We start from the raw sequence: 201,877 nt of genomic DNA, 5'->3' as shown, positions 1-201,877 counted from the left end.
GCTGCATGGCCGGGTAGGGGGGTGCTGCATGGCTGGGGGAGGCGGGCGCTGCATGGCTGGGGGAGCGGGGAGCCGCATGGCTGGGGGAGCGGGGAGCCGCATGGCTGGGGGAGCGGGGAGCCGCATGGCTGGGGGAGGGGGGCGCTGCATGGCTGGGGGAGCGGGGAGCCGCATGGCTGGGGGAGCGGGGAGCCGCATGGCTGGGGGAGCGGGGAGCCGCATGGCCGGGGGAGCGGGGAGCCGCATGGCCGGGGGAGCGGGGAGCCGCATGGCCGGGGGAGGCAGGTGCTGCATGGCCGGGGGAGCGGGGAGCCACATGGCCGGGGGAGCGGGGAGCCACATGGCCGGGGGAGCGGGGAGCCACATGGCCGGGGGAGGTGGGCGCTGCATGGCCGGGGGAAGGAGGGTGCTGCAGGCGCAGTCAGTTTTGCCATCGAACAGCCGGACTAAATACCCCTTCTCCAAATTGCTCAACTTTCTGTCTCTGGCCGCTGTGATGTCCCCAGCTCCCCAGCTGCCCGTGTCCCCAGCTCCCCAGCTGCCCGTGTCCCCAGCTCCCCAGCCGCCCGTGTCCCCAGCTCCCCAGGTCCCCCGCTCCAACAGAGTCTGTCAGCTAGACCATCCTGAATTTACAGTGTGAAAAACAAACAAGAAAAAACTGGGGGAGGTGGGCGGGGACCTGTCCAGCGTCCAGCCCCAGGAGCAGAGCAGGGCACGAGCCCCAGCTCTGTGCCTTTGGGGCTCGCTTGTTTTACAAGCAGGCTCCCCAGCCCAAGAGGGCTTTCTCCCAGAAGGCTCCCTGCCCTCCCTGGGCTCTGACAGCTCAGCCACCTCCTACCTCTCACAGGTGGGCGCTGACCGGCCTCGCTCCCAGCTTCGCTTCTCTTCCCCGCTCCCGGAGGTCGGTTCCAGGGGTTGGGCAGGGCTGAGCACTGTTGCGGCTGCAGGGTTGGTCCTGCCCTCAGAGCACCGGTGGTGCTGCGTGAGCACCCAGCGGAGCGCGTTCGTTCAGCAGCCCTCGATCCTGCTCGGACAGAAAGACGCCGGCCCGCTGCAGTGGCAAAGGTGCGCGGCCAGGTTTCTTGCCTCAAGGCCCAGTCCTCGCGTCCCACAGGAGCCGCAGGTGCACTAGCTCTGGAGTGCCCCATGGCAGGGAGCAGCTCAGTCAGCAGCAGGAGTCTCCGCTGCCCCTTGGCCACACAAAGGCTTGTGGCGAGCAGACTGAGACACAATGTCCAGCCTGCCTGACGTGTTTCATGACATCTTCTTGTTACCTCCCCTGGCACCTGGCTCCGATGTCTCGGACAAAACCTTCTTCTGTCAAACCGTCGTGTCTTCGCTCGGCTGGGGTGACCTGTGCTCGGGCACGCCCAGTGCCTGGTACGTCTCCAGAGCACCTGCGTCTTACTCGCGCTCGCCGTCCCTCTGCCAAGCGCGTGTGAGCAAGCGTCTGCCAGGGCCTGACTTTGGCTCCTAGCAGGGCCTGGCTTTGCTGACTGAGCCCCAGGCCCTGTGCTCCAGGCTCTCTCGCTCTACTACACCGGAGACGGGGTCACCACGGGCAATTCCACGGCACCCGTCAGGATTTCCAGCGTTCGCATATAAGCCCGTTTGTCAGCCTGAGTTAGAATTTGGGGTTTGACCTTTTGATACTCCTGTCGTATACTATGGTGCTTCTCCCTAGCCAGATGGGTTTGCTAGTACCATGGGAACAGACAAGAGCGGTTAAAGGGTTAACCGGCGTGCACACTTTAAGATTGCCTCAACCCCTATCTCAAGGCAAGGTCAAGCAACCAGTCGGGAGGGGGAAAGGGGGGGTCGGGAGGAAGGTATAAAACACGAAAAGGCCAAAGAAAGGCCCATCCCCGACCGTAGCACAACCTCACTCCTCACTCTGCCCATGGGGTACAAAAGAGGTGGGACGAAGACCCTAGACTCACAACCCCCCAAAACAGAACATGGCCAAAAATTGTAAGGGGTGGGACTCGGGGCGTGTATTTCAGGGCCTGCTAAGAAGGAGGAAGTGGGAGGGGAACGGGGACACAGGCAAGGCTCTGCAGCACCAGAGCTGGGAACGGAGCACTGGGAAACAGACCCTGCCGGCGTGTAGAGCTCTGGATATACTTGCTTGGAACCAACCCAAATAAACATCACATTGCCGGCACTTCGGACTTCTGGTCTTCTACGTTCTGTCTGCATGACAAGAACCAGGGGAGAGGGGAGGGGAAAGCCCTCGAACAACCCGTACACCGCATGTGATGCCAGCCTGTGGCACCCAAGAGGCAGCACACTGTCCTGTTCCCTTTGTCCGCATCTGTCTGAGGCCAGCTCCCTCCCTGGGCAGTCCTTACCCCCCCGCTGTCTTTCTCATGGCCCCTTTCTCTCCTTTCTTCTGTGCTCCTTGGGCTTGCACCAGGCAGTGCCTCACTGTTGCCCCATGGGTCGCATGTCAAACCCATGGTGAGACACAGATGTACTTCAGGGATTCACAGACTTTAAAGCCAGATGGGGCCATAATTATCCTCCTTTGATCCTGACCTTCCTGCATAATACAGGCCCAGGGATTCCCAAGCCCAGGGGCCAGTTCTCCCCTCCCAGGTCAGTGATACTGACCAGCCCAGTAAGTTGCAGTTGAACTGGAGCCATGACACCCATTTATGGAGTGGAAGTTCCCACAATTCCCATCCAACAATCAGGGCACCGCACAGCCCAGCCAGATGCTCCCTTCCCTGGAAAACCTGGAAGGACAGATGCCCTGATGGTCACCAGATCCAGGCTCTGGGGAACCAAGAGGGGACTTGAATTCCAAAGCCAAGAACCCTTGGTGAGAATGCCAAGCCAGGGCCAGGGGGCTGTTAGCTTGAGGGCCTCTGTTGATCCCAGGCAACTGCTGATGTAGCACCCAGGAGAGAGGCTGTTTCCAAGGAGTGCGTCAGAGGACAGGACCAGGCGCGGTGACCCTGTGGCTCTAGGTCTAGCTCTGCTGCTAACCTGTGGTGCCTTGGGAACGTCACTTTAACTCTCCGGGTCTCATTGTCTGCCCTGTAAAATGGGGCTGGTGGTACTGGCCAGCCTCTTGGCTGGCTAGGTTACTGCTCTCTGTCGCTCTGCATGGCACTTTGTGCAAGGAGTCCCTGCTCTGCAGAGCAGACAGGGCAGCCTGGAGTGGGGTCCTGATCCTGTACCTCTGCTGAGCGCCATGAGTCCTTGCAGGGCGGTTGCTGGCTGGCAGTGGCTGCTGAGGGTCACTATGCAGACGGCACCTTTGCCGTGGCAGCTCAGGATTTGTTCGCTCACCTGAAACCGTCCTGTTGGCTAGCAGGCAGAGAGCTCGCTGGGCTGTGGGTTCCTTGGCTCGCTGGTCCCCTGGTTCCACCTGTGACCTGCCCAGCTCAGGAGTCATAGGGCTGAGTCTTTATCTTTGTGCAGGAAAAGCAGGCCAGGGCATGCACAGCTCCTCCCAGCTAGCACCACAGGGCTCCCTGCAGCGGGCCGGGCTAGCGTCAGCCTGGGCTCAGGAGCAGAGAGGATGCTCCTGGCTGATTGTATTCCACTCACCTCCAAAATGGAGACAAGACTGCTCGCCAGGCAGCTGGGGAGAGAACATCTGGCAGCACAAACTCATGCATCAGGAAACGTCTGCCTGCATCATGGAAACACCAGGCTGAAGGGCCCTCATTAGCATGTAAAGTAGCTCTTAAGTGGCAGCTGGGGCCTTCCCAGCTAGCAGGTCAAGACTAGTCATTTACTTTTAACTAATACAAAAGTCAGAGGGAGTTTTCTTCTCTCTGCTTCCTGAAGCACCGGCTGGAGCTGGGAGGAGCAGGGGGCCAGACAGACATGAGGAAGCAAACACTGAGACTGGCATTGGCCTCACTCTCTGGCAGGGAGGGTGACTGCGTGAGACTTGTGTGTCTGGTAACCCTTCCATGGGAACATCTCTGGGGCTTCTGGACATTACTGAACACACCACCCATGTGCTGTTAGTCCCGTGTTACGGATGGAGAAAACTGGGCACAGAGGGTGAAGTGACTTGTCCAAGGCCAACCAGTGAGTCATTGGCAGGGCTGGAGAAAGAAGCCAGGAGTCCTGACTCCCAGTCTATTGCTCTGTGCTGAAGACTTGGGACCAGCTTCTGTGGAGAGCAGAGAGAAGAGACTCAATTGCTGGCTGAACTGCTCACCCTTGGGGAGCTGAAGCTAGAATGCTTCTCTGGAGCTCCCGGAAAGGGCGTCTGTTTTACTGCAAGTGGGTCCTTGCTCCTTGCTCTGGGTCCAGCCACTGGAGAGCCACATCTCAGACCCTCAGAGCCCACCTATCACCCCACTGCACACACACAGCCCACCCATTGCCTGCACCCCACACACCCCACCCATTGCACATCAACATGCTCATACACCCACACACACAGAGCCCACCCATTGCCCCCCTGCACACACACAGAGCCCACCCATTGCCCCCCTGCACACACACAGAGCCCACCCATTGCCCCCCTGCACACACACAGAGCCCACCCATTGCCCCCCTGCACACACAGAGCCCACCTATTGCCCCCCTGCACACACAGAGCCCACCTATTGCCCCCCTGCACACACAGAGCCCACCCATTGCCCCCCTGCACACACAGAGCCCACCTATTGCCCCCCTGCACACACAGAGCCCACCTATTGCCCCCCTGCACACACAGAGCCCACCTATTGCCCCCCTGCACACACACAGAGCCCACCTATTGCCCCCCTGCACACACACACAAAACGATTATGTTCCTGGTGGAAGCTTGTGTAAAAATATTGCTCGAGCATGCAGGGGAATCGTCAGGAAGGCCAAAACACAACTGGAGTTGCAGCTAGCAAGGGATGTGAAGGGTAAGAAGAAGGGTTTCTACAGGTATGTGAGCAACAAGAAAAACGTCAGGGAAAGTGTGGGATCCTTACTGAATGGGGGAGGCAACTGAGTGTGCCTAGCTGCAGAGCACCTGGAAGCAATTGTGCTGAAGAGGTGTGATGGAGGTGGGGGAAGGGGAAGAGAAAGGCCAGGGAGAGCTGGACCCAAGGGCTCGGCGAAGGAAGCAGAGAGGCGAGCACAGAGGAGAGCATCTTTAGTTCAGCCAGGAACTGGGGTGAAAGGAGGGAACAGAAGCAAGATTATCAGGGCAGAGGGGAAATCCTCCCACAGGAAATACATGTACAGGGACAGGATGGCAAGGATGGGAAGACAGTTTTCCACCAAGTATCGTAGGGAATGTGAGAGCTGTCGCACAATAGAGGCCTCTAGCTGCTGCTGGATTAAGGATAGAAACAAACAAAGACACCAGCCCTGCTCTGCTCCCCATAAAGAGAAACTGGCAACGCTCCTGCTCCTGCCTAGACATGGCACTGCTCCTACCAGCCCAGGTGCTTGTACACAGAGCTGGGTGCCGGAGGGATGCTCTGCTTTCTGCAGGGTTTGGAAATTTGCCTTCAGTCTGATCAGGAGCAAACCCCAACATTCCAAATCCTCTGCAAAGAAAAAGTTAGGGAAAAAACATTTCAGATCTTTTGGAACATTTTGTTTCAATTTTGATTTCTTTAAATTTTGTATTCTATCACGATGCATCGCCCTGTAACATACCATATATCACGATGCATCGCCCTGTAACGTACCATATATCACGATGCATCGCCCTGTAACGTACCACGTATCACGATGCATCGCCCGTAACGTACCACGTATCACGATGCATCGCCCCGTAACGTACCACGTATCACGATGCATCGCCCCGTAACGTACCACGTATCACGATGCATCGCCCCGTAACGTACCACGTATCACGATGCATCGCCCGTAACGTACCATGTATCACGATGCATCACCCGTAACGTACCATGTATCATGATGCATCGCCCCATAACGTACCACGATGCATCGCCCCGTAACGTACCATGTATCACGATGCATCGCCCCGTAACGTACCATGTCATACAACACTTTAAAACCAACAGTCATTTCAAAACCAAACCAAACACAGTTCTGGTGAAATCAGCCTGATTTTGACAGAGCTGCAGAGATCAGCTCCAGTCAGCTGGGGCGTGGCCTGGCCTGACACCGGGGGTTCTTCGTCCCCCTCAGTCGTGGTCCCCACTCTACAGGCTTGTGAGGCCGCAGCTGGTGCTGTGCTGATGGGTTGGTGCTACTAACCCAAGCAGTGCTTTTGAAGAAAAAAAAAAAAAAAAGCTCCAGAGGCCCCGGGTTCAGTCCCCACTAGTCTTTTCAAGTTGTTTTCACATGGAGCTCAGCCCCGCTGCCTCCAGCATACGGGCCTCAGAGCAAATCAAGCTCACACTGTGCATTTCTAGGTACTCCTGACGTGCCGGTGAGCACTGAATTCATAGAATCATAGAATATCAGGGCTGGGGCAGACCTCAGGAGGTCATCTAGTCCAACCCCCTGCTCAAAGCAGGACCAATCCCCAACTAAATCATCCCAGCCAGGGCTTTGTCAAGCCTGACCTTAAAAACCTCAAAGGAAGGAGATTCCACCACCTCCCTCGATAACCCATTCCAGTGCTTCACCACCTTCCTAGTGAAACAGTTTTTCCTAATATCCAACTTAGACCTCCCCCACTGCAACTTGAGACCATTATTCCTTGTTCTCTCATCTGCCACCACTGAGAACAGCCGAGCTCCATCCTCTTTGGAACCCACCTTCAGGCAGTTGAAAGCAGCTATCAAATCCCCCCTCACTCTTATCTTCTGCAGACTAAATAAGCCCAGTTCACTCAGCCTCGCCTTATAAGTCATGTGCCCCAGCCCCCTAATCATTTTTGTTGCCCTCCGCTGGACTCTCTCCAATTTGTCCACATCCCTTCTGTTGTAGGGGGGGACCAAAACTGGATACAATACTCCAGATGCGGCCTCATATCTGCTAAATAGAGGGGAATAATCACTTCCCTTGATCTGCTGGCAATGCTCCTACTAATACAATATGGACATTGGCCTAATATGGCCAATATGGCCAATATGGACATTGGACTAATACAATATGCCGTTGGTCTTCTTGGCAACAAGGGCACACAGCTGACTCATATCCAGCTTCTCGTCCACTGTAATCCCCAGGTCCTTTACTGCAGAACTGCCGCTTAACCAGTTGGTCCCCAGAATGTAGCAGTACAGGGGATTCTTCCGTCCTAAGTGCAGGACTCTGCACTTGTCCTTGTTGAACCTCATCAGATTTCTTTTGGCCCAATCCTCCAATTTGTCTAGGTCACAGTGGACCCTATCCCTACCCTCCAGCGTATCTAGCTCTCCCCCCAGATTAGCGTCATCTGCGAATTTGCTGAGGGTGCAATCCATCCCATCATCCAGATCATTAATGAAGATGTTGAACAAAACCGGCCCCAGGACCGACCCCGGAGCACTCTGCTTGATTCTGGCTGCCAACTCGACACTGAGCCATTGACCACTACCCGTTGAGCCCGACAATCTAGCCAGCTTTCTATCCACCTTATAGTCCATTCATCCCATCCATACTTCTTTAACTTGCTGGCAAGAATACTATGGGAGATCATATCAAAAGGTTTGATAAAGTCAGGGCATATCACGTCCACTGCTTTGCCCATATCCACAGAGCCAGTTATCTTGTCATAGAAGGCAATCAGGTTGGTCAGGCATGACTTGCCCTTGGTGAATCCATGTTAACTGTTCCTGATCACCTTCCCCTCCTCCAAGTGCTTGAAAATGGATTCCTTGAGGACTTGTTCCATGATTTTTCCAGGGACTGAGGTGAGACTGACCGGTCTGTAGTTCCCTGGTCTGTAGTTCTTCCCTTTTTTAAAGATGGGCACTATATTTGCTTTTTTCCAATTGTCCAGAACCTCCCCCGATCGCCATGAGTTTTCAAAGATAATGGCCAACGGCTCTGCAATCACATCCGCCAACTCCTTCAGCACCCTTGGATGCACTGCATCCAGCCCCATGGACTTGTGCACGTCCAGCTTTTCTAAATAGTCCTTAACCTGTTCTACCACAGAGGGCTGCTCACCTCCTGCCCATACTGTGTTGCCCAGTGCAGCAGTCTGGGAGCTGACCTTGTCTGTGAAGACCGAAGCAAAGAAAGCATTGAGTACTTCAGCTTTTTCCACATCATCTGTCACTATGTTGCTGCCCCCATTCAGTAAGGGTCCCACGCTTTCCCTGACCTTCTTCTTGTTGCTAACATACCTGTAGAAACCCTTCTTGTTACCCTTCACATCCCTTGCTAGCTGAACTCCAATTGTGCCTTGGCCTTCCTGATTACACCCCTGCGTGCTCGAGCAATATCTTTATACTCCTTCCTAGTCATCTGTTCAAGTTTCCACTGCTTGTAAGCTTCCTTATTGTGTTTAAGCTCACTGACGATTTCTCTGTTAAGTGGTCGCCTGCGATATTTGCTATTCTTTCTGCACATCAGGATGGTTTGTTCCTGCGCCTTCAATAAGGCTTCTTTAAAATACAGCCAGCTCTCCTGGACTCCTTTCCCCCTCATATTAGCCTCCCAGGGGATCCTGCCCATCAGTTACCAGAGGGAGTCAAAGCCTGCTTTTCTGAAGTCCAGGGTCCGTATTCTGCGGCTCTCCTTTCTTCCTTTTGTCAGGGTCCTGAACTCGACCATCTCATGGTCACTGCTGCCTAGGTTGCCACCCACTTCTACTTCCCCTACCAATTCCTCCCTGTTTGTGAGCAGCAGGTCAAGAAGAGCACGGCCCCTAGTTGGTTCCTCCAGCACTCGCACCAGGAAGTTGTCCCCAGCACTCTCCAAAAACGTCCTGGATTGTCTGTGCACTGCTGTATTGCTCTCCCAGCAGATGTCAGCCAGTGATTGAAGTCCCCCATGAGAACCAGGGCCTGTGATCTGGAAACTTCTGTTGGCTGTCCGAAGAAAGCCTCGCCTACCTCCTCCTCCTGGTCTGGTGGTCGATTGCAGACGCCCACCACCACATCACCCTTGCTGCTCTCGCCTCTAAACTTAACCCAAAGACTCTCAACAGGCTTTTCTCCAGTTTCATACTGGAGCTCGGAGCAGTCATACTGCTCCCTTACATACAGCACAACTCCTCCCCCTTTTCTCCCCCGCCTGTCCTTCCTGACAGTTTATACCCATCCATGACAGTGCTCCAGTCATGTGAGTTACCCCACCAAGTCTCTGTTATTCCAATCACATCATCCTTCCTTGACTGTGCCAGGGCTTCCAATTCTTCCTGTTTGTGTCCCAGGCTTCTTGCGTCCGTGTACAGGCACCTAAGATAACTAGCCGATGGCCCTACTTTCTCAGTGTGAATCAGGAGGCCTCCCCTCTTGCACCCTCCTCCTTGTGTTTCCTCACGTATCCCACTTCCCCACTTACCTCAGGGCTTAGGTCTCCATCCCCCGGCAAACCTAGTTTAAAGCCCTCCTCACTAGGTTAGCCAGCTTGTTTGTGAAGATGCTCTTCCCTCTCTTCGTTAGGTGGATTCCATCTCTTCCTAGCAATCCTTCTTCCTGGAACAACATCCCATGGTGGAAGAATCCAAAGCCCTCTCTCTGACACCACCTGTGTAACCATGTATTTACCTCCACAATTCGATGGTCCCGACCTGGGCCTTTTCCTTCAACAGGGAGGATGGACGAGAACACGATTTGTGCCTCAAATTCCTTTATCCTTCTTCCCAGAGCCACGTAGTCTGCAGTGACCCGCTCAAGGTCATTCTTGGTAGCATCGTTGGTGCCTATGTGGAGAAGTAGGAAGGGGTAGCGGTCCGAAGGGCTCGATCAGTCTCGGCAGATACTGTCACATCCTGAATTCTAGCTCCAGGCAAGCAGCACACTTCTCAAGTTTCCCGGTCTAGACGGCAGATGGATGAATCCGTCCCCCTTAGGAGGGAGTCCCCGAACACCACCACCCGTCTCCTCCTCTGGGGAGTGGTGGTCCCTAGGACAATGCATCCCATGCCTTCTGGTTGAGGGGGTCTCCTTCTGATCCCTTCCCTCAGGTGACTCTTCCAAACCAATCTCCACCATAGTACCTGTGCAGAGAGCCAGAAACCAGTTTCTTATCTCTATCAGCACTGGGGGTACATGGGTTCTCCTCTTCCTTTTTCTGGAGGTCACACGCTGCCAGTTTTCTTCCCCAGTCTGCACTGCCCTCTCTGAATCTTCAGCACGCTGTGCCTGCACAACCGAACGCTGACTTCTATCCAGTCCAGAAAGTCTTCATTTTCTCTGATGCAACGCAGGGTTGATACTTGGGTCTCTAGTCCTTTAACCTTCTCTTCCAATATGGAGACCAGCTTGCACTTCACACAGACGAAGTCACTTCTATCCTCTGGGAGAAAGACAAACACGGCACATCCTGCGCAGGTCACATCAGCTGATCGCTCACTATCCATATTGTCTTCCATCTAAGAGCCTCTTCAGATGTTGTATTTACTGCTCCCAGAAGCCTGAAAGGCAAAAACTCTGTGGGAACTCCCCCCCCCCGCAGGCAAACTCCCTGTTTGCTTCTCCTCTGTCCGCAGCTCACTCGGTTTGCAACTGGCTGCTTTTTTATAAGGCTGCTGGCTTGAAGCAGTTGCCCTGGCTCAAATCCTTCCCTCCAATCAACCACTCAAGGCCCACCTGGAACAAAGCACGCCCAATTCCTGCCGGACGTTCCCACCTGAGCGGGGCCGGGCTCTCAAAGCAGCTCAGCGTGTCAGGTGTGCATCTCGCCCAGGAAAGCTGGTCCTATCTGGGGTAGGTGTTCGCCTACGGCCTAGCTCCATGGGGCTGGGCATTTGCACCTGCTGAGCTATTAGCACAGAAGCAAAGTACCACAAAGACCTTCACCCTCGGTGAGACACACTCAGCCAGCGAGCAGAATGCAGGGAGCCCTGCCAAGAGCAACGCCCGGAGCAGCCAGCTGTACCCAGCCTGGGCACTCACAGCACGGGGTCACCTGGGAAGTGGTCGGGGCTCACGCACCACCACAGCTCACAAAGCCCCTGCCAGAGACAGTCCCACGATGCAGGGAGATGTTTCCTTGGTCATCGGTGTACTGTTCTAGCTCCAGCAGCAGGGCTGGTGAGTGGCATTAGCTGCTTTCCTGGGGGCGCAGAACGTGAGCGCTCACGTGCCTGCGATCCTGTCTGGAACCTCGGCGCCAGAGTCAGGGTTCAAGCAAACACTGCAGAGAAAAGGGGTTACACAAGAAGAACATCAGAACGGCCAGACTGGGTCAGACCAAAGGTCCATCTAGCCCAGTGTCCTGTCTGCCGACGGTGGCCAGTGCCAGGTGCCCCAGAGGGAATGAACAGAACAGGCAGTCATCAAGTGGGATATTAGATGGGGTGGGATCCGAGTTACCCAGGAAAGAATTTTCTGTAGTATCTGGCTGGTGAATCTTGCCCATATGCTCAGGGTTTAGCTGATCGCCATATTTGGGGTCGGGAAGGAATTTTCCTCCAGGGCAGATTGGAAGAGGCCCTGGAGGTTTTTTGCCTTTCTCTGCAGTGTGGGGCACGGGTCACTTGCTGGAGGATTCTCTGCTCCTTGAAGTCTTTAACCTACGATTTGAGGACTTCAATAGCACAGATATAGGTGAGAGGGTGAATGAGATAAAACTTGGGGTTCTCTGCCCCTCGCTTTTATAGCCTAGTGGACCTTTGAAATGGACTCTGCTGAAGGCCACCCCTCAAAGTAAGGTGTATCCAAGCTGGGAGGCAGCCACACGGAGTCTGGAGCTGATGGATGTGCCATACTCCTGTCCCCCCCCTTGTGTTTGCTAAAATGCACATTGTTCTGTTTCCTGCCATCTCCTCCCCACGCTGCCTCGGGGACCCTGTTTACTCCAGGTATGTAAAGTGAGGTAAGCACTTAGGTTTCAGAGTAGCAGCCGTGTTAGTCTGTATTCGCAAAAAGAAAAGGAGGACTTGTGGCACCTTAGAGACTAACCCATTTATTTGAGCATGAGCTTTCGTGAGCTACAGCTCACTTCATCGGATGCATCACGAAAGCTCATGCTCAAATAAATGGGTTAGTCTCTGAGGTGCCACAAATCCTCCTTTTCTTTTTGTAAGCACTTAGGATAGACCCCATTTAACAACCCTTGCCTGGGCGGGGCTGTCTGGTTTTGAACATGTGCTAATAACATCACACAGGGGGATTTTGGAACTTTACATATCATGCTGCTATGCACATTTCACCCCGACGTTATTGCCCAGTGAGTTATTCGATTTCAAATGACACCTCACAAGGCTTATTCTGTACAATGATTGTCCCACCAGTGTGTGAATACAGGGTGCTTTGCATCACAGACGTTCCCCTCCTTTGGAAAACCGCTGAGATCCATGGCTGGAAAGCGCTAGTGGAGAGCTGAGGGCTGTTCCCACAATAGAAATAACAAATACGCAAACATGCCTGCTCCTTGGGAGCAAAGAGAGAGAGTGAATCAGAGACTGATGGATGCTACCAGGACCATTGGCAGCATTGTCACTGCTGCATCTACCCATCCTACGGGGGGTCCCTGTGTCACCCACCTCGGGGGGGGGGTCTGTGTATTACACGCCTGGGGGGGTCCCTGTGTCTCACGCTTGGGGCCAAGAGCATGTTTCACCTGCCCAGGGTGTCTGTCCTTTATCTGCGGGGGGGGGGGAGTCCGTGTTTTACCCCCTCTGGCTGTGTGAACTGCCCGTCCTCGGGGGAGCCTGTGTGGGGATGGCTGGCCCCAGACTCCCCTTTGTTTGGCTGCCAGGCCCTGCACACGAGGCAGAGGGGTGCTAGGACAGTGCCCAGGAGTGCTGATACTATGGCTGGCTCCCTCCCTTCTCCTGCGGCGCGAGACTCACCTGTGGCAGGCATACACTGGCTGTCAGTCCCAGAGGTGGATTAAGGTTTCCTGGGGCCCTGGGCCAGAGCAAGTGGGGGGCCCCTGGTGCCTGAACCTTGGCCATGCCCATTCCTTCCACCCTCAGCCCTGTCCCCGTTCCGCCCCTTCCTCCCTGGCCTTGCCGCGTCCCGTCCCATTCTGCCCCCTGCTCACTGCTGCCCTGCCCCTCCTTCACTTCTTTCTGTCCCCTCTACCCCCCCAACCCCTCCATCCCCGCAGCCACAAGACTGGAGAACCTCTGTCCCCCCCACCATGGCCCCGGGACCACAGAGGGGAGCGAGAGCGCCTCCAACCGCGTACTGGGGCTTCCCCCGCCCCTCCTGCCCATCCGGTGCTGCTGCTGGGGACCAGGTTTGGAGTCCTAGGCTGCTCCATGGCTTCTGCTAGGGCCCTGGGCTTCTGCCACCCAGTGGCAGGTTTCTGCTGTGGGCTGGGGTACCCATTTTCCAGAGTCCCCCTATCAGCCAGGGCCCCTGGGCACAGGCCCCTATCCATCACTAGCCTGTCCCCAGGGCGGTGCTCTGAGGGGCCGTGGCAGAATGGCCTCAGGAGCTGGGCCTGCCGTATGGGCTTCACTCTGGCCAGGAACCAGCCAGAGCCCACGTCCACCCTTAGGAGCATGATGTGAGGCCCGGGCTGGCCCTAGCGCTGGGGCTGGGATTCCCCGGGGAACCTGTCCCGCTGGCAGTTTTGCCCCGTCTATAGGGACCCAGAGAAGATCTCCTCAGTGTCCAGGAGCTGTTGTGGGGCTGAGGGGCTCAGCTGCTGTGGCTATGGGGCTGGCATGGCTGGGGTCATGGTGAGACACTGACCTTTCCTTCCTGCTCCTTGCCGGTTTGCTCCCTTTCTCTGCTGTGCCCCAGAATCACCGGGATCATCGCACCTCCTGGATCTGCTGGCCCAGCTGCCGCTGGAAACAGGTGAGGGGGCTAGATGGGGCTCCGACATGCCTAAGGGCAGGGGCAGGCCACCCAGTCTCTCCCTCCCCCGAGTGGCATGTGGAGGAAGACGCACCAGGAGTCTCCAAGTGGGGACCAGAGGGGTGCGGGAAGACCAGCCAAACCCCCCTCCCTGCACAGCCCCAGGGGCTGGGGAGGGAGAGGATGGCATGAGCTGGGATAGACCTTTGGCATGATGGTGTAACAGGGGCACTGCCAGCTGTGTGGAGGGGGCCTGCCGTGAATTCTCGCTGGGCCCCTCCCCTGACCTGAACGGTGACCGCAGGTTTTCTGAGCCCATTGGCAGCTGCATACATGGCTTGTGCCTGTCAGGATGTGGCAGCCTGGCAGCGCCCTGGGAGGTGCCTTTCTGGAATGAATCCTGGCCCCAGTCTCTGGCAGAGGCTGGGTGCGCTGCTGCTGCCCATCCGCTGCCGCACTGGGGTGTTGGTGGCTTTCTGCTGAGTTCAGAGCGGCTTGGCCCATGGCGGCGTCTCTATAGATCGGGGCCATTCGTCACCCACCCCTTGCACGTGCCCTGCCGTCGGATGCTGAGAGCTTCCCCGCTTGGCCTGCTCTGCACAGCCAAATGCAAAGGGAACCTGTGACCGGGGAGTTTGCCCTGACCGTTGGCTAGGTCTGACTCATGGCAGAGAGCTGTCCTTGGCAGCCGGCTTGGAGCTCGCTGCTCCAGGAGCTGAGACACGTTCCCATGTCCCTCGCAGCTCTTAATGCAGCTCTTAATGCTCCTCATCCCTGTACTCCTTCCAGTCTGCCCTTGGGAAGGCTGGTTCGTACCAGCTTCAGCTCCGTGAACCAGACCCAGCTCCTTGGACGTCCCCGCCAAGCTGTTCTCGGCTGGTCCCTGCCCATCACGTCCAGACATGGCTGCGCTGGGACGAGGGCTGAGGTGGGGTGGGGGGTGCGATCCTGCTGCGTGCGCCACCCTGACCGTGGCAGGAGTCACTGTAACACAAGCTGGGCCAAACCCAGCCCTGGACAAGCGGGCCCATCCCACCAGAGTCAACAGAGCCGCGCCGTTGAGGGCCAGGGCTGAATACAGCTCTGAGCATGGCCCCCCGACCAGCTCCTGACTAGCAATTACCTGGAGACGTGCTCCAGAGGCCCAGAAAGGCCTGTGCCCTGTGCTGAGATTCTCAGCCTGGAACAGGACACCTCAGGCTCCAGAGCTGCCCCGCATGCAGCGCAGCTCTGGGACGCTGGTGGGGATGCTGCTGTCCCAGTGCTGCTGGGCTGGGTGCCAAGCGGGAGCAGCAGGAGACCGGTTACCTGAACTTTCCTCCCCCAGCCTGCTGCCCTTGGGGGGCGGTTCCCAATCACTTAGACTACCCCAGTGGAGCAGAGCAAGGCCAGGCAGGGTACAGACCTTCAGTGCAAAGAGCTGCATCAAGCTGGTTGCAATTTCTGAGACTGCCTAGGGGGGTTGGGCGCCTCCTCTCCCTTTGGTGTAATGGGGGCTTGGAAGAGGGAAAAGGTCTTGATTCCAGTTTACCCCTCTGATAGCAGCATGGATGCAAGCAGAGGTTTGTCCTGGCCAGCCAAGCCAGATGCCCGTTAGAATGAATGCAAAGCAAGAAAGATGAGAAAGAGAAGGAATAAAGTGAGGAAGGAAACTGACCCACTGGGGCAGGGGCGAAAGGAGGAGCCCCAGGGTCACATCTCGATGTTGCTCAAGATCTAGCCAAACCTGGTGGAGGCGGGATGGCACCTCATTGGGTCAGGACAGTAGTTGAGGCTAAGGAAACCAGTGTGGCGGCAACTATCCAGAGGCCAGCAGGGGGCACTATGATAGCCGCTGTGGAGACCTGCAGCAGCCAGCAGTGTGGGCTGCTGGGTGAGGCACTGGCCTGGCACTCAGGAGACCTGGGTTCTGTTCCCAGCTCTGGCCTGTTGGGAGACCTTGGCCAAGCCCCTTTGTGCCTCAGTGTCCCCATCTTCCAAATGAGGATAATGATGCTGACTCCTTTGTCCTGTGAGACCCACTGATGCGAGGCGCTGGGAATTACTCCTCTTATCATTACAGCTCACACGCGCTCCGGGTGCTCCCTGAACAGCAGCGTCCAGGAGGAGCTACGGCCCTATCCAACAATCCAACCCTTTCCAGGACCCAAGTATCGACTCTTCTTCCCACCGGGACACACCTGGGCCAGTAGGGAAAGCAAAGGTCTAATGCCCCAGAAGGCTGATTGGTTCTGTTAGAGCATTCCCCAGCCCACTGTCAGTCCCCTTCTGCTGCCACCTGCCTCTCGGCTCCGACCTCCGCACGTCCGTCTCTCCGCGATTCCCAGCTCTTTGCAGGCTGGGCAGAGACACTGCTGCAGCTCGAGTGATTTCAGCTCTGACTGAGCATTTAAAACAACAAAAGAGGCTCCTAATGAAGATTTGAGGACTTCAGTAGCTCAGACATAGGTTAGGGGCTTGTTACAAGAGTGGGTGGGTGAGATTCTGTGGCCTGTGTTGTGCAGGGGGTCAGACGAGATGATCATAATAGTCCCTTCTGACCTTAAAGTCTATGATTCTATTTAGCTCTTTATTTGAACAGTGGGGAGGAACAGGTTAAACCAGACAAGGAGGACCCTTCTAGCTGAGATACCTGTCACCCACCCTCTTACCTTCCCAGGCCTCTGACATTCAAGCCCCTGGCTTAATGAGGCCCTTTCGGCTGGAGGTGGCCCCCCTCATTTGGGACAGGTTAAGCACAATCCTGCTTCCCTGTATTCCTATAATAATTACAACATTGGTAACAGCATTTCAGTACCCCTGCATTCAGTACTAATGGGATGTGTAACCCAACACCAGCCAAACTTCATTGCTTTGAGTAAAACACCACTCTATCTGCTGGATATCTCAGCAGAGCAGGAGCAAACAGTATTTACATAAACATATCCAAAGTCTCTCCCTCTCCCAGCTAGCTGTCAGGGAAGCTTTCATTCAGACCCTTACAGGGGGATGGCCAGCCTTTGCTGGAAATTCTTTGCCCCTGTGCTTCCTAATGGTGTTTTCCGTGGAAGGCGCATTGGCTTCAGAGCCTCTATCCCAGCCCCAGGTGCTGCCTCGCACTGTAGGACCCCTCCCACAGCAGTGATGTTCCAGCCCTGAGCTAACAGACCTCTCTCACACTCTCTCCTTTCTGCACTGCGAGCTAGAGCAGGCCCGGGCGAGCCTAGAGCCTGGCAGAGCTGGCGCCCAGAGCTGCATGCAGCAAGCAGGGCAGTAATGACAACTCCAGCTCCCCCTGCCTGGTGACCAGGCCCAGATGAAGCGGGGTGGCTGTGTGGCAGCCGTGTCATTCCCCTTTGCTGTGCCATCCATTTCCCTTCGGGATGCTCATGAAGTTGGCACTGGCAGCCCTGCTTCTGGGCATTGTTAGTGATGCCCCTTCTGCATCCGCCTGCTCCCTTCACTGGGGTTTGCAGTGACAGCACTGCCCACATCAGCTGCATTCCCCACAGCTCCTCTGGGCAGCACCGCCTGGAGGTAATCTGCCACTGCAGGCCGTGGGGCAGTGTAGCAGACTGAGCGTTCACTGCCTCAGCGCCTCCGATTGGTTGCCTTGGGAATTAGCTCCCCAACCTCAGAGCACCCCCTCCTGGCCGGTGGGGCCTGCGGCAGGTGAGACATGTCCCTCCCAGACCCTGGTGCCCCTTTCATTGGGGTGCTGCCCTGCAGCAGCACCCCCCACACTCTGGGTCTCCCCTCCCAGGGGAACCCCCTTCCCCTATGCCCACCTTGCCTCAGTGGCTTCTGCCAGCCGTCATCTAGCCCCCTTTCTCTGGGGCAAACTGCAGTCTGTAATGGCCACTCATCATGGGCAAGGGGGTTGGACCAGCTGCCTCTACCTATCCCCAGGCTGCACCTCCACAGCCCCAGTACCTCCTTCGGCCTTACCAAGGCCTCAGCCTGGGGAATTGCCAGTCTGGAGCTCCTCTTGCCCTTCCCCAGCACTGCTCTGCCCCAGGTACCCTGTGCTCCCAGGCTGCCAGGTCCTTCCTGCTCCCAGGCTGGAGCGAGACTGACCCAGCTCCTCCCTCAGCCCTTAGATCAGGGCCAGCTGTGGCCTGATTGGGTGTGGCCCCATCTGTGGCCGCTTCCCCAATCCGCCTCCCTTTTTCCCCAGGAGTGGGGTAACTGCCCCGCTACAGGCAGCCATTTCCCATTGCACGTGGCCCTGGCTGGGAGGATGCACTGTGCAGTTGCAGGCCCCTTTACAGGGCTGGCCACTTCTCTGCAGCCACAGGATCCGGCCCACCATGGTGACACGAGGAACTCCAGCCCCCCATGAACATCAGCCCTGCCTGTGGGAAAACCCCCACTATTGGCTGCTGCCCCAGTGCCCCGCGTCCTGGGAAAGAGCAGCCAATCAGAGCGGTTACCCAAGAAAGGCAGAGCTCCTGCCAGGAGCTGAGAGAGGTTTTGGGGAGGGGAGAAGGAGAAGAAAGAGCCCCACAGCTCACGGTGGCTCTGCTCTCCCTCCCCTCCTATGGGCAGCAAGGACGGGACAGCTCCTCTGCTCCTCCCCGCTCCTGCCTGCAGCACCTGCCTGGGAAGGGGAACAGGAGAGCAAAGAGCCCTGGAGCTCCCCCCTCAGCCAGAAGAGGGAGAGGTGACCCCACTGCACCTCCGGTCTGGGACAGAGGGTGAAGAACCCCAGAAGGAGCAGTGGTGGGGGCTGGGGACTGAACAGATATAGGGGTAGAATTGATCTGGGGAATGGGTACATGTGGAGGTGGGGCATGGGCAGGGCTGATTTGGAGGTTGGGGGATGGAATTAATTGCTAGACCAGGGACGGGCAAATGTGGGGGGTCAGAGATTCTGTGGGGGCCAAAATCACCTACCCAACATGTCTGGCAGAATGGGCAGGGTCACGCACACACTGGGGTGGACAGGGGGAACTCAGCAACCAGCGGACACAGCATCATCTCTTTTATCTCATGATTGTTTGGGTCAATCTTGTGATTTTGGGGTCTTGACTCATGATTTTTGAACCTCTGGGGCTGGCCATACTGTGTGTCCCAGCTGGGAGCATAGTTCCTCTGCGAGCCCGTCTAAGGGACCCAGTGGCTGTCAGCAAGGATGGTATCGCATGGATCCAGGCAGAGTTCTCCGCACCACAGACGTGGGTCATGCCGGTGCAGCACACTGGCAGCCATAGCGTGCGTCCCCCAGCAGTGGTCTCCTGCCAGCACGGGCTGCGTCTCCTTGCCATGGGCACCCGCGAGGGGCACAGTGCGGGCTCCTGTCACAGAGTGACGGCAGGACATGCTCAAAGGGCCTGCCTCAGAGACGGCTTCTTTGTCGCAAAAAATGGTGCCAAGCAGAGACTGAGAGATAGACAGCGTGTGGGGCTGCATGTGGACGGTGCTCATGCCGGTGAGAGACACTGACATGGTTTCCCTTGGGGCCACCACCCTCTGAACACCCCAGGAAGAACTAGCCACATATCCAGCAACAATTCTGCCTGCTCCACCAGCCTGCTGAGTACACAGACAGTCACCTGCTCCAGGCTGGGGCTCTGCCGTGTGCCCTTTTGGGTTGGCCCTTGGGGAACGAGCCATACCTGTATATACATGCACATGCAGACACTGGCTAACAGTGGGGATCCCCAGGCCAGCACAGCAGCGGGTGTGCAGACTGTGTGGAGTGTGGGTGCGCCTACACAAGCCAGAGTCTGGGGGGCTGGTTTCACCAGAGGGGAAGGGTCTGAGTGCCTGGTAGTTAAGAACTCAGAGTAGGCGGATCTGGGGAGACTCAGGACTGGAAGGGTTGTTGGGGTCACCTGCCAGGAGTAACTAGGCTGGTGAAAGCCTTTATGCTTCTGGGCTGGCTACTGGTCTCAGGACTCTGAGCCACAGCAGCCGGCATTAAGGCAGGGCACGCAGTGTCAAAGCCCACCATACTGGTCAGGTGATCCCAAAACAGCACAGTGGCCACCTTCTTCACTGATGTTTGGGAATACAAAGTCCCATTATAGAGTAATAATAACAACAACACCCAGCTCTGCTATAGCGATTCCCCTCACAGATCTCAAAGCACTTTACACAGGAGGTCAGTATCATTATCTCTGTTCTACAGATTGGGAAACTGAGGCACAAAGCAGTTAAAGCAACCTAAGTTCACCCTGCAGGCCAATAGCAGAATCAGGACTTGAACCCAACCCTCCTGAGTCCCACACCAGGCCCCTAACCATTGAGCCACACTGCCAACCAAATTAGCAATGGTGACAATTATTCTCTGTTCCATGATGGGAGCTAAGCCTGCACCCCTCCCACACACCCCCTGAAATCAGCAGCAGGAGTACCTTGCCTGGGCCATGCACTCCTGAAGAGGCTGTGTTTGGAGGCTGCACACCTCACCTCACCGAGAGTCAGCTGGGCTTTTGGCTGGGTGTTACTTTGCTGTTTGCTCCTGATTCTCATCACCTGTCCCAGACCCATTGAACATTTACGGAAGGCAGGGCATTGTGTGGGTCTGGGTTTATAACGACTGGATGGTGCTGAGGGCATAGGACTGAGACAGGAGAGCCACTCCAGACACGTGGGCCCATGGGTGCTCTTGCTTACTCCCTTGGAGTGATATTGACAGCCCAGGAGGCTGCAGACCATGGAAGGGGTGCAGTGCTAACTCCTGCATGGAACAGGGCAATTCAGACTCTGGGCACCATTAATCCTGCAGATGTAACTGCTCTCTGCAAACCACAGCTACTATCCCTACATCAATCGCGCACCACTAGAAACGGGATCTTGAGTCACTTCAGTATTCAACTGCATTTTCTTATGTGCCTTGCCTTGTGAGAAGTGTAGTTCGGAGCCTGATGCTTCCATTTTATCGGATTAGCCAGGCTCCCTCAATGGACTATATCTCCCATTATACATCCGTAATCATCCGACTGCTATGATGCACCACACCGCTCATCTGAGGAAAATCCATTTTGTATTATGGGAGATGTAGTTCTCCAGGAAACCCAGCCCATAGAAGAGAACAGAGCTTCACCTACAATTCCCGTAAGGCAATATGACATAAGGGAAAAGCATCCATCCCCCATCACTGAACTGGACAGACCCACGCCTTGCCCCTTGTACTTCGCTCCTTCCAGAGGCACCAGAACGTGCAGTGACTGATGCAAAAAATAATGTCCTGATTCAGGAGTTGTTTTCAGGCTACCACTCAAACAGGATCTTCCCGGCTAATGGGCCCTTTCGGTGACTGCAGCCCTCCCCAGCACCTGAATGGTCTCATTATCAAGCCATGAGGAAGAGCAGCTAGTTGGCAGAGGACATGTGATGGAGGGTCTTCTGGACAGTCTGGACTGGCCCTTTGGCTAATGTAATGAACACCAAGCACAGACCCTTAGATAAGAGCCTCTGCAGAGCTGCTGTTCCAGCTCCTGAAGGATCACCCATTCAGTGGATAAGTCGGATGGTTCATGCAGGCAGCAGCAGTCACCTTGGCTGGTGAGCACCATAGAATCATAGACTTTAAGGTCAGAAGGGACCATTATGATCGTCTAGTCTGACCTCCTGCACAACGCAGGCCACGGAATCTCACCCACCCGCTCCTGTAACAACCCCCAACCGATGACTGAGCTACTGAAGTCCTCAACTCGTGGTTTAAAGACTTCAAGGTGCAGAGACTCCTCCAGCAAGTGACCCGCGCCCCACGCTGCAGAGGAAGGTGAAAAACCCGCAGGACCTCTGCCAATCTGAGTGGCCACCGGGCTCCTTGCTGGGCCAGCGCTGAGTGCTTTGCTCTTTGGGGGTGACACACGTCAGAGAGATGGGGGCAGTGCCTGTGAGCCGGACGGCGAGAGGAAAGGCCACCGGCGGCAATGCCAGCAGGAGCAGCCGCAGCACACCCATCCCACATGTGAATTCTGGGGGCTGTGCTGAACCCCATCAGCCAAGCTGCCTTGCTGCTATGTAACCATTGGGTGGCTAGAGTTCTAGGTCCCTCCTGGGCCTAAAAAATCCCAACTCCCACAGAAAAGTAGCTGGAGACCCAGAGTTCAGTCTCTTAGGATTTTCAGCAAGGATTGCACAGAGTCAACCTCCCCACATTCAGGTCCCAAAAGGAGCTAAAGAAATGAATTTAATTAAACAACTTTATAAAAATCTTATGATAAAAATAATCATCTAATTTTACAGCATAACATGACTATTTTATAATCCAGTATATTCACTTATACATAAACATAAATAAAGAAAACAAATTTAAATCTGAACACTTCAGTCCCCACAGAAACACAGTGAGAAGAAACTGAAAGTTCCCAAAAGTTTCAGTTGAGTTCACCTGAGTCTCTGATCACCAACATCTTCCCTCCACTTGCTTGTAGGAATTTCAGTTGGAATCCAGGCTGACTCTTCCCCTGCTGAAATCACTGCTAGCCAGTCAGCTGACTGATTAACCAACCACTCAGTTAAGTGTCTAGATTTAAAGAAAACCCTGTTACAAGAAGATACAAACCTGAGACTAGCAACATGTAAATGACTCCGTCCCCATTAGTACATTTAAAGAAAAGTTGGTGAGTCGGACGAGTTCAGACAATGTAACTAGAACAGTTTGGCTAAAACCAAACAACATTCAACGCATACAATTAAAATAGAAATTATTTTCCCCTCCAAATTCCCCCTGGCTATAATTAGCATTGCCCAGGCTTCCCTGTTAGAGGGTTCACAATAACACTAACCTGCTGCAAAATGCTTCAGACTTAGGGACAACAACCTGCTTCCTGCTCCTGGGTTCAGCTTCCCACAACTCACACAAGGCACATGGCCCCCTGTAAAGCAGCTGCCCTGATCGCTCGCCCTCAGGGTGTCTGACCCCAGCAACAGGGAACCTACTGGAGCAGACCCACAACTGCTATACCCACTTCCAGAAGCTTCTTTGTTTTTCTGCTCCAGTTCCAGTTAACAAAATGCATGTTAGACAAGTTTGGCTGCAAGGAAGAATTCGAGGTACACTGGGGACAACACCTGATTCCTGTCAGGTTGCAGAACTGGGCTGACATCAGAATCCAAACACACTCTGGTCAGTGCAAGCAGAGGCAGTCCTCTCATGATCTGGACTCGATGTATGCAGTATGGATGTCATGGATAATTGAAACAAATGGGGAGAAACAGAATCAAAACCACTGTTTAAACACCTTCCCTCAGCCCGCCCCCCCCCCCGCCTTCTCAAGGACTCCTGACCAAACAGCACAATACACATGGTAACAAACTGAAACAAAGCCTTTGTTTCAGTTTGTTAGCATATGCATTGTGCTGTTAAATCCATTTAAAGAATGAATGTCCTCCCTAGCCCTGTTCTGCTCCTTTAAGGAGCAGAGCACAGCCCCACCCCCTCTGGTGGGGGGCAGGCTAGACCCAAGTCTTTCTGGTACCCGTACCCACTAAATATCTCTTGCCGGTACTGCAGACTGGAGGGTACTACCCCACTTGCACTCCTGCCCATGGGTCTCTTAAAGAGATATCTCCCCGCTGGGCACATGGGTTACAGCTACAGACGAGGTCACTGACATAGGTCATCAAGGGTATAAGCACCGACTCCATGGGTGCTCTAGGGCTAGGGCACTCACCGGGGAAAAATGGTAGCCCCCTTCTCAGCCTCCCCTTCCTCCCCCATCACCTCCCACCCACCGGCGGGCCCCGCCGATCAGCGCCTCCCTCTCCCTCCCCATGCCTCCCCACCCGCCGCAATCAGTTGTTTTGTGGCAGGCAGGAGGCTCTGGGGGCAGGGGGGAGGAGTGAGGACATGGCGTGCTCAGAGGAGGGGGCAGGAAGAGGCAGGGCAGGGGTGGGGATTTGGGGGAAAGGGTGGAGGCTTTCTTCCGGCAACTCGCAGAAGTTACTAGATCGCAGGCCCTGGTTCTCACGGGAGACTTCAATCACCCTGATATCTGCTGGGAGAGCAATACAGCGGTGCACAGACAATGCAGGAAGTTTTGGGAAAATGTAGGGGACAATTTCCTGGTGCAAGTGCTGGAGGAACCAACTGGGGCAGAGCTCTTCTTGACCTGCTGCTCACAAACCGGGAAGAATTAGTAGGGGAAGCTAAAGTGGATGGGAACCTGGGAGGCGGTGACCATGAGATGGTCGAGTTCAGGATCCTGACACAAGGAAGAAAGGAGAGCAGCAGAATACAGACCCTGGACTTCAGAAAAGCAGACTTTGACTCCCTCAGGGAACTGATGGGCAAGATCCCCTGGGAGAATAACATGAGGGGGAAAGGAGTCCAGGAGAGCTGGCTGTATTTTAAAGAATCCTTATTGAGGTTACAGGGACAAACCATCCCGATGTGTAGAAAGAATAGTAAACATGGCAGGCAACCAGCTTGGCTTAACAGTGAAATCCTTGCTGCTCTTAAATACAAAAAAAGAAGCTTACAAGAAGTGGAAGATTAGACAGATGACCAGGGAAGAGTATAAAGATATTGCTCGGGCTTGCAGGAGTGAAATCAGGAAGGCCAAATCACACCTGGAGTTGCAGCTAGCAAGAGATGTTAAGAGTAACAAGAAGGGTTTCCTCAGGTATGTTAGCAACAAGAAGAAAGTCAAGGAGAGTGTGGGCCCCTTACTGACTGAGGGAAGCAACCTCGTGACAGAGGATGTGGAAAAAGCAAATGTACTCAATGCTTTTTTTGCCTGTCTTCACGAACAAGGTCAGCTCCCAGACTACTGCACTGGGGAGCAAAGCATGGGGAGGAGGTGACCAGCCCTCTGTGGAGAAAGAAGTGGTTCAGGACTATTTAGAAAAGCTGGACAAGCACAAGTCCATGGGGCCGGATGCGTTGCATCCGAGAGTGCTAAAGGAGTTGGCGGATGTGATTGCAGAGCCATTGGCCATTATCTTTGAAAACTCATGGCAATCGGGGGAGGTCCTAGATGACTGGAAAAAGGCTAATGTAGTGCCCATCTTTAAAAAAGGGAAGAAGGAGGATCCGGGGAAGTACAGGCCAGTCAGCCTCACCTCAGTCCCTGGAAAAATCATGGAGCAAGTCCTCAAGGAATCAATTCTGAAGCACTTAGAGGAGAGGAAAGTGATCAGGAACAGTCAGCATGGATTCACCAAGGGCAAGTCATGCCTGACTAATCTAATTGCCTTCTATGACGAGATAACTGACTCTGTGGATGAGGGGAAAGCAGTGGACATGTTGTTCCTTGACTTTAGCAAAGCTTTTGACACGGTCTCCCACAGTATTCTTGCCAGCAAGTTAAAGAAGTATGGGCTGGATGAATAGACTATAAGGTGGATAGAAAGCTGGCTAGATTGTCGAGCTCAACGGGTAGTGATCAATGGCTCCATGTCTAGTTGGCAGCCGGTATCAAGTGGAGCGCCCCAAGGGTCAGTCCTGGGGCCGGTTTTGTTCAATATCTTCATAAACGATGTGGAGGATGGTGTGGATTGCACCCTCAGCAAGTTTGCAGATGACACTAAACTGGGAGGAGTGGTAGATATGCTGGAGGGTAGGGATAGGATACATAGGGCCCTAGACAAATTGGAGGATTGGGCCAAAAGAAATCTGATGAGGTTCAACAAGGACAAGTGCAGAGTCCTGCACTTAGGATGGAAGAATCCCATGCACCGCTACAGACTAGGGACCGAATGGCTCGGCAGCAGTTCTGCAGAAAAGGAGCTAGGGGTTACAGTGGACGAGAAGTTGGATATCAGTCAACAGTGTGCCCTTGTTGCCAAGAAGGCCAATGGCATTTTGGGCTGAATAAGTAGGGGCATTGCCAGCAGATCGAGGGACGTGATCGTTCCCCTCTATTCGACATTGGTGAGGCCTCATCTGGAGTACTGTGTCCAGTTTTGGGCCCCACACTACAAGAAGGATGTGGAAAAATTTGAAAGAGTCCAGCGGAGGGCAACAAAAATGTTTAGGGGACAGGAACATACATGACTTATGAGGAGAGGCTGAGGGAACTGGGGATGTTTAGTCTGCGGAAGAGAAGAATGAGGGGGGATTTGATATCTGCTTTAACTACCTGAAAGGGGGTTCCAAAGAGGATGGATCTAGACTGTTCTCAGTGGTAGCAGATTACAGAACAAATGGTCTCAAGTTGCAGTGGGGGAGGTTTAGGTTGGATATTAGGAAAAACTTTTTCACTAGGAGGGTGGTGAAACACTGGAATGCGTTACCTAGGGAGGTGGTGGAATCTCCTTCCTTAGAAGTTTTTAAGGTCAGGCTTGACAAAGCCCTGGCTGGGGCGATTTAATTGGGGATTGGTCCTGCTTTGAGCAGGGGGTTGGACTAGATGACCTCCTGAGGTCCCTTCCAACCCTGATATTCTATGATTCTATGATTCTATGGAGTGGGGGCAGGGCCTGGGGCAGAGCTGGTGGTCAAGCACCCCTGGCACACTAGAAAGTCGGCGCCTGTGATCAACGGCCCCTACAAAGTACGTGTAGCAATGGGACACTGCATTTTACTCTTTCTCTATCAGGTCATGTGACTAGGGAAATTCATGGGTATTAACAGTGTGCGTACTAGCAACCCTAGCAGTAGTGTTTTACCCTGTTCTGTTATAGTTACTTCCTGTATAATATCATTACTCTTGCAAACATTATGTGTGTTTGTCATTTCTTGGAAGTCTCCAGCCATCTTGCAAGTAAGTGTGGGTTGCCCTGTGATTAGAATTTTCCTTCCAAGCTGCCCTGGTGACCCTGCCAGGGGAAGGACCAAGGGGGGCGAAGAAACCGCCAAATCAATTCCTATGGGAAGAAAATCAGGAAGTTAAGCCCTGCAGAGCTGGAGTCGGGATCCAGAGGAACCCAGGCCTGTCCATCAAAGTCCATCAGGAGGTTGGCATTAAAAGAGGTAAGCAGGTGGAAAGGGGCGCTACACATTTGAGGTGCATGGATGATCTGAGACAGCTAGGTGCTCTGTGAAAGCTATGCCATGATGACATCAATCAATCACATTTCTACAGCACACGTCACCGTAGTGTCTAGGCACTGGGTTGTGACACTTGAACTGTCTCATCTTCTCATTTCAAGCACCAAGTTCGTATCCAGTCTCATCTGCTGCCCACTCTCACCCTTGTGCTGCAATTGATGCTCCCCAGTTGTACTGACGGCATTTTTCCAAGGTCATTCACAGGTGGCTCCTCTGTGTTATTTCTCTGGGTGTGTGTTTGTGACTCGCCCCAGTTGTAGGTTAGAGCTGGGTTCATTGGTGGGTTTCATTAGCGTGGTCATTCTGACCCTCCTGGAGCATGCTGCCCAGATATCACAGTCATGAATACAACATAAGAGCCTGTTAAATAAGAACAGCTCTCAACCCCTCCCCTGCGGCACCCACCAGACACCTCCCGCACCTCTCTGCTCTGTTTGTCATCATTACCTTTTCTTCACGCTCCTTCACCAAGTGGAGAATCCGCAATGTTCCCATTTGAATTCATTTCTCAGTTAGGTATTTGGGAGATGAAGTATCGAATGCTTTACTCAAATCTAAATATATCACATCTGCTGCATCCACCTCATCCACAGATTTTTTAAAGCTATTTTAAAAAAAGCAATCAATCCTTCTGGCAAGATGTGTCCCTGTAAACCTGCATTGCCTTCTGCTTAGGCTTCCATTACCCTCTAGATAGGCAGCAATTTTGCTAGGAACAAACGTTAGACTTAGGCACATGGAATTGCAGAAATCACTTTTGTTTGAAAACGGATGCTACATTTACTTTTTTCCAATCTCCCTGGCCCTCCACTGCTGTCCATGATCTTACAAACCCAACCGTCAGTATGGTGCTTTGCTAATTCCTTGAATATCCTAACTTCAGTCTATTATAGGAGTGAACAGGCGAGGTTCCGTGGCCTGCAAGGTGCAGGAGGTCAGACTAGATGATCCTGGTGGTCCCTTCTGACCTTAAAGTCTATGAGTCTAACATAACACAGTGACCCGTAAAGGGCTGGGAGGCCAGGGGTTAGCCAGCCCTGTTCAATCAGCCCTGCCTGTGCCATAATCAGATGTCTCCATGGTTTGTTTGGACTTTTGTTGCCCACTCAGAGTGACCCAGCCAGGGGACTAAGCCACATGAATCCCCAGGAGAGACAGAGAACCCTAGTGAGAGGGAATTGAGGCAGGGAGTGCTATGGGGCAGGCATGCCCTATGACACCTCGGATGCAGGGCATCCCAGCTGGATGATTCATGTGTGTTTAGATCTGATTTTCACTCTTTAACAGTGAGGGTAACTCTCAAATTTATTAGGGTTTCCATGGATGCACAATCTTTGTAAAGTTAAGAGTTCATACAATCAGGGCCATGTATAATAATCTGCTGTCTGTTCCAGGCTCATGGACAAAAGATGTGGTAATTAAATAGCTTTGTCGAACTGGATGTCATGAAATGGAGGCATGCTATAGGATCGTCCTTTAGTGCTAATGATGCAAACTTCCAGCTCTCTAGGAGGAGGGTCTGAGACTGTGGACCCAGAATGGTTCAGTAGATCCAATAATGCAACAACCTATGCATTTTGAAGCACTTGGAGGAGGGGAAGGTGATCAGGAACAGTCAACATGGATTCACCAAAGGCAAGTCATGCCTGACCAACCTGATTGCCTTCTATGATGAGATAACTGGCTCTGTGGATATGGGGAAAGCGGTGGACATGATATATCTTGACTTTAGCAAAGCTTTTGATACGGTCTCCTACAGTATTCTTGCCAGCAAGTTAAAAAAGTGTGGATTGGATGAATGGACTATAAGGTGGATAGAAAGCTGGCTAGATCATTGGCTCAAAGTGATCAATGGCTCCATGTCTAGTTGGCAGCCGGTATCAAGCAGAGTGCCCCAAGGGTCGGTCCTGGGGCCAGTTTTGTTCAACATCTTCATTAATGACCTGGATGATGGGATGGATTGCACCCTCAGCAAATTCGCAGATGACACTAATGCGACATTTAGAACAGAAGAATCCCATGCAGTGCTACAGGCTGGGGACCGACTGGCTAAGCAGCAGTTCTGCAGAAAAGGACCTGGGGATTACAGCGGATGAGAAGCTGGATATGAGTCAACAGTGTGCCCTTGTAGCCAATAAGGCTAACAGCATATTGGGCTGCAATAGTGGGAGCATTGTCAGCAGATCGAGGGAAGTGATTATTCCCCTCTATTCGCCAGATGTGAGGTCACATCTGGAGTATTGCTTCCAGTTTTGGTCCCCCCCGCCCCCTCCAGAAAGATGCGGACAAATTGGAGAGAGTCCAGGAGAGGACAATGAAAATGATCAGGGGGCTGGGGCACATGACTTATGAGGGGAGGCTGAGGGAACTGGGCTTATTTAGTCTGCAGAAGAGAGGAGTGAAGGGGGATTTGATAGCAGCCTTCAACCACCTGAAGGGGGGTTCCAAAGAGGATGGAGCTCAGCTGTTCTCAGTGGTGGCAGATGACAGAACAAGGAGCAATGGTCTCAAGTTGCAGTGGGGGAGGTCTACGTTGGATATTAGGAAACACTATTTCACTACGAGGGTGGTGAAGCATTGGAATGGGTTACCTAGGGAGGTGGTGGAATCTCCATCCTTAGAGGTTTTTAAGGCCTGGCTAGACAAATCCCTGGTTGGGATGATTTAGTTGGGGTTGATCCTGCTTTGAGCAGGGGGATGGACTAGATGACCTCCTGAGGTCTCCTCTAACCCTAATCTTATATGGTTCTATGAACCTGCCTCTGAAGGGTGAAAATTTTCCATCAAAACCTTTTTATATATAAAATGGTTTTTGGGGAAAACAGAAACTTTAATGCAAAATTTTCCATTTCCATTTAATACTTTTGGGTTTCCTGCTCCCCACCTTCCTCCCAGGCTTTCTACCTCCCTCCTCCCTTCATCTCCTGCTTCCACTCCTAGCCACATATCTCCCACGCTGCACGTACAGCCCACTGCCCATCTCAGAGGCATCCTCCTTCAAGACCCTCTCCAGCGAACTTTTCCTCCCTCTCTGCCTGTTGCAAACGGTGTTGATTTATCTTTCCTTCCTTAGCCTATATGCTTCTTGGGGCGGGAGCGGCAGCTGGAAGTGCTGGGTAAATGCATGGGACTCTAAGATTGTGCTTTAGTGATAACAAACTATCCAGCTCTGTGACTCACTCCTGCAGGGACATGGTCCTGTTCTTGTCTCAGCGTAGCCAGTCTGCAGGCATCGATAGCAAGGCCCCAGTGAGTTCAGATCATCCCCCATGTGACTTTCTGCGGAACGAGGCCAGTGAGCTGGGGTTTTCTCTCTGTTGTACTGAAGGAATAGCACAGGGATGGGCAAACTACAGCCCGGGGGCCACATCGGGCCCTTCAGATGTTTTAATTTGGCCCTCAAGCTCTGCACGTTGCCCCCGCCCCAAGTGCTGCCCCTGCAGCTCTCATTGGCCGGGGCAGTGCCTGTGGATGGGGCAGCACGGAAAGCCACCTGGCCATGCCTCTGCGTAGGAGCCGGAGGAGGGGACATGCCACTGTTTCCAGGAGCTGCTTGAAGAAAGTGCCGCCCAGAGCCTGCATCCCAACCCCCAGCCCTGATCTCCCTCCCACCTTCTGAATCCCTCCAGAGCACCCTCCTGCACCCCCAACCCCTCATCCCAACCCCCACCCCAGAGCCCGCACCCCCAGCTGGACCCCCCTCCCCACACACCCCAACCCGCTGCTCCAGCCCAGAGCCCCCTCCTACACCCTGAACCCCTCATTTCTGGCTCCACCCCAGAGCTCACACCCCCAGCTGGAGCTCTCACGCCCTCCTGCAGCCCAACCCCCAATTTCGTGAGCATTCATGACCCACCATACAATTTCCATACCCAGATGTGACCCTTGGGCCAAAACATTTGCCGCTCCCCCCCCACCCCCCAACCTCCTGGAATAGCAGCTTACAGGAGGCATCAAAGAAGAAAACAGAAGGACTCGGACTCCAAAGGAGCTGCACTGGAAGCAGCCGGGAGCAGGTGAGTGCTGGGATCCTGTACAGGCAGAGCAGAGCAGAGCAGAGAAACCAGCACAAAGCTCAGCGCATGCCAGAAATGCAGAGAGGAGAGGGCTTTTCCTGGGGCGGGGGAGGGAGGGCAGTGGAGCAGCTGAGCTGTAAAATTCATCAAGTGCATCTTAAGGCAATAACAAATGCCATAGCAACCTTCAAAAGCTGGCTTCCAACAAACCCGCCAGAGGCAAGGGGAGAGAATTTGCTCACTTCTTCTACTTCCAGTTCCCAATCCTGCCGGTGAAGCTGCCCTCACTCCTGGAAGGGATGTGACAGCCCAGCAATGCACTCAGCTCCCAGTATGGTCCCCGAGACCCTGGAGCAATGAGGGGACCAGCAATAGGAAAATCCTGCTTGCCAGAGCTACCCTGAGCCATCCTCTGACCGTGGAGGCTCTACGCCCAGTGAACGAGTGTATTGCAATGGCCCCAAACACCATTGTGATGGAATTTCATTTGTGTAACAGGACCCAGCAAAATCAGTTAACTCCCAGCCCACCTCGCGAATCGGCTGTGGTGAAAGCCTTGGTCTCCCTGCCCAAACCTCAAACAGACAGCAGTTCATCGCAGGGATTGGGACTTGCTCAGGGAGGCCCCATGATCTAATGCCTTTAATAAGTAATGACAGCAGCAGTCCTGCTCTCGCTGAAGTCTAAACCTGTCCTGTGCATTATTGTTATTATCACATATTATTTGTATTGCAGGAGCGTGTAAGGGCCCAAGTCACGGACTAGGACCCTAGTGTGCTAGGAGCTGTACAAACACAGAACAAAAAGTCAGTCCCAACTGCAAACAGCTTCCATGCTAAGTATGAGACTAGAGGAGAGGAGGCTACAGGCAGGCAGGTGGGGGAGCACAAGGAAACAGTGAGACAATGTGGATCAGCAGGATGGGCAGTGGCTAAACCCCTTAGGGTTTGGAGAGCACGGCCCTTTAAAACCTCATCCTAAGGCAGAAGAAGTGCTTGTTGTTCCAGGGAGAAGGATGGGGAGAGGGGGAGAACCAGAGACTTCCCCAGCAGACAGCTCATACAGACTGTCTCTCTCTCTCTCTCTCTCTCTCTCTCAAACACACACAACACACAGTTTCTCCCCCTCCCTCCCTGCCCATGTACCCCATCTCCGCATAGCCGGGGAGGGAAGACAGGGCTTAGGTCAGAGCAGGAAAGCTTTCAGTAAGTGCCTTAAAGAGACAGTGCACAGCACCAGACTGTGTGCTGTCTCTTTAAGACACTCATTCACTTACTCGGAGGGCTGGTTCAGACCTCAGACCACAGCAGCTCTCTCCTCGTCAAGTCCTCCTGAGCCCTCGTCCTCTCTCCCCTGCTCTGTGGAGATGGGGTACAGGGGCAGGGGGAGGGAGACACCCTGACATCAGCACATCCCACCCCCCACTCTGCATAGCCAGCAGGAGGGTCCTGGGAGCAGCTGCAGGAGCAAGGTGGCTGCAAAGCAGGGTGGGGAGGGGCAACTGAACCCATGCTGCTGGATGTGTAGGGCTCTGCTAATCAAGTGTGCAGCACTTGAATCACTCCTGGGCGGTCGCCCAACCACGTAGCTTAGAGAGAACACAGGTGCGAGGGTGTCACAGGGATTACTAGAAGACCTGTGCCAAGGGGCATGGATCTCAGTAACCAAGGCTGCGCTGGTGGCAGGTTGTCGGAGGAGATGAAACCCAGTGAAATTGAGCAGAGCCTAGATGCAGTGGGAATACTGGGGAGGCTGAAGGTCCACACTCGAATTTACACCTGCATAGTGAGGGGCAGGGAAGAAATGAGAGCAGCAGAATATGGACCCTGGACTTCAGAAAAGCAGACTTTGACTCCCTCAGGGAACTGATGGGCAGGATCCCCTGGGAGAATAACATGAGGGGGAAAGGAGTCCAGGAGAGCTGGCTGTATTTTAAAGAATCCTTATTGAGGTTACAGGGACAAACCATCCCGATGTGTAGAAAGAATAGTAAATATGGCAGGTGACCAGCTTGGCTTAACAGTGAATTCCTTGCTGATCTTGAACACAAAAAAGAAGCTTACAAGAAGTGGAAGATTGGACAAATCACCAGGGAAGAGTATAAAAATATTGCTCAGAGATGCAGGAGTGAAATCAGGAAGGCCAAATCACACCTGGAGTTGCAGCTAGCAAGAGATGTTAAGAGTAACAAGAAGGGTTTCTTCAGGTATGTTAGCAACAAGAAGAAAGTCAAGGAAAGTGTGGGCCCCTTACTGACTGAGGGAGGCAACCTAGTGACAGAGGATGTGGAAAAAGCGAATGTACTCAATGCTTTTTTTGCCTCTGTCTTCACAAACAAGGTCAGCTCCCAGACTGCTGCACTGGGCAGCACAGCATGGGGAGGAGGTGACCAGACCTCTGTGGAGAAAGAAGTGGTTCAGGACAATTTAGAAAAGCTGGACGAGCACAAGTCCATGGGGCCGGATGCGCTGCATCCGAGAGTGCTAAAGGAGTTGGCGGATGTGATTGCAGAGCCGTTGGCCATTATCTTTCAAAACTCCTGGCGATCAGTGGAAGTCCCGGACGATTGGAAAAAGGCTAATGTAGTGCCCATCTTTAAAAAAGGGAAGAAGGAGGATCCGGGGAAGTACAGGCCAGTCAGCCTCACCTCAGTCCCTGGAAAAATCATGGAGCAGGTCCTCAAGGAATCAATTTTGAAGCACTTAGAGGAGAGGAAAGTGATCAGGAACAGTCAGCATGGATTCACCAAGAGCAAGTCATGCCTGACTAATCTAATTGCCTTCTATGACGAGATAACTGGCTCTGTGGATGAAGGGAAAGCAGTGGACGTGTTGTTCCTTGACTTTAGCAAAGCTTTTGACATGATCTCCCACAGTATTCTTGCCAGCAAGTTAAAGAAGTATGGACTGGATGAATGGACGATAAGGTGGATAGAAAGTTGGCTAGATTGTCAGCTCAACGGGTAGTGATCAATGGCTCCATGTCTAGTTGGCAGCCGGTATCAAGTGGAGCGCCCCAAGGGTCGGTCCTGGGGCCGGTTTTGTTCAATATCTTCATAAATGATCTGGAGAATGGTGTGGACTGCACCCTCAGCAAGTTTGCAGATGACACTAAACTGGGAGGAGTGGTCGATACGCTGGAGGGTAGGGATAGGATACAGAGGGACCTAGACAAATGAGAGGATTGGGTCAAAAGAAATCTGATGAGGTTCAACAAGGACAAGTGCAGAGTCCTGCACTTAGGACGGAAGAATCCCATGCACCGCTACAGACTAGGGACCGAATGGCTCGGCAGCAGTTCTTCAGAAAAGGAGCTAGGGGTGACAGTGGACGAGAAGCTGGATATGAGTCAGCAGTGTGCCCTTGGTGCAAAGAAGGTCAATGGTATTTTGGGATGTATATGTAGGAGCATTGCCAGCAGATCGAGGAACGTGATCGTTCCCCTCTATTCAACACTGGTGAGGCCTCATCTGGAGTACTGTGTCCAGTTTTGGGCCCCACACTACAAGAAGGATGTGGAAAAATTGGAAAGAGTCCAGCGGAGGGCAACAAAAATGATTAGGGGACTGGAACACATGACTTATGAGGAGAGTCTGAGGGAACTGGGATTGTTTAGTCTGCGGAAGAGAAGAATGAGGGGAGATTTGATAGCTGCTTTCAACTTCCTGAAAGAGGGTTCCAAAGAGGATGGATCTAGACTGTTCTCAGTGGTAGCTGATGACAAAATGAGGAGTAATGGTCTCAAGTTGCAGTGGGGGAGGTTTAGGTTGGATATTAGAAAAAACATTTTCACTAGGAAGGTGGTGAAACACTGGAATGCGTTACCTAGGGAGGTGGTGGAATCTCCTTCCTTAGATATTTTTAAGGTCAGGCTTGACAAAGCCCTGGCTGGGATGATTTAGTTGGGGATTGGTCCTTCTTTGAGCAGGGGGTTGGACTAGATGACCTCCTGAAATCCCTTCCAACCCTGATATTCTATGATTCTATGATTCTATGGGAGCGCTATGTACAGTCTCCAAGGAAGCAGACATTGTTAAGGTCCCAAAGAGGTGAAAGTGGGAGGTACCCTTGGAAAATCCTGGGGCCAGAACAGCCCTCTGCTGGTGCACCCATGTCACTCAAGGTGGAGCCGTCAGAGCAGATACTGCAGACTCTGATGGTGGATAAGAAGCGACACAAAAGGAATTAGTCTCAGCATTGAGAGGTGCTGCAACTCCTGCAGCAACAGCCTGATGGAGTGGGCCAGAGCGCTGAGGGACACCTTGAAAGTTGCATTGATGCCCATGTCTGAAAGTTTGCCCTATGAGAGGTTCTGCTCTTTCTCAGGGGTATCGCCCTTACCCTTGGGGGAGGATGAGGATGAGATACGGAGGGACTGCTTGGTGACCCTTGTCCAAGAGTGGGAATGCTCTGATGCCAAAAAGTGGACACGGGTGCTCAAGAGTTTGTGGGGACCTGCTGTGCAAATTATCCATGCCCTGAAAGATTCCCAACCAGTTGCAATGGTGCAAGACTATTCACTCACTCTTGAGAGCCTCTGTGGCATCACTGACAGCAGCAAAAACCAGTATTATTGTTTCTCCCCTGCCAACGGTTCCCAGATTTCATCAAGAAACAAGGCCTTGCTGCAGCAGGTAGTGTAGAAGGAAGAAATCCCTCCCGAGTGCATTGATTCCGCTAGATTGGACCAGATCCTTCAGGGCACCCAGCAAGATGGGATGTGGTGACTGTGGCTGTGGGGGCGGACCCAAAATCCACCCCCGTTCCACAATCTCATTCAAGAGATACCCAAAGAGGAGGCACGATGAAGAAGGGATAGTGTGGGAAGAGAACCCTGTATCCTGAATGGCCCCTTTAAACCTGGACACCCTCAATTTCGTGCTTCAAGGGCCTGTCATCTTGTCTCCATGTTCTCTGGTGACACATCAGCTGATGCCCGACAACCAGATGTTCCTTCAGTAATGAGCAGCCCAGGAATGTGCTGATGTATGATTGTTTGGGGGAATCCAGTAACCTACAGGTCTCTGGGGTAATGTAGGGGCAAGTTGCCTCCTTGGAAACCTGTTCCACACCCTGGGGGCGTGTGGGTTGGATACTAAGAATGCTCCCGCAGAGCAGACGCCAGTTAGGACATGAGGACACTCTAGTTCCACTCGTATGTTTGATTGTCTGCCAGCTGGGAGAGGAGGTGACATCAGCCATTCTTAGCTGCGCCATTGGAGGGACCTAGATGTCATGATGCTGAGGAGCTCAGATAATCCACATCCAGCAATTGCACATCTTCCAGTAGCCACCAGAAGCAGCCTTGACCCTTTGCTTGGCCTTGAATTGACTTCAGGCTCTCAAATTCCACATATACTTCACCATCTGTTGTTATTCCATGAAGAAAAGTCAGCATTTAAGAGGTGGATGTGCAGTCAATTGATTCCCATGTCACTGGGACGAAGAACAGACATTTCAGTCCAGTAGCCTTGAGCTGCCGGTCGGCCAGATAAAGCTGGTACTTTACCAGGAGCTATTTTAATAAACTCCCCGTCAGAGAAAGGCCACGATGCCTTTGCTGTCAGTGAAGGGATTTCATAACCGGCCTCTGAGGTAACAGTGGGGGCAGCAGCCATGATCTCCCCTGGTCTCGTGGGACTGGCTGTGTTTTGTACGGTCGCAGCTCATCACACTTGGACCCAGCCCTGGTTTAGAGCCCTGGGAATGCTTTTCCTGCTCAAAATGCCCTAGTCCCCTCCTGCTCTGTGCTGCCATCCCAGTGCCACCCCACACCTCTGTTGCACAAACAGATCTGCCAAGTGCCCTGGCTCAGCAGCTCGGTACTCTTCCCTCCCCTCAAGGCTCTTCCATCCCAATCCTTTCTTCAGGATAATGCGCATGGAGCAAGGGCTTTCCTTGATGCCTGTCCGGGCACTGTTGCTGTGGATTTGAGGGGTGTGTATACCCCAGAATGTGATCAAGCTAATTCCAACCATATTATGTGCATTCAGCCGCCATGAATTAATGAAATAGAACACTGCATAGGTAAGGGTTAATTTGAAAAACAGGCTTTTAGATCAGGCTTTAGAATCAAAGTCAAAGAAACAAAGTCAAAACTATCTGGCAGTTTCTGCTAATCAGAATGGGAGAAGGGGACAGACAAGTAAACAACTGAGACTGAAAACCTTGGGGGTTGGAAAACCTTGAATCTAGACACCTCTGATATTAGAAGTTTATTGAAAGTTAGAAAAGTGATGATCCAGGCGGGGTCATTATGACCTATCTGTTTTGTAGAAATTAGTTATAAAAGATCAGCTGATTCAGTGTACTTCAGAGCAGTCCTCTGAAGCCATCTTGAGAGATGTTTTTCCCGACACCCTTTCTCCCCTGCGGGTGAGCAACTGGCCTTGGTGGACCAGATGTTAGGTAAAAATCTGGGACGTTCTAAACCTATTGCTTATGTCTGTGTGTGCATAAATCGAATAAACTGCAGTGTTAGATAAAAGCATGCTTATTTGCATTTAATCCTTGATCAGACAGAATTGATGTGTTCCTATTGATTTATTTCTGACACACCCTTGCAGTGAAATAGTTAAGTTACCCCTGTAGGGGGTTCTGAAAACCCCGGGTAACAGCACCTCCTCCATCACCTACTCTGATCTGCCTCTTCATCACCCACTCAAACCCCACATTCCCCACAAAGACAGGCATCTCGCCCCTGGAATCCACTCCGCCCAGGCCCTAGTCCCCTCCCGCTGCTCACTGCCCAACAGCCACTGTTCCTGTGAAGGCTGGAATCAGAGGCCGCTGCTCTCTCTGTGGCTGTGGAGAGAGCTGGGCTGTACCACCCCACATGGCTGGGACCATCTCTGTCCCAGGCTAGCCAGCCACACTTCCTGGCTGTTTCAGGCTCTGGAAGATGCTGCTGCCCTGGGTCCCGTACAGAGGGTGATTTCACAACTTACAGGCTTGAAATATTTGTTTTGACATTTGAGTGATGGCGATGGGCTGCCGGGGGGCCGTGCAGCCCACCAGCCCATTGGCATCAGCACAGAAAGGTGGGACGGGAGACCTACAGGGGGGTTGGAGGCTTTGGGGCCTCTCCACTACTGGGTAGTGAGTTTCTCTTTGTGGGTGTGTCTGCACATCCCATGGTAGTGAGCCCCCAGTGCGGGTCGCCAGACTGGGGCTTGCAGAGCTCACAGTAGTGCACTAAAATAGCTGTATAAATAGCTGTGTAAATGGTGCAGCTCGGGCTCTGAGGCCTAGGAGCAGGTGGGTGTGACGGGTTGGATCACAGAAACCCCTTTGGGACTGCCACCTGATGTGCCTAGACTACCTCTGAGCCCATTTTCTCTGCCATTTTGGGACTTCAGTATCTTGCCTTGTTTGAGCCAGACATGCTTGCCCGCTGCAAACAGATCAAAGTCTGAACCATGTCCCCCACAAGCTGCAGGCTTAACTGAAAACAGCTTAAGAAGTGCTACTGTCTCCCAATGGGGTCCAAACCCCAAATAAATCTGTGCGTGCATAAATCCGTAAACTCATAAATTGTTCGCCCTCTATAACACTAACAGAGGGATATGCACAGCTGTTTGCCCTCCCCCCCACACGTATTAATACTTACTCTGGGTTAATTAATAAGTAAAAAGTGATTTTATTAAATACAAAAAGAAGGATTTAAGTGGTTCCAAGTAATAGCAGACAGAACAAAGTAAGTTACCAAACAAAATAAAATAAAACATGCAAATCTAAGCCTAATACAGTTGGAAACTAAATGCAGGTAAATCTCATCCTCAGAGATGTCCCAATAAGCTTCTTTGACAGACTAGCCTCCTTCTATTCTGTCAAAGATAAAAAGATCCAGATCCAAGGGGGTTTTATACAGTTCCAGGCCTTCTCTTGAAAAGTTGGAGGCCTTAGGCAAACAATAGGCAATCATGGAAACTTTGAAGTAGACCTATTTCCTAAGCATTGCCGGTAATTAGCTACACAGATTAACAAAAGGCAAGTGCCTGTTTTCCACCATCTTCAGGTGATTTGCCAAACATTTCAAAGAGAGATGAATACAGTGATATCACTGCATTTACAGTTCATTTAAATGTTAATATTTCCTTTAGATCTCTTAATTAACAGAATACAATATAGACAGGGACTGTTTAATCACATTGTCAACTTCTAACAATAAATATGTAAACACCCAAAAACACAAACATTATCTACCAATATGTTCCTAAATGTTGAATCTGGGTCAATTAGCCTGCAAGCTGCTCAACCCTTTTTAGCCATGTGTCACACTTTGTATAAGATTCGTTGCAATTATATAACAGTGGTAGCAACAATGATTTACATGGTCATATTTTAATCAGATAATGTCACAGGAGGCCATTCCAAGTATGCCCTGAGATTATAGTGAACTGTTGTAAATCACTAGTACTTACACAGAGCAGCTGCCAAGCACTTATCCATCACACCTGGACTATGGTTGTATGGGCTTGCAGTCTGGGACCCCAGAAAGTCCAAGGGATGGCATAACTGTTTGATTTTACCAATTTGCTACTTTCTCTTCAGTTGCAGACTTGGCCAGTCATGGGACTCTGTTCCTTCTGCTGCTGTCTTGGTCCCTGGAGCACCATCACATAACTAATGGGGTTAAGCACCCACCCACCCCCACCCAATGGCCACAGTGGCCCTGCTCAATAGCCTTCTTTCCAACCTCCTACTTCTATAGTTAAATGGGACATGCTGGTACCAAGGAGCTGGTGCATCACATCCATGGTCCTAGCTACTAATAACATCTCTCCTTTCTCTCACTCATTTTTTCCTTAGCACGGCCCTTACCTGATAAGGGATGGTGTCAGAAATGCAGGTCTAGCTAAATAATGTGATGGAGATGGTCTCACAGGATCACCTAGCGAAGGGTCTCTTACACAGGGGCCCTCTTGAATATATAGGGCTGCATATCCTGCAGCTCGAGCGCACTGATCGGGACATCAGGGTTAGGGGGGCAAGCAGATCCCCAGCTCACCTCATAACTAGCCATGCTGACACCCGAAGGATCCTAACTGTAAGCTGGTTCTACTCCCTGCATTTCCTTGGATCTGCTCTCACATCAAGGCTCTCTGCATCCCAGAGAGGCAGATTTCTCAGCTTGACCTGGGGACACAGCCATCACCTATTTTTAAACAGTGCCATTTCCCCTGACAAGCAACCTTTCGCATTTAGGTTAATTAAATACCATCTCTCACTTAGCAGGCCAGTCTGTAAATATGTCACAATCCTGCTGAAGCTGACCAATAAGGGCTGAGTTATTTGCTCTTTCATCTGATTTTCTGCCGTCAGCAAATCTGGACACACTCATTCTTTAATTCAATCTTCTGAGTGATATAAAAGTCTAAAACATGCCCTGCTAGCTGCTGCTAGCAGCTGACTTGGAGAGCAAGGGTTGTTCCAGGAACTGTAAATCTCCCTGTCTTCTGGATGCTCCTGCATTCCTTAGAATATATGTTTTCTGTACGGCTCTGCTGCCAATGCACTTTGGAGTCTCTCCAGGAGGGGGCCAGCTCTGCCATTGCCACGCGGTCTTTAAATATCTCTGGGAAGTTTGATATCTACAGATAAACGGAGCAGATAAAGCTGCTAGGAAGAGGAAATCTCAATGAAAGAACGGATCACTAGCTCTGTAATGGAACCCTAAACTATATTATATGGTCAGCCACTAGCTGGCGCCTTGTGAAATACATTACTTAAGCTAACCTCAGCCATACCTGGTAGAGCATTAAAGGATCTTAGATATGTGGTGTATATAAGCAATACACACCAGATGAAGCGAATAGGTATGTATGTAAGCAGTCCATATCTGGTACAGGGACATGAAGTGGTGTCAGGCGGAACAAAGCTACAAAGATTGGAGGATCTCATCAGCATACCGCTCTTCAACACCCCAGAGAACTTCAGTTTTGACAAACCTTACAATGGACAGCCTGGAAGTGTATTTTGCAAGATTTCAAATTGCAAACAAAGAAACTGGAGATATTCCAGTATCTTCTGTAATTTATGCTATGGGGATACAAGCAGAGGATTTCTTTAAATCCTTTGACTTCACTGAAGACAGTCACAAATTTGACTATAAAAGGGGTTCTGGCAACGTTTGATGCATACTTTATACCTCAGCTTATAAAAGAGCAGATTTCCACAGGTTGACTATCCCCTTACTTCATAATGTGGAAACTGAGTTAAAGAAACCAGAGCAGATTGCCATAATCAAGAAAAGCCAACAACATAGTGTTCCCCATCAGTACCAGTTATAAAGAAAAATGGAAAAATATGAATCTGTGTGGATCTTAAAAGACTTAATGAAGCAGTTGTGAGAGAAAAATCTATCCTCCCAACACTGGACAACTTCCTCCCCAAAGTGAAAGGAGCTACAGTATTCTCCAAACTGGATGCGTTGAGCAAATACTGGCAAATTCCTTTAGCCAAAGAAAGTGCTAAACTGAGTACTTTTGGGAGATTTTGCTTTCATAGATTACCTTTTGAGATTATCAGTGCACCTGAAATTTTCCAAAGAATGATGGCAGAACTGTCAAAGAACACAAGTGGAGTTGCAGTTTTCATGGATGATATTCTGATATATGGGCCTTCAAAGGAAGAACACACCAAAACCCTCAGCAAAGTCCTAAGCCTAATAAATCAGCCTGCACTGAAGCTAAACAAGAAAAAATGTTTTTTCTGCCTTCCCCAAATTGAGGGTTTGGGACAGACAATAAACAAAGATGGAATCAGTCCTAGCCCTGAGAAAGTAAAAGCAATTCAGGAACTGAATGCACCAGCTAATGCACCAGAACTGAGACGCATACTGGGGATGGTAAATTACTTTGGTCGATACCTACAAGAGCTTTCTACAGTGACAAAACCACAAAATGAACTATTAAAGTCCAACACGTTGGCTACGGGGCCAAACCAAGAAACTGCCTTCAAACAATAAAATAAATGTATCACAACAGCTCCAATTCTCAAGTACTACAATATGAACAAAGCCACAGTGGTCAGCGTGGATGCAAGCAGCTCTGGCCTAGGCGGTGCACTGTCATAACAACAGGGCTGGGAGGAGAACCAGTTGCATTTTCCTCTCACACTCTCCCAGCAGCAGGAAAACGATATGCGCAGATTGAAAGGCATGCCTGGCAAGCCTGTGGGCCTGTGAGAACTTTTACAGATCTCTGCGTGGACTGGATTCGTTTACACTGATAACAGCAATAAAGCGCCTATAGCCCTCATCATCAGAAAAGACACTGTTGGGATTACTTGTGGCACCTTAGAGACTAACCAATTTATTTGAGCATAAGCTTTCGTGAGCTACAGCTCACTTCATCGGATGCATACTGTGGAAAGTACAGAAGATCTTTTTATACACACAAAGCATGAAAAAAGGGGGGTTTACCACTACAAAAGGTTTTCTCTCCCCCCCCCCACCCCACTCTCCTGCTGGTAATAGCTTATCTAAAGTGATCACTCTCCTTACAATGTGTATGATAATCAAGGTGGGCCATTTCCAGCACAAATCCAGGGTTTAACAAGAACGTCTGAGGAGGGGGGGAGCCTCTGATAGTGTGGCTGATGTTATTAGGCCCTGTGATGGTGTCCCCTGAATAGATATGTGGGCACAGTTGGCAACGGGCTTTGTTGCAAGGATAGGTTCCTGGGTTAGTGGTTCTGTTGTGTGGTGGCTGGTGAGTATTTGCTTCAGGTTGGGGGGCTGTCTGTAGACAAGGACTGGCCTGTCTCCCAAGATTTGTGAGAGTGTTGGGTCATCCTTCAGGATAGGTGGTAGATCCTTAATAATGCGTTGGAAGGGTTTTAGTTGGGGGCTGAAGGTGATGGCTAGTGGCGTTCTATTATTTTCTTTGTTAGGCCTGTCCTGTAGTAGGTGACTTCTGGGAACTCTTCTGGCTCTGTCAATCTGTTTCTTCACTTCCGCAGGTGGGTATTGTAGTTGTAAGAATGCTTGACAGAGATCTTGTAGGTGTTTGTCTCTGTCTGAGGGGTTGGAGCAAATGCAGTTGTATCGCAGAGCTTGGCTGTAGACAATGAATCTTGTGGTGTGGTCAGGGTGAAAGCTGGAGGCATGTAGGTAGAAGCCACACTATCAGAGGCTCGTTCACCTGCATATCCACCAATGTGATATATGCCATCATGTGCCAGCAATGCCCCTCTGCCATGTACATTGGTCAAACTGGACAGTCTCTACGTAAAAGAATAAATGGACACAAATCAGATATCAAGAATTATAACATTCATAAACCAGTCGGAGAACACTTCAATCTCTCTGGTCATGCAATTACAGACATGAAAGTTGCGATATTACAACAAAAAAACTTCAAAACCAGACTCCAGCGAGAGACTGTTGAATTGGAATTCATTTGCAAATTGGATACAATTAACTTAGGCTTGAATAGAGACTGGGAGTGGCTAAGTCATTATGCAAGGTAACCTATTTCCTCTTGTTTTTTCCTACCCCCCCCCACCCCTCCTCAGACGTTCTTGTTAAACCCTGGATTTGTGCTGGAAATGGCCCACCTTGATTATCATACACATTGTAAGGAGAGTGATCACTTTAGATAAGCTATTACCAGCAGGAGAGTGGGGTGGGGGGAGAGAAAACCTTTTGTAGTGGTAAACACCCATTTTTTCATGGTTTGTGTGTATAAAAACATCTTCTGTATTTTCCACAGTATGCATCCAATGAAGTGAGCTGTAGCTCACGAAAGCTTATGCTCAAATAAATTGGTTAGTCTCTAAGGTGCCACAAGTACTCCTTTTCTTTTTGCGAATACAGACTAACATGGCTGTAACTCTGAAACCTGTCATTGTTGGGATTAAGCATTGTTGGGATGCTAATATCTATTGCTAAGGTTAATTCAATTTAATTCAATTGCTAAATATGTTCCTGGGGAAATCTGGCAGTAGTAGACATGCTGTCACAGAGCCCTGTATCACATTCAACTACTGTGAACTCAAAGATGAGATAAAGGTGCACATTGATGCTGTGGACATATGCAAACTAGTGTCAGAAAAGAGACTACTCCAGCTGCAAAAAGCAACCTCGACAGTCATGCAAGTTGAGGAAGTTTTGTTCCATTGGGGCGGCTGGCACGAGTATCTACAGGACACTAAAGAAGTGACAAGAGACTACTTTGCAGTGCATGGACAATTAAGCAAGTCAAAGGGACTTGTGATTAAAGGTAACTGCATCGTAATTCCAAACAAAATGAGAGGAGAAATCCTAAACCTCAACCACGAAGGACATCAAGGATTAACTAAATGCCGTGAACAGGCCAGTCAGTGTGGCAGAAGGGCATCAGCAAGGATATAAAGAATAGAGATACATTTCAGAACCAACAGACCAGCACAACACAAAGAACCTTTAATAACAACACCTCTTCTGGACAAATCTTGGGAGAGACTAGCTGTAGATTTATGCGAATTCAGAGGACATCATTACCTGGTCACCATGGGCTATTTTTCCTGATATATAGAATTAATGTACTTAAAAGATATAACATGCTGCAGTGCTGTTGAGAATCTGAAGTACACTTTTGCTCATTGCAATATTCCAGAACAATTAGTGATGGACAACCAACCACAATTCACTCCAACAGAATTTAAATCATTCCAAACAAAATATGATTTTGATCATATTACTAGCAGCCCACATTACCCACAAGCAAATGAGAAGGCTGAGAGCGGTACAGACAGCCAAGAAAATTATACAGCAGGAAGATCCATTCCTTGCTCTTCTGAGTCAGGGTTGTCCCTAGCTATTCTGGGGCCCTACGCAGCCCCCCTCGGGTGGGGAGGGAGCCTCCATGGATGGGGTTGGCCCCATTTTTAACAGGAAAGGTAATGATAAACACTGGAACAATTTACTAAGGGTCATGGTGGATTCTCCATTACTGGAAATATTTAAATCAAACCAACATCACCAGAATGTAGCCAGACAGCCAGCCCCCGCTCCCCCAGACCAGCATTGCTGGGAACACAAGGGAGCCAAAACAACAGGGCACTTAACATCAATTCCAGCACAGCCTTTGAAGCTGTGAGAAGCACAGGTGTGCTGCTACAATGTGCCTCTGGGAACAGATACAACGATTAGGCTCCCAGCAGACAGAGAAGCTGTGACAGACATGGCTCTTAGCCCCTACTAAATAGCGTGATGCACACACCCCAACATCCTAGGTGGGAAAATATTTACCCTGATAAAAGGAATGTCCAGTAGTCGACACTTATTGTTTCTCTCCCTTGCAAGTATAAACTACTCTTGCGAGAGCTGGCGTCACCCAGACAGACCAGCCCCAATTTGGCAGAAGAAAGGAGAAAGAGAATAAAGGAGTACAGAGGTATAAGTAGGGGACCTACAGCACCATGATTTTGGAGTGCTTTTCACTATCTATCTGCTGGTCAGATAAGTGACAGCCTCCCAAGGCTTCTGCAGCTAAGAGGGTCCCTAAGCCTTGTCCCTTATTCGTCTTTCCGCGGAATTGAGTGACCGATCCTGGCTTGGCACCGCTGGAATCGAGAGACGCAAGGAGGGTAAGAAGCACCCACACCTGATCTCCTATCTTTAGTGTACACATATTTTGAAATAGAGCTCTATACTTTGTTTTCTTTCTTTGGGATTGTGGCTTCAGTTTTGTAACTTGTTTGTGTGTGTAACATCTCTACATTTAAATAAGTAGGCACTAGCAATTTTGTAACCACATGATTAGAATCTAGTTTAATAAATTTTGGTAACCATTTGTGCATAAGCCTGACTTGTTTTCTCTGGTTTACTGTAAAGCAGCCAACACAATTAAAGAACCTCAGCCGTTTTGGCTATAAAGCCTGGCCATTAGGTGAGAGTACTAAGAGCCTAGCGTTGAGTTGTGCCGCCTCCACGGGGCAAACTCTTGGGGCACCTGTCAGTCAATCCTGGCTGCCCACTGCGAAGGAGCTCTGAGCTCTAGCAGTTAAAGTCACGGGTGTGGAGAGGCTCTTAGTGCTGCCATTGGGGCACCTGTCAGTCAGTATTGACTGCCCACTGCGAAGGAGCTCTGAGCTCTAGCAGTTAAAGTCACAGGTGTTTAGGACCTTGGGGCATCCGTCAGCCTAGCCCGGGCTGCCCGCTGCGAAGGGACAGTGCGTCCTAGCAGTTAAAGTCATGGATGGTATAAAACGGGCATAGCTGGCACCTCACCAAACATCCTTGGCCATCGGCTAACAAGCAGAAAGATCCATTCCTTGCTCTTCTGAGTCAGGGCTGTCCCTAGCTATTCTGGGGCCCTACACAGCCCCCCTCGGGGGGGGGGAGCCTCCATGGATGGGGTTGGCCCCATTTTTAACAGGAAAGGTAATGGTAAACACTGGAACAATTTACTAAGGGTCATGGTGGATTCTCCATCACTGGAAATATTTAAATCAAACCAACATCACCAGAAATTATTGACTTTGACAAAGAAATTAAACACCCAGAACTAGACATCAAAAAATCTTGCATCACAAGCAAATAAGAGAAAAACACAGTAAAAAGGGTAAAACTTTGGAAAGCTGCCTGTGAAGATCAAGGTCTGCTGGGAAATGTTGAAAGCTTACGATGATGAGACCACTGATAAAACCAGTGAACTTTGCAACCAGTATGGCACCAGGAAAGGCCTTCAGAACAATGGGAAATGGCATTATAGTCAAAATGCAAAAGAAAAATGAGTTAAGTGACTGGAATAACTGGTAAGGTGTTACCCTCCTCTCAGAGATATACAAGGTCTTCTGCAGTATCATTTTAAGCAGAATAAAGGAAGCAGTTGAAGCAAAAGGAAGGAAAGAGCAGGCTGGATTTCAGCCCAGAAGATCATGTCTCAACCAGATTTTCACCCTAAGAACAATCAGAGAAGAGAAAATCGAATAGCAAAAAACACTCCTCACAAACGTCAGAGACTTCCAGAAAGCACAAATACAGCTTTCAGCAGATGAGGGATTTATTTATATCAACAATAGGTACACAGTGTTATGATGGTGGGTGGAATGGGATGTGGGCAGAATAAATATTCATGGTATTGTTTCATAGCCCACAGCCAGGAAGCAAAATGGGAATGGCTTGTAAGTAACCAATTGGTTTTTGCTTTTTTCCTGAATACAATAAAATGTTCACCCATTTCCCAAATATGTTCCTTGCCCTTCTCTGCCCCAGGCACATTATTTTGTCCATGGGAACTTATGCCAAGATTCTCCAGTGTGGGAGTCCTGTCACCCCACAACTCCAGGGGCAGTTGGGGGCAGCTGTGGGTCCTCAGAACCTCTGAGGAGCAGGCCACTTTCATTAAAAGGCCTAAATCTGGATGTTGATGCCTGTAGTGGGGCAGCTACCCCACTCCATGAGAAACAGGGGCTGGAACAGGCCAGAGAGGCTGTGCAGACCAGCAGCAAATCAGCAAGGGCCTGTGGAGAGCCAGTCAGGGAAAAGGAAGAGGCAGCCAATCAGGGCTGAGCTGGGCCCTATAAAAAGGCTGCCTAGCAAAGACAAGGGAGTCTCTCCCTGACTAGCAAGGGAAGAGGGCTGGCTCCTGAGGAGCTCAGCTCAGCTCAGCTCAGCTCAGCTCAGCTCAGCTCAGCTCAGCTCAGCTCAGCTCAGCTCAGCTCAGCTCCCAGGCTGTGGCCCCTGCTAAAAAGGGTCGAGAAGGTGCACGGGGCCAAAGGGGAAGTGGCCCAGGGAAGATAGGCGGATGAGAAGGAGGGCAGAGAGAGGCTGCTACTAGAGGGTCCCTGGGTCGGGACCCAGAGTAGCGGGTGGGCCTGGGTCCCTCCCTTTATACTGCACCTGGCCACAGAGGAGTGTGGCCGAAACAGACTGCAACTTGCCCTGAGGTGAGGGCTAGTTAGTCTGATTTCAGAGTCTTCTCCTTTTAGTGCAGCTGACTCCAAGCCCTTGCGCCGGGCTGGCAGCAGGAAGCCGCCATGATGTGTGTTGTTTATCTGTCTGCAAGATCCAGGTAATTCATTGGCAGAGAGCTCACAGGCCACACTGGGTCATTTATCACCAAAGGTAACTCACACCTGGGGCAGCTGCCCAAGAAAGCCTTGAGGTGCCATAAACCATGTTCTCCTCCATCGCTCTCTGTGCCTTGGCAGCTTCGCCTCATGCACGTCAGTAGGGCCCTTTTGGTCAGAAGCATGTAAGGCCCCTACTGTATTTATCTTGTTGACACCAGGAAGACGAGCGAAAATGGTTCCATGCATCTCTGGAAAGGTGGGCTCTAAGGCTCCCATCCACCTTTGTCTCTCCAGACAGACGCTCTCCTGGGCAGGGAGGAGAGCAGGAGTACACGGAAACAAGCTGTGCCAGTGTGAGGTCTGTCATGCTGGACGTGACCCCAAGCCGGGCAGGATCCCACCGCTCTCATCCTCTTGCCAGCGGCTGGCACAAATATGTGGGCAGACAGAGGCTGCAGGGCCCTGTCTGAATGCCCCATCCTTTCCAGCCTTTTGCAAGTGGCTGTCTCTAAATTGCAGGTGCCACCATGATAATGAACAGGGGCGGGCATCAGCCAATAGGAGTCAAAAGCTGCAGAGTTCAACCTTCCAGGGCCAGATTATTTAGCGCTCAATAAATATGACAGCGATGCCCCAGCTATGAATGAGTGTCTCTTTGGAGCAGGGGCCTGCCAAGCTCACGTTCCATCTACAGAGCAGGAGAACTCAGACTCGCCGACTGCAGCGTCAGGAAACAGCCCTGGGAGCCACTCTGTCTGGAGGTGGACATGGTGCGGGACTCAGGAGGGTGGCTGAAACCAAAGCAGCGGGGAAATGATTAAATTGTGCAGCCCTCTGGCCTCCAGTCTAATGGGGATGGGAAAGCTCTAGGAATCCCAAACTTTGGGTAACAAATTCCTTCCCTCTCCCCGCCGACCCTCACATCTGTTTGGCAGCCCTATTAGTAAGAGGTTCATAGTCTGCTTTCTTTTGCTGTGCCCTTGATCTAGTTTAAACAAAGCTCTGGGGGCAGGAGCCTTCTCTGTGCATTTGTTTTTTAAAGCTTCATGTACATCTTCAGTGCTATATAAACAATTAATGATCCCTCTCCTTTCCCTTGAGCATCAGGCTGGCATTTCCACTCTGTATTTTCCTGCAAGCTGGGACTTTCTCCACTTTTTCCTTCTCTGTGGATATGATGCCTCCGGCACAAAGCCAACTACTCACTGCTCCATCCCTCGAAGTCTGTCTGCAGAACAAGCTCACAGGGGGGTCTCTGGGAAGGGAGAGGCCTGGCCTAGCCTCCTTGGCTGCCCTGATGGGACAGGAGTGCTGCTGAATCACTCTGGGTAGGTGTCTTTCCTGGCTTGCTCAACCCAAGAATGCAGAGGAAAAGCTAGCGCCAAGTTGGAAGCAATAATGGGTGGTGGGCCCATTACGCATCTCCAGATCAATGCACTGCACAAGCCCTGACTTTACATCACATCCTGTATGAAGCCGGGGTGTGGGCCTTTCCCACACTCCTGGCTCCCACTGCAGCCCTCAACGCCAAGTGATCATGGTGAGACATGCCCAGGTGATCCCAGCAGGTAAACCACACTCCATGCTGCAGAGGAAAGTGAATCCCACCCACAGTCCCTGCCAGTCTGACTTGGGGGAAATACCTTCCCGGCCCAGATCAGTTTGACCCTGGGCATGTGAACAAAGCACGCCAGCCAGGCATAGGTGCCGACTCAATGGGTGCTCTGGAGCTGGAGCACCCACAGAAAGAAAAATAGTGGGTGCTCAGCGTCCACTAGCCACCCCACAGATCAGCTCCTCCCCCGCCCACTGGGGAGGCCACGAATCGTCTCTGTCCCCTCTCCCCAGCACCTCCTGCCCACCGGTGATCAGCTGTTCACAGCATGTAGGAGGCGCTGGGGAAGAAGAGCGGGGGCAGGAAAGGGCGGGAAGGGGACGGAGTGGGAGTGGGAGCGAGAAGAGGCGGAGCAGAGTAAGGGTTTGGGGGAAGGGGTTGGGTGGGGGCGGAGCAGGGGGTTGAGCACCCCCTGGGAACTTAGGAAGTTGGCACCACTGTAGCCAGGCATCTATCCTGCCCAGAGCACTGGCCACCCTGTCTGATGTCCCCTCCAGCTGGGGCCAGTCTCAGGTCCCTCAGGGGGACTATCCTATATATTGACCATGCCTAACAGCAGCAATAACTAGGACTCAGGAAATGCTGATGTCAGTGCGGGACCGGGGCCCCGTTTGTCAAGTGGGGCCGCTCCCACTGGCTCAGTGTGGGATTGATACACCCTGTCACACAGGCTCCATCCGTCTTTGCCTTTGACACATTTCACTGCAGACTGCAGCTCATTTGCCACTGAACAGAAAAGATCCTGAACCTCAGTGCCAGTGTTACGGCCCCCCTCTTCCCCGTTCACCGCAGGAGCCAGGCACACTGCACTGATTAGTCAAGTCGTAGAGGCTGGGCCCATGGATTGGCACTCCAAACATACACAAATACAGGCTGCAGGTGCGTGGGTGCCAATAACCTACATACCAAAGGGTGAGAGCTTAAAGTTAGGGGTCTAGGGACTGATCCTGAACAGGGACTCTGCAGACAGGCCCTTCCACTTACACTGACACCCCCCCACCCCCCAAGCCAACGGGTGTAAGGGTCCTGCTGGGCAGAGCTGGCCCAAATATTTTGGGCACAGCAGTCTTCCATCAGGAAATGCAGTTTCATCTAAACTGAAATGTCGATTTTGATGAATTTTTTGATGGAAAAATGTCAAAACAAAAATCTTTTTGACTCTCTCATTTGGTTTCTATAATGTTGAAATGTTTCATTTTGACTTTGCTTCATTTAACTTATAGATCTATATACACCAAATATAATATTTGTTATTTGATGTTATGTTTTGTCCGTACTGAAACAGAACATTTGGATGTTTCCAAATCCAAACTTTTCAGAATTTCCTTTCCGCAAAAAAATTGAAATTTTTGACTTTTTGGAACAAAATCAAATTTTGAAATATTGGAATTTTTGTCAGGATGGAAATACTGGTTTCCAGCCAGCTCAAATGCTGCATCTTCTTGGTACTCAAATCAGTGTGTAGGTGCCTCAGTATGGACTGAGGTCTCTGTCTCACTTTAGACACCCATGGTTGAAAATATCCCTCACTTTATTTGTGTGTAGACCTAAACGTCTGCTTTTTGGATTCAGAGGAGCAGCCGTGTTAGTCTGTATCCGCAAAAAGAAAAGGAGGACTTGTGGCACCTTACAGACTAACCAATGTATTTGAGCATGAGCTTTCGTGAGCTACAGCTCACTTCATCGGATGTATCCCATGAGGCTTCATTGGCCTTTATGCTGCCAGTGTTCATTCAAAACCCTATTCATCAGCAGGAAAACCAGAGTCCTGATTACTGTGCAGAAAATCACTGTTGTGTTTAAAAAAAAAAATGTAACCTCGTCTTTCCAAAGGCCTAAACTGAGGTCTGGCCTGGAAATGGTAGAAAGTAGCACAGTGCCTAGCAAGAACATCCTGCAGTGAAAGGTCACCAGTGAAACATGGGCAGCGAACGTGAGCCTCCTCCCCCACTGCCCCCATGTTCCCCACTCTGGTCACTGGCTCTAGGCAACTTTATGAAGTTTGGAATATGACAACGTTGTAGCAGCTGAACCATTTCCTGATCCCAGCATACTTGGTGGGAAGAACAAACTCACTTCTAGAGAAGGCTTATTACACCCTGGCAGCTCAGCAAGATATGGGAGAAGCATCTGAAACGTCCACTTCCAGATCTGTGCTCCTCAGCTGGCCCCAAAGCTCAGCTGGACTGGAATCAGCAGGCAGAAAGCTGGGTTCTAGGAAGAGTAGGCAGCAATCCTGCAAGTTAGTGCTTCCTCCCAATGCCCAGCTCCATTGGGCTCCTCTCCCTCCCAACTCAGCTTCCCTTTGGGAAATCAGCTACACCAGCAAGGGGAGAAGCTAACACTCAAACCTGGCCCAATGCCTGAGAGTTAGAATCCCAGTCCAACGGGATTTATGCACCCACATTACATGTCCTTTAAAGCTGTGCATTTGCCATGATCCTGAAGGCACCTCAGCAGCACCCCTGTGGATGGACAAGTTGAGCCTTCACTAGACCTCACCCACCTGATCCAATTTGTACCCTTCAGACTACCAGGTGACAGCTTCAGTAGTTCCTGCTTGCCAGTGTGAGCATGGCCCCAGAGAAAGCCATAGACAGCATCTGAGGAACCCTAAGCAGGATTTCCACCTCCCCACACCTAGCCTGAGGGAGAGCTTCTCCAAGCATTTCACTAGGGGTGTAGCCAGGATCTGAAAGGAGAATAGTTCTGGCAAGAATTCTTCCAAGACCAGCGGTCCAGGGTGTTTAGCTGCACTGTTCATGAATTAAGCTGATCAATAGCTTTTTGTTGTTGTTGTCTGGACATTTCATTAAGCTGAAAGACAGTAAAGTGTTCTCCGTTGTTTAAATGCTCCATGTTTACAGATACCACCCCTGTGTGCACAGACTGCACAGCAGTTAGAATAAATGTTGTAAATAATCAGTGGCCATTAATATCCCATACCGTACGTAACCCTTCTGCCTGTCAGAATTGGCAGCAACAAGGGCCGGGTTCAGGATCTAGGGGTTCCATTCCAATAACAAAATGCAGAACTGGCTCGAGCCCCCACCCAGTGACCTGGGACAAATCTATACCACCCCCGCTGGGCGCCTCCAAGAGGCAGTACTTCCCCTCTCGCAAGCACAGAGTCTGAGTGTAGCAAAAAGCCTTTTAATAACAGAGAGAAACCACGTGGCATTATGTTGAGGAAACACCACCCACAGGATTCGTAACACAACCCATGAGCAAAAAACCCACCCCAAGCAAACTGGGGCGTGTCCTTTCCCTTTGGTTCTTGAGTCCGGCAACCCAAATCACCCTAAGTCCCAAAAGTCCAACGACCCAAAAGTCTCTGTCCCTGGTCAGGGCAGCCCCAGAGTTCAAAAATTTATCTGCAGAGTTTTGCCTCCCAACCTGGGGGGAGATGGGGGGGGGTTAAGGGGCACCTTACGTGGTCCAAAGCTGATGGCCCCACCTCTCCATGGGGCTCTGCTCTGCCAGCCGCCCCCATGAGCTGCTCCACCAGCCGCTCTGCTCGCTGTCTCGCAAACTGCTCCGCCATATCTCTTCAGGCTCCCCCACTACTGAACACAACACTCAGTGATCTCAGCTCTGAGTCAGTTCAGCTCTTTTGTGATTTCAGCTTGTAGTAGGGAGCTTCAGTGCTGGTGCACCATTAGCCCAAAGTGAATTCAGCTCAGCAGCCTGTAACTAGACTCCTAATGGAATCAACGTTAGCTCTGATATTCCACAGTGGAGAGAGGAGGAAGTGCAATTAGCATGTAAGGCCCTCCCCAGGGGGAGGCCATACCACCAAGCATTAATACCTATCCCCAGCCTCTCTCCATTCACTGGGTTTTGGAACCCATGATCCTTGCCTAGCGAGTGCTGCTTAGTTGGTGGTGAGTCCCTCCATCATAACAAAAGGCCCAGTACAGTTTCACTGTCCTTGATTCACATAATCAGGATAATAACAGTTTATTCCTGCCCCAATAACAGAGACACTGGGGCTCCTACAGCAGCCAAAGTGACCATCTAGGCAGGGTGGGTGTGCCTATGCAAATGAGATCAGCCCCTGAAGTTCTTTTCCACAACCCACCATGACTCGCCACCAGATGTCAGGGTAGAGCTCATCCTGACTCTGCTTACACGTAATATTCCCCTTGTTCACTGTACACATGGGGTTCATGAGAGAAACAGTGTATGTCATGGGATCAGTTATGTAATTGATCAGTTACTGCAAAGAAATTAATTAAAAGCCACAATAATTAAGGACCAATTACATAGTTGTTAATGCTCAGGCTATTGCAGTGTGTTAAATTAACACTGACAGATTACAGGTACTGTATCAGATGATTATAGTGGAAGTTGCTTTGATAGCAACTGACTCTTACTGTCAATAAATGCTTGCTTCCTATTAGTCGTCAGGTGACACAAGGACAGGTAATTAGCTGTGAGGACAGGTCACTGATACAGCGCAATCTGGATCACTTGGTAAGCTGCCCACAAGCAACATTTTAATACAGCCAATGCAAGGTGATACGTGTCGGAGCAAAGAACACAGGTCACGTTTACAGGATGGGGAGTGGATCCAGGGCAGCAGTAACACTCAAAAGGCCTTGGGTCATGGTGGAAACCAACTTAACATGAGTTCTCAGGGCTAATGCAATCCTCAGGTGCATAAACAAGCAATACTTGGTAGGGGCAGGGTCCAGAAGGGTGAGACCATTGATGGATACTGGTCCAGATCTCATACTCTTTAAAAAGGATGTTGAAAAACTGGAGATGGTTCAGAGACGAGCTTCAAAACTGATTGAAGATCTGGAACACCTGCCTGACAAAGCCGGATTGAAAGAGCTCAGTCCATCCAGCTTATCAAAACGAGAAAGTTAGGAAGTGACTTGATCCTGGGGGGCAGATTTCTGATGCTGCTGTCAAGCAGACCAAGATCCAGGGGCTGGAATCTGAAGATAGAAAAACTCAACTGGAAATTGGGGGTTGCCCCTATTAGCAAGGGGATAGTGCCCCAAGAGAGGAGACCTCCTCTTGGACCCTGTGGGGTCAGTGACAGAGTCCTGATCCACCAGTCACCCTGGCAGCCCTTTTCCCTCAACCACTGGGAGTGGGGGAGGCAGCAGCAGTCTCCAGCAGCCAATCAGAGGGCAAGACAGCTGGGCGGACAGCAAGCACTCTCTGAGCCTGGCCAGCGGCTGGGAGGGCAGGAGGGAGACTGGGGACAGCCCAGCTTCCCCGCTCCCCCTGCAGAGACCAGCTGGGGCGGAGGGGAGACAGTCTCCCAACAGCCAGCCACCTCAGCCCTTGCACACCTGGCCCTGGTCTGGCTGTAACCCAGCCTGCAGACAGGCCTCAGGCAGGGCCAAGCTGCTCTCCAGCCCCCCACAGGGCACAGCCTGGCTCTCCTGCCCCCGGTCTGCCCCCCACAGGGCACAGCCCGGCTCTCCGGCCTCCGGCCTGCCGGCCATGCAGCAGCCCACACTGGATCCAGGACTGTGGATCCAGAGACCCGACCTGCTCACAGCTGAACCTACAGGTGTCAGCCTTTAATGACCATCGGCACCGTTCCAGAAGGGAGTGGGCGGTTAGTCCTTCCCCGCCCATCCCAAGGGCCTGCTGGTCTTCCCCAGTCTCCCGACTCCTGAGCAGGTCCCCCAGTTACTGTTAGATAGGTGGTTGGGGCTTAATCTTCTCGAGGATCATAATGGTCTCTGCTAGCCTCCAAATCTGAGATCGTATCTCTCCAATGCACATGGTATTTTCTTACCCAATCTGCCTACAGTGTCTGGTGTTCAGGTGTTACTTTGGGGTCTGAGGCTTTCAGCCTTTTGGTTGCTAATTTGGGTGTGGGGAAGGGGTTGTCGTATTTTGAAATGTCAGATTGGCAGCCGGTGAACCTGGAATCCTGTGTCTCCACAGATCAGCTGTGACGTGATACCCCGCCCATTGCCGATTGGTTCACCCTTGAGCTGGAAGGACTTAGATCGATGGACTGCCCTTTCATAGAATCATAGACTCATAGAATATCAGGGTTGGAAGGGACCCCAGAAGGTCATCTAGTCCAACCCCCTGCTCAAAGCAGGACCAATTCCCAGTTAAATCATCCCAGCCAGGGCTTTGTCAAGCCTGACCTTAAAAACCTCTAAGGAAGGAGATTCTACCACCTCCCTAGGTAACGCATTCCAGTGTTTCACCACCCTCTTAGTGAAAAAGTTTTTCCTAATATCCAATCTAAACCTCCCCCACTGCAACTTGAGACCATTACTCCTCGTTCTGTCATCTGCTACCATTGAGAACAGTCTAGAGCCATCCTCTTTGCAACCCCCTTTCAGGTAGTTGAAAGCAGCTATCAAATCCCCCCTCATTCTTCTCTTCTGCAGGCTAAACAATCCCAGCTCCCTCAGCCTCTCCTCATAACTCATGTGTTCCAGTCCCCTAATCATTTTTGTTGCCCTTCGCTGGACTCTCTCCAATTTATCCACATCCTTCTTGAAGTGTGGGGCCCAAAACTGGACACAGTACTCCAGATGAGGCCTCACCAATGTTGAATAGAGGGGAACGATCACGTCCCTCGATCTGCTCGCTATGCCCCTACTTATACATCCCAAAATGCCATTGGTCTTCTTGGCAACAAGGGCACACTGCTGACTCATATCCAGCTTCTCGTCCACTGTCACCCCTAGGTCCTTTTCCGCAGAACTGCTGCCTAGCCATTCGGTCCCTAGTCTGTAGCTGTGCATTGGGTTCTTCCGTCCTAAGTGCAGGACCCTGCACTTATCCTTATTGAACCTCATCAGATTTCTTTTGGCCCAATCCTCCAATTTGTCTAGGTCTTTCTGTATTCTATCCCTCCCCTCCAGCGTATCTACCACTCCTCCCAGTTTAGTATCATCCGCAAATTTGCTGAGAGTGCAATCCACACCATCCTCCAGATCATTTATGAAGATATTGAACAAAACTGGCCCCAGGACCGACCCTTGGGGTACTCCACTTGATACCGGCTGCCAACTAGATATGGAGCCATTGATCACTACCCGTTGAGCCCGACAATCTAGCCAGCTTTCTACCCACCTTGTAGTACATTCATCCAGCCCATACTTCCTTAACTTGCTGACAAGAATACTGTGGGAGACCGTGTCAAAAGCTTTGCTAAAGTCAAGAAACAATACATCCACTGCTTTCCCTTCATCCACAGAACCAGTAATCTCATCATAAAAGGCGATTAGATTAGTCAGGCATGACCTTCCCTTGGTGAATCCATGCTGGCTGTTCCTGATCACTTTCCTCTCATGCAAGTGCTTCAGGATTGATTCTTTGAGGACCTGCTCCATGATTTTTCCAGGGACTGAAGTGAGGCTGACTGGCCTGTAGTTCCCAGGATCCTCCTTCTTCCCTTTTTTAAAGATTGGCACTACATTAGCCTTTTTCCAGTCATCTGGGACTTCCCCCGTTCGCCACGAGTTTTCAAAGATAATGGCCAGTGGCTCTGCAATCACAGCCGCCAATTCCTTCAGCACTCTCGGATGCAACTCGTCCGGCCCCATGGACTTGTGCACGTCCAGCTTTTCTAAATAGTCCCTAACCGCCTCTATCTCCACAGAGGGCTGGCCATCTCTTCTGCATTTTGTGATGCCCAGCGCAGCAGTCTGGGAGCTGACCTTGTTAGTGAAAACAGAGGCAAAAAAAGCATTGAGTACATTAGCTTTTTCCACATCCTCTGTCACTAGGTTGCCTCCCTCAGTCAGTAAGGGGCCCACACATTCCTTGGCTTTCTTCTTGTTGCCAACATACCTGAAGAAACCCTTCTTGTTACTCTTGACATCTCTGGCTAGCTGCAGCTCCAGGTGCGATTTGGCCCTCCTGATATCATTCCTACATGCCCGAGCAATATTTTTATACTCTTCCCTGGTCATATGTCCAACCTTCCACTTCTTGTAAGCTTCTTTTTTATGTTTAAGATCCGCTAGGATTTCACCATTAAGCCAAGCTGGTCGCCTGCCATATTTACTATTCTTTCGACTCATTGGGATGGTTTGTCCCTGTAACCTCAACAGGGATTCCTTGAAATACAGCCAGCTCTCCTGGACTCCTTTCCCCTTCATGTTAGTCCCCCAGGGGATCCTGGCCATCCGTTCCCTGAGGGAGTCGAAGTCTGCTTTCCTGAAGTCCAGGGTCCGTATCCTGCTGCTTACCTTTCTTCCCTGCGTCAGGATCCTGAACTCAACCAACTCATGGTCACTGCCTCCCAGATTCCCATCCACTGCCTCCCAGATTCAGGCGCCATCAGTCTCAGGAGTGGTGTTTGTGGTAGGAACCAGACTCATTTACGTTTGCCACTAGCCTGCCATAGGACAATGGCTGCTTTCAGGCTGTCCTGACTGCCGTCGGATTTGAACTTGTGTCACAGTGGTGGAACCCCATATCCCACTTTTCAATCCCCCCAAGCCAGCTAGGCGCTCCAGCACGAGGCGCTGGGGAAGCGGGGTCTCAGTGGTGACAGACTGGAGCCATGGCTACAGGGGAACACTGGGCTGACATAACCTAAGCGTTAATTTAAACCGAGATCATTAATGGGCGCGGTAGCTGGAATACGCTTTCCTTTTCACCATGCTCCCAGAGCAGCAGCGGTGTTGGGAACAAGCACAGCTCCTCCGAGGTGCTGCTCACACTGCAATTTATTTACATCTTATCTACCCACGTCTAACCCGGTTGCTGTGCAGTGTCATAGATCATTAGGGTGTCTGCACAAGAGTTAGATTCTGCTTGACCAGACTTAATAGAGCTCTTAGACTTCAGTAGCCTCTTTCAGCCACATCACGAATCAGAAATATGCTTAAAATTTCCAGTGGAAATGCATGTATTGCAGATATCCCACACTCCCCACTAGAATTCAGCAGAAACTTTGCAAGGACAGAAAAACAGGAGGAATTTGACTTTTTGCAGCAGACTGTCACGTTATACCAGTTGGTATTTGGTTTCAACAGGAAAGACTTGTTATCCTTAGAGGGAAGGAAATTAGTGCTGCACCTTACTGGGGAAAGGCGCTAAGAGCAAAAATAATAAAGCTCCTTCTTGAGCTGTGAGATCCTGAGCTGGATCTTCACCCTTCCATACCATGGTGACAGGTGTCTGTGCGAGGCCACAGACAGACAGAAACCTTTGCACCTGATCCGCACCATCCATGCTGAGTGGTGAGACAGAAAGCTCCCTGTGCCATGGCAGGGAAGGGCTCTCCACGGGACGAATCAAACTCACATGCAGATGGACGAGAAGAGCTCCGAAAGGGAGAAAGGGAGAGCTTCTCTTGTCTTCTCTGTAGGGAATGGAGACTAGTTTAAGCTGCACAGTCCGTCCCCGCTGCCTAGCAGGGGCACCCAGTGGTTTGCAAGGTCAGCGCTAGAGCTGTGCAAACAACCAATATTTGGGCTCAGTGGCCAAACCGAAAAATCAGGAAAAAAGTTGAAACAAAAATGTTGGTGAACTGAAAAAAGTAAAAATCATTTTGGGTCAAATGAAACATTTTGTTTTCTATGTTTTTTTAAACCTTCTAAAATCATTTGAATAAAAGTGAAGTAAAATTTGAATTGAAAAGTCAAAATTCTCATTTCAAAAAATGTCAGAATGAAACATTTCAACTTTTTTTGTTTTTTTCAACTGAACAAATAAGGAAAATTCGACACAACTTTGCAAAATGTTTCATTTGACCCGAATCTGCGTGTTACAGCAAAAGAAGTTTGGCCCAGCTCTAGTCAGCAAGCACTGTCTGGACCCTTGTTCTTCTGCTGCCTTCTGCACTCCTTCCCACAGCACTCCTGAGGGACAGTTCTCCCCTACCCTCAAGGCCAGATTAACGCTGGGGCTTCAGGGGCTGCAGCCTAGGGCCTCAGGTTAAGGGGGCCACAAAAAAATAAATCCACAATTACATACAATTCAGTGGTCATCAACCCATCAATCACGATCAACTGGTCGATCCTAGAGCATCTGCGATCACGATTTCTGAGCCGCCAAAAGGCCGCCACTCCCGGAATCAGCCAGCTGCTGGCACATATCTGCAGCCCCTGGAGGGTGGGGAGGTGGTTCTGTGCGCTACCCCCCCACCCCCAACACTGGTCCCGCAGCTCCCACTGGCCAGTTCCCAGCTGTCATAAATATAAAAGGAAGGGTAAACCCCTTTAAAATCCCTCCTGGCCAGAGGAAATATCCTCTCACTTGTAAAGGGTTAAGAAGCTAAAGGTAACCTCGCTGGCACCTGACCAAAATGACCAATGAGGAGACAAGATACTTTCAAAAGCTGGGAGGAGGGAGAGAAACAAAGGGTCTGTGTGTCTGTCTGTATGCTGCTTTTGCCAGGGATAGACCAGGAATGGAGTCTTAGAACTTTAGTAAGTAATCTAGCTAGGTATGTGTTAGATTATGAGTTCTTTAAATGGCTGAGAAAAGAACTGTGCTGAATAGAATGACTATTCCTGTCTATGTGTCTTTTTTGTAACTTAAGGTTTTGCCTAGAGGGATTCTCTGTGTTTTGAATCTAATTACCCTGTAAGGTATCTACCATCCTGATTTTATAGAGGTGATTTCTTTACTTCTATTAAAAGTCTTCTTGTAAGAAAACTGAATGCTTTTTCATTGTTCTCAGATCCAAGGGTTTGGGTCTGTGGTCACCTATGCAAATTGGTGAGGATTTTTACCAAACCTTCCCCAGGAAGTGGGGTGCAAGGGTTGGGAGGATTTTGGGGGGAAAGACGTGTCCAAACTACGTTTCCCAGTAAACCCAGTTAGAGTTTGGTGGTAGCAGTGGAGATCCAGGGACAAAGGATAAAATTAATTTGTACCTTGGGGAAGTTTTAACCTAAGCTGGTGAAAGTAAACTTAGGAGGTTTTCATGCAGGTCCCCACATCTGTACCCTCGAGTTCAGAGTGGGGGAGGAACCTTGACACCAGCCAATGGAGCCGTAAGGGCAGCGCTTGCGGGCGCAGGCAGCACACAGAGACACGCTGTCCCCCTCCCCCCGGGATGCACAGAGACGTGCCAGCAGCTGGCCACTTCCAGGAGCAGCATGGGGATAAGGCAGGCAGGCAGCCTGCCTGAGCCCTGCTGTGTCACTGGCTGGGAGCCGCCTGTGGTAAACACCTCATGGCCGGAGCCTGCACCTCGCACCCCCTCCTGCACCCCAATCCCCTGCCCCAGATCAGAATCCCTCCTGCTCCAAACTCCCTCCCAGAGCCCGCACCCCTCACCCTCTCCTGCATTCACCCCAACACTCTGCCCCAGCCTGGAGCCCTCTCCTGCACCCAAACCCCCTCCCAGAAAGAAACTAATATAACAGTGGTTCTAAGGTAAGAAGTAGGCTATTTTGAATTAACTTAACTATATTCTACATGTTTTAAGACTGAAATGTAACCACAGAACGGCTTTATGTTAATTAAAAGGCAAGTTTAGGATAGCATTAATAGCCCCAATGCCATAATCGTGATCATTTTGTTTTAAATTAGGAAAAAGACTTGTATTCAGGGGACCCACAAAATCTAATAGCCCTGGGCCCACAGGAGAGTTAATCCGGCCATGCCCACCCTACACCACATGGGCCCTAGCCTATGTTTGAGGGGCTTTGTTCTTACATGTGCACCTGATCCCAGTCCCCGGACACTATTCGTGCGCAGGCCCTATGCTCCTAGCTACAGCCTATTTACTTCTGGTCGGGGAGCATCTCCCAGTAGACCCAAAAAACCTACTTGCTTCCCTTCTTCATTCAGGTCGCTCTGCCTCATCCCGCTTCTGAGCTGGGGCACATCACACTCTGGGCTGGGAGCTGGCTCAGTCGCTTTGTATCTGATTCAGTTAGTGAACCAGGCAGTACAAATGCATAAACACACATCAAAGCTGCCTGTTCCAGCACTATCTGAGGCGGGGAAACGAAGAGAAGGGAGGGTGCTCTGGGGATGGAACTTTTTCTAACGTTATTTTTTAGAATACTTGGAAAAGGGACAGTGACAGAAATAGTGCGGGCAGCAGGGAGCTATCTGCACACGTTTCCTGCTATAAAACAAGCTGTGACTATAGAAACATTTCCTTGTGTCAGAGCTGGAGCTGGAGAAATGAAATGCACCATCTGCACTGAACCTGCCAGCACAGACTGTCTGCTTGGCCTTAGGCCAGGGACTAGCAGTGGGCACGCAGCAGAGGGCGTGCCCAAAGGATGCACCACTCCTAGGGTCTCTCTGTAAGGCCAGTGGAGCACTGTTCACTGCTGGGTGCAGGTGCAGCCCTGGCATCAGTACGGGATGGGGAAGGAGGACATTAGATGGGTGCGGGAAAGGGTGGGGAGGGATCGAGGAGGAGAAGAGAGCAGCAAGCCCATTTCCTGTAGTATGACAGTGCTAGGCTGCACTGACTACGCGGCAGTATCTTATCATAGAATATCAGGGTTGGAAGGGACCCCAGAAGGTCATCTAGTCCAACCCCCTGCTCGAAGCAGGACCAATTCCCAGTTAAATCATCCCAGCCAGGGCTTTGTCAAGCCTGACCTTAAAAACCTCTAAGGAAGGAGATTCTACCACCTCCCTAGGTAACGCATTCCAGTGCTTCACCACCCTCCTAGTGAAAAAGTTTTTCCTAATATCCAATCTAAACCTCCCCCACTCCCCCATTCTCGCATTGCTCCAAGATGCCGTGTTATTTGGAATTAGCAGCAGTGGTCGTACTGGCCTATGGCTCCTTGGCAGAGCTCTGTGGCCAGATATATTGGGTCTAAGCAGCCTCCAACCTCCAGATATAGAAGCCTGCTTTACTTATTCCCCCGCACATACATAGCTCATAAGAACAGCCACACTGGGTCAGACAATGGCCCAGCTAGCCCAGAATTCTGTCTTCTGACAATGCCAGTGCTGGTGCTTCAGAGGGAATGAACAGAACAGGGTGGTTTATCAAGCCGTCCATCCATCCATCATGAAATGCTGCTGACACTTAGTGCTTCAAACAGCTGCCAGGGCTCTAAGTAAAAAGAAAAGGAGTACTTGTGGCACTTAGAGACTAACATTTATTTGAGCATAAGCTTTCGTGAGCTACAGCTCACTTCATCGGATGTTAGTGAATGTCACTGCACTTTCATTCTCAAGAGAAGGAGGAGGTGCCCTCCCCAGACCATGGCAGATTCAGACATTGTAAGGCAGAAGAGACCATTCTGATCGTGACACTACACATCTGAGTTGAGAGCGCTGTCCAGAGCAGTCACAATGGAGCACTCTGGGATAGCTCCTGGAGACCAATACCATCTAATTGTGTCCACAGTACCCCAAATTCGACCCGGCAAGGCTGATTTAAGCGCTAATCCACTTGTCAGGGGTGGAGTAAGGAAATCGATTTTAAGAGCCCTTTAAGTCGAAATAAAGGGCTTCATCATGTGGACAGGTGCAGGTTTACATCGATTTAACGCTGCTAAATTCGACCTAAAGTCCTAGTGTAGACCAGGGCTAAGAGTTTTAAAAAGTCCAATTGCACCACTATGTCAGTAGTTGGTTGTGACTGATCATTTCTATGAAGGATGAAGACTCTCCAGTGTGTTAAGCAGTGGAACAGCAGCACTTGATAACTGCATACAAATTTGGGCCTTTTTGACAATAATTTGGGGTCCCTTGAAGTCATTTGAGGGGGCAAATGTCCCCTTTGCCCTGCTAGGAGCACTAGGCCTGGCTTCCAAAGAACAACAAAAATGACCCATCGAGCCATCACACATCCCTTCATGGCTGCACATGGACCCTAGAATCCAAAGAATTTACTCATTGGCTTTGCACACAGAGGAGCTAACCCACCCACCCACAAAACCCACAATGCGTTCTCTGTGTTCAGAACCACGGGCATTAAGTATATCTCAGTTAGAGAGGAAGCAGAGAACTCCTGCCTTACACCTGGCAAAGGTACAGTCAGGGCTCCACTAACCCCATACACCACAGCACCAACTCCCCTACTGGGTTAATTTATACTGCCTTCCACCCCATCCTTCTGGATATGAACTGGACACCTAATTCCTTAGGCTGCTTTGAAAATCCCAGTGTAGACGGGCGTAGCAGTAGCCCTGCATCACAAGGCAGGGTGGCGCCCTCCCTAGGAGGGACATGGGAGCCAGGAAGGTTATCTGGCATCATGGCCATCTCCCAGCCATCTCCCAGGGTTCTCTGGCTGCAGGCTGGTCCCTGCTTGGCTGAGAGGAGCTCTCCTGCCTCTTCTCTCCTCTTCTGGAGGAGCTGCCCCTCTTTCTGCACCCAGCTGAGTCACTCAGGCCAGAGATGATTTACCCTGAATAGCAAGTGGTTTGCCTTGGGGATCCATCAGGCCTTCACCCAAAGTGATTTGCCACCAGAGGGACTGAGGAGTCACTTCACCCCATAGAATCATAGAAGATTAGGGTTGGAAGAGACCTCAGGAGATCATCTAGTCCAATCCCCTGCTCAAAGCAGGACCAAGGGCACCAACTAAATCATCCCAGCCAAGGCTTTGTCAAACCTTAAAAACCTCCAAGGATGGAGATTCTACCACCTCCCTAGGAATCCATTCCAGTGCTTCACCGCCCTCCGAGTGAAAAAGTTTTTCCTAATATCCAACCTAGACCACCCCACAGCAACTTGAGACCATTACTCCTTGTTCTGTCATCTGCCACCACTGACAACAGCCAAGCTCCATCCTCTTTGGAACCCTCCTTCAGGTAGTTGAAAGCAGCTATCAAATCGCCCCTCACTCTTCTCTTCTGCAGACTAAATAACCACAGTTCCCTCAGCTTTCCTCGTAAGTCATGTGTCCAGGCCCCCTAATCATTTTCGTTGCCCTCTGCTGGACTCTCTCCAATTGTTCACATCCCTTCCGTAGTGGGGGGACCAATGCTGGATGCAATACTCCAGGTGTGGCCTCACCAGTGCCGAATAGAGGGGAATAATCACTTCCCTCAATCTGTTGGCAATGCTCCTACTTATACAGCCCAATATGCTGTTGGCCTTCTTGGCAACAGGGGCACACTGTTGACTCATATCCAGCTTCTCATCCACTGTAATCCCCAGGTCCTTTTCTGCAGAACTGCTGCTTAGCCAGTCTGTCCCCAGCCTGTAGCACTGCATGGGATTCTTCATTCCTAAGTGCAGGACTCTGCGCTTGTCCTTGTTGAACCTCATCAGATTTCTTTTGGCCCAATCCTCCAATTTGTCTAGGTCACGCTGGACCCAGCCCTATCCTCCAGCGTATCTACCTCTCCCCCGCAGCTTAGTGTCATCTGCGAACTTGCTGAGGGTGAAATTAATCCCATTATCCAGATCATTGATAAAGATGTGGAACAAAAACGGCCCCAGGACCAACCCTTGGGGCACTTCGCTTGATACTGGCTGCCAACTCGACATCAAGCCGTTGATCACAACCCATTGAGCCTGACAATCTAGCCAGCTTTCTATCCACCTTATAGTCCATTCATCCAATCCACACTTTTTTAACTTGCTGGCAAGAATACTGCGGGAGACCATATCAAAAGCTTTGATAAAGTCAAGATATATCACATCCACCACTTTGCCCATATCTGCAGAGCCAGTTATCTCATTATAGAAGGCAATCAGGTTGGTCAGGCATGACTTGCCCTTGGTGAATCCATGCTGACTGTTCCTGATCACCTTCCACTTCTCCCAGTGCTTCCATATGGATTCCTTGAGGACCTGCTCCATGATTTTGCCGGAGACTGAAGTGAGGCTGACTGGTCTGTAGTTCCCTGGGTTATCTTTCTTCCCTCTTTAAATATGGGCACTATATTTGCCTTTTTCCAATCGTCCGGGACCTCCCCTGAGCGCCACAAATTTTCAAAGATAATGGCCAATGGCTCTGCAATCACATCCGCCAACTCCCTCAGCACCCTTGGATGCATTAGATCTGGACCCATGGACTTGTGCATGTCCAGCTTTTCTAAATAGTCTTTAACCTGTTCTACCACTGAAGGCTGCTCACCTCCTCCCCATGCTGTGTTTCCCAGTGCAGGAGTCTTGGACCTTGTTCGGGAAGACAGAGGCAAAAAGAGCATTGAGTACTTCAGCTTTTTCCACATCATGTGTCACTACTTTGCTTCCCCCATTCAGTAAGGTTCTCACACTTTTCCTGACCATCTTCTTGTTGCTAACATACCTGTAGAAACCCTTCTTGTTACCCTTCACATCCCTTGCTAGCTGCAACTCCAGTTGTGCCTTGGCCTTCCTGATTACACCTCTGCATGTTCTAGCAATATTTTTATACTCCTCCTTAGTCATCTGTCCAAATTTCCACTTCTTGTAAGCTTCCTTTTTGAGTTTAAGCTCACCAAAGATTTAATTGTTAAGCCAAGCTGGTTGCCTGCCATATTTGCTATTCTTTCTGCACATCAGCATGGTTTGTTCCTGCGCCCTCAATAAGGTTTCTTTAAAATACAGCCAGGTCTCCTGGACTCCTTGCCCCCTCATCTTAGCTTCCCATTTCCCATTTTGAATGCCACATGAGCCCTGTGCTTTACGCTCAGCATTTGCATGCACACGGAAGATGGGCTGATTTAAAAAACAATTTAGTTACACTGATGCAAGCCTGTGGCTGGCCACCCCCATACTGGGTGAGAAGCCAAGTTCAAACCGATTGAAGCTAGTCCACTCACCAGTTTAATGAAATCAGTTTACAGTCAGTTTTGTCACCTGACTCCAGGAGCTGGGGCTTTAAGAAAAATACCAAAATTGTAAGATTTTGCAACCTGCAGGGTCAGTCACCAGGAGACACTGCTCAGCTTCCTATAGCTCTATCAGCCCAAGAGCTGAGTGCGCTTTGCAAAGGAGTCTGTATGGTCATCCCCATTTTCTAAGAGGGGAAATGGCCTTGACAGCAGCTGTGCAGCAGAGCTGGAGGGTTGTATCCTCTGCACACAGTGGGCTCTAGCAACCCCTGGAGTTGGGTTCAGCGGCAAGGGAGTAAAACCCTTAATGTTCAGGCTGCATCCTGAATAACCAGCTACTTCGCTGGGGCATCCCCCTAAGGAAAAGCCTTGCTGAAACTGCAGCGCCATTCTGCCTGGGTCTTTGTGTAACCCACACACCTCCCGGGGGTGGGGTTCTGTCCCTTCTTGTGGCACCAAGACCACTGAGAGAGAGAGAGAGAGAGAGAGAGATCAGTGCATCTGCTCTACAGCCTTAGCTAACAGCCAGTTGGCTTCTAGCTCATGCAGTCGAGGCTCATGCACTAAGCTCCGAGCGTCCCAGGTTCAATCCCACCTGCTGCTGACCGGGGTCTGTCGGTGTTACATTTGCGGGTCCGAGTAACGAGGCAGTCGGGACACCAGCAAGGCCAGCGCCACAGCAAGCAGTCACTTGGAGACTCCCCTGCAGGCCGTGGTGCTGGAGCCATTTTTATAGTGGGGGTGCTGAAGGAGGGCTGCATTTGTGTTGTAATTACTACTTCCAGCCAAGGGCACCCCCAGCACCTCTAGTTCCAGGACCTGGGCCTCCAGGAAGCATGTAAAATGCTGCAGCCCTGCACCTTCCAGCCCGTGGAGTATCTTTGCTTGTGAGAATTAGCATTTCGTAAATACTTAATGAATGTTAATTTGCCATAATTAAGGCCTGAGCTCTCTTAAAGCAGAACCTTTGGGCACTGCAGCCAATTAGAAGTTGCCACTGGCGGTGGCTGGGCTGTTGTGAAAAATGAATTGTTGTGTTCTGTGCAGTGAGCACCAGGAGGACTCCCGATGAAGGGCACATGTCAGTGCAGAGGTCGCCCTGAGCGGAATATCAATTACCCGGAGTTATGATGCACTCGCCAATTCCTCATTCATTATAAATAGGCTCCCTCCTATTTATACTATCGTGACTTTTAGTGGGGACAGGGGATGGAAAGGAGAAAGTCAAGAGGAAAGGGAGTGAGACCAGGCCTCGGGCACAGCAGCGGTGCTGGGGTGGGTACATAGAGACAGGCGCATGCCTCATGTCAAGGGCAGAGGCAGGCTGATGGAGAAGCAGGGCAGGCATACCCTGCCCTGGGGAGCAGCGCTGAGCATAGGCAGAGTGTACTCTGCCTGCTGGGCACCTGCCTGGCACAGGAAGCAGTGTGGCAGTGAAATTTAACACAATGCTGGACCACATGGCCTTTCACCTCTGGGGGTACCATCCACCTCCAGTTTGTGCTGGATGGAGTCCAACCTCAGACACACACACAGCCTCGGTTCACTGCTCAGAGGGGACTTGCCTCACCCCTATTCTGCTCTGGGGGAGGTCCCTTCTACCGCTCTCCCTGCTTAGGCCAGGCAGGCTGCTGCCCCACCAATGCTGTCTGTGCACCCCGCCACACCAGCACTTGCCTCCACATTTCCCTCCCATTCCCCTAACAGCCTGTTACCCATCACATTCTCTTTCTGTACCAAGGTCCATACCCGGCACCCCCAGACTGCTTTTTGCCCCCTGCATTCCCTGAACTTCCCCCTGCAGCCTGCCCCCTGAATTTCTTGCACTTCCTTTCAAAATTCCAATATCATCATCTCCCCCATCGAGTTCTTCCGCCTTTCTCACTAAGCCCATCATGGCTGCCATGGTGCAGCTGATCCTTTGATCGCATGCACTCTGAATGCAAAGCTTTTGTCTTTGTCACTTGTCTCTGTGGTGAACTGGCCTGTGCAGTTCAGGATACCTCCAGGGCTATTCAGTCTGTGTCAGGTGACTTCAGCTATGCGAAGAATTGAAGGTGATTTTAAATCCCTTCTGCAAGAACTGTGATGTCAGCTCCTGAGTCAATTTTAGAGTCAATAGCCTTTCCATGCATATTCAGATTCATGCGCCAGGCAAGCTCTGCATCATTACGGGTGATAGATCCCAGAAACAATGGCTTTTGATTGTCTGTAATATGAGTCAATTCCCTGGCTGTGAGACAAACAGCTGAAAAATGTCCATATTTCATGTATTTATTACATCATGTGCCCCCTGCTGGACATGCACCATGTCTTGGGATATGACTTTTTCCACACCCTGTGCATGTAGGCGGGAATTTGTCCCTCTTGGCCTGCGAGTTCTTTCTCCTTGCCTCAGGGGTTTTATGATAATGACTTGGGAAGGCAATTCACATCTGTTCATGTATTTATATCTGCTCCTGTATTTTCCACTCCATGCATCTGACGAAGTGGGTTCTAGCCCATGAAAGCTTATGCCCAAATAAATTTGTTAGTCTGTAAGGTGTACAAGGACTCCTCGTTGTTTTTAATACTCAAGTGTCTGTTTATAGCTTCCAAGCTAGTTTCAGGTTTTTCAAGGCATTCCTGCCTTCTGTTCTGTTGTTTGATTAGTTCAGACTGCTTTGCTATCTGGATAGCTGTGGCTAGGGCTAAATCCCTCTCAGTTGTAGCTGCTGTGAAAGGTTTTTATCTGTGAACCCAATAACCAGCCCGACTCTGATATTTTCATGTTTTGCATTCCAAAATCATAGTTTTCAGCCAGTGCATGCAGAGCTCTTATAAAAACATTCAACATTTCCCCCTGGTTGTTGACTTCTTTGGTGGAAACCTGCTTTTTCATAAACCACATTTCTCAGAGGTATAATATATGGTTAGGGGTGAGGGATAGCTCAGTGGTTTGAGCATTGGCCTGCTAAACCCAGGGTTGTGAGTTCAGTCCTTGAGGTCCCTTCCAACCCTGTTATTCTATGATATGCATCATACATAGCCAGAACTCTTTCATAGTCAGCTTTGTGACTGTCTTCAGTAAAGTCAAAGGATTTAAAGATATGCTCTGCTTGCTTTCCCATAGCATAAGAAGATACCTGAATATCTCCAGTTTCTTTGTGGTGTTTGTTTGCAATTCAAAATCTTGTGAAGGGTTGTCAAAGCTGAAGGTCTCTGGAACACTGAAGAGTGGCATGTTGATGAGATCCTCCAACCTTTGTTGCTTTGTTACTGCTGTCTTCAACCTTTCTGCTGTTTTCCTTCTGTTTCTGTTCTCCTCTGGCACTAGTTTATTTCTGACACCATATCATGTACCTGTACCAGATATCAACACGCTACAGAGCTTGCTTCTGAGCAAGATACACACCAGATATATTCATCAAAAGATCCTTTAATGCTCTGCCAGGTATGGCTGAGGTTAGTTTAAATAAGGTATGTTACACACAGAGCTGGCTAGTGGCTAAACTCTATAGTACAGTTTAATGCTCCATTTTGCCATTCATCCCCTTTTCCCATCCACTCATTTCCCATCTGACACATGCCCCATTTTTTCCTGTTGATAATCTGATCACTTTATGGGGGACACAAAGGGGAGCTGCTGCTGTGGCTGCAGGGGGTTTCCTCAGTCCCATGGCTGCCCCCACCCAGCAGGAAGAGCAAGGGAGTCAGGGCTAGCAGAGAAAGTGGGGAGCCTGGCAGAGGCCAATGGGAATTCCCAACCAGAGCCAGTTCTGGCTGCAGGGTGCTGCCTCTGTGCACCCGGCCCTGGCCTTGAGTGTCAAGGAGGGCACAAGGCACTGCAAACAGTGATGCAAAGTGGCAGATCCAGCGACCATGAGAGAGTCAGCAACCCTTCTCTCCGCTCTTCCCCAGTGCCCTCTGTCTCCCACCCTGCTTCTGCCTCCATCACCTTCCCTGCCTCCTGCTCCCTTCCCTCCCCCGGAATTGCTGCCATGGGTGAACCAGCCCTACCTCTCTTTCTTTGGCCCAGTGACTAACTGTTTATCCGCAGTGGAACAGCTTCACCAAGAGAGACTGAGGGGCTCCACCACCTCAGAATGTCCCATAGCTCAGTGGTTAGAGCGCTCACCTGGGAGGTGGAAGCAGCCTGTTCAAATTCTGCCCCCCAGGTGGGGTGGGGGGGAATTGAACCTGGGTCTCCCACATTGCAGGTGAGTGCTCTGACCATTGGGCTAAAAGATACAATGTGGGCAGCCCCCCCAACAGCCATTTTGTGAGAAGGGAGGCACCTGCCTAGCTCCTTCTCATAGGAAACACTTTAGGAGCCAAAGGCACCTGGCCCAGCTAGTGGATCTAGGCACTTACCTCAGCCAGAGAGGCAGGGCTCAGCACCCCCCCCATCTCCTCAGCATCTCCCATTGGCTGGCTGAGGCAGCACTTTGCCTGGTGCATTTGTGAACGCCAGGACACCTGTCTGGCCCCATTCATTGTCTGGGGAGCCGAGGTGCCGCCCAGCACTGAGAATCGCAGCACACCTGGAGGTGCCTACAGGTTAGGCACTGGGACACCTTTGCCAATCTGGGTCTACGTAATTAGCTGCAGGTCACATGCATGGCAGAGCAGGGAACTGAACTGGAACCTCTCAAGTCCCAGGCACGTGCCCTAGCCATTGGACCACACATCCTTCAGTCACAGGTGGGCCTCCTCTAGTGCTCTCTGTGAGCACATTGTACATTCCTCTCCACCCACCGGTCCCCAAAGCCGGTCCAGTGACCCCCTGGGAGGGTGCCATTGGCTACAATGCAGCACCATTGGGCACCACCATAAGAAGGATCCGATGCACATTTGTTCCTGGGCTCGGTAACAATCTGGCCCGCACCAAACACACAGCTCTGGTAGATAGCTAGCCTGTCTTCTGACACGTCACTGTGCAGCACACACCATGCCTTGCTTAGGAAGGTCCCACAAAGGCAGCCCATGGGCGTTGGAGTCTATAACACAGCTGCCAAGTCCAGTAACCCCCTCAGAGCTGAAAGGCAGCATCTAGGGAGAGGCCCTCTAACAAGCCCGCCTAGCTCCTCCCTATCAGCCCATAGTCTCAGTGACGCCCCTACATCTGGGGAGTGAAGGCTGAGAGGCGGGGATGGAAATGGCTCCAAGGGAGTGGGCAGACACTGCACTGACTTCGCCAGTTCCCAGGCAGCTCCAGAACCCAACTTTCCCCACAGGAACTAATGTTCCAGGGCATTCGCCTGCAATAACCAGTCATAAATACCTGTTAGTAAAGCAGCAGGAATCTGCATCACAGAATCATAGAACATCAGGGTTGGAAGGGACCTCAGGAGGTCATCTAGTCCAACCCCCTGCTCAAAGCAGGACCAATCCCCAATTAAATCATCCCAGCCAGAGCTTTGTCAAGCCTGACCTTAAAAACCTCAAAGGAAGGAGATTCCACCACCTATCTAGGTAACGCATTCCAGTGCTTCACCACCCTCCTAGTGAAAAAGGTTTTCCTAATATCCAACCTAAACCTCCCCCACTGCAACTTGAGACCATTGCTCCTTGTTCTGTCATCTGCTACCACTGAGAACAGTCTAGATCCATCCTCTTCGGAACCCCCTTTCAGGTAGTTGAAAGCAGCTATCAAATCCCCCCTCATTCTTCTCTTCTGCAGACTAAATAATCCCAGTTCCCTCAGCTTCTCCTCATAAATCATGTGCTCCAGCCCCCTAATCATTTTTGTTGCCCTCTGCTGGACACTTTCCAATTTTTCTACATCCTTCTTGTAGTGTGGGGCCCAAAACTGGACACAGTACTCCAGGTGTGGCGAATAGAGGGGAATAATCACGTCCCTCGATCTGCTGGCAATGCTCCTACTAATACAGCCCAGTATGCCATTGGCCTTCTTGGCAACAAGGGCACACTGCTGACTGATATCCAGTTTCTCAGCCACTGTAATCCCCAGGTCCTTTTCTGCAGAACTGCTGCCGAGCCATTCGGTCCCTAGTCTGTAGCGGTGCATGGGATTCTTCCGTCCTCTGCACTTGTCCTTGTTGAACCTCATCAGATTTCTTTTGGCCCAATCCTCCAATTTGTCTAGGTGGGGGTGTACAATCAAATCACCTCTTTCAGTGACTATATCACAGCCATTGGCGCTTCCCTACAAATATATACTAGTAACTACATGTACATACTTAACAGCTGACAACACACATACAATTTCAATCAGTTATATACACATTTCTAACTTGACAAGAACAAGTAAATTGCAAACGTTCAAATTCGTGTAGTAAAAGCATCAGCTCTATACAGACAAAATAGCATTGTGAAATTAACCAAGTTTTATAACATTGCATCCAGAACTTGGTGAAAATAGCATTTGGCTTTTTAAAGTATGTTTGAGGGTTGGTTTCATGAAAAATAGCCACTCCCTAAACTCTACATGAGAGTCATGTGCAACACGAAATCATGAAACACTGCACTGGTGACAGAACGTGAAAAGGTCATTTTTTGGAGCAACAGCTTGTGAGATCCTGCAGTAATAAATACTGTTCACAGGTGGATCGTACATGAAAGGAAATAAATCTCCTCTTTCAATGTGTAGAACAAACATGACGACAACATTATTAAAGTACCTAACATTGTATTGACTTAAAGATGTATTTCATTGGCATAACACTCCAGTATATCTTTATAGAGAAGAAAAGGTACCATATAAATTGTCTAAGTACAGAAGAATGAGAAAAATATTAGAAGAGGCTATGAGCAGACCTGAGGTTTTGGAAAGAAATGTGTGTTTTACTGCCTTACCTGAGAAATGGTGTAACAGGGAATCACTAACCTGGATCAGACCGGAGGCCCAGCTAGCTCAATGTCCCATCTCTGCCAGTGGCTGGTACCAGAGGCTTCAGAGATGATTCAGGAGCACTGCAGAAGAAGATGTGGGATAATCTAGCCCCTAATAGCTAGAGATTGGCCTAACCGCTGAAGCTCGAGGGCTTATCTTGTCCAGAACTCTTTATTTGTATGTTTGTTGCATTAACTGCTGTAACTCGGGGTAAACTACAGCCTGCCCCAGATAGTGTGCTCCCCGAGGCAGCCCCACTGTGCCAGAACCCCTCTTCCTGCACAAGTTCAGGTTGCACAGACTCTGGTAACTGTAGCAGCTCCTGACTTTGGAGCAGTTACACCCACAACCTGAGCATCACATTGACCATTTTTCCTGTGCTAGGCGATAGGGTGGGGAGAGTGGAATCAGCTCCTCTCAGCCGCATGAGTCAGTGCTTAGGGCAGCAATACTCAGACTGAGGCTCGGGAGCCACAAGTGGCTCTTTCCTGTGTCTCCTGCGGCTCTCTGCAACACGTGAGAGTAAAACTCTGTGTGATTTAATGATTAACCAATCTAAGCTATTAACCAATCAGGATGCTTCTCCTATATTATTAACCAAGTGTAGTTGCTAAAATAATAATACTTGGTCAGTCACTTTGCTGTGAGAATAGATATAAATAGTAACTGAAACAATGAATTCATGGGACAGTGGCTTTTCTGGGTAACGTGCTGATCGCTAATTAGACTCCTGAACCACTGCGGTGTGAGTGTCACTGGATGAGGGAGTGTGACCTGCTCTTGATCCCAGGTCCCCAGACCAGAACAGGAGCATCCCTGTTTTCTAGGCTTTGTCTTGGTTTCAGGCCTCCTGTGACAGTCCCCAAGTCCCCAGCACCCCGCCTCTTCCAACCCAGTTCTGCCCCCTTCCCCGAGCATGCTGCATCCTCCCCCCTCTCTCCCAGCCTCCTGCATGCCACGAAACAGCTGACTGTGGCAGGCGGGAGGCGCAGGGAGGGTTGGGGAGACGCTAATCGGCGGGGCCGCCAGCGGGCTGCGCAGACCGGGCCCACCCAGGGAGGTAGGCTGACTATCTTATCTGAATAATCTGGAGTAGTTGAGCTCCAGGCTCCGACCTCACACAGCCAGGGCTCCTCCCTGCTCTAGGACTGGGCGACACTCAGGGTAATCACTGGGGCTGGGCCTCCTTCAATGGCAGAGGCACATTCCCCCCCCCACACCCCCCCCCTCCTAGCCTGAGTGTCACCCAGCACTTCCTTTGCAGGCTCCTAGAGAAGGACACACCTGGGGCTGGTTCTCCCCTGCCCTGCACCTGGTGTCCCCTCAGACTCCTGGATCAAGGGAGGGCAAAGGCCAGGCGTAAACCTTCGTCCTGCTGGCTGGGGTGCGGCTTCCATGGGGCCGTGAGCCATGGAGACACCCAGAGCTGGGAGGGGCGAGAGCTCAGCTGAGGCCGGGTTCCAAACGTCCCCTCTCCTTTCCTGCCCCCCCCCCAGCTTCAGGGCGTGGGGGCTGCTGCTTATCTCTCCCTGCTTCCTTCTTGGTGCTGCCTCACCCAGGACTGCTGCATCGGGCTGCGGCGGAGCTGGGACCAGGTGACAGGCTCCTGTTTGCTGGTTGATACAACTGATGCAGTTTTGGGGGGGGGGGGCGGAGGGGGGCACTCCGGATCGCTGCTGCAGCAGCAGCCGCAGGAAGAGCCAGCAGAGCTGCCAGGCCACTCGAAGGACCCGGCGTTGCAAGGGATGCGTGAGGAGAACAGCAGCCATGGCTGGTCCCAGCCCTGCTCTGGAGGGAGTGAGGGCTTCTGAGGCTGCCTCATGCTCTGCTCCTGCTGGGGAGCTAGTGAGGGCAGCTCAAGGCAGTTCTTTTCTAACCCCGCTCTGGGGGGAGGGATGCCCCCTATGGCAATGCCTGGGGTCTTGGGAGCTCCCCAGGTGTCGGGGGTCTCCTTGGTGGCCCCAGTCTTGGTGAGAAATCTCCTTGGGGAGCTAGAGTTCCCCATTAGCTCCCTGGGCAAGTGGGGTCCTGAGGCAGCAGGGCCCTTTCTAGCGGGAGAAGCAAAACCGCTGGGGCTTCCCGAGGGCGTCCCCATGACGGGCAGTAAGAGCACAAGGCTGGGGTGGGGGTGAGCAGCCTCCGGGGGTCCCCCAGTCCCTCCCTCATCACTGGGACAGCCGGGGTGTCTCCTGCCAGCAGGGAACCCAGCTCAGGTTAGCCAAGGAGCCGTCCAGCTGTCCCAGACCCTCCGTTAGAGCCAGCGGGGTGACAGGGATGGGCCAGGGGCCTGATGGGAGGAGAGGGCTGCTGTGGCCCCTCCCCTACCGCTCTTGGGTTTGGTCCTCAGAACCACTGTTCCTCCCCGGCTCCACCCCAACCCCAGCGAGAGCGGGAGCCCCAGTGACTCTCCTGGCAGCCGTGGAGCCCCAGCCGCAGCGATGGTCACAGGTCGGCAGGACTGTCCCAGGCCTGGGGCGCAGCTTGCAGTGGTTCCCCGGGGCCCAGCCAGCCCACACTGCCGCACGCTGAATCGGGCATGTTCAGGTAGCTCTCGCCATTACAAACACACCCCTTCCTGGGGCCTGACCCCGAGGAGCCACCGCTTGGCTTGGCACTGAGCGAGTAGCTTTCCGAATTGGCACAAGCACGTTGCCAGCAGTCTCGCTGTGTCATGTTTGCTGCACGCACCGGCTGGCCGGCTTCGGGCCCATCTGTAGAGCAGCTGAATCCTGCCAGGCCGGAATGTGGCCTCCAGCTCCCAGCCAAACGACCAGAAGGCAGGTGGATGGCACCCAGTCAAGACAGAAAGCCCTGAAATGAATTAAGCACTAACCCAGCCCCAGCCTGGCTGCAGAGGCCATGGGCATGCACTGGGCTCTGCACCTCCCCCGAGAGCCTGGGAGCCTCCTGGGGTGCTCTGGGAGCTGGGTGTGAATGACAGCTAGTGAAATGGGGCAGGGAATGGACAGGCTGCTGGGGAAGGTGCTCTGGGCAACAGCCCCCACAGTTCGTGGCCTGGATGAACCTGCCCAGGAGTCTGTCTCCAGCTTCCTGCAGGGCCTCAGCTGGCTTGACCATGGCCTGAAGATGTTCGCGCTGACCCGAGCCAGAAGAAGCTGGAGGAATCTTTGCTCTGACTGGCCTTTAAACAAGTGTGGGGGGTACAGCCCATTGCGCATTTTCTTTCCTCCCCAGCCCCTGAAGTGCCTGGATTTAAATGCTCGAGGGGCAGGGAGGGGGAGCCTCCCCCTTGTAACAGGCCCGAGGGAGGCACTGAGATGGGAGCCAGAGGCCAGGCCCCTGCTCCTGCCACTTTCTCAGCCTGGATCCAGAGTGGGACAGGTGCAGCAGGAGAGATGGCGGGAGCCTGGCCTCAGCACAGCTGGCTCTCGCCTCCACTAGGAAATTAGGCTGATATAACTAGGTCTAAGGGGTCTGAAAAATTCACAGCCCTGAGTGGCAGAGTTAAACCAACCTAACTGCCAGCGCCAAGGAGAATTCTCCTGTCAATCTAGCTACTGCCTCTCGGGGAGGTGGAGCACCTACAGTGACAGGAGAACCCCTCCCAACGGTGCAGGTAACGTCTTCACGAGATCACTACAGCCGCACTGCTGCAGTGTTTCAAGTGTAGACAAGTCCTCTGTCACTTATTGGGAGAGTAGCTAGTGAGCTGCAGCAGCGATCAGGACCCCAGGGTGCTAGGCACTGTACACACCCATACCCAAGGCAGTCCCTGCCCTCAGAGATTTCCCTTCTAAGATGAGACACAGTAGATGTCTGTAAGACAGAGGCGGGAAACACAGGCTAACAGTGAAACGATTGATTATAAGATGCCCTGGTCACAGCGCCCCAGCCGCTGGCGTGGTCCATAGGCACCATGGCAGAGTAGAGCTTTAAGGAGAGATCTGAATCCAGTGTAGTTGGGAGAAAAGCTAATATTCTCGGGGGCGTTAACAGGAGTGTCGTATGTAAGATGCAGGAGGTATTTGTACAGCTGTACTTGGCCCTGGTGAGGCCTCAGCTGTAGTACTGTGTCCAGTTCTGGATGCCTCAAGTTAGAAGAGATGTGAACAAACTGAAGAGAGTCCAGAGGAGAGCAAGAAAAATGATAAAAGGTTTAGGAAACCTGAGCTATGAGAAAAGGTTACAAACCTGGGCATGTTTAGTCTTGAGAAAAGACGACTGAAGGACAACTTGGTAACAGTTTACAAATACGTTAAGGGCTGTTTTGATGGCAGGTAGTCATTCTTTCACATCCTCTGATGGTAGGACAAGAAGTAAGGGGCTTAATCGCAGCAAGGGAGATTTCGGTGAGATATTAGGGAAAAACTCTCAGGGCAGTTAAGCTCCGGAGTCTGCTTCCCAGGGAGCTTGTGGAATCCCCATTATCGGAGGTTTTTGAAAGCAGCTTGGACAAACACCTGCCAGGGATGGTCTAGGGTTACTTGGTCCTGCTTCGGGGCTAGATTTGAAGACCTCTCGAGCTCCCTTCCCAGCATGACATTTCTCTGATTTGATGAAGGCAGCTGGCTCAGGACTGTAGGGATTTTTACACTCGTAAAGGGGTAGCACAGGAAAAAAGCACAAAGGTGGTTGTAGGGAAACAAAGCACGGAGTGACTGCCTGTGTGAACGCCCTGTCGTCCCCCCCAATATTAAAGAGAACGAACGGAACAAAATGCAGCCAGGGAATTGCTTCAGCATTTGATTCATCTGGAGAATTCTGAGATGTTTTACTGACATTTTCTTCCCAGTAAGAAAGCGCACAGTCATCTCCTAGCTGCCTGGGCTGGTTTGCCCTGAGTCAGAGCAGGGCCCCGGCCATGTCTACATGGCAAAGAGACACCAGCTGACTTGGGCTGCAGGGCTCTTTCACTCTGTCGACTGCCCTGCTTGGGCTGTAGCCCAGGCTCTAGGACCCTGCGGGGTGGGAGGGTCCTAGAGCTTGAGCTGGGCAGTCTACACAGTGATGAAACAGCCCTGTACCCGGAGCTCCGCGAGCCCGCGTCAGCTCATGTCTGGTTGCTGTATGGACATACCCCCCGTGAACAGTCATTGTCCAGGACCAAATGCTTTGGTCCTGCTGTTGATTCAAGGGAGGGCATAGAGCAGCATGCCGGTGGCAGCTCAAGACTTTGGCCTTGATCTTCAGAGCCCAAGACGGTTTTGGTCCCAAAGTGCTGAGAGCACCCAACCTCCTGAGGCCTGATAATGGCCCTGGCCACCCTGCAGAGCTGCTGCCTCCCAGCAGCCTAGCGAAGCCCGCGTTAGAGCACAGCCAGGATGGGCCCGTGGTGTTTCTGACGTTAGGGGCTTACTTGGGGGTTGTCTGGTTTTATTTTGGGAACTACTTGCCTAGAGATGAGCACACTGCAAGACATGGGAGAGCAAGAACGCGCAGGCAGCCGCTCAGTAGGGGAGAGCGGGAGCCTGGCTCCCATGGGAAGGTGCTTCTCTGAGTGGCTTTAAACAACCCCCAGAAAGACTGCAGAACAGGAGCTTGTGAGCCCACAAGAGCAGCATCCAGTGTGCGCCAGCGCTGGCCTGTGAGGCAGGGGTTTTCCCTCAATTAAACACAGAAGCCCAGTACTCAGGACAAATGGGTTCCCTTCGCAGCGTCCCTCTGTTACGCTGGCTGAGGCACTGAGTAATGGTGATGGAGTTAGGGTCCAGCCTTCTGTGCAAGCCCCCGGCAGGCAGCCATAGGCTTGCTCTCCACCCATGCTGGTTACGTCAAGGGAGAGGCTCATGGGTCAAGCCGAGCAAGGAACGTGCAACATTTCTCAAGGGAATTCAGTCTTTTCCCAACAGCCAAATCCCCAGGCAGACAGTGCTCACCTCAGGCAGCTATGTAATTCAGGGCTGGGTAGTTTTAATTCTCTAGATTGGTTACAGACTACGCCAGGTCCTCAGGTTTGGTATTGTAAATTCAAGCCGTGATTGGCTGACTAAAGCATGTGCTATGTCTGTGTCACTGGAAGAGCACAGCACCACGTCCAGAACAAACACTGAGGTATGCTGTTGTCACATGGCAATGCGGGCAAATCCTCTGCTTTGCAGGCGATTAAAACCCAGGCCCCATGCAGAGCAGATTGCTAGGGTCCCCTGGCAGATTACTGATCACCCTCCAACAGGAAGTGGGGGAAGCTGATTCTGATTTTGGGGGGGCTCAGGCCCAGAATTTGTGCATGAACCAGGCAATCAGATTTCTCTGAGCTGTTCTCACAGCTGTGCCAGTGCTAAAAGACAACATCTGCCTCACCTCTGCACTCCCAGCAGTGAATAAAGCAGCATTTCCACGCAGGGCCCAGCCCCGTGGCTGAGATGTGAGTGAGTTCCCATCAGTTTGCTGATGAAAGTGATCTTTCACAGCATCACCTCCTTCCTCAAACACTGAACAAGACCTAAGCCCACCAGCTGCCCTCTCACTGCTGGAGCTGGTCAGACAGAGGGACTCACCTGGCCCATTACTGTGTTCTGCAGTATGAAATTAATTTGTTCAGATATTAGGCACCGATACATAAATTCAAGACAATTTAAAAAAAACTCAAATGACTCCACTGGTAAGAGCACCGGGGTGGAACCGGCTGGACTGAGAGCACATCCATGGCCAGTAAAGCACACACATTTCCCCGGTCCTGGGAGCGGGAGACTCCGGTATGGCAGAGTTGTGCAAGATAATGGGTGCTGTTGAACTTGCCGCATACATCAGACTGTCTGTAACAGCTGCTACAGGAATGATAATGACGGCTGGGCTAGACATTTGATTCCATTTAGATTCACCAAAAGAACTGCTCTGGATACTCACCGGGGGGTGGAGGGGGGAGAGGAGGAGCAACAGGCAGAATGATTTTCTTTAATTACAAAGCAAAAAACAGCTCTTCTGCTTTGTGCGCATGGAGAATCAGAAAAACCCAGACTCAACATTCCTTTGAATCCCTTATTGGGTAAGTTATCCTCTACCCAAATAAGTCACACCCTTACAAGAATCTTCACTCTTTATTGAAGGAGGCAGCAGAAGAATCTATGAACACGAGAACATCTCAGCTAAACCTCCATTTACCCAGCACCAGTTTGGATTCTGTGCCAGTAAACCTCCTCCAAGCTCTGCAGTCATCACACAGGTCCCAGTGAGAGGCCAGGTGTGCACCTCCACCTGCGGCAGGAGATTGTACCCTTCAATTTATATAGAGTAGGTAAGTGAATCATACCCTCTGCACTCAGTCTTAGCAATAAATAACTGGGTGTGGTGGTGGGGGTGCTATGGCCCAAGTTGATTTTGCACCTTATTTGCTCTCTCTGTTGCATCTACAGCAGATAATGCCAACTGCTTGTGTCCATCTCTCTTGTCCCTGGTCAGTATTCTCCAGCTCTGCCCCTTTCTCAGTCACCACTGGCACTCTGCCCAGGCAAGAACAGCTCATGTGACTACCCCTGGATCTGGGGAGATTCAAACACAAAGACTCTCTAAGCAGTGAGTCCCACCTGCATCAGAAGAGAACTGCGTGTAACACCGCTGGGAGCACGCCTCACTGCTACAGCCAAGTCTGCAAGCCTGCCTGGCCCTGTGTTGATATGGCCCCGCAGGACTCTGCGGAAGGTGCATGTGTGAAGGCATGGTTGCATTTGGTTTGGTAAAGTGCATGACACTGTATCAACAGAAGGCTTATTGGTGCAACCTAGTAAGAGAGCAGCTGACACTGGCATGTCCTGAAAGAACTTTGAGAGCCTTTCAGGGACCTGGAGAGGCTACTTTTGGGTTACTATAGATGCTGACATTGCAAACAATACACGTCACTTTGCTACTGCCCAGTACCCACCTGGGTCCATGTCAGGAAGCACGAGGGAACATGGGGAGGAAAGAGGCCAGCCTCCTCCAGCTAAGATTTAAAAAGGAACCGACAGCAGCTGCTAGTGTCTTAAATCAGTCACACTTAAATCTACTGCACATTCTTACAGTGTAAAGCTAGCGCCGTGCCCAGGGCAGCCATGTTGGTCCCAGGCAGGTCACATCAGGGACTGCTGAAGTGATGGCACACCCAATAGCTGCCTCTTCTGAAAAGGAACCAACACAGACTGTTCCCCACAGCTCCCTCCTTACACTGTAGGTTGGTACAAGTTCAGACATGGCACTGGTGCAAGTGAGAGGTAGAGGAAGCTCTTGGATGGCATTCTTAGAGGATCTGCTCAGTGCTTGAAGCAGAAATGTCCAATAACCTCCAGGCAGCATACGGGTTGAGTTCATCCTGGTCTCTGCACAGCGCCCACACATACAGCATCCGCAGAACTTTGTCCTGAAACAAAAATTCACTTGTTAGAATTGAAACTACACACTGCAGAGAACACAGCACCACTGTGGGCTACGAATCACCCAACCCCTCACAGAGAACACAGCACCGCTGTGGGCTACGAATCACCCAACCCCTCACAGAGAACACAGCACCGCTGTGGGCTACGAATCACCCAACCCCTCACAGAGAACACAGCACCGCTGTGGGCTACGAATCACCCAACCCCTCACAGAGAACACGGCACCGCTGTGGGCTACGAATCACCCAACCCCTCACAGAGAACACGGCACCGCTGCCAGGCTAGGAGTCCCCCCTACACACACAGAACAACATCACTGCTATACAAGTCCTACACTCATTTTGTTTTTATCTTTTTTCTTTTTTTATCTACTTTAGTTAAGGTTACCAAAATGCCATATATCATAAGCTCACTTTCTCTTGCGCAGTGTTTCAAAAACTTAACCTTTTGGGCTGAATTTTCCCTACTTAGCTTTTGCCCCAAAGGGTTATGATGCTTGAAAATTTGGGCCAGGTAGCCATTTGAGTTATACGGCAACAAGAACACACACACATTTGCCTGTTCTGACAACCAGTTTAACACAGATAACCGAGGAGCAGCTGAACTCTACATGGAATCTCCTGCAGTTAGTACCTCTGATTTCATAAAGCTGAGAGAATTTGAATATGGACTTGTGTGCATGCAAACACCTAAGTACACAATCTCCAACACCCTTGGGCTGGCTGGTGCCCATTTGGAAGCATGTTTGCCCTGCTCTTCTGTCATTTTTTAGCCTTTTATCTTTTCCCCACGTCTCCCTTGCCCGCCCTTCCTTCTCTCTTTAGTAACTGAGGAAATACAATACAAAAACCTCTTAATAAAACTTTAACCTGCACGATGAAAAGTCACAAAACTGCAGGAAATGCAACCATTACATTTCCATCCAGGTCAAAGCCCTGCACACATGTAGTACTCACTCTAGTCCTGTTATCCTGGGTCAATACGTATACAGTAGAACTGCAGAGTTATGAACACCTCGGGAATGGAGGTTGTTTGTAACTCTGAAACACTCATAATTCTAAAGAAAATGTTATGGTTCTTTCAAAAGTTTACAATCGAACATTGACTTAATACAGCTTTGAAACTTTACTATGCAGAAGAAAAATGCTGCTTCCCTTTTATTTTGTTTGCAGTTTACATTTAACTCCGTACTATACTGTATTGGGGCGGGGGGGTTAGTCTCTGCTGATGTCTGATTGCATACTTCCGGTTCCAAATGAGGTGTGTGGTTGACTGGTCAGTTCGTAACTCTGGTGTTCATGACTCTGAGGTTCTACTGTAGTATTTTCCTGAAGAAATCTATGCTGTTAAGTGTATAAACATGTAAGATGGGTAATGGGGCTGAGTTAATTGCCACTGAAACCTTAATTTGCATTTTCTACCTATTTGTGACGGTCAAACTCCATTTCATTACATTCTGTAATGAAAGAGGCAAACTAAGAAAGGAGAAAATTGGCACCAAAGCTGTGATCTGGAAAGGTTTAGGCTCCTGAAAAATAGGTTGTTTTATTGGAAGTGTGGCAGACAACTACAGGGATCCTGTGACATCAAAACACAGGGAAGATGGCTCTCTTACTGGGGAATGAGACATCACGGAACAAAGAAAACAACCTGTTACCTGCACTGTGGGAGTTCTGGGTGACTGATTTTACATTTTTATTAATAGAGCTACATCCTAAACTTGGATATGCAGTGGATGTTGCTGCATATATTCAAAGAAACTGGGACTGCAAACATCTGTGGACTCCCAGAAGTGAATTTCTAAACTCTAGTTATGCATTTAAGATTAAAATTTGTCCCTTATTCCCATGGGATGCTGTGACAGGCATAGCATCCTGTACCACAACCTCTCAGGATTAATTTTAAAGAGGATTTCTTGGACCTTTCAAGAATGCTTTGCTGGATGGTTAAAGGCCTATTTCCCCAGATCAACTGTGCAAAACTCTATAGGCATCTGTCCCCTGCTCTCTTTTTAAAGTGGTGTATTTGCTAGAGCAACTAGCATAATCATATCTTCTCAGACCTCCTACGCATCCCACTGAGGGTGAGTCTGCAGCGCTGCAGTGGGTGAGCGCAAACAGGCAATGCTGCAGCAGGAACCAGCACATGATTTCTATTTAGCGAGTTTACAACGCGAGGCTCCCTGTTACCTAGGAGGTCATTTGCTCTTGACTCCAAGGCGCTGCAGGAGAAGCGCAACAGTAAAACTGAATCATGGCTCCCAGCCAGCCTGCAGCTGACACTGGATTAAACTAAAGTTTCATTTCCTTTACAGCATTTTAATGTATCCCCCTGATGTATTGCTGTTCTCAAGGAACCAGACATTGATATCCCCTTTAATAATTATCCCATCCATACCCATCTTTTACCAATGGGCTAATTTCATGTGAGAAATCACTAAATAGACCTCTTCTCCCTACAGTCAATATGACAGGCTGCAAATCAGGCCAGATGGGCCCATCATTAAAATTAGTCCTTTTTTCTGTAAACCTACAGTCTGGGCTCAGGAGAATGGCTGAGAAAAGCCATTATTTATTAAACACGTATTAATTTTAATGGAAGGCTCCTGGAAACTGCCCAGCTCCAGGCTCCTTGCAGCGTCACCTATTCCACATCATTAAACTACTTAAACATTGCCCAGGCACAGCGAGAGCCGTCTGGAGAGCCTGCCACTCAGCCCCCAGGGATTTTCAGAAAATTTCACAAGCTCTTAAACCCATGTGTCATTAACTCCCAAAACGAGCCTGACAGAACATATCCGCAGGACAGTGCTTAAGTGAATGACAGTGACACTTCCTAGAGTTTACACGGACAAATGAAACCACTGCAAGAAGTGATTCACACACAGATTCCAGGACAGGGCATGGTCAGTCAGGCATCCCCAGAGTAGCTTTCAGAGGTCCCAACACAGGACTGTGCCATGTGCAGTGTCTAGCATGAGGCGAGGAGAACAGTTTACCTGGTTTGAGCCAGAACCTTAGTACAATTACAGTGGATCCAGAACCTAAACTCCCTGGGTTTGAGATTATTCTCCACCCCTCTTGCAATTTATTGATTTTCACTTCTCCCATTTCAATTCCATTTTGCTAATTTCTGCCCAAGTGTCCAGTACTTCTGGGCTCCTCACATCCAGAGGTCCCTCTCGTCAAGGACAGAGAAAGGCAAGAAAGCATGCATTCAAAACATAAAAATAAACAAATTAAATATAAAAACAGGGAACAGCCCAACTTGGAAATGAAGGTCCTACTGTGCCCTGATTTGTCGTTCCCCCTCCTCGGTACCTCAGTTTCCCACATCTTAAAAATGGGAATAATGATACTGACATCCTTTGCAAAGCGCTTCGAGACCAAATGGTGAGAGCTAGATATTACTTACAGCTGCAGTATGGAGCTCCCACCACAGGTAGCTGAGAGCACGTGTGTGGCGCAGCAGTCAGAACAGCTGCTGCTCCCTTTTCATCTCTCCCTCCTCCCAGGTGCTCACAGCACCTCCTAGCCAGGCACCATTCTCCTACTTAAGCAATGGGCTTTCACTGCTCCTTTCAGATGGCCCTACAGGGCCCCAACCAGCTGCCGTTATTATTCATAGTTACTCTTTCCTTATGGTTTCTCTCTCATGAAGGGTCACATGAAACTCCCCTACCAGACACTTCCACGCAGTCCAGAAACATCAGAAACAGCTGATCCAAGACAACCCAGGTGCACACAAAAGACAAGTGCATGAAGAACAGACCAAGCGTATGAAGTTCTGGTATCTATGTAAAGCAGCCACATTAAGAAATGATTAGCTGATTAACTGAGGCATGTTGCGTAAGGCTGACCCTAATGTGGGATGGGGGTGGAGGGAGGTTACTGTTTTTACTTCTATCCCTGTTGTTTTTCCCAAAAGGTTTTTAACATGTGAAATTATCTTTTTTGCTCAGAAAGGTCCTACATTTGAGCCATGAAGTGACAGAATGTATGTGACGGTAAAGTGAGATTGATTGTTCAAACCCCACAGCAAGATGACAGTCCCAAGTAGGGAGATCTGTAAAGGTAGCAGCTGCTGTTTCTCTCTGCGCTGAATCCTGGACAGATAGTAACAGCCCTGCTTATTTCCAATTTGGCTTGAGCCACTGCTGGAACTTTCCACCCACTAAATTCCCTTTGTCTAGCAGGTCTGTCATTAGACTTTAAAGTAATAGAATCAAGCTGCAAGCTGTGAGTGATGATGTGTAATCCTCCCGGCAGTGTGCTGACCATGGAACTCATCTCCCCAGGTTTCACAACCTTCTCTAACCCCTAATCCCACCCTTTGCTTCTCTCAACTGCTGCCCAGGATCCCTTGTCATTTCAAATGCACCAGCACAACAATCTCAGGCAGTGTACCTGCCACCCCCTGCATCTGACAAGGACAGAGCTCTGAGTGGCTGAGCCAGGCCAGGCACAGGAAGGGAGCAGGTGTGCCCAGGGACAGGGACCCACTGTGCTAGATGCATCTGGATGCTCTGCTATTTCATGATTTGGTTCTATGATTTCACCTGGGATTGAAGTGTAATTTACTGAACCCAATCACCATTTCCCACTATAAAGACTCAAATCCCATTAGCTGTACACCAGCTCACTACACCTTCCACATTCTGAGCACTTTTTAAGAGGGCTGCTAAGGTTCCTACCATCAGATATCTTGTTTTTCCAAGTACTCCCCTCCAGTTTTTTCTGTTGGTGGATTTTTTTTTAAATCAATTGCTCCATTTTCTAGATCTCTGTTAACAGCAGTGAAAGCATCTGAGTTCTGGGATACACAAGAAGTTTGGACATGCTTACAGGGCAAAGTTTTCATGTGTGCTTTGAGTGCAGGACCTTGTTACTTCACACTGGTGATTTGGAGACCCGCTGTGAAGCACTAAACTTCATCTATTAGTAAATGATCATCCTAAGGAAAGCCCAGTTCTCCATCACAAAATGTACTTGTTCATTTATTTGACAAGCTTAGTTTTAATTAGTGATGTTTTAGCAAACATTGAAGTAATGAGGGTTCCATAATGTCAGACCTCTTGCTAGAGCACTATTTCATCTCTGCTCAGAAGCAGAGAGGGCATGTATTTGTGGGGGTGAATTACGGAGAGTATGGATTAGTTAAATGCACATTAGCCAGGCTCCATGGCAGATGTGTGTGTTACACAGTGATGATGGGATTAAAAGTGAATGTACACAATCTCACTAGAACTGACTGCAAAGCACTTCATTTTTCACACACAGTACAGGGCATCTGTGATAAATGAAAGGTGTGGGGGGGGGAAGGGTAGCTTCCTTTTATGGACCCAGCCAGCCAGTTAGCTATAAAATCCCTCTTAGTAGCTCTTCTCTACTTGCTTTACCTGTAAAGGGCTAAAAAGTGTCACTGCGATGCATAGGTAAAAGGAAGGAAGTGGGCACCTGACCAAAAGAGCCAATGGGAAGGCTAGAACTTTTTAAAATTGAAACAAGACTCCCCTTTTGTCTGTCTGTGGTTGTTCTCAGAGAGAAGCAGAGACAGGACTGAAACTATGCTGTAAAAAGCTTGGAGCCAGGTATGAAAAATCATCGGTATCATACCTAGAAACTACTCATTTGAAATCCCAGATATGTAAGAAGATCAGGAAATGAATGTCTCGGAAGACGCGATCAGGTTTATCACCTTTTATTTCTTTATGGCTTGGGGACGCCTCTGTGCTAACCCCAGGTGCTTTTGTTTTGCTTGTAACCTTTAAGCTGAACCTTAGGAACTATTCCTGATGCTTAATCCTTGTATTTGCTCTTTTTAAATCTAGCAATAGCCTGAGTTTCCAGATGTATTTTCTTTCTTTTTGTTTTAATACAATTTACCTTTTTTAAGAACAGAATTGGATTTGTGTGTCCTAAGAGGTTTGTGCAGGTTGTTTAGCTGGTGGCAACAGCTGATTTCCATGTGGGGGGGGGGGGAGGGGGGGCGCGCACGCTTGAGGGTATCCCAGAGGAAGGAATTCCCAAGGGTGCCTTCCTGGGTTCTCAAAGGGGTTTTTGCTGTTGGGTGATGGCAGCATTTACCCATCCAAGGTCAGAGAAAAGCTGTAACCTTAGGAGTTTAATACAAGCCTGGAGTGGCCAGTATTAATTGTTAGAATCCTTACAGGCCCCCACCTTCTGCACTCAAAGTGCCAGAGTGGGGAATCAGCCTTGACAGTGTCACTTACCGGATCTCCTTCTACCACCTCTCCTTTCTGATTTTTAATCACCATAACAAGTTGAACCTGGAAAGTGATAATTAATACGGGTCCCTGCTCCATCAGCTTCCCCATAGCAAGCTGTAACAAAAGAAAAATTTTCTGTTAGAAAGTGAAGATGTCTTTCTGCATGTTAACATCAGGAGAATTTAAGAGGACCACTATGACTTGCACAGTAAATCACTAGCCTGTAATCCCGTTCAAGGCTGATTCTGGCTACTATGCTGAATTATACCAGTTCTAGTACAATTCCTTGAGTCAACTGTACTAACACATAGTTGCAAAATGTTTCCTCTTTATAACCATGTTTTTAAATATTTATACTACCACTTTTTGGGGAAAACGGTCCCTTTTGGGCAGAAATTTTCCATTCTTATTTGCCTGAGGGCTGAATTTTTTGGAAAATGTGAACAAAAATCTATTCAGCTATTTCTGAGTTATGAGAGGATGATAAAAAATAGCAGGTTTTTCAGAGTAACAGCCGTGTTAGTCTGTATTTGCAAAAAGAAAAGGAGAACTTGTGGCACCTTAGAGACTAACCAATTTATTTGAGCATGAGCTTTCGTGAGCTACAGCTCACTTCATCGGATGCATACCATGGAAACTGCATAAGACATTATATACACACAGAGACCATGAAACAATACCTCCTCCCACCCCACTCTCCTGCTGGTAATAGCTTATCTAAAGTGATCACTCTCCTTACAATAAGAAAAGGAGTACTTGTGGCACCTTAGAGACTAACCAATTTATTAGAGCATAAGCTTTCGTGAGCTACAGCTCACTTCCTCAGATGCATATCGTGGAAACTGCAGCAGGCTTTATATATACACAGAGAATATGAAACAATACCTATTCCCACCCCACTGTTACCAGCAGGACAGTGGGGTGGGAATAGGTATTGTTTCATATTCTCTGTGTATATATAAAGCCTGCTGCAGTTTCCACGATATGCATCTGAGGAAGTGAGCTGTAGGTCACGAAAGCTTATGCTCTAATATATTGGTTAGTCTCTAAGGTGCCACAAGTACTCCTTTTCTTTTTGCGAATACAGACTAACACGGCTGTTACTCTGAAACCTCTCCTTACAATGTGTATGATAATCAAGTTGGGCCATTTCCAGCACAAATCCAGGTTCTCTCACTCCCCCACCCCCATACACACACAAACTCACTCTCCTGCTGGTAATAGCTTATCCAAAGTGACCACTCTCCCTACAATGTGCATGGTAATCAAGGTGGGCCATTTCCAGCACAAATCCAGGCTCTCTCACCCCCCCCCCCGGGGGTGAGTTTGTGTGTGTGTGTGTTCCCCGGGGGGGGGGGGGTGTGAGAAAGCCTGGATTTGTGCTGGAAATGGCCCACCTTGATTACCATGCACATTGTAGGGAGAGTGGTCACTTTGGATAAGCTATTACCAGCAGGAGAGTGAGTTTGTGTGTGTGGTTTTTGGAGGGGGGTGAGGGAGTGAGAGAACCTGGATTTGTGCAGGAAATGGCCCACCTTGATTATCATACACATTGTGAAGAGAGTGGTCACTTTGGATGGGCTATTACCAGCAGGAGAGTGAGTTTGTGTTGGGGGGGCGGAGGGTGAGAAAACCTAGATTTGTGCTGGAAATGGCCCAACTTGATGATCACTTTAGATAAGCTATTACCAGCAGGAGAGTGGGGTGGGAGGAGGTATTGTTTCATGGTCTCTGTGTGTATATAATGTCTTCTGCAGTTTCCATGGTATGCATCCGATGAAGTGAGCTGTAGCTCACGAAAGCTCATGCTCAAATAAATTGGTTAGTCTCTAAGGTGCCACAAGTACTCCTTTTCTTTTTGTAAAAAATAGCAGTATACTTTTTCCAGGGAAATAACTCAAAGCCAACTCCAACTTTGACACTTCTCACCTAGTAAGTAAATATCCCATAACGAGGTAAGTCTCAATGCACTGGGTAAAGGAACTTTTAAGTGGAACAGAAGCCATGAATGCCTATGCCTCCCCCCCAACCCTTTTTCTGTCCTCTTTATTCCACTGACATCTCTTACCTCTCTGAAAACCTAGGAAATGAAATGCAAAAGACAATGCAAAATTAAATACTCCCCTCTAGCAGGAATCTATTTTGATATAGGGTCAATTGTTCAAATGTGCTTAAGTGACTTAGGAGCTACTGAAAATTTTCCCATGGTCTTTAAATCCTTGATTGTATTACCTCAGAAGCAGTGTGTCTTTAAGGCAGTAGAAAAAGTCACAGATTGCTTTTAAGCAGTAATATTTGATCATTTAATTAAAGACTGCATTATAACGCACACAAAGGACAGAGCTAAGATGCATGTTCAAATGAACTATGGCAACGTTTCCTGGATTTGAGCACTTATTAAAAAAAAAAGTTAAGTCAAGTTGCTGGAAGCCATTTCCCATCTGCATGTGGCATAGAGGGCCGGCAAGTTACTCATTGTACATGTCCTTCCCCTTAAAACAGCCAATGACTGACTTTACCCAGGCAAGAGGGCAGAGAACTCTGCCACAGCCCCACCTGTCATTCTCTATGGAGTAACAGTGTTGGAAAAGGAGTCTCTCTCACTTGGCCAAGACTAAGCTCAGCATGTCACCTGCCTGGCAAGCGAAGCTTTCCTAGTTGCACTTGAGCCAAAGAGTATGTCTACACTAGAAAGGTAAGTCGACCTATATTAGGTCGACTTACAGCCACCACAGTAATTCTGCCAGTGGGGTACATCCACACGACCTTCCTTGGGTCAGTGGTGCACATCCTTACCAGGAGCACTTCCACTGACCTAAGAGGGGCAGTGTGGGGAGCAGATAGCCTGGTGTCAGCTCCCTGCCAGGAGTCCAGCTGCCCCACAGGCTCCCAGCAGGCCGCCCAGGGCTTCTCGCCTCTCCATTCCCCGCCGGAAGTGGGGGGGAACCCATCTGGTGCTTCTCGCCCCTGGAGAGCAAGCCCAGCTCTCCAGGGGAGCAGGGGCATAGCTGGGCTCTAGCTGCTCAGCTTTCTTGTCAATTTCATGGCAGGTGACAAAACAGACAACAGCCGATGTAAGTAACCTACATAAGCCTTACACCTCTCGTGGAGGTGGAGTTAGGATGTCGGTGTATTAGGACATTTATACCGGCGGGAGGGAGGCTGTACTGTAGACCAGCCCTAAGTTTCTAGCCCAGAAATAAATCATATAGGCACCTAGCTTCCAGCTCAGCCAGGGAACCAGAATACTCAATGACAAACATTCAGCTCTGAGCACTTTTATCCCACGTGTCTAAAGCCAGACTTTATGGCCATGTGCCAGTTCAGGAATTCACCTGGACAGCCATTTTCTGCTAATGCAGATGATGATGGATATCTTTTCTGCCTTAACATAAGCTGCAGTGTGTGCACTGAATTTCATTATATCTGTGTCTGTAACATCTACATTTTAATAATAATTCTGTATTAGTATAATTTTTTGCATTTAATTTTTAGAGTTTTTAGCAAAAAGAAAACTGTCTCCAGTCAGTTTGTTACGTTACATGCTTCTAAGCCAACATTTTGAAACGTGTTCCTAAAGTTGCACATCTAAATCCATATTAAGGGACTTAAACAAAAGGCCTTCATTTGAGAGGTGCTAAGCACCAAAAAATCCCACTGAAGACAAAGGAAGCTGTGGCTGCTCAGCATCTTTGAAAATTAGAATGTCTGTCTAGGTTCTGTACCTCAAATATGTATTTAAATGTCTATGTTTGAAAGTGTTGGTCTTAAGTTTCACTCTTCTCACGTGTACATGGGAATTGCATATTCAGATACAGGTGGAACATTACTTCACTATGCAGGTATAAAACGCTATCTGGAGAATCATATTGCACACACAACAGTTCATTTTGGAAGTGACATGCTGTACAGTTTGCTATTTTCATTCTCAATGTTCTTTCCCAACTGTAGCAAAGATGCCATTCTGATTGAAAACACTGTACATGCCAACATAGAAGTTTGCCAACAAAATAGTCTGTTTTCAAAGTATAAAAAAGTATCAGAAGAATGTCTGACAATACCTTTTTGCTCAAAGGTCGCAGGAGAATTTTATTAAATATCCCCTTGCCCATTCACCTTTGGGCTAAGAACAAACAAAGACGACCCTAGGGTAATATTTCAAGGAAGTTGTAAATGGCTGAAAACAGACGAATAACAAAGTGCCTCTTCAGCCAGAACTCCAGTCCTGCTACCGTGACACCGTGCTATTTAGCAATGGAAGGGGGAGAAAAAAAAAATCTAAACTTCCCACCCAGAAGTTATTATTCAGCACACCGTGAAGTCATGTCTCTTGGACACAGACTTAATACTGGACATTCCTAAATTAAGTGAGATGTTTAGAATAAAGTGATGATGTTTATTACTTCAATAAAGTTCATTTGATTAGAATGCATTGTTATTTATTGCTGGAGATAATCAAGGGAATTGCAGCTGTAATGGGCAGATTCCTGCTCAGTTGGCATTCATATTTAATTCCTCATGCTACAGAAAGGGCAGGAAAGGTTTCCTGTTATTTCAGAGGAGTTGGTGTAAGGGAAGGGGACAGTCCGGTATCCCAGGAGGCCCTCAGATTACTATGGCAATATGGCCCTTGGAAGGAGAGGGAGGGGAACAGTTTTTATAAGAATTGCCATTGCTCATCAATAATGGTGCCCCAATGACCAATGCGGTTATGGGAGTGGTGGTGGTGATGATATTTGGTTCACAGAAAATATGCTCATCTGAAATCAAGTTAGAGTAACCCGAACATTCTTTCAAAGTACAACTGGGGTTTAAACCAATCTGCCATGTAGTACTATGGCATTAGTTTCCCGCTGCTAGGGTTACAACCAATGGCATTATGAGTACTAGCAAAAGGAACACCATGAGCTTCATTTCTTCCTGTTCTGAAAAGGAATGTGAGGCACTGGCAGTTTGTGTAACATTGAGGCATTCTGAGGGCTGATAGTTTCCCACATGCAGCTCTGCCAATGAGCTTCAACTGTCCCCCCTGCTATTCCAGTCCTAGAATCCCACACAGCTAAAAGCCCAGGAGCTTCAAGCCTTAGCTCCCTGTGCTGCTCCCATCATAGCCCTCTCAAGAGGTTACTGGCTATCACAAACTGCGCAGCAGTTTAATGGTTCAGGAAACAGGAGGAAACTACCAAGTTTCTTCCACCAACTGGCCTCCATTGCTAGGGAAATTGACTTGCCTGAAGAGTCTTGGATACATCTGTGGTATTTTGATATGCTAAACAAATTGAGGTCTAAGTTTCTCCGAGTAAGGTATGTTCTCCAGTCCTCAAATCATTTGTGTTTTTTTCCTGTAGCCTCTCCAATTTTTAACATCCTTTTAAAAACATGGACACTAAAACTGGACGCAATATTCCAGCATTGGTCTCATAATGCCAAAATGGTTACTGACTGTAACTGTGGTCCTTCGAGATGTAATGCAGATGTGTATTCCACTTGGGTGTGCGCTGGAAAATTCTGCCTAACAGTACCCGTAGGGGGGTGATGTTTGCGCCTCCTGGCTGTATCCCCTCTCCTGACTATATGAAGCAGCACCACCCCAACGTCCCTCAGTTCCTTCGCACCCAATGTCAGGAGCACAGACTTAAGTGCAGAGTGGATGGAGGGTGGGTTATGGAACACACATCTACATCACATCTTGAAGAACCTGTTATGGTAAGTAACCATTTCTTCCTCTTTGAGGAGATGCAGACGTGTATTCACTTAGGTGACTCACAAGCAGTACCTGCAGGAAGCGGGGCCCAGAGTCTGCTTCAGTGGTTTTCAAACTTTTTGTATCGGTAACCCCTTTCACACAGCAAGCCTCTGAGTGTGACCCTCCTTATACATTAAACATGTGGGGAGGGTAATTTAATGGCGGCTGGGAGCTGTCAGCCCCACGGAGGCGATAGCTCATGACCCCCATGTAACCGCCTTGCGACCCCGAGGGGTCATGACTCCCAGTTTGAGAATCCCTGGTCTACTTAAACAAGGACTGCAGGACTGCCCCTCCAAAGTTCGCATCTGCTCTGGATGCCACAGTAATGGCATAATGGATGGAAAACATATGTGCAGATGACCAAGTGGCAGCCCTGCAAATATCCAGTACTGAAAGGTCACTTAAAATACCTTTGAGGGGGCATAGCTCATGATATTTCATATGCAGTCTTGATACAGGAAGTTATCCACCAGGAGATTTGCGAAGAGACTACTTGTCCCTTCATCTGGTCTGCAAACGACGCAAACAGACAAGGCTAATCACAAAAGGGTTTAGTCCTGTCCAGGCAAAAGACACCCGACATCCAGTGAATGAATATGCTGCTCCTCCACGGCTGAATGCAGCTTCGGACAGAACACCGGCAGATACAGTTTCACCTGAACCAGGCAGCGTAACACCACTTTAGATAAAAGCTTCAGGCCACACGGTCACCTTATCTTTAGAGAAACGTGTGTAAGGAGGCTCTCTGCCATTTAAACCAGCAACTCTCACACCTTGCAGATGTTAGGGCCACCAGGAATGCAGTTTTTGACACAGAAGAGGAAAAGATAATGATGGAAGAGGCTCAAAACCAAGGTCCCATCAGAGCCATTAAGACTGTACTGAGGTCCCACAAAAGAATTTGTTCTTTCACTGGCAGGTGGCGATGAAGGACTCCGTTCAAGAACCTTGCTATCACGGCATTTGAAAATATCAGCCTCCCCTGAATGGGCAGATGAAATGCCAAAATTGCAGCCAGGTGGCCTTTCAATCAACTGAATGCAAGAGCTGAAGCCTGAAGATGCAACAAGTACTCCAAGACATCCTGCATCCCTGTCAACCTCGGATGAACCCTGTGAGCAGATGACCACACCAAGAACGTTTCCATTTGGCCAAACAGGCCAATCTAGTAGAGTGTTTCCTACTGTTAAGTAACACTTGTTGAACAGCCTCTGAGTATTTTTCCTCCTCATTTAACCATGGAGCAGCCATGCAGTGAGATGCAGAGAGCTGGGTGCAGAATACGAGATCTGACTGTGCTGCTTGTTCAGTAGGTGGGGATGAAGTGGAAGAGACATGGAATGCTGAATTGATATTGCCAGGTCAGAAAACCAACCCTGCCTCGGCCATGCTGGAGCAATGAGGATGACCTTGGCATGGTCCAACTTGAGTTTGATGATTACCTGCTGGATGATTGGAATCAGAGGGAAAGCATACAAGATTGCGGATTCCCAACTTAGGTGAAGGGCATTGGCCAGAGAGCCCGGACTAAGGCCCTGCTGAAAGCAAAAGAGAGACATTTCTTCTCGTCTCTCGTAGCGAACAGATTTATCATCGGAATGCTCCAAACTGTAAAGATGGACTGAAGGCCACTGGACTTCAGAGACCACTCGTGACTCAGAGAAATTGCTACTGAGGTGATCTGTGAATTGATTCCAGGCTGCAGGTAAGTGATCAGCCACAGTAGTAATGTTCTCTCTGATGCAAAACTGCCAAGTCCAATTGCTACCTGACACAGCACTTTAAAGTGTGTTCCTCCTTTTCTGTTCACATAATACGTCACAGTGGGATTGTCCATAATAATGTGATCCATTGAGCCAGATTCAATATCGGAAGGCGACATGCCTTGTAAATGGCTCAAAGTTCCAGAATGTTGATATGAAACGTAGCTTCCTGTTCTGACCATAGACTCTGAACTCTCAGTGACCACAAATGCACTCCCCAGCCTAGCAAGGAGGCGTCGGTGCAAATGGTCCTGGTGAGCAGTGGCTGAGCAAAGGGAATGTGCTGGCACACAGTGATGGATAGTCCAAAGCAATGTAAGGAGTCCAGGGATCAGCGGAGGGCGCAGGACCAATCTGTCCACAGAGTGCTGGGCTGGATGAGAAATTGTCCTCGGCCACATTTGGAGAGGCAAAGATGGAACCTAGCAAATTGGGCCACCTGCATGCAAGCAGCCATGTGATCCAACAGCCTTAGGCACATTTGAGCTGCAGGCTCAGAGCGCAGCTCCAGACAGAGGATGAACTACCTGAAAACAGTCTGAAGGCAGAAGCGCTATCAAACTCGTAGAATCTATTAAGGCCCCAACGAACTTGATTCTTTGATTCAACGCTGACTAGCATCTGTTGAGAATGAGACCCATGTGATCGACTAAGCGTAGTATGAAGTCTATGTGAGAAAGAACTTCTTCCCTGGACTTGACCCTCAGTAACCAATTGTTTAGATATGAGTTTAGATATAAGGATATGAGTTCCCCTCTTCCTAAGGTACGCTGTCACTACAACTACACAGGGAACAGAGGACAGACCAAAGGGAGTATAGAATATTAATAATGTCAGTGCACCATGACAAACAGGAGAAACCGTATGCGGCTCGGAAGAATTGCCACATGAAAATAAGCGTCCTGAAGATTCAGAACACCAAACCAGTCGTTTGGATGTAATGCAGGAAGGGTGGTTTATAGGGTGACCATCAGGAATCTCACATATCTGATATATTTGTTGAGGTTGCAAAGACTGAGAATCAGGCTCACCCCTCTTCTGGATCTGGGAACCAGAAAATACCGGGAATAAAACCCTTGGTCCCAGCACTGCATAGGGACCTCCTCAACACAGCTCCCAACACTATTAGAGACTGAACCTGTTCAAGGAGCAATGTCTTGTGATAGGGGTCCTCATACAGGACAGAGTAGGAGAATGGGGAGGGGAGATGGAAAGGAACTGGATGGCGACCCAATCTGATGGTGCTTAGGAACCAGCTGTTGGTAGTTATTGAGCCCCAAATATCGTGAAAAGGAGCCAGCCTGTCCCTGAATGTGGAGGACAGGGCTATAGAGGTCATGACTGGATTGCTGCCCTGGACAAACAAGACAAAACAGGCACTTGGTAAGCACTGTGGGAGGATAAGTCAACTGGCTGAACCCAGGACCCGAAGGCCTCTGCCTTTGGGATCTATGACTCTTTCTGGGGTAATCTCACAGCCTCCGGGCGGAGAAGGATTGCCCAAAGGAGCATCGCAAGTGCTACTGTTGCTGCTGCTGACAGCTGTCGAAGTGACGTGTCCACACCGCTGGAGCGTACACCCCCGAGAGCATTGAGTAGCCTTGAGTCTCCAAACAAGGGCAAGGTTCCATCAGTCTTATGCAAAAAAAAAAAAAAAAAAAAAAAAAAAAAAAAAAAAGCACTCGACCACTGATGGGTAGGTCCTCTATAGTCTGTTGCACATCAGAAGCAATGCCTGAATGCCCTTCTCATGGTTACCGCTCAGGCCATAACTCTGGCTAACGTATCTGCCATGTCCTCAGCCGATTGCATGGATGTCTTGGCCACCAAACAGGCCTCGATTATTGACGCTCAAAATTCCTCCCTAAAGGCTTCAGGTAACTGGTCTACAAATTTAGACATAACTGTCAAATTAATAAAATTGTACTTGGACAGCAGTGCCTGCTGGTTCACAATACACATTTGCAGGGAAGAGGAAGTGCAGATTTTCCAATCCATTAAGTCCACCCTCTTGGACTCCCTGTCCTTGGATGCAGACTTACATCTGCCCTGCTGGGCCCTATCATTCCCGACAGTCACAACCAGGGAATCAGGGATTGGGAGAGAATAGAAGCTTTCAAAACCCTGCACACGTACAAAACAGCGTTTCTCTGAATACCGTGCACCAGGCAGCACAGAAGCCAAAGTACTCCAAAGAACCTTTGCGGGCTCTACCAGTGCATGGTGAATACAGAGGCCTACCCTCCCCAGGGCAGATGGCTAGAGGGTATCCAGTAGTTTGTGAGTATTATCATGCAGGAACTCTGACTGTACCGGGGAGCAGTTTGAAGGACATGCTCCATCCTGCTTGCCAGCAACAGCACAGTGTCAGTCCATGCTACTTTTAGATGAAGAGTAAGAACCTCCATAAGACCTGGAGAGGTTCTGATTGGTCTTATAAGACCTCTTCCACCAGCGCACTTGACAAGTCAAATAGCTTCTCCACTTCTTCGGAGAGATGCCAGCCCTGGAATGCGACAGTATCAGTCACTGAGCGAGAGGGCGACCTCCAATCCAATGAGGGCCTTGGAGCCGAACCAGGCATCACGGCCTGCTCGAGGAGGTGCTGCTTCAGACGAAGGTCTCTAGCCACCTGAGTCCTTTTAGTGAACAATTTACAAATTGAACACCGCTCCTTGGTGTGACCCTCACCCAAACAGAGCAAGCACATTGTGTGGGGGATCACGGATGGGGATCGCCTCCTTTCTCCCCCTACCCTCCAAAACGGGCAGTGTCTGAACCCTGGTGAGGGTATCACCCAGGACAACTAAGTAGGATGCTAACTATACAACTACATACAGAGAAAACCCTCAGTAACAGAAGGAATTGTGAAGAATTTTGTGGTGAAAACCACGGAGTTCTGATTCCAGCCACTGGTGGTGAGAAGAAAGTGAGGGGTGTTTTATTTTAGTATGGTATACTAGTATTTTTTAATCAGAATGTTGTGTGTACAAATCCTTTTAAAAGTAAGTATATTACATCTACACAGTTATCAAACTTGTGAAACCTGATTTCGTTCTCTGATGAGATTATAAGACCTATTTTCCATAAAACCATGTTGACTAGTATGGATTATATTGCTATCCTTTAATTCCCGATTCATTGAATCCCCGAATCAGCTTCTCTATTTTGTCTGGGATTGATGTCAGGCTAACCAGCCTACAGTTACTTGAGTCATCCTGCTTGTCCTTTTGAATATTGCCACAGCATTAGCACTCTTCCAGTCTTCTGGAAGTTCCCCAGTATCCCAAGATTTATTAAAAATTAACATCAGTGGGCCACAAATCTCCTCAGCAAGCAGTTTTAGGACTCTTGGGTGCTGGTTATCTGGGCCTGTTAATGTTTATCCCTCACCTTGTAGATGCTGTCTAACATCCTTCTCAGTTACTAATTGACTAGAAAGTATTTCATCATCCTCAGATTATATGAGTGCATCCTGCTTCTTTCCAAATACAGAACAGAAATATTTACTGAACACTGCTGCAATTTCTGTATCATTAACAACTTTACGTTCTCCATCAAATCAGATGAAAACATCTCCTTTAGTTTGGAAGGAGGGGTCAATCCATAAATATATTTAACCACTGATTCCATATCCGATACTGTTATCTAGTAAGAAAACAGCTTCACTCACAACCATAAACCTCCCTCCCCAACAGAAGTCTCTGGGAATTACAGTCATTTCTCTCAGGCAGGTTTTCCTGCACTGCATGAACCTGATCCACTGAAATGTTCACCAAGAATTATCAACCACGAGTACCAACCTAGCCACGTGCACACATGCACAAGGTCAATGATATCTGCCTTAATCATTAGTCTTTCAAAATTGCCTGGGTACAGATTTACACCAAGGTGCCTTTGCAGCAATGGAACAAGGACTCCTGCAGTCTGTAACCAGGATTTGGTCACAACAGGAAAATATTCCTGCAATTCTGTCTCACTGGGCCAGTGGCTAAGCTGAAAAATGACAAGCGTCAGAACAGAGCTCCCTCTGGGATATGATTCCCACAGTGGAACTGCTAACAGAGCAGGATACTGCTGCTAAGAAGCAAATTCAGTGATCCTCTCCCACAGCCTCTGTTGGTTGCTGTATTTCTCCCTGGTTCTGCATCTTGATGTTAGCAAGATTAGTGGCAAATCCTAGAACAGCCTTGGAAGGGGTGAGTCACAACATGATGTGTGAAATACTTGCTGAAGAGAAACAGAAAAAACACTCTACATACACTCAGGGAATCACAAGTGCCCGTGCATCATAAAACTACATTTTAGATGTAAATAAAGATGCAGCAATTTTACTGCATACAGCATTTTCTGAGAGAAATGGAAACCCCAAGAACAATAAGATAGCAGTGCTGTAAAACATAGCATAATCCAGCAGCCTTAAACCATCCCCAAATCCCACAGAACTGTAAAAAAGGGAGCAACAGGAATGGAGTCTCTTCTAGGCAATTTAATAAACTGTAAAGCAATGATACCGGGCCACATTCTGAGGTCCTTTCACATGCAAACTACTAATGAAGTTCATGAGAAGTACTGTGGTGTGTTACTGATTCTCTTCCTATCCTTTTTGTCTGTTATGTCGATTTAGATCATAAACTCTTCAGGTAGGAACTGTCTCTCGCAATGTGTATGTACAGCACCTAGCACAGTGGAGCACTGAAATCAGCTGGAGCCTCTACGTACTGCCATAATACCAATATTAATAGGAAGACAGCAAGTCTGAATTGTAGCTCAGGATTTGATTCATCCTCCGAGGAGGAACAGAAAATGGGAAACTTACATCAATGTTGTCAATGTCAAGAATTCTGGAGTGGAACAGGAGACCCATTGCTTTGGCTTGTTGGATTGGATGAGCAAGCTGACTGTAAGTCTAAATGAAGCAATATAAACTTTGGTTACATGTTTGAACTTTTCATATCCTAGGAAATCAGTGACAAAGGAAAGGAAGAGGGAGGATTCCTTACAGTGAACATTTCAAAAGAAACAAACTAAAGTGAACACACTGAACAATCTCAGTTCTTTGCAAATGTGCTGATTACCATATTCATGCAACTATCAGGTGGTTTCATTAAATGCTCGGGGGGGAGGGGGTTGTCTCACAATTCTGCCCTATTGGGGACTCCCTCTGTCATGCAGCTGGACATAACAGTAAGCATACAATTAACGACATAGAACATACACATTGAGAGCACCTGCTAGCCAGTTCTGATCTGACAGCAAACGTGGAAACAGTCTGGAAAGCAAGTGAACTTTCTAACCATTTCCCCAGTACACAGAACTTGGAAATTAGCCCAGTTTTTCCTGGCTCCTTTTTAGACGCACATGCTTTATTATTATTTATGCATCAAAACCTGTTGTCATTGATGTTGAATTACTATTTGCTTCCAGCAATATACTAGGCGTAGGTCAAACAAAAAGGAAGGCACAGTCCGTGCCTTGAAAAGCTTCTAATCTTCATCACAAATCATAAAAGTGCAAATATCCTGCAGAAGCTTACTGGTAAGGAGGTTAGACTAACAGGAGTCAAAGCAGAGGGTTCTGAAGGGAGATTAGACAGGGAAACCTTACTGAACCAAGAACTGCACCCTGACAGCTAGTGGGTTGTATTTAGTTATTCTCAGACCTGATTTGAACATTGGCCAGTTGTTTATCAGAGTTATTATACACACAGAAGTCTGCACTAAATTTATTATACTGGACTTTCACCATTAGCACAGGGTTCTCAAACTGGGGGTTGGGACCCCTCAGGGGGTGGTGAGGTTATTACATAGGGGGTCATGAACTGTGAGCTGCCACCCCAAACCCTGCTTTACCTCCAGCATTTATAATGGTGTTAAATATATTTAAAAGTGTTTTTAATTTATAAGGGCAGTTGCACTCAGAGGCTTGCTATGTGAAAGAGGTCACCAGTACAAAAGTTTGTTGTGCTAACCACTGGGTTCTCAAACAAGGCAGAGTCAGAAAAGTTTTAGAGGGAGTAATTTGTTCTCTTCCTGTTATATCTCGTGAGAGTTTGAGACCATCTCTGGGAATGGCTATTTCCCTTGTTCTCTCTAACATTAGCACATGGTGCTAGTTTGCTACAAATAGCGATTTGCACAATTGCATTTGAGACCTCCCCACCCCGTGATGTCCTAGATTCTCCCAGCAATGGGACATTCTATTCATTTCCTCAGCTGGTTTTGCAGCTGACTCTCAACTTGGCTAGTTTTATTTTTAAGTTTAAAATAAAACACGTAGGAAACCCTTGCCTCTCAGTAATTCAAGCATGGGGGTAAGCCTGCTGCCTCCTCTACAAACTTTTCAAGAGGACTGTTCTACAGAGTAAACTAAAGTACATACAAATCAGTGCTGAAATGCTTGCAGAAGGCTTTAAACCTCCCACTCTGTTATAGCAACGTATTGATAGTTTTATTCTGAATAAAGACACAAACAATCAAGAGACCAAAGTCCCATGAAAAGGATCTGCCCTGTTCAAAATGCAAAAGATTCCCTGCACAAGCTTATCTGGTTATGTGAATTTCCAGCCTTCTTGTGGTGGAAATTGATGTAACTTTAAAACATTAAAAATGTTGAGCAATTACATAGTTTTCTGTGTGTTGTCAACAGCCCAACTATTCTGGAGCAGGACGGGCAGCAGAAACAGACAGCATTTAAAGGCCAAGAATAAACAAATCTTCCAACAAAGGTTGCTTCCACAAACTTAAAAAAATGTGATGCTGGAGCTATTGCTGAAGTTACAGATCAGATGCAGTTTACATACATTTGTGTTTAAAGAAGTGGACTCACTACTGAAATTCTATCATAGTAGACACCTGGGAAAACATCTATTTACTATTTTATAGCACACAAGAGCAAGGTAGATGTTTCTCAGAAGACCAAACGACGGGGACAAACACGAGGGAGGGACTGGGGAAAGGAAGGACAAGGCAAACAGCAATATTATAATGGGGATGGTGGCTGTTTGGCCAAGGTTAGGGCCACGCTGAACCTAATCTTGGGACATTTCAGGCCCAAAATTAATACCAGAGGGCTCCCCAGAAGAATCCCAGCCTTTTAAGACCCATTATTAATATTTATACTTACAGCTTCATAGCACCAATCTTTGAGGACATCCAGGTCTCCAGATATCATAGCCTAAAAAAGGAAGTAATATATAAGCAATACAAACAACAGAACTTTTAAAACATCTGTCCTAGAGCACCTGTCAAACTATCAGCTCTTGAAAAGTGACCTTCTTTAAATCCCACATTATGCCATGACACCTTTCTCCTAACGTGACTCAACATGGAGTGAGATGAAATTTCAGACATTAAGGTGATGAGCAGTACAGAAGTACCTATAAATAAATACCATTTGAGATAACCACAGATTTAGGCTTAAATAGTAACATGCACCAAACTGTTAATACCTTCCAGCAGTTTTCAAGTTCTGGGAGATGTACTTTAGCAGGAACACAGAAGCAGGTGCAAACAGCAGGAACAAATGGTCAATTTTCAACATGGCAAAAGGTCAACAATGGCACATTCAGTTAAACTGAAAAGCAGTAATGCATTTCCAACTAATGCAAGGATTTAAAAAAAATATTGCATAATTAACTTGTGGCACCTACTCCTGTAAGATATTATTGAAGCCATGAAATTAGCAAATTCATGAGAACTGGACATGGATATGCATAACAACATCGAGAGTTCCATTAGCCAGGATACCTTTCAATGCAACAGACATAATAAATCTTCAAGTTTCAAGTCATAAGTGAACTTACTGCCTGGGGTTAAAAAGATCCTTCCCCATGGGCAGTCTATTCTACAAGCGTCCATCAAAGGGTTTCTGCACCTTCCTTGAAGCATTTAGCATTGGCCACTGTTAGAAGCAGGAAAAAAGGCAGTCCAATCCTGTGTGATGATTCCTATATATCTTAGTTTTAGGCTCTGTCTACACTACAGATACAGCCGTGTGTTCAGTCAGTTTGAGAGAGACTCAACTGATCAGTTATTACACACAGATGTGACCACACAACATCTGCTTTCAAAATATAATGACAACTCACTGCGGATGTCCTGCTTACCCATAAACATCAAATCCCTTTTTTGAATCATCCTAAGCAACTGGCTCAATGAGCTCTTATGGCCGCAAGCTCCAGACATACTGTGAAATGTATTAAGGAGTATTTCCTTTGATCAGTTTTAAATACACCTCTTGCACTATAATTGCACATCTCCCTCTTCTTACATCATGAGAAAGAAAGAATAGCATTCTTATTTACTCTAGCATCCATGGGTTTATATATCACTCTCATTTTCCTTCTCTAAACTAAACAGTCCCAATCTTTTCAGCTTCTCCTTACAAAGTCCTTTCAAGCCTGTAATTCATTTTGCCACCCCGCTTGTCAACACTACATATTGTCTGTCATTGTACCACCCAGAGCGAGGGAATACCTTTTATTGGATAAACTTCTGTTGGTGAAAGACAAGTTTTAGAGCTTACGCAGAGCTCTTCTTCAGGTCTGGTCCAGTTCAGATCCAGACTTGCAGAAGAGCTCTGCGTAAGACTGAAAGCTAGTTTCTTTCACCAACAGAAGTTGGCCCAATAAAAGATACTATCTCACCCACCTTGTCTCTAATATCCTGGGACCAACACAGCTACAGCCACACTGCATACAATACCACCCATTCATCTAAATATGTTAAGCCCCTCTGGAGCTCTTAGCATTCGTCACTCAGGGGGAGAGGCAGTTTGTTTTCCAGTCTGGCCAGGGCCTAAAACCTGCTAGACTGAGTGGAGTGGTTCTCCTGACCGGAGATCCATCACACCTTACACAAAGTCATTTCTTCCAGTTAATTAAGCTGGGCTGGAAACCTGAGTTTGAGAGGCAAAAAGCCAGCCACCCAACACTGAGTTTTATCTTTAGCAAAATCAGACCGTCTGAGTTGGAAGCCTTCTGTGAGATTTTAAGGGCAGAAATAAGTGCATCATGTCCCTGCCCCTCTAACTCACCTCCAGGACATTGGGGATTATGTCGTTCTCACATTGCTTTAGAAACCGATCCTTGTCAAAAGCTGGGTCCACTTTGAGAATTTCTGTCAAAACCTCTGACATTTCTGTCTTCGAGAACAGCCCACCTGACAAGGCAATTCAATTCAATGAGCCTTTCTTGGCACAAGTGTTGCCAAAAGGTAAGGAGAGACACAGCACTCACATAAATCAGTTCTGCCAGGACAGAGCTAAACATTGTGTTTGGGGTTTTAATTTCATCCCCATCTGTCATACTGCCCACTCCTGATCCAGCGGCTGGCTGCTTCAACATTCCACAAGACATATGATCCTGATATTTTGCATATATGTAAGCCCAAAATTCCCTCCCAAAGGCTAGTAACACACTGAGAGCAGCAGCTCTAATACTCCCATTGTTAATCCTGAGTCTCAGCTGTGTGTCACGTAACCCTCGAGAGAGACTTCTCAACAAAGATGAAATGCTACCTATTAAATCAGTGACTTTGTCTGTAACAGCTCTGGAAGCCCGAATGAAGACGTTATCACTTTCATCATACTTCATCTTCATTTCAAAGAACCCTGAAAGAAGAGAGGAGATCAACATTATTGCCTTGCCATTTCACTCTTTTGTGCATCTTAAATTGGAATTAGCATGTTCAAGTGCAAGAGTGGACAGGTCTGACTGAGGGGTTTGGACTTTACTTATGAAGTCCTTTCCAGATTGGTCTTATGATTTAATATATTTCAATACTTCATTGACAAAAATTTTTTTTGTCATTTACTTTCCCACAATTAGGAATAAATTATCTTAACCATTTATCTTTTTCCATAGTTTTACAGATTGGTTTCTCCTTTGCATGAGTGTCAGAGCCCAAAGATCATACAGTTGCCATTCTTCTGGCCTAGGAGAACTTAAAGTATCTGCCAACTCAGCAAATAGTGCTCCTGAATCATCCCAGCAGGACGCAGCATTGGTGTAAGGCCTTCCATCCCTCCCCACAGCACACCACCTGCGCCCAGAAAGCAAACGTCCAGGAATGTAATCCAAAACCAGGTTAGTGGCAGTGCAGGGTTCTAACATTAGGCCACCATCTTTCAGCAGGTTCCTGATCCAAGAGAAAACCTTGCTGATTTATGTCTGGGAAAGCACAGTAGAACCTCAGAGTTAAGAACACCAGAGTTATGAACTGATCAGTCAACCACACGCCCCATTTGGAACTGGAAGTGCACAATCAGGCAACAGCAGAGACCAAAAGGGAAAAAAGGAAAAAATAAAAAAAGCAAACAGTACAGTGCTGTGTTAAATGTAAATTACTGAAAAGACAAGGGAAGCAGCATGTTTCTTCTGGACAGGAAGGTTCCAAAGCTGTATTAAGTCACTGTTCCATTGTAAACTTTTGAAAGAACAACTACAGCATTTTGTTCAGGGTTACGAACATTTCAGAGTTACGAACAACCTCCATTCCGGAGGTGTTCATAACTCTGAGGTTCTACTGTAGAGCAAGGACAACAAGGCTCTAAGCAGCAATGCACTCCCAAACCTTGAGGACAAAGATAAGGCATAAAACAGAAATAAATCTCCCGGGATGAAAGGGCAATATCCACCCCTCTGCTACAGCTCTTTGTAGCTGTTCTTAGGAAACCAGAGATCAGAAGGGTGAGCATTAGTGGACGAAGGAGGAGATGCGATCCTGCAAAGCAGTGTCTCCAAGATAGATATAGAAGCACGTGTTTAAAAAGTAGGGAATTGACAGTGTAATCCCATTGCAAAAACAGATTAAAATTGCCAGTATTCTATCTCTGACAGCAGCTAGTTCCAGAAGAAGCTGCATTAGGTAGCTATGGGAAAACCTGCCCACAGTGGAAGTTTCTTCCCAAAGCATATCAGTCAATGATTGGCTTAAGCTCTGAATCTTACTCCTTCTAAAAACTAGTTTTACTATCTGATATATTCACATATACCGTATAGAGTATATAAAGGGGACAACAACTAGCTCTGTTCTACATGGCCTTGGTACAACCCCACCTGCACTACTGTGTGCAGCTCTGGGTCCCACAGTTCAGGAAGGATATAGAAAAACTAAAGAAAAGGACAACAACCCTGCATCTTGGTGGGGGTTAGACTAGATGACCCTTACAGCCGCTTCTAACTCTATGATTCTAAAGAAGCAATTAATCACTGCACAACCTGTGTAACATGAGGGGAGTCTGAAGGAGCTAAATGTATTGTCTAGCAGAGATTATTCTGGGGGACGTCACGGTGACCAACGAGTACTTTCAAGGGAATCATGTCTCACAAGAGTGGGACAAGGAGCAAGTGAGCAAAAAGATAAGGAACTATTCAGGATAAATATTAGGAAAAAATTCTTAACAGTCAGAGCAATGGAGAGGTTAAAGGATTTTGTGATTTATCTTGGAGAACACAAGGGCAAGCTGGACACTAGGCAGCCTCCTTTGGTCAAGTTATTTCGGATTCACTGAAATATGTCTTCAGCGTGCTCTCTTTACTCCTTTCAGCCTTACTAACAAGCCAAACTACTTATCATGTATTACCCAATAAAGCACAGGATGCAAAACTGACAGCTAATGGTGCTGATGGGAAACTGGGATTACAAACAGTCCAAAAACGAGGTGAAACGCCCACAATCCCACAGATGGGACCAATTGAAAAAAAAGAACTTGGCTTGCTGCAGACAAGACCCTGTGACATACACTTTGTGTCAGCAAGAAGCCCAAAGTTTGCCCACACTTTTACACGAGTCACAGGCTTAATGCCACTCACAGGTTGTATACAGTGCTCTGGCCTCTCCTCATTGCCAGGATACATTTGATTAGAAGGACCATGTTTAGAGTTCAGTACTCTTATGGCTGTCAGTCACAGCCATCTACAAGATGGAAACACGCAGTGGGCAATTCAGATTTCAAGAACTGGGAGCAGTGGAAAAATAGCTTTCTGCTAAAGACTGTGGGGGTGTGTCCCAACACAGATGGAGCAGCCTGGAATAACTGCAATGTCAGCAGTTACACCTACCTTTCATCTCACACCGCCTCACAATAAGAGCAATGACAAAAATGGCCATGATTTGTATTATGTTGAGACTAGTTGCCCAGATGGTAAGAGAGCAGAGAACTGGAAATGAAGTTCTGTTCCTTAAGCCTTGGGAACACTTACTATTGAAGACCACATTGTTGTCCTTGAAATCTTTCCACTGCTGATACCATTTGGAATCCTTGTGCAGCACCACACCCATTGCCTCCCTAGGGAAGAGCAAAAGGCAAGTGTTTCATGAATCAACAGCTGAGCTCTTAAATGAGACTGGAGACAAGGACGAAGATAGTGATGACCATTCACTGTCCAGCATCCTGTGCAGACTGCAGCTGACACCTGGGTCACGCATTGTGTGAGCCTGAGTGAATGGGTGGAATGGAGAGGGGTTGGAAGGAAAGATCAGAAGTTCAGATTTGATCCCATTAAGCTTATGTTGACAGTGAGACATGCAGGAAATATCACAGAGACCTGCTCAGATGTCTGAGGTGGGGAAGAAAAAATACTGGAATACACAAATCAAAATTTCAAGTCAGGATGATATATTCTTTGTTAATGCCCAGTAACTCAAACATCTGATGCATTTTCTTCCAATTGTGCAGAAATATTGTATTTTGCCTTCAGAATAAACTTGCCAATCTTCAGGTCAAACCAAAGTTATAGAAGGAATAAAATATGGCTTTCCAACATAAGCTGGCTGCAGTCTTGATTAGGGAGACTCTACCAATCACAATAACTGCACCAGCCCTCTTCCCCATAGAAATGGAGTGCCACTGATCTTCTATCCCTGCCCTGCTTCTTCAGCCCAATACTCAGAGAAGATCACTCCCTCAAACCATACCTTATCCCTGCAGCCTGACCTCTCCTCTAGACTCCACCTCCCAATCTGTGGCCCAAGTTTGAAAACTTTCATCAGATAATGTTCAGCAGATCATATTTGGCAACAGTCTCTCTTTATTCAATACATACTCATTAGCTTCAAATATTCTCTCTTTGACCTTCTCTCCATCGAATTCCGTTCTTTTCCTAAGTCGCTCAGGACGTCTGTAAGGACCCGTCTGCCCTAGAACGCTTTCGTCTATTTCCTTCTTCACTGTTTCTACTCCCTGAAAGGAAAAACATTCCTGTTAGATTTCTGCAACAAGTCCACTCTTGCACCTCAGTTGAAAAGAAGGTAGAGTCTGTGAGCCACGTTCAGCTCTGTTGTAAAAGCAAATACACCATCAACTTTCGTGGAGATGCACTCGCTTAAAACAAGGTTAAATGTGGCCCTGCATTTGGGAAGTTAACAGCAGACGTACAATAAAACAGCTGTGTGAATCAGGCTGAGAATAAAACAGTGGAAAGGAACCTGGGGAACTAACCAAACTAACAGGCGCTTGGTAAAGAAGTCTCTGAAGAGGGGAGGAGTGGAAACCCTGGCAATTCAGGTGAGAATTCTTACTGAAAGATAGTGCTGACTTGCCCGGCTTTAAGGAAGAATAAATTCCTAAATCCTGAATTCTACGATTCCATTTAGGAAGAAAAGAGCTACAGGACTGCAGAAAATGCAGGAGATCAGGAATGAAATGACAAATGTTATCTGATATTAAGAACAGGGAGAGGCAACCAAAATTATAGGAGAACATATTTTCAAGGTCAGCCAAATCCAGTTCTCAGTCCCAGACCCAAGCAAGAGAAAAAGCTCTGGGTCACCTGAAATGTGCATCTGTATGCCAAAAAAACAGGCAGCCAAATTATTCACAGCAAAACTGCATCACTACTGGTGAGAAAACAGGTTCTGGGACTGAATTCAAGTCATGCTGCTGGACCACATGAGGTTATGTGGATATGTCTCAATAGTGCAGCTAAGCCAGAGGAAGAAGCAGTGGATATGTTCTCTCTCTTGGTTGAGTTTCTGTTTAGGGAAGGGACTTTCTAGACTGAGACACAAGTAATCTTTGGGCAGCGTCTACCAAGAAGAGGCCTGTTGTGATTACTGGACCTTAAAATTTACCCCAGTTGTAAGTTCAAATGTAAGAAGTATGTGCAAGTTCATAAAATGTCACAACATCACCACTTTTTGCCTGTTTGAAAATTAACCATAAAAAATAGGTTAAGTTGTTTTCAATAATAAACATTATAAATAAGTGCAATAAAACAGACAAAAAATTAAATTAGTTCAAACGAAAAGGGCATGCTAATACGGTTCAAGAACTGTTAAAATCTTGCTTCGTAAAAACAGAAAATGTAAGGTGGATGTAAGGCCTAATTAGTAAAAATAAAAATAAAGGGATGAACTATGCCACCCGCTTATTCCTTTTTGGGGGCTTTTAAAGAGACTGCTCTCCCAACCCAGCTCATCTCACCTTCCCTGGCCCCAAGACAGAAGAGGAGCAAACAGAAAGACTGTCTTCCTGAGAGGAAGGCTCTTGTTCAAGGAACTTTGTTTTTGAGAAAATCATTATATTATTCTGACATCCAGACTTCAGCCCATCAGTGGACATACCTAACTGCCAGCACCGTAAAGGCATGTAAGATCCTGTTCTGTCTCCCTTTCTTTTGGGTTGTTTTCTGTTCCCCCTTCCTTCCTCCTGTTCTGTAACTCACTCTCTCAGCTTTTCATCAAATCCTAAAACCAACTGCACTGCACTGGCACAGCGAGATGACATGACCACAACCCTACCCTGTCTCAGGAGAACCGAACCAGACAACATCCAGATTGTGAACAAGGATCCAAGCAGCAAGTGCTGTGGTAGACCTGCCAGTGAAAGCACCCATTCATATGTGACCAGCCATGCAGTGTTCCAAAGATATTGACAAAAGCTATATTTCCCTCCCCTTTTCTATCCTCTCTCCTCCACCTTGCCACTGTTACTCCTGGAGGAATTCTGTGTCACTGCGTGTGCCCAGAATTCATGTCCCCCACAGATTTCTTTGTTTCCCGGCAGAAAAATGACTTCTGATGGGGAAGCCGCAAGACCTGTCACGTGCCCCTCCCCAGCAGTATAGGCAGGTTGACTCGGGTGCCCGGAGCAACAGGTGGAGACATAAATCCCCGCCAATGGGGCTGGGCAGGTGTGTGTGTGAGAGAGAGACACACTTCTTGCTCACTATTGCAGTATGCTTGGTGTGGGGGGCAGGACTTGGGGGTGTTTCTGAGGAGGCAGACATGGTGCAAGCTCCATCCCCTCAGGCAGAGCAGAATGTAGCAGCCTGCCTGTTTAGTGAATTGTTCCCATTGTCTCTGTGAATTCCCCCAGGAGTATAAAACAGGTGTAAAAGTTTTAAGGCTCCTTCACATTGCCAGAGCAGTATAAAGGGAAGTTTGGCCTTAGAAATGCTTATGGTGCTTTAGTGATTAGAACTGGTCTACATTTTTGGACTGAAAACATTTCCTATCAAACTGTGCTCCATGAACTATTTGGTACTGACCTTTCTGGAGATGGTCAGTAGCCAATATAAATTGTGAGTTTGATTCCCCAGCCCTCACCTGCTCTTCAGTTGCCTATGATGTAACACTGAGCATATGGCTGCATATATTTGTTGAGTAATAACTAGAAATAAAAGCAGCAAAGAGTCCTGTGGCACCTTATAGACTAACAGATGTACTGGAGCATAAGCTTTCGTGGGTGAATAACCACTTCGCTGGATGCATGTAGTGGAAATTTCCAGAGGCAGGTATAAATATACAAGCAAGAATCAGGCTAGGGATAACGAGGTTAGTTCAATCAGGGAAGATGAGGCCCTCTTCTAGTAGTTGAGGCGTGAACACCAAGGGAGGAGAAACTGCTTTTGTCGTTGGGGAGCCATTCACAGTCTGTGTTTAATCCTGAGCTGATGGTGTCAAATTTGCAAGTGAACTGAAGCTCAGCAGTTTCTCTTTGAAGTCTGGTCCTGAAGGTTTTTTGCTGCAGGATGGCTACCTTTACATCTGCTATTGTGTCCAGGGAGATTGAAGTGTTCCCCTACAGGTTTTTGTATATTGCCATTCCTAATATCTGATTTGTGTCCATTTATCCTTTTACGTAGGGACTGTCCAGTTTGGCCGATGTACATAGCAGAGGGGCATTGCTGGCACATGATGGCATAGATTACATTGGTGGATGTGCAGGTGAATGAACCGGTGATGGTGTGGCCGATCTGGTTAGGTCCTGTGATGGTGCCGCTGGTGTAGATATGTGGGCAGAGCTGGCATCGAGGTTTGTTGCATGGATTGGTTCCTGAGTTAGAGTTACTATGGTGCAGTGTGTCGTTGCTGGTGAGAATATGCTTCAGGTTGGTGGGCGAGGACTGGCCTGTGAAAGTGAGGGATCGTTGTACAGGATGGGTTGTAGATGATGCATTGGAGAAGTTTTAGCTGAGTACTGTATGTGATGGCCAGTGAGTGGAGTTCTGTTGGTTTCTTTCTTGGGCTTGTCTCACAGCAGGAGGCTTCTGGGTACACGTCTAAGCCAGAAGCTTCCTGCTGCAAGACAAGCCCAAGAAAGAAACACTATCTTCAAAAACTCCTTAACAGCTCGACAAATAGCTTATAATTAAGGCTATGATTATGTCACAGAAGTCACAGAATCCATGACTTCCAGAGAACTCCATAACATTTTCTGCTTCAGACTTGTAGCCACGGGATTGGAGCTGTCAGCCAGGAGGCCCTAGAGCTCTCAGCTGTAGGGGCCCCCGCAGCACCCAGTCCTGAAGCTCCCAGCCCCGGGGGGCAGCTTTGGGACTCCCAATTCCCAGCTGCCGCGGGGAGCTCCCGGCTGCAGGGGGCGGCCCCCAGAGCTTCCAGCCGGTGCCAGCAGAGGGGGGACCCCGAAGTTCAAAGTGGCGACTGGGGCCCTGCAGCTCCCAGCCACCAGTCCTGGAGCTCTGGCCTCCATGGGCAATGGGGTCCCTGCTGCTCCCAGCCGCCCTGAGTGTCAGCAATGGTGGGTGCTGAATCCCCCATTCCCCATTTTGTCACAGCTTTTTTTTTTTTTTTTTTTTTTTTGTAAAAGTCAGAGACAGGTCATGGGCTTCCATGGATTTTTGTTTATTGCCTGTGACCTGTCTGTGACTTTTCCTAACAATAACCATGACAAAATCTTAGCCTAACTTATAATATTAAATAGGAAGGACAAAGTATTTCTAAGTAGCGTAAGAAATTAAGGCAAGCCTATTTCTTGCAGGACAAACATCCTCAGGGTGAGCAGTGTAATTTTCAGATGCTTTTTATCATAGAATCATAGAATAACAGAGTTGGAAGGGACCTCTGGAGGCCATCTAGTCCAACCCCCTGACCAGAGCAGGACCAATCCCAACTAAATCATCCCAGCTAGGGCTTTGTCAAGCCTGACCTTAAAAACTTCTAAGGAAGGGAATTCCACCACCTCCCTAGGTAACGCATTCCAGTGTTTCACCACCTTCCTAGTGAAAAAGTTTTTCCTAATATCCAACCTAAACCTCCCCCACTGCAACTTGAGACCATTACTCCTTGTCCTGTCATCTGCTATCACTGAGAATAGTCTAGATCCATCCTCTTTGGATCCACCTTTCAGGTAGTTAAAAGCACCTATCAAATCCCCCCTCATTCTTCTCTTCCGCAAACTAAACAATCCCAGTTCCCTCAGCCTCTCCTCATAACTCATGTGTTCCAGTCCCCTAATCATTTTTGTTGTCCTCCGCTGGACTCTCTCTAATTTCTCCACATCCTTCTTGTAGTGTGGGGCCCAAAACTGGACACAGTACTCCAGATGAGGCCTCACCAATGTCGAATAGAGGGGAGCGATCACGTCCCTCGATCTGCTGGCAATGCCCCTACTTATACACCCCAAAATGCCATTGGCCTTCTTGGCAACAAGGGCACACTGTTGACTCATATCCAGCTTCTTGTCCACTGTCACCCCAGGTCCTTCTCTTTAGAACTGCTGCCTAGCCATTCGGTCCCTAGTCTGTAGCGGTGCATTGGATTCTTCCATCTTAAGTGCAGGACTCTGCACTTGTCCTTGTTGAACCTCATCAGATTTCTTTTGGCCCAATCCTCCAATTTGTCTAGGGCCCTCTGTATCCTATCCCTACCCTCCAGCGTGTCATCCGCAAACTTGCTGAGGGTGCAATCCACACCATCCTCCAGATCGTTAATGAAGATATTGAACAAAACCGGCCCCAGGACTGACCCTTGGGGTACTCCACTAGATACCAGCTACCAACTAGACATGGAGCCACTGATCACTACCCGCTGAGCCCGACAATCTAGCCAACTTTCTATCCACCTTGTAGTGCATCCATCCAGCCCATACTTCTTTAACTTGCTGACAAGAATACTGTGAGAGACCATGTCAAAAGCTTTGCTAAAGTCGAGGAACAACACATCCACTGCTTCCCCTTCATCCACAGAGCCAGTTATCTTGTCGTAGAAGGCAATTAGATTAGTCAGGCATGACTTGCCCTTGGTGAATCCATGCTGACTGTTCCTGATCACTTTCCTCTCCTCTAAGTGCTTCAGAATTGATTCCTTGAGGACATGCTCCATGATTTTTCCGGGGACTGAGGTGAGGCTGACCGGCCTGTAGTTCCCAGGATCATCCTTCTTCCCTTTTTTAAAGATGGGCACTACATTAGCCTTTTTCCAATCTTCCGGGACTTCCCCCGATCGCCATGAGTTTTCAAAGATAATGGCCAATGGCTCTGCAATCACAGCCGCCAATTCCTTTAGCACTCTTGGATACAACGCATCCAGCCTCATGGACTTGTGCACATCCAGTTTTTCTAAATAGTCCCGAACCACTTCTACCTTCACAGAGGGCTGGCCACCTCCTCCCCATGCTGTGCTGCCCAGTGCAGTAGTCTGGGAGCTGACCTTGTTCGTGAAGACAGAGGCAAAAAAAGCATTGAGTACATTAGCTTTTTCCACATCCTCTGTCACTAGGTTGTCTCCCTCATTTAGTAAGGGGCCCACGCTTTCTTTTTATTGCCAACAGACCTGAAGAAACCCTTCTTGTTACTTTTAAGATCCCTCGCTAGCTGCAACTCCAGGTGTGATTTAGCCTTCCTGATTCCATTCCTACATGCCCGAGCAATATTTATATACTCGTCCTGGTCATTTGTCCAATCTTCCACTTCTTGTAAGTCTCTTTTTTGTGTTTAAGATCAGCAAGGATTTCACTGTTAAGACAAGCTGGTCGCCTGTCAGATTTACTATTCTTTCTACACATAGGGATGGTTTGTCCCTATTCTTTAAAATACAGCCAGCTCTCCTGGACTCCTTTTCCCCTCATGTTATTCTCCCAGGGGATCTTGCCCATCAGTTCCCGGAGGGAGTCAAAGTCTTCTTTTCTGAAGTCCAGGGTCCGTATTCTGCTGCTTTCCCTTCTTCCTTGTGTCAGGATCCTGAACTCGATCATCTCATGGTCACTGCCTCCAAGGTTCCCATCCACTTTTGCTTCCCCTACTAGTTCTTCCCAGTTTGTGAGCAGCAGGTCAAGAAGAGCTCCGCCCCTAGTTGGTTCCTCCAGCACTTGCACCAGGAAATTGTTCCCTACAGTTTCCAAAAACTTCCTGGATTATCTGTGCATCGCTGGATTGCTCTCCCAGCAGATATTAGGATGATTGAAGTCGCCCATGAGAACCAGGGCATGCGATCTAGTAGCTTCTGCGACTTGCCGGAAGAAAGCCTCGTCCACCTCATCCCCCTGGTCCGGTGGTCTAAGTTAATTGTATCCAATTTGCAAATGAATTCGTGACCAGAGAGATTGAAGTGTTCTCCGACTGGTTTATGACTGTTATAATTCTTGACATCTGATTTGTGTCCATTTATTCTTTTTCATAGAGACTGTCCAGTTTGACCAATGTACATGGCAGAGGGGCATTGCTAGCACATGATGGCATATATCACATTGGTAGATGTGCAGGTGAACGAGCCTCTGATAGTGTGGCTGATGTAGGCCCTGTGATGGTGTCCCCTGAATAGATATGTGGGCACAGTTGGCAACGGGCTTTGTTGCAAGGATAGGTTCCTGGGTTAGTGGTTCTGTTGTGTGGTATGTGGTTGCTGGTGAGTATTTGCTTCAGGTTGGGGGGCTGTCTGTAGGCAAGGACTGGCCTGTCTCCCAAGATTTGTGAGAGTGTTGGGTCATCCTTCAGGATAGGTGGTAGATCCTTGATAATGCGTTGGAGGGGTTTTAGTTGGGGGCTGAAGGTGACTGCTTTATAACAGTCATAAACCAGTCGGAGAACACTTCAATCTCTCTGGTCACGCGATTAGACATGAAAGTTGCGATATTACAACAGAAAAACTTCAAAACCAGACTCCAGCGGGAGACTGCTGAATTGGAATTCATTTGCAAATTGGAAACAATTAACTTAGGCTTGAATAGAGACTGGGAGTGGCTAAGTCATTATGCAAGGTAACCTATTTCCCCTTGTTTTTTCCTACCCCCCCCCCAGATGTTCTTGTTAAACCCTGGATTTGTGCTGGAAATGGCCCACCTTGATCATCATACACATTGTAAGGAGAGTGATCACTTTAGATAATCTATTACCAACAGGAGAGTGGGGTTGGGGGAGAGAAAACCTTTTGTAGTGATAATCACCCATTTTTTCATGGTTTGTGTGTATAAAAACGTCTTCTGTACTTTCCACAGTATGCATCCGATGAAGTGAGCTGTTGCTCACGAAAGCTTATGCTCAAATAAATTGGTTAGTCTCTAAGGTGCCACAAGTACTCCTTTTCTTTTTTCTTGGCTTATGAGTAGAATGAGTTTTAAATACTCAATTTTTTATTCATATTAAAAAACAAATTTTAATGTAATTAAAGCTAGAAGTCTTTCTTCCTTTACTTGAGCCTGTGCCACTTACCTGCAAAAATAAAAAAAACTTTAATTCCAGGACTAAACTCCAGAATTGTGTCAATAAAAAAACAGAAACTTTAATTACTCAGACCAGAATACTAATTCAACAGAATACTAATTCAACATTAATCTCCATTAATAAAGAGATTTTACTGGCAAAAATGTTAGGGAAGACTGAATATGACAATTTTCAAAAATGGTGTTTCAATTATGCCAATAAAACAATTATCAAACTTCATAAAATTGTTCCCTAGTTAAAAGTTTGCTTAAATTCAAAAGCTAGAGGGAAGGAGATTATTCAATGAAGACAAGAAATTTTATCCATTATTGGTCACATTAATTTACTAGCTTTAGCATGTGCAATTGGTGAAATCAATCTTGCTGTAAAAGTAGGTACTATCATTCAGAGCAGGGCCAGGAAGGCAGGCAGAGCTTCAGAGACTCAATGCGTGGATGAGACGATGGTGTCGAGAGGAGGGGTTTAGATTTATTAGGAACTGGGGAAACTTTTGGGATAGGGGAAGGATGGGCTCCACCTAACCCAAAGTGGATCCAGACTGCTGGCACTTCACATTACAAAGGTTGCAGAGCAGTTTTTAAACTAAGAGATGGGGGAAAGCAGGTTGCTGCAGAGGTGCACGTGGATTGGACAGAGATTTCTCTTAGAGGAGAGTCTATTGAGAGAAGAAAAGGAGTACTTGTGGCACCTTAGAGACTAACCAATCTATTTGAGCATAAGCTTTCATGAGCTACAGCTCACTTCATTGGATGCATACTGTGGAAACTGCAGAAGACATTATATACACAGAGACCATGAAACAATACCTCCTCCCACCCCACTCTCCTGCTGGTAACAGCTTATCTAAAGTGACCATCAAGTTGGGCCATTTCCAGCACAAATCCAGGTTTGGAGGGTGAGAAAACCTGGATTTGTGCTGGAAATGGCCCAACTTGATGGTCACTTTAGATAAGCTGTTACCAGCAGGAGAGTGGGGTGGGAGGAGGTATTGTTTCATGGTCTCTGTGTGTATATAATAAGATCTTCTACACTTTCCACAGCATGCATCCGATGAAGTGAGCTGCTTTTTGTAAAAAATAGCAGTATACTTTTCACCCCCCCCACACAAAATCGCTCTCCTGTTTGTGTGTGTGTGTGTGGGGGGGGGGGGGGGAAGAAAACCTGGATTTGTGCTGGAAATGACCCAACTTGATTATCATACACATTGTAAGGAGAGTGATCACTTTAGATAAGCTATTACCAGCAGGAGAGTGGGGTGGGAGGAGGTATTTTTTCATGCTTTTTGTGTGTATATAATAAGATCTTCTACACTTTCCACAGCATGCATCCGATGAAGTGAGCTGTAGCTCACGAAAGCTTATGCTGAAATAAATTGGTTAGTCTCTAAGGTGCCACAAGTACTCCTTTTCTTTTTGCGAATATAGACTAACACAGCTGTTACTCTGAGATCTGGAGAAAGGGGTAAACAGTGAGGTGGCAAAGTTTGCAGACAATACTAAACTGCTCAAGATAGTTAAGACTAAAGCAGACTGTGAAGAACTTCAAAAAGATCTCAATAAACTAAGTGATTGGGCAACAAAATGGCAAATGAAATTTAATGTGGATAAATGTAAAGTAATGCACATTGGAAAAAATAACCCCAACTATATATACACAATATGATGGGGGCTAATTTAGCTACAGCTAATCAGGAGAAAGATCTTGGAGTCATCATGGATAGTTCTCTGAAGACATCCAGGCAGTGTGCAGTGGCAGTCAAAAAAGCAAACAGGATGTTAGGAAACATTAAAAAAGGGATAGAGAATAAGATGGAGAATATCTTATTGCCCTTATATAAATCCATGGTACACCCACATCTTGAATACTGGTATTTTCCACTGAATGCATCCGATGAAGTGAGCTGTAGCTCATGAAAGCTTATGCTCAAATAAATTTGTTAGTCTCTAAGGTGCCACAAGTACCCCTTTTCTTTTTGCATACAGTACAGTGGTCCCCTCATCTCAAAAAAGAAAGATATACTGGCATTAGAAAAGGTTCAGAAAAGGGCAACTAAAATGATTAGGGGTTTGGAACGGGTCCAATATGAGGAGAGATTAAAGAGGCTAGGACTTTTCAGCTTGGAAAAGAGGAGACTAAGGGGGGTATATAAAATCATGAGTGGTGTGGAGAAAGTGAATAAGGAAAAGATATTTACTTGTTCCCACAATATAAGAACTAGGGGCCACCAAATGAAATTAATGGGTAGCAGGATTTAAAATAAATAAAAGGAAGTTCTTCACTCAGCGCACAGTCAACCTGGGGAACTCCTTGCCTAAGGAGGTTGTGAAGGCTAGGACTATAACAGGGTTTAAAAGAGAACTGGATAAATTCATGGAGGTGATCCTCCCAGCCTTGGGGGAACGTGGCTTCTCCTCCTTTGGGGGTGATTTCTCACTGCTCATTGCCAGGGGAGCATAACAGTTCTCCATCACCATGGTAGGTGGGTTGGGCGTAGGAATGGAGCACGGCCTACTGCCAGAAGGAACCAGCAGCCAGTGTCCTCTCTGTGACAGAGCTATATCCTCGTCCCCCGGGGGTGTGACAGTAGTCCTCACTAGCTGGGTAGTCTCCTTAGCACATAACATAAGAACTACAGGCCACCAAATGAAATTAATGGGCAGCAGGTTTAAAACAAATAAACACAGCGCACAGTCAACCTGTGGAACTCCTTGCCTCAGGAGGTTTTGAAGGCTAGGACTATAACATGTCTCGATTATAGCACTTGATTACAGACCTAAAAGTCGCAATTCTTCAACAAAAATAACTTCAAAACCAGACTCCAACGAGACACTGCTGAATTGGAATTAATTTGCAAACTGGACACCATTAAATTAGGCTTGAATAAAGACTGGGAGTGGATGTGTCATTACATAAAGTAAAACTATTTCCCCATGTTTATTTTCCCCCCGTACTGTTCCTCACACGTTCTTGTCAACTGCTGGAAATGGCCCACCTTGATTATCACTACAAAAGGTGTTTTTTTTCTCTCTCCTGCTGGTAATAGCTCCCCTTACCTGATCACTCTAGTTACAGTGTATATGGTAACACCCATTGTTTCATGTTCTCTGTGAATATAAAATCTCCCCACTGTATTTTCCACTGCATGCATCCGATGAAGTGAGCTGTAGCTGACGAAAGCTTATGCTCAAATAAATTGGTTAGTCTCTAAGGTGCCACAAAGTACTCCTTTTCTTTTTATTAAACATTGGATGTTGCAGATCTCTCCAGTGACTATATCTATGGAGAACAAGGAGTTATATCACAAGCAGTGCAACCTCCTATTATTGTATTTGCTCTGGTAAAGAGAGCATTTTATTTTAGATGCATTAGGCAGCCAGCCTGTAATAAGTTATATAGGTATTATTTACCAGCAGCAGGATGTGTATCTTACCCAAGCCACAAGGACTTGTGTAGCTCTATGATGCTCTGTTTTCTTGCCTAAAATAATATTTAAAAATTCTGAAGAATAAGACTGTTTCTGGTTTAGCACCACACCATAATAGGTCGTGTGGTAAGTCAAGTTTCCATAACATTTTACAGAATAGGCTCTGATTTTGTAAACGTGCATAACTTTTCCCAGGTGAACAATCCCGCTGGAGTTAATGAAACTGCTCACTTGAGTAAAGTTACACACATGTTTAAGTGTTTACAGAATTGGACTCATAGATTGTGATATGAAGTAGGGACTAGACTTTGAAAGATTTTTATTCCATTATTAGCCATGTGTAAATCACTCACTGACTAGAAAGGAGAGATGAGGGAGCATGTAGTGGCCACAACAATACTTCTGATTCCTCATGAATGATACTGAGTGACAGATTATCCAAAGGAATATAAGTCTGCTAAATACGAAAGAAAAAGGCAGATCAAACCTAAGGTTGTGCTACTAAAATTCCTATTTATTCTCTCAATATACAAGAGTCAATTTGCTGTTCTAAAGCAAAAAAAAAAAAAATCCTGCATTTTGCATATAGAAAATAAAGCCAAGTTAAAAAAACAATTCTGTCCATAAAAAGGCCTTTGAGTCAGGTAACTTAAATCCAACAACAAATAAAAACATGTTAAGAGTATGGGGAAAATGATTTGTAACCTATAGAAAATTCAGTATACAGTAAGACTAGCAAATCCTGCAAAATGACTGCTTGCCTGGGAGGGATGGCCTGGCAGCCTGCTTTGCAGAAAAACAGTAGGCAGGTCTGAAAAGGGAGTTATCTTACTGCAGCAGATGTAGCTAACAGGCTTCATTATAGATATGTCACTGTATAATATCTGCTACTGCAGCTGAAGCTGACCTTTTGCAGATGACATCTTATTAGGAACACAAACATAGGAATTGGCATGACTGATGAGATCAATGATCCAGCTTGCCTAGTACCCTGTCCAGCAGCCACTAGGATCAGATGCTTTTTTATTTGCAATACATCTGCAATGAGAAAGTTCTTCCAACTCAGTCAGTTAGAGCTTAGCTTATAAACTCATAGACTCAGACTTTAAGGCCAGAAGGGACCATCATGATCATCTAGTCTAGCCTCCTGCCCATTGCAGGACACAGAACCTCACTCACCCACTCCTGAAATAAACCCCTAACCTCTGGCTGAGTTACTGAAGTCCTCAAATCATGATTTAAAGACTTCAAGTTACAGTGAATGCACCACTTACATTTATGCCATGACATAGGAGTATTTACATCCCTTCTAGGAAAAAAAAGGGGCCCTACCTGGTGCCGAAGTAAGGTTCAGTGGTAGGTGTAACAAAGTGGGGCTTTTCTGTAATATTTTTATGGAGCTGGTGTGTGCCTCAGTTGCCCTGTCCTTTGCACTGCTACCCCTCAGGGCAGAAAAAGGGTTTAAGTTTGCTCTCAGAGCAGCGCAGGACATGAGGTGTGGGTGTTGCTTTGTTGTCTGAGCTGTGATGAAACTGATCCAGATCAACAGAGGGCCCAGAGGGACAACGAAAAGCCCCAATGACAACACTGGGAAGCTCCAGCAGACAGGGTTGTGAACGTAGCATGGCTTTGCCTGGAGACAAAAAATAGGGAGGTGACCAGTAGAGGATAAAGTGTGGGCTTCTGGAAGAAGCTGACTGCTCTCACCTGGAACTGACGAAGAGGTCAGGGAAAGGCATACCTTGAGATGGAATCCACTACAGCTTGGCTGGGGTCTGTGCTGGTTTGGCCAGATGGACTATGTTTTAACCTTCATTTCTTTATGCTAACTTAAGGACATCCAGTGCTGTGTTCCAGTTGACTAATAAAGCCTACTCTGTTTTTAAAATACTGCTTGTTGTCACTGAAAATGCTTGTTGAGGTGCGTTAATCCTTGCAGAGCGTACGAGCATCTGACAAGGAGTCACACTCATCGTGGACCCCCACCCCAGAGCAGGAAGCAGGAGACTTGATGCTTAAGATCGTTCAGGGCTCTCAGATGTATACCATCCAATCCTGTTGATTTACAGCTCTTTAACATATCAGTTTATTCCAGTACCTCCTCAGTACCTCCTGTACGTTGGAAGAGTTTTGCTCTCTAAACTACATTCACTAATTTCCCAGTCTTTAGACTGGGAGTGGTTGGGGCATTACAAAACCTAAACCTAATTTCCTCAATACTAATTTCCCCCTACTGTTACTCACATCTTGTCAACTGTCTGAAATGGGCCACTCTCATTACCACTTCAAAAGTTATTTTTCCTCCCTTGGTATCCTGCTGTTAATTGAATTGTCTCATTAGACTGACCTTACACTTGGTAAGGCAACTCACATCTTTTCATGTATTTATACCTGCTCCTGTATTTTCCACTCCATGCATCTGATGAAGAGGGTTCTAGCCCACGAAAGCTTATGCCCAAATAAATGTGTTAGTCTCTACAGTTCCACAAGGACTCCTCGTTGGTTTTGCTGATACAGACTAACACGGCTACCCCTCTGAAACTTAACACTTACAGTTCGGGAGGGACTTTTTTTTTCCCAACACAGCTTTCTTATTAGTGAACGTGGTGCCTGCACGGTAGGGCACCAAAGGAGACATGTCACCTGCATATGTACCTGGGAGATTGCTTTAAATGCTGCTGTCTTGCCCAGTTTCTCCCCTCCTTTGGTCACTGATTCTGCAGACTGCTTTGCTGTTTTGGCAGCTTCTTCCACACCTTCTTTTATCTTCCGACCAATATCACTCTTACTTACTTCATCCAAACTCTGCAATAACATGGAAGGAAAATGGTGTGAGAAACATGGACCACCACCTGGATTTGAAAGAGATTCCTCTTTTTGGCCTTTAGAGATTTCCCAAGTGATCACCAGGGAAATCAGCACGTTAGTGGCATGGTCAAGGTCTGTAGGACCAAGATTTGATTTTTCTTAAGTAGTTACAGGTCACAGGGAACCTGACTTTTCTGCTGCAGCATTAGCAGTGACCCGGGAGCTGTGCTGTGATCATCGGCGATGAAGATATTTTTGGACAGCTATAGAACTATACATGTTGGACTAGCAATTATTTATACATCAAGAATGTTGCTTAACAGCAACCTCTCAGTTCCAGTAAAAAGTTGCTATTATCCAAAAACTGCCAATAAGTGGAAGGCAGGTTTGCGGGGCTGCAGCCAGGGAAAGAAGCTTTGGGACACAACAAGCCCAGGGCCCCTGGTGCCAGGGCAGGACACCCCCGGACAGCACAGGGAGAGGTTCTGTGCAGCCCTGGACGGCCCTGGAGCCCCTACTACCTGTGGAAAACCCCAGCTTCCAGGCCACAGGTCCTCCCTCCCATCCACTGCCCTGCCTGTAGCCTCCCCTCCCACTCCACAGCACCAGGACTCCTGCATTGCCCCAAGGCCACTACACGCTGCTGCCAATATATTGGCTTTTCTATTTGCTGCGCCACCTAGCAGTTAAAATACTCTAGACCTTTCCTTTGAAATACCCGCATCCTTGTTAATTCTCTAAGAGATAAAAGAAAAGGAGTACTTGCCACTGAATGCATTCGATGAAGTGAGCTGTAGCTCATGAAAGCTTATGCTCAAATAAATTGGTTAGTCTCTAAGGTGCCACTAGTACTCCTTTTCTTTTTGCGAATACAGACTCACACAGCTGCTACTCTGAAACCTGTCTCTAAGAGATAGAAGGAAATGCAGGCCAGGCCAGGCCAGCTCTGGGGGAGAGAGCTCTGAGCACTAATTTTTGATCCACCAGGAAAGAAGCTCCAAATACTCTTTCTTCCACTCCAACAAAAAAAGCTTTACACACACCACAGAGTGCCTGGGGGGTGGGGTGCTACACACACAGGCTGTGGCAGGCCGGAGGTTAAAACATCTCCACAAACAGTTGATCACCATTTCACTCTGAACCAGCACAGCTGGCTTAGCAGGTGCTCCTTGCAGGGATGTCAGAGACTTCCCTGGCAGTGGGCAGCTGATTCTGGGGTGGGTGGGAAGACAAACCCACAGAGAAGGGGTTGCCAGGTGGACAGTACCACCACGTGTTTTCCCCATCAGCCAGTCCTGTTCCCCTGCCCCTCAGTCAGCACTCCGCCCCTTCCTCTCTGCACCCTGGTTGCCAGGAGGGAGTTACCATCGCAGCTGGGAGTGGGTAGGAGTGCACAGACCAGGCACCCCTGGCCCAGCAGCAATGCAGCACAGGCTCCTGCCTCCCCACATCCTTTCTGGGCCAGGCTGCTGGAGGCTCATTTCAGCTCTGCCAGCCCTTGGACGTTGGTGCCAGCGGCAGGGACCACCTTCACCACAGTTAGCACCATACGCCCAGGGACTCAACCATGAACAGCACCTCCCCACCTAAATGGTGCCCTCAGTCTTCTTTCCCTGCCCTCCCTGCTTGAGGCTTCCCACAGCACCCAGAGGAGCTGCCACTTATCCAACAGGAGGGTGCAGCAGGTAAAACAGGACCCAGGTGCAAGTCACACCTCCTCCAGAAACCCTGCTTCCTCCACACCACTCTGCACCCTTCCTCCCTGTTGTCTCAAAGCTTCCTGCCGGTCTACGGTACTGAGAGCCGATGCCTTCCATTCTGGCAGGATGGGGATCCAGGTGCCAGTCACGCGAGATGTGCAGCCACACATGTGTACAGCTTAAGCAGAACATTGCTCCTAGCCATGTTCCCAAATGGGCTCTTCCACTTTGGCGCTGGTATCTGAGTTGCCTATGCCCCAATGGAGGAGACAAACCCTTGAGGCATTTTCTCTTCTGCAGCTATCAGATAGTCAGACCCCCATGTACACACTCATCTACCCTGCAGCAAGGAAGAAACATGGGGTGCGGATACTGCCTGCACATCTGCCATCACACTAGTCACACCAAAAATTCTCCAGCAGTTACCACTGCAGGTCTCTTTAGTGGCCCTGGCCTGTAAGGGCAACAACAGTGACCCTCCTTCAACTAGAAGAAAGCGATAAAGGACATTAATTCAATACAAAGTGCAAACCACAAGTAAACTGATGGATTTTTGCAAGGTTATACTGTACCTCTTTGACTGATCCTGTTATTTCTCCAAGCTTCTTTTTAATCACTTCAGAGGTCTTAACCGTTTCAGATTCAATGGTTTTCTGCAGCACAAACAAAAATTTTATGTTAACAGGAATCACTGCATCAATCAGAATTATAACCACATGAGGATTTTATAGCACTGCATCAATAGCCCAGCATATAGCGCTCTCTTGGTGACATACTACTGTAGGACAGAACACCCGCAGTTAAACTCTGTTCTCAATAGGACACATGGATTCTTCTAACTATATGAAGTGAAAGGAACAGAAATGGGGATCAGTCACATGGAAAGTCAGAATACAATGTTCTATTTTTAGATGTTTAAAATTTGTGCCCAAATCAATGCAATGTAAACCAATAGCTGCCTTAAATATGAAAGAGAGATAATGATTCGGGGAGGGAATGATGGAGGCCAGGGAAACCATGCAGAACCTCAGTTTCTTGAGATAATTGAGAAAAATCCAGTATTTTCTGAAGCAAAGCTACTGTGCTTCCCAAGTCCAGGATGGGAAAGACTTGCAAATCATACAGCGAGCAACGATGTGAGCCTCCCCAAGGCAGTAAAGATGCCACTGGTGCTTGTTGCTCATGGAGAAGCAGCACGGGAAAGAATCTGCTTTTAAACCCCGGAACACAGGACATACATCCCAGCGGGGCAGAGGGGCGTACCCCAATCAGGGCAGACTAACACTAATTACTATACACAACTAGCTATCTACAAGAAAAAACAAACAAGAATTATACAATTCTTCAATTACACAAATGAAGCAGGTTACTCTCTTAGCTAAAAGAAAAGGAGTACTTGTGGCACCTTAGAGACCAACCAATTTATTTGAGCATAAGCTTTCGTGAGCTACAGCTCACTTCATCAATTGCATCCACAAGTACTCCTTTTCTTTTTGCGAATACAGACTAACACGGCTGTTACTCTGAAACTTAGCTAAAAGAGTAAGACCACAAAGGAACAGAGGATCTAATTCAGGCCATGCAGGAGTAAGAGGGAACAGGAGGCGTCGACATGCACGGCTCCTGGCTAACCTTGGCTGGGAGCACAAGGGGACACACAACACATGTGTAGGTCAATGGACATTGCTAGGAAAAGCATCTGGCTCCAGGGCATGGCACACATGCACACCCATATTTGGAATACATAATAGGGACCATCACTCGAAGAAGAAACAAATGTTAAGAGGCAATAATATAAATGTGAAGCAATTCAAGAATATCACTAATTCCCACTTTCACACTTCCCTGGTTCCTTCACCATACTGAATCTGGCCACTGAAAGAATGTGCAATGCTGTGGTAACAGACTTCAGTTCCTTATTAGTGCAATGAAAGCACTTTCTTTCTAGTAAAGCTGTTTTATAATCCATTATGAATGTGATTATGTCTAATGAAAGTGAAAAATCCTTAATTTTATCTCCATGTCTATAGATAAGTGACTTTTTACCTGCTTATTATTTGTGATTTCTATTAAAATGTCTGTTGGAAAGAAATTCCACCAAAAACTGTAGAAAAACTTAACTCTTTACACTAGTTCATTGCACCTACTGGTGTTTCCATCAGTCAGCCCAGACCTTTCCTGAATACAGCAAACCCAACAGCTCATTTGCACAGAAGCTTAGGTTACAATACTCTGAATTGTAACAGACAACAAAATAATTCATGAGGAAGACTTACATATTTCCTCCTTGCTTCCTGGAGTGCATCAGATTCTTCTAGCTTTTTAGCTTCATCACGGAATTTTTTAATACTTTCTTTCATCTCTTTATTTTTTGCTAATTCCTGTTTGATGTTGTCCACAAACCCGGATATAAAGCCTTTTCTGCCTCCAGAAGAATAATATCTAGACTAAAAAGAAAATAATTATTACAATCTGTATAATCTAAAGAGACATTAAGTATCATAGCCAGGTAGATTTACACTTCATGTCTGCCATGCAAAAGGATGTGGAAATTAGGCATCTTGAGGATGGCCAAAATACCATAACCAAGGAGCACTGTGCCTTCAGAATAGCAATCAAATTTCACACACACTGCACAGAGTACTAGAGATAAATGTACAGCCAAGCAAAAAAATTACTCCCTCAAGAGGCAAAGGAGTCACTGCTCTGACTTAGCTGATAGGTTTCAATAACCGGCCAATTTCTGCTGTTGAGGATTTCTGCTTTTGGTGGCTGCACACGACTGGAGCCTCACTACTGGATTTTATCAACTGGGCTCATTGCTGGCAAACAAATATATGGAGGGAAAGTTGGTATCCGACAGATCCAAAAACATTTATGTCACATCTTTGAAAACCATACTGAAGTATATAATCTAGGGTGGCCACTTGTCAGAAGCATATCAATTTCTAGTAGACCCCAATACTCTGATCATTACTAAAACATACTTTCAGTCTAATGCATGCATAAAACCCTGCCCATTAACATACCTGATGTAGCTCTAAAACAGGCCTGCCCATTCTATAAACAATGCCACTAGGGAGTACCAGAGCTGGGTATCTTCCAGATATAAGCCTCGAGCCACCGACAAGGCATTTCTGTGAACAGAAACAAAACTTCGTTACCAAATAATAAAGAAATAATTAAACCTGCTTGGGGCACACTCAGTGCCCAAAAAGCCAGTGGAAAAAGGGAAGTAAAGAACACAGCATATAGGGGCATTTCTGGCTAATCTTTGGGGAACAGAAGCTGGGAGCTATACTGAAAATACTCCCTCACCAGAGCTTGTATACATAGAACTAGTGCATCACAACTTTATTATGAATTAACAAAGCACTGCCACATCCCTATCATCCACTTGTACAAAACACACAAGGGCCAGACCGTAAGCTGTACCTCAACATGGGTGGGCCTATTTGTCATTATTTTGGGTGGACATGGTACTGCTCTAGCTAAGTGCCACCCATCATCCCAGAGGAGCTAGATGTTTCTGCTATTATTAGCAGTTAAAAACTCATGGGGCAATTTAATTTGCCATCTGTAATCTTCAGAGCTAACATTCAAACAGGATGAACAGGGAAGTTCACACCTCAGAATAACTTTTTCTATTTGCAAACTCAGTCACTGCTGGTTTAAGTGATATTTGGAGTATTTCTTTGCACTTTATAGGGCTAGAAACAATTTTTTAAAGAAAACCTGTTTCTGTTGAAATGCAATGGGACAACGTATTGCTGCTTGCAGCTTCAGTCCTACATCCCCCACTCCTGCGGAAATTCTGCCTCACTGTGCAAGTGCAGAATAAATAGCCCCAGCAAATTTTTTTCCCCTGCAATATAATTGATTCTGACATGGAGGTGAAGGGAAGCCACAAGAGGGGTCACGTTGCAATTACACCTTTTGCCCACCATAGGCTGATGTGGCACCAGAAGAGACGGCAGCTGGCTCATGGGCCAGAGCAACCAGCAGTGGAGAGGGAGGGGGCAGAGCATGCCTTCCTCACAGTACACTGCCTACGGGATCAGGTGAGGGGGCATGGGGGTTGTGGGGAAATGGACATAGCAGGACACATAAGGCTCCTGGGGGGTCACACAGACTGGGGTTCAGAAGGGCTAGTGGGGGGACAGACTGGGGCAAGGGCACAGGCACTAGTGGGGGGACAACATTGAGCCAGGGGCTGAATGGGAGTGGGGGTGCAGGGCCACGTAGGGACAGAAGGATGGAGGTGCAGGGCCATATGGAGACATGCAGATATGCTACCCACACCCAACACCTGAATGGGGGTGCAGGAACACATGTGGATGGGGGAGGGAGGTACGCGGATACACGAGGAGTGGGTCATATGTGCCTAACTGAATGGGAAAGGCTAGAGATCAGCCAGGGTATGTATGGCGGAGGCTCCCCATCTCCATAGCAATACCTCTCTCAAATACCTGTTCCATGTATTTCTCCCACCCACACCCAACACCCTCCAGTTCACTCCCAGCAATTACTTCCCTCTCCCTCAGCTCCTCCGTTACTCTGACTCCCCCAAGCCTTTGCACTGCTTCTGAGGGGCGTGGGAAATAAGTTTCTGTATTGTAGTTTACATGAATTATTACTCAAAGATCTGTGTTAATATGTCCAGTAAGGAATCTATTTGTCAAAAAACATTTCCTGAATCATTTTTGTTGTCTGTAAGGTTACAGACATACTTGCTGACGGTATTTTGAAATAAATTACCAAAATAATTAAACTGGCATGGTTATATCGTGTTATTTTAACAAATGAAATATGCACAATTTTAAAATCTTGTGTGCGGAATTTTTAATTTGGCGCAAAATTCCACCACGAGTAATCCCCTTCTTAGGCAGAGACACGCCATATTCCTGATTTCAGAAACCAGCCTCTCCCCCACTGACAAAATGCGAGGAGCCTTCTACAGCTTTATGCTAGTGGCAGGGAGACAAAGCAGCCTGACCACATGGAACAAAAAATTTTGAGCAGCAATGAACTTGGGTTGGAGGAAACAACATGCTTTCTATACAGAGATTTCACAGCAGTTAAACAAACCACATGATCTCTACTACATTCAAGTACAGAATAGTGAGTCTGCCAGAGCCGGGAACGGAACGCAGGTCATAGAATATCAGGGTTGGAAGGGACCTCAGGAGGTCATCTAGTCCAATCCCCTGCTCAAAGCAGGACCAATCCCCAACTAAATCATCCCAGCCAGGGCTTTGTCAAGCCTGACCTTAAAAACTTCTAAGGAAGGAGATTCCACCACCTCCCTAGGTAACACATTCCAGTGCTTCACCACCTTCCTAGTGAAAAAGTTTTTCCTAATATCCAAACTAAACCTCCCCCACTGCAACTTGAGACCATTACTCCTTGTTCTGTCATCAGCTACCACTGAGAACTGTCTAGATCCATCCTCTTTGGAACCCCCTTTCAGGTAGTTGGAAGCAGCTATCAAATCCCCCCTCGTTCTTCTCTTCCGCAGACTAAACAATCCCAGTTCCCTCAGCCTCTCCTCATAACTCATGTGTTCCAGTCCCCTAATCATTTTTGTTGCCCTCCGCTGGACTCTCTTCAATTTTTCCACATCCTTCTTGTAGTGTGGGGCCCAAAACTGGACACACTACTCCAGATGAGGCCTCACCAATGCCAAATAGAGGGGAACAATCACGTCCCTTGATCTGCTGGCAATGCCCCTACTTATACAGCCCAAAATGCCATTGGCCTTCTTGGCAACAAGGGTACACTGTTGACTCATATCCAGCTTCTCCTGACTCCAAGCACCAGAGTCTCAATACAGTCAGCCTGGAGGAAGGCAGGGTCAACGACTGTGTCCTACCCAAAAGGAAGGATGAGGCCCTCAGGAGAGAAGTAGGGAGGCCAGGAACAACATCCCACCTCTGTGAGCTCTCTGTTGGAGGAGGCCAGGAACAAACACCTCTTGCTTCCTGAGTCACAGGGAATGGAAGAGAAGCACTTGAAGTATAAATAGAGACATTTTTAAAGTCACTTACAAGTTTATTACAACTGGCTTGGATGCTAAAAAAGCACATTCCTATCCCACATAATTAACCCTTTAGTTTCATCATCCCATTTAAGCTCCACACTGTGATCAGCTCAGAGATCAGCATGTTGCAAAGCTCTCTCCATGCTATTATTCCCATCCCTGAGCCAGCTCTCTTCCCCACACACCAAGACATGCCTCTTCACACTCAGCCAGCACAAGGCTGTAGCTTCTCCCCAGACCAGCCAGCAGGCTCCTGAGGAGCCCCAACCTGCTCAGTTCTCATAGCCATTACTGCTTCTCCACATGACTGCCCCTCTCTAGAACTCTCCACCAAAATCACTATGCCCATGCTAAGCCAGCCTCCTTTTAGTTAACACAACTCTAATAGACTTTATGGATGGGGAATGTTTGATCATGCCCTCAAGACTTGTAGTAGGAGGCCTCAAAGGCTCTGGGCTCCGATCTCTTCACCAGGCTCATAACCGCTCAAGATTTGTCTTGAGCAGCCATGTTGATTTCCCTTGCTGCCGCTGCTGCTATAAAGGAGCCCCATCCCAAATATCACCAGCTGAAGGAAAGACTAATTCCTGACAAAGGAAACTCCCCAAAAATATCTGATACAAAGATCCTTGTAACAGGGTGACTGACAATTAGTTTCCATGTTTGCAACAAGACATCTTTCAACTCAGTACCCTGCTATTTACTTTTTCTATCCAAGCTCAAGGGGACAGCTACAGAAACTGACAAATACAATTAAACCTGATAAAAGGCAATACTTTTCTATGTCTTCTGCGTGTGCAACTCACTGCCACAAGATATCACTGAAGAGCTCAGCAGATTTTAAAAAGCATTAGGTATTTATATGGATAATGAAAATATCCAGTTACATTAAACAGATCACATAGCAAGCCTCTCAGTGCAAGCCCCCTGTGATGAAGTGAGAATGTTCTTAATGTTTTTGCTGAATACTGTGTGGGCACCTCAGTTTCCCCTAGGCATTTAAGTATCTAGGTGGTGGGATAAGCGTATGTGATTGTTGCAGAGCCCTAGAGGGCCAGTGTAATGCTGTCTGCACAGAGAATGGCCAACACCCTGTCTCCTGGCAACTGATGGCCTGGGCCCCTCCTCTGTGCAGACAACAGAGTAGTTAAACCAACCTACTCCCCAATGTAGACAGTGCTAGGTTGACAGAAGAATTCTTCACTTGACCTTGCTACCGCCTCTGGAGGAGGAGGATTACCTATGCCAGCAGAAAACCCCCTCCAGTCGGTGTAGGTCTATACAGAATCGGCACTGCCGCAGAGGTGCAGCTGTGCCACTGTGGCATTTCAAGTATAGACACGCCCTGAGACAGCCTGACCACTGCATGACATGACCCACTGGGCTGATCTGAAAGAGGGTGAAAAGTCCCATCAGCTCTTTGTATCTGGGGTCACCGAAAGATCATGAGTCTCTTGAATGCAATGTCAAAAACTCTCCAGAGCAATTTGCTAAAAGAAACTTGACATTTGTTTCACTCATTCATTAACTAGCTGAGCACAGGAAAAGCCTCACATTTGGAATGCAACATTTTTATCAAAGATCATCAAAAATCAGCCTAACAACACGAAGTTATATTCATTTCTTCCATGAGACGACACGTGTACACAGCCACCCAACTGGCGACACAAAGGTAAACTGAGGCAGCTGGATGACAGCCAAGAATGCTGAGGAAGGTGAAGCAGGGCCACCCAGGGCACAGAGCTGATCCCCTGGGGCTGCAACATCTTCGGACCTTCGCTTTTCGCCCTTCCCGCCCCAGAGGAGTCGGCCCGGCCCCAGCCGCTCCCGGGGAAACACCCCGAGAGCAGAACCCAGACCGGGGTGTCTTCAGCCCAGCCCCTGGCCCTGCGGCTGCTCGCAGCGCCCAGGGCACCGCCTGGGACGCGGGGCTCCTCGTTCCCGCCTCGCTCCCCCGCCCTCGGCGCGCTGGACAGGCCCCGCCGCACGAGCTGCCGGGCTCCCGCCCCCAGCGCGGGCCGCGCCGCGGAACCCCCCGGGCCGCTGCCGGGGCCAGTTACAGCCGCGACCGGCCTCCGCCGCGGGCCCGGCCCGAGCCGGGCAGCCCCGCGAGGAGACCCCGGGGCAGCGCCCCCGGCCCGGCCAGCGCTTCTCCGCTCACCCGGCATCCCCGGGCCGCCACCGCCGCCATCTTGGAGCGAAGCGTGTGAGCGGGCGCCGCGCCGCGCCGCGTGATGGCGTCACCCGGCCGCGCCGGGGGCGGGGCACCAGGCCGGCCGGGGGCGGGGCACCGGGCCGGCCGGGGGCGGGCCGCAGGAGGAGGCGGCGCCAGAGCCGGCGGGAATCTTGTGGCCGCGAGTTCCACAGGCCGCCCCGGGAGCAGCTCAGGGCCCGGCCTAGGAACGCCGATCCCGACCGGCCGCTGCCCACCTGCTGCAGGGGGCCCGAACCGGTCCAGGATCCCGCACGCAAGCCGCGGGAGCGCAGCATCAGTGCCCTTGCAAAGTCAAGTCTGCCGGAATTGGGCAACCTTAACTCTGCCTCCCTGAGCGCACGCCGCCTGGCAAGGGCTGCGCAGCAGAACCTCCGGGTTACCGGCACCTCGGGGATGGAGGAGGGTCCTAGCTCTGAACAAAACAACTTGCTGCTTTCCGAAGCTTACAGCTGAGCATTGAGGGGACAGGGCCTTGAGGCCTCACCATGCAGAAGGAAAATGCTGCTTCCCTGTGGTCTGTTCGTGGTTTACCTGTCGCTCGGGACCTTTCCCTTGCCGCTGCCTCAGTGTGCACTCCCTGTTCCCGTGAGGTGTGCGGTCAGCTGGTCAGTTCCTGACTCCGAGGTGGGACGGTCACTTGTTCGCATACCAGTTTTCCCACAGGACACGTTCATCCAGTGCCCAGGACGGAAGGTGCTCACTGCATGAGCTGTTATTGAACATACTGTTTTCTTCTCTTCCGTGTTTGGCCCCAGGCCTTAGGTCCTGGGCTTTGCTCTGAAGACACCATTATTAATTTCCTCTGTGGCGCCCACCACTGTAATATCGAAGTGCTTTGCCAACCTCAGCTTCTTTTCACAACACCCCTGCCAGATGAAGGGGTGGTATTATTCCCATCTTAAAGATGGGAACTGAGGCACAGAGATTATGGTCAACTTTCCACTAATTCTGGGTGTTCAATTTGAGATGCCTAGGACCTTTTTATTCAGAGTGCATATCATTTTGTATGTTCAAAGCAGAGCCCCCCTTGATTTCAGCTACCACTGTGAGTGCTCAGCCTGGCCAGAAAAATAGACTCCAGGGTCTCAAGTCTGGCACCCAAAAAATGAGGATGATGCAATTAGTGAGCACCTGTGAAAAGCCTGGTGGCTCGCCCAGCATCAACTGCAGGGACAGAATCCAGTTCTTCAGGGCAGCATTCTGCTGACTTGACCAACCTTTTGCTTCCTAGAGACTAACCAATTTATTTGAGCATAAGCTTTCGTGAGCTACAGCTCACTTCATCGGATGCATACTGTGGAAAATACAGAAGATGTTTGTTTTTATACACACAAATCATGAAAAAATGGGTGTTTATCACTACAAAAGGTTTTCTCTCCCCCCACCCCACTCTCCTGCTGGTGATTGTAAGGAGAGTGATCACTTTACATAAACTATCACCAGCAGGAGAGTGGGGTGGGGGGAGAGAAAACCTTTTGTAGTGATAAACACCCATTTTTTCATGATTTGTGTGTATAAAAACAAACATCTTCTGTATTTTCCACAGTATGCATCCGATGAAGTGAGCTGTAGCTCACGAAAGCTTATGCTCAGATAAATTGGTTAGTCTAAGGTGCCACAAGCCCTCCTTTTCTTTTTGTGAATACAGACTAACACGGCTGCTACTCTGAAACCTTTCGCTTCCTGCAGTTTACTGACTCCTGCACTACTCAAACCTGCTCTATCCCAAGAGCAGGTCCATTCTGTGCAATGAATGATGGAAAAGTAGTATGTGATCATGTGTTTGCAGACGAAAGCATAATGCATGCACCAAGGGGGCCGAATTAAGGTCTCACAGGGAACCCTAATTCTGACATTTCATAGCATTCGAGTACTTAACTTTGCACCACTAATAATGGTTTTAATGTAGCTTTTTGTGTGTAGTCCCCTACATTTTTAAAAAAGCAAACTGAAAAACCAATTTCTATCATGTGACATGATACTGACACCCACAGGATTCATCAGCAGAGTTGGAACACTTAGATCCACCACTTGAGCTAACATTGTAAATAATAATAGTAGGTTGTTATCTTGTATGTGGACCAGTGCTAGAGGATGAGACACTTTGTCAAAGGGTTTCACAGATATTTGCTGACAGCAGAGCAATGATTAGACTCAGGAATCTTGGATTCCATTCCCAGGTCTAGAGGGGAGTATGCTCTAGTGGCCGGACTCATCTACCCATTTCCCCAAAGCTTGACCCCCTCTTCCCTCCAACCTGTCTTTCCCACAACCGACTCCTCATCCCAGTCCCATTCTCCTCACCTAGCCAGTCCCATCTCAAGTTTATCGTCCCAATCTTCCCCTCTCAGCTTGTCATGTTTGTTTCGTTTTTCTACTATACCATTCAGATTTTGTAGTGTTCTCTCATGCTCCTACTTACTCCTTTCTGCACAATTCCAACGTTTTCATTTCCTCATGACATGAAAGCCTTTCTAGACCTCTAATCATTTTCCTTGCTCATCTCTATATCCCTATTTCCTTTTTCAGATAGTGTTTGATTTATATAATAGCATAACTTTAATAGAAGGTAGTATTTTTCCATTGCATTCCTTATGTAGCCTAATGTAATTCACTTTGACTGTTGTTTCACTTTGAGCAATGATAGACAAGTCTTTTTCTTCAGTATTTAAATTTTGAACCCAGTAATATATCTTAGTAGTTCAGAGTATTATTTCCAGTGTGCATTACTATGCTTTTATAAGCAATGAATTTCATATGCCATCATGCTACTCTGCTGAAGTCAGTTCAAGATACTTTTCTGGTCTCAACTAACCTAGAGATGGTGTAGGCTAGATATTTTCCCTGTCACCCTTTGTGGTAATGACTGATGCTATGTCCTTCTCTTCCTTAATTTCTCCCTTTATGCCATTGGCAGTCCAGCAAACCCAGAGTATGTTGCCTATTTCTTATTCTGATATATTCTGCACAGAATCTAATTGCTCTTCAGGTTCCTGCTAAATTCTTTTTTATATTCTACTTGCCATAGTTTACAATCCTTCATATAAGCTTTGCTAGGGTTGGACTTCCTTTTCCTGAATGATACCCGTTTGACTTCAGTAACCTCTTGTACCTTGCTGTTTTTCCTGGTCTTTTTACTTCTTTGGATGAATAGTCATGGCAATTTAAAAATCCTTTATCAGCTATGGGGGGGCAGGGGGATATACTTATTTCCTCACTTGTCTAGCTTTCTCTTTTTGATCTCCTCCTTTCTAAAGTGTTGGGGCACTGTGCTAGTTTGAATGATTAAGACATTCCTAGGTGCTTCCAGACATGAGCTATGTTTCACAGCACGTACATTCTAGGTTTCTGAACTACTTGCTCTATTTATACCAAGACTTTTTAAGCATAAGATTTGCTGCCAGTAATTGATGCAACAATGATTGAAAGCTTTCAGTAACTGGCATTTATTATCAAAGTCATACCGCATACATCTGTAATGTCAATAAGATGCCACAACTACAAAAAAGATTGTGCACATTGCAGTTTCAATGCAAAACAGTAAAATGGAAAATCCATTTGTTAAAAAAAGTAATTAAAATTACTCCAGAAAGCAACTGAATTGTTGTAATGTCTTTACATCCAGTCAAATTAAAATGGTTAACAAGAAAAATACAAATTCAAAACATCTGGTATCAGTGTTTAAAAAGGCAACTAATTTAAGCATTTCTATCAATTCGCACATCAATTTCCCTGCCACGAAGCTGTATCCCATTCATCATTCGGCAAGCTCTCTCAGCCACTTCTGGGGACTCAAATCTAACGACACCACATCCTTTGGACTTCCCATTCTCCATCTTGATGTCTGCATACAGCACGTGACCTGCAAGGAAAAGAAAAAAAGGGGGGGGGGGGTGGTTTGGTGTAATGAAATCACTGCATGAAGCTCAATACCTAACCAGGTCCCTATATGAAATGATCCTGTGATTAAAAGACTCTGAAAGGTCTCTAATAGAGCATCCAAATACAGTGATAAAAAGATGTACATTTAGAACATATTTTAGAGTCAAATGCAGCAGAAATATTTCAGGTGTGATTGACTATACTTTTATATAAAGGATTGTTCTCAGAATTAAAACATTTGCCTCACTTAAGATATGTGATTGGAATCTGTTTCTCTTTCCACTGATCTACCCCATTCAAGCATTTCCCAGTTTTAGGAAGATGCAGCTTGACTCTCAGTTTTCAGAGAGCCAGACAAGACTTGCCCCCCTTTTTAAGGAGTTCACTGGAAGGGTGCATAGATGCACCTCTCTATTTTGTAGTGAAGGCCACAGTGCAGTATTGTTATTCGCTGTTGGAATGAACAAGGAGTCAGCATATGGGACTAACTATAGATAAGTAAAACTCAAACTCGTCAAACAGCTTCATATCTGGCATCCCCCTTCCAAGATATCCCTACAAAGCCATTCCAGCAAAATACATGAGCCACATCATTGTAAGATTAATCTGTTGGATCAATCTACCCACATCCAGAAATCCTTCCAGCAGAGCAGGGAAAATACATGTCAATTAACTGAATGGTTCTAAACTTAATTTATATTCTGAAATATTTCTACGTGGAAAGCATATACCATCTGTGCCAGCAGTTCTTAATTTTTTCCATACTGTGACTACATAATAAGAGGAAGAATTTCTGAATCTGCCTCCCATCTAGTCCAAAAGACAAGAGTTTCTGGACCTACTTGAGACCTGCCACCCTCTTCATGTTGAGACCCCATGATGTACATAATGAACTCTTGTAAATGAAGCCATTTCCTCCTTTCACTTTAGTTTTATATTACTGGAGAAGATTTAAAGATTATGTTGAAATCTTACCAAAATTCCTTTAATCTTTTATTGGATGAATCTGGCAAGCAGGACTAGAGTTTTAAAGTGAAGATGAGTCATGGAATGTTGGTATTAATCTATAACCAGAAAGTGGAATTCTGGGCTCATGGCTCAATGTTACAGAAGACAGTCTCTATTTTAGTATTGAGTAGGTTTGGGGCATATTTACACTAAAGTTTTCCATTGGAAGAGGACTTAGAATTGTCTGATCTATTAAACTCCTGTAAGAAAATTATTTACAGTTACTGGTAGGGAGAGGATTACTAGTAAGCCTGATGTACCCAGGCTGTCTCCAACTATTGAAAGAAAGATGTACAATTATTGCATGTTACTTTTGGTGGAGAGTATTGCCACTAGAAGGCAGAATTATAGGAGAGAATAAAAACTTGATACAGTTGATGACTGTAACAAGCATTTATTCAAAATACAAGTTTTTGCTAATATCTAATATTTTCCTAGGTTTGTAAGAAGTTTTGGTTAAGTAGTACAGGCAGCAGATGAAGTTATGATTCAGAAAGAATTTTTGTCATGTTACATAATGATTTTCTCCTACAGTAAGTTGTTTTGGAGGTTCTTCAGTAGCATAAAGTAACTTACCACACTCATTAAATTTGTCCTTCAGCATTTTCCATGTGAAATCAAAAGGAAGCTGGAGAAAGAAAGCAGTCATTCACTGAGAATCTGTTCCATGGTTGATCAATAATTAAGAGTTGCTAGCACTGAAGTATAACACACATGGAACACAGAGCATTTACTGGTGCAGAGGGTTGTGTGTCCAGTTTGTATCAATTAAAGGAAAGATTTTTCTACTCAGACCCTATATAACTCTTCCCTGTGCAGCATTAATACATTTGATGAAGACTACACGAATACTTAAGATAGTCTAACTGAAGCCATCAAAACGAGCAACAACTTAAGAGGATGAAGAAATGCTAGTACTAAGCACCAACACAAGAGTTCTGTGCAGTTATCTAGATTAGGAAAATGTTACTCACATTTCTCACAAATATCTGGCAGGCTTTCCTGGCCACCCCAGCTGCAGGTCCTCCGGTTCCTCCAAGAGTGCCTGCAAAACTGCCTGCGAAGTTTCCACGATCCATGTCCATTGTTCTTTCAAAACTGCTTCCCATTGCAAGTCCCATCCGATCTATACCTGCCCCCATTCCCTGGCCCATGGTAGGCCCCATTCTCTCCATACTAGTGGCACCCATGCGATCCAATCCCATTCTCTCCATACTAGTGGCACCCATGCGATCCAATCCCATTCTCTCCATACTAGTGGCACCCATGCGATCCAATCCAGTTGGCATTCTATCTATAACTTGCCCCATTCCGGTTCCCATCCCAGCAGGTACCATACGATCCATACTTAGACCCATCCTATCCATGCCAGAACCCATGCGATCTACTCCTGATCCCATTCTGTCCATAGTTGTACTAACACGATCAATAGCAGTACCCATTCGATCAATACCAAAACCTATTCCAGAACCCATTCTTTCTATACCAGAACCCATTCGCTCAATGGTTGGACCCATTCTGTCAATGCTAGAAGCTATGTGGTCTATGCCCAGAGGGGCCATTCGATCAATTCCTGGGGCCATTCGATCTACATTAGAACCCATGCGATCCAAAACAAGACCCATTCTATCTATTTCAGACCCTACTCTCTCCATCCCATGTCCCATCCCAGAAGGTATTCTTTCTATTCCCGCACCCAGACGATCGATGCCGGGTGCCATCCTCTCAATTCCAGGAATGCTGGCACTTCCACCTAGAACAAAATACATTGAGACTTCATTATTTGTGATCATGTGATGAGGATATTAAATTTGATGCACCTGGATATTCTTGATGTTTGAAACTACAATTTGTTACTAAATTTGTTAGTATCTTGTGTGTTCTGTAGTTGCAGATTCTGAAGCAGAAGTGTGCTTGAGAACCTAGGTTTTTTTTATTAGAAGTCAAGTTTCTAGCCCTTATGCATAAAGCTTTCAAATGTCAACCAAATGTAAAGGGATGCAGTGTTTGAAACAGTTTGCAAATTCAAGAGAAATAGTTGTTGGATTTGTGTTCACAGCTCACCACAACAATTTAAGTGTCATTTCAGCTGTCAAAACAGGAGCCTGCTCATGCAGTGGCAGATATTGGGGTTGGGCAGTGAGGTAGCTAGTTGCTGAGAGTAGAATGAGTTCAAGACCCTTCTCCCAAAAGGATTGGAATGGACTCTGCTCCTGCCAGCCAGAAGTGGTAAAGAGATGCAAACCAAGAGTTTTAGCTTTCTCCTGGGTGCCAAAACCAACAGATTCCATGTAACAACTTCAACAGTGCAAGCAGTCACTGCCAAGGCAAAAGCCTGCAGTATATTTAGCTTTTTAACGTGGAGAGAAGCAAACATTTTAACTATTTCTTTGATTTTAGTGTGTACTGATCATATCATTTCCATGTATTCCTCCATTTCTGAACGCTCCTAAATCTGCTACAGAAGGTGCATCTGTTTCAGAAACCAGAGGGCCTTTCCATACAATTTGGGTGTCACTTGCTGTGGAATACAGGGTCTCATTAATTGAGTTTATAGATAAATTACTTTTTAAAGTTCTGTATGTCTGCCAAGTGTATATTAGGGTTGCAACCAAGTCCTAGTTTTGTCACCAATAATTTAGGCTTGGAAAATCTGTTTGGCCTGAAGAGTGTCAGGTTTATTGTTAAGGCAACACTAGTGACAAGTATTCTGCAAACTACAGGAGTAATTTCAGTTACCACCCATGTCTAAAGTTTCTTTGAGCACATCTAGCCCCAAAAATCAGCTATGCCACACCAAAACTTTCCCTCATCTCCTTGAAAAGATGTGCACTGGCTAGAAAGCAAGCTGTGATTAACTTAACAACTGTCTGACTTTTGGCAACTGTCTGAGCAGGATTAGGCACTATATGCAATTGTGTGAACATGCTGCCATCTATTGAGCAATTGTGGCTTAACAAAGAATATATGGTATTTGTACTGCTGACAGCTAACATTTTCAGCTCATGCCTAGGGAGTAGTCTTACCTAGCAGGTGTGTTTTATTATGAAGGGATACGCTCTTGGTATTTAAATGTTGCACGCTCATTTATATCTTAAGACAAATTTGAACCCCACTGTGACTCAAAGGGAAAAAAGGGTATGTTTAGGCTCAGGCTCATTTACAACTTCCCAATGTTTCTGAAGAATGATTACACTGATGCAGTCTGACATTTTTGAAAACCGTGCAGACATAGTACACCACAAAATTTGAACTGTAATAGAAGGGCCTGACGTTTATTTGGTCTTTCTTTCTGGGCCCGAGGTGGGAAGAATATGGCACAGATAGCACAACGTGCCAGGGAATGGTTCTCCCTGAATCATTTTAGGCATTCAATAAGTGCATGAAATGCCAGGAAGAGCACTGTGCAAAATGCGCACCGCTTAAACTAGTGTTTCTTCACACTGGGATCATTTGTATACTGAACAATAAAGCTGCCCTTGAATTTACGATCTAGTCTAAATCTAAACTAAACTTATTCTAAAAACTGACTACTAACTATAAAACTTCAGCTAACATAAGCTAAGGTAAAGGCAGTACATAAGTGAATAAGAGCGGTTCACATCCTTTCACTGATGTGGTTAGCAGGTAGATTTTAAACACGGACTCATTTAAAATGAAGGTTCGTTACTTATAACCAGAGTTCTCTGTGAGCAGAAAACCTAAGGTATTTTAATTTGGACTCCAATGGAACAGGGAAAGGGTGTGGGGATGTGAATATTCAAAATCCATCTCAAAGAACTCCAGTTACAGGTAACCAATCTTCATTTCTCCAAGTGTCCTCTGCATATTCCCACTCTTGGGACAGCTTGGCAACCAACACAGTAAATTGGATGGAGCGATGTTGAGTTCTACTTGCACAGGATTGGAGTACTACTCTACCACACTGGGATTGGAAGCCATATCCAATACATAATGTATTGTGAAAGCGTGAAATGATTTCCACTTAACCAGCTCTGTATCTCTCAAAATAAGGGGAATGTATTTATTAAAAAAAAAAATGTAGATTTGACTAGAGCCATAACAATGAGCTCTAAATGGACTAGGAGACGCAGTGTCTAACCCCTCAAATCTCATTGTTATATCATTAGAAAATATAGAATGGTTGTCCATGTGAGGATAGAAAGCTGATATTGCCACTAAGTGATAGAACTAACTGCTAAACCCTGTTGTGTTAGGTGCAGTAAGTTATCCAGGAGATAATGAATTGAGGACTGCATTGGCAAAAGACCAGATGGAAAAACACTTCCACTTTGACATGGAGGAGGACTTTCTACTATTCAACTAGTCATTTGCTTGGAGCAAGTTCACAGACTCATCTAGGATTTAGCCACAGAGCCTCCAGGCTGTTAAATTAAGTGCCTGCCCATAGGTTTGGGTGCAATAGCTGACTGTGGTCTTGTGAGATTAAGTCTAGGTCTAATGGAAACAAAATCAGAACCTCCAGTGACAGATCCAGGGGAGTGGGGAACCAGTGCTGCCTGGGCCACTCTGGGGCTATTAACATAGATGGCATGATCCCATTTGATCTTTAGCAACACTGTGTAAGAGTGGAATTGGGAGAACAACATAGAAGGGCTTTTCCAGGGTATCAGGAAAGCGTCTGATGGAAATGGGACTGCCACCTGGTAGATAGCAAGTTGATGGCATCTCCTGTTGGGCTTTGGTTGCAAACAGACCTATGTGGGAATTCCTCCACTCTGGAAAGAATACATCTGGTCAGAGAGACCCCATATGGGGACTCGTAAATGATCCACTTCAGCATTCTGCCCACTCATTCTGTGCTCTAGAAGGTAAGAGGCTTCAAGAAAGATTGAACTGGCACTCCAATATTCCATTTCTGAACTGCTCAAGACAGTGCTGCCTGAGGTAAAACATTGCCACTGTGTTATCAGAGAACAGACCTTTCCCTTGTCTGGACACAGGAAAGCCTGACAGGAAAGGCACACAGTTAATAGGTCCCTGATGCAGATATGTAGGGCGAGGTCCCCTCGGGGGGGCCATAAACCCTGAGTATGGAGGGGAACAGATGGACGTGTCTGCCCTGGGATGAGGAGCTCATCAACAAAGATTGAGGGCAGACAAAGGCAATGCCTGCACAAACACTGACTGGGTCTCTTCACCAGTCTAGAGAAGTCAATGCTCAAGAGGGCACATTTAGCAGAGTTGCGATGCTGAAGATTTGATGAATAAACAGAGGTCAGCCAACTCTGAAGAATCCCGAGATATAGGCTGGCATGCTGGACTATGTATGTGCACAAGGCCATATGCCCCAGCGCCTCATACAGTTCTGAGCTGTTGTGGGTAAGCACTGAGATCTACAACAAGAGACTGAACTGTTTGGAACCTTGTATCGGGAAGGAAAGCTCTGGCCTCAGTAGAGTCCAGCACTGCTCCTATGAACTCTATCCTCTGATCTGGGCAAAGAAGCTTTTTCTAAGTTGATCAGTAAACCCAGGGTTTTACAAGTTGACTGAATGAAAGAGACTGGACAGTACCTGAGCCTCGGACCAGCCTCTGACTAGCCAGTCATCCAGGTAAGGGTAGACTTGTACTTGGAGCCTCCTCAGGAAAGCAGCTACCACTGTTGTATCTTTTCTGAAAGCCCAACAAGCTGCTGACAGGCCAAAAGTAGTATGGTGAAGAGGTAATGAGAGCTGTCTTAGGCGGTAAGGAGGAACTAGAGCGGCTCTTTACACCAGCACACAATGGTGTGCAGCAGCAGAGAACACTTGAGTCAGGCCAACAGGTACCACTGAGGGAAAAATTCCCCAATGACTGTGTGCAGAATGAACACATGTAATCACTTGAAGAACCACTCAGTCTGGGATACCTCCCATACAGCTCATGAGAATACTTAGTTTCTCAAAAGGCATGATTTCAAATACATTTTAGGGAGTACACTAAATTTTAGTCAAAGTTGTAACTAGATTCTCATACCACAGCAGAAGAGATTATTCCAAACGTTACTTGTAACTATTGTATGCACAGTTCAGATGAATAGCGCATAGCACAAATACAGCCTTTGTTTGCTTACCTATTCCCCTGTCCAGGGTGTCTCCAAAACTACGAGACATTCCCATCTCATTTCTTCCAAAGTCTCTGTCAAATCCTCCACCCATTGCACGATCCATCTCTGCACAAAGTATTAATTTAGTATATTTCCACAACAACTTAAGACATCCTGAAGAGAACAGGAGGACTTGTGGCACCTTAGAGACTAACCAATTTATTTGAGCATGAGCTTTCGTGAGCTACAGCTCACTTCACGAAAGCTCATGCTCAAATAAATTGGTTAGTCTCTAAGGTGCCACAAGTACTCCTTTTCTTTTTGCGAATACAGACTAATACGGCTGTTACCCTGAAACCTGAAGAGAACGTGTCTCTTGTAATATTTTAGCAGGTGAACTGTGAAACAAGTGTTTTTGCCATGTACTGCTTCTTAGAGATACAGACCTACCCACACACGTGGAGTATTTTTTTTGTTTTTACACACACACACTTTGAAATTTCAGATCCTCGCACTTCCTTTTCCTAGTGGGTCTTGGCAAGGTGTTTGGAGGACCTGTATCTATGGATTACATAGATTACTAACCCACGCTCTGCTCTATCCCTTAACAGAACATCAACACTCCTCTATCAACCTACTTATGATGATGTGGGAGCCAAACCTTGTCAGGTACAACTGTAATTTCATTCTATCCAGGTCCTCCCAAGAGCTAGCCAAGATTTCCTCAAAGTTAGGATTTCAGGAAAAGCTCTTGAAATTTTAGGTTGTTTTATATCCCGTAAGAGCAAACAAGTATTTATTTTTAAATGTGAATCTGCAAGGGAAAGATTGTGATAATTTTTGCTTCTTCATGATGAAGAAAGGCTGAATGAGTTTTCAAAACTCAAGGGTTTTCCTAATTTTATTTACATGTGAAGGTGTAAGGTCTTATCCATCCCCGAAGACTAGGGAACTGAGTAAAAACAGCTTATAAGTGAAACTTGAGCAACTGAGAGGGGAAAGGAATTTTTAGTCAAGCTGCTTGGAACTGTTGGCATCTTTAACTGAAATTTTTAAGAAGTGAAAAATGAGATCTTTGTTGAAGATGCATCACTCCCATTCCTACAAAGAAAAGATTGAGAAAACTCTCGTTTTCCAGGGAGACCTATGGCAAAAGTTAAACTTGACACTGCTGTTACGGCTAGTGGTAAAAACGGCAAAAAAATAAAGCTTTCAGGTTCTCTTTACACAATATAGAGGAAATGTGTTCTTTTCCTTTCTTTTGTAGGTAGCCTTAAAGCATACAATGCTTTAACAGGACTGCCAACCATTACGAATTCAATCAGACCATCCAAATTTGAAAAGAGTTCCATGACAAGACATTTATTGAGGCTGGGGATCTATAATGTAGGAATCAGTGCCTCACCACTCATTCTGCCCATATTCATTCCAGATGGAAAGCGACCCAGGTTGTCCATGCCACCAAAAGGACCTTCCATCCCTGAAACAAAATTATAGTATCTCTTAAGATAAAGGTAACGTTAAAAAGTACATTTCAAATAAGTCACCACACTGAATCAGAAGGCATTATTCCACTTATTTACTCTGGTAATATTGCTAGAAATATTCTACGAAAAGCAGCTACATGTAAAATGCCATCTCAAAACGGTACACTTTGGAGGCATAAGGGAATGTTTACAAAATTAAAACTAGCATTAATGAAGAAATTCCTTGTAACTGAACTGTTCAGTTTAGTCTCAGGATGGAATATGGCCACAAGCTCATGCTTTTGTAAATATCCTGTAGCAGTTGTTAAGAGTCACAAGTGGTTAACATCTTGGTTTATATTTCATCTGAAGAGCTCATCCCTCCAGAAGCACAATACCCATTAGCACATCATAACTTACTACTGCTTTAAAAACCAAGAGTCACTACTGACTCAGTGACTGTTTCCAAGTTAACAAATGCTTACCTGGCATTATTCTTTCTAAATTAAGATATTTTCAGGCAGATGTCAGCCTATGTCAATTTTAGCTAATACCAAAGAGACAGACATAAAAAAGCTATTTGCACTTCAGAACTGCATGTACAGTAGCTTACCTCCCATTTTATTCATTCCAAAGCCAATGCCTTCCATTCCCATTCCTCAAAATAAAAAAGAAAGCTTTATTTACAGATGGAATTATACATGCATACAATCAATCTGATGTTTAAGCTTCTCAAGTTACTTTGCAGGAATGGGGACTTGGATTTTGGTTTAAAAGCTTATACGAGAAAAGTAGCGAACGAGTGGATCTACTAATAAGATCTTTGAGGGAGAAGATGACATGGAATCCTTTCTAAAAGGACAAAACAGCAGAAACATCATGAGCACACACAAACTGGAAGTTATTATTATGCAACTTCTCAACGGATTCCTTCACAGCAGCATGTAATGAATCCAGTATTCATTTTCCAAGCAACTTAGAATTATGGATTCTAAATGGAGGTCAAATTATCAGTTACTGATGTTTGGTATCTAGAGGAAGCCACAAATCACTTATGAATTATGACAATACTTTGAAATACACCACCTTCAGGTATCTGACTTGGAACTTCAGTGTTCTATTTTGACAAGAAGCAAACTATAGTTCAGCGGTTCTCAAAAAGAGGGTTGCAAACCCATTTTAATGGGGTCACCAGGGCTGGCTTAGATTTGCTAGGGCCTGGGGCTGAAGCCAAAGCTGGACCCCCACTGCTTGAGGCCAAAGCCAAAGCCTGAGGGCTTCAGTGCTAGGCAGTGGGGCTCAGGTTATAAGCCCCCCGTCTTGGGCTGAAGCCCTTGGGCTTTGGCCCCCCTGCCCAAGGCGGCAGGGCTCAGACTTTGGTCCCTCTTCCTGGGGTCACGTAGTAATTTTTGTTGTCAGAAAGGGATCATGGTGCAATGAAATTTGAGAACCCCTGCTATAGTTCATTATAGCCCCAGGTGAAGTGCTACTTCCCTGTTGGACACACAAAGAAAGTCTGACCCAAGAATAAGCAATCCCACCTCAGATTACCACCACAGAGGAACACTGATAAGAGGGAACACTGTATCCAGTAGTTAGAGGTCTAAATGTAGATTTTTGAAACCAAAAGGCTTTCCAAACTCATTAATAGGTTTTTCAGTAGAAGACTACTTTGAAAGTAAAAAGAAAAGGAGGACTTGTGCACCTTAGAGGCTAACCAATTTATTTGAGCATAAGACCTCTCTACCAACACTACAAAAAGAAGGATTCTAGGTGGACTCCTCCTGAAGGTTGAGACAGCACACTGGACTTCTACATAGAGTGCTTCTGCTGATGTTCACGGGCTGAAATTGTGGAAAAGCAGCATCACTTGCCCCACAACCTCCGCCGTGCAGAACGCAATGCCATCCACAGCCTCAGAAACAACTCTGACATCATAATCAAAAAGGCTGACAAAGGAGGTGCTGTTGTCATCATGAATAGGTCGGAATATGAACAAGAGACTGCTCAGCAGCTCTCCAGCACCACTTTCTACAAGCCATTACCCTCTGATCCCACTGAGAGTTACCAAAAGGAACTACAGCATATGCTCAAGAAACTCCCTGAAAAAGCACAAGATCAAATCCACACTGATACACCCCTGGAACCCTGACCTGGGATATTTTAACACCATCCTGGCCACTATGTATGTAGACGCCCTCTACACCAACATTCCACACAAAGATGGACTACAAGCCATCAAGAACACTATCACCGATAATGTCACGGCTAACCTGATGGCTGAACTTTGTGACTTTGTCCTTACCCATAACTATTTTACATTTGGGGACAATGTATACCTTCAAATCAGCAGCACTGCTATGGGTACCCGCATGGCCCCACAGGATGCCAACATTTTTATGGCTGACTTAGAACAACGCTTCCTCAGCTCTCGTCCCCTAACGCCCCTAACTCTACTTGTGCTATATTGATGACATCATCATCTGGACCCATGGAAAAGAAGCCCTTGAGAAATTCCACCATGATTTCAACAATTTCCATCCCACAATCAACCTCAGCCTGGTCCTGTCCACACAGGAGATCCACTTCCTGGACACTACAGTGCTAATAAACGATGGTCACAAACACCACCCTATACTGGAAACCTACTGACTGCTATTCCTACCTACATGCCTCCAACTTTCACCCTGAACACACCACACGATCCATTGTCTACAGCCAAGCTCTGCGATACAACCGCATTTGTTCCAACCCCTCAGACAGAGACAAACACCTACAAGATCTTTGTCAAGCATTCTTACAACTACAATACCCACCTGCGGAAGTGAAGAAACAGATTGACAGAGCTAGAAGAGTTCCCAGAAGTCACCTACTACAGGACAGGCCTAACAAAGAAAACAACAGAACGCCACTAGCAGTCACCTTCAGCCCCCAACTAAAACCCCTCCAGCGCATTATTAGGGATCTACAACCTATCCTGAAGGATGACCCAACACACTCACAAATCTTGGGAGACAGGCCAGTCCTTGCCTACAGACAGCCCCCCAACCTGAAGCAAATACTCACCAGCAACCACATACCACACAACAGAACCTCTAACCCAGGAACCTATCCTTGCAACAAAGCCCGTTGCCAACTGTGCCCACATATCTATTCAGGGGACATCAGCACAGGGCCTAATAACATCAGCCACACTATCAGAGACCCATTCACCTGCACATGCACCAATGTGATATATGCCATCATGTGCCAGCAATGCCCCTCTGCCATGTACATTGGTCAAACTGGACAGTCTCTACATAAAAGAATAAGTGGATACAAATCAGATGTCAAGAATTATAACATTCATAAACCAGTCGGAGAACACTTCAATCTCTCTGGTCACGCAATTACAGACATGAAAGTTGCGATATTACAACAGAAAAACTTCAAAACCAGACTCCAGCGGGAGACTGCTGAATTGGAATTCATTTGCAAATTGGATACAATTAACTTAGGCTTGAATAGAGAGACTGGGAGTGGCTAAGTCATTATGCAAAGTAACTTATTTCCCCTTGTTTTTTCCTCCCCCGCCTCCCCATTCCTCAGACGTTCTTGTTAAACCCTGGATTTGTGCTGGAAATGGCCCACCTTGATCATCATATACATTGTAAGGAGAGTGATCACTTTACATAAGCTATTACCAGCAGGAGAGTGGGGTGGGGGGAGAGAAAACCTTTTGTAGTGATAAACACATTTTTTCATGGTTCGTGTGTATAAAAACTTCTGCAGTTTCCACAGTACGCATCTGATGAAGTGAGCTGTAGCTCACAAAAGCTTATGCTCAAATAAATTGGTAGTCTAAGGTGCCACAAGTACTCCTTTTCTTTTTACAAATAGAGACTAACACGGCTGTTACTCTGAAACCTCTCATACTTTGAAGTGTAACATCCCCTTGTAGTGTTTGCTCCTAGTGCACGAGAGCCAGAAAATGAGATGTACTAGACAAGGGGCTCCCAAAGCGTGGTGTATGTACCACTGGTGATATGTGAGCTTGATGTTCCATCTATTCATTTAGAATTTAAGGTGGTACATGAACTAATATAATTTAAGGTGGTACATGAATCCACTCTAGTTTGGGTCATCAAGGAGGAAAAGTATTTACTTTAGCAGTTTGGATTTTTTGAAGCACGTTTTGGGTTCTCTTTACTGAAAAGACAGCAACCCGAGGTCATATGAAAAGCTAGGAAAAAGACTTAATGAAACACACACACAGTAAGAGCTGTGATTTTCTTACCTCCAGGTCCCATGTTGGGCATTCCCATGCCTTTGTTTAAATGATTTGCATCAATAGGCTGACCTCCTGGTCCTAGTCCCATGCCAATACCACCAAGCCCATCTAGAGACAAAAGTAATTTCTTTATTTTTTGGCACAGAAAGCTTTGTTCTTGAAGTCACAAAATTACTATTTTATTCTGAAGATCAGTGGATTCCCCCTCTTGGGTCTGTATTTCTAGCACTTAAGTGAAAACTCTCAAAGCTCTGCAGTTGATCTGAAAGAGAGATGACAGGTAGTGTGATATCACCTCTCTCTACTTCCTCAAGCATCTCCCTCCCTCCACCCATTTAGGTACTTTCCAAGGTCAGCCCTGATGCAGGAGCTGAAAGTCTTCTAAACAGCAAGATAGAAAAAAGAAATGAACATTTACTTTTGGATAATGGAGGATAAGAAATGAATCAATATAAAAAGTTAACACCCCTCAATTTGAGATCAGTGGGAATCCAGTGGAGAACACCTCATCCTTTTTAGAGTATTGTTCTTGATCATGCAATAGCCAAGGAAAGAAAACAGCCAACACCCCCGTGGGCAGGTGGCGTATGTGTGCACTCGGTGCAAGGAGCTCCTGGCCCTCAGAGACCGTGTACAGGCTTGGAGGCCAGGGTGGCGGAACTGGAGGAGCTAAAGGAGGGAGAGAGGTATGTTGTGAGGCTTTCCAGGACACTGTACATTTGTGCTGGTCATACAGCCCCTGCGTTGTTAAGGAGGATGAAAGGCCCAGAGAAGGAGAACAGTCAATGGGAACAGAGGGAAACCTTCCCATAGTTGGCACCCTCCTTCCAGAAGATGTTGGGGTATCCTCTCGCACTGAGGTTACCTCTCCTGGGGAGGAACTCCAGTCATTAGGAAAAGGCAGGTGTTAGTAATGGGAGATTCGATCATTAAAAACATAGATAGCTGGGTTTTTGATGACCAGGAGAACCGAATGGCGACTTGCCTGCCTGGTGCGAAGGTTGCAGATCTCTCGAGGCATCTAGATAGACTTATGTGGAGTGCTGGGGAGGAGCCGCCAGTGGTCGTGGTACACGTAGGTACCAATGACGTAGGGAAGGGTAAGAGAGACGTCCTGGAGGCCAAATTTAGGCTGCTACGAAAGAGACTGAAATCCAGGACCTCTATGGTGGCATTCTCAGAAATGCTTCCAGTTCCACGCGCAGGGCCAGGAAGGCAGGTAGAACTTCAGAGTGTCAATGTGTGGATGAGACGATGGTGTCAAGAGGAGGGGATTAGATTTATTAGGAACTGGGGAAACTTTTGGGATGGGGGAGCCTATACAAGAAGGATTGGCTCCACCTAAACCAAAGTGGATCCAGACTGCTGGCACTTCACATTACAAAGGTTGCAGAGCAGTTTTTAAACTAAGAGATGGGGGAAAGCAGGTTGCTGCAGAGGTGCATGTGGATCGGACAGAGATTTCTCTTAGAGGAGAGAGTCTATTGAGAGAGATTCTCTAGGTTTTAGTCAGGAGGAGAGGATGGAGAAGGATAAAGTATGGGCCAGATCAGATGAGAAATATTCACAAAGAATCTGACACATCAGAAAAGGGCAGACAAATAAACAGTGACAAGTTTTTAAAGTGCTTGTACATAAATGCTAGAAGTCTAAATAATAAGATGGGTGAACTAGAGTGCCTCGTGTTAAAGGAGGATATTGATATAATAGGCATCACAGAAACCTGGTGGAGTGAGGACAATCAATGGGACACAATCATTCCGGGGTACAAAATATATCGGAAGGACAGAACAGGTCATGCGGGGATGGGGGGAGTGGCACTATAAGTGAAAGAAAATGTAGAATCAAATGAAATAAAAATCTGAAATGAATCCACATGTTCCATAGAATCTCTATGGATAGTAATTCCATGCTCTAATAAGAATATAACAGTAGGGATCTATGATCGACCACCTGACCAAGACCATAATAGTGATGATGAAATGCTAAGGCAGATTAGAGAGGCTATCAAAATAAAGAACTCAGTAATAGTGAGGGATTTCAATTATCCCCATATTGACTGGGGATGTCACCTCAGGACGAAATACAGAGACAAAATTTCTCGATACTTTCAATGACTGCTTCTTGGAGCAGCTGGTCCAGGAACCCACCAGGGGAGAGGCAACTCTCGATCTAGTCCTGAGTGGAGCTCAGGATCTGGTCCAAGAGGTAACTATAACAGGACCGCTTGGAAATAGTGACCAAAATGTAACAACATTTAACATTCCTGTGTGGGAAGAACACCTCAACAGCCCAACCCTGTGGCATTTAATTTCAGAAAGGGGAACTATGCAAAAAGGAGGAGGTTAGTTAAGCAGAAATTAAAAGGTACAGTGACTAGAGTGAAACCCCTGCAAGCTGCATGGACACTTTTCAAAGACACCATAATAGAGGCTCAACTTAAATGTATACCCCAAATTAAAACACACAGTAAAAGAACTAAAAAAAAAAAAAAAAAACGAGAGCCACCGTGGCTTATCAATCATGTAAAAGAAGCAATGAAAGATAAAAAGGCATCTTTTAAAAAGTGGAAGTCAAATCCTAGTAAGGTAAATAGAAAGGAGCATACACACTGCCAAATTAAATGTAAAAATGTAATAAAAGCCAAAAAAGGAGTTTGAAGAACAGCTAGTCAAAAACTCAAAAGGTAATAATAAAATATTTTTTAAGTACATCAGAAGCAGGAAGCCTGCTAAACAACCAGTGGGGCCCTTGGACGATCGAGATACAAAAGGAGCACTTAAGGATGATAAAGTCATTGCAGAGAAACTAAATGAATTCTTTGCTTCAGTCTTCACAGCTGAGGTTTTTGGGGGTTTTTTTTGGAGGTTGCCACAATGGCCATGGGCCCCACCGCCCTCAGGACTCCACATGGGGCGAGGTGGGCACCAGGAGGCAAAAGATGCTGTACTTCCTGGTCATGGTGGGAAAGGGGCCCCGGCTGCTATAGATGGTAGCAGAGGTGGTGGGCGGGAGAGATGACATAGCAGCAGGTGGAGGGGCTGCCACCACCTGGGCATACGCCCTGGGGGCCGGAGGAGGGTCACCCGCAGAGCTGGTGAAGGGAGCAGCGAGTAGGGACGCTGCGGCCGGTGGCGGGGCCGTGGAAGTGGGGGCAGTCCCTGCCATGGAGGGCCTGGTCTTTTTAGTGGGGACCTTCCCCTTCTTCTTACCCTGGCCCTTCCCGCCAGCTGGGATGTTAGGGAGATTCCCAAACCGGAGACTTCTTTTGTAGGTGACAAATCTGAGGAATTGTCACAGATTGAAGTGTCACTAGAGGTGGTTTTGGAATTAATTGAGAAACTTTTACGGTTTTGTTCAATATCTTCATAAATGATCTGGAGGATGGTGTGGATTGCACCCTCAGCAAGTTTGCAGATGACACTAAACTGGGAGGAGAGGTAGATACGCTGGAGGGTAGGGATAGGATACAGAGGGACCTAGACAAATTGGAGGATTGGGCCAAAAGAAATCTGATGAAGTTCAACAAGGACAAGTGCAGAGTCCTGCACTTAGGACAGAAGAATCCCATGCACCGCTACAGACTAGGGACCGAATGGCTCGGCAGCAGCTCTGCAGAAAAGGACCTAGGGGTTACAGTGGACGAGAAGTTGAATATGAGTCAACAGTGTGCCCTTGTTGCCAAGAAGGCCAATGGCATTTTGGGATGTATAAGTAGGGGCATTGCCAGCAGATTGAGGGATGTGATCATTCCCCTCTATTCGACATTGGTGAGGCCTCATCTGGACTACTGTGTCCAGTTTTGGGCCCCACACTACAAGAAGGATGTGAAAAAATTGGAAAGAGTCCAGCGGAGGGCAACAAAAATGATTAGGGGACTGGAACACATGACTTATGAGGAGAGGCTGAGGGAACTGGGGATGTTTAGTCTTCAGAAGAGAAGAATGAGGGGGGATTTGATAGTTGCTTTCAACTACCTGAAAGGGGGTTCCAAAGAGGATGGATCTAGACTGTTCTCAGTGGTAGCAGATGACAGAACAAATGGTCTCAAGTTGCAGTGGGGGAGGTTTAGGTTGGATATTAGGAAAAACCTTTTCACTAGGAGGGTGAACTGGAATGCATTATCTAGGGAGGTGGTGGAATCTCCTTCCCTAGAAGTTTTTACGGTCAGGCTTGACAAAGCCCTGGCTGGGATAATTTAGTCTGGGATCAGTCCTGCTTTGAGCAGGGGGTGGACTAGATGACCTCCTGAGGTCCCTTCCAACCCTAATATTCTATGATACTTAAATGCTATAGAGTCCAAAGCAGAAAGCCAGCCTCCTTCCTTTAAGGAGCATGATGTTTCCAGACACCATCTTGACTTTCCCTTGACCCAGAACTGATTGAGGGGTCCCCAAACCACAGAGGCTAACGCAGGGGTCTCAAACATGTGGCCTACAGGGTTATTTTCTGCGGCCTGCCAGCTCCCTGCACGCCCCACAAGCGCTTACCTAGAGCGGCTCCCTGCCTGCCCTGCCCCAGTGCCACTCCAGGAAGTGGCCGGAACCTGTGGGGGAGGCCGCTTCCTGGAGCGGCCTGGGGGTAAGGAGCCTGCCCTGACCCCAGTGCACACCGGGACAGAGCCCGCCCCCTGCCACACCCCTCCTGCAGCCCAACCCCCTGCCCTGAGCCCCCTGCCACACCCCAAAGCCCTCCTGCAGCCCAACCCCCGCCACACCCCTCCTGCACCCCAACCTCCTGTCCTGAGCCCCCTGCTGCACCCTGCACACCTCTTGCACCCTCTGGGGTCAGGGAGGGGGCGGAAGAGGTGAGGCAGGGCCTCATGGAATGGGTGGAGTGAGGGCGGGGGCGTCAGTGGTGCGGCCCTCTGGCCAATGTACTAGTCCTCATGTGGTCATTTGAGTTTGAGACCCCTGGGCTAACCCCTCTTGGTGCCTTGAGTATTAGGGAGTATCTGGAATAAAAGCCCCTCCCCACCTCATCTAGCAACATCAGCTTTATAGCACTCTGCCAAGGAGGCTTTCCTGCACCATTCCTGCAGTACAGCAACCGGAACTCCTGAAAGCTAAAAATTCAAGGTGTTAATTTTAAAGAAACTTACGAGGAAGCTGCTGGGGTCGTTCTGGAGGGAAAAAGTCTCCCTTTGGAAAGGCTCGCTCATCCTGGAAACAGTTAAACAGCGTTAAACTCCACACACATGATTTCTGGCAGCATCTTTTAATGGAACCAGCACTCAAAGCTGTGGCAATTCCTGACAAACAATATCCATAACTGTACTATGGACTTACTGCCAAGTAGGTAATTCATAAATACAGCCATTTCCTGAAGTTACGTTTTGGGGGATTACTCCAGAAAAGAATTCTCTATGGGCAAGGCACTGCCACTTCAGCCTCCTCAATGCAGCTTGAGAAATAGTAGTAGGGAAAACTTGGAAATCTGCGTTTAGCTATACTAACAAGATCAAACGTATTTAAAATAGTTTAGGTGCCTGCCGATGGTGTAAATCAAATTATTTTAACCTGCACTGAAGTGTTCTGTTAAAGCAATTGTAGCTGTCCTCAAGAGTGCTCTACAAACAAAGCCTACCCATAGGACACACATGTATCAGTAAACAAAATGTTATTCCAGCTTTGAGTGATGAAACCAGTTCACAATCCAGATTCATTTGATCCTTTGCCTGTTACGCTGCCACACCACCATTCCAATGGTAGCTGCTTGTGTCTCCTATATGCTTGAGCTGGGTTTGAAGCAGCAGCAGCATGGTGAAGAGTTCTGAGTGCTTAACCAGTCTGATGACCTCTCATGTTTCATCCTACAAACTAAATCTGACGAAACAATCCTCACAGTTGCATCTCCATTTCTCTCCTTGCTTTCTTCTACCACACCAGATTAATATGTTGCTTGGTTCTCAACTCTGAGTGTTCCATGGACCACAGTTTGAATGCTAGTCATGAGATAGATATCCAACACAAGTACTGATATCACATTACACAGTAAGAGGACTGTGAATATACTTACCATTTTTACATGCATTGGTCTGTCAAAAAGCAGCTGCCCGTTGAACATTGCTAACACTTAAGTTAAGGATGGTTTTTCAAAATGTTAGTCCAAAAATCTTCCTGCTAAAAAGGACAACTTAAAGTTAACAGCAGTACAGCTTCAAATGTACGGCAGTGTATCAGCCCCACCGCACTGCAGGGAGGCTCTTAAGCAAAATAGGCAGTTATGGAATAAGTAACTGGTAACTCATGTATCAGTAACTGGTTAAGAGATAGGACACAAAGGGTGAATAAACACTCAGTTTTCACAGAGGAGAGAGATAAATACCAGAGTCCCCCCACGGATCTGTATTGGGACAAGTGCTGTTGAACATATTCATAAGTGACCTCGAAAAAGGGGTAAACAGTGAGGTGGCGAAGTTTGCAGACAATACAAAATTACTCAAGTCCAATGCTGACTGTGGAGAGTTATGAAGTGATCTCACTAGACTGGGTGACTGACAATAAATGGCAGATTAATTCAATGTTGATAAGTACAAAGTAATGCACACTGGAAAACATACAAAATGATGGGGTCTACATTAGCTTTTATGACTCAAGAAAGATCTTGGAGTTTTTGTGGATAGTTCTCTGAAAATACCTGCTTAATGTGCAGCAGTCGTCAAAATGGTTAATGTTAGGAACCATTAGGAAATGGATAAATAAAACAGAAAATACCCTAATGCCACTATCTATCCATCCCCATAATATGCCCACACCCTGAATACTGCATGCAGTTCTGACCATCCCATCTCAAAAAAGATATTAGAACTGGAAGAGTACAGAGAAGGGCAAAAGTGATTAGAGGTATAGAACAGTTACCATATGAGGACAGATTAAAGAGACTGACTGTTCAGTTTAGAAAAGAGTCAAACTAATGGGAGAAACAATAGAGGTCTATAAAATCATGAATGTTGTGGAGAAAGTCAATAAGGAAGTGTTATGTGAAAGGGTAAACACCACAAGAACCCAGGAGCCACCCAGTGAAATTAATAGGCAGCAGGTTTAACACATAAGGAAATACTTCTTCACACAAGACACTATATGTGGAACTCCTTGCCAGGGGAGGTTGTGAAGGCCAAAAGTTAAGGGGTTCATGGAGGATAGGTCCATCAATGGGTATAAGCCAAGATGTTAAGGAGCACACCACTGCTCTCTGGGTGTCTCTAAACTTCTGTCAGAAGCTGGGACTGGATGACAGGAGATGGATCATTCAATAACTGCCCTGTTCCCATCCATTCCCTCTGAAGCATTGGTTTGACCCAGGTTGGTCTCCCTCCCTGGAACTTAAAATCCATCAATTGAAGCTTCAAAGGTATCTTAATCAGTGTTTTTTGGTTGGGAAATATTAAGATTATAAACATATTTAATCCTAACCAAAAATTCATTAAGACATTATATATCATTAAAAACTATGCATTTGAAAGTCAGAAGACAGTTTAAATTCTCCAAACAACTCTGTACTCCAGAAACTTTACCAACTTTGCCCTTAGTCCTGAAACTCAACCCCAGACATGTCCAGTTTGACAAATGTACCTCTACTATAAGATGGTATAGCACTTTGTCTTATATGAGCCTCATTCCCGACATACACCCCCCCCATTCTCTAATCCACCCTCTCATTGTGAGCCATCTTAAAAACATCATAGCTATCAAATCTTGTCTCCCCGCTTTTATCTGGATGCCTGATTTGGAAGACAGTAATCGGAATGCTCAGCCTTTAACTGAAAAGTTGAATTGTAAAATTCTTCTTCCTTCATTTGTTACAAGTGCTCACAGAGAAAAATATGAATAAAAATTTGTTTCCCCTCTGTATCAGGATCACTTGCTTGGCATCTGTGATTATCACATTTATTCGCTGTCTTCAAAGAAAGCAAGAGTAGACAGGGCCAGAGTTTACAGCGTAAAAAGCAGATATGTTTAAAAAGCTCCAGACCTTCATATATCATAAAACAGGGAATGTCACAAACCTTTCTCCCCCAATAGCCCTCACTGATCATCCGTAAAGGGATTTAAAATAAACCCCTCTAGCAAATCTATATTGTGTTTAATTATTAGGTACACCTAAGAGGCAGCTGTGTATATTTCCAGCCAAAGACATACAGTATGTTGTTCCAGAAGGGAGCCCCTTTCCAATACATTCTTGTTTCCCTCAAGTCAACAGTTTACTTAAGCTAGGAAACGTAAGGTTTCCTTTACACCCAGGTTTCTTCACCGATTTCCTCAGTGTATGACAGGGTACCAATGTATTACCATGAGGCAAGATGGTGTTTAATTTCAATATGAGAGACAGAAGCACTATATTTTCAGAGTTTAACTAATGCCAATTCTACTAGTCTGCCATTTGCTTTCACATGAGAAATCAGATGGGACATGGACTGGAAGTCTTGTCTGGTACCTAGGAAAGCCTCATTTTAAGTGTTTGCTTCACTGTTGAAGAATTTCTTCAGAAAGGATACATATAGCCTGAACAGCTTCAATAGATTGTTCAAAAGTAACAGTGCCAATCCCACGACTTTTGCCATCTTTGTCTTCTAGTATGTCAGCTCGAACAACCACGCCAGCCATGCTGAACACTTCCTTCAGTTTCTTCCAGCCAACCTTGTAATCCAACTGAAAGAAAAACATACTGCTTAAAAACATTACAGAAATTTTTACCCAACTAATAGCCCCAAATATTGTTTACTGAAAGGTTCCTGAACTAGGATACTATAGATTTGAGCATAAAGGCAATAATCTTTCCAAAAATGGCAGAAAGTGTTAACTCAAAGATAGTCAGCTACGAAAGTTTCAAACCAGAGCAAAGTGAATACAAGACGTTCACGCATAGCGAGTACCTTAACTCTAGAAGAATCCCACTGATCAGCATTAGTGACAGAATACCCTTTAACTGAGTTATGCTACAGTGTAAGTGCACAGCAAGAAGTAATCCATAATAAAGCAATATTTTTTTAATACAGCTAAATGTCATTTTTTAATTTATACTTTGTAATGTAGTAGTCTGGAAATTCAGTGCAGGTGCAGTACTGAGGTGTCATGTGGAATGTGCACTTTTTTGGCTGTACGTCACGTGAATACTGTGTTTCATCTGAGGCATGATACGGTCACCCCATCTCATGTCAAGTATGTAGGCAGCGTTGTTGTAGCCGTGTTGGTTCCAGGATATGAGAGAGACATGCTGAGTGAGGTGAGATCTTTTATTGGACCAACTTTTGTTGGTGACTGAGACAAGCTATCCAGCATAGACAGAGCTCTTCTTCAGGTGTGGGAAATGTACTCAATGTCACAGCTAAATACAAGAAGGAACAGATTTAGAATAAGTAGCTAACACATTTCAAGGGATCATTCAAGGTGAAATGGCCCCAATAAATGCACTAAATGCCTGAACATCTATGTGGGTGAAACCAAACCAATCATCATGTTCTCGAATGAACTCGCACAGGAAAATAAGACAAGACAAAAACACCATGTTACCTGTAGGCAAACTCTTTTCACAAAGCGATCACTCTATATCTGACCTATTAGGCCACATCCTCAAAGGAAGCCAGCACAACAACACTTTCAAAAGCTTAAATTCATAACGAGCCTAGGAGCTTAAATTAATAAATTTGCTAGACAATAAAAATCAGGGACTGAATAGACTCACTGGTTTTATGGCTTATTACAACAATCTATATTCCACTAACGGACACTGTGCGCCCTCCCCCCTCCATTATGACTAGAGGGGTGTTAACGGACAACTTCACCTTGAAATGTGTTAATTATTCTAAATAAACTGTTCCTCCTTGTATTTAGCTGTGACACAGTTTCCCAGACCTCAAGCACTCTGTGTAAACTCAAAAATTTCAAAAAGGTGCTTCTCTCACCAACAGAAGTTGGTCCAATAAAATAAAAGATAATGCCCTCACCCATCATGTCAAGTAGTACTTTCCTCAGCAGGTAGTCCAACTGAAGATGACAGGACTAGTTACAGAGTAGGACACCATTAATAGACTACGGTCAGAAGGGACCATCATGATCTAGTCTGATTACGAAACGTAAGTACATTTCCCAGAATAGAGGCTGATCCCTGGAAGATCTCTCCTCATTTGGAGAGCAGTACCTAATCCAGTTAAATCCCAAATTTTCTGCCCAGACACCACACTGTACTTACATTTGCAACAAATACTGTACTTCCAAGTCTCCCAGCCTGTAAAGCATGGATAATCTCATTGGGTATGTTGGGATTATTGAGGATGCTGGGTGGTATATTGATCATTCCAGGGCCACCTGGTCCTGGGCCAATACCCATGCCACCAGCTGCTGCCATGGCCTTCTGCATTGCTCTTCTGGCATGCTCGCCATCTGGATCCTGCAAAAAAGTAAGTAACATGTACAACAAGATGGCAAAACTCACTAAACTCAGTATGGACACTACAGAGCCAACACTTTACTCCCAGTAACACTGGGGGATTTAATGGCAAGACTCCCATGATTCAATAATAAAGTTATCAGTAAAAAATAGTTCATAAGCCTGTATCAGGCACCATTTCACTGCTTGTTTTTGAAAAAAGTTAATAGGTAAGAGGAACAATCTGATAGTGACTCAAGAATCATACTTGAAAAGCTCAAACTGAATTGAATATGGATTTCACTGAAAGTTGTCTGAAGGAGCATGAAGGGCAATAAATGACAGCACATTCCAGATAGCAAGGAGGGAAAACTTACCTACTCAGGTACTTGGGATACAAATTATAAATGCTTAAAGAACCTAGAACATGTGTTAACCTCAAGCTACATGTGCAAAGTATACTAAATTGAGAGAGTGAACACTAGAGTAGATGGATAACAGGGACCAAGAGAGGCAGGAAATTAAGATTCAGTATAGAATAGAGGCCCTTTTCTACATTAGTTTTAGCCACTGGAGCAGCTACTCCAATATTGTTGTACAGCTGACTGAGCACCTTGTGTAGACAAGCCAAAGAAAGCTTCTTGATTTTCTTCAGGTAGAAGAGAATTAACATGAGGAAAGCCAAGATGAAGAAGCTCTATACAGGAGACTGTGGACAGCAAGTTATAGATCCAAGCTTGTGATGCAATATGGAACAAGAGAACTACAACCCTGAGATTCTATGAATTAAACTAGTGCACGTAACCCAAAATTACAGAGGCATCAAGTTTGAAGTAGGGAGCTGGTGATCCTTTATGATCCAATAAATAGGAAACAAACAGGATTCTTTGGATAACTTTAGAAGTTTGTTTCCATACTTTTCAATAATACAGGGTATTTCTGTAAACTGGTTCCTTAGCCTGGAATTTCCAGACAAGCATTAGTTTGACAAATCACAACCATCTAGGGTTTCTGGCAGAGTGGATAAATTCTTGCAACTTTAACTCTGAGTTAAGATTTAGTTTTTAAAACAAGTCTTCAAGAGATTCCTCAATACCAGCTCTCTCGACAAACCTTACGAGCCATGCAGGGACCAATCCCAGGGTCTCCTAGACAACCTTCTAGCTCCACATACGGCTTTCTCCATTCAGGTGTTCCTCAGATGGCCTTCCCTTCTCAGTCTTGTTCAAGACTAGCCACACCTACTTTCATTTAGATTCACTGCCAGTCACTCCAACCATCCACACTCTGAAAAGCATGCAAACTGGGGTGACTAAGTCAACTGTGCTTTAGTATTCATGGTATTATCTGTCTTTCATTGGTTTTGAAAGGGCTCTTCAGCTTGTAAAATATTAGAGATGTAGATAAATCTGTTCCTGAGATATGAAGAGCCAGAAGCACATTGGGAAATTTAATAAAATGACTCTTTGCTGAGATTTGGAACCCGCAGAGCTATAAGATACCTTGCCTGTTCAGCATAAAAATCTGACTCAGACAAATATGGTGTGTATAGTTTCAGGTGGACTACTCTGGTTTTAGAGTAGCAGCCGTGTTAGTCTGTATTCTCAAAAAGAAAAGGGGTACTTGTGGCACCTTAGAGACTAACCAATTTATCTGAGCATAAGCTTTTGTGAGCTACAGCTCACTTCATCGGATGCATTCAGTGGAAAATACAGTGGGGAGATTTATATACATAGAGAACATGAAACAGTGGGTGTTACCATACACATTGTAAGGAGAGTGATCACTTAAGGTGAGCTATTACCAGCAGGAGAGCGGGGGGAAAAAAAACCTTTTGTAGTGATAACCAAGGTGGGCCATTTCCAGCAGTTGACAAGAACGTCTGAGGAACAGTGGGGGGTGGGGAATAAATATGAGGAAATAGTTTTACTTTGTGTAATGACCCATCCACTCCCAGTCTTTATTCAAGTTAATTGTATCCAGTTTGCAAATTAATTCCAATTCAGCAGTCTCTCCTTGGAGTCTGTTTTTGAAGTATTTTTGTTGAAGAATTGCAACTTCTAGGTCTGTAACTGAGTGACCGAAGAGATTGAAGTGTTCTCCACAACTGGTTTATGAATGTTATAATTCTTGACGTCTGATTTGTGTCCATTTATTTTTACGTAGAGACTGTCCAGTTTGACCAATGTACATGACAGAGGGGCACTGCTGGCACATGATGGTATATATCACTTTGGTGGATGTGCAGGTGAACGAGCCTCTGATAGTGTGGCTGATGTGATCAGGCCCTATGATGGTGTCCCCTGAATAGATGTGGGCACAGTTGGCAATGGACTTTGTTGCAAGGATAGGTTCCTGGGTTAGTGGTTCTGGTGCGTGGTTGCTGGTGAGTATTTGCTTCAGGGTGGGGGGCTGTCCGTAAGCAAGGACTGGCCTGTCTCCCAAGATCTGTGAGAGTGACGGGTCGTCCTTCAGGATAGGTTGTAGATCCTTGATGCATTGGAGAGGTTTTAGTTGGGGGCTGAGGGCGACTGCTAGTGACGTTCTGTTATTTTCTTTGTTGGGCCTGTCCCGTAGTAGGTGACATCTGGGTACTCTTCTGGCTCTGTCAATCTGTTTCTTCACTTCAGTAGGGGGGTATTGTAGTTGTAAGAATGCTTGATAGAGATCTTCTAGGTGTTTGTCTCTGTCTGAGGGGATGGAGCAAATGCGGTTGTACCGTAGAGCTTGGCTGTAGACAATGGATCACATGGTGTGGTCTGGATGAAAGCTGGAGGCATGTAGGTAGGAATAGTGGTCAGTAGGTTTCTGGTATAGGGTGATGTTTATGTGACCATTGCTTATTAGCACCGTAATGTGTCCAGGAAGTGGATCTCTTGTGTGGACTGGTCCAGGCTGAGGTTGATGGTGGATGGAAATTGTTGAAATCATGGTGGAATTCCTCAAGAGCCTCCTTCCCATGGGTCCAGATGATGATGTCATCAATGTAGTGCAAGCAGAGTAGGGGCATTAGGGGACAAGAGCTGAGGAAACGTTGTTCTAAGTCAGCCACAAAAATGTTGACATACTGTGGGGCCATTCGGGTACCCATAGCAGTGCTGCTGATTTGAAGGTATACATTGTCCCCAAATGTGAAATAGTTATGGGTGAGGAGAAAGTCATAAAGTTCAGCCACCACGTTTGCCGTGACATTATCGGGGATACTGTTCCTGACGGCTTGAAGTCTATCTTTGTGTGGAATGTTGGTGTAGAGGGCTTCTACATCCATAGTGGCCAGGATGGTGTTTTCAGGAAGATCACTGATGGATTGTAGTTTCCTCAGGAAGTCAGTGGTGTCTCGAAGAGAGCTGGGAGTGCTGGTAGCGTAGGGCCTGAGGAGGGAGTCTACATAGCCAGACAATCCTGCTGTCAGGGTGCCAATGCCTGAGATGATGGGGCATCCAGGATTTCCAGGTTTATGGATCTTGGGTAGCAGATAGAGTACCCCAGGTCGGGGTTCCAGGGGTGTGTCTGTGTGGATTTGTTCTTGTGCTTTTTCAGGGAGTTTCTTGAGCAAATGGGGTAGTTTCTTTTGGTAACCCTCAGTGGGATCAGAGGGTAATGGCTTGTAGAAAGTGGTGTTGGAGAGCTGCCTAGCAGCCTCTTGTTCATATTCCGATCTATTCATGATGATGACAGCACCTCCTTTGTCAGCCTTTTTGATTATGATGTCAGAGTTGTTTCTGAGGCTGTGGATGGTGTTGTGTTCTGCACGCCTGAGGTTATGGGGCATTACAATCTACATACCACACAGGCTATGCTGACAGCTTGTGCCACATGCTCTCAAAGAAACGGCGGAACCACCTGATCAACATCCACCGTTTCTCAGACATTCTTGTCAACTGCTGGAAATGACCCACCTTGATTATCACTACAAAAGGTCCCGTCCCCCCTTCGCTCTCCTGCTGGTAATAACTTACCTTAAGTGATCACTCTCCTTACAATGTGTATGGTAACACCCATTGTTTCATGTTCTCTATGTATATAAATCTCCCCACTGTATTTGCCACTGAATGCATCCGATGAAGTGAGCTATAGCTCACGAAAGCTTATGTTCAAATAAATTTGTTAGTCTCTAAGGTGCCACAATTCCTCCTTTTCTTTTTACTTTGGTTTTAGCATTATTGGAGAAAGGTGGTTGAAGACTTACCACAAAGAGCTTCAATTTTAACTACAGAAAAGCTTGTTTGTCTCCTTAATGACTTGACACTAAACTGGGAGGAGAGGTAGATACGCTGGAGGGTAGAGATAGGATACAGAGGGCACTAGACAAATTGGAGGATTGGGCCAAAAGAAATCTGATGAGGTTCAACAAAGACAAGTGCAGAGTCCTGCACTTAGGACAGAAGAATCCCATGCACCGCTACAGAGTATGGACCGAATGGCTAGGTATCAGTTCTGCAGAAAATGACCTAGGGGTTACACTGGACAAGAAGCTGGATATGAGTCAACAGTGTGCCATTGTTGCCAAAAAGGCTAACAGCATTTTGGGCTGTATAAGTAGGGGTATTTCCAGAAGATTGAGGGATGTGATTGTTCCCCTCTATTAGACATTGGTGAGGCCTCATCTGGAGTACTGTGTCCAGTTTTGGGCCCCACACTACAAGGATGAGGAACAATTGGAAAGCGTCCAGTGGAGGGCAACAAAAATGATTAGGGGTCTGGAACACATGACTTATGAGGAGAGCCTGAGGGAACTGGGGTTGTTTAGTCTGCAGAAGAGAAGAATGAGGGGGGATTTGATAGCTGCTTTCAACTACCTGAAAGGGGGTTTCAAAGAGGATGGATCTAGACTGTTCTCAGTGGTAGCAGATGACAGAACGAGGAGTAATGGTCTCAGGTTGCAGTGGGGGAGGTTTAGGTTGGATATTAGGAAAAATGTTTTCACTAGGAGGGTGGTGAAGCACTGGAATGGGTTACCTAGAGAGGTGGTGGAATCTCCTTCCTTTTGAGGTTTTTAAGGTAAGGCTTGACAAACCCTGGCTGGGATGATTTAGTTGGGGATTGGTCCTGCTTTGAGCAGGTGGTTTGGACTAGATGACCTCTTGAGGTCCCTTCCAACCCTGATATTCTATGACTTGGCTACCTATTAGAGAATACTTGCACAGTCAGACTTCAAGGAGGGCAAGAACACTTTTCATCTGAGGATCTCAAAATGTTTCAAAGGAGGAGTATCATTAGCACCATTTTACAGATTTGAAATTAAGGCAGAAACGATTAAGTGATTTGTCCAAGTTCACATGTCAATAGTAGTTTGGACTCCAAACTGCCTAGATAACTAAACGTAACGAGATGACAGAAAAAAGGTGGGTGAGGTAATATCTTTTATTGGACCATTAGTGATTTCTGGACCACATTTTAGGTTGCACAGAATGTAGGTTTTAAAAAGCTAATACTAATTTAAAAAATTTTGATTATGGAGGTTCTTTTTAAAAAATTCCAATAGACATTTCCTTGTAGCAACTGGTAATTTGAACTCTTCTCATACACTAGTGCAATGCTGCAAAGTGAAAGACAAAGAAGAGTATGCCAACAAATACAGAACTCAGTTTTCATGAGAACATATTTGTAACATAAATGAGTTAAAATGTGTTAATAGGCTATGATTATCTGGCATGATCCCTTTAATAAGTAAGTTTATGTGAGGGTTAGGAAGCCATTTCCAAGCCAGGATACCAGTTAACCTGTTTTGAATGGTCTCCTAAGGGAAGTTGCTAAATCCTTACTGCTGAAGCAAATTAAATTGGAATGGTCAAAATGACTAGAGAATACACTAAGCCTGCCATGGAAGTGGAGTGGCCTGAATTTAAGTTTCTTATTCCATTGCTTAATCCTATGGACCACTTACAGTAGTTTGGTGACAGCAGTAGCTACATGCAAACTGAAGTCCTCCATTTAGCCAGAGAGCAAGAAGCTTCACACAGCTTCAGCCATCAAATGGCAAAGAACCCTCTAGTAATTAAAGGTTAGTTCAAGGGTGGCCACCGACTCCGGGGCTGGAGCTACAAGCAACTTTCCAATGTGCTGGGGGATGCTCACTGCTCAACCCCTGGCTCTGCCACAGGCCCTGCCCCACTGCACCCCTTCCCACCCTCTCCCCGAGCCTGCCATGCCCTCCCTTCTCCCCCCCCCCCCCAATATGAGATGGCATATTTTTCTATGTTAACAACTGATCACTGGTAACTGAAGTGAGACCAGACAGCAGTCAGATGGCAATTTCACTAACACGTGTGCTGGACCAAATTCAGTCACCCATTTATCCACAGAACGTCAACTCTGCTTTGGAGGATAGGACTAAAATTCAAAATGATCTGGACAAACTGAAGAAATGGTTTGAAGTAAATAGGACGAAATTCAAAAAGGACAAATGCAAAGTACTCCACTCAGGAAGGAACAATCCATTGCACACATACAAAATGGGAAATGACTGCCTAGGAAGGAGTACTACGAAAAGCGATCTGGGAGTCAGTGGACCATAAGCTAAATGTGAGCCAACAGTGTAACACTGTTGCAAAAAAGCTAACATCATTCTGGGATGTATTAGCAGCAGTGTTGTAAGCAAGATGTGAGAAGAAATTCTTCTGCTCTACTCCACCCTGATTAGTCCTCAACTGGAGTATTGTGTCTAGTTCTAGGCACCACATTTCATGAAAGATGTGGACTAATTGGAGAAAGTCCAGAGAAGAGCAATAAAAATGATGAAAGGTCTAGAAAACATGACCTGTGAGGGAAGATTGAAAAAACTGGGTTTGTTTAGTTCGGAGAAGAGAAGACAGAGGGGACACCATAAGTTTTCATAAATGTACTTAAAAGTTTTCATAAGTACATAAAAAGGTGGTTACAAGGAGGAGGGAGAAACTTGTTCTCTTTAACCTCTGAGGATAGGACAAGAAACAACGGAAATAAATTGCAGCAACGGAGGTTTAGGTTAGACATTAGGAAAAAACTTCCTGTCAGGATGGTTAAGCACGGGAATAAGTTGTCTAGGGAAGTTGTGGAATCTCTACCATTGTCCAACCTGCTCTTAAAAATCCCCAAACACCTGTCAGCGATGGTCTAGATAACACTCAGTCCTGCTATGATTGCAGGGGACTGGACTAGATGACCTCTCAAGGTCCCTTCCAGTCCTAGGATTCTATACCAGGAAGAAAATAGCAAAATTTAGACCGCAGAGTTTAACTGAAAGTTAGGAAAAGGAGGTAGTCATAATCTATGTAAGGGTGGAGTTAGCCTTTCTATGTATAGCTATCCAGGGAGCAGCTTGATTTCCTACCCCAAGACTTAGTACTAATGTTGAAGCTACATCCCCATATCTGATGAAATTAGTCTCAAAGGCAGATTCAGGCTCTGCAATGCTACACTATTGACTACACTATTGGCAAATAACTCATAACTGAATATTAGTCACTGTACCAAAACCCTGAATATCTGTAGTATTATTTTCTAACTCTGAAATTATATTTAAAATGGCAATAAGTCTCTAGTGACCTACAGGAACAGGCTTATTCAGTGTTCTGATTCACACGTTTTACAAACACTTCCATAACATTCTCTGGAACAGATTTATGGAAAGATTCAGAGGGGTTTAGTCAAGAAAAGTACACGTATGTTTTGCGAGTCAAAACAAGGAAGTGTACTAGCAACAATGGCCACTTTTGCTTGTTATCTTTTTGTCAATCAGCCCTGAATTGTCACCCAGACTTTAACATTTGACCAATGCACACATGTTCATTTTTACCTGAATTTCAGAACAATGCCTCAGGTTAAGTAAAGCGTATACCTACAACTAAAAGTTTTGACAGCCCAGATCTTAGCTGGTGAACTGATTTCATATAGAGGTTTTAGTTTATTATTTTATGTAATACCCTTTTGGTGATTTCATATCCGAATTAGCCAAGCATAAAGTTTATTAGATTAAGAACAAGCACTTCAAAAACCAAAACAGAGCAGATTTAAGTCTTACTTCTTTCACTTTCAGAGGTCTTCCACTGAGACTATGCTTGTTCAGAACCTCGGCAGCCTTCTTCATGCTTTCTTCCATCTTAAATTCAACAACACTGAGGAGACAAGATAGTGTATTAAGACTGTTGCTTGTAGTTTGAAATTTCCCACCCCCATAATAACTGAAAAACTTACGCGCATCCCTTGATGTGGTGATTTCATGGACGAGTAACAAGGAGGGGAGGAGGGAAAGAGAGAAGAAAGTAAGTAAAGCACAAAATGCCAAAAGTTAACTTTAAAAAGATTTAAAATTAATTAAAAGCTACTTGGTTTATAATTTAACTCTAAAAAAAATAGTAAGAACAAAATACAAGCTTACCTGGATTCCATAAAATGCTAACTCCTACACATTATCAGAATTATACTGTAGTTTTTGAAGTTGTAATAAGCAAAACTAAGTCCAGGTTCTCCAAGAAAACACCACACACTTAACATTTCCTGTCAAAATCCTCACCATGTTCCTTCATCCTAAGTCCATATCCTTTCAGTACACTTAAGTGAGTTCCTATTATGATTTTTCTAAAACATTCCTTCACTTAACGGAAAGTAGCTTGACACCTACTAAAGTTACGCATCTCTTAAGTTTAGACATTTGCCTTATATTAACTGGCATGGGACGTATCATGTTTACAGAACCTGCTTTTTCACACTGAACTTATAAATTCAACAACTACAAATGACATTTTCAAAGACACGTTTTACGTTAACATACCACTGTAGATACTGCTAGGGTCCATGCATAATTCACTCATAGCCAACACCAACTGAGCACAATGCTGATACCATCTGCACATCCCTTCCCACCTCCTCCCCATCCCACAAGGGGCTTTGGGCAGTGCCTAGATATATAGCCACTATCCATACACACTACCTTCTTGATTTCATGCGGTTCCACGCCACCATACAATTACATTTGTCATGTAGTAAAATCCACAGAAGAAAATCTCTCCATCACTTACCCTTGACTTTCCTTCAGCGTCCATTAAGAGCTCCACGTATGTTACCTCACCAACTACAAATCAGATTCCAGACGACACATATACCAAGGGAGAAAAGCCAAGAAAATAATGGGAATTTAGAACAGTCAACAACCTTGTATGGAGCCTCTGCCTTATAAGAAAGCCCAGAAACACTCCATATTCTCTAAACCACCAAGCTGGACATTACAGGTGTGCAGTAAAGTCTTTAAAAAGTAATTAAACAGGTTCTTGGTTTTCCTCCACTCAAAAACAAGCTATTTCCACAATATCAGTTTCCTCAGCCTTTAATACTCAAATCACTTGTGGCAATCCAAATCCATGGGAAACCGTCTGCAATGATAGTTTTCCTTTTTCTACAGAAAGGATCAGATTTCTACTGGAGACTGACATAGTATGTAGCCTTCTATCTAGATATTCCAGACGTTAACCAGCTACAAGTTTATGTTTCACTGTGATTTCTACAAGGGACAGCTAGAAGGGTCTCCAAAACCAAAAAATGTACAACTATTTAAGTGTCAGTGACTCAACTAGGTGTTTACTTAGGCTAGATCATTAACCTTCCAATTAAACTGAAGGAGAAGGCGAACTTCATTTTTAGAACAGTTAGATGTTTAAATTTGACTAACTTCAAGACAAGTACACGTATGTTTTGCGAGTCAAAAGGAAAGTCATTACAATTTTCATTCCCAAGACTGAATTAACTGAATGTTTAGAATCTGTAGCAAAGAGTACAATTTGTAGGAAAACAATCTGCATTTCTCCACAAAAGATTAGGATTGCCAATTCATGATCACTATAACCAGACTGTATACCTCCAAAATACCACTACCAAATTGGCTGCTGAGTTTGAAGCAAATGGCATACAGAAGTATAGCTGAAGAAACCCATTTAGGCTTGCTTTTCTGGCTTATTTATATAAAAATGAATGTGTCCAAACAGACTTTAAATTCCTAGCAAGACTACTCACAGATTAACCTTAAAATGAGAGGACTTCCATGTAGAGTTTCAACTGTATTTGTTTACGTGGAGAATCATCTACTTTAGAAGCTAGAAGGCCTGTAGGCTGTTCTAAGAATTGCTGTTTAATAGAGGAAGATTGAACAAGAAATTGTAGTCTGTGTTGAAGTTCTAATGGTTTTCCCTCTTGACAGTGGATGCAATAGGGAAAGAATGTTCAATTTCATCTCCCACTTGAATGACTGTCACTTTTATAAAGGTATATGTTGAAGTATCTACTCAAATATCTAAATGGAGGGTTTTGAGATTCCTTTCCAGAAACAATTGCAAAGGAGACCTTAGTAGGATCTCTAAATCTTGAGAGGTGTTACTTCACCCTCTCCTTCATCTGGATTGATCAAAAACTAACAGGATCAGAAGTCAAAATTGAAAGGGAACTAAAAAGTATTTTAAATGAATACTGATCCATTACGGATTCTATGATAATGTTAGAAGTGTAGGGCTGGAAGGGACCTCGAGGTCATTTAGTCCAGCCTCTCCATGCTGAGGCAGAACCAAGTAAACCTAGACCATCCCTCACAGGTGTTTGTCTAACCCTGTTCTTAAAAGCCTCCAATGAGAGGGATTCCACAACCTACCTTGGAAGCCTACTCCATTTCTCACCTGTTCTTATCATTAGAAAGGATTTCCCAACATTTAAGCTAAATTTCCTTGCTGCAGATAAATAAATTTCTTAGTCTCTAAGGTGCCACAAGTCCTCCTTTTCTTTTTGCGGATACAGACTAACACAGCTGCTACTCTGAAACCATCCTCTTTATAACAGCCCTGAAGATATTTGAAGACTTATCAGGTCTCCCCTTCAGTCTTCTTTTCTCAGAACTAAACATCTTCAGTTTAAAAACTAAACCAATTTGGGCATAAGGTTTCGTGGGTAAAAAAATCCACTTCTTCAGATGCAGATGTTTTTTAAACACGAAAGCTTATTCTCAAATAAATCTGTTAGTCTTTAAGGTGTCACTGGACTCCTCATTCTTTTTGTGGACACAGACTAAAACGGCTACCCTTCTGATTCTCATCTCTAGTTTGTTTGTTTAACCTTTCCTCAGAGGTCAGGTTTTCTAAACCTTTTATCATTTTTTCTTCTTCTCTGGACTCTATAGTTTGTCCACATCTTCTTTAAAGTGTGGTGCCCGGAAGGAGACTCAGATGGAGTACTGTGGCCTCTCCGGTGCCAAGTAGAGCAGATTACCTCATGTCAATACACCCCAGAATTACATTAATTACTATGAACCTAGTAGAAGCTTATAAACAAGTGTCTGTTTATAGCCAAGGTTCTAACCTATATTACCATTCTCATCTTCAGTATTTGGACCATCTCTGGAGACTACAGTTGCCAACATTTGGATCTAAATAGCCAGGTTACTTAGATCAAGAGCACCGTAAACCTAGAGCTGAAGTCTCTATGGCCTACACCTCTGTACTGGGAGAGCAGCCTCCACTTGCTTTGTATACACACTAAGCACAGTCCTTGAGTGCTCCTGCCAGTACAGCTAAAAAATAGCTTCCAACTACTTCGAGCATAAATATTCAGCATGACCAGGAAATTCTGAAAGCCATTTGTTTAAACAACAGCAGCCAGAGTCCAACCACACTGTGTTTTTACAAGAACACAAATTTAATTTGACAATTTATGTAGTTTAAAAATAACTGATTCTCAGATAACCTGCAACACAGACAATCCATTTCACAAAGGCCAAAAGTTAAAGTCACAAGGTTAGAAATCAGCAGTGACCTAATGCTCCCAGCAGCACTATTGGTCCATTGGAAAGATATTGCTTTGCACTCTAAATTACTTATCAAATCAGCTGCAACTGATACATAAAAATCTACACAAACTCCTCCAAACAAGCTTTTTCCCTTGGTCATTGGCTCAACACAGTCAGAAGCTGATTTTACATTTGTCCCTGTAATCAGCCTAATGGCCTTTAAAGGAAGTTCTGACCTTTGAACCACAAAATTTACTGAAGTCTTCTCTAGTGGCTATTTCATATCTTACAGAGAACCTTAAAGTTTGTACCAATTTTGCTCCGAGCTCTCAGTGTTCAAGTTTTATACATTCACATTTAAAAAAGTCATCTACCAAAAATTACACTTCAAAAAAAAAATCTTATTTGAGCCTCCTTCTAGGAGCAGCCAAATTTCAGAATAGGGACACCATGTGACAAGTGACATGCTAGCCCAACATCCAAGATAGCAAGTCCAGATTACAGAAGAAATGTGAGAGGTGCATTCTGCACTTAAAGTCATGTGGTATGGTCCAGGTGACGTTCTTAAAAGAGAAACTATGGTTGATATGAGATGGCATAAAAAGAATCCAGTTCCTAGAACCTGAAAAGGTAAAGAAAAGGCCCCCTTGGACCCATTCTAGATGCAAAACTAAGCAATATTTTTGTTAACATGAAGTCTGTTTATTAGAAGTGCAGACCGGCATCAGGGATAAAAGAATTACTGGCTACCGAGTAGCAGGCAAGTACCACTTGCAAAGTACACAAGGAGAGTGAGAAGTCAGTCACAGAAGTATTTTTACCGCATATCGGCACACCATTTCCTGCTCCAAGAACTATTTCCTTTTCCCCCTTGTTGGGAGTGGGTGAAGAGAAAAAGGAAAGGCAAAAATAAATACCATTATAAGGGAAGGAAGGGTCACAATGCTCTCCTGTGCCAGTAGCCAGAAAGTCAGACTGCACTAGGCCACCAACACAGAATGGTAAGTGAACCCTGATGTGGAACCCCGCCCTTTCAGCTACTGTACAGAGGAAATGCTATCTGATCAGTGTTTTTCTGCCTGAATGGTAGACTAATATACTATGGGACCTGGCAGAAGTTTTTTTTAAAAGGTTCTAACAAAGATTAAAATAAAGTTGTTCACATAGGCAAGAACCACTGCATACACAACTACCGAGTTAAGAAATATCATACAGGTACCAGATAAGGATCTGCGAGGGTTACTAAAGCTTAAGGACTAGCGCCAGGGGATAATAGCCTACACTTTCAAAAAGGATGAGCTCAGTGATCTAACAATCAACATAATATTTCTACTACCTCTCTGTTTGGTACTTGTAAGACTTTACTTGGAGTAAGAGAATCTCTTTTGAATACCATATTTTGAAGAGAAGCTGGGAAGCTCAATGAAAGGAACTAAAGTGTTATGAAAATGCAAAACATCGAAGTTGGAAGAAAGACTAGTTATTACAGCAACTGAAAATACATGCCCCAGGAATTCTGCATTGCAACAAGTTTAGCGAGTATGTGGGTATTTGCTATAGTCATTTTTGGCAGAATTTAATTTATTTGAAGTTAGTTTCCAAGTTGCAAAGTTCTTCCATGTAGGAAATTACAAGTTTAGTTTACAGAGAGACTAGCTCAGAGGCATGAACTAACAATCATCTTGGATTCATCTGAAAGGACATGTGATATGAAGTTTAAAAATATTAAAGATGCAAGTTAGGGCACTCTATCCAAGTTTGTTTGCTGTAAATTTTCTACATAAGAGTTTGGAAAGGAAGGGAGAAAACCTTATCAAAAATGGAACAACAGGAGAACTAATAGGTTTGTTCCATCTCCCTGACAATGAAGGATTATTACCTATTGTACATTTGTGTTTTGTTTGGAAAGAAGTAGTCTGGGGGAGAAGGAAGAGGATGCAGAGTCATTTTTATTTTAAAGTCAATAGAAGATTTTATTAAACAAGTGTGTTCATTCATTTGAATTTTGCCGTAGAAGACAGTCATGCCAATTTAAGTTTCCACAAAATTTGGCCCTTCCTACAAGACGATGGCTCAGAAATAACCATTAAGCACAAAGCCTGCTCTGAGCAAAATGGGTGCAGTTCTCTTTTTAAAAAAAGGAGGAGATTTCATCTTCCTTTTCCTTTTTTTAAAAATCTGTCCACTATTCTATATAAATCCAAACTTTACATTTTCTCAAAGGTTTCCTATTATATTTGACTCAATGAGTCCCATTATAAAAAACAACCCTCATCTCACTATGGTTTGATTTAAGGTATTTCATTGAAGCTCTTTTTAAACAGATGCCATAAATGGATATTAAGACTTCCAAGATATACATGCACACTACAAAACAGTGATTAATTGGAAATCATAATGCAATCTACATATGGACTTAAAGCAGGGCTAAAAATCATATTATATTTTATTTACTTACTGATTGAATGCTGTCTCCAGGCTTGGCAATGATTTTTTTTTCCTTTGATTTCTGAAGTTTAAAATGGTCACTTTTGTAGAGAAAGCCTTTAAGAAGTGTTGTTTTAAGACACATTTGACTTTTGCAGGGTCTTCCTAACAAGTTTTGCTAGATCTCACCCATTAATTTTTAGACTATTCCAGACATATGCAATATAGTAAGAGCTGAAATAAGGTGTTATTTCTGGAACTGATTACCAAATTTCATGGTCTGAAGCAGGCAGACAAGAGAAGGTTAGAATTATATATTCCAGAGGCACTGCTTTTATAAAAGGTTCATATCTAATCCACCCAAGCCCTAACGGTTGTTTAGGCAAACCTGAAAACAAGAACCTTGGTTATACTTGGTTCATTTTTCAGCCATGAAGGTTATAAAGGTTTAGGAAACTTGACATGAAAGCCTAGATCATGGAGCATTCTTTTGATGACAAACTTTCTGGTAAGGATATTTGTCAACTATAATCATGATGTTATGATCAACAGTTAAATCAGAGCCCCATTTAATAAACTTCCAAGTAACCAATACCATAGCTTTTGCTACCATCCAGAAGCAAATCAGTTTGACCATATCGGAGATTGTTTACTGAGTTCCAACAGAGAAGTCCAAGTATTGCTCAAGCAGTTGCTAGATGGTGCTCAAAGCTTTTCATGCTCCCCCAGTTTCATACAAAAAGCTTTGAGCATCAGCTAAAGGACAGGTGAAATTTAAAAAGATTCATTGATTGAGAATCAGTATTGCCAAAAACATTCAGTAATAAAAATTAGACACTGAAAGCAGCACCCCCAACACGTTCATGATGGAAGTACACTAAAACTGGTACTGTGTTGAATTAAACTGTTTCTTTAACTTGTGATTTCCTTGATTTTTAGAGTTTGTGATGAAACACTTATGCAAACTTATGTCTCAAGTTATGAGGGCATTTTGTGTCTTTTGAACTGCTTTAAATTCCTGGAGCTAGCTATCCCAAAACTGTATACATTTAATAGTGTAATGAGACTTACTATGGCTACAGGTGTGCTACATGAACCTTTACTGCATGGCAAGCTGCTATACATCTACAGTGCTCCAGGTTCCACAAATTTACTATCTATGTTGACCCTGCCATCGCACACTACAAGTCCCCTAGCATACAATGATCACAGTATGTTAAAGGGTATAGAGTATGATGTTACAGCCAAGATGCTGGTTTCCAAGGTTAACTGATGAAAATACATTTTAGAATATGGATTTCAACAAAAGGATAGACAGGAGTTAAAAACAGGCTAGAATTTAAAATTAATAAGTTGTTTTAAATAAAGGAGAGAACAAGACATGGGCCTACCAACCAGACTGGTCTGTTTGCGGTAGGCACTCTGGCGGAGCCTCCAATAGTGATTAGGGCTTGTGTGTGCTACTGTAATATAAATGTTTAACAGGAAAAGTGAAACCCAGAGTACACAAAATTGAGACCAGTGTATGCAATTCAAGTCGTTAAAAAACCAGACAAAAAAGAACACCCACAAAAAAAACACACCACCCACAAACCTGGGGCATGAGCTACATCAGTACATACTGAGTCAGCAAAAGAAAAGTCAACAAGAATATCTGATGAGTTGATGGAGTGAGTAGGGAGACAATGTTTAAACAATGAAGTTTCAGTGTATGTTCACTCTTGGAAATGTATGCATGTTTGCTCATCTACATAGATCTATTGAATACATCTTATCAAGAAACAGTTTTACATATTGCTTCTCTTCCTACCCCAAATACAAATCCAGCGTGTTATTTCTTGCAATTAGGAAAAAGGATGCAGTGAGGGTTACTGCAGATGTAGTCAATGATTCATAACCATTATCTATTGCAGTCATAAATATGACTTGAGGGTACTTCCAATTACAGCTCTTGCCAGTTTGCTTCTTCAACAGCTAGTTATTTTCTCTTAAGTTCTTATTAACACATTGTGGCTCCATCTCGCAATTGAGGGTACTAGCCAACTACTTCCTCCCAGGGTTAGAAAACTATTAGAAAATTTAGTATTTTAGTAGAATCAGATCAAATATTTCATGTAAAAAGTGAGTTAAATATCTTGCATGTCATCATACCCCAGATGAGAAAGTTAGTAACCTGAACTGCTAACAGCTCTGAGCCACTAACTGCTCTGAAATATCAGATGAAAAGGGAAACTACATCAGCTTTTCTCTCCCACTTGTTAATTTGTTTGGTGGACAGGATAGAGAGCTATTTGGCATTCAACCTTTTTCACTTTTAGACTTTACATACATACTAAACTGGCATTTCACTAAAAGCTATATGTAGCCTCACTCATCTGCAGAACCTTTTTACCAATGTATGACACTGACATCGATTTAGTTCAGCAGGGTTTGTTAACCAATACAAGGGAGTTTCAAACAAGAACATCTGTGAGCTTTATTAAAAATGGTGATACTGCACACCTGTAATTCTAAGTTTCACCAACAAACAATACACTGAAATGACTGAACCAAGGCATCACTCTTCAGAGCAATATGCCACCTTTTAAAGATTTCAGATGTACACATCTGAAAACCAATTTGGAGAGATGAGCAGACCTCAAAGCTCGTGTCTCCTAAACCATACTTACTGGCACAAAACAGCTGATTGAGGTGAATTGCTTCTACGTTCAGCAACCTCCTATGCCATTGTTGTGAATAGCTTTAAAATCTTCTACATGATTGCTGAGTGATGGAGCAGTAAAACGTCACCTACATTTTATCCTTTATGTTCAAAGCTGTTTCACATGCTCCCAAAACATTACATTTGGGCCTGTAATTCTTACACATACAACCCAAGAGTTCTAACAGAATTTTCAAAGCCACATTCCTGGTTCTTGGAACTACTATGCCTTGTATCAAGAAATACCAATTCAGCAAGTTCAAGCACAGCACAAGAACACCAATTTGGGTAAAATCAATGACTAGTTAGAATGGATCCCAACTACACAGCAAATCTAAACTGTTAAATATGTTTGAGCAGTCCCAAAAACCAAGAACAATGCATCTGGATATTTAACATGACAAGCCCTGCAGACAGAATGAAGAGGTTTCACTGATCCCCTAGGAGCATTTGCAGGAATGAGTAGCTGAACAGCAAGGCAGGAAACAATCTCATATCGGACTTTTCCATCCACGTGAACTGGAGAAAAACCACAAGACACTTGGAACGGAATTCAACGTAGTACTTAAAGACATCTACACATAGAGATACTCCTGTTACTCAATGTTTCTTGCACATCCACGAAAAATTATAATAGAGTTCTAAAACATAGGATCATTCATAATTAATGCAACAATGCTACAGGTGGGCAAAGGCAACTGAAAGGAGAGATAACTAAGATTACAGATAGTTCAGTTGTTAAAGTCAGGTACCACTATTTTATTGTTTCAAGTCAAGACATTTAATTATGAATGTTCCCCATGGCCTACAGTCCATAAGATTTAGTTATATGCATTCAATTCCAGTTTTCCTCCAAAGAAAAAACATTTAAGAACCTTTTGGAAATTTGTGTTCTCTTTCATTTAGGCCACAGCCTGTGAGCACATTACCTAACATTCCTTACCTAGTTTATGCCACATTGGTCACTAATTTGCAAGACATATCAATTTATGGATCATTCTCTTGCTATGTATTTAAGAAGTGACCTACAAGAGAGAATGACCTGTATGCTTTTACGCATCTTTAAAAAATTGGAGACCTCTAAATCATAAGTAGGGAGCCCCTACTGTACTACATTAGAAATTCAGATCTTGACTCCTCTGCTTTTCCAGGAAGACTGGAAACGAGTAAGTCCAATATCAATAAAAGCAAACAAGTAAAACTTGTTTGAGTGGAAGCATTTTAGAATATTGACCGAAGTTCCAAGTAATTCTGATTTTTTTCCCCACTTTTGAGGAGGTAAGAATGCTGAATCAATGAGAGAATTCCGAAATACACAAATCAGTCCATTCAATATGGAAAAAGCTTTTGGGAGGGGGTGAAAAAGGGGAAGAGTGACATGAACATTTTTTCAAGGCCTCCTTTAAATGTAATGCAGGAAATGCTGAGGCACAAACATTCTTCCTTTGCAGGTCACCCTTAAATACATTTATGTTCTCCTGAATATTGTACAACAATACGGATATTATCTAAAACACAAGTCAGACTATTAAATTTCGATTCTAGGACACAACTACATATACTAAATCAGCAGTAGATGGACAACCTACTTTACCCAAAAACATTACATGCTTCAGAGCACGTTATAGTACCTCAAAAACAAAGTCCTGATGTAGGAAGTCTGACGTTTTCCCATGAGACAATGGCACCTTTCACGCTTTGATGAAGCACTATTAACCACACGCCAACATGCCTACACAGGAACTATCCCGTGCGGAAAGCTGCCTAAGAATAGATATCATGCAACACCAAAAAGGCTTTAATCTAGACCCCTTACAAAACTCATGTCACTAATTCTATCCAGAACAACATCAACTAATAAATTAAAATTTTCGGAACAAAGTCAGCCATGGTTAAGATGACAGACACCACTCTGCTACCCAAAGCATCCATTACCTTTCTCTTTGACCAGGTCTTTGAGAGATTGCCACTTCACATCAAATGGAATATTTGTAATAAAAGCTCGATATCGTTTAGCAGGGTTGGCATATGGCTCAAAACGATTTCCCCCTCTTTTGACACTTTTCTCTTTTCTTTTTTCATTCTGGCTTGGTCGTTCACCTTCACTGCAAGAAAAATACAAGTATTCAAACATCATATTAGCAATTACAGCATTAGATGAAGTCAGTACATCACACCTTTAAATACATAAGGAAACAGTTCATGCACATACACCACTATGTTGCTTGAGACTATAGCAATTAGTAACTAATATTAACTTCAGTTCATAAGTTTTGGTTTGATGATAAAGTATGACTTGCAGGTTGTCTCATTAACATTAATTACTGAACAGCTGCAGGAGCTCAGATCAGTAGGTCCCAGAGATTGTGAACTGTCTACCCCCTGGCCACACACACCTAACCTAATGGCTCTCTTTTCCCATGTTCGGGCGTAATTAAAGGTGAACCACCCCCCCCCCCCCCCCCCCCACACACACACAAAAAAAAACACACACACACACCCCCACCCACCCCCATCTGGATTTGCAACCCTTTTATGATGTATTTAGTACAGCTGGGCAGAAATTCTGCCAAAAAAGCTTTTATCAGGACTCCTAAACTACTTGGCAAATTCAGACAGAACTCAAATAGTTTCAGCCAAAAATACTTTACAGAAACATTTTGACTTTCTTTCAAATCAGCATTTTGTTTTCAAATTTGGTCAATTTTTAAAAACAAAAGGTGAAAAAACCACCAGAAAATGGCCAAGTTGAAACAAGATTATTTTTGTAACTTCAAAATGAATTTGTGTTTTGTTTGATGATATTTAAAAAAAAAAAACACACACACACACAAAACCACACCACTGTTTAAGTTTGAATCAAACTGGATTTTAAAAAAAAAGTTTTGATTCAGCTGCCGAACTGAAAAGTCTTATTCGTTCATCTCTAGTTTATAGTGAGCCTGAAAGGAAAAAGAACAGGAGGACTTGTGGCACCTTAGAGACTAGCCAATTTGAGCATAAGCTTTTGTGAGATACAGCTCACTTCATCGGATGCATTCCTATGAGTTTTTTCATGAAGTTGATAGATTTCTACTCCATACGGCTAAATTCAGTGCCTTACATAATGCATCCGATGAAGTGAGCTGTAGCTCACGAAAGCTTATGCTCAAATAAATTGGTTAGTCTCTAAGGTGCCACAAGTCCTCCTTTTCTTGTTGTGAATACAGACTAACATGGCTGCTACTCTGAAACCTGAAAGGAAAGTTTCTTACCAACAGGAGTATTTTAAAAAAATTGAAAGTTTAATTTTTATCTGTCCTGGAAGAGTTCATGAGCATCTGGAGAGTCAGGTATGAAGAAAGTGATTTTTATTCACTCTTTAAAGCTATTTTTAACATTACTCCTGAGGGAATTCTGCACCACTGCATGTGCCCAGAATTCATGTCCACAGCAGGTTTCTTTGCTTCCCGTCAGAAAAATGACTTTCTGACAGGGAAGAAAAGGAAAGTTGCAAGAGCAGTCATGCACCAATTCCTAGCAGTGCAGGTACATAATTTCAGGCAGCCAGTGGAGAGGTAAATCACGGTGGGGCTGGAGACACCCCAGCCAGCGGCTCCTATCCTGAGCTGGGATCAGCTGCTAGTCACGGCTGGGCTTGAGGCAGGAGAGGACGGAACTTCCTCTTTCCCTGCAAGGAGTTGCTGTGGCTATGTCAGATCCACCCCCAGAAACCACCAGCTGCAAGAAGCTCAGCATCCTCCCCTGGCTTCCTGCCCACATCGCTCCTCAGCTGAGGGTGCAGGGGAGCAGCACAGACCCAGGCGCAGCACAGCCTGACCCCGGAGCAGCTGGGGCAGTGCGGAGCAGCCCGGACCCAGGCACAGCCTGGGCCGCCCTCCTGCTGGGGGGGGGGGGGAAGGCATGCCAATGCTGCAGCCCCTGCCCCCCCACAATGGGGGGGAGGGGAGACACACCTCTCCCCCCCAGCCCAGGTGCTACTGCAGGGAGTCCTCTCTCCTCACCATAGCCCCAGAGCACCCTCCTGCACCCCAAACCCCTCATCCCCAGCCTCACCCCAGAGCCCACACCCCCAGCCAGAGACCTCACCCCCGTACCCCAACCCTGCCCCAGTTCCAAGCCCCCTCCCACAAACATTTCTCAGCCCCACCTCCACCACATCATTTTGTTATGTGCACAATATGAAGGTGATGTGTTTCATCTCCTCCATATTGATGCACATAACAAAATTCATTCTGCACATGGGTGGGAAAAATTAGAGGGAACACTGCTCCAGACCTCCACCCAGACCCCCACCGCCAGACCACCCCCTACTGGAACACGCTGCACTCAAACCTGCTACCCTGATGCCTTACCCCCTGCACCACCCTGAGCCTCACATCCAGACCCTCATACCACTGACCACCAACAAGCTGCACCCAACCCCACTCTCAGCATCCAGACCCCCTTTCTCCCCCCCGTTGAGACCCCCCCCTGCCCCGGACCCCTCCACTGAGCCCCAACCACCTTCACCTTAGTAGCTTGTTAACTTTTGCACTCCCATTCCCAGGACTACCGCAGAGCAAAGGTTGTGTACTGTAACTCTTCATTTCCTGGTTTTCAGAGGTTTAAGTCTAGCTGCTCTCCTCATTCTACAAGAGCAGAAAGCACCACTGGCCAATCTTAAGTTTGGAGGCACTTAATTCCCTGGTTTGTTTGTTTTTTTATAAAGGGATTTCTCAGTACACCCCATCCCTACAACATACCATTGCCCTGCTCTCCCCCTCCACTGCCTCTGGCTCCTTGAAACTGATTACCATGGCCACAAAATGCACTGGCTGAATGTTAGTCCCTTTACTGTCCGTGCATCATCTCCTTATCCATTTTTCTGCAGGTCCAGCATGCGCTGGTTCCGCCTCTTCCCCAAGCAGTCATTGTCATGAGAACCACAGGTTGAAGAGCAGGATAGAGGATGCAGGACAGTGTAAGGAACAGCATGGAGTTGAAGACTACTTTTTTGAAGGGAGGAAAATAAGTATAATCTGCCTCCAATACCCCCTCCTTTCCATTCCACCTCCCCACACTGCTCCAAAAACCCACTATCAGGAACTCCTTGGCCAAGTGACCCTACAACTTGCTTTTCTTTGATTACTTATTTCCGTTGCTCGGGATGATTATGTTACCCTGATTGCTTACTAGAGAGTCTTTAGAGAGACAAGGTGGGTGAGGTAATATCTTTTATTGGACCAACTTGTTGGTGAGAGACAAGATTTCAAGCTTACACAGGGACCTGCAGAAGAGCTCTGTCTAAGCTGGAAAACTTGTCTCTCCCACCAGCAGAGATTACTCTAATAACCTCGGTTATCTGATATTATCTCACCCACCTTGTCTCTCTAATATCCTGCAACCAACATGGTTACAACAACACTGGGTACTAGTGTCTTTAGTCCAATTAATGCGAATTTCCTTGACAATACTACTAAAGTAAAATTGGAGTCTGCGTGAAGATTTTAGAGCACTTACAGTAGTCCACCTCGAAACAGAAAGTAACGCTTAAAACTTAACTACAGCCGAGAGGCAGCTCTGCTATAATAGATATTACAAAGTAAGCCTGAAGCTGGCATTTTTCTGGTAAACTAGGTGAGCATTTAGGCCTAAAATTCACCCTCCACGCTATATTAACATAAGGCCAATTGCCAGTGATCACCAAGTGTTAGTTCAAAAAGCCATTTAAGAAAGCCATAGGACTGCAAGTGAAAAGGACATCAATTTAAGAAGTCACTCCAGTGTGAAAATGTGTAGTAATTCTGGATGCAAGTAGGAGGATGAGAAATATTTTTTCCAGTCTATTTTGTGCATTTGACAGAAGCATTCAAAGAGAAAATGGAAAGAAAGAAAACAAGTTGTGAACTACAGAAATTGCTAAAAAGCCTCAAACATGTATCTTCCATAAATTTTAATTCTAAAATTGAGTAATCTGTCCCTTTAAGCACCCAGAATTAAGGTTTGTACAGGTAATCCTAGCTTTTTCTCCCACAGATGTGAACTTAATGAAGTCTCCCATATATACTATTCTTTCCATAGGACCCTCATTTCATTCGGTGCACAGGTTGGATGTTGTGCAGTGAAATAAACAAGCAATGTCCACAATGAGCAGACCCCTCATTTTCACTACACACTCTAGTACTATGCTCTCCAATCCAGTTCTGCTCAGTTTCACTGGTGTATATTAGAAGTAAAATAATTTCAATACATTTCCTCCATTTACAGTTTTAACTGCAAGTGAGGCATAGATCCACAGGACTCCTTTCAATTCCTGCACACCGTCTAGCCTCCGTACCTAATCAGACAGGAGTACTGTAGAAATGAGGGCTGGAATAGATTAAACAAAGTGAGTTATGGAAGAAATCATTTTCTCTTTAGTGTTTGTGCTGGACTAAAGCATAGTTTGAGATAGTGTAAAGTATTCTAGAGAAACAAACAACTTTAGGAGGTGCGGCCTCACTAAGGTTTGCAATTTAGCTTTAAAGTAGTATTCTCAATATATTAAATATATAATATATATAAATATATAATATAAAATTATATAAAATATTATATATTTATATATAATTTAATTTATATAAAATATATAAATATATAATATAATATAAATATTAAATATTAAAGTAGTATTGTTCAATATCTTCATAAATGATCTGGAGGATGGTGTGGATTGCACTCTCAGCAAATTTGCGGATGATACTAAACTGGGAGGAGTGGTAGATACGCTGGAGGGGAGGGATAAGATACAGAAAGACCTAGACAAATTGGAGGATTGGGCCAAAAGAAATCTGATGAGGTTCAATAAGGATAAGTGCAGGGTCCTGCACTTAGGAAGGAAGAACCCAATGCACAGCTACAGACTAGGGACCGAATGGCTAGGCAGCAGTTCTGCGGAAAAGGACCTAGGGGTGACAGTGGACGAGAAGCTGGATATGAGTCAGCAGTGTGCCCTTGTTGCCAAGAAGGCCAATGGCATTTTGGGATGTATAAGTAGGGGCATAGCGAGCAGATCGAGGGACGTGATCGTTCCCCTCTATTCGACATTGGTGAGGCCTCATCTGGAGTACTGTGTCCACTTTTGGGCCCCACACTTCAAGAAGGATGTGGATAAATTGGAGAGAGTCCAGCGAAGGGCAACAAAAATGATTAGGGGACTGGAACACATGAGTTATGAGGAGAGGCTGAGGGAGCTGGGATTGTTTAGCCTGCAGAAGAGAAGAATGAGGGGGGATTTGATAGCTGCTTTCAACTACCTGAAAGGGGGTTCCAAAGAGGATGGCTCTAGACTGTTCTCAATGGTAGCAGATGACAGAACGAGGAGTAATGGTCTCAAGTTGCAGTGGGGGAGGTTTAGATTGGATATTAGGAAAAACTTTTTCACTAAGAGGGTGGTGAAACACTGGAATGCGTTACCTAGGGAGGTGGTAGAATCTCCTTCCTTAGAGGTTTTTAAGGTCAGGCTTGACAAAGCCCTGGCTGGGATGATTTAACTGGGAATTGGTCCTGCTTTGAGCAGGGGGTTGGACTAGATGACCTTCTGGGGTCCCTTCCAACCCTGATATTCTAGGATTCTCCTTTAAACTTTGGGTAGGGCTCAAAACTTTCTTTTGGACACCACATTCCTACTTTGTATGAAAAGCTTTGAGTGTTCTCCACAAGCTGGAACATCAGTCGCAGTTTTTAAAAACCATGAGTGTTCAATTTTAGATGGCATAGCTACTGCTTCATCAGCTCCTCAGCCACTCCAAATACTAGACCAGGCACCTTTCATTTCCCCCCCATTTCACGCAAGTCCAGTTTATACATATAAAAACTCAAGTGCTTCAGTTTTACAGCTGCAAGGCTTCATTTGCTAAGACAAATCCCAGTACCTGTGACTGCAAACACTCCTCCTCCCCTCACAGTAAGGGTACGTCTACAATCTGAGGTATAAACTACAACTTGATGTATCTGTTAGCCGATGAAGCTAGCTCACTAAAAATATAGGAGCAGCGGCTAGTCCTGCCCGCCACGATGGCTACACTGATATTTTTAGTGTGACAGCTTGATCAGAACTAACACAAATTCCACCTTGAGGAGACATTCCTATCTCAAGCTCAAAGCTGTAGCCATACCCATAGGCCTTGCCTACACTACAGAGTTTTGACAAAAAAGAGTCAGCTTTTGTTGACCAAAACAGTGGAGGTGAACACACTACAATGCTCCTTCTATAGACAAAACTCTCCTGCTTTGTGACAAAATAAAACCACCTCGACAAGAGGCATAGAGCTTTTTGCAGCAAAAGTTATATTGACAAAGTGTCAGTGTAGACACCATGCTTGGTTAATATCACTGTAAATGGTCTCCAGGTGTCGTCCCACAATGCTCATCCTGGCCTTTCTGGTCAACAGTTCAAACTCCACTGCCCTGCACCAAGGTACACAGGCTTCTGCCTCTCCCCCTTTAAAGGCACAGGAATTTTTGAAATTCCACGCCTGTTTGTTCGACATGGACAGCTCACATCACATCTTCCCAAATGACCATGGCAGCTCCACGTAGCAAATACTCTCACACTTGGAGCACACTTGTGTTATTGGATCTGCTGTCACAGTGGAGGGAGGAAGCTATGTGGTCCCAGCTACACTCCACCTGTAGGAACGTCAACACGTACAGGCAGATTTCTCATGGCATGTTGGATACAGGCTACAAATGGGACATACATCAGTGCCGTCTGAAGATAAAGGAGCTGAGGCAAGCATACCAGAAGGCAAGGGAGTCAAACAGTCATTCTGGTGCTGTGCCAAAGACCTGCCACTTCTTTAAGGAGCTGAATGCCATTCTCAGTGGCGACCCCACCTCCACCGTTAAGAGGACCATGGATACTTCAGCAGGGCTGGAGACAGCGAACAGCAGACTCAATCCCAAGGTGAGCAGCACAGGGACCTGGTCTGAAGCCACACACACACAGGAGATGCATCCTTACTTACCCTCAGGAGTGAGATATTAGTTTCAATGACCCCTGCCTGTGGCAAATCATGGCAAAATTTACAATATTGTCCCTAGTTGCCTGTAGTGATCTTTAAAAAAAAAAAAAAAAGCTCAAAATCCTTTGCCCCCTCTTCAGCGCCTGCTTCCCTCCCACGCCCAAACTCACCACGTTTAGGGTGTTCACCAAGCTGTGTGCTTGCCAAAGGACAGAGAGAAACTGATTATGTTAAAAAAACGGGGTGCATTTTACTATAACAATTCGATGTGGTCCATATACTAACAATCATGATTCAGTTTATTGTTTCTTGTGGTTCTGCAGATGTGGCCTTCAGGGCCTCCCCTACACACCAGTGGAGTGCCTCTGCCAGATAAGGAGGCAGCCAAGGAGGACATGTTTCAAGAGGTGCTTTAATCTTAAGAAGTCAAAAAACAAGAACGCAGGGCATGGAGAGAGACTTTAAAAGAAAATTATAAAATAGACAGGCAGAACAGAAAGAAGAGCCAGGAGCAAATTTTAATAGGCCATGAGCGGATGATAAAAGTGATGGAAGAGCAAAAGGAGATGTTGAAGTCCCTAATCATGCTGCAGGCTCAATTCATGTGTGCTCAGCCCCCCCTCAGCCAATACAGAACTGCTTTTCATGCCCTCCCCAAATTCCTCCCACACATTCCTTGCAACTTCCTGGGCTCTCTCAGTACCCCGTTCATTCCACCCCTTCAGACATCTTCCAAAATGATAGCTGGACTTACACACAGCTATAAGAGCCTATACTGCCCTTTGCGGTTATCTCTCTTCCCCAAAGTCATGTGTGTGAGAGTGAGAGAGATGTTACTGACAGAATCTGTAACTGTATAGATCGCTGTTGGAACCACTGGTATATATTTGCAACAAATATTGTACAAAGGCTGTCATGTGAGGTGTCTATGGTAAGGTTATGATTGGCTGGTTATAATTATGCTATCTGTATATATGTATCATTTTGCAGTTGAAGTTATGAATACTGGCTCTATACTGTCTGTATTTCAAACTTATGCTATGATTCTGGGTGACACCCCAGACAAGTTGGTGTCAGCTCTGCCAAGCCTGCCTGATGGCCCATTAAGGGCCATCAGCTATACAACTGACCCATTGAGGGAACTGACCCATTGAGGGAAGGCAGACACACCTTGTGACTCAGCAAGGCATGCAGGGACCCGCCTGTGGACAGAACTTTAAGGTTTTTCTATGTCATGTGCTGGATAGCATATCCTTGGGACAAAGTAAGCAAAGACCACATGGCAAGAGACTATAAAAGGCCAATGCCTCATCTCCATCTTGTCTTCAATCCTGCTTCTTACCTCTGGAGGGACTTTGCTGCAAATGGAAGCTCTAAACAAAGGACTGATGACCCATCCCAGCTGTGGATACACTCCAGAGACTTGATTTGAACCTGCAGTTTATTCCATCACTGCTACAAGTCTGAACTAAGAACTTTGCCATTACTGTATGTAATTGATTCCATTTAACCAATTCTTGCTCTCGTCTATATCTTTTTCCTTTTATGAATAAACCTCTCGATTCTAAAGGATTGGCAACAGCATGATTTGTGGGCAAGATCTGATTTGTTTATTGACCTGCGTCTGGGGTTTGGTCCTTTGGGATCAAGATAACCTTTTTTCTTTTTTGGCAGCTTGACAAAGCCCTGGCTGGGATGATTTAATTGGGTACGGGTCCTGCTTTTGAGCAGGGGGTTGGACTAGATGACCTCCTGAGGTCCCTTCCAACCCTGATATTCTATGATTCTATTATTCTTTTACTAGGGTATTGGTTTTCATAACCATTCGTACCCATAACGAGGGGCACTGGTGGAGATACTGGGAAACTGGAGTGGCTAAGGGAACTGCTTGTGTGACTTGTGGTTAGCTAGTGGGGTAAAACCAAAGTCTTCTCTGTTTGGCTGGTTTGGTTTGCCTCAGAGGTGGAAAAACCCTAGCCTTGGGCTGTAACTGCCCTGCTTTAAGCAATTTGTCCTGAATTGGCACTCTCAGTTGGGTCCCACCAGAACAAGCATTGTTATAGTGTGTTTATTTTTATTAAATAAAAATATACTCTGAAAGATAACCAATCTTTGTCTCCTACACACAGTGGTTGGTGCTGAAATTAATACACAGTGGCATTTGATCATTTGCTAAGTACAAATCAGTCAGGAATCATCAACATTTTCATGCAAGGTGGCATGTTAAAGCATTGCAGAGTGCTGTACAGAAAGACATCACTGGAGCTCATTGTCAAAAAGGTGCCTCAAAGCCTCCCTGATTCAAACAGCCCCCAGCTGTGACTCTCTAATAGCCCTGGTATCTGGCTACTCAAAATCAGCTGCCAGGCAAGCTGCCTCTGCGCAGCACTCCAGAGCAAACTTAAGAACATAAGAATGGCCCTACTGGGTCAGATCAAAGGTCCATCTAGCCAGTATCCTGTCTTCTGACAGTGGCCGGTGCCAGGTGCCCCAGAGGGAAAGAACAGAACAGGTAATCATCAAGTGATCCATCTCCTGTCACTCATTCCCAGCCTCTGGCAAACAGAGCCTAGGGACACCATCCTTGCCCATCCTGGCTAATAGCCATTGATGGACCTATCCTCCATGAATTTATCTAGTTCTTTTTTGAACCCTGTTATGGTCTTGGCCTTCACAACATCCTCTGGCAAGGAGTTCCACAGGTTGACTGTGAGTTGTATAAAGAAATACTTTCTTTAATTCGTTTAAAACCTGCTGCCTATTAATTTCATTTGGTGACCCTTAGTTCTTATGAGTGTTATGAGTAGTAGTAAACAACACTTCCTTATCTACATTCGCTACACCAGTCATGATTTTACAGACCTCTATCATATCTCCCCTTAGCCGTCTCTTTTCCAAGCTGAAAAGTCCCAGTCTTATTAATCTCTCCTCATACGGAAGCCGTTCCATACCCCTAATCATTTTTGTTTCCCTTTTCTGAACCTTTTCCAATTCCTATCTTTTTTGAGATGGGGCAACCACATCTGCACACAGTATTCAAGATGTGGGCATACCATGGATTTATATAGAGGCAACATTTTCTGTCCTATTATCTATCCCTTTCTTAATTATTCCCAGCATTCTATTAACTTTTTTGATTGCTGCTGCATATTAAATGGATGTTTTTGGAGAATTATCCACAATGACTCCAAGATCTCTTTCTTGAGTGCTAACAGCTAATTTAGACCCCATCATTTTATATGTATAGTTGGAATTATGCCTTCCAATGCGTATTACTTTGGATTTATCAACATTGAATTTTATCTGCCATTTTGTTGCCCAGTCACCCAGTTTTGGGAGATCCTTTTGTAGCTCTTTGCAGTCTGCCTGGGTCTTAACTATCTTTAGTAATTTTGTATCACCTGCAAATTTTGCAACCTCACTGTTTACCCCTTTTTCCAGATCATTTATGAATATGTTGAATAGGACTAGTCCCAGAACAAACCCCTGGGGGACACCATTATTTACCTCTCCATTCTGAAAACTGGCCATGTATACCTACCCTTTGTTTCCTATCTTTTAGGCAGTTACCAATCTATGACAGCACCTTCCCTCTTATCCTGTGGCAGCTTACTTTGCTTAAGAGCCTTTCATGAGGGACCTTGTCAAAGGCTTTCTGAAAATTTAAGTACACTAAATCCACTGGATCCCCTTGGTCCACATGCTTGTTGATCCCCTCAAAGAATTCTTTTGACCCTTAGCTTCACAAACATTATGGAACACACAGTAGGCTGCTATGACCATGGGAATATTTTCCTCATTTAGGTCTAACCTGCCATAAAGGCAAATGCCAGTGTGCTTTTAATCTGCCAAAGGAATATTCTACGATCATTCTGCACCTGTTCAGCCTATTGTCGAAGCGCTCCTTGCGGCTGTCCAGGTTTCCCGTGTAAGGCTTCATGAGACATGGTAGTATAGGGTACGCTAGGTCTCAGGTTCATTATGTTCATTTCAACATCCCCCCATTGGGATCTTATGGTCTGGAAAGGGAGCCTTTCTGTACAGGCCAGTGTTCCTGAAGATGCGTGCGTCATGCACTTTCCTGGACCACCCCACATTGATGTCACTGAAACCATATACGCAATACCATAGAGAAGTACCCATTTTCTATTGTACTCCATCGCAAGACAGTCCGACATGAAAATTGGGATATGCATGCCATCTATCGCCTTGCTGCAGGTAGGAAAACCCATTGCTGCAAAGCCATCCATCATTTCATGGATTTTGCCAAGAGAGTCAGTCCTTCACAGCAAAATGTGATTTATGGCTCTGCACACTTGTATTAACACAGCCCCAGCAGTCAATTTTCCAACACCAAACTGATTCACAACGGACCAGAAGAAGTCTGGAGTTGCCAGCTTCCACACAGTGATCATCATGCACTTCTCCACCGAGAGGGCAGCTCTCATTTTGGTGTCCTTGCACCACAGTGCTGGGACAAGCTCCGCACAAAGTTCCAGAAAAGTGGCTCTTTCTGCAGCCACTGCTCGTCATACCAGACCTACATAACACTACGATACCACCACTCAGTCGAAAAGCAACAGTCCATGTGCAGCTGCTCCATGAATACCAAAAGTAATCTGGTGTTTCTTTCCATAGCACACAGCAGATCAGGAACCTCTGATTCCTGTTCAGATTGGGTGCTCATCATATACTGCATGACGAGCCACAATGGGTTCATAACAGTGACCACAACAGTTGAGAGCAGTGCAGGATCCATCCTTTCAGACAGAGTTGGCAGGCCCACAGTAAAGAGGGGTTGTTGAAAAATGCCGCAAAATGCGGTCAGAAACCCATGGAATGATGGGACAGAAAAAACTGCATTATGGGACACTGAACCCACACCCATGATCCACTGCGATCCATTCCACCTCCCACAACTCGTAGCTGCAGAAGGTGGCGAGTAGCACAGTGGGATAGCTACCCACAGTGCACTGCTCTCCATCAATGCTAGAACACCAATTGTCCACGTGCTCTGCTGACAGAAGGAGCACTGTATGAACATGCACAAGGGATGTAATTATACTGGTTTTTGATTGTCAGCGTAACTTGTGTTGACAAAACCCTGTAGCGTAGACAAGACCTCTGTGTTTTTTTTAGGACGATTGACTATAGGAATCCAAATTCTTTGAGTGAGCACAATCATGTTACACATGCTCAGCTCTCCTAGAAACCAATGTCTGTTCGGACAACCAACCTCAAGGAAGTGGCTTCAACTACTTTCTTTCAAGTGATTTAGGAATCTAACTTGATGCTCTGAAGTGGGGAACATGAGCAGGGATCCATTTGGGCAGTCTAAAAAGGTCAGTAACTATGGTATTTAAGAGTTATTTTCCTTTAAGAACTGTCCCCATGAATCCCCAAATCTTGGAAGAACAAGCCATAGTGGACACCCCAAGGCGAGTTTGAGTACCTCCAACCACCCTGAGACATGACCAATACTGCAAAAAAGCCAGTGAGGTAGGTAAGATGGAAACCCCAATAGCAATGTTCCTCTTTCATCCTGAACAGAAGAGAATCTTTAATATTCTGAGGTACTGTGGCCCAGGTATCCAAGTGGTTAAGGCAGTACACCATGCAGACTCCCAAGATGTAGCCTGGCAAATAGAGTCACATGAACACAAGGCTTACCACCTGTAGAAAAAAAAAGCTACAGGTTTACAATGGGAACCTCTCAAAGGACACGGTCTCCCTAATGGTATGAAAAATCCTCTTAAGCAAGCTTTTCAGCTATGGAGCCTCTTAAGGCTCCAGTGAATTCAGCATTTTGTGGTGGAATGAGAGTGGACTTGTTTAGGCAAACCCTAAGGACTCAGGATGCTTTACACACTTTTCTGAGGGCTTGTCTACACTTGAAATGCTACAGTGGCACAGCTGCAGCGCTGGATCTATGCCATTGTAGCACTTCAGTGTAAACACTTTCCCACACCTCCCCAAGAGGAGGTAACTAGGCAATGGAAGAATTCTTCCGGCAACCTAGCACTATCTACTCCAAGGGTTAGGTTGGCTTAACTATGTCATTCAAGTGTGTGGATTTTTCACACCCCTGAACAATGTAGCTGGGTCAACTTAACTTCTGAGTGTAGACCTGGCTGGCCTGAGGTACATCTTGCAGTGTGTGCTAGCTACAGTCAGATACAAATATCCAGACATCCAAGAAAGCCCGTTGCCACAGACAGCTGTTTCATGAAAACCTGGTGGTGAAGACACCAAAGGTTAGAAAGGAGTATTGGTAGAGTCCTTCTCCTGGACAAGGTGGGAGACATTCAGTGACTGTGCCTTTCACATCTTGACTCAACTTTGCTGTATGGAGCTTTATCCAACTGACGACCTGCCCCTAGAGGCAGAACACCTCCCTCTGGAAAAAAGTTCAGTCTCACATGAAGTCAGGAAGAACTCTGCTTCTCTAACCAAAAAGTAGTGGATGTCCTTATTTATAAAGCAGCGTGTCTCACTGAAGGCAGTCATCTTGCCATCGCTGCTCAATAACTGCGAAGTCTCACCTGCGAAGTGGCCAAAAACTAAGCTTACATCACAAGAGGCTCTAGTCACTATCAGAGCTAAAAAAATCATAAAAGTGAAAATATTCAAATTCGGTCCTTGAGAAAAGCTTGGTGTGCTTGGTTATAAAAGGGAGGGGAGAGTGAGGGAAGAGGAAAGACCTGGGGGGTAGTGAGCCACATGTAAGTGGTCACATCCCCAATTGCTTGTTCTGCAGAACATAAGAAATCCATGGGCTTTTTTTTGCTGAATCAGTGAGTTCTAAGCCCTGGTCTACACCAGGACTTTAGGTCGAATTTAGCAGCATTAAATCGATGTAAACCTGCACCCGTCCACAAAATGAAGCCCTTTATTTCGACTTAAAGGGCTCTTAAAATCGATTTCCTTACTCCACCCCTGACAAGTGGATTAGCGCTTAAATCGACGTTGCCGGCTCGAATTTGGGGTACTGTGGACACAATTCGATGGTATTGGCCTCCGGGAGCTATCCCAGAGTGCTCCATTATGACCGCTCTGGACAGCACTCTCAACTCAGATGCACTGGCCAGGTAGACAGGAAAAGAACCGCAAACTTTTGAATCTCATTTCCTGTTTGGCCAGCGTGGCAAGCTGCAGGTGACCATGCAGAGCTCATCAGCACAGGTGACCATGATGGAGTCCCAGAATCGCAAAAGAGCTCCAGCATGGACCGAACAGGAGGTACGGGATCTGATCGCTGTTTGGGGAGAGGAATCCGTGCTATCAGAACTCCGTTCCAGTTTTCGAAATGCCAAAACCTTTGTCAAAATCTCCCAGGGCATGAAGGACAGAGGCCATAACAGGGACCCGAAGCAGTGCCGTGTGAAACTGAAGGAGCTGAGGCAAGCCTACCAGAAAACCAGAGAGGCGAACAGCCGCTCTGGGTCAGAGCCCCAAACATGCCGCTTCTATGATGAGCTATATGCCATTTTAGGGGGTTCAGCCACCACTACCCCAGCCATGTTGTTTGACTCCTTCAATGGAGATGGAGGCAATACGGAAGCAGGTTTTGGGGACGAAGATGATGAGGAGGAGGTGGTTGAGGTTGTAGATAGCTCACAGCAAGCAAGCGGAGAAACCGGTTTTCCCGACAGCCAGGAACTGTTTCTCACCCTAGACCTGGAGCCAGTACCCCCCAAACCCACCCAAGGCTGCCTCCTGGACCCAGCAGGCGGAGAAGGGACCTCTGGTGAGTGTACCTTTTAAAATACTATACATGGTTTAAAAGCAAGCATGTGAAAGGATTACTTTGCCCTGGCATTTGCGGTTCTCCTAGATTTAGTCCTAAAGCCTTTGCAAAAGGTTTCTGGGGAGGGCAGCCTTATTGTGTCCTTCATGGTAGGACACTTTACCACTCCAGGCCAGTAACACATACTCGGGAATCGTAGAACAAAGCAATGCAGTGTATGTTTGCTGGCATTCAAACAACATCCGTTCTTTATCTCTCTGTGTTATCCTCAGGAGAGTGAGATATAATTCATGGTCACCTGGTTGAAATAGAGTGCTTTTCTTCAGGGGACACTCAGAGGAGCCCATTCCTGCTGGGCTGTTTGCCTGTGGCTAAACAGAAATGTTCCCCGCTGTTAGCCACAGGGAGGGGGGAAGGTTGAGGGGGTAGTCACGCGGTGGGAGGAGGCAAAATGCGACCTTGTAACGAAAGCACATGTGCTATGTATGTAATGTTAACAGCAAGGTTTACCCTGAAAGAGTGTAGCCACTGTTTTATAAAATGTGTCTTTTTAAATACAGCTGTCCCCTTTTTTTTTCCTCCACCAGCTGCATGTGTTTTAATGATCACAGGATCTTCTCCTTCCCAGAGGCTAGTGAAGCTTAGAAAGAAAAAAACGCACTCGCAATGAAATGTTCTCCGAGCTCATGCTGTCCTCCCACACTGACAGAGCACAGACGAATGCGTGGAGGCAAATAATGTCAGAGTGCAGGAAAGCACAAAATGACCGGGAGGAGAGGTGGCGGGCTGAAGAGAGGGCTGAAGCTCAAATGTGGTGGCAGCGTGATGAGAGGAGGCAGGATTCAATGCTGAGGCTGCTGCAGGACCAAACCAGTATGCTCCAGTGTATGGTTGAGCTGCAGCAAAGGCAGCTGGAGCACAGACTGCCACTGCAGCCCCTCTGTAACCAACCGCCCTCCTCCCCAAGTTCCATAGCCTCCACACCCAGATGCCCAAGAACGCGGTGGGGGGGCCTCCGGCCAACCAGCCACTCCACCACAGAGGATTGCCCAAAAAAAAGAAGGCTGTCATTCAATAAATTTTAAAGTTGTAAACTTTTAAAGTGCTGTGCTTAAAGTGCTGTGCGGCATTTTCCTTCCCTCCTCCACCACCCCTCTTGGGCTACCTTGGTAGTCATCCCCCTATTTGTGTGATGAATGAATAAAGAATGCATGAATGTGAAGCAACAATGACTTTATTGCCTCTGCAAGCGGTGATTGAAGGGAGGAGGGGCGGGTGGTTAGCTTACAGGGAAGTAGAGTGAACCAAGGGGTGGGGGGTTTCATCAAGGAGAAAAACAGAACTTTCACACCGTAGCCTGGCCAGTCATGAAACTGGTTTTCAAAGCTTCTCTGATGCGTACCGCGCCCTCCTGTGCTCTTCTAACCACCCTGGTGTCTGGCTGCGCGTAACCAGCAGCCAGGCGATTTGCCTCAACCTCCCACCCCGCCATAAACGTCTCCCCCTTACTCTCACAGATATTGTGGAGCGCACAGCAAGCAGTAATAACAGTGGGAATATTGGTTTCGCTGAGGTCTAAGCGAGTCAGTAAACTGCGCCAGCGCGCCTTTAAACGTCCAAATGCACATTCTACCACCATTCTGCACTTGCTCAGCCTGTAGTTGAACAGCTCCTGACTACTGTCCAGGCTGCCTGTGTACGGCTTCATGAGCCATGGCATTAAGGGGTAGGCTGGGTCCCCAAGGATACATATAGGCATTTCAACATCCCCAACAGTTATTTTCTGGTCTGGGAATAAAGTCCCTTCCTGCAGCTTTTGAAACAGACCAGAATTCCTGAAGATGCGAGCATCATGCACCTTTCCCGGCCATCCCACGTTGATGTTGGTGAAACGTCCTTTGTGATCCACCAGAGCTTGCAGCACTATCGAAAAGTACCCCTTGCGGTTTATGTACTCGGCAGCTTGGTGCTCCGGTGCCAAGATAGGGATATGGGTTCCGTCTATAGTCCCACCACAGTTAGGGAATCCCATTGCAGCAAAGCCATCCACTATGACCTGCACATTTCCCAGGGTCACTACCCTTGATATCAGCAGATCTTTGATTGCGTGGGCTACTTGCATCACAGCAGCCCCCACAGTAGATTTGCCCACTCCAAATTGATTCCCAACTGACCGGTAGCTGTCTGGCGTTGCAAGCTTCCACAGGGCTATCGCCACTCGCTTCTCAACTGTGAGGGCTGCTCTCATCTTGGTATTCATGCGCCTCAGGGCAGGGGAAAGCAAGTCACAAAGTTCCATGAAAGTGCCCTTACACATGTGAAAGTTTCGCAGCCACTGGGAATCGTCCCAGACCTGCAACACTATGCAGTCCCACCAGTCTGTGCTTGTTTCCCAAGCCCAGAATCGGCGTTCCACAGCATGAACCTGCCCCATTAGCACCATGATGCATGCATTGGCAGGGCCCATGCTTTCAGAGAAATCTGTGTCCATGTCCTGATCACTCACGTGACCGCGCTGACGTCGCCTCCTCGCCCAGTATCGCTTTGCCAGGTTCTGGTGCTGCATATACTGCTGGATAATGCGTGTGGTGTTTAATGTGCTCCTAATTGCCAAAGTGAGCTGAGCGGCCTCCATGCTTGCCTTGGTATGGCGTCCGCACAGAAAAAAGGCGCGGAACGATTGTCTGCCGTTGCTCTGACGGGGGGAGGGGCGACTGACAACACGGCTTACAGGGTTGGCTTTAGGGAGCTAAAATCAACAAAGGGGGTGTCTTTACATCAAGGAGTATTTCAGGCAGGACTTCACGGAGGGTTCCAATAAGAAATGGTGCACCTAAGTTATCGTTCTTATTGGAACAAGAAGGTTAGCCTGGCCTCTGATTGATACATAGCTAGATTTACCTTGCTGCACCTTCTCTGTGAGTGACTGCAGTGTGACCTAGAAGAATGAGTCCCCTGGACAGGGGAGGGGGGGAAGCAAATGAATACAAAACAAATCTGGTCTATTTCTTGTTTTGATCCACTCCATCTATCTTTTACATCTTTGGCTGGCAGCAGACGGTGCAGAAGGACTGCATGCCATCCACATTAAATGGCTGCTCGGCAGAAGATGGTACAGTACGACTGCTAGCAATCCGTATCGCCTGCCCGCTCACCATAAGACGGTTCAATAGGACTGACTGCAGGACTAAAGAGAATGACCTGGTCAAGTCACTCCAAATTTAGTCCTTGCGCCCATGTCTGCCCAGGCGCTCCCAGCCGACGTGGCCAGGAGCACCTCGGACATGACGATGACGGCTACCAGTCGTACTGTACCGTCTGCTACCACAAGGCAAGGGGTTGCTGCTACTGTGTAGCAATTCCATACCGCGTCTGCCAGCGCCCAGGAGACATAGGGTGACGGTTACCTGAGCGGGCTCCATGCTTACCTGTGCAGACGCCATACCACGGCAACTCAGGAAAAAAGGCGCGAAACGATTGTCTGCCCTTGCTTTCATGGAGGGAGGGAGGGAACGGGGGCCTGACGATATGTACCCAGAACCACCCGCGACAATGTTTTAGCCCCATCAGGCATTGGGATCTCAACCCAGAATTCCAATGGGCAGCGGAGACTGCAGGAACTGTGGGATAGCTACCCACAGTGCAACGCTCCGGAAGTCGACTCTAGCCTCGGTACTGTGGAAGCGCTCCGCCGAGTTAATGCACTTAGAGCATTTTCTGTGGGGGGACACACACGAATATATAAAACCGATTTCTAAAAAAACAACTTCTATAAATTTGACCTTATTCCGTAGTGTAGACATACCCTATGTCTAAGGCCTCAGAAAAGCATATCACTAGAAGGGGAAGCACTAGCTGCTTTTCTGGTGGGGACAAAGATGAAAGAATTGTTTCTGGCTCATCCTCCACATACTCATCTTCCTGTTTTACTGAGCCCCTAAGACTGAGATGACAGCTGTTTACAAACCAAATTTTGGTTGCCATAAATTTATGGTAGGCCAGAAAGCCCGGAGTCAATGGTCAGAGCTCTTCCAGCTCCAAGGCAACAAGACAGTCCCATGATCTTATTTCAACCATAAGAACTCATGGACTCCAAATTCCAAACGACAGCTGTTCTCCACCAACAGGACAAGGAGTCAAGGATCTGACAAATTATGTGCTAGACTTGGCTACCTTTCCTCTCTATCACACACACACAGATCTCCTTAGTTTTCTGACACCCTGGACCATATGAAAAGATGGATGAAAACTCAAGAGTCAATGGCAGAAAACACAAGGATCTCTCCCCATTCCTATTCAACATCTGCACGCAGCCACTAGGCAAACTGGTCTCAGACTTTAAGGCCAGAAGGGACCATCATGATCATCTAGTGTCCATTATTAACACTTGTTACTTCTCAGCTGGACTACAGCAATGCAATATAGTTGGGCATGCAGTATTCCACACTTCGAGAACTCCAACTGATAAAGAATGCTGTCACAATCTCCTCAGAAACAGTGGCTCCCATTAATACATCACACCTGTCCTCTGCTCCCTGCACTGGCCTCTCATAGAATATCAAATCAAGTTCAAGGTCTCTGTCCTTATCCTCAAGGAATTTGATGGCCTGGGCCCAGTATATCTAAGAGGTTGCTCTAAAGGTCTAAGATGAAGACTATTCTCAACCACTTCACTCCTCAGGAACAAGTGAATTTTCTACAATAAGGGAAGGTGACTTATTACTCCTAGGGGAATTCTCCATCACTACACAAGCACAGAATTAATGTCCCTCGCAGATAAATTGATTCACATGCACCTTCCAAGCAGCAGTCGGGGGAGAAGGGGGCACATCTGGTCTGGGCATCAGGAGCAGCTGGGGGAGATGTAAATCACCACCTCAGGAGGCTGGGGGGGGGGGGGGGGAGAAGAGGAGAGGAGAGACAGTGACAGGACTTAGTCTGCTCCTGGGGTCAGGTCAGACCCACCTCCAGGAACCTCCCCAACTTCAGAAAGCTCTTCACACACACCCCCACTTCCTGACCCCATTGCTCCCAGCCACAGGGGAAGGGGTCACTGTATGGGGGAGCTGCCCCTCATCTGTCCAACCCCCATCCAGACCCCCCACTGTACCTAGACCCCCCTGCCAAGCCTCATCCTCCTCCTCCCCTGCCCCCAACTGAGCCCCAACCACCTTCACTTGGATCCACGCCCCAGGAATTCTCATTCCCCCTGCACCTTCAACAAGCCCTAATACTTCCAGATTCACCTCACATGGAGATCCTCCACCAAGCCACCCACACCAAGACTGCCCCATAAAGAATTCATGCCACACCTCGATCCCCCTACACACACTAAGCCCCTCCACATTTGGATCCTGCCAGGCTGGGCCTGCTTGCCCGACACCTGGATGAGGGGGGCAGGGCTGGGTATGCATGACTGTCACTCTGTCTCACTGTGGAACCATAGAGATGTGCTAATATACCTAGTAAGGAATCTATTTATCAAAAGACATTTCCTGAATCTTTTTATTGTTTGTATTGTTACAAACATACTTTCTGATGGGTATTTTAAATAATTGAAAATGTGATTATATTATGTTTTGGTAAATAAAATACAGAGTTCTACAAAATTTTAAAATACTGAGAGCAGTACTTTTAATTTTTTAGCACAGAATTCCCTCAGGAGTAATCTATGCATGAGACAGAACTCAGTGGCTGACCCAAGACTAGAATGAACTCTCACAGGAATTAAGGACTGTCACATACCTCCGAACCTTCCACTCAAAGTGCAAGGTACATCACTTTAACCATCCCTTGTTTAGCAAAAATAGAAATTATGTGTATATACATCTTAAAAGAATTCTAAAACAAGACACACCACTGCACACACTTCTCTCCCTCAAGAGAGGATGTGAGAACACAACACATTGCAGATATTAGTTGTATTGCTAAATGCACTATTGGAAGGTGCTCAGATAGTATGGTGATGAGTTTGGTATAGGAATCTATACATTTTAAACCCCAGAGATAAACAGTATTTACTTTGCCTCTGTGTTTAAGAGTAATGACCCTTATTATGGTCTAACTCAATAATGCTAGGATAATAAGGCCTGACTGATTCAAGGCATCAGGAAACCATGGCACAAGCTGCATCTCTAACAGCAACAGGGCCATTCACTGAGAACCAGCATCTCACTTTTCCTGATGCTGAAGCCTACAAAATAACTGGTAGCAGCTAGGCTTGACTGAATATGACATATGGAGGCACATGAGTATGCATTCCTCAGTCTTCCTAGTGGAGGAAGAATCAGAGGTTACTAGCAGAGCTTCCACAGTCCCTGATACCAAGACAACACCACAGAAGAAATACTAGCAGTAGACACTGTCACGGAGTCCCCAGGCGATGTTCTGGAACTGCTCCCTACGAAGCCAGTCAGGACTCCGGGGAAGTCTCCTGTCTGTGAGCAGACTGTCTACAGGACACACAGCTTCCACCTTCCTTGGTCTGACCTCGGAGCATTCAGCATCCTCTGCCCCTCCGTGTGCTTCCCACAGCAACTCCACCCAGGCGGGGTCCTGGGGAAGCCAGAGGGTCCTGCCCCCCAATTCCACAGTCAGACGTGACTCTCAGCTAGCCAGTAAAACAGAAGGTTTATTAGACGACAGGAACACGGTCTAACACAGAGTCTGTACGTGCAGAGAACAGGACCCCTCAGCTGGGTCCATTTTGGGAGGCAGTGAGCCAGACAACCACGTCTGCACTTCACTCCATGTCCCCAGCCAGCCCCAAACTGACTCCCCCTCCAGCCCCTCCTCCTCCTCTAGGCTGTGTCTCTTTCCTGGGCCAGGAAGTCACCAGATTCCTTTGTTCTCCAACCCTGTAGCTCTCACCTTGCAGGGGGGGAAGGACCCAGGCCATCAGTTGCCAGGAAACAGGGTGTCGGCCATTCTCTGTGTCCAGACCCCTGCACACACCTGCCCTCCAGGGCTCTGCAACAATCATACACCCTTATCCCACCACCTAGATACTTAAGAACTGCCATAGGGGAAACTGAGGCACCCCCACAATATTCAAAGGAAACATTAAGAACAGTCCCGCTTCATCACAGACACCAAGACCTGCACCCTCCTTTACGTCAAGATGGGAGCAAGAGAATTTGTCAGCACCATGACTCTTCTGCTTCACCCTCCAGCCAGGGAACAATGTCCAGATACCAAGAAGCTGATCTGAAGTCCCAAACCTGCTTAGTAGGCTCAATAATGAAGAGTAGGGATTTATTAAGATCCCACCTGATCTTAGAGACCAAAAACATGAGACCCTAATGACATTACTGCACTGCATGAAACACAGGTCTCAATTTAACATCCCCAGCTGCCTCAGCCATGCCACTTAACCAAAAACAGGCAAAATAGCTATATAATCAAGTAATCTAACAGGACAAGCATCAGGAAAAGGTAACAAGCCTAAGAGGACAGCACCCCAAGCAATGCCCATAAACACTTTTCTTTTTAAATAAAAATGCAGCAAGCTAACCTTGTGAGGAAGGAAAAGCACGCCAACACCATCCAACCCCACCCCCCACTGCACACATTCAGCCAGACCCCCACACCCACACCATCCTACCCCAGCCCCCGTGCCCTCAGCCAGCCAGACCCCCAGCCTCCCACACCCACGTAATCCTACCCCAGCCCCCACACCCAGCCAGACCCCCAGCCTCCCGCACCCATGCCATCCTACCCCAGCCCCCAGTACCCACACCCAGCCAGACCCCCAGCCTCCCGCACCCATGCCATCCTACCCCAGCCCCCAGTACCCACACCCAGCCAGACCCCCAGCCTCCCACACCCATGCCATCCTACCCCAGCCCCCAGTACCCACACCCAGACCCCCAGTCTCCCACACCCACGTAATCCTACCCCAGCCCCCACACCCAGCCAGACCCCCAGCCTCCCACACCCATGCCATCCTACCCCAGCCCCCAGTACCCACACCCAGACCCCCAGCCTCCCGCACCCATGCCATCCTACCCCAGCCCCCAGTACCCACACCCAGCCAGACCCCCAGCCTCCCACACCCATGCCATCCTACCCCAGCCCCCAGTACCCACACCCAGACCCCCAGTCTCCCACACCCACGTAATCCTACCCCAGCCCCCACACCCAGCCAGACCCCCAGCCTCCCGCACCCATGCCATCCTACCCCACCCCCCAGTACCCTCACCCAGACCCCCAGTCTCCCACACCCACGTAATCCTACCCCAGCCCCCACACCCAGCCAGACCCCCAGCCTCCCGCACCCATGCCATCCTACCCCAGCCCCCAGCCCCCACACCCAGCCAGACCCCCAGCCTCCCGCACCCATGCCATCCTACCCCACCCCCCAGTACCCACACCCAGCCAGACCCCCAGCCTCCCGCACCCATGCCATCCTACCCCAGCCCCCAGCCCCCACACCCAGCCAGACCCCCAGCCTCCCGCACCCATGCCATCCTACCCCACCCCCCAGTACCCACACCCAGACCCCCAGCCTCCCGCACTGCCCCTGCTCCTACACCCCCATTCTGCCGGGCCCCACGCCGCCCCTCAGCCAGGCCGCCGCTTCCAGCCCCGGTTCCTTCCGTCCACCGAGCCCCCCGCCCGCAGCCGCGCCGGCCCGAGGCCCCGGCCCCCACACGCGGGGACGCGGCCTCCTGCTCGCCCGGCCAGGCAGCCGCCCGCAACACGCCCGGGGCCGAGCCCCGTGGGGACCGGGTTCCGCCGGCGGCGCCTCACCTCTTGGGCGGCCCGTCCCCGGCGCTGCCTGCCCCGTTGGCTGCCGCCGTCTCCTCCATTTTGCCGCTGCCCTCAGTCCCCACGGCCGCCATTTCCTCCGCGCAGCCCCTTTGTGCAAGCAGCGGCCGCCCCGCGCCGTGCCCCGGAGCACGCCGGGAAAGGGGCGGGGCCGCGCCCCTGGCGGCAGCGCCCCCCTGCGGCCACGTGGTTCGGGACGCTGACGTCGGGGGGCCGTTCCCGGGCTCGGCGCGAGACGAGAGCGGTGGGGGCGCGAGACCCAGGGCGGCGCCGGGGCCTGAAGTCTCTGCTGCTGCTGCTGCTGGCGGCGGCGGCGCCGTGTCCGGGGTCGGGCCGGTGGCTGCGGGGGGTCGGGCCGGTGGCTGCGGGGCTGGGGGGCCGTGTCCGGGGTCGGGCCGGTGGCTGCGGGGGGTCGGGCTGGGCGTGCGGGGCTGGGGGGCCGTGTCCGGGGTCGGGCCGGTGGCTGCGGGGGGTCGGGCTGGGCGTGC

At 47.0% G+C, this 201,877-nt stretch overlaps 3 protein-coding genes and 1 long non-coding RNA gene across 9 annotated transcripts; all 4 read right to left on the bottom strand.

Moving 5' to 3' along the window:
• Positions 1-21,902: 21,902 nt before the first annotated feature.
• On the bottom strand, positions 21,903-61,226 carry LOC140903164 (uncharacterized). The gene is made up of 2 exons (XR_012156172.1): positions 61,074-61,226; positions 21,903-22,239 (listed from the first exon to the last, which is right to left on the bottom strand). It is a non-coding gene; the product is annotated as an uncharacterized LOC140903164 (long non-coding RNA).
• An 18,583-nt stretch (positions 61,227-79,809) lies between these two features.
• TIMM44 (translocase of inner mitochondrial membrane 44) lies at positions 79,810-131,980 on the bottom strand. 4 transcript variants are annotated; one of them, XM_073324468.2, is made up of 14 exons: positions 131,919-131,960; positions 129,649-129,726; positions 126,747-126,854; positions 125,994-126,164; positions 124,290-124,370; positions 121,865-122,014; positions 107,929-108,065; positions 107,086-107,171; positions 104,400-104,492; positions 103,917-104,041; positions 102,006-102,056; positions 99,700-99,789; positions 87,372-87,482; positions 79,810-81,123 (listed from the first exon to the last, which is right to left on the bottom strand). In XM_073324468.2, exons 1-14 carry the CDS (start codon positions 131,946-131,948, stop codon positions 81,004-81,006), a joined length of 1,431 nt encoding a protein of 476 aa, XP_073180569.1. In that variant the 5' UTR covers positions 131,949-131,960; the 3' UTR covers positions 79,810-81,003. The 4 variants fall into 4 exon arrangements, with proteins under 4 accessions (XP_073180569.1, XP_073180570.1, XP_073180571.1 ...); XM_073324469.2 differs by having other exon boundaries at positions 129,649-129,698; positions 131,919-131,959; XM_073324470.2 differs by lacking the exon at positions 129,649-129,726 and having other exon boundaries at positions 131,919-131,980.
• A 3,414-nt stretch (positions 131,981-135,394) lies between these two features.
• Positions 135,395-167,440, bottom strand: HNRNPM (heterogeneous nuclear ribonucleoprotein M). 3 transcript variants are annotated; one of them, XM_073324312.1, is made up of 13 exons: positions 167,191-167,440; positions 167,018-167,111; positions 158,839-159,036; positions 157,145-157,298; positions 154,666-154,715; positions 153,749-153,809; positions 148,654-148,755; positions 144,991-145,035; positions 144,317-144,391; positions 142,939-143,037; positions 137,837-138,615; positions 137,439-137,490; positions 135,395-135,834 (listed from the first exon to the last, which is right to left on the bottom strand). In XM_073324312.1, exons 2-13 carry the CDS (start codon positions 167,093-167,095, stop codon positions 135,671-135,673), a joined length of 1,857 nt encoding a protein of 618 aa, XP_073180413.1. In that variant the 5' UTR covers positions 167,096-167,111; positions 167,191-167,440; the 3' UTR covers positions 135,395-135,670. The 3 variants fall into 3 exon arrangements, with proteins under 3 accessions (XP_073180413.1, XP_073180415.1, XP_073180414.1); XM_073324314.1 differs by lacking the exon at positions 137,439-137,490; XM_073324313.1 differs by lacking the exon at positions 142,939-143,037.
• Positions 167,441-167,531: 91 nt separating this feature from the next.
• On the bottom strand, positions 167,532-201,543 carry LOC140903283 (heterogeneous nuclear ribonucleoprotein M-like). Its single transcript, XM_073324315.1, has 3 exons — positions 201,372-201,543; positions 177,822-177,991; positions 167,532-168,067 (listed from the first exon to the last, which is right to left on the bottom strand). Exons 1-3 carry the CDS (start codon positions 201,461-201,463, stop codon positions 167,937-167,939), a joined length of 393 nt encoding a protein of 130 aa, XP_073180416.1. The 5' UTR covers positions 201,464-201,543; the 3' UTR covers positions 167,532-167,936.
• Between the last annotated feature and the right edge of the window lie 334 nt (positions 201,544-201,877).

This window comes from Lepidochelys kempii, chromosome 25 (assembly GCF_965140285.1).
Source record: "Lepidochelys kempii isolate rLepKem1 chromosome 25, rLepKem1.hap1, whole genome shotgun sequence".
In the NCBI taxonomy this organism is placed as follows: domain Eukaryota; kingdom Metazoa; phylum Chordata; order Testudines; family Cheloniidae; genus Lepidochelys; species Lepidochelys kempii.
Note: the sequence above shows the minus strand (reverse complement) of the source record. Positions and strands in the feature narration are given on the sequence as shown.

Bases quoted from the DNA above. Each gene is read 5' to 3' on its own strand.
- LOC140903283 (XM_073324315.1), bottom strand. From the start codon at position 201,463: ATGGCGGCCGTGGGGACTGAGGGCAGCGGCAAAATGGAGGAGACGGCG. The intron at 177,992-201,371 runs GTGAGGCGCCGC...TTTTTCTTGCAG, and splicing joins GGGGACGGGCCGCCCAAGAG to TGAAGGTGAACGACCAAGCC. The intron at 168,068-177,821 runs GTAATGGATGCT...TCTGATTTGTAG, and splicing joins AGACCTGGTCAAAGAGAAAG to TTGGTGAGGTAACATACGTG.
- TIMM44 (XM_073324468.2), bottom strand. From the start codon at position 131,948: ATGGCGGCGGTGGCGGCCCGGGGATGCCGG. The intron at 126,165-126,746 runs GTATGTTAATGG...TTTTCTTTTTAG, and splicing joins CTGTTTTAGAGCTACATCAG to TCTAGATATTATTCTTCTGG. The intron at 87,483-99,699 runs GTAAGTTTCCCA...CTTTTGTTACAG, and splicing joins TTGACATTGACAACATTGAT to CTTGCTATGGGGAAGCTGAT.
- HNRNPM (XM_073324312.1), bottom strand. From the start codon at position 167,095: ATGGAAGAAAGCATGAAGAAGGCTGCCGAGGTTCTGAACAAGCATAGT. The intron at 148,756-153,748 runs GTAAGTTTCTTT...TTTTGTCTCTAG, and splicing joins ACGACCCCAGCAGCTTCCTC to ATGGGCTTGGTGGTATTGGC. The intron at 137,491-137,836 runs GTGAGTAACATT...TTCTTTCTCCAG, and splicing joins GCCAGATATTTGTGAGAAAT to CTTCCTTTTGATTTCACATG.